General features: G+C 47.6%; 7 protein-coding genes and 1 long non-coding RNA gene across 14 annotated transcripts; 5 read left to right on the top strand and 3 right to left on the bottom strand.

The window, feature by feature from the left end:
• Positions 1-119: 119 nt before the first annotated feature.
• On the top strand, positions 120-26,869 carry LOC142823226 (C-type lectin domain family 2 member B-like). 3 transcript variants are annotated; one of them, XM_075913857.1, is made up of 10 exons: positions 120-1,258; positions 3,458-3,570; positions 3,665-3,876; positions 6,914-7,060; positions 7,752-7,950; positions 15,093-15,275; positions 18,322-18,423; positions 22,627-22,808; positions 23,450-23,553; positions 23,768-26,869. In XM_075913857.1, the coding sequence occupies exons 6-10, from the start codon at positions 15,197-15,199 to the stop codon at positions 23,883-23,885; spliced, it is 585 nt and encodes a 194-aa protein (XP_075769972.1). In that variant the 5' UTR covers positions 120-1,258; positions 3,458-3,570; positions 3,665-3,876; positions 6,914-7,060; positions 7,752-7,950; positions 15,093-15,196; the 3' UTR covers positions 23,886-26,869. The 3 variants fall into 3 exon arrangements, with proteins under 3 accessions (XP_075769972.1, XP_075769971.1, XP_075769970.1); XM_075913856.1 differs by lacking the exon at positions 6,914-7,060; XM_075913855.1 differs by having other exon boundaries at positions 6,914-7,950.
• A 2,571-nt stretch (positions 26,870-29,440) lies between these two features.
• LOC142823225 (killer cell lectin-like receptor subfamily B member 1B allele C) lies at positions 29,441-53,852 on the bottom strand. Its single transcript, XM_075913847.1, has 5 exons — positions 53,395-53,852; positions 43,134-43,232; positions 39,772-39,921; positions 36,051-36,205; positions 29,441-29,713 (listed from the first exon to the last, which is right to left on the bottom strand). The coding sequence occupies exons 1-5, from the start codon at positions 53,471-53,473 to the stop codon at positions 29,603-29,605; spliced, it is 594 nt and encodes a 197-aa protein (XP_075769962.1). The 5' UTR covers positions 53,474-53,852; the 3' UTR covers positions 29,441-29,602.
• Positions 53,853-74,269: 20,417 nt separating this feature from the next.
• On the bottom strand, positions 74,270-151,323 carry LOC142823227 (uncharacterized). The gene is made up of 3 exons (XR_012898515.1): positions 151,281-151,323; positions 77,317-77,386; positions 74,270-75,017 (listed from the first exon to the last, which is right to left on the bottom strand). It is a non-coding gene; the product is annotated as an uncharacterized LOC142823227 (long non-coding RNA).
• On the top strand, positions 80,273-137,767 carry LOC142823065 (killer cell lectin-like receptor subfamily B member 1B allele C). Its single transcript, XM_075913343.1, is given in 7 exon segments — positions 80,273-80,357; positions 86,404-86,469; positions 86,472-86,501; positions 87,066-87,215; positions 134,609-134,763; positions 137,128-137,234; positions 137,641-137,767. Coding segments are annotated over 7 exon segments (720 nt in total).
• Positions 151,324-164,369: 13,046 nt separating the features above from the next.
• Positions 164,370-189,689, top strand: LOC142823224 (C-type lectin domain family 2 member D-like). Of its 5 annotated transcripts, none has more exons than XR_012898513.1 (10): positions 164,375-164,726; positions 167,132-167,224; positions 169,031-169,184; positions 169,633-169,716; positions 174,172-174,347; positions 174,939-175,042; positions 177,971-178,251; positions 182,705-183,039; positions 187,369-187,629; positions 188,327-189,684. XR_012898513.1 is itself a non-coding variant. In XM_075913844.1 (7 exons), the coding sequence occupies exons 3-7, from the start codon at positions 169,088-169,090 to the stop codon at positions 178,110-178,112; spliced, it is 603 nt and encodes a 200-aa protein (XP_075769959.1). In that variant the 5' UTR covers positions 164,375-164,726; positions 167,132-167,224; positions 169,031-169,087; the 3' UTR covers positions 178,113-179,111. The 5 variants fall into 5 exon arrangements, 2 of the variants coding, with proteins under 2 accessions (XP_075769961.1, XP_075769959.1); XR_012898514.1 differs by having other exon boundaries at positions 187,369-187,505; positions 188,327-189,683; XR_012898512.1 differs by having other exon boundaries at positions 187,369-189,689.
• Positions 185,973-213,191, bottom strand: LOC142823223 (killer cell lectin-like receptor subfamily B member 1B allele C). The gene is made up of 6 exons (XM_075913843.1): positions 212,997-213,191; positions 205,345-205,443; positions 204,786-204,953; positions 197,680-197,834; positions 190,284-190,396; positions 185,973-186,146 (listed from the first exon to the last, which is right to left on the bottom strand). The coding sequence occupies exons 1-6, from the start codon at positions 213,079-213,081 to the stop codon at positions 186,023-186,025; spliced, it is 744 nt and encodes a 247-aa protein (XP_075769958.1). The 5' UTR covers positions 213,082-213,191; the 3' UTR covers positions 185,973-186,022.
• A 29,358-nt stretch (positions 213,192-242,549) lies between these two features.
• LOC142823198 (killer cell lectin-like receptor subfamily F member 1) lies at positions 242,550-257,666 on the top strand. The gene is made up of 6 exons (XM_075913799.1): positions 242,550-242,791; positions 247,841-247,939; positions 249,368-249,532; positions 251,998-252,152; positions 252,786-252,898; positions 255,246-257,666. Exons 1-6 carry the CDS (start codon positions 242,704-242,706, stop codon positions 255,367-255,369), a joined length of 744 nt encoding a protein of 247 aa, XP_075769914.1. The 5' UTR covers positions 242,550-242,703; the 3' UTR covers positions 255,370-257,666.
• A 260-nt stretch (positions 257,667-257,926) lies between these two features.
• Positions 257,927-281,717, top strand: LOC142823081 (killer cell lectin-like receptor subfamily B member 1B allele C). Its single transcript, XM_075913371.1, has 6 exons — positions 257,927-258,002; positions 266,116-266,214; positions 266,623-266,790; positions 271,485-271,639; positions 272,163-272,275; positions 279,153-281,717. Exons 1-6 carry the CDS (start codon positions 257,927-257,929, stop codon positions 279,274-279,276), a joined length of 735 nt encoding a protein of 244 aa, XP_075769486.1. The 3' UTR covers positions 279,277-281,717.
• The last annotated feature ends 4,043 nt before the right edge of the window (positions 281,718-285,760 follow it).

Raw genomic sequence — 285,760 nt, 5'->3', positions numbered from 1 at the left:
GAATGGAAGGGTTGGAGCTGGGGCTTGCGGGGCATTCACCCACTGCTCATGCATGGCAGCATTTTAATTACAGACTGGCTGGTCAGACCCTACCTGTTGGGCTGGACTTTGAGTTATGCATATTTGTATCCGTAAAAAAATTTCATTAAGCATGGCAGGGGGTCTGTCACTCTGTGAATGGATTACTTTTGTACATGTAGGCATAACACTAAATAGACCAGCTAGTAACCTATTAATTGAGCTCATTTTAAATAGTAGTTGGAGGTGACTGACACTGCTTTTAATTTATCATTTCTAAGTCAGAAGGAAGCAAAAGTTGTTAACAGATCACAGTGAAAGAAAGAAAGAAAGAAAGAAAGAAAGAAAGAAAGAAAGAAAGAAAGAAAGAAAGAAAGAAAGAAAGAAAGAAAGAAAGAAACTCATAGGGGAAGTGATGCATTTGACTGTTGTGGAGAAAAGAGGAAGTGGGAAAAGCAAATTGCTTTTAGCAGAGTAATCTTAAAGTTAAAAACTAATCCTTTAAATAAATTAAAATCAAATCCGTTTGATTCTTCAGGCTACCTCTAATGTTAGTGTAGAAGAGAAAGTAAACACTTGCTATGTAGTGCCATGTATTAACATTGTGGTTTACATGTTTGTACTAACCAATCACAGTCACAAACTCTGGGTTCTGAAGCAGAGGCTGTACATGGTGTTTCCAAAAGTAGGCATCAGGTTAGCTGCAATTTCAAACAGACCCAGTTTCATAAAGGAAACCAGCAACGTTCGTTCTTTTTGCTTCGCACAGGAAGTGTCTTAGGAAAATGCAGCTGCCTTTGCTGCTCACAAAGTTGTAATCTTACAAAAGAAGATCTTTGACTTATCTCTTGCCGCTTTCCCTCTATGTAGCCTAAACAAGGTTAGAATTTTAATATTTGTCCGATACATGGCCTGGCCCTGCTGGTCCAGCCGTGGCCACAGCTTCAGCCCTGGGGAACCTGGTGGTGGCTGCTTGGCTGATCCTGGAGCAGGGAGGGACCTTGCTCTGGAGCTGCACCGTGGCCCACAGCTGGGAGAATTGAGCACGGCGACCTAGGCAATGCTAAGGACTGACTGCCCTCGGCCCCGCTCTTCTGGGGGTGTAGAACCGCCCCCTCCCTGATTACCTTGGGGCAATTGGTGGTGGAAGGCAGAACTACACAGAATTCGCATCCTCATGTTGTGTCCTGCCGCTGTCAGAAGCTGTTCCCTGGAATCCTGGAGCCCGTGGGACACTGAGGTAAGAGGCTGCTGGGGACCGATGCAGGGAAGGGTGGGGAGGGAAAGTGTCCCAGTGCCTGCCTGTTTCTGCCCCAAGGGAGCTGGGCAAAGCGGGGTTCCCTGCCTCATTACTGGGCTACTAGCAGCTAAATCAGGAACTTGCTGCACTTCCGCTGTTGGCCATTTTCCAGACTTCATTCAAATGAATCCCCTCTAGCACCTCCCCCCACTCCCGTTAGTCGTGGGAACTCCTAGAGGTAAGGAGGTGGATATTACCCAGCTGCTCGCTCCTATTCCGTGGGTAGATCTTTTCCTCCCCCTCCTCCTGCCGTGGAAGGCAGGGCCGGTATTCTGACTACTCTTTCTAGTGATGGCGGGTGTAGCGGCAGCAGCAAACCCATGCCAGGTGGGCCCTGGCCTCAGTTTCCTTCTGCTCTGGACTCTGCGGCCGAGCTAGAAGCTGAGACGGGACAAGTGAGACAAGTTGGGGTAGGAGAGGGGGGATTTGAGCTGTCTTGGTCCTAGCTCAGCCCTAGCCAGAGGTGGTGCCACGGTAATTAACCCCTCTTAAATCCCATCCTCCCCTTCCCCCTTCCCTCAAGGGCTGCAGAGCCAGATCTCATCCAGAGCTCCCCCCCAGGACCTGCCCATGCATGACAGGCACCCCCGGGGGGCAGGGGAGATGAGCTCCTCCTGCAGGATCAGGGGAAGCAGTGCAACCCGGCTTCCATGATGCCCAGTCCCGGGGTATTTCCCAATACAGCCCACAGGGGATGGGCAGGCCCTGCTGATGGGGGGAGGGAGGGCAAGGGAGATAGTTGCCCCCAGGTCCGGCCATTGCAGTGATGAGCAGTGCTCCCAGCTATCGCTGCCACAGAAAGAGCAGCAGGCAGCTCCAGGCCTGTTTGCACTGCCTAGAGCAGCACCTCCCTGTGCAGCTGTAGGGGCTGAGGTGGGCCCAGTGCCCTGGTCTGGCCATGCTGAGGGCTGCCTGCCCTCGGCCCCTCTACCTTGCCCCAGAGTCCAGCAGTCTCTGCCGAGAGATGGCTGAGCCCAGAGCAACCCAGCCCCATAGAGACCATAGAGAGGGGGGAGATTCACTGGGAGGGGGAAGCTGAGTCATGCCCATGTGTGTGTGGGAGGAGGGGAACGTGGAATCCAGCATAATTGTTGGGGGTTGTTTCTACACAAGGTTAGGGATTGAACTGCCATGGGAAAAGCTCATCTTGGGGCTGGGCTGGCTCATCCCCATGGGCAAGAAGAGGGGGGAGAAGGGAGGGAGGTGGGACACAGACACAAAGTGCCTGGGTCCTTGTCTTTACTGAAGTTGGCAGATTTTGGGGCACCATTCCCATCCCCAGGTGGCTTCCCTCTCCGGCAAGATAGTAGAGAAGGACTGAGTCAGTGTGTATATATATGAGAGAGAGAGAGAAAGCGAGAGAGTCATAGAAGAGGGCACTATGGCCACAGCGCTTGGTTGGTCTGTGGTTTCTCTGGGAGTTTCCCGCTCACTGTACAGTCACACAGCCCATATCTGGGCAGGGTGAAGTTTCTTTAGCACAAACACGTTCTGCCTGAGAAGAGCTTAAGTTCTTCCTGGGCCCGGTAGAAGACGCTGTGCTGCTCGGACTAGGGATGTAATAGTGTAGTCGATTTTTTTGCTTAATAAGTCTCGGAGTCTTTTTCACTTTAAAGCAAAAATTTGGCCTTGCACAGAACTCATCTCCATTGTCTTTATTGAGACCTTTTAATAGATTAGGGTTCAGTTTAACACACTGGTCACCAACCAGTAAATTGGGATTTACTGGTGGATCTTGGAGCCTCTGACAGGTGATCCTCACTGGTGTGGCCAAGAGACTATAAAGTGCCAGCACTTCAGCTGCTCCTCCCCGCACTGCTGGTAATCTCCTGCCCTTTGCCTTAGCACTGCCCCTCCCCTGGGGAGCCTCCTGCTTTCTGTGCAGGGCAGGGGAGGGAGGAGAGGAGTGCTGATGTCTGGTGTCCCCCCCACTTAGGGTTGCCAGGTATCCAGTTTTGAACTGGACAGTCCAGGGTTTGAGATTTCTGTTTGGGAAACAAATTGAGAAAATAGAAATGTCGGGTATTTTCTAACTAAGATGGAATGTCAATTGTGATGTCATGGCAAGTGTGTCCGGTATTTTTGTTGAAACCATCTGGCCACCCTACTCCCACTCTGTATCCTATCTCCACCGAGCAGGGCAAGGAGCACAACAGGACTTGGGAGGGAGTTCGCTTTAGGGAGTGAGCCAGGGCCAGGACAGAAGTGAGCCTGCCTTATCCCCACTGCAACCCCACCCGGAGCCACCTGAGGTAAGAAAGGCTCATGCTTAAAAAGGGTTGCAGACCTCTGGGTTTAATACCATGCATTTCCTATAATGTTTGCTCTCATCACTTTTCACTGCAGTGGGAACAGCAGCCAGCTTGCTGTATACTCTCCTGGCTCCAGCATGTGTCCGCCTGGTGCAGATCCGCAGGCAAAAATGGAAAGAGAGGTTATATTCAAGGAACAGATGAATTATAGGAACTCCCTCGTGGGCACAGGCAGAGTGCCACAACAGGATCGTGGATTGCCAGGAGAGGAGATAACATGATCTTGGTTGAGATAACATGATCTTGGTAACTAATTGACCATTAATTATCAGTGGGAAATAGGTCAATGGAGGGATGATAGGAGTTACTATAGAGAACTTTCTGGGTGTCTGGCTGGTGAGTCTTGCACACATGCTCAGGGTTTAGCTGATCGCCAAATTTGGGGTCGGGAAGAAATTTTCCTCCGGAGTAGATTGGCAGAGGCCCTGGAGGTTTTTCGCCTTCCTCTGTAGCATGGGGCACAGATCACAGCTGGAGGATTCTCTGCATCTTGGGGCCTTCAAAGTATTTGAAGGCTTCAATATCGGAGATATAGGTGAGAGGATTATTCTAGGAGGGGTGGGTGAGATTCTGTGGCCTGCACTGTGCAGGGGGTCGGACTAGATGATCATAATGGTCCCTCCTGACCTTAAAGTCTATGAGTCTATGAGAATCCTGCAGGTGAGACAGCAGGCGACCATCTTTGCCTCCCTGACAACTGTGATGGAGCCCCTGGCTTGCATGCCTGGAGAAGGCTTCTTCCCAGATTTATTTTAGTAATCGTGTAGCCGCAACAACTTTTAGCAGTTACACTGTTACTAAAATGCTCCTCCTGGGGGAGGGACCAGCATCCTGTGCTCTTCTGCCCAGGCCCATTCCTGGGGAGTCCCCTGCCACTCCAAATGGGGTGGAAGGAGGAGACAGTTTAAAAACTGACTTGCTGTGCAGACCAGCTCCCGCCTGCCGTCCCATGCTGCTCTTGCTGCTGCAGGCCTGCCATGGCCAGGGGCTGCTCCAGGATCCTGCCTGTCCTCTCTCCGCACTGTTGCCTCTCTTTCAGTGGCAGCAGCCGGGGGAGGGGAGGTGGCTCCATTGGAGATGATACATGCAAGGATCCAGCTTGATAGCTGGCTCCCACATGTACCAGCTCCTGTCTGTCCCCCTCAGTGTACTGCAGAGGTGGGATGGGGGATTAAAGGCAAACACAGGAAATATGGCGCTACTTACTGAAAGCAACGTGTACGAGTCTCAAAACTGGCCATTCATGAAACTGTCCTTCAAAGCCTCTCTGGTTTGTGCTGCCCCAAGCTGTGATCTCCGGTGTCTGGCTGCTCAAAGTCTCTTGCTAAGGGATCTGCCTCTACCTCCCACCCAACCAGGAAAGTTTCCCCCTTGTTCTCACAAAGATTATGCCTCTCTTGTTAATTTAAAAGTTGAGAAGTACAAAGTAATACAAATTTGGAAAAATAATCTGAGCTATCTGTATAAAAGAATGGGATACATGTAAAGTAATGCACATTGGAAAAAATAATCCCAACTATACATACATTATGATGAGGACTAATATGGCTACAACTGCTCAGAGAGATCTTGGTGTCATTGTGGATAGTTCTCTGAAAACAGCCACTCAATGTGCAGCGGAAGTCAAAAAAGGACATAGAATGTTAGGAATCATTAGAAAGGGACAGAGAATAAGACAGAATACCTTATTGCCTCTATATAAAACCATGGGATGCCCACATGTTGAATCCTGCATACAGATGTGGTTGCCTCATCTCAGAAAAAATATATTGGCATTGGAAAGGGTTCATAAAAGGGCAACAAAAATGATTAAGGGTTTGGAATGGATCCCAGATGAAGAGAAATTAAAAGTCTGAGACTTTTCAGCTTAGAAAAGAGGACACTAAGGGTGAATATGATAGAGTTCTATAAAATCACGACTGGTGTGAAAAACGTGAATATGGAAAAGCTATTTGCTTATTCCCTCAATATAAGAACTAGGGGTCACCAAATGAAATTAATAGGCAGCAGGTTTAAAATAAACAAAAGGAAGCGTTTCTTCAACCTGTGGAACTCCTTTCCAGAGGATGTTGTAAAGATCAGGACTTTAACAGGGTTCAAGAAAGAGCTAGATAGATTCATGGAGCTTTGGTCCATCAATGGCTATTAGCCAGGATGGGTAGGAATGGTGTCTCTAGTCTCTGTTTCTCTAGATATGGGAGACAGGGGAGGGATCACATGAGGGATCACATGAGGATTACCTGTTGTGTTCTCTCTCTGCAGAGTATCTAATATTGGCCACTGTCAGCAGACAGGATACTGGGCTAGATGAACCTTTGGTCTGCCGTAGTATGGCCGTTCTTCAGTTCTTATCTAAAATAGATGTTACCACTGATGGCAGAGATCTTAGAGTCATTGTGGCTAGTTCTCTGAACACATCCACTCCATTTTTTGGCTGCAGATTTACAGAGCTAGGAATTAGGGATGTGAAAGGTTAATCAATGGGGCCTGCTCCAGTCCTAAGGAAACCCCGCCGCAAAGAGGGTGCACTGGCCATCCTGAGCAGCCTTGCTCTGTGGCAGACCCGGGCACATCTCATGCAGAGGCTGCTGGGGACCACTAGAACAGCTTCTGCCTGTGACGTACCCAGGCCCGCCATGGACAGGACCAGGCTGGAGCAGCCAGTGCCCGTGGTTCCCCATCTGCTCTGTTTAATCGATCAACCAGTTAAACTGCACATTTAAATGGTTAACCAGTTAAACAGGCATTTGCATCCCTATTGGGAACTCTTTGGAAAAGGCTAATAAGAAAATATCAAAATGCCTCTATAAAAATCCATGGATCTTTGAATCCTGCATGTAGTTCTGGTTACCCCATTTCCAGAAAGATCTATTACTACTGGAAAAAGTACAAAGAAGAGCAACAAAAATGATTAAGTATATGGAACTGCCTCCATATGAGTGAGATTAAAAAGACTGGGATTGTCAAGCTTAGTAAAGAGAAGACTAAGAGGGCATATGACAGAGGTCTATAAAATCGTGACTGGTGTGGAGACAGTGAAATAAACTGAATGAATTATGTTATACAATGCATAGTCAACCTGTGGGACTCATTGGCAGAGGATGTTGTGAAAGCCACACAACTGGGTTCCAAAAAGAATTAGATCAATTAACAGAGGATAGGTCCATCCCTGGCTGTTAGCCCCTAAAGCTCTGCCAGAAACTGGGACTGAATGACAGGGAAGCATCACTTCATAAAACACGCTGTTCTGTTCATTCTCTTTGGGGCATCTGGCTCTGGCCAGTGTCACAGGACAGGATACTGGGCTGGCTGGACCAGTGGTGTGACCCAGTGTGGCCATTCTGATGTTCTGCTGTGGTGCATAGGCAGCTGGTGGGCTGAGACACCAAGGCTACGTCTACAGTGCAGGCTTTCTGCGCAAAAGCAGCTGGTAGGATGCTCTTTGCTCCCCTCTCCCTGTGGTCAGTTTTGTTAAGGAACAGAAGTTCTACAGAGTCCAGGTGCTTCTGCCATCCCAGCCCAACCTTCTCCCAAATGGGTAGGGTTGCCAGGTGTCCGGTATTGACCCAGACACTCCGGTACTTTCACCTCCTGTCCAGTAAAAAATTTCAGAAAACACTGGACACCTGAAATGTCCAGGATTTTCTGATTTTTTTTCCTGGCCAGGAGGCAAAAATACCAAACACCTGGCAACCTACAAACACTCAATGCTGTGCCCAGCCCCCCTCCCCCCCATGCTTACCTGGTTCCACAGGGAAGCTAAGTTTTTTGCTCAACAACTTTGGTCTCCCTCTCACTCCTCTTCTGTTTTCTTCAACAGAATTTTTTCCCCAGTGTTTTTTTGGGGTGTGTATTTGTGTTTGGTATTTTTGGTTCACCATCTGGCAACCCTACAACAGGGTCTCTGAAATTCACCCAGATCAGCCTGTCACATGGCAAGTACCTATCCCTCCGGCTACATAAACAGCCCGAAGGCATGAAAGTGCCCTTAGTGGGTCAAGGGGGCATTAATTTCAGCCTGAGCAGCGTGAAGCCTTTCCTAATTCTCCTCTGGCCCTATCGCTTTGTGGGGTGAGCTGGGATCGCCCCTCAGCTGCTTTGTCCCTGTTGTTTCTTGGCAGATTTCACGGAGGAACCCCGCCCTGTTACCTGGGTTGTGTGTGTCTCGATCGGCCGGAACCTGCCATGGACTGGTTATCCCTAAGCGCTACAGCCCACCCACCCTCGCCTCCCCGTTTTACTACTGTCGGGAAGAGGCGGCGCCTGTTCCTCGGAGCAGCCATTCCTCTCGCCATATCCCGGAGCACGCAAGGGGCTGAGGTAAGAAGCCGTCGGAGACCGAGGCAGGGAGGGGGGTAGGAAAACTGCCCCAGTGGCCAGCTGGCGGGGCCGAGCGGGGTTCGGCGCCTTGTTTCGCTCCTGCTGGCGGCAAAAGCAGGGGACGCGCTGCGCTTCCCGCATCCGGCTGCTCCCGCCTGTGGCGAAGCTGGAAGCCAAGAGGGACTGAGCAAGTGGGGAAGGGGATTTGGGGTGTCTGGAGCCCAGCGCTGGCCAGAGGCAGAGCCAGGGTGATTCCCCCCTTACATCCCATCCCCCAAGGTCTGGGGCAGAGGGAGCCAGGGTGATTCCCCCCTTACATCCCATCCCCCAAGGTCTGGGGCAGAGGGAGCCAGGGTGATTCCCCCCTTACATCCCATCCCCCAAGGTCTGGGGCAGAGGGAGCCAGGGTGATTCCCCCCCTACATCCCATCCCCCAAGGTCTGGGGCAGAGGGAGCCAGGGTGATTCCCCCCTTACATCCCATCCCCCAAGGTCTGGGGCAGAGGGAGCCAGGGTGATTCCCCCCTTACATCCCATCCCCCAAGGTCTGGGGCAGAGGGAGCCAGGGTGATCCCCCCCCCCCCCACCTCCCATTCCCCAAGGTCTGGGGCTGTAGCTGGGGGAGGACGGTGGGTCTCAAGGTCCCCGGCTCAGCCCGAGCTCCCTCACCCTGTGGTGGGGTGGGCTCCGAGCTGGGCGAACACGGATGAACTCGCTGCCCTGTGGCTGCTCTGAGCAAAGTGAGCTCAGGGTTAGCAGGTGACTTAGGCAATAGGGCAACATGGCTGCTAGGATGATAAAATCCACGAACTAGAACTGGAAGGGCCCTTGAGAGTTGATCTAGTCCAGTCCCCTGGCCTCACGGGCGTGGCCAAGCACCGTGTAGATCATCCCTGACAGGTGTCTGTCGTTTCCTAAGTTATTTCCTTTTTTATAGCTGGGCACTACATATGCCCTTTTCCAGTCTGCTGGAAATTCTCTCCACTTGCATGATTTTTCAAAGATGAGAGCAAACGGCTCGGATAACTTCTCTGTGAGCTGCTTGACTATTCTAGGCTGCATTTCATCAGGCCCTGGTGACTCGAAGTCATCAACTTTTCTAAATAATTTTTAACTTTTTAGGTAACTTATTTTAACTTCTAAGCCTGCCCCCATTTCCGCTGGATTTCCTTATGTTAGGCATCCCTTCATCTAACTCAGGGGTGGGCAAAATGGACTCCGTGAGCCAGATCTGCAAAGCAGGTGGATCCGGCCTGCGGAGGCACGGCTGCCCCCCTGCTCCCAGGGCAATTAAGGCCTGGTGTGGGGCAGTGCCTGAAGCCTTCTCCGCTCTCCCCCACTGCGCACTGCTTACTGGGCGGGGCAGAGCGGACAAGGCTTTGCACACTCCCCTGCCCCAAGCCTTAATTGGCCTGGGGGCAGAGGAGCATGCAAAGCCCCCTCCTGTCCTGCTGTGTGTGCCCTGCTCACAGGGCAGTGGGGAGAGTGGAGCACGCTTTGCATCCTCTCCCTCTCCTGGGCCAATCAGGACCTGGGGGCAAGGGAGCTGTGTGAAGCTTCCTCCACCCTGCAAAGAACCTGCAGCGCTTCATAGTGACACGGGCTCTTTGCAGGGCTGGAGGAGGCTTCCCATGCTCCACTGCCCCCTGGCCCTGATTGGACTGGGGCTGGAGGAGCGTGCCAAGCCTCTTCCAGGGCCTGGGTGTCTAGTGGGAAGGGGGCAAAGGGGCTCTCCCACCCCCAGATCAATCATGGTCTGGGAGTGGGTAGCCCCGCCCCTTCCCATTTAGGTCCCACCCCTTATGGGGTGGCCCAGGGCCACTTCAAATATATTTGAAGTTTCCTGCGGGCAAAAATTATTGCCCACCCCAATCTAACGTCTTGGTGAAAACCGAAACAAAGAAGTCATTAAGAACCTCTGCGGTTGATCTGTGGCTTACCCCAAACCATTTCCCTTCCCACAGCACAGTCATACAACCCGCGTTCGAGCGGGGTGGAGTTTCTTTAGTTGAAACAAGTTGAGCCTGAGAAGGGCTGCAGTACTACCTGGGCCGGGTAGAGGCCACTGTGGTAGCAGGACAGCCAGCTGCATGAACACAGCTGGGTTATGGTGGTGACAAAGGATGTTAAGGATCGTGTAATTGACTAATCGGATAGTCGAAAGGGTAGAGCTGCCCCTTTGAAATGCCGCAAGGGTTTCAAAGTGGCAGGGCAGCGTGAAGCCCAGAGTCAGCTGGGGACTCCCCAGCTGCAGCTTTGAAGTACGCCCCTCTTCCCCCTCCCCCCACTTGCTGCCTCTAGCTGATAGAGGCTGCAAGGGGAGAGGGAAGTGATTAGTTGACTTTACTGTCGATTAACATCCGTAGTGGTGACAGGCAGGTGCACAGATCTCTCAGCTCCCTTATCTGCCCCTCTGGCTGCAGGTTCCTCCCACCCTTTGGCTATGTCTAGACTGGCATGATTTTCCGCAAATGCTTTTAACGGAAAAGTTTTCCGTTAAAAGCATTTGCGGAAAAGAGCGTCTAGATTGGCACGGACACTTTTCCACAAAAGCACTTTTTGCGGGAAAGCATCCATGCCAATCTAGACGCTCTTTTGTGCAAAAAAGCCCCAATCGCCATTTTTGCGATCGGGGCTTTTTTGCGCAAAACAAATCTGAGCTGTCTACACTGGCCCTTTTGCGGAAAAGCTTTTGCGCAAAAGGACTTTTGCCCAAATGGGAGCAGCATAGTATTTCCGCAAGAAGCACTAATTTCTTACATGAGATCGTCAGTGTTCTTGCAGAAATTCAAGCGGCCAGTGTAGACAGCTGGCAAGTTTTTCCGCAAAAGCAGCTGCTTTTGTGGAAAAACTTGCCAGTCTAGACACAGCCTTTGTGTCTGAGAACTGAATTCCACAGATGAGATCAGCACCAGACAGAGGCACCTAAACCTTAATCCCCTCTAACAGAGCACAGGGGAGGCAGAGAACTGAACTAGAGGCTGAGTCCATAAAACCTGGGAGCATTTGTAACCTGGTCTTCTAGTGAGTGTGCTACAGGCTTCCCCCTTCCCCGCTCCACAAAGGATCTGAGTTGTCACTCTGTGTTGTTAATTTTAAGCATTCTTAACTGAGTGAGGACTCAAAAAATGAGATTTAAAAATTGGAGTTCCTCTCTTCATATTCTGGTTTCTCAGCCTCTAGGGTGGAACCAGGTCACATTTTCAAATGTTTCTCTGCATCCACAAAGGCTGGAAATGTTCTTTAATAATTAAAAAAAAAAGAAAGAAAAGAAAAATGAGATTCTTTCTTGTTTGCCCTAAGGACAGTGCTTTTTTGTGACGGTACACCCTGGGATGGCATACCAGCACCTGTTTTCCCATCATGCCTTACTTAAATGAGATTCACCTATTAGCCTTTTCCTGGGGCGGCCTGGCTCCTGACACGAGGCCCTCGGGACATGCCCCATTTTTATCTGCTCAACAACTTTGAGCCTGGAGTACTGGCACCCTTTTTCTTACAAAAAACGTACTGCCTAAGGAGCTGGGCTTTGGAACACCCCAACTATCCTAAAATCACCGTTGGTGACAGGGTGTGATAGTTTCCCAGCAGTCTGGGGATTTAGAAACCTCATGGTCTCTGTTGCAGCAGTGCTTAGGTGACCCATGTCACTTTACAGCCCTTTTGAGCTCTCATCTTTTTACTTGAACAGAAGCTGTGTCCAAACAGTCCAAATCTCCGTGAAACAGCTTTCCCTCGCTTGCCCCCTGCACATGCAGAAAGCTGTTTGCAGGAGAGGGGAGGTTCTCCACACCTGTAGCTCTTTCTTGATCACCTTTTTTCCTAGTGGCAGAAACATCTCTTCTCTATATCCCCTCTCTCCAGAAGCAGTTACCTTTTTGGAGAAGGGAATCACTTGGAAATATAACAGGATTCCCCCCCCCCCCCATTCTCTCCAGGTAGGGATATTAAATTTTTATCAATAAACTAATGGAATAGTCGATAAGGGTGCCTTGTACCAGCGCTGTTGCTGCACTTCAAAGGCGAAAGTGATGCAGGGAACAGGGGGACCGTTAGGGGTCTGATTGAGTCCTTCACTGACCCAGTGCTTCCCGTGGTGTTTCAAAGCAGTAGCACCACATGGAGCCTAGGGTCACCAGGAAACTGCCAGCTGACCCAGGGCTCCATGCAGCGCTGCTGTTTTGAAACGCTGTATGGGGCTACCTGCAGCATTTCAAAGTAGCTGTGGTGCAGGGAGCCGAGGTTAGCTAAGTTACCCTAAGTTCCAAGTGGTGCTGCCTCTTTGAAACACTGGGGGGTGCCTGGGGCCAGCTGGGGAGTTCCCAGCTGGTGCAGGGCTTCCTGCATCATTTCAAGGCGGCAGTACTGGATGGAGCCGTGGGTCAGCTGAGGACTTCCCCCGCTGACTGTGGGCTCCATGTGGAGCTGTCGCTTTGAAGTATCCTGTCCTCTCCCCCCCCCCACCCTTGCTGTCTCTTTCTGATGGAGGCAACTAGGGGTGGGTCGACTAGTGTTTCACATCCCTACTCCAGGTGAAGGGATGAAGGGCCCAACCGCATTTGGGGAGCAAATAACTGGACTTGTCCAACAACAGTTGCTGTTAACCACTATCTAGTCTGTGTTATAAGTGAGTTACCATTCCACTTTGTGACTAGAAGAGGGGAGGTGTCTGGAGCACGCAATTGAAACCCAGCTGTGGGAGAGAGCTGTGTAACCGTTAAACCACAGGGCTGAGTCCGGATGCCTGGATTCTGTTCCTAGAGCTGCTACTGACTGAGTGACTCTGTGGACATGGCAGGGGGTTGGTTACCGCCTGTACCTTAATTTCATTCTCTCTGTGATGGATGTGGGCATGCTCACCCAAATTTATGGATAATGGGTTCTGTACAAGTCTGGACATGAGGGGTTAATCAGTGAGCATCACTTACTGCGCTGTTCTTAGCTTTGGGGTTTGTTCTGAGCAGTGGGGGTGTATAGCAAAGCTCCAGCTATTTCCTGTGGATCTCGTGCTAGTGTTAGCACCAGGGGCTCCCTGTGGCCCTCCACACAGCCTCTGTCTCTTTACTAGAGGCAGAAGCCACAGCCTGCAGAGCCATCCTCAGCACAGGGGAGTTCATACGATGGGGTAAAATCCCCTCTGGAGTCCTGACCTCCCTTCTCCAGGCAGATTTTTGAGATGTTCTGGGAAGATTGGGGGGTACCCAGGCCCACCCACTATTCCAGGTTCTGGTCCAGGGACCCTAAGGCAGCAGTAACAGGCGGGATTCCTGCCACTCCCAACGTGGCAGCTTTTCCCTGGGACATTTCCTGAAAGGATCCCTCCCAGTACTTTTCTTTTAGTACCTGCTCCACAGTCCTCTACCCACATCCTCACAGAACTTCCTCCTCCCTGTCCTTTGCTCTTTTCCTTCCCCCATCCTAGCTTGGGGGGAGCCTTTTACAGCAGCACCACAGGCCTTAATTGGCTGCAGGTGTTTAATTAGTCTCAGGCTTCAAACTTGCTAGAAGCTACAGGCTAATTAAACTCTAGGTACCTGCCTGATTGTGCTGGACTTAAACTTGGCTTTTATTCAAGAAAGAGAAAACTGTTCATCCAAGCTCCAGCATGTCTTCCCTCCAGTGGCAGATGGCTGGTCTGGGTCTGTCGCACATCCTCCCCCACTTCAACATCCGGGGGCTGGGCTACTTGGGACATTTAGCCGTGCATATGTGATAGGCGATCAGTATTGCTTTGTGCACACAGGACTGGAATGGTTGGAGGGAGACAAACCACCGGGTCACTCCTGCGTTCTTTTCACAGGGGATGCAGCTGGACTGATTGAAATCTCGGCATTTAAAACACCAACAAAAATAATTGATCTTAATCAAATATCCTAATGACATTTCTTCAAATTTCTTAAACAATGGTGCAGATCTGATCACTAAAATATATTAGTTTACAACCCAGCACTAGGGATGTCAACATGTAGACGACTGCATGATTAAGTAATAATCCTGTCAACTAAACACATTCCTCCCTTCCTCCACTCCTTGTTACATCTGTATCAGAGGCAGAAAGCAGTGGGAGGCATGAGCCAGTGCCTGAGACCAGCAGATAGCCTTCCCCAACCCATGGTGCTCTCTCTGATAGAGAGGCAGCAGCAAGGAGAGTTCAGAGGACAGGTGGGACCCGATACACATGGGGAGCCAGCTTTTAACCTGGCTCTGCATGCATGCCGGCTCCATGGACCCGTCTGCCCTCACCCCTTGCTGCCTTTACCTAGACAGTGGAGAGGGTGGGGAGGCAGAAGCTGGCGATGTGGGGAGCCAGCCCTGGCTCCATGTTGCTACCTTCCCCTACTACACTGCTACCTCTATTAGAGCATGGGATGCTGGCACACATCCTGTCCATGGGGAGCTTGGGGGAGCTGCTGGCCCTGCCACTGTGGACTATATGATAGTCGCATAACCTATAATATTTTGTGCAGTTACACGACTATTCAGTTAATCACTATCTGATAATCCTTGTCTCAATTAACTCCTCTCCCATGTTAGCCCTGATGCATCATCACATAAACACAGAACAGTCCAATCCAGCTCGTGTTTCTTTGCACGTGTTACTTTAGTCTGCCGGGAAACAGAAATTTGAACGTGCAGAACATTCCAGAAGTCAGAGCGAGACTATAGACCTGGGACGTTTGTGATGAGTGGCAACTGTAGCTGTTACAGGCAGTCCCCGGGTTACGTACAAGATAGGGACTGTAGGTTTGTTCTTAAGTTGAATTTGTATGTAAGTCGGAACTGGTACATATTGTAGGGGAAACTCTAGCCAAACATTTCTCCAGGGCTCAGTTTTATTCTCCCACACCTCACTTCCCTCAGTCCTTTATTCTCAAGCTGAGGTGTCTGCTGAAAAAAGCCGCTCCGCGTCTCCCTGGTCTGCTGGGGGGAAGCAGCTAGTGCGGGGTTGCCTCACCCCGTTTGTAAGTAGGGATCCGATGTAAGTCGGATCCATGTAACCCGGGGACTGCCTGTACTTTTAAATGAGACATTTAGTATTTTGTCATTTTAAAAAATAGTTAATGTTTATCTACCCTGGGGGGATGGGACACCACAAACAAACCGACTGACCCTTCAGCTGCCCTGACTCATTTCTCATTCTAGGTCAGCCAGGAGAGGAGCCAAAGCCATGGACTGTTGCCTACGAGAACTGACCCTGCCTACTTCATGAAAGTCCAGCAGCCAGCGCTGCTTCTCTGAGACGAGAGATGAGGGAGGGAGAGGAAACCGGCCCCTCTGCGCGGCCTTTTAATGACTCGGGAGATTTGAAGAGTGAAGGAAAACCAGGTAACTGGAGCTTCCCTGCCTAGGGACTGGCAAAGGAGAGATGTCGAGATGCTGACTCATAGTGGTGGGTGTAACTGCCTTCTTCCCCCCATCCCCTGGTGCAGCAGGGGCCGTATTTCTTCTATGGAATCAGCTTGTTACCTGCAGCTGCTCTGTAGTGTGGCTGCTGTAGCACGTGTAAGTCCAGTGGTGCACAAGTAAGAACATCATAACGGCCATACTGGTTCAGACCAAAGGTCCATGTACCCCAGTATCCTGTCTGCTAATAGTGGCCAATACCAGATACCGCAGAGGGAGGGAACACAATAGTATGGTATTAATCATGGTAATCATCATGTGATCCCTCTCCTCTTCTCCATTTCCAGACAAACAGGCTAGGGACACCATTCCTGCCCATCCTGGCTCATAGCCATTGATGGCCCTAACCTCCATGAATCTATCTAGCTCTTTTTTGAATCCTGTTAAAGTCTTGATCTTCACAACATCCTCTGGCAAGGAGTTCCACAGGTTGACTGTGTACTGAATGAAGAGCCACATCATTTTGTTTATTTTAAATGTGCTACCTGTTAGTTTCGTTTGGTGACCCCTAGCTCCTGTATCATGGGAACAAGTAAATAACTTTTCCTTATTCAATTTTTCCACACCAGTCATGATTTTCTGGACCTCTGTCATATCTCCTCTTTTCTAAGATGAAAAGTCCCAGTCTTTTTAAGCTCTCTTCCCATGGGACCCATTCCAAACCCCTCATCATTTTTGTTGCCCGTTTCTGAACCTTTTCCAAAGCCAGTATATCATTTTTTTTTTTAGATGAAGTGACCACATCTGTTTGGAATATTCAATATATTATGGAATTGAATATACAGGCAGTCCCCGGGTTACGTACAAGATAGGGACTGTAGGTTTGTTCTTAAGTTGAATCTGTATGTAAGTCGGAACTGGCGTCCAGATTCAGCCGCTGCTGAAACTGTCCGCCAGTTCTGACTTACATACAGAATCAACTTAAGAACCCCAAGCGTCCCCAAGTCAGCTGCTGCTGAAACTGATCAGCAGCTGATTCCAGGAAGCCTGGGGCAGAGCAACTCTGCCTCAGGCTTCCTGTAGTCAGCGCTGGTCAGTTTCAGCAGAAGCTGACTTGGGGACGCCTGGGGCAGAGCAGCTGGGGTGCTGCTGGGTTGCTCCAGTAGCGCCGCACCTCGGCACTACTGGAGCAACCCAGCAGCACCCCAGCTGCTCTGCCCCAGGTGTCCTGATTCAGCCGCTGCTGAAACTGACCAGCAGCGGCTGAATCAGGACCAGAGCAGCTGGGGTGCTGCTGGGTTGCACCAGTAGCGCCCAGAGCGGCGCTGCGGGACCAACCGGCAGCACCCCAGCTGCTCTGCCACAGGCGTCCGGAGAAAAGCCTAGTCTGCTGGGGGGGGGGGGAAGGGCGTACTAGCTGCGCCCCCCCCCCCCCCACCCCAGCAGACCAGGAAGACTCGGGCGGCGGACTGAGATGCACCGCGGTCCCGCCGCCTGGGTCCTCCGCGGCTTTGCTCCCCGTCTCCCTGGTCTGCTGGAGACCAGCAGACCAGGGAGACGGGGAGCGCCTCTGAGGATGCCAGCAGCGGATCAGTCCAGGCGTGCCTGGGGTGCCTCGCTGCCCGAGCCCTCCCCCCCCCCGCGGCTTTGCAAAGCGCGGGGAAGCCGGCGGCGGAGCAGTCCAGGCGCGCCTGGGGTGCCTCGCTGCCCGAGCCCCCCCCCGCGGCTTTGCAAAGCCTCGGGGAAGCTGGCAGCGGAGCAGTCCAGGCGCGCCTGGGGTGCCTCGCTGCCTGGGCCCCCCCCCCCCGCGGCTTTGCAAAGCGCGGGGAAGCCGGCGGCGGGGCAGTCCAGGCACGCCTGGGGTGCCTCGCTGCCCGTGCCCCCCCCGTGGCTTTGCAAAGCCGCGGGGGGGGGGGGCTCGGGCAGCGAGGCACCCCAGGCGCGCCTGGACTGCACTGCTGCCGGCTTCCCCGCGCTTTGCAAAGCCGCGCGGGGGGGGGGGGGGGGGCTCGGGCAGCGGGGCTGCCCCGCTGCCCAAGCCCCTCCGCGGCTTTGCTCTGCGTCTTCCTGGTCTGCAGACCAGGGAGACGCAGAGCAAAGCCCCAGAGTACACGGGCGGCAGGACCGCGAGGTCCCGCAGTCCGTGTACTCTGGGGCAGCCCCGTTCGTAACTGCGGATCCGACGTAAGTCGGATCCGCGTAAGTCAGGGACTGCCAGTATATAGAGAGGCAGTAAGACATTCTGTGTTATTCCCTATCCCTTTTTAAATTATTCCTAACATCCTGTTTGCTTTTTTGACTGTCACTGAACACTGAATGAATGTTTTCAGAGAACAATCCATAATGACTCCAAAATCTCTCTCTTGAGTAGCTGTAGCCAGTGTCTTGGAAAAACTGCATGGTGTCCTGGGAATGCGTCTGCTCCCCCCCCCCTTTTTTTTGGTGGAACAACAGACGTGCCTTTTAAGAAGCCTGTATGCCTCGTTCTATGAGGAAAAAGGCTCTTCAGAAAGACAAGGATTTTCCTAAATTTGGCCCGCAAATTTTTGCACAATTTTCATACTTTATTCTGATAGATCAGCATTGTCTAGACATAGCTGGGGGGACAGTCCCTTTGGGAGGGAACTGTCAGCAGGGAGAGGCATAACTTCTTCTGAGAATACCTGCAACATGTGAATAGAATTATCACCCCCTCCCCTGAAGTGTAGCCATAAAAAATGAGCACGCTTAAAATTAAAGGACAAATCTGGTAACAACTGTTACAGCAAGAGGAAACTGAGGAGAGGTCACCCAGAGCACCACAACAGGCCACCAGGGGGCGAGCAGGCGCTCCCAGCTGCCTTTTCTGTTCCATGTGTTATTGCACAGACTGTTTGTGCTGCCCCAGCTCATTCCCCTGCCCTCCATGGTGAACTCTCCCTCGCCTGCCAGTCTCTTGTCAGAGTTTTCCAGCTCCTTGATCCTCCTCCCTTCAGATCAGAGCCCGATGGCAGCCATTCTGGTCTCACCGATGGGTTTTATTTTCCAGGTCATCAGGCTAAACCTGCGCTATGGAAACGTCCAGCTGTCCTCGCAGCCGTAATCGTGGGTCTGGGGGTCGTCGTCGTTGCTTTAGCAGCAGCTCTGGGAGGTAAGTTCTCACCACCTGAACATTCAGTCTCTGGGCGTGGAGCTTTCTGCCTTTGCTGCTCACAGCGCCCTGGTGTCTGCTCCTGGGCTCTCAGAGTCGCTCTAGATTCTTTCATAGGAAGTGCAGAGTGGGCCAGACCAAAGCTCCATGTAGCCTGGTGTCTTGTCTGCCAACAGACCAAAGCTCCATGTAGCCTGGTGTCTTGTCTGCCAACAGACCAAAGGTCCACGTAGCCTGGTGTCTTGTCTGCCAACAGTGGCCAAGACCAGGTGCATAGAGGGAGTGAACAGAAACAGGGAATCAGCACATGCTCCCTCCTCTGTCGCCTGTTCCCAGCTTCTGACCGACAGAGGTGGGGACCCCATTCCTGTCCACCCTGGCTAGGAGCCGTTCTCCAGGAATGTCTCTGGCTTCCTTTTAGTTCCATGGCCCCTCCTGCCCGATCACTGTCTGAGCTGAGGGCATCACAGACACTCGCAGGTTTCTCCTCACAGTCCTGTGATGCGGCTCCCCATTCTGTGGTGGGCACAGGCACCGCGGCCTCTTTCCAGAAAAGTTCCAGTTTCAGGCACCTGTGATCCACCAAACACCTGTGTGGCCGCTGCTGAGCCCTGGGGCACCTGAGCCCCCCTTCTGTGTCTGTCTCTGGGCTTGTGCTGCTGCTTGTCCTTGCCTGTGGTAGCCGTGGGGCAGGATCTGGCAAATGTGCTTAGGCTGCCAGCCTCTGTGAAACAGGTGGGGTGGGAGACAAGGAGACCCCTCCCTTAACCCTGATTCAGTGGTTAGGGTTCTCACCTGGGGTGTGTGAGACACTGGTTCCAGTCCCCTCTGCCTGTGGTGAGCGACGATCTGACCAGGGATCCCCCACCTCCCAGGGGAGGGCCCAGCCACTGAGCTCTGGGGAGAGGAAGAGGGAGAATCCTCAATATTGCCTGTGGAAGTTGTTCCACTTCAGTTATTCAATTCAACGATGACTTAGTAGAACCCTCTGATCTAGTGCCCCGAGTGGTAGGAGCCACCTGCTCTCAGATCCCTGCTCACCAGGGATCGGGGACTGAAGCAGGGTCTCCCACCTCCAGCTGAGAACCTTTAACCCCCTGGCAGGGCTATCTCAGAGGCTGCCTTTACTCCTGCCCTCTCCCTCCCCCCCCCCCCAGCCATTTTCAGGGGAGTTAGTTGCCTACCTCTCCCAAGAGCTGACGTAGGTACCTGGCTCCAGGGCAGGATCCCTGCTGCAGGAGACTAGCAGCGCTGCGCCTCCCTGCAGCCAGGTCTTAGGTGCTGAGTTGTGAGAGTCACCTGTTGGCTGGCTCGGGCTGTCCCCGTCTAACGTTCTGGGTGTTGTGGGTCCCATTTGGAGGCACCTCTGTCTCCCCATTCGTTGCATGGGGCATCTGGGTGCCCAGCCCAGGCCTTGTGGATCCCGTTGTCCTAGTTATTTCCTAGGCAAGTAAAAGTTCAGCATTGCAAGGCTGGACGTCACATGCCTCTGTCCCTGCCTGGATCCAGACCCAAGGGAATCCCCCAGTGTCAGGCAGAGAGTCAGACATGGATTGGAATGGTACCTGGATCTCCTGGTCCCAGTCACCCAGGGAAGTGAACATGAGACAGTCGCTCTGTTTCGGATCCCAGCCCCTTCTGTTGCTAGTTTCTATACTTGTGGACTCTCTCTCCACACACTGATGGACTGGCATGGAATGATGTGTCATCCTTCCCAGCAGCATGGGCACATGACCACTCTTGAGGTTTTCCTTTGCTGCCCCATCAGAAACCCCTTTTCCTGTGTGGAAGCAAAAATTTCTGCAGGCCTGCAGTGATGCAGAATTCCCCCAGGAGTTTCCTTTAGCCGGAGAAAAAGCCTAAATCAACTAAAACCAGCCATATTGGGACAGACCAAAGGCAGGATCCTGTCTTCCTATAGTGGCCAAAGCCAGAAGCTTCAAAGGGAGTAAACTAAAGAGGGAATCATCAATTGATTTATCCTGTTGCCCATTCCCTGCTTCTGACCGAGGGAACGGACACCAACCTTGATGGATCTATTCTCCGTGAACTTAGCCAGTTCCTTTTTTGCCTATAAATATAACTCTGGTAAGGAGTACCACAGGTTGACTGCACTGCATGAAGAAATATTTTCTTTGGTTTGTTTTAAACCTGCTACCTATTAATTTCATCAGGTGACCCCTAGTTCTTGTGTTATGGGAACAAGTAAATAGTATTTCCTTAATCACTTTCTCCATACTTGTCATGACTTTATGCCTTTGATGAGGGAACGTGAGGGAGTGAAAAGAGGAGGGCCTGGCATCGCAGGGATGAAACAGGACCTTTTGGCCCAGCTAGTCCCACCCCACTTTATCTGTAGCCAATGCCAGGTCTGGAAGGAAGTTAATGAAGGAACCTGGCTCATTTAAGGGCTGACCAGCAAGGAAACGGGAGTGTGGCTCCTTCAGGCTGCAGGACACAAACCCAAGCCTGTTCACTTGGCCAGCCACAGGAGGAAGTCGGCTTCCAACCTCACCCCATGGGACAAAGGGGAGACCCTGCTAGAACCCTAACTAAGGGAGGAACCTGGCCTCTTGGGGACAGGCCCTGAGCTTAAGAACTATCCTAGTGAAGTAGGTCAGAGTTCCTAGGCCTGGGGCACCAGCAGCAAGGTCCTGCAGCCTTTCTCTGCTGGCTAATCCTCAGACCCATCCACTAGGCCACAGGGACCTTGTCAAAGGCTTTCTGGAAGTGTAAGCAAACTGCATTCACTGGACCCCCCTTCCCCGCACGCTTGTTGGCCCCTTCAAGGAATTCTAGTAGATTTCAGACGTATTTTTGGGAGCAAGACCAGCAGCAGCAAGTGCAGCAGATCAAACCCCCTCTTTGGGGTCTGATGCCCTCTTGTGGCCATTTTGTGGAATTGACTGAATTATGGCTGCATTTAGCAGCCTTGGGAACTCCCTGACACAGGAGAGTCCTGAGTCCTAGAGCTCAGCAGGATTCATAATGCGACTGGACCTTGATGTGAATCATGAGACCATCCAGAGGAGACCCTGTGTCCTCTATAAAGGGGGATGAATCAGCCGTGCTCTCCTGACCCTCCGGGTAAGCCGCTCTCTCTGGATCAGGGTATGACTGGAAGGAATAGAAACCTTCCCACTTTGGGGGGGATGTTCCTTGGGGCAGGTATTGCCACTACGGCCCACTAGGGGGTGTCTTGCCTCCCTCTGAAACCGCTGGTGTTAGCGGTGGCGGCTTGCAGAGAGCAGCCGTGTGGCCCATTACAGGCAGTCCCCGGGTTACGTACAAGATAGGGACTATAGGTTTGTTCTTAAGTTGAATTTGTATGTTAGTCAGAACTGGCTCCAGATTCAGCTGCTGCCACTGAAACTGACCAGGGGCTGACTACAGGAAGCCCAAGGCAAAGTTGCTCTGCCCCCAGCTTCCTGGAATCAGCCTGATCAGTTTCAACAGCTGCTGAATCTGGAGCCTGGGACAGAACAGCTGGGGCGCTGCCCGGTAGGTTCCCACAGGACCAACCCGGCAGCACCCCAGCTGCTCTACCCAAGGCGTCCCGCAACAAAAGCCTGGTCTGCTGGGGGGGGGGGGGAGGCGCACTAGCTGCGCCCCCTCCCTCCCCAGCAGACCAGGGAGACCCGAGTAAAGCCGCACAGGCGGAGGGACCCCGCTGCCCATGCAGCTTTGCTCCTGTCTCCCTGGTCTGCTGGGGGGGTCCAGCAAAGCCGCTGGACCCCCCCAGCAGACCAGGGGAACAGGAGCAAAGCCGCCCAGGTGGCAGGGGTCCTGCTGCCTGGGCGGCTTTGCTCCTGGGCAAACGAGCAAAGCCGCCCAGCCAGCGGCTTTGCTCGGGTGTCCCTGGTCTGCTGGGGGGGGGGGGGTCCAGTGGCTTTGCTGGACCCCCCCAGCAGACCAGGGAGACCGGGAGAAGCTTTTCTCGCCCCGGAGGACATGGGCGGTGACCCGCCGCCCGTGAGCTCTGGGGCGAGAAAAGCCCCGTTCGTAAGTGCAGATCCGACATAAGTCGGATCCGCGTAAGTCGGGGACTGCCTGTAGTCTGTTCCAATCTGGCCGTTACTGCGCTTCTGTTCCTGCTCGTTCCCCATGGAGACACGAGGGATGGCTCCATCTCCTGCTTTGCTGGTCCCTCCACCTCACCCCCAACTCACTTCCTCTTTTTTTTTTTTTTTTTGTTTCGTTAAGTGGAAAAATCTAAGGAGCCTCCTCCCTATTCCTCTGCTGCCCCTGGGTGCCCAGACAGCTGGTTCAGGACCCGAGGGAGATGTTACTATTTTTCAAAGGCGGAAAGGAACTGGACCGAAAGCCAGAACAACTGCTTCTCCCTCGCTGCTTCCCTGACTGGGATTGAGAATCTGCAGGAGCTGGTGAGTTACACGGACGCTTTGTGCCGAGCCCAGCGATTGCCGACAGCACAGGCCGGGCTGGAGTCAGGCTGGGCCCAGCTACTGTAGGGGAGAGTCTAGGGCCCCAGCCTCCCCAGCCAAGCACCAGGGCCCTGCACCTGCTCAGAGCCTTGGTGAGAGACTCCCTCTGAGCAGGACTGGGCCCCCTCAGTCAGTTCCAGTAGCTGCCTGGGGCCTGCAAAAGTAAGAACCTGCCTCCCCAGCCAAGCACCAGGCCCAGAGATCCCTATGGATGAGTCAGGGGGATCCAGCTGAAGATAAGGCTGCTCTGTGCCCACTGCCCCACCCTGGTGGGGGGGGGGGTCTGTCTGCCGCCCTCTGCTGCCCCCTATAAGTCCTCTCTCCTGGTCGTCCCGCCCCTCTCCTTTGCTGTGCCCTGAGAAGGGGCTGCTGGCAGACAGAGAGCTTGCTGTTCAATTCCTGCTTCAGGTGCCAGAGCCTCAGGACCAGGGAGAGTGAAGGGTTAACACTGATCTGAGGCCTTCACCTAATTACAAAGGCTGAAGTCTCTAGAAACCCCCAGCTGCCCAGGAAACCCTGGGGGTGGGGGCAGCCCAGAGCTAGGGTCTAACACAGCTGACTGCTTTGATTGTATTTGAAAGGCTTCCCTGCTGCCCTACCCAGGCAGACTGGACCACTGGATCGGCCTCCAGAAGGACCCAGTCGGGGTCTGGAGATGGGTCAATGGCACCGAGTTCGACCATCGGTGAGTCTTTCTCTGCGTTGGGTGGGAGTTGATGGAAATGCCCCACTGGCTACTTTCACCTCCCCTCCTGCCGGGAGTGGATCCTGGGGTGGTGCAGGGAGGGAGGATCCTGGGGGGATGTGGCTGCAGCAGCAAACCTCCCTCACCTGGGGTGTCTCCTCTGATCTGTGCCTGGTGCGCACTAAGTCTAACTCCTACTGCCTCTGGCTTGCAGGTTTGGGATACAGGGAGGAGCCGACTGCGCCTACCTAGATGGAGACCTCAACGTCGGCAGCTCCAGCTGCAGCAGGGCGAGAAAATGGCTCTGCAGCAAACGTGATGCCCCTACATAGGGAGAGGTGCATGTTGTGGGAGACGACTTGTGAACTGAGTGGAATTGGAGACCAGACATGACACAGCCTGCATCTAGTCCCCCTTCATGTCCACTACGTGTGGCAGCCTGGGACTTTGTTTCCCACTCTGCCTCCAGGGTTTGGTCTGGTCCTGGTTGTTGATTTCCCTGATGCTGGGGTCTGAGAGTCTTCTCTCGGACAGATGATGTCAGGGTTCCAGAGCAAGTGCCTCTGTATCCCACCTTTGTCAGGGCTCAATTCTCTGTCCTCCCAATGGCTCCGTGTTGGGAGCTCTGTCTCTGTCACAGCTGATCCAGAATTTAAGGCTCCACATGTACCTTCTGTGCACCATGATGTCCCAGCCAGCCAGTGCCTGTGGTTTGCTCTGAACAGAAGCTAGGCCAGCACTTACAGTCTTTTCTCTGTTGATGCATTTTTTCTTGGGCAGTGGTCACCAACCTGTCAATCACGATCGACTGGTCCGTCGTGAGCTGGGGAGTTTATTCCCCTGCTACATTCCTGCACATGGGGGAAGGAGGTGGGAGGGGTGGGTGCCCAGGACTGTGCTAGCCCTAACTGCTCAGGCATTGCGAGCCTGTAGGGAGCGAAGGAGCAAGGCGCATGCTGCCCTTGGAGCTGGTGAGGTCTGGGACTCCATTTCCTTTCCCCTGCAGGAAGGCAGCAGGGGAATAAAGTCCCCAGTGTGCCAGCTTCAACTGCTCAGGCAGCAGGTGCTGCCATCGGCTGCAGAGGAGCAAGGCCCATGCTGCTCAGTAGTTGAAATTGGCATGGTCCAGGACTCCTCCTCCCACCACTCCATCCCATGCAGGAAACAGACCAGTGTTTCAGGTACCGCGCCTCTGTTTGGGGTATGGGGGAGCAGTCTGCGCACTTCCTGGGCCTTCACGTGCAGCTGCAGGATTCCCAGGTACTGGTCCCTGGCCCCTCCCCCTGCCCAGATCCACACAAGTACCTTATCCCCCACCCTGACTTCAAATCTGAACCTAACATAGACTGGCACCCCCTTTCCTGAGCCTCTCACATCCCCAGCCTCCTGCACCCCCACATCCTCAGTCTTCTGCCATGACACTCCTGCACCATCCACACACTGCAAAGCTGTGTCCCAAACCCATCATACTCCCAGCCTCCTTGCTCTGAGCCCTCCATACACTCCAACCCAAACTCCTGCACCCTCACATCCACAAAACTGTGACTTGCTCAGCATCCCATCCCTACAACTGAGCCCAGAACTCTTCAGCCTGGATCCCCCTCCCTAAGCCATCATCCCCTTCTCCACCATCTCCTGCATCCATATTCCCTCCAAGAGCTTGCAGTTCTCTCCCCTTCCCACACCTAAATCCCTCATTCCCACCCCAGAGCCTGCACCTTCTGTCTCAACCCAGTGAGGATACAGCTAGACTGCAAGAGTCTTTCTAGCAAACATGCTCTTTTGGCAGCCCCTCTGTTCCTCATTCCACAAGCAGTAAGGGGGCTTCCAAAAGAAGGGGTTTTTCCAATATTTGGCCCAGTCTAGTGGGTGCAGAAAAATCTCCAACAAAAGGCTCGAAAAAAAGTGGCAGTGTAGCTGTACCCTGAGAGTGATGGAGAGAAGGGGAACAGATGGGGAGGGAGACAGGACTCATGGAAGGGGTGAGGTCTTGGGAAAGGGATGGGGTAGATCTTGGCTTGTCCTGACATTTAAAAAGTGATCTTGAGAGTAAAATGGATGGAGACAACTGCTCTAGGGTAAAAGCACAACAGAGAAAATGTATAAAAATAACATTTCCCGTACGCCATAATGCTGGGTAGGGCAACGGGGTGGGATCACTTGATGATTCCCTGTTCCGTTCTTTCCCTCGGGTGGGCAACCTTTTCAAACCAAAGAGCCAAACTTCATCAAAATTCAGAACAAGGGGTTACATGGAGCCGTATGAGAATGCCCATTTCCATGGCTGAAAATATACCACTTAATATTATTGATACTTGACATGACTAATAGTAGTATCAATGAAACATTGTGCTCACAGACTTTATTTAACAGAACTTTTGCTGCTGCTGGGGGTGCAGTTTGTGGAAGTGGGGGTGCAGGAGTCAGGGCTGGGGTATATGAGGAGCTCAGGGAAGGGGGCTGGGATGTGTGGGAGGTGCAGAAGGCAGGCAGGGTGGGCGCTGGGGATGGGAAGTAGAGTACATGGGGAGCTTGGGGCCGGATTATCTTAACTGGCGCTGGCTGAGCTGCTGCACCTGGGCTTAGCCAGGATCACCACGGTTGAATCGTGGCCTCACCTCCTACCTGTGCCGCAGAAGAGGGGAGCTGACACGAGCCCTTCCTGTGTCTAAATGGGGGCTGGACTGCAGGGCCTTCCCAGGATCAGGACTGAGGACAGGACATTGTGGCAAGATGGAGGCTGGGCCCCAGTTAGGGCCTTATTGGCCAGACTGCCCAAGGCCAGAGCCTGAGTCGGGCAACTGTGCCAGGCTGTTGTAGCTCTCCTGGGACCGCTGTGGCTGTGCGATGGGGTCTGTTCCAGGAGCACAGTGTTCAGGGACAAACGGCAGCAGTCAGATGGGGGCTGGAGTCTGGCTGCCACAGCCAGGTAGAGGCATCTGCCACCACCAACACTTCACACAATCCTGGCTAGGTGTAAGCACAAGTCCCCTACAGCGCGCCCTTAGCCGGCCCTTTAAATGAGCAGAGTGTTCCAATCGGCCCATTTTATGTGTTTCGAAAATTTTGATTTACTTCTCATTTTAATTTTAATAGCTGCCTGTATTTTGGGAATGACAAAAGATCCGTAACGCTCAGACTTTTTGGCCCGTGGCCCACCCAACTCAATGCAAACTTTCCCCACGGAAAATAATTATTAATTATATAATCACACCTGAGCCATTTTGCTAGTGCTGGAGCTAGGGAGACTAGTTTAATTTAACCAGTAAGAAAGGAAATATTACTCAAAGTTATTAAACAGATTAAGTGCTTTAACTTTTTCATGTTATTTTGCTTTATTCAAAATGAAGTTTCATGAACTATGTCCACATAAAAGGTTTCAACATTATCTTTATTTAGGGCAAGGTTGGGGAACATTTTACTTGTCCCTAATCTGCTGCCTATACATTTACTTGTGTTATATTAGTGAAGGAATGAATACCATTTTGTTATTCTATTTCCCCACACCATTCATGATTTTCTAAACCCCAAACATTCCCCCACCCTTTTAAACATTGCTTTTCCAAGATGAAAGTCCAAGTCTTGTTAATCTCTCCTCCTGTGGAAGCTGTTCCTCACCCTTACTCATTTCTGTTGCCCTTTCTGTACCGTTTCCAAATCCAAAAGATCTATTTTTAGGTGGGGGTGACCAGCTCCACATTCAGTGCTAATGATGTGGGCATACACTGACTTTCTGTAGAGGCAATATGGTATTTTGCCTTATAAACTATTCCTTTCCTAATGATTCCCAATATACTGTTAGCTTTTTAGTTTTTAGACTCCTGCAGCATGTTATACAGATGTTTTCAGGGAACTAGCCACAATGATTCCAAGATCACTTTCTTGAGTGGTTACAGCTATTTTACATCTATAGTTAGGATTATATTTTTCCATGTGCATTACTTTGCACTTATCAAAACTGAATTCCTTCTGCCTTTGTGTTACCCAGTCATGCAGGTTTGTGAAATCCATTTGTAGCTCTCTGCAGTCAATTTTGGATTAGTCCTTCCTCATCCCTTTTTCAAGAACATTTATAATTTTAACAGTAATCCAAATGCAAATCCCAACAGCACAACACACATTCCTACTCTTCCTTCCCCCATCTTTTAAATGGAGTACCCAGCAATGTTTTCATGATGATCTCATGATCCGTCAATGACAGGAATGCCTGGCCTTTTGTTCTAAATCACCCTACCCCTCCCTCTTTTTATAACAAACTTCCTTTCCCAAAGGCAAAGCTGCAAGCAGCTCAAACTCTGTTGCATTTTGGAACTGCCCCTGGAGTCAGGGCATACAGCTGTAAACTGACCTGAAGTATGAAATCCAGGGTGTTCAAACCTTAGATGGGTGGATACTTTCCTCTACTCTCCATAAACGACACCCGTAAATCTGACACATTCCTTCCCTCTGTTATTTACAGCCAGCAATGCAGCTGGGCTGACCTGTGAGACTCCGCATGTAAGGGCTCTTCATGCAAACCCAGTCTATTAGTCTGTGCTTGTGAACCTCCCTGTGAAAATGTGGCCCCGGAGGCAGCTTGACAAACACACCCTTTGTGTCCTTTGTCAGAAAGTTCCTCTTTCCCTTCTGCCAAAACTATGCTGCCCCTGTTCACTGACTGTTGATTTTCACATCAGCAGGCTGCACTTCAGGGATAGATTTGTATTTTGAAGGCACTTTTAGTGTATTTAGTTTCTTAAAATTAATTCTTTTATTCGAAACTGCAGTGCAAATTATGTGCAGTCTGCTAATTTCTTACTAAGTTATTTCCGGTTTCAGTTAGATGCCTTCTCAGAAGCATTTTCGATTTTTGCAGGTGTCTGCACTGTGGAACCTTCCACTGTAATATGTTGTCTCACTTGTCTCTGTTACTGGATATGTTGAACTCTTTCCTGAGAATGGAGCCTGTAGCTGACAGAAAACTGTCTTTAAAATAGCACAGCCGTTTCTTGGCATACATGGCTATGCCATTAGCATTGTTCTAGAGCAAGGATTCAAACCTGGTGCACTACCCACTTGGCTATTGGATGGGGTTAGCTGCGGTCTCCTCTTCCAGTCCTCTTGGGAGCGTCACCTGAATTTCTTTTATTATTGCATTTGGGCTGAAAGTAATCAGTGAATTCAACTCCAATGTGGGAATAGTCTTGTTTGATCTGAAACTGCATTTTTGGGAGAAATAAACTATTCATTGACATGCACGCACGTGTGCGTGCACACACACACACACACGGCTATACTTGTGATGTCACTTCACGGGTTCTCCCTTCACCTTAATCTTCCAGCCAGACAGAAGACAGGACCTCAATTCCAAATTGAAGAAAAGGTTTTTTTGGCTCTCTGTAGCCATCTTATAAGGGGGAAGGGAGCCCATTTTTTCTCTTTGAAGATTCACACTCTTCAGTATTCATTATTCATGTGACAGACAGAAGCTAAAGAAGATTTTTGTTTGCACCTAGAAAGCACAGCTCACTGATGTCTCTCTATACCAGAAAAGCACTTTTTTCACAAATCCATTCAGATGTAGCACTGCAGCTTTCACAATGAATCTCATATGCTTTTATCACTCCACAGTTGTTGTTCCCTGCAGGGAGATGTACTGCCTTGAACCTGGGAAATAACATAAACAAATCACTGTCTAGAAATTTTGAACGAGATTTCCAGCAGCTTTTCCTCACTCTGACACCTGTCTCATATTTCTTCCTTAACCGCTGAATTGTTCCTTACAGAGCCCTGGTTGATGGAATCTTTTCCCAGTCCATGACCCTGTAGTAGCAGCTGTTTGGCCTGCGTCTATTTCTGGAAAACATGTGTCCAGATTACCAAAACCAGCCCACAGGATTAGCCCGACTGCTGATGGAAGGCGTGGAATGAGGCTCAGGACGGATCTCTCTGTGCCTAGCAGTTGACATCCCTCCTGCCTGTACGTAGCCTCTGCTCTCATCAGTGCTGAAAAGCAACATCCCCAAGTCCTCTGGCTGTGCATCTTACATGGCTCAGAGAATAAAACCACTCACAGTGTTGTATTTAACAGGGAGCGATCCACCCAAGTCCAGTTCCTTGTGGGGGATGTACTGGTGAGTCCAAGCCAGACCCCGTCTTTGGAATTCGTTTGAATGAAAGTCTGTAAATCACAGAGAAGAACGAACTGAGGGGGGAAGGTGGATTTGTGGTTAAGGTGCTAGCCAGAGACTCTGGGATCTGGGTTCAGTTTCCCACTCCTTTGCTAGGTCTACTGGCAGCAATTCTAGGCCTCAGGTACTATAGACAGTGGGCCCTGGGAAGGGATGGATCAAAGGGGTCCCTTTGAGATTGTCACCCAATGGGCTGATCATACCACTGAGCTTTCCTACTTGCCCACTAGGATGCCCTGCCACACTGTCTTGCTGGGCTAAAAGCCCTGATCTACCCTAGCCCAGACACAGAGTTGGAGTAACGGCCCCCCAGTACAGTAAGGGTGCATCTACACAGCAGGGCATAACTCAAAATAAGCTATGCAATTGAGCTACATCAACTGTGTAGATTATTTCAAAATAGCTAATTTTAGAATTGGGAGCATCTACACAGCACTTATTTTGAAACAGAGCACTCTTCCTCTGACTTCCCTTACTCTTTGTACTATGAGGGTTACGGGAGGTGGTGTAAGAAATCCTCCAGCTTGACAGTATTTCCACATTATTTCTAAATGACTGCTTGCTGTATAGATGTGGACTATGTTAGTTTGAAATCATGTTGCTGTGTAGACGTATCCTAACAGACTGAGAACTGCTCAACTGTGGGAGAGCTCAGCTACAGGGACTTTTCAGCACCGCCCCAAATAGAACCAACCCCCCAAATTAATTAGTTATATTTGGTATAAAAGGATTACACAGAAAGAGTTGTTGGGCCTCTGCCCTTCAGGTAACAATGAATTGGTTGCAAGTGAAAACAGACAGATCAAAGTATGCTACGAAACAAAAATAAAACAATCCAGCTAAGCTTAATATACTGGGGCCACGTCTACTCTACATGGAAGGTGGATGCTGCAGAGATTTATCTTCCGGCATTTGATTTAACAGGTGTAATATAGACCAGTAACTCAAACACTGAAGGCAGCTCAGGTCAGTGTCCAATATTCCACCATTTGGCTACGTCTAGACTGTCTGCCAGGGGCCCGTATCCGAGATGTTACGGAGGCATTGTCGAGGATTATCCGGCCCTCTGACTACTACCCCATGCTACTCATCCACGTGGGCACAAATGATACTGCCAGGTGTGACACTGAGCGGATCAAGTGTGACTACAGGGCTTTGGGAGTACGGGTGAAGGAGTTTGGAGCGCAGGTGGTATTCTCTTCTATCCTTCCTGTCAAAGGTAGGGGCCCGGGCAGAGAGAGGTGCATCCTGGAGGTGAATGCCTGGCTGCGACGATGGTGTCGCCAGGAGGGATTCGGCTTCCTTGATCACGGGGTGCTCTTCCAGGAAGGACTGCTTGGCGGAGATGGAGTTCACCTTTCCAGGAGCGGGAAGGCCTTGTTTGGACACAGACTGGCTAACCTTGTGAGGAGGGCTTTAAACTAGGTTTGTCGGGGGCAGGTGAGCAAAGCCCACAGGTAAGTGCTGAATGTGCGGGACTGGGAGATGGGTTGGAAATGGGGGGGACTACGGCCTATAATGGCAAGGAGAAAGGAGGGTCAGGGCACAACAGGGAGGCAAGATCAAATCAGTATCTTAGATGCCTATATACAAATGCGAGAAGTATGGGTAATAAGCAGGAAGAACTGGAATTGCTAACCAATAAATACAACTATGATATCATTGGTATTACAGAAACCTGGTGGGATGGGACGCATGATTGGAATATTGGTATGGAAGGGTACGGCTTGCTCAGGAAGGACAGACAGGGAAAAAAGGGAGGAGGGGTTGCCTTGTATATTAAAAATGTACACACTTGGACTGAAGTGGAGATGAACGTAGGAGATAGCTGTGTAGAGAGTCTCTGGGTTAAGCTAAAAGGGGTAAAAAACGAGGGTGATATCATGCTAGGAGTCTACTACAGGCCACCTAGCCAGGTGGAAGAGGTGGATGAGGCCTTTTTTAAACAATTAACAAAACTATCCAAAGCCCAAGATTTGGTGGTGATGGGGGACTTCAACTATCCAGACATATGTTGGGAAACTAACACAGCGAGGCACAGGCTATCCAATAAGTTTCTGGACTGCATTGGAGACAACTTTCTGTTTCAGAAGGTTGAAAAAGCTACCAGAGGAGAAGCTGTTCTGGATTTGGTTTTAACAAATAGGGAGGAACTAGTTGAGAACTTGAAAGTGGAAGACAGTATAGGGGACAGTGATCACGAAATAATAGAGTTCATGATCATAAGGAAAGGTAGAAGGGAGACCACCACAATTGAGGTTATAGATTTCAGGAAGGCAGATTTTGATAAGCTCAGAGAACTTGTAGGTAAGGTCCCATGGGAAGCAAGACTGAAGGGAAAAACAACTGAGGAGAGTTGGAAGTATTTCAAAGGGACGTTGTTAAGGGCCCAAAAGCAAACAATTCCGTTGTGTAGGAAAGATAGAAAATATGGCAAAAGACCAGCTTGGCTTAACAAGGAGATCTTGCATGATCTCAAAATAAAAAAGGAGTCATATAAAAAATGGAAACTAGGACAACTAACAAAGGATGAATATAGGCAAGCAACACGGGAATGCAGGGGCAAGATTAGAAAGGCAAAGGCACAAAATGAGATCAAACTAGCTACAGGCATAAAGGGAAACAAGAAGACCTTTTATAAATACATTAAAAGCAAGAGGAAGACCAAGGACAGGGTAGGCCCACTGCTTAGCGAGGAGGGAGAAGCAGTAACAGGGAACTTGGAAATGGCGGAGATGCTCAATGACTTCTTTGTTTCGGTCTTCACCGAGAAGTCTGGAGGTGTGCCTAACGTAGTGAATACAAGCAGAGAGAGGGTAAGTTTAGAAGATAGGATACACAAAGAACAAGTTAAAAATCACTTAGGAAAGTTAGATGTCAGCAAGTCACCAGGTCCTGATGAAATGCATCCCAGGATACTCAAGGAGCTGATAGAGGAGGTATCTGAGCCTTTAGCTATGATCTTTGAAAAATCATGGCAGACAGGGGAGATTCCAGAAGACTGGAAAAAGGCAAATATTGTGCCCATCTATAAGAAGGGGAATAAGAACAACCCAGGAAATTATAGACCGGTCAGTTTAACGTCTGTCCCAGGGAAGATAATGGAGCAGGTAATTAAGGAAATCGTATGCAAACACTTGGAAAGTAATAAAGTGATAGGGAATAGCCAGCATGGGTTTGTGAAGAACAAGTCATGCCAAACTAATCTGATAGCTTTCTTTGAAAAGATAACGAGCCTTGTGGATAAGGGAGAAGCGGTGGATGTCATATACCTAGACTTTAGTAAGGCATTTGATACGGTCTCGCATGATATTCTTATTGATAAACTAGGAAAATATAACTTAGATAGGGCCACGATAAGGTGGGTGCATAATTGGCTGGATAACCGTAGTCAGAGAGTTGTTGTTAACGGTTCTAAATCCTGCTGGAAAGGGATAACAAGTGGAGTTCCTCAAGGGTCTGTTTTGGGACCCGTACTATTCAATATCTTCATCAATGATGTAGATATTGGGATAGAGAGTACTCTTATTAAGTTTGCAGATGATACCAAACTGGGTGGGGTTGCAACTTCTTTGGAGGATAGGGACATAATTCAAAATGACCTTAGCAAGTTAGAGAAATGGTCAGAGGTAAACAGGATGAGGTTTAATAAAGAGAAATGCAAAGTGCTCCACTTAGGAAGGAACAATCAGTTCCATACATACAAGATGGGAAGCGACGGTCTAGGAAGGAGCATGGCGGAAAGGGATCTAGGGGTCATAGTGGACCACAAGTTGAATATGAGTCAACAGTGTGATGCTGTTGCCAAAAAAGCAAATATGATTCTAGGTTGTATCAACAGGTGTGTTGTAAGCAAAACTCGTGAAGTCATTCTGCCGCTCTATTCTGCACTAGTTAGGCCTCAGCTGGAGTACTGTGTCCAGTTCTGGGCGCCACATTTCAAGAAAGATGTGGAGAAATTGGAAAGGGTACAGAGAAGAGCGACAAGAATGATTAAAGGTTTAGAGAACATGACCTATGAAGCCAGGCTTCATGAACTGGGCTTGTTTAGTTTGGAAAAAAGAAGATTAAGGGGGGACATGATAGCGGTTTTCAAATATCTAAAAGGGTGTCACAAGGAGGAAGGCGAAAATTTGTTCCTCTTGGTTTCTGAGGACAGGACAAGGAGTAATGGGCTTAAAGTGCAGCAGGGGAGGTTTAGATTGGACATTAGGAAAAAATTCCTAACTGTCAGGGTGGTCAAATATTGGAATAAATTGCCAAGGGAGGTGGTGGAATCTCCCTCTCTGGAGATATTTAAGAACAGGTTAGATAGACATCTGTCAGGGATGGTGTAGACGGAGCTTGATCCTGCCTTGAGGGCGGGGGGCTGGACTCGATGACCTCTCGAGGTCCCTTCCAGTCCTATTATTCTATGATTCTATGATTCTATGAAAGACTCGTTCAAAAGAGGCTTTTTCAAAAGATACTTTAGAAAAAGCCTCTTTCAAAAAAGACCATCAAGACGGCAACCAGTACTTTAGAAAAAGCAAGCAGTCTGGATGCTCTCTTTCGAAAAAGCATAGTTTGCATTCCATAGCGCCTTTCAAAAAAGGCGTTATTCCTCATAAAACAAGGTTTTCCGCGGTCAAAAAAACTGCTGCATTCTTTCGATTTACTTTCAAACTAACACGACAGCAGTCTAGATTCAGGGGAAGTTTTTGAAAAAAAGCCACTTTGTTTGAAAATACCCTGTAGCCTAGACACAGCCTCTGTGAGGAGTAAGGAAATCTGACTAGAACATTTGCTCCCATTGGCCCCCTGCTGTGGGAATGGCACTGAAATGTGATTTAAGGTACATCAACTCCAGCTAAATAATTAAAATAGCTGAAGTTGCGTATCTTAATTTGACCTTCTGCTGTAGTATAGACTTGGCCTAAGAGAAGTTGTTACAAATCATGTTTCTTATTCTAGTTTTATTTAAGATGCAATTCGTCACAAGCCAGAGCTGAACTTTTTCTCTAACCTGGGTCTGGAAATACTCTCCACCCCATTGGTTACAGTTCTTTTCTTTTTTTTTCTTTTCTTTTCTAGGTGTTCTTGTGTTTTCTCTTAGGATGGGGAGGAAGTATCAAAAGCCAGTTGACAACCATTATTGATTGCTTCCCATCCCTGAAATAAATTTTTCTCTGTGTGGGAATTCTTTGTTCCAGTCTCTCCAGCCCCTGAAGAGGACTGTCGAAGCAAAGGCCTCACTCAGTTTTAGGCAGCTAAACAGACAGCTTTATTGATCAGTAAAGCAAAGTGAGCCAAACGTGGACCCAGCAGAGCCGGGCCCAATAAGGCTCCCTAATACAATTTATCCTAGTATTTTATACCCTTAACCAAACAAGTCTGATGTCAGGGCAAGAAATCAAAGTGAACTTCAAAGAGGAATTATTATCAGCAAAGAAAGAAACAGGATTTTTTTTTAAGGGAGTTTGAGCTTCAGCTTAAAATAGTTCCTTAACACATTCCAACAGCACATCCTCTGGCCTCTCCCCACCTCGGTGAAGGCCAGTTCACTCCCTCTAGTATACGTGCAGACACAAGAAACTGAAATGGCTTTTGTTATACAGAATGGCTTCTAGCTAAATATGAAAAGGTTTCTACAGGACCAAATGCAAGATGGATTCCAGCAGCAGTTGACATGTTACCAGTCTTCATAGAACCAACCACAGTTTGGGTTATAGGAAAAATAAAACCACCTAGACCATTGCCTTGAGCACCTGGCCATTAAGTTCCTTAAGTACCACCAATGGTCTCACTAGACGACTTACATTAATAGGTAGGTTTATATTTCATCTTTCTAACTTCACATGCAAGGATTATACATGCACACAAATAGCGTACACACACTCAGGGGATCACAATCTCTTGAATAGTAGGTCACTTGCCCTGTTTTGCATAAAGCATTTTTATGTTTTGCATATTCATATGCTGCACCTGCACTGCTGGCATATTCCCCCTTGCTTTTTTTCATCTGCATGAACAATACATGTTGTTGTGTTCACCAACTTTGAAATCACCCAGTTGCCGCCTTTATTCCACCCTGTCAGCAGGCCTGTCCACCCCAGACTTCCTTAATAACCATGGGTCAAGTTTTTTCTTTCCTGGTAGGACCAGAATGAAGTTCTAGCCATTGTGTTTGTGATGTACGGGGGTCATGCAATAGGTGAGGTGGCAGAGCACAGGTAGCCTTAACCTTCATTTCCTTGCTTTTTAGCTTGTGTAGGTGTGAATAGAGCAACTGGAGGTTTCTGTGCTAATTCTTACTAGCGATGTATCCCCAGGACACATTTAATTTACCATCTCATCCTGGTCCCGGATCACCAGCAGTCGGGAGCCCCTCTTTGAACAGTCATCGCGGCTCTCGTTCCAGGAAGTTTTGTTTTTAGATACCCAGTAGCACTTGTCCCGGTGCAATAGCCAGTCTGGGGGGCAGAGCTTACACCCTGGTCCCTCTGGAGGGGAAAATGGAAACTCGTCATGGAGCTGAAAGTTCTGAACTTCATTGTACTCATGCACAGGTTTAACATTTGCAGTAGCCCCATTGCCTGGGCTTTGTTTGAGGGCTCCTGTGCCCTGCTGAACAGCCATTGCAATTTGCACTCCAGGTGGGGCAGGTAACACGGCCTGTGCAAAGCTAAAGGAACTTCATTTAGGTCACAAAGTCAAAGTTGGAAACACCACGTTCATGGCTGCCCATGCAGCTGTCACTCAGCCTGACTGTGGGTTCTTCCTGTGCAGAGAATGTTTGTTTGGGGACCCATCATGGACATGGGCACCAAATACTCCTGCACACTGAATGAGGCAGCAACCATGCAGTAGAGACTGTATCGCAAGGCATACACAAATGTAGGCTGGATTGCTGTTGTGTGGGTAACTGTAAATCTGGCATTTCCTAACTTTCAGGAGCTTGGCTTTGTAACCAACCTGTGTCCCTAACACAGGGTTGTGTTTCATGTGTTAGTTTCTTTAAAAAAAAAACTAAAGCAATTCTATTCCATGCAGCGGGAACAAGTGTCCCATCCTGAACCTGCAGCAGGGTTTGGCCCTGGCTAAGCACCACGCCCCAGTGCTACCACTCAAGGCTAGTGGGTGACATGGAGAGTTATCATGAGGGGAGGAAGCAGAGGGTAGGTGCTCTGTGGGAGCCCGGCCAGCTCTGTCTTCCTCCCTAGTGGGAGCTTCTGCTCCATGTGGTGTCCCTGGAGGTGACAGACCACTGGGGCCACATGCTGGCAGGGTTGGGAAGTTCTGGGGGGTTTCTAGGTGCCTAGGCAGCCCAGAGTCCCAGCTTCAGCAAAGTTTAGGACTGTGTCTCTCCATTCCCCCACTTGCTGCCTCTGTGTGCTCAACGCCATGCATTCCCCAAAACTGCCTGCCATCCCTGGGAGATTTAAAATAGTCCCAGGCACCCCTGCTTTCTGCAGCACAATTAGGCAAAATCAGCTTCCTGCCAGCTCTGGTTTCATGCACAGCTGCCAGCGTATCCCTGTAGCTACTGGGTGGAGAGGAAGCTGTGTCTTCAGACATTGTCCCTCCCACCCCAGGTACCTCTGTGGCCAATGGGTGCTAAAGGGGTGATGCCTCTGGTCAAACACACATATGGACTTCCTGGCCTCTCCCTGTGTAGTAGCTTCTGCCAGACAGTGGTGCTTCAGATAAGCACCGCACCGCTCACATCCCCTGCCCAGTCCAGAGCCTGCACCCATCATCCAAACTCCCTCCCAAAATCTTAGGCAGGTACAGTAGACTTCCGATAATCCAGCACCTTTGGGACCCAGGTGGTGCCGGATTATCAGAAATGCTGGACTATCAGGAGGTACTCTGGCAGGGGCGGGTCTCGTCGGAGGGGAACAGCGCCGCAAAAAGGGGGCGAGGGAGGGGGTGGGGGTGTGCCAAACCCTCCCTCCTGCTGCAGGGAGGCAAAGCCTGCGAGCGGCGGAAGGGGAGAGGCAGGCAGCCGCATTCAGGAAGTTCTAATCAGTTACACTTACTCCGGCTGATCCACAGCTGACAGGCTCTCAATCTACCTTTCCTCTCTACTGCCTGGGGGGGGACAGGGGAAGGTAGGGGTTTGGCACACCCCCGCCCCCTCCCCCACCGCCTCCTGCCCCCCCTCCTCCAGAGAGAAAAGGTAGATTGAGAGCCTGTCGGCTGTGGATCCAGCCGCAGTTAATCAATTACACTAACAACTTGAAGCAGCTGCCGGAGCACTTCCGGGTTGCAGTTGGTGCCGGACCATCAGGCGTACCGGACCACTGGATGCCAGACCACTGGAGTTTTACTGTATGTAGAGGAGACTTTGAGTGGGGAGAGGTGCAGGCATTCTAGACACCACCAACATTTCTACAGACCTGATGCTGGGTGAGGGAGAACCTGGCCCAGATCTCATCCCCTCCCCCACACTCTGCACTAGGAACATGCAGCTACACCGGGGGACCACAGCGTTTCTGACTGTTCTTGTTGTCCTGCTACAGAATCTTCCTGAGCATCAGAAGCCAGAGAGGAATGGTGACTTGTCCGGAGTTCACATTTCATCCAGGATTTGCTGAGAATTCCTGGGCCAAAGCAAACCTGTTTTTCCAGTCCGAGGGCTCCCTTACCCTGTATTTCCAAGGCCTGCTTCCTTCCAATAATGGCAGTGTGAAAGCTTCTCAAAGGTACCACAGGACCCATTTACAATGGGAGAATTAGGGAAACTAAACACAGGAGTCGCTTACCAGCTGCCCTACGTAGTTTGCAGCACTAGAATATTTGTCGTGTAACCCACACACCTTCTGGGTGTGGTGTCCCATATAGGGGCACTGAGACCACTTAGGCTTTTTCTACACTGCCGGCTTTTGCTGGCAGAGAGTATGCAAATGAAGCACTGATTAGCATTTTGTCATACTTCATTTGCATAATCTAGTCAAGTCATTTTTGCACAAAAACAAGCAGTGTGGATATTTCCTTTTTCTGCAAAAGCCCCTTTTTGTGCAAGATCCTTCTCCCTCACTACACTACTTGTTTTTGTGAAAAAATCCACTGCACAAAAATGGCTCAAATAGATTATGCAAATGAAACATAAGAGAATGCTAATCAGCACTGCATTTGCAAAAGGCAGCAGTGTAGACATAGCCTTAGAGAGAGATTAATGAGTCTGCTCCACAGCCTTAGCTAAGTCCTTGTGGCTTTTAGCTCATGTGGCAGAATCTCACTGTGATGGGGCACCCAATCCCCGCACTGAAGCCACTGGTGGGCAAGCCCTGTTTGGGGCCTCAGGCATGGGGCACTGGTGGTGCGCCAGGTGCTCCTGCGTGGCTGCGCTGCTGCTGAGCCATGGGACTGCAGCGAGCAACGGCATGTCCCCTTCCCCAGGACGTCAGGACGGGCTGGCCCCATCCCCAGGGAGGGGCGGAAGCGGCGGAGTGTTTGAAAACGCTGCTGCCATGGTAGGAGGGGGGGGGGGAGAGAACCGAAATTGATGTGGCTCCGAGGAGCCAGAGCTCCTGACCGCTCTGGAGGCATCCTGACGACTCAGGGGAAGGTGAGCCTCAGGGCCCCGGCAGGGTGGATGGGGGAGAGGTAGCAGCCCAGGCACAACCAGGAGAGGTTGGTGGGCTGGCGCGTTTCAGCTATACGCCCTATCAGCCGGACTGGATTGCAGAGGATCTGTGTCCTTAGGGCCCTGGGCTAGGGCCCATGAGTGAGGGTGGGCCCAGGCCCTCCTCACCCCCTCCAACCCAGAGAGCATTGGATGCTTCTGCCTGTGCTTAGGACGCACCTAGCACAGGGCACCGGATATGAGTCACACCTGGGTGGGGGTGGAGGAACCATTAGTGACAGAAGAGGGACTGCCTCAAGGGGGCGGGGGAATAGCCCCACCCAGGAGATGGTCACACTCGCTCATTTATTTTCAGAAGTCCCAGTTTGGATCCCAGCAACCAATCTCCTTTTATTGAAGTAGTTTGTGTCATTATCCCCCGTGACCAGTAGGTGGTGCTGCAGTGCAAGGCGCACCTGAGAGGAGGAGGTGAGGTACCTGCTGAGTTGCTGGGAGATGATTCACACACAAATTGTTTCAGGCGGGACTGGAAAACCGTCAGGTTACAGCTGCCGTTGCATTGAGGGATGAGTCTCTCCCCGGTACTGTTGTTCTCCAGGTGGTTCTGAGACCCTCTGGGCTGAAAAACTTCAGAACAGCATGAGCATGAATGGCAGCTACTGCTCAGGGACCAGCCGCCCATCCCATACTGCAGCTTTCACATTCAGAATTTGCTCAGGAGATAAACATGGGAGAAAATAAGAGAGACTGTTGCATTTATTACACAGTGTGTGGCAGGACTGGGCAAAATACACCCCAGGGACCAGATATGACCCTCCAAGCCACCAAATCCGGCCGTGGCCCACCCTAACATCATCCTCAGGCACACAGCTGCGTGCTTTAAAGCTCAGTCATGTGGCTCTGCTCAGCAGGGAGGGAGAAGCTTCCTTCGATCGCCCCACTCCCAGCCCGAGCCCCAGCTCCTAGTGGCCACAGACAACAAACCAACAGGAACTGAACCCAGCCCAGGAGTGGCCTAAGACCAGCTGTGGCAGCTGGCGTCCCAGGCGGGCGGCTCAATCTGCGCCCCCGCCTGTACGGCCGTCAATGACTGTGACATCATCATGGGGCGCCCGGGCCAGCGGCACTCTAGGCAACTGCTTAGTTCGCCTAGGCTCACGGGCCGCCCCTGCCCCAGCCAATCTCTCAGCTCCTGGAAACAACCAGTGAGTAGGAGCAGAGAGATTGGCCTGAAGGATGGGAGCAGAGCAAGTCTCTTCCCCTCCCAGAGCTGAGAGCCAGGTGGAGGGAACAGCCTGCAGCATTAAGGGCATGTCTACACTACAGTTTTCTTGGAAAAACAGCCTTTTTTCCGACAAATTATTATAGGACTCTAATAGAGTTTAAAGAGAAGCTAGATAATTTCATGGAGGTTAGGTCCATAAAAGGCTATTAGCCAGGGGATAAAATGGTGTCCCTGGCCTCTGTTTGTCAGAGGCTGGAGAGGGATGGCAGGAGACAAATCGCTCGATCATTGTCTTCGGACCACCCCCTCTGGGGCACCTGGTGCTGGCCACTGTCGGCAGACAGGCTACTGGGCTAGAAGGACCCTTGGTCTGACTCAGTACGGCCGTTCTTATGTTCTTATGACAAAACTTGATGAACCTCCACACAGCAATTGTATTCTTCTGCAGGAAAATTGAAAGAACAGAGGGTGTTTTCTAGCATTGGTAATCTTCATTCTACAAGGAAGAAGCCTTTTTGTGAAAGAGCTCTCTTGCAAAAAGGCATGTGTGGATGGGGAAGAGGGAGTTCTTTTGGAAGAAGAAGGAAGAGGAAAAATCACAGATGGCCTGGTGGCCATTCTGTCCATAGCAATCACAGCTTACATGCGAGAGAGTATCCAGGTAGTCTGCACTCTCTCTTTGAAAAAGCTGATTGCTTTTTCAATGCACTTTGGCAGTGTGGACATTCTCTTTCTGAAGATGTTGTTTCAGAAGATCTCTTCTGAAAAAAGGATCCCAAAGAAGCCTGATGTCTAAATGTAGCCTAACTGATCCTGCAGCTCCAAACTGGTCTGTGGCTGCAGCAGGCAGGGAGCCCAACCTGTCTTGGGGGTGTTGCAGGGCTGCTGCTTTAGGTAAGTGACTCCCAGCCAGAGCCTGCCTCTGGCACCCCTGCCCCTCCTGTACCCCATCTCCCTCTCCCAGGTCATCATCCAAACCCTCTGCACCCCCCTGCCCCAGGTCACAACTCCCTACCCAGGCCCTGTATTCCCTTCTATACCCCTCCCCCAGGGCAGAATCCTCTCCTGCACCCAAACACCCTCCCAGACCCTGCACTCCAATCCCCAACGCAAGTCACCAGCCATACCCTCTGCAGTCTGCAGCTCCCTCCCAGACTTTGCACCTCCTACTAAAGCCCCTTCCTCAAGCCAGAATCCTCTCCTGCACCCATACTCCTTCCCTGACTCTATGCTCCAATTCCTAGGTCACAACCCCTCTGTGACGGACCCCTCCCCCACCTCCATGCTCTTGAACTGGACTCATGGACATGAATATACATAACTCAAAGGTGGTTTGAGCAAATTATTTCATGTGGCCCATTGATCTTTATGTCATGATTTGCTAGTTCTGTTTATCTTACTCTGTTGTACGAATCATTTGTGGGTGTAAAATTAGAGACAGGGAGTGGGGAACAATTTGTGAGTTTCCAGTGTGTGAATGGGAGATATGGAGGGTGTTTCCGGCAACTTCTTGATGACAATCTTTTGTCCTTCAGTCTGAGCAGTAGCTGGTAGGCAGTGGCCTCAACTCCTTAACAAAAGGAATAGGTGTAGGTCTTTTGACTTGGCTTAACCTGAAGGAAGGGGCCAGGGACCCCAGGGCGTGGAAGAAAGCCTGGGTTTAAGGGGCAGCTGGAAAAGAAGTTTTAGAGTAAGTTTGATTAAGTTTGTACTGAGGTTTCAATGTAGAATTAGTCAAGTGGTTTTGTTTCTTTTGATTTGTAACCTACTTTGCTCTGCCTACTTTCACTAACATCCTACTGCTTCAACTGAATAAAACCATTTTTATTTTCTATCAAACCCAGTGTAAGTGATTGTTACCTGGGGAGGCAACCAGTGTGCACATTCCCTCTTCCATTGCTAAAGGGGGCTTACCTAATTCTTTGGGGTTTGATCCCATCTGGGGAGTGCTCTCAGGAGGCTGGGCCCTAAACTGCCTTCTCCTTGGACCTGAAGTGTTTCAGTGTCAGTACTACTTCTCGGTGGGGGTAGGGATCTCAGCTCGGGGCCTTGGCTGGGGGAGACCAGTGGAGTTGGCCTAGCAGGACCGGGAGGTGAGGAGCCCCAGAGAGCAGGGAGGCGAGTGGCAGTGGTTGTGTCAGCAACGTGGGAGGCACCCCCGAGGGGTCGTCTGTGACCACACCCTGTAACACCCTCCTTTCCCCAAACTTCCTATCAGACCTCCCACTGTCTCCTGCACCCCAGCCCCTTACCTCATACCCCCTTCTGCATCTAGCCTCTAACCTAGATCCAGCATCTCCTCCACAGCACAGTGTGGTCTTTGACCACTTACCAAAATTTTGGATTGGCCTCCCGCCAAAAATTATTGCCCACGCCTGGTGTACAGAGTCTCCCACCCTGCCCTGCTCACTGATTACAGTGAAGGTGTAAGAGGGGGCTCACAGGGGTTCATGTATCAAGCTCTAACACTGCCCTGTCCATTTAATATTGTTCCTGTTTTGGTGCTAGTGAAATGTCTGGGATTTTATTCACAAGGGCGTTGGAATCAGAAATGCGGGAGATGAGGAAATGTCAGAATGTAGCATTTGGCATAAATTAATTTGGAGGTGCTTACCCCAAATGCCCATCACTACCACAGCTCCCACCAGGATGAGGATCACAACTGCTCCCAGCTGCAGAATGAGCCGATACCAGCAGGGAAACGGAGGATGATCTGCAAGAGGCAGAGTTTCGTGAAACGTTTTCAGCATATAGTGCAAGAAATAACATATTTGCCTGTAGAGCACCCACCAATGGGCATTTATGTTCCTCCTGACATAATCCAGGAATAGCTTAAAATCTCTTCATTAAGAGCTACATCACACTGAGGACACCTTCATGATGAAACAGAACAAAATACTGCAAAGGAGGAGAAAACACTAACAAATTCCTACGTCGATTGTTGAACAACATGTTTCTAATCCACTTTGGCTTTATCTACACAGCAATATTATTTTGGAATAACTGACATTATTCCAAAATAACACAGTCAAGGTCTACACACAAGCAGTTATTTCAACATAATGTCGACCTAATGTGGAGCTGGAGGACTGCTTACTCCAACTCCTGTAAACCTCATTTTAAGAGGAATAAGGGAAGTCGGGGGAAGAGCGCTCCATCTCAAAATAACTGCTCTCTGGACAGTACCAAAAGTTGAAATAAGCTATTTTGACTTAAGCTACACAATTAGCACAGCTCAAGTTCCGTAGCTTATTTCAAATTTAGCCCTGCTGCGTAGATGTGCCCTTTGAGTGATGTGTATTTCACGACCATCCATTGCAAGTCTTTGCTTCAGCCCCTTCTGGCTTTGTGTTGATTTTTGGTTCTTAATCTTTCTGGGGTCAGGACACAATTGTAAACCCCGGGAGCCTGTCACAACCCAGTAAGCAGCATTCAGGAAACCATTCCAGTGCTTCACCACACTACTGGTGAAACAGTTTTTCTTAATACCCAAGCTACCCTCCTCCACTGCAACTTGAGACCATTTCTCCTCACACTGTCATCTGTCACTGCTGAGAACAGCCTCTCTTTACCTCTTTTGGAACCTCCCTTCAGGAAGTTGAAGGCTGCTATCAAATCCCCCCTCACTCTTCTTTTCTGTAGACTAAATAAGCCCAAACCCCTCAGCCTCTCCTCATAACTCATGTGCTCCAGCCCCCTAATCATTTTTGTTGCCCTCCACTAGATTCTCTCCAATTTATCCACAGCCTTTCTGTGGTGGGGGATGGCTAAACTTGATGCACTACTCCAGATGTGGCCTCACCAGTGCCAAACAGAGCAGAATAATCACTTCGCTAGATCTGCTGCCTAATGCAGCCCAATAGGGTGTGAGCTCACTGTTGACTCATATCCAGTTTCTCATTTACTTTAATCTCCAGGTCATTTTCTGCAGAAATACTACGTAGCCAGTCAGTCCTCAGCCTGTAACAGTGCTTGGGATTCTTCACCCTAAGTGCAGGACTCTGCATTTGTCTTTGTCGGGCCTCATCAGATTTCTTTCAGGACAAGCCTCCAATTTGTCAAAGTAATTCTGGTTACAATTCTGGTCAGTCAGTTACCACCTTTGATCAAGAACAGCCAAGTGACAGGTAAATAAACACTTTCCACTGGGAAAATAGCTTGAAACTGGATCTTTAATTTCACCTGCAATGGGAATCTGACCTGCAAGGCTCAACAGCTGCTAACACTTTGAAAAACAGCAACCATATCAAGGAAGTCAGGACCATAGTAGCTATAACAGCTGGTCACGTATTTTCAGAGTGGTGTAGCCCAGTTAAAAATAACTAAAGTGGAGGGAGGGGTTCTTAAACTTCATTTTTCCTCTTCTGAGGCACCAGCAATTGAGAACGTCAGCTTACCGTTGCTCCTCTCATGGACCTATGATAGTGGCTAGAGGAGTCTTTTAGCCCTGAAGTGAAGGATGGCACCAGAGCACGCCATGCCAATGAGGAGACCCGTGTTTCTGGGTCTTCTGTTCCTGGGCCAGACTGAGGGCACAGAGCCACCTCCATCCAATGTACCTTCAGCCTTTGTTCCTTGTCCTTTACGGTCCTAGGGCAGAACTAACGGCAGATGCTGCAATGGTTTCTTTGGTGACCCTCACCCAAGCACTGTAGAAAGAAGAAGTGAGGGCAGCTTTGTAGCATGCACTTCACACAAACCTCACAACTTTTAAATCCCCAGGAATGTAGCCACATCTCTGTGGGGTCTATTAAGGGAGGGACACTAACAATAACTATAAACACTTAATCTAACTCAAGTGTTAGATTGGTTCGAACTGCCGGCATTTAAAAATGGCGCCGGCCGGCTTCATGCAAATGAAGCCTGGGAAATTCAAATCCCGAGCTTCATTTGCAAGTGCAGATGACTACATTACCCCCGCTAGTTCGAACTAGCGGGGTAGTGTAGACATACCCTTGGAGACTAACAAAAAATTATACAGTATCATGAACTTACATGGGCACAACCCACTTCTTCAGATGAGTGGAACAAGAAGCCCAGAAAAATGGTGAGCTTGCAGAGGCAAGAGCTATGGGATGTTCCAGCCTACTGTCACTGGTGGTAGCAAGGAACTGGGGAAGTGGCGGGTTGTCAGGGTGCTATACAGGCACCATGAAGGTGCAATTCCGGGGGGCACCCAGATGAGAAAATCTGGCCACTGTGCACGCAGGCATATGCACACTGACTTCGAATGCACATGAACTCACACTTGAACAGACATTAGAGAGATGAGCACTGTGCACAGTTTGGCAGATAATTTAGTAGTAGAATTATGTTAGGACACCTGGAGACTTGGGTATGGATTCTTGTTATTTTATGTCTAAAACTGACTAAATAATTTGAAATTTATTCCCATCTTTTGTAAAGGTAAATCAGCTCTTCCTGGTTTTTTCATCAGATGTCATCAGTTTCCTGGTTTTTTCCATCAGCATCACACTCAAGCTTCCTGTTAAGTGCTTCCTTAATGAGCTCTGCCCCTGGGCTCAGAGTTATGAGCAGAGAGCTGCCTGGCTGGGAGAGGGGCACCTTTTTCTCAGCTGCAGCAGCTCCCTGAGGGGACAGAGGAGCACACCTCTCCCAGCAGGTAGCTAGGAGACAAGAGAAGGAGGGAGAGAAAGTTTGGGGCATCCTGTCTCCCAGCTGGGCAGTGACAGTCAGGAGAGGAGAGAGACTATGTTGATCACAGCAGTTGGGTTTGGCTGCAGCTACTTGTGAGAACCCAGCGCTCTCCCCCATCTATAGAATGGGCTGGAAGGGGGGTAGCCGATCGCATGGGGTAGGTGGAGGAAACGGGGTGGGTGGGTCCTGGTGTTAGTGAGATTGGGGTGGGGAGTTTGTTTGGGGCATCCTGACTCCCATCTGGACTGCAGCAAGATCAGACCCTCTCACTCTCCACACAGTAGCCCTAGCTGGGCTGCAGCTGCAGGTGCAGGGGAAAGATACAGGACTCTCTCCTAGCCTGGAGATGGGGGGAATAGCAGGGAAGGTAGCAAGCTGCATGGGGGGGTGCCAACATGTCAGGAGGGTTATGCTGGTTCACTGGGGCATGTGACTACATGAGAGATGGGAGGCTGTTGGGAAACTTCATTGTCTCAATGCATCAGAGGAACTTAGTCCACATACATTTTCCCTTTTCTTGGTGGGGCTGGAGTGATATTAATTGGCAACTGATCGGTGACATAATTACAAGATCTTAAATATATCAGAAGAATATTATGGGGAGGGAGGGGAGAATAGTGTAGTACCTTGCTAATTCCCACTGTTAGACTTGTAGCCAAAACTGTGAATCCTCTGCAGTTCTAGACCAACATGTTTTCACCTAGTATCAAGAGGGAAAGATAAACAGTTTTCTTTTGGCCACGTTGAGTATGTTAGCAGGCGGCCATCTGCCTGTAGATGTTAGAAAGCCTTGGCTAAAATTTAGTTTGTTTGGAGGGAAGTGTTTTATACAGTCAACGAGACTGCTAAGAAACTCCGTCGGTGGAGCTTAGCTCTCCAAGACTCTGATTTTGAAATAAAAGCACATTTGAGAAGCTTCTAACAATGTGGCTGATGAACTCTCCTGTGGGAATTTCCCAGATTCAGCCAGTTAAAACTGTCCCTATAATCGGGGAGTCATAGCATTTCATAAATGGGGGGATATTGTTTAGTTCTTCATGTAATCAAGAGTAACTCTAGTATGTGCATGTTTCTTATTAACTATATTTTTTTCCTAGACATGCAGGAAGAAATTAACAGCCACAGTGGACCCAACCTAGACGAAGCTGCCTAGAACCATCTCTGATTTTTTTGGGGGGGAGGGTATGTGATAAATGGGGGGTAATACCCTTTTCTGGACTTTCGAGCCATTCAGTTAACTAAAAAATTTTCACAATGGTTAACTCTTGAGACTCATGCCTGTAAGGGTTTAAATTATAGGGAGTGGATCTTAGAGAATCCCCAGGAATGCTAGGGGCACAGGAAGTGAGTTGGCAGGAAGTTAGGAGAGCCAATGGAAACAGAATGAGGGCTTTTGTATTGGCAGCAGTGACCTTCCTGTTCCTGTCTTTGTATGACCAGAGCAGAGCTGAATAGACATAAATTAAGCCAGGAACCTAGATATGGAGCATCCAGTGACATCCAGGCCTAGGGAAGGACTAAATCCTGGAACAACAGATATGTGAGTAGAACAGGGAATGTTTAATTAGATGTGATCAGGTTATTCTTTTTATTTTGGGTTTCTTGGACTTATCTGTGCACAGGCAACTACCCCCCTACACTGTAACTTTCCAAACTAAACCCCAGAGAAGTAATTGTGTGTTATTTTTTTTCAGTTGTTCTGTTATACTTAGGAACCAAGTAATATTTCATCAAGTGTGTTTTCTTTGATTTGTTAATAAAAAATCACCCTTTTAAGACCAGGATCTGACACGTGTCCTAGAAGGCAGGATGTTCTATGTGCACATGCCTAAGACTGCAAAGCCACCTACTAAGAGAAACTACAGATTTTCAAGCTTTCTCCAGAGGAAGGTTAAAGAGCTTGAGGATACCTCAGTGGAAGGAATTCCCAAATCTGCCTTCTGGGATTCTTCAAAGGGTTTGTGCATTTTGGTGGTGGCAGCAATACCAATCCCAGGCCAGGGAATCTGTCACCAAGGAGAGTTTTTAAACAGAAGCCTTTAGTGGACAAGTATTTTAAAGACTTTTGCGGGTCTCTTCCCTGGTCCCCACTCAGAGTGTCAGAGTGAGGAACAACTTTGATATACTCTGAGGATACATCCACGCTGCAGTGTTATTTCAAAATAACTGATGTAATTTTGAAATAACAAAGTGCAGGTCTACACAGCAAGCCATTATTTCAAAATAATTTTGAGCTGGCAGACTTTTTACTCCTACTTCTGTAACCCTCATTTCATGAGGAGTAAGGGAAGCTGAAGGAAGAATGTTCTTCCTTCAGCTTCTTGCTGTGTGCACAGCACCACAAGCTGAGTTAAGCTGCTTCGACTTCAGATACGTAATGAAAGTGGCAGAAGTTGTGTATCTTAATTTGACTTTTGCCCTGTAATGTACAGGCATTCCCCGGGTTACGTACAAGTTAGGGACTGTATGTTTGTTCTTAAGTTGAATTGGTATGTAAGTCGGAACTGGTACATATTGTAGGGGAAACTCTAGCCAAACATTTCTCCAGAGCTCAGTTTTATTCTCCCACACCTCACTTCCCTCAGTCCTTTATTCTCAAGCTGAGGTGTCTGCTGAGAAAAGCCGCTCCGAGTCTCCCTGGTCTGCTGGGAGGGGCACTAGCTTCGCGTCTCCCTGGTCTGCTGGGGGGAAGCAGCTAGTGTGGGGTTGCCTCACCCCGTTTGTAAGTAGGGATCCGATGTAAGTCGGATCTGTGTAACCCGGGGACTGCCTGTAGATATGCCCTGAGTGGTCTCTGTGGTTTCTGATGGGTTCAGCATGGCCAGTCTGTTCTGCACTCCACCTGTAAGCGCTTTTAAAAATGCACTCTTGTTTTATCGCACTGGCCCACTCATAGGAAGTGCTGGGAACTGCCAGCTCCAAGTGTGGACACACTCTGTACAGTTTTGGGCTCCCCTCATCCTGTGTCTTTTTTACCTCTGGCATGGAGGAAGGCCATGAGCTGGAACTCTGGCTTATAATCGGTCCTTTGGCACCTTGAGGGTGTGGGTGGGACTGGGCTTTCACGTTCTCCCTCAAGTTTGAAGTACACCAAGCCACGGGTGCAAACTAAGATCCATGTTGGAACGACACTGCTAGATAATTTGGGTGGTTTCCCTACTTAGGTAACAGTTTTAAATAAAGCTGCAGCCAACATCGTTAGCCCAATATTGGTTTCAGTCTCTCGTCTTTATGTCCACAGTAACTTCTAATTGTATTTTGTCAAGGGCTGAATTTTTAAATGCAACTTTAAAATATAGCTGATAACTGAGCTTAGTGCATGTGGAGCAGGGATGGAGGAAGAAATGCCCCCCAATCACCAAATAACCCCCTTCTTCCACAACAGTACTCAGAATTTCCTACTGCACCACACACCAGACTCCTGTCTCATGATGCCCCCACACACCTCAATGCTATTAGCCACATCCACTTAATCCCCATCAATAATGGGGGAAATTATATTGTATCTGCACCCCAGTCCCACAATTAGAACCTTTTTGACCCAGCATAGGGAGCCTGTCAAGCTATCAGAACAGGTAAGGTTCTACATCCTGCATTTGGGAGGTGGGCATTGATTTTTCCTTCCTTAGTGTTTTACTTTGTGTGGCTATTTATTGAATTTCACTTTGTTGATTTCAGACAAAGTGATAATTACATTTATCAAGGTAATTATCAGGTCTAATCCAGTCCTTAAAAATGCTTGTAACATCCTAGCTAAAAACTGTTATTCATAATTTTTACTAATATCGTCTCCACTCTATCATCTAGGTCCTTAATAAAAACATTAACTAGAAGTGGACCCAAGAAAGACGCACTTGGAACTCCACTTCATATGATCCCCCAGTTTGATGGTGAAACATTAACTACTGTCTGCTTATTTTATAAATGTATCTTACAGTAAATTTATCAAAGATGTATTTTTCTTGCTTATGAGAATGTCATGTAGGACTGTGTCACAAGCCTGGCTAAAAATCCAGATGCATCATGTCTACTGCTTCCCTCCATCGGGGATGAAAGTAATTTAAGTTTCTGTCTTATTACAACCTGCCACCCCTTGGGAGGGGTCAGGGCAGAGGGCTGGGGTGGGGGTTGTGATATGATCGTACCTGTAAGAAAAGTAACTGGGGGGTGGGGTCAGGGAAGAGGTTTGGGATGGGGGTGGGGTTGCAGGAGTCAGGGTAGGGGTCTGAGAGTGGGGGGGGAGCAGGGAATGCCAGCTCCTTTAATCTGCTGCCTTCCCACATGGCTGCTGTCAATAGTGCAGTGCTGCTGATCATCTTATTAGCCTCTGGTCTGAACAAATTCATTGTTTGGTAATTTTTTCCAATGTCTTTCCAGGTATCAAAATTAGATTGACTGGTCTGTAATTTCCTGGGCCATCCTTCCTCCTTCCCCCCTCTTTTGGAGACAAGTGCTGTGTGTTTTTCTTCAGTTCTCTGGGACCTCACCCCTCCTCCATGAGATCTCGAAAACAATTGATGGTTCTGATATTGCCTGGGCTATTTCCTTAAATTTTCTGTCATGAATTTTTGGTCTGGTCAACTTTGCTGCGTCTATCTTATCTCAACATACTTTAACCTGTTCTTTCCCTTTTCTGGCCCCAACCCCCCTCCTCATTTTTGTTAATATTGGGTTAAGCTAATCTTTTTAATAAGGACTGAAACAAAAAAAGCATTAAACATCTCAACTTTCTCTGTCTCATCCTATATTTGCTCTCTTTTCCTGTTAAGAAATGGGCCTATATTTGGCAAACACATGGGTAAAACTCAAATATCAATTTTAATTTGTGTTTTGACCATTTGCCACTGTGAAATAATTACTTAACACTAAAAGTTTAATTCTTCATTACATAGATAATTACCACTGTCTCACTGGGTTATCACTCCGCCATCCTACCCTGAAGAGAAAGATTTAACTTCTACACTATTTTGTCAGTTTTTAAAGAGCATCATCATGATTTTAAAGTTTCAGATAATACTATTTGACTGTGAAGAGCTTCAAAAGGATCTCACAAAAGTAGGGGATTAGGCAACAAAATGACAAATAAATATTAATATTGATAAATGCAAAGTAATGCACACTGGAAAAAATAATCCCAACTACACATACAAAATTATGAGGATTAATTTAGCTAGAACTACTCAAGAGAGATCTTGGAGTCATTGTGGGTAGTTCTCTGAAAACATCCACTCAATGTGGACTGGCAAACAGGATGTTAGGAAGCATTAAAAAAGGGATAGAAAATAAAACAGAGAATATCTTATTGCCTCTGTGTAAATCCATGGTACGCCCACATCTTGAATACTGCATACTGATGTGGTAACTTCATCTCAAAAAAGATCTATTGGCATTGGAAAAGGTTCAGAAAAGGGCACCAAAAATGATTAGGGGTTTGGAATGGGGGTAAAATGAATATAGATGGAAAAGAGTAGGACTTGCCATTTTAGAAAAGAGGAGGCGAAGGGGGAATATGATAGAAGTCTATAAAATCATGATGGGTATGGAGAAAGTGAACAAGGAAAAGTTATTTACTTTTTCCCATAATATAAGAACTAGGGGTCACCAAATGAAATTAACAGGTAGCAGGTTTAAAACAAAGAAAAGAACATTTTTCTTCATGCAGAGCATAGTCAACCTGTGGAACTCCTTGCCAGGGACATGAAAACCAGGAATTTAACAGGGTATACTTGTTTCTCTTCACTCCCTCTGGGGCATCTGGTATTGGCCACTGTTGGAAGACAGGATACTGAGCTCAATTGAGTTTTGAGGTACGTCTACACAGTGGGGCTATTTTGCGATACCAGAGATATCCTGAAATAGCTACTCCATGTCTTTTAAACACACCCATTATCTCAAAATATTTTTCAAAATAACAGGCACGCTATTTCAGCATCCCTATAACCCTTGCTCCATGAGGGTTAAGAGATGTCTCAAAATAGCACATTACTTGGAATTTTGGCACTTTGTAGACAGGGCCAAATTTCAAAATAAGCTATTTTGAAGTGCAAATTGTGTATCTTATTCCAAGTTACAAGTGCTGTATAGACGCACCCTTGATCTGACCCAGTATGGCTGTTTTTATGGTCAGTAATTTTCTAGCGAATTCTTTTAAAATTGCATAATAATTTTTTTGCTTATATTTTGCACCCTTTAAAATCAAGGATTCTTTGCCTTACTGGGACATGAACAGATTTCAAGGGGTTGTGACCATACTCCCTTTCTTTCTGGATAATTGGGATGGGTGTCCTAAAACATACTAAGATGGAGTCACAGTCTGGAAAAGCTCAAGAACCCGTCTTCACATTTAGCTCCCATCTTTGTCTCTTTGTCTCAGCATTTTCCCTGCATCCACTCATCCTGACTACTATGTTCTTCCCTGAGAGTTATCTTTAAGTTGCAACTTTCCAAAATGCATTTGGTATGAAACATGCCTCCTCTTCTGCACACAGAAATACATGGGCTGTTGAGAATGTTGTTCCCATTTCAGAATCCTGGACAAAATCCCGTGGTTACCTGTAATTTTCTGTTAGCCAAAATTCTCCTTTTTCTCCAACCCCCTGTTTTAACTTCCTCAGATAAGTTTGGGTCTTCCATCAGAGGCTCGTAAATCCTTTTCTTCACACAAACTCCATGATTCAGCGTACCTAAATGAGTCCCCACCAACTTTCTTCTAAAGAGAATTAAATCCTTCCTGTTCCTGGAACTTCCAGACTCCTTCTGTGCTGTTCATTCTTCAAGATTTTCTCAATGTCTTGCTCCTTCAGCTCTGACTTATCTCACTCTAGTAAGAACTGTAAATTCACTTCAATCCTCCAAATACATCTGAAGACAGCATAAAACAACATATTCAATTGCACTTGCAATTGTGCATATATATATATATAGACTGCCGCTGGCTACACTTGTAGTGTTGTGGTTGTATTAATAGTCCTAATATAATGAACTGTATAATAAAACCTTCAGAAATTCTGTATCCAGTTCTGACAATAGTAGGGAATTTGACATGCTCTGAAGTCCCACACTATGAACATAGGCTGTAAGGCTGCTCCCTGGTTTTATAGACTGTTCTCTCTAAGCTCTCCGTACTACAATTAAAATTAAAAAGTAGGGTAGGATTCCATTTTTCTAACCAAAAAGAGAAATCATACTAATACAGAACTAAGAAACCAAAGACTTACTGAGGTGCTGAGGTGGAGGCAGTGGCCTGGAAGAGGCTCCCAAAACGTTTAAATCAGCATAAACTATTTCTCCTGCCATGCTACGCACAGAAGAGGAAGAGCACGTACAGAGTGTAAGAGCAGCCTCACTTATATCTGAGCTAATGTATCCAAAATCAGGAAGTGTCTGTCACCTATCTAAAGCTGTGTACTTCCTTTCCCCCTGGTGATTTAAGACGTTCAGGTACCTAGCTAATAAATAAACATTTGTGTGCTCTTGACCAGTCTTATTTGGGCTTTAGACAGGACAAGAGAGTTGTTCCCCATTCGGATGTTCAGGATTTCAAATGCACATTCTTTTTTCAGCAATACAAGTAAGCTGATCAATTAGCAGGACATCACTGAACATTCACATGGCAAGAAAGTCTCCTCACAGCACAGCAGTGGGAAATAGTCAATTAGCATTTTCCAAGCCTTCCAGTGGCACAGACATCTCTAATTTATACCCTGCACTCTAGTTCTCTTTGTGTTTTGGAGGACTCAGCACTTGTTATAGTGGAAAACTCTGCTGCAGGGGGTGGCTGAACTGCCTTTTCCAGGACAAGCTCTGCTGTATCAGGAATTGAATTCAGGAGTGGTCGTGCAAACTCAGCACTCACTGAAGTCGCTGGGAGCAAAGGGCACCCAGCCGTCTTTTGAATAGGGCTCCATGTCTGGGAACTGGTAACACAAGAGTCAGTTCAATAGACTGTAGTGTTGCCAACCCCAGCTGTTTAAAATGTAAAGTTAGGGTCACCAAAATCATGAGATTGGCTTTAAAAATTAGGACGATTATGTACAAATAAGAGATCTCAGGGTCTTTATTTGCCTTCTGCCTTTTTGCTCGGGGAGGGGAGTCACATTTTGGAGTTTTCTGCTCAGCCATGAGGACTAGAAACTTACTTTCTTTTTAGGCATTAAGGTTGAAATCACATATCCACATGGCTCCAGGAGCTGGGGATTTTAGTAAAATAATAATTAGCATGAGCCTTGTGAAAAAATTATGAGAGTTGGTAACACTGGGTAGAATTTGTGCCCTCAGTAAAATTTGTTGGGCTTGCATTCATGCAGTGTCATGACTATTTCACTAGCAGGATGGTGAAGTACTGGGATGGGTTACCTACGGAGATGGTGGAATCTCCATCCCTGAGGTTTTTAAGACTCGGCTTGACAAAGCCCTGGCTGGGGTGATTTCATTGGGGTCAGTCCTGCTTTGGGCAGGCAGCTGGACTTGATGACCTCCTGAGGTCTCCTCCAGCCCTATGATTCTATGACAAGTAGGAAATGGAGTAGGACCGCACTGGTCAAATGTGGTATCCCACATCTCCTGCAATACTCACTACCACTCTGGATGGCTGGTAATACAACCATATAGTCTGTAGTCTCAACTGGACAGCAAGCCCAGCATCTTTTATAGATAATTCCGACACAAAATTTGTCTTAATTTATAGTTGAGGTTGCCAGTCAAAATAAGGCATATTAAACATCCATAAATGTTCAGGCTGGAAGAATTCACAAACTCAGGTTATATTGACAGTCCCGTGAGAGATCAGCAGAATGGCTCATGGGCATTTAATAAAGTAAGGAGTACTTATGCCCCTTTGCAGTATGGGGGAGTAGGCAGAACAAGAGGAGATTACTAGCACCCAGTAGGAAGGAGCTGGGGGTAGCCCCAAAAACTTCAAATACCATTGATAACTCAAGATGTGGAACAACATACATCCATGTGATGACATTTCTGTTTTCAGTTTTAAAACAAACAAGTAAAATCCACCCAATTTTATCTCCCAATTACAGAGAAATACGGCAGAACTGGAATTAATTTACAAGTTTGACACTATCAACTATCAACTTGATCTTGAACAAAAGTTTTAACTAGTTAATGCACTACAAAGGCAATTTCCCTCTCCTTTGAGATTCCAATTTCAACATCATAAGCTATGAACGGGACACATTCAGCTTGACTTAATTAGCTTCTCTGCACTAGTCTTACAATTGACAGGCTTTTGCTGTTATATATATCCTGGATTCTGTAATTCCACTCCAATTCATCTGATGAAATGGGTTTTACCTACAACATCTCATGAGCCAATATATTTGTCTAGAAAGCGTTGTTTGCACTATGCGATTAGTTCAGATTTACTAAGTTCAACTTCTGGGCATCTGATTTTGTAAAGTTCCGTGTTCTCAGTAAAGGGAAGAATCAAATTTACTCTGAGATAGCAAGTCCACATTGATGGAACCTGTCTCAGACTCAGACCCCCAGGAAACCCTCTGGGCAGCACAGCAGGACAGGGGATATGTCTGGTGTCCACTTGGCACAGAGACAAGCAGGCATAGGAAGGTGCTGGCCAGGCCAGGAGCCTGTAGACAGGAGGGAGGGATGAGCTGGCTTAACTTCCTAATGTGTCCTGCACACTCCGGATCCAGCATTCAAAGCGTCCTGCAGAGAGAGAATTTCTGTCCCTGTCTGCTGGAGGAGGTGGGGAGAAATGTGTGTGTGAGTGGCAGATGCCACTTGCTCTAAAGAGAACTAATGGGTTCCCCTCCTCTTCCTCCTCCTGGTAGGTTCCCATGCCTGATATCAGTCTTCTCTGCATCATCCTACTTGATCAGGAGCGAATGCTGAGTGTGGGTATGACCCTGGGCTATGTGCTGCACTGCTGTGTGGTTCCATGACCCCAGACTACTTAGTGATGGCTTGAGGTGGGAAGGTGTCCTACCACTGGAGTAGACAGGCCATTGCAAGAACTTGAGAGAAGGATTGAGAGATTCCTATAGGAGAGCATCATGGAGCTGTGTGTGCCAGCCTGGTGCTCCATCTTCAGGCACATGACCAAATTCTTCTGGGCCCACCCACACTGCATACATCAAAAGAGGAGTGTGTAGCCCCTTGCAGCCCATTGCTTGACCCTGCTGGTAGAGAACTCACCAGTAGTGCCCTCCCCAGGTTTGTCGGAAGCCTGAGAAATATCCTGGAGGGGGAGGACTGGCTCCAAAGTGAGGAGCAGCTCCTGGTTCTTGGACATCCTTGCCTGGCTAGCTCCTCCTTCTCCATGTCTTTGTTCTCCTCTGCCACCCCACCCTTCTGCAAGCTCACACACCAGCCATGTCTCGGCCGGATTCGACAACCACAGTGGTGGAGGTGATGGGCCTCCCTCCTAGAATGGCATCCAGCTGGTCATAATAGCCGCAGGTGTCAGGTGTGGCCTCAGAGCATCCACTCTGTTCCCTGGCCTTCTGGTAGGCCAAGCCCAGCTCTTTGATTTTGAGCCTCCACTGCTCCAGGTTCCTCATATGGCCTTTCCTGCTCTAGATATTGACATTCCTCTTCTTGGTGCAGAGTTCATGGAGGTTGGGCTCCTCTCCCCATACCTCAGTGAGGTCTGGGCTCTCCCTAGCATTCCAGGCTGGAGCTCTTCTGTGTCCCTGGGCAATGGAGGCTGTGGGAGCAGAAGCGCTGGCAGCCATCAAGGTATCCGAGGGAATGTTGGGGGCACTCATGTCTCCATGTGCTAGTTATGCACACAGGGATCAAAACTGGTCTCGTGTGACAGGTACTTCCCCAGTTTCTGAGATTTTTAGAGCTCTGTGGGTGGGGGATCAGTGGAGAAGCCAGGTGTGGCCAGAGTGGTCAGAGCAGACAAATGTGGTAGGCCTCCTAGAGGCCAAATAGTTTGAATATTGACACTGGACTACAGAGTTTGAATTCTGTGGCCTCTAATTCCAGAATAATGGGCTTAGTAGCATGGACAAATCTCTTGGCTACTCAATCTTGGGTGGCTCATTTCAGAGTGTAGACCAGCCCTAAGGTGCTACAGGACCATTCCTTTTGTTTATTTACCGGCTCAGGAGCCACCAAGCCTCGAAGCTCCCATTGACTCTGGTTTGCCTTTTGCAGCCAAGGGGAACCACAGGAAGTTGTGTGGTTCCACAGCTCTCCTTGACTACAAACAGCAAACCAGTAAATAAACAAACCAGAGTGGCCAGTTAGCAGTTTTCTGAGTGAGTCCGTGGACCACTTTGAGAAACCACTGATGTAAATGAAGGCCTGGTTTGCCATCCAAATATTGTTCTGAAAATAATATTATTAATTTTCTGCTGGAAGCTACGGTTCTCTCACCACAGTATCAGAGTGTGTTACAAAGATTAACTAATTGATCTTTTCAATACCTTTGAAAGGTAAAGTGATCTTTTTTTAATTCCCATAACGAGGTATGACACAAAGGGAGATTAAGGTCACAATTTCCAAAGTGTACATTAACTACTGGTGCATAACAAGGGCAAGGTGAGCAAGGCAAATGCACCATCCGCCTACCGGGCACGGGGCCCCAAACCCAGCGTCCTGCTTAGGGCCCTGCAAACCTTTTGGCCAGACCTGGTGTCCAACTAGAGATGCCTCTGACTTTATTTTTTTTAGAATACTCAGTGGCATTTTTCTACCACTTGAAACATTTAAAACACCAGCCCATCATCTTCAGTGACAGGTAGGAGCACTGAGCACTCATGGCTTCTGCAGGACTGGCCCCTCTGGTATCTTACACTTATCAGCCAAAAAATCAGGAACACGCAACTGGTGACCACATATGAAAAGTTTGGTTTCAGTGACTTGCTTAGCACCACACAGGAACTGTAGCAGAGGCAGGGTTAGAATCCATCTCTTAGGGTTGCAACCAGCTGCATTAAACAATAAGACCCAGGTGCTCCGATCTGAAATTCCTTGTTTCATTCACTATCATTACACACATTTCTATTTCCTCAACAAATGAGGTAAGGGTCAGACTGTCTCTTGCATGCCACAGCTTTGATTGATTCCCAGATCATCATGTATCCTGTGTACTGAATAAGGCAAGAATCCTATGGGAAAATAATCTGTGATCATGTAATTAAAGACAGTAACACAATGTTTGCATAAAGGGACAAAATTAAGGTTGCACAGGCAACCTAAATTCTAGTATCTTAACTGGAGTATTTGACTTTGCAACTGTTTCTAACATATCTGACGAAGTGGGTCTTTGCCCACGAAAGCTTATGCTCCTACACTTCAGTTAGTCTATAAGGTGCCACAGGACTCCTCACTGCTTTTGCTGTTTCTAACACAGTTTTTTAAAAAATCTAATAGTGCTAGAGATTATTAGTGTTCTGGAGGGACAAGAAGACTGAGACCAAATGACTTAACTATCTACCCTTACACTGAAATCTTTTAATGAAGTGCAAGAATATCATGTGAGTCTCCCCCACTTCCCTGATAGGCAAATATTATCTCAAACTCTGGCTTCATGTTACTTTTCTTTAATGGTACTTTTTTTTTCTGTCTGCTCCACTACTGTAGAGGAAATGATCTAACACGGCTACAGGAGCCTGCCTAAGCAGTGGTTTACCTCGTGCTTCTTTCCTGTGTGATCTCAGAGCATCAGCATACGCTCTGCATTTCACACTTGTGAGAGGCCCTCTCCCCAGCTGTAGCTCATGAAAGCTTAGGCCCTGGAGTGGTTCGAGGCTGGCTGCGGCAGCTGGTGCCCCAGGCGGAAGGCACGATCAATATCTCCATCAATGGCTGAGATGTCATCATCAGGCACCCGGGCCATTGGCACCGTAGGCAACTGCCTAGTTCGTCTAGGCTCACGGGCCACCCCTGCTTAGGCCCTATAATATCCTATAAAATGTGTTAGTCTTTATGGTGCCAGAGGACTCCTTGTGATTTTTCCTGAATCAGACTAATCCCTCTGAAACTTGATCATTACTGAAGGTGACCAAAATCCTGCTGTAAGGGAACTGAAATATTTCAGAAAGTCTGTACAAAAAGATGATGACACCTAAGTGCAAATATTTACAGGTTCTGAGTGTAACTGGTTCTCATGAGAGTGTTGTTTATATCCAAATACTGTACCAACTAGTGTTGTTCACTCTGCACAGTTTTGTCAGCATGCATCAACCCTCACCACAAATCCCCAGTCTTGAAACTCTCATTAACATTGTATAGAAACGTTACTGACCTGTACAGTAACTGGAATTTGAGGCTTGTTGTCTATACGTATGTTCCACTCTTGCTACGCATGCACCCAGTGTGCTTGAGTCTGGGGTGTTTTGGCCAGCATTGTGTGTTTGGGCCATTTATGTGTCCTGATTGGTCTCTTGCTCCTATATCAAAGCTATAAAGGGCAGTGTGGCTCTAACTGCCACTCAATTCTTTCACTCAAAGCAAGAGGGAAGGACGATAAGTCAAGGAATATGGACAGTGCATCTTTGCAAACTCCAACTACTGACAAGTCACTTCTCTCTTCTTTAATTACTTGTCCATATGTATATTCCACCCTTGGCAACTCAGATATCTGACATAGACACTGGGCACCCAAGTCTGTATTTAAAATTCAGCTTTCCAAAAGAAGCATCTGCTCCGGATGTTTCCTCAAAGAAGTAATGCTTGCGGCTGCTTTGTCGAGGTCTAGAATGGGAATGCTTCTCAAGGAAGCAGCAGAGGCTGCTTGTGCCCTAGTGGAATGAGTTTCAACACAATCTGGAGGATGTAATCTAGCTGACTTGTCATAGAGCGTAAGATGCCCCAAAAATCAATTTTGATACTCTTTGCAAAGACATGAGTTGGCCTTCATCCACTCTGCAAATTACAAAACTAACTTTGGAGACGTTCTAAAGGGTTTACTTCTTTGCAATTAAAAAACCAGGGCTTGCTGATCATCAAACGTGTGCACTCTTAAGTCTCCATTATTAGAATGTGGTTTAGTCTGATTTAAATGGAATCAGATATTTTTGGTAGGAATTTGGGGTATTTCACCTTATCAGTGTGAAAGGCTGCATATGGAGGTCCTGCCACAAGTGTATCCCCCAATTCTCCTAGATGAAGTAATAGCTTCTAGAAAGGTGGTTTTAATGGCTGTTACAAAAACCTTGATGTTAGAGGTTTGAAAATGGGCCCATCAATCCTGAAAGCACTATATTAAGGTCAAGAGGTTTCTCCTATTGTTGGATGATTCCTAATTAGGTCTTAAGGAACTTAGGGTATGTCTACACTACCACACTAGTTCGAACTAAGGTGGTTAATGTAGGCAACCGAAGTTGCAAATGAAGCCCAGGACCTGAATTTCCCAGGCTTCATTTGCATCTTGCCGTGAGCTGCCATTTTTAAATCCCCACTAGTTCGGACTCCGTGCCCATGGCTATATGCGGCATGGACTAGGTAGTTCGGATTAGGCTTCCTATTCCGAACTACTGTTACTCCTCGTGGAGTACCTTAACTGAATGAACGGAAATTCCAGATGTGCTCAGATAGTAACTCATCTGAAATAGAGTGCTTATGGGACAGAACAGGTGCTGTTTCCATCAAACTGTAATTTTCTTTCATTTAGCAGCTAAGTTTGGCTGGTGGAATCTTTCCTGCTATTATCTAAGTATTCTGGACTTATAAGGATGAAGATCTCTCTATCTCAGACTCCCCTCCAAATATCACGCTGTGAGATCAAGGGAAGATGGATTCAAATGAAGCGTGAACCCATCATCCTGGAATATCAAGTCTGGAATTATGGGAAAAGTCTCTGGAACATATTAAGATAAAGTCATCAAATCTTGGCATCAAACCTATTTTGGTCAGCAGGAACTAGATTTTATTCTGGATGCATCTTGTCTTGTCTGTTCTTCTTGCGCAGCCTCAGAATTAGTGGGTAAGAGGCACATCTAAATTATGTCTGCTCAGCTCGAATACTGATTTCAGCCAATCCTGCATGCAGTATAGGTGCAATCTAGCATGTTGATGACAATAGTCCCAGGGACCATGTGTCCAAGTAGATTTGGAAGAGTCCTCACCTAAATTCCCTGTAAGCTATGCAGCTGTGCAGCTGTTTAATGAGTCCCCACACAGGCAGGGAGCTCAGCTGACCGGCAAGGGGAGAGGCATCTCCCTGAGAAGCTTCAAACAGAGCTGCCTGCTTCAAATGGAGGAGCTCTGAGAGCAGGTAGGGAGGGGAGATAAGGAGGAAGGAAGTGGCTGGGGGAGAGTTGTAGGATAGGGGAGTTTGGAGAGATGAGGATGAGGGCGTAATTGGCTGGGGGAAGTCAGAGGGGAAGGGAGTTTGGGGAGTCGTATCTGCGCCAGGAGAGGAAGTATAGGCTGAAACCCAGCACTTTCCTCAAGCCTCCTGTTCTGGGAAGAGGAGTGGGGTGGGTGGGAAGCTGACTGCATGGGGTAGGGGTGTGGGGGGGGGGGCATTGGGGTGAGATGGAAGAGGAGAATTTGTGCTGTATGTCCCAGGAGGTGGGAGAAGGATGGAGAGTCTGCGCCATCTCTTGACTCCAGCGAAACTGCTGGTGCCCACAATTCTGAGAAGCAGGATTTTATCCCAGCCCCTGGCTGCACTGGGGGGAGCAGACTGCATAGGGGTAGGTGGGGAAAAGCGAGTGGATGGGTCCTGGCATCTGTACCGGGAGATGGAGATGATGGGGGGGAGGAATTTGTTTGGGGTATTCTGACTCACTTGTTCCAGTGCACATAGTAGTCCTGTTTGTCTGTCTGGGTTGGGGGTGAGAGCAGGGAAACGGGCTGCATGGGTTGTGTGTTTTCCAGGTCATTTACAGTATTATATTTCAGACACAGTTTACATAAGTGTTAATGGCTTATTTTAAGAAAGAAAATATTCTTTCATCAGAATTTTTAAAGAGTGTTGCAGATATCTAAAATTCTGATCTTAATGATTTTTTAAAATCCTCTGTTACTAAGTAATAGATGGTAGATTGTATTGCATTAAGGTCAGATCTCTGCTATGTGGTAGAGTTCTGGCTCTTATGAGTGAGAAGTAGGAAGTACTAGGTGTGATGTTCGTTATTTTGTAGGATGCAACCTTATTTATAAGATCTTTGAAACATGCATCTGTCTACAAACCCTGAAGCCATGTGTTAATTTGCTCTGGGGCTTCTACTCTTTGAGTTGGTGACACGCACAATGTGAAAGTTTCAAACCAGGAAAACGTTAATCTATTTTTCTCTGTTTCACTTGTTCTTGTATAGCATGGATCCTAAACATTGTCCAGAAAAACAATGTAAGCCTGAGTGAATGCCTTTTACTGCCCTTTCCAGTGTCAAGAAATATTGTATTAGTATTCGCAAGGAAAGCATGGCTATTTCTAGTTGACTCATAGATTTGTTTATCATTTTACAGCTGAGCTATGTGCTGAGCCTTTTGATGTGTTCACTAGCTTGAGTTGTTAGAAAGGATAATGATACATGTACTCCAAGGGTAGTGCTAATTTTCTTTTTATTTGATTTCACATTAAACATCGTAATCATTTCTCCTTAACTATCCCTTCTGTTAATATATTTTCTTCCACACCTATGAACTGTTTAAAATATGCATTTATATCTAGATTTTTGTTTGTATTGGTGGTGCACAGCCATACACTACCTCAATATTGGTTTTGCGCTTAAAAAAGTTCAACCGGACTAAAAGAAAATTCAACCAACCCAAAGATAGAAAATGTTAGAGGGAACAGTCGTCCTCACTATAGTGCATGGATTCATCTGAATCTGTTTGATGAGACTGGACATGGTTACAAATCTACCCTTGGGCAGATGAGCTCCAGCTGACTTGAACTACAAAATCATCCCTGTGAGCACTAGTCACTGTGTTGAAGTAAAAATGGAAATTTCTTTGTCAACTTTCAGGCTCATGTTGGAAAATCTAAATGCTGAAACTTTGCAACTTCTGTTGAGATTTTTAATCGGTAAGGCACTCATCCAGGTATGGATAATTGCTATGCCTAGTCCTCTGAGGTGGGCCACAATCACTGCCAAGACTTTGGGGAACACCCTCAATACTACCGAAGAGGTAGAACCCTATATTGATGACATTTTTTGGCATAAGAACAGCCATACTGAGCTAGACCAAAGGTCCAGCTAGGCCAGGTGTTTGGCAGCCTATGGCTCATGAGACATAAATGGCTCTCTTAGAAGCCTCATGGTATGAGCTCAGCACCCCACCCTCCCACTCTCACCCCTGCAACCGGGAGCAAGTGCCCCTCACAAGATTGGAGGCAGTTCTGGCTTCGTGCTGAGGTGAGAGGATGGAGAAAGCCCTGAGCCTCGCTGTGTAATTGGGGAACAAGCCAAAGCAACAAACAGCTCTGCGCATGCTGTTTGCTTCGATTCCCTTCCCACTCCCCTTCCCCTGCCTGGAGGAACAAAGCAGTGCACAGGCACGCTGCCTGCCGGCTTTCCCCACTGCTCTGCTGGCCAGAATCCAGCCAATGGAGCAGAGGGAAGCCATGCCTGGGACAGGGAACTGGAGAGCAGCACAGGGAGAAAAGCAGACCCAGACGCTATCTTGCCTGTGAAGGACCTGCTGCTGCCATGGCTGTGTCCTTGCTTCTCCACACGCTCCTCCACCCCCACACCTCTTGCCTTCCACGGGTGCCTGCACTCGCACCTGCTGGAAAGATCCATGGGGCCTCTAATGTCTGGCATCAGCCTGAGCATTTTCTTCCTGGTGCCAGCAGGCTGGATCCTAGCCAGCCTGCCCGGATCCTCTGGCTGGGCTCCCTGCACTCCTGGTGAGGAGCGGTCGCCATTCCACACTTGGTCCTTGGGTCACTAACTTATTCTGTGACCCGTGTAGAGCAGTGTCTGGCTACTATGTGGGAGTGACTGATACAATGAATAAACCTTGTTACAGACACTGGGGGGTGGGGAGGGAAGTAAGTGTTGCTCAGACCCTGCACTTCCCCTCCCTCTGCCACCCCCCCACCCCCCGGCACCCCTCCACACTGAAATTCCATCGACTACTTGACTAGTAAATTAACCGAAATTTAACATCCCTAGTACAGACCCCTGGGGGATATCACTAGTTACCTCTCTCCAGTCTGAAAACTCACCATTTATTCCTACCCTTCGTTTCCTCTCTTTTAGCCAGTTATCAGTCCATGAGAGGACCTTCCCTCTTATCCCATGACCGTTTACTGTGCTTAAGAGCCTGTGGTGAGTGACCTTGTCAAAGGCTTTCTAGAAATCCAAGTATGCTTTATCTACTGCATCCCACTTGTCCACGTGCTTGTTGACCCCCTCAAAGAACTGACCCCAGCCTCTAGAAAAGGCAAGAGGTAGCATGAAGAGTCACAGCAATCCTCTGAGGCGTATAACAACTGCCTAGAAGTATAGATCTACGGTGCATGGCTGAAGCTTTGTCACACTAGAGAGAGCAATCATACTTCCCTTTGTTTTATTAAGCTAACAAAAAATCCTTATTTCTCTTCTAGTAAGAGTTTCTCCTTTCCTCTGATGATCCTTTTCCTAAAATAGAAAAAGGAAAAAGTTAAAAGTTACTTAGATGAGTTAGATGTCTTCAAGTCACAAGACCCTGATGAAATGCTTCCTAGCACACTCCAGGATTTGATGGAGGAGATCTCAGTCTTTAGCCATTATTTTTGAAAAGTCATGGACTACAGGAGAGATTCCAGAAGACAAGAAAAGGGCACATATAGGGTACGTCTAGACTACAGGGTTTTGTCGACAGAAGTTTTGTCGACAGATACTGTTGACAAAGATTCTGTCGACAAAGAGCGTCTAGACTGCATCCAGTTCTGTCAACAAAGCAAGCCGCTTTGCCAACATAACAGTGTGGACGCAAAGGACAGTGTAGATGCAATAATGCCTTCTATTGACAGAACTCTGTCGACAAAAGGCGTTATTCCTCGTAGAATGAGGTTTACATATGTCGACAAAACTGCTGAGTTTTGTCGACTTTATGTCGACATAACTCAAAGGCAGTGTAGACGCAGGTATAGTTTTGTCGACAAAAGTCCACTTTTGTCGACAAAACCCTGTAGTCTAGATACACCCATAGTGTCCACGTAAAAAAAAAGGGAAATAAGAACAACCCAGGGAATTACAGACCCATCAACTTAACTTCTTTTCCCATACCAGGAAAATAATGGACCACATAATTAAGGAATTCATTTGCAAAGATAAAGTGATAAATAACAGTCATCATGGATTTGTCAAGGACAAATTATGTCAAGCCAATCTGATAGCTTTCTTTGATAGGCTAACAAGACTTGTGGATAAGAGGGAAGCAGTAGATGTGATATCTAGACTTTGGTAAGACATTTGATGATCTTGCATGACTGTCTCATTAACAAACTAGGAAAATAAAACCTAGATGGTGCTACTATAAGTTGGGTGCACAACTGGTTGGTTAACGGTTGTCAGAGTAGTTATCAATGGTTCTCAGTCATGCTGGAAGGACATAAGTGGGATTCTGGAGGGATCAGTTTGGTGACCAGTTCTGTTCAGTTTCTTTATCAATGATTTAGATAATGGCATAGGGAGAACACTTGTAAAGTCTGCAGATGACATCAAGCTAGGAGGGTTACAAGTGCGTTAGAGGATAAGATCATAATTCAAAATAATCTAGACAAATTGGAGCAATGGTCTAATGTAAATAAGATGAAATTCAATGTGGACAAATGCAAAGTACTCCACTTAGAAAGGAACAAACAGCCTGGGAAGGGGCTTGGGGATTTCCTCCCTAATGGGAACCAAGGAGCCCCATGCAGAAAAGGGGCTCTTTCCCTTCCCTCCCTCTCAGTCCCGCACCGTACTTATCTGCAGGAGGCAGCATCTGGCTGGGACTGGACACTGCAGGAAGTAGCTGCCTGGTGTGTCTCTCTGCTGCTCCAGCTGTTTCCCCCACTGCCGCCAGGCCTCCCGGCATAGGGAAGGGGATCCAGGGTTTGATGCCTTGTGGCTTCCCCCTCCAGCCACCTCACCTACGTGTGCCTCCTCTCCTACGTGCAGGACTAGGAGCTGGAAGTGTTGGGCCGATGCTGCAGGTGAGGTTGGGGTGAGGTCTCTATACATGGCCCCTGGACCCTCTGCAGCATTGCATGGTCACTGGAACCCCTGGGGTCCAGACTGAATTGTCTGGGGGCCTGATTTGGCCTTCCGCACCCTTGACCTGCAGTTTGAAAACTAAAGCTTTTCAAATGACCAGCCTCGCAACAGCAAAGAGCTGGAAGCAATGGTACATTTTTAAGCAACACCTTCAGTGCTACGGAAACCCTGAGAGAACGTGCAGGACAGCTCATAGCAATGGTCTGGTTCCTTAGCAGAGGCAGACAGCACAGAAATGTGCAATATTAGTGGTTCACAAGTGATGAAAAGGATGTGCAGGTTCACACGCAGGTTTTAGTAGCATCCAACTAACAAGTATTACAATGTTCATAACAAGGCAGCTGAGCTGTGAAGCTTGAGGTACTTCACTCTGAAGTGTAGAATTTTACTGTTGATGCTTTGTACGTCCTTTTGTTGAAAAGAAGCAAACGACTGAAAGTTGTGCAGAGCTCCATTTAAATGAATCGGTTGTAATACGGATGGATTTGGACGCAGAGATCCGCTTGAGACTGAAATACCTTTGAGCCCATCTATCTGCCCTCGGGGATGCCCCCCACTCTGTCCTGATGAGCCAGATTGCCCTTCCCCTTTTCTCATAGACTCCTAGATGTTAAGGTCAGAAGGGACCATTATGATCATCTAGTCTGACCCCCTGCACACTGCAGGCCACAGAATCTCATCCACCCCTCCTAGAATAATCCTCTCACCTATATCTCAGATATTGAAGCCTTCAGATACTTTGAAGACCACAAGATGCAGAGAATCCTCCAGCTGTGAAAACCTCCAGGGACTCTGCCAATCTACCCTGGAGGAAAATTCCTTCCCGACCCCAAATATGGCGATCAGCTAAACCCTGAGCATGTGGGCAAGACTCACCAGCCAGACACCGAGGAATTACTATAGAGAATTTCTATCATCCCTCCCTTGACCTATTTCCCACTGAAAATGAATGGTCAATTAGTTACCAAGATCATGTTATCTCATCAAACCATCCCCTTCATTTTTCCCCGTCTTCTTCAGCGATGACACAGTTGGGGGTTGTCATGAAGTGTGGGGAGTCACCAGGCCTTGCACCCCCCTTCACAGCCAGAGATGACTGTCAGCCAGTCAGTAAAACAGGTTTATTGCATGGAATAGACCTGTTAGCAGAATAATTGGGAGCAGTCTTGGAGATGGGAGGGGCCCTTTGTCCTTTTTTGGAACCACTAGATACATGTAATCTCACATGTCATTATCTGGAGCTGTAGCAATGTCATCTACTGGACAGAGTACTGTATGTCCTCATTCATAAGCCAAAAAAGTGAAGCATCGAAGAGAAGGAGTCTGATTAATAACAGTTCTGCAATATTATGCTAGATCAGGGGTCACCAAACTTTGGCTCCTGGCCCATCAGGGTAAGGGGCTGGAGTGTTAGGATGTTTTGTTTACATGGAGTATCCACAGGCACAGAACCTCTCAGTTCCCAGTGGTTCACCACTACTTTCTGCTGCTCCCATTAGCTGAAAATGGTGAATCGCAGGGCTCCATGCCTGTAGATGTTTCAGGTTTAAAAAAAATCTCAACACGTCAACTGCTTCTCCTGATGGACCAGGAGCCAATGTTTGCCAACCCCTAAAATATAGGGTTGGATTATGAAAGGATCATAGATCATGTTCCCTCTAACATTTTCTATCCTTGGGTTGGTTGAAATTTCATATGTGCAATATCAATACAATCACACACACTTTTTAAAGAATTCATAGCTGTGGAAGAAGATATATTAAAACAAGGGATAGTTAACAAGGAGCAATGTTTATGGTATTTAATATGAAATCATAAAAATAATTAGCACTATTGTTGGAGTACATGTATTTTCATCCTTTCTAACAACTCAAGCTAGTAAACACACCAAAATGCATATTATCCACACATTGCTTATCTTGAAGATGTTAAACAAATCTATGCATCAACTGGGAATAGTATGTGCAAGAAGAGCATGGCTAATATATTTACTGACACTGGAAAGGAGAGTAAAAGGCAGTGTTATCTTCAAGTCATCATTGTCAAGTCCAAGTCGAGTCTCAAGTCACTACAGTTCAAGTCTCAAGCCGGGTCTCGAGTCCCTAAAGTCACTTTCGAGTCAAGTCCCAAGTCTTAATTTAAAAAATGTCAAGTCACTTTTGTACAAGTCATTAATATTCGCATTTTCAGGCAATTTTTTCACCAAGTCAATTTAACAAAATTAGCAAGTCTCAAGTCGAGTCTCAAGTCACAAACAATGAACCCGAGTCGAGTCTCAAGTCGAGTCACCTAGGTGACTTAAGTTGGACTCCAGTTCAAGTCGAGGGACTGCAGTCAACAACTCTGGCAAAAGTCATTCACAAAGGCTTATACGGTTTCTCTGGGGAATGTTTAGGATCCATGCTATATAAGAACAAGTGAAACAGAGAGCTGTAAAAAGAGGTAAGTTCTCCGGGTTTAAAACTTTCATCTTGTATGTGTCATCAACTCAAAGAATAGAAGTCTCAGAACAAATTAACACATGGCTTCAGGGTTTGTGGACAGATGCATGTTTCAAAGTGCTTGCAAATAAGGTTTCAAGCTACAAACCAACCATCATCACACCTACTACTTGCTATTTCTGACTCATAAGAGCCAGAACTCTACCACATAGCAGAGATCTGGCCTTAATGAAATACAATTTACCATGTATTAATTAGTAACAGGATTTTAAAAAATCATTAAGATAAGAGTTTTAGATATCTGCAACACTCTAAAAAAATTCTGTTAAAAGAATCTTTTCTTTCTTTCTTACCTTAAGGCATTAACATCTATGTAAACTTTGTCTGAAATGTAGTCATGCTAGTGTCCTTGGTGTGCACGCACACACACCCCATGCAGCCGGCTTTCCCCTCTACTCCTCCCTCCAACCTAGACAAAGAGGACTGCAGCAAATGAGTCAGGAGGACACTCCAAACTCACTCCCCACTGCCTCCACCTCATAGCGCCCACCCACCTCCTTTCCCCCATCTACCCCTCTGCAATCTGCTCTCCCCCAGCTCAGCTGAGGGCTGGGATAAAATCCTGCTTCACAAACTTACAGGAGTCAGCAAACTCTCCATCCCTCCCCCACCTCACCCCAGGACACACAGCACAAATTCACTCCTCCCCACCTCCACCTCACCCCAATGCCTGCAGCCACCCACCCTTTCCCTCACTTACCCCATGTAGTCAACTTCCCCCCACCCTGCTTCCCAGCCCAAGGAGCTTGTGGGGAGTGCTGGGTTTCTGCCTCAGCCTCCTCTCCTGGTGCAGCCTGGACCCCCCAAACTCCCCTCTCCTCCAACAGCTCCCAGCCAATTACTCCCTCCCTCCTCCTCTGTCCAAATTCCTCTGCCCTACAACTCTCTCCCCGCAGCTACTTATTCCTTCCTTATCTCCTCTCCTTACCTGCTCTCAGAGCTACTCCGGCTGAAGCAGAGAGCTTTGTTTGAAGCTACTGCTCAGCCAGATGCCCCTACTCCCACCAGTCAGCTGAGCTCTGAGCCTCTGCAACGGGCTTATTAAAGGGCTATAATCTGGTTGCACAGCTTACAGGTAATTTAGATCATAGGGTTTTGCCTATCCATCTTGGGGGTTGGCTTATAAATGAATGGGCTACTGAACGAGTATAAACGGTAAGTGTCATCAACAAATAAAAAACAGCCTTAAACTATGAAGTATTATTTCTACATCACCATAAACGTTCACAACAGCATCGTAATGGTCCCTCTTCTGGCCTCGAATGTGAGCTCTTTTGGAACAATCTGACTGCAGTTCTGAATACTGCACATTTTTGAAAATGTTATTGGCCCCAAGTGAGCAGGAGCTTAGCAATACATTTAGGTGAAATGTTGCCAACAGAACTAAACAATCTGAATGATTTTTTAAAACAAGATCACCTCTTCTATTACCCAAGCACCTGCAGTGGCTTGCTCGGATGCCAATTCAGAAGTAGCGTCTATCATGTCTACACTAGACAATGTTTGCCAGTAAAGCTATACCAGCCAATCCTCCTATGGTACGTCTAGACTACCGCTTTTTGTCGACGGAAGTTTTGTCGACAGATACTGTCGACAAAACTTCCGTCGACAAAGAGCGTCCAGACACATTGAGTTCTGTCAACAAAGCAAGCTGCTTTGTCGACAGAACTCCGTAGTCTGGACGCAACGTTACAGGCAATAACACCTTCTGTCGACAGACTTCTGTCGACAGAAGGTGTTATGCCTCGTAAAATGAGGTTTACCAGCGTCGACAAAACTGCTGAGTTCTGTCGACGTTATGTCGACAGAACTCAGCGGTAGTGTAGACGCTGGTATAGTTTTGTCAACAAAAGTCCACTTTTGTCGACAAAACTAGGTAGTCTAGACACACCCTTAGAATCAATGGAGTTTGCACTAGCAGAGCTTTTACTGCTCCTCTGTGCAAAATATACATCAAAAATACATATATTGGTATTGCTGCTTCTATATCTAGGTTTTTGCCAGTATAGTATAGAGATCACATGATAAAAAGTCTCATTCTGATTGACATTATTATACTGGCAAAAATCTCTAGTTTAGCAGTTAGGCCAATGTAGTAGTGAGGCATTACTGGTAGGCTGTGTCTACACTGGCATCCCTTCCGGAAAAGGGATGCTACTGTAGCACTGTGGAATAGGCAAATCCGCGGGGGATTTAAATATCCCCCGCGGTATTTGCATTAACATGGCTGCCGCTTTTTTCCGGCTTGGAGATAAGCTGGAGAAAAGCGCCAGTCTAGACGTGATTCTCCGGAAAATAAAGCCTTTTCCGGAGGATCTCTAATTCCTACTTTCAAGACTTTCAAGTAGGAATAAGAGGTCCTCCGGAAAAGGCTTTATTTTCCGGAGAATCACGTCTAGACTGGCGCTTTTCTCTGGCTTATCTCCAAGCCGGAAAAAAGCGGCAGCCATGTTAATGCAAATACCGCGGGGGATATTTAAATCCCCCGCGGATTTGCCTATTCCACAGTGCTACAGTAGCATCCCTTTTCCGGAAGGGATGCCAGTGTAGACACAGCTGTAGTGTTTTGACAGCTCTCCTGCTCTTATGCTACATCTACATTGCATCCCTTGTTCGTAAAAGGGATGCAAATTAGATGTATTGCAATTGCTAATGAAGCGGGGATTTAAATCTCCCCCGCTTCATTAGCATAAAAATGGCTGCCGCTTTTTTTTCGGATCAGAGCGTTGCAGGAAAAAAACGCCAGTCTAGACGTGGATCTTTCGGAAAATAAAGCCCTTTCCAAAAGATCCCTTATCCCTCTTAAAATAAGGGATAAGGGATCTTTTGGAAAAGGCTTTATTTTCCAAAAGATCCACGTCTAGACTGGCACTTTTTTTCCGGCAAAGCTCCGAGCCGAAAAAAAGCGGCAGCCATTTTTATGCTAATGAAGTGGGGGAGATTTAAATCCCCGCTTCATTAGCAATTGTGATACATCTAATTTGCATCCCTTTTACGAAAAAGGGATGCAATCTAGACGTAGCCATTGTGTATGTCTACACTGCAACACTATTTCGAAATAACTAGCACTATTCTGAAATAACTTAATCTGCATCAACACAGTAAGCAGTTATTTCGAAATAGGTAAGCTGGAGGACTTCTTACTCCAACTCCTGTAACCCCCATTGTACGAGGAATAAGGGAAGTTGGAGGAAGAGTCGTCTATTTCGACATAAGTGCTGTGTAGACACTCCCTCTTTCAAAATAAGCTATTTCAAAATAAGATATGCAATTGATGTAGCTCCATTTGCATAGCCTATTTCAAGTTAAGCCCTGCACCTTAATGATGATACCTGTTTGGCTATGTGCTTATGCTTCTCTGTGTTTTGCTGGCTTGTACAAATAGTCCTTGCAGCAGACTCAGAGAGCTTCTGAAGACCACTTCACTGTGACAGATTCAGTCTCTGGCACCTCCTTGGGACTGTCACTTGATGTGCTAAAAATACCATCACAAACCTTCCTGCCCCTCAGCCTTCTGTTCTGCTGAGCCAAGCTCTCTGGACCCCTCCAGCACTGGAATATTGAATGGAACTGGTCCCAAAACAAATCCCTGCATCACCCCACTTGTTATGCCCTTCCAGCATCACTGTGAACCATTAATGATTACTCTCTGAGAATGGTTATGCACCCACCTTATAGTAGCTCTGTCTAGGTAGTATGTCCCTAGTTTATTGATAAGAAGGTCATGAAAGACTGTTTCAAATGCTTTACTAATGCGAAATATATCACATCCACCATTTTCCCTCTTTATCCACAATACTTGTTATCCTATCAAAGAATGCCATCAGATTGACCCGACATGGTTTGTTCTTTGCAAATTTATGCTGGCTGCTTCCTATCACCTTATTATCTTCCCGGGGATTGCGGATGAATTCCTTAATTACTTGCTCCATTATCTTTCCTGGCACATAAGTTTAGCTAACTGGTCTATAGTTTCCTGGGTTGTTCTTATTTCCCTTTTTTTAGATGGGCACAATATTTGCCTTTTTCCAGTCTTCTGGAATCTCTCCCAACTTCCATGACTATTCAAAGATAATAGCTAAAGGCTCAGATATTTCCTCTATCAGTTGCTTGAGTATTCTAGGCTGCATTTCATCTGGTGACTTGAAGACATATAATATTTCTAAAAGTAATCTTTACCTTGTTCTTTTCAAATTAACTTCTGAACCTACCTCCTTTCCACTAGTATTTACTATGTTAGGCATTCTGTCACCATTAATTTTCTTAGTGAAAATTGAAACAAAGATATAGTTAAGCACCTCTGCAATTTCCAAGTTTCCTGTTATTGTAATTGCATGAGAATGTTCCTAGCACCTAAGATGCTGCTATTTTTAGTGTACTACCTCATCTGAGCTAATGCGGATAAATATACCCAAGCTGAACTCACTTCTTTAGCCCAGATGTAGATGTATTGCAAGATTCTGCCACTCCCCACTAGCTCTAAGCCTTGCCTGGCAGCTTGAAACATGTTGGGATTGGTCCTGCCTTGAGCACAGGGCCGAATTTGATGACCTCCTAAGGTCACTTCCAGGTCTATGATTCTAAGTTGGAGACCATTTATGTGATTCCTGACACACAGAACTGCCATCACAGGATATGCAAAATCAGGCCCTTTCAACCTCAGCTACCACTGTGTGTGGCCTCCTGGCCCTAGGGATAGTGACTTCCATTCATGGGACCTGTTTATACTGCACTGCCAACAGTTTCATTCCAGACCGTGACCATGTGGCATTCACTGGTGTCTGATTTTATAGCTGATGAGATGCTTCTGTAGGATAACTGAACCAGAGGGCTCAAATATAGATGGAAGACAAGGCTCTGAAGTACTGTATATTATAGTACTCACCGGGGAGAGGATAACCAACTCAGCTCTATCTGGAGTTGGAGCACAGACCTTGCTCCTGAACAGATGCAGTAAATCCAGTCCTGACTGACATAACTCATCTAGTGACATTCTTTAGCTTTGCAGCCTCATGACCAACCTCCTTTCCAGATCATGAATATATTAAACACCAGCCTAATGCACAACCTTGAGGCAGCGCCCTGCTAACTTTTTGTCACAATGAAACTGACCGTTAAGTCCTACCACTTCTTTCCTGTCTCTTGCAAGTCTCAATTCTGAACTAGCAGTTTACCATTTACCTCATGGATACTTTTGTGCTTGTCTACACAGGGAAATTGACAAGATGTTATTCCCAAATAGCTCTACAGGTGAACGCTATAGTCCAACGGAAATCAATTTATTCCAGAATAAGCAGTATGCTTTCAAAGTACCGCTTTCAAAGCAGAGTAATTATTTTCAGGAAAAAAACCCATACTTTTAAAATCACTGTTCTGGGCAATTTACCCATGTCGACAAGTCATTATTTTCCTTAATAACTTCTTGTGAGGGACTTTATTAAAAGCTCCTTGAAAGTCAGGGGGCTGGTGCACTCATATGCATATGAGTATATCTGTATTATCTGGGATTTTACTGTTATAATGTGACTCCCAAATCTAATGTGTCCTTCCTGTATTGTTTTCAGTGACCATTAATTTGGTCAGTTTTACCACTTATTATGTCCGGGGCTCTGCCAGCATCCATTCCAATTCACCAACTTGTTGCTTTGATACTTCTCGCATTTTTGGATAGACTTGTACAAATTTTACTTTTGTCCATCTGCGTATTTTTATTTAAATCCTTTGATGCCCATTTACACAATTTACTTTTTTGTTGTTACTCTTCCCAGCCCCCTTTACGTCCCGTCCTTTATTGGTTCCCGCAACCTTGATATTACTAACATCCCCAATGAATGGTTGTCGGAGCTTATAGAAGGTTCCTCAACACTCATTAGATTCCCCCCAGCTCCTACCTTAAATAATCATCCCAACGTCTATGTATTGCATGTGCCAAAAGTCTGCTCCCACTCTAATTAAGGCAAAGCTCAGCCTTTCTATACAATCTCTCTTCCCACCCTTACTTTGTCATCTCTAGGCATTGCCCCCTGCAGTTCTCTGTACCATTACTGGCATATCACAATGGCACAGCCAGAATTTCCATTCAGAAGAGATATATTCCTTTGTCTCCTCCCAGCAAGGTACCATGTAAAGGCAGAGTCAGGAATGGATGCTCAGGGAAACAGTAAGACACTTACCTTGGGTCTCGGGTTGACGTGAGCGTTCTGCTCTTCTCACCTGCGGGTGAAAGTTTAATGTCATATAACCCTCTTCGTCCTCCATTGGACAGGCTTGCTCCGGCTGTGAATCCTTTTCAGCAGGTACTCAGAGGAGGGAACAGAATACCTACTGACTGACCGCCAGGCTCTGCAGCTCAGGGCTCACCTCCCAAAGCAGCATGGACCCTCCCCATGAGAAACCACAGGAAGCGCAGGCTCTGAACACAAGTGACACCCAACTCTTCCGCCTTCCCCATACACGTCTGAGCCCATTACTAGACCCTGCTAACGTCTCTCCTGAAAGTGCTTATACTAAGTTTGAAAAGAAAATACATTGTACCTGCCAATGCTTGCTGGGAAGAAGGGAGAGGAGTTATGGGAAAGAGGATAAGTGGGGTTGGGTGGTAGAGAAAGGGAGAGAACTGGCTGGTGGGGTACAGGTAAGGGAGAAGAGGTGGGATGTAGAGGAGTGGGACAGTAGAAGGGAGGGCATGAGGGTGTGTGGCAGGAGTTTGGGGGAGAACAGAGGTGGAGCATATAGCACCCCCATGTTCTCCTCTCTCATGGGTTTGCCAGGATCTGGAGGGAGGTGTCCCCTTGGAGGAGAAAAGATCCCTCTCCCTGCCCACTGTGTGCACCAAGATTTGGGGGGGATGTGTTTCTCCTTCCTCTTTTGTGAGCCAGTATCCTTGGGGCCTTTCCCCTTTGGGTGCCTGAGCTCCTCTCCATAATTTCCCATGTATGACTGGTACCTGGGGAGCCCCATGGGATCCAGGATCCGGGGCCCTGTCTGTCTGGTGGTGTCCTTGCCTTTCTCCCTCCCCTTCTCAGATCTGGAGGAACTCGGCTTCTTTGCAGGGTCTGAGCATTTCCTCCTATTCCCATATGAGTTGGGGGTCTGTCTCTGCAGGGGAGGCTGAGGAAAGACTTGATGACTGATGGGTTAGTTGGATTGTGAGATCCTCTCTCAGGGTATGTCTACACTACCCCGCTAGTTCGAACTAGCGGGGTAATGTATGCATACCGCACTTGCTAATGAAGCCCGGGATTTGAATTTCCCGGGCTTCATTAGCATAAGCGGGGAGCCGCCATTTTTAAATCCCCGCTGCTTCGAACCCCGTGTAGCGCGGCTACACGGGGCTCGAACTAGGTAGTTCTGACTAGGGTCCTATTCCGAACTACCGTTACTCCTCGTGAAACGAGGTGTACCGGTAGTTCGGAATAGGCACCCTAGTCCGAACTACCTAGTTCGAGCCCCGTGTAGCCGTGCTACACGGGGTTCGAAGCAGCGGGGATTTAAAAATGGCGGCTCCCCGCTTATGCTAATGAAGCCCAGGAAATTCAAATCCCGGGCTTCATTAGCAAGTGCGGTATGCATACATTACCCTCCTAGTTCGAACTAGGAGGGTAGTGTAGACATACCCTCATAGACTGGAGAGTTGAGATGCTAGTGGCTGGGCACACGTAGGATCAGGCAGGTCAGAATCCTGGTGGAAGGGCTGTAGAGCATGAGCCGGCCCTGGGTTTCCATAGGGCGATGGTTAGTCATGGCACAGAGGGATTTCCTTATGTCTGGTTTCTGTGGCAGCAAAGAGCTTTCATTTGATCTGGTACCTTTTGCGCCAGGACTACTTATGCAGGGAATGATGACTCCTTGCTCAACTTTCTTCACTGTCAGGCATTTGACAATGTGGTCTTCTGAGGAAGGGTCAGAAGAAAAGTACTGAGGGGGGATCAGCAGAGCTGTTTGTTCTGGGAGAAAGGGGGCAAAGCTGGAATAACAGGGGCCTTGTGGATCAAGATGGAGGGGCACAGGCAGGGCAGAAATGCCAGTGGGGTTGTGAATTGGGATTGAGGGGCACCAGTAGAGTTGATGAAGCCCAGGGCTGGGAAAACTCCAAAACTACTCTGTCCCTCTCCAGCCCCCCTTCAATTCTCCTGACTAATCTACCCATCTGCATCCCAATAGCTGCCCAATCAGAAAAACAAAACAACTATCTACAGGGAAGGGTTAGTTTTGACAAATCTCCTGATTTGAAAGAAACGTGAGAGAGTTTTGAAAGGGAAGTGGCCTATTGTAATGCTGTTAACACGAGGTCTGATCTTTTAAATTCAAAACAACTTTTCATTTTAAAATTTGAGTTAATTTATAGAAAAACAAAACAATGTGTTTCAACTCACCTGAATTTTTCCCCCTCCAGATTCTTGGTTCATGACAATTTTTGGATATTGATGGTGGCTATCAATATGGAATGGAAGACTTTTGAAAAATCACAGAAATTCTTACAGGATAGAAAAAAAAAAACCCTGTCCCTTACCTTGCTCTGTCTAGTACTTCTGGAGCATTTCCTTTCATCTATTTCTCATTTCTCCAGGGGCTGTGAGGTCCTGCACAAATTAATTGAAAAATTTTCTTTTCTTTGGTGAAAAAATTCAACAAAACAAATTGTTTACATTACATTTTCAGGATTTTGTTGAAAAAGGAAGACTTTTCAGTCACAAAAATATTTTGGCTTTTAGTCAAAAATGCAAAAGTGAAATATTTTCCATCAAATTTTAGCTTTGCTGAAACAGACTTAACCAAAAAAGCCTACAGAAAAATGTTGATCACCTCTGCTAACCACCAATCTGTCCACTCTCCGTCACTGCTAGAACCCCTCTCTCTCAATTCTGGAAGAGCCAGCCTGCCATTCCTACCCTGTGCTCCCCATCCTCTTTCCCATTCAGTGGGATTCTTGATCTTCCAGAATCTTCCATCATTCAAACACACCCCTAATTGATTGTCTCCTCAAAACTAAGAGCCCAGAGCTTCTTCCCATCCCCGTGTGATATTCCTAATTAACCCCCGAATCCAATCCAACCCCCACCTCTGGTAACTGCACTGGCTGTAGCAGTGCCTTCTAGACCCCTGCATCTCATTTGGGGCAGCACTGTGAAGCAAAGGGTGACTGAAACCCACCCCATCTTCCTGCCTTCAGCTGCTGCCTTATCCTCCCTATCTTAACTGTTGTCAGCTGCAGCCCTGGGGCTGATGCAACCAGGCAGCAGTGGCTGGATAAGGGTCTAGGCCAGGATCACCACAGCTGGATCATGGCCTCATCTCCTATCTGTGCCCTTCCTGCAGCCAGATGAGGGCCAGACTGTTGGGTCAGGGACTGGACACTGCACAGTTCAGGCCTTGTTAGCCAGGCTGCTGTGGGAGCAGCTGGATAGAGACATTCTTCCCCCCCCCCCTCCAAAATCCTAGCACTTCCAGGACTTTCATCACTCCATAGTCCTGACTGCCATTCACTCTGCCCTTCACTTCTAAAATTTGTCCTCCACAAAACACTCCCGACTCCCAGCGAGTTGGCATCGCACCCTCAGCTAATTAACTGCGCCAGCCCTGCCAAAAACCTTCCCACTCCCCTCCATAGTCCCAGTGACATCCCTAAATAATTGCCAGCCAATTTGCCATGGAAAACTTCAATCCACTGCACCCATCACTGGCAGAGCCCCCTTCTCCCCTCCCCCTAATAAACAAAACCTGGGCCTTCCGGAACCTTCAATTTCCCCACATCATGGCTAATTGCATGTAGCCCTTAGAGAAACATCCAGCCACACACTATAGAGTAGCTGAGTGCACGTCTGTCTCACAGAAACCCCCTTTCCAGTCCCTGCCCCACAATGTCCCACAATGTCCCTGACTTCCATGACAGCACCCCTCTGTCAGTCTCTCCCTGCAAATCCCTAACTGCCAGTCTCTCCCCCCACAGACAGAGCCCCCCTTTGCCAGCCCCTCCACCACTGCCCTGCCTAACTGCCAGTCTGTCCCCCACAGACAGAGCCCCCCTCTGCCAGCCCCTCCCCCCACATCCCTGACTGACAGTCTGTCCCCCACAGAGCCCCCCTCTGCCACATCCCTGACTAACCGCCAGTCTGTCCCGCACAAAGCCCCCTTTTTTAGTTCCTCCCTCCACATCCCCAACTAACTTTATCAACAAATAAAGGAAAGTTATTTGATGCCCCAGCAGCCAGACTCTCTCCCTGTTATTGCCAGGGAGATTCCCAGCAGTTCCTCTCTCCTCACTGGATGCTTTATACGATTGAGCCCCAATGCCCCCCAGCTGGAGTCTGCCCCCTTCCTTCTGCTGCAACCTCTGCTCTGATGGCAGAGCCCAGGGGTCCTTTCCCCACATGCTTAGAGAGAGATTTAACCCTGACACCGCCCCTGAGACTTTCTCAGCCTGCAAGGAGGTTTAACGGTAGTTCAAATTAGGAGCTTTAATTAGAACTACCTAGTCCGTGCCGCGTGTAGCCATGGGCAGGTAGTTCGAACTAAGGGACATTTAAAAATGGCGGCACCCGGGAACATGCAAATGAAGCCCAGGATATTTAAACCCCAGGCTTCATTTGTAAGTTTGAATGCCTACTTTAGCCACCCTAGTTCAAACCAGGGTGGCAGCGTAGACAAACCCTCGGATCTGAAAAGGGCAAGGAAAAAGGCAAAGACACCACCAGATAGACAGGTCTCCAGATCCTGGATTCACATGGGATGGTCACACCCCTGTTGGAGTAGCAGAGGCTCCCCAGGTCCCAGTCAAACATGGGAGATTATGGAGAGGAGCTCAGGTACTCAAAGAGGAAAGGCCCCCTGGGCCCTGGCTCACAAAAGAGGAGGAAGAAACACTCCTTATCCCCAAATCTTGGCACACACAATGGGTAAGGAGAGGGACTTTTCTCCTCCAAGAGGACAGCTCTCTCCAGATCCTGGCAAAGGGGAGAACAGCTCCCTCCAGATCATGAAAGGGGAGAACATGGAGGTGATAGATGCTCCACTCCTGTTCTCCTCCAGCCTCCTGCCACTAACCCTCATGCCCTCCCTTCTATTGTCCCACTCCTCTATACCCCACCTCTTCTCCCTTACCTGTGCCCCACCAACCTGTTCTCTCCCTTTCTCTAGCACTCAACCCCACTTACTCCACATAACTCCTCTCTCCTCTTCCCAGCAAGCATTGGTTCATACAGTTTATTTTCTTTTCAAACCTAGTTTAAGCACTGTCAGGAGAGATGCTAGCAGGATTTAGTGATGGTCTCAGATGTGTGTGGGAAAGGCGGAAGAGTTGGGTGTCACTTGTGTTCAGAGCCTGCGCTTCCTGTGGTTTCTCATGGGGAGGGTCCGTGCTGCTTTGGGAGGTGAGCCCTGAGCTGCAGAGCCTGGGGGTCAGTCAATACCAGTTCTGCTCCCTCCTCTGAGGACCTGTTGAAAAGGGGCAACTGGGATAAGCCTGGCCAATGGAGGATGAAGAGGGTTATATGGCATTAAACCTTCACCGGAAGGTGAAAACAACAGAACGCTCACGTCAACCTGAGACCCTAGGTAAGTGACTTACTGTCTCCCTGGGTATCTATTCCTGACTCTGCCTTTACATGGTACCTTACAGGAAGGGGCCAAGGGAAAACATCCCATGTGAATAGAAATTCTGGATGTGCCATTGTGACATGCCAGATAACTGCAGCGGCTGGTGGCTAGGGATGACAAAGTGAGGGTGGGGCTATCTGGTGGAAGAGAGATTATATAGAAAAGCTGGGTTCTGCCTTAATTAGGGTGGGACCAGACTTTTGACCCATGCTGTAAATAGGAGTTGAGATGATTATTTAAGGTAGGAGCTAGTGGAAAGCTAACAAGTGTCAAGGAGCTTTCTATAAGATCAGACATCCATTCATTGGGGATGTTGGTAATATAAAGGTTGCGGGAAACAATAAGGGACAGGATGTGCAGGGGGCTAGGCAAGGTAGGATCAAAAAAATAAGTTGTGTAAATGGGCATCAAAGGATTTAAATAAAAATAGGCAGATGGACAAAAGTAAAACTTGTATAAGTCTATCCAAAAATGCGAGAAGTATCAAAGTAACAAGTTGGTGAATTGGAATGGATGCTGGCAGAACCCCAGACATAATAAGTGGTAAAACTGACCAAATTAATGGTCGCTGAAAACAGTATAGGAAGGACACATTAGATTTGGGAGTCACATTATAACAGTATAATTCCAGGTAATACAGATACACTAATATGCATATGACTGCACCAGCCCCCTGAGTTTCAAGGAGCTTTTAATAAAGTCCCTCACAAGAAGTTATTAAGGAAAATAATGACTTGTCGATATGGGTAAATTAACCAGGATTGTGATTTTAAAAGTAGTTTTTTATTCCTGAAAATAATTACTCTGCTTTGAAAGAAGTACTTTGAAAGCGTACTGCTTATTCTGGAATAAATTGATTTTAATTAGAATACAGTGTCCACCTGGAGAGCTATTTGGGAATAACCATCTGGTCAATTTCCCTGTGTAGACAAGCACAAAGGTATCCATGAGGTAAATGGTAAACTGCTAGTTCAGAACTGAGACTTGCAAGAGACAGGAAAGAAGTAGCAGGACTTAATGGTCAGTTTCATTGCTGGTCAGTTTCATGAGCAGGGAGCTGCCTCAAGGTTCTGCATTAGGCTGGTGTTTAATATATTCATGATCTGGAAGGGAGGTTGGTCATGAGGCTGCAAAGCTGAGGAATGTCACTAAATGAGTTATGTCAGTCAGGACTGGATTTACTGCATCTGTTCAGGAGCAAGGTCTGTGCTCCAACTCCAGATAGAGCTGAGTTGGTTATCCTCTCCCTGGTGAGTACTATAATATACAGTACTTCAGAGCCTTGTCTCCCATCTGTATTTGGTTCCTCTGGTTCAGTTCTGCTACAGAAGCATCTCATCAGACTCCAAGCTATAAAATCAGACACCGGTGAATGCCACATGGTTACGTTCTGGAATGAAACTTTTGGCAGTGCAGTACAAACAGGTCCCATGATTGGAAATTACTATCCCTAAGGCCAGGAGGCCGCACACAGTGGTAGCTGAGGTTGAAAGGGCCTGATTCTGCATATCCTGTGATGGCAGTTCTGGGTATCAAGTTTCACATAAATGGTCTCCACCTTGTTTCAAGTAGCCAGACAAGGCTTGGAGCTAATGAGGAATGGCAGAATCTTCCAGTACGTCTACACCAGGGCTAAAGAAATGAGATCAGCTTGGGTAGATTTATCCACAGTAGATGAGGTAGTGCACTGAAAATAGAAGCATCTATGGTGCTAGATACATTCTCACACAATTACAGTAACAGGAAACTCGGAAATGGTAGAGGTGCTTAACGATATCTTTGTTTCAATTTTCACGGAATGACTAATATAGTAAATGCTAGTGGAAAGGAGGTAGATTCAGAAGTTAAAATAGGAAAACAACAAGCTAAAGATTACTTAGAAATGTTAGATGTCTTCAAGTCACCAGATGAAATGCAGCCTAGAATACTCAAGCAGCTGATAAAGGACATATTTGAGCCTTTAGCTATGATCTTTGAAAAGTCATGGAAGTTGGGAGAGATTCCAGAAGACTGGAAAAGGGCAAATCTAGTGCCCATCTAAAAAAAGGGAAATAAGAACAACTCAGTAAACTACAGACCAATCAGTTTAACTTCTGTGCAGGAAAGATAATGGAGCTAGCAATTAAGGAATTCTTCTGCAAACCCCAGGAAGATAATAAGGTAATAGGTAACAGCCAGCATGGATTTGTAAAGAACAAATCATGTCAGATCAATATGATAGCATTCTTTGACAGGATAACAAGTATTGTGGATAAGGGGGGAAATGGTATATGTGATATATTTAGGCATTAGTAAATGCATGACCTTCTTATTAATAAACTAGGGATATATACCTAGATAGGGATACTATAAGGTGGGTGCATAACTGGCTGGATAGCCATTCTCAGAAGTTAATCATTAATGGTTCATAGTGATGTTGAAAGGGCATGCAGGGATCTGTTTGGGGACCAATTCTGTTCAATATCTTGATCAAAGATGTAGATATTGTCATAGAAAGTAAGCTTATTAAGTTTGACAATGATACCAAGCTGGAAAGGGTTGGAAGTGCTTTGGAGAATAGAGTCATAATTTAAAATGATCTGGACAAACTGGAGAAATGGCCTGAGGAAAAGATGAGGTTTAATAAGGACAAATGCAAAGTTCTCCACTTAGGAAGAAACAGTCTATTTCAGACATACAGAACGGGAAGGAGTACTGCAGAAAGGGATCTAGGGGTTATAGTTGACCACAAGCTAAATATGAGTCAACAGTGTGACGCTGATGCAAAAAAAAAAAGCCAACATGATTCTGGGATGCTTGTGTGTTGTGAGCAAGACACAAGAAGTTGTTCTTCTGGTCTACTCTGCACTGATTAGGCCTCAGTTGGAGTATTGTGCCCAGCTCTGGGTACCACATTTCAAGAAAGATGTGGAGAAATTGTACAAGGTCCAGAAAAGAGCAACAAAAATGAAACATGAGCTATGAGGAAAGACTGAAAGAACTGGGCTTGCTTAGTTTAGAAAAGAGAAGACGGAGAGGGGACACGATAGATATTTTCAAGGACCTAAAGGATGTAACAAGAAGGAGGGAGAAAACATTGTTCTCTCTGTCCTCTGATGATAGGACAAGAAGCAATGTGCTTAAATTGAGCAAGGGAGATTTAGGTTGGACATTAGAAAAACAACTGTTAGGGTGATTAAAAACTGGAATACATTGCCAAGGGAGGTTGTGGAATCTTCATCACTGAAGGTATTTAAGAACAGGCTAGATAAACATCTATCAGGGATAGTTTTCATGGTGCTTGGTCCTGCTGTGAGTGCAGGGGGCTGGACTTCATAACTTCTTGAATTCTCTTTCAGTTCTAGTATGCTAAAATTTTCTTCAGCTTTACAGCACTAGATGTCTGTTACAGAGTCCACTCCCTGCTAGCTGCCCCTCCTGCTGGCTGTCCTGGGAATTAGTTCTGCCAGATTTTCACCTGTGGTGTCTCCTCCTGTTCTGTCTCACTCCATAGCCCCTCTCACTTCCAGGACGTGTGTCCTCTCCATGACATGTCCCTTTAGCCAGGTCACTAGGATCCTTCCCTTCCTAGGAATGCAAAGTTTCCCCAGACCTGCAGGCTGGCATCTCCAAAACCCTTGCACTGTCATGGTACCCAGACCTATTCTCTACTGAGATGGGTTCCCGCCCAAGGATCGTAGAACAAGCAGCCAAAGTTTCTGTGCCCTTCTGCCCCTTGATGCTCTTCCCCTGGGTTTCTTCCTACATATCTGGCTTCCCCCTCTCTCCAGGTTTGCCAGCTTCCATCTCCCTCTAGCCAGGGTGCAACTGCAGCCTACTTCTCTACAGCCTTTTCTGGCAACTTCCTAACTATAGATACAAAATAGCTGTTACCACTCAAGAAAAAGATCTTGGAATCATTGTGGGTAGTTCCCTGAAAACATCTGTTCAATGTGCAGTGGGAATCTAAAAACTAAACAGCTAACAGAATACTGAGAAATATAAGGAAAGGAAGAGATAAGTCAAAATACCTTTTCCCTCTTCATAGCCAGATATCTCACTTTATCCTCTTTAGCCCCACCTGTTCCTACACCAGCCAATTTGTCCCTCTAATCAGTGCCCTAAGAGTGATGTGGCCTCTCTCCCAAGTTTGAACCACCTGGTTTCATACTCAAGGTCTGTTTAAAGCTGCATGCTCTGACTATAGAGGCAATGCTTAAATGCAACAGAGTTTGAACTGCTTGCAGCTTTGCCTTTGGGGCAGGAAGGGTTGTTATAAAAAGAGAGAGGCGGGCGTTTAGAATAACAAAAGGCTGAGCATTCCAGTCATTAAAGGATTGTTAGATCATCATGAAAACATTGCTGAGTGCTCCACTTAAAAATAGGGAGAACAAAAAGAGTAGGGACGAGTGATGTGCTACAGGGATTTGCATTTTGATCACTGTGTTAAACTCATAAATGTTCTTGAAAAAGGTGTGAATGGGGACTAATCCAAAGTTGACTGCAAAGAGATTTCACAAAACTGGATGACTAGGCAACTCAAAAGGCAGATGGAATTCAGGGTTGATAACTACAAAGTAACGCACATGGAAAAATAAAATCCTAACTATAGATACAAAATAGCTGTTACTACTCAAGAAAGGGATCTTGGAATAATTGTGGGTAGTTCCCTGAAAACATTTGTTCAATGTGCAGTGGGAATCTAAAAACTAAAAAGCTAACAGAATATTGGGAATCATTAAGAAAGGAAGAGATAATAAATCAAAATACCACATTGCCTCTAACACGAGGCCAGAAGGGGCTGAAGCAAAGACTTGCTATAATGTGGTCAAATATATACCACTCTAAGGGTACGTCTAGATTACATGCCTCTGACAAAAGAGGCATATAAAATAGGCTACCCGGCATAGTCAATGAAACAGGGATTTAAATATCACCGGCTTCATTAAAATAAAAATGGCTGCCGCACTGTGCCAACCATCAGCTGAGCCGGCACAGTGCGCAAGTCAAGGCACGGATCGGTCGACAAAGGAAGCCTTTGCCGACCACTCCCTTATTCCTTGTGAAACAAGGTTTACAGGAGTGGTCAACAAAGGCTTCCCTTGTTGACCAATCCACGTCTTGACTCATGCGCTGTGCTGACGATCAGCTGAGCCAGCACAGCGTGGCAGCCATTTTTATTTTAATGAAGCCGGAGATATTTAAATCCCTGCTTCATTGACTATGCCAGGGAGCCTATTTACATGCCTCTGTCAGCAGAGGCATATAATCTAGATGTTCCCTAAGGGTGCATCTACACTGCAGAGCTTAACTCGAAATAAGTTTATTCCTCGTACAACGAGGGTTACAGGAGGCGGAGCAAGAAGTCCTCCAGCTTGACAATATTTTGACACTATTTCGAAATAACTGCCTGCTGTGTAGATGTGGACTAAGTTATTTTGTAATAGTGCTAGTTATTTTGAAATAATGTTGCAGTGTATATGTACACTAAGGGCTAATGTATCGAAAGACTAATGTGTCAAAAGAGGATATGCCTATTCTATGGGAATTTGCACATCTTCTTCCGATCACAAAGTGAAAGTAGTTTGGATGCAGCTTTTCTTTTTTTTTTTTTTTTTGAGGAGGAGGAGCAGCTTTTCTAAAAAAAAGGGGGGTGGATGTTCACTGAAAAAGCCTTGTCCAAACTACTTTCACTTGAGATTGGAAGAAGATATGCTAATTCCCTTGGAATTTGCATATCTTCTTTCGACACTTTAGTGTAGTCTAGATGAGCGCTAAGTGGGCTAGAACCATGTTGTTCAACAACTGACAATAGGAATTTGTTAATGTTTTCTCCTCCGTTGCAATATTTTTCTCTGTTTCATCACTGGGGTGCCCTCAGCATGACATGGCCCTTGACTGACAGGTTTTTAATTATCCTTGGTATTATGTCAGGAGGAATATAAATGTCTGTTGGTGGGTACTGTACAGGCAGATTTCTTGCACTATATGCTGAAAATCTTTCACCAAACACTGCTTCTTACAGATCATCCTCCATGTCCCCGATGGCATCAGCTTGCTCTGCGTCTGGGAGCAACTGTGATCCTCATCCTGGTGGGAGTGTGATAGTGACGGGTGTTTGGGGTACGCACCTCCAAATTAATTTGTGCAAAATGCTACTCCCTGAAATTTCTCCATCTCCCACATTTCTAATTCCAACGCTCTCATGAATAAAATCCTAAGGTATGTCTACACTGCTGGCTAAAGTGAGGTAAGATATGCAACTTCAGCTATGTTAATTGCATAGATGAAGTGGAAGTAGCTTCACTTAAGTTTTGTTGCTGTCTACACAGCAGGAAGTGGAAGGAAGAATACTCTTCCTTTGTCTTCCTTTACTTCTTATGAAATGAGGGTTACCCAGAGTCAGAATAAGAAGTCCTCCAGCTCAACATTATTTCAAAATAAACTGCTGTTTAATTAGTGAGTTGCTCTCTGCAGGCTGGATCCAGTGGATTGCCAGGCTGGATCTGGCTCACATAACAGCCTCTCGCTCACCCTGCTGCACACTGTGTAATAACTGCAATAGTCTCTAGTATTCTCTGTCATGTTCTATCTCCCGGGCCCAGTTCTGAATGTGAAAGCTGCAGTATGGGATGTGCGGCTGATCCCTGAGCAGTAGCTGCCATTCATGCTCATGCTGTTCTGAAGTTTTTCAGCCCAGACGGTGTCTGAATTGCCTGGAGAACAACAGTACTGGGGTGAGACTCATCCCTCAATGCAACGGCAGCTCTGCCCTGACAGATTTCCAGTCCCACCTGAAACAATTTGTGTGTGAATCATCTCCCAGCAACTCAGCAGGTACCTCACCTCCGCCTCTCAGCTGCGCCTTGCACTGCAGCACCACCTACTGGTCACACAGGGAAATGACACAAACTACTTCAATACCTGCAATTGTAACATGGGTAGAAGAGATTGATGGGTGGAATTGAACCTGGGAAGTCTGAAGCTAAATGCACAAGATTCTGCCACATGAGTTAAAAGCCACAAGGGCTTAGCGAAGGCTCAAGAGCAGACTCATTAATCTCTCTCTATGTGGTCTCAGTGCCACTACATGGGATACTACACACAGAAGAAGTGTGGGTTACACAACAAATATCCTATTGCTACAAAATACTTAAGGCAGCTGGCAGCAACTTCTGTTTTTAGTTTTCCTAATTCTTCCATTGTAAATGAGTCTTGTGGCATCTTTGAGAAGCTTTCACACTTTCATTATTAGAAGCAGGCCTTGGAAATACGGGGTAGGGGAGCCCTGAGGCTGGAGAACGAGGTTTGCTTGGGCCCAGGAAATGTCATGCAGGATTTGCTGAGATGTGGACTCTGGAAGAGTCGCCATTTCCCCTCTGGCTTCTGATGCTCAGGAAGACTCTATAGCAGGACACCAATAACAGCAGGAACAGTCAGAAACGCTGGGTTCACCCTGGTGTGGCAACACACCCTGCACTGGGAGCTATCAATAAAGCTGGGGAAGGGGATGAGATTTGGGGCAAGTTCCCCTCACCGAACACATAGGGGCAGCAGGTTTGTAGAAATTTTGGTGGTGTCTATAATGCCTGCACCCCTGCCTCACTCATAGGCTCTTCCCCACATCTGCCTGAGGTGCTGGGAGGGACTTGGATGCTGGGTGCAGGTTCTGGCCTGAGTAAAGGGATTGGGGGAGGCAGGCGGGGTGAGGGTTACAAGCTCTGTGATGGGGTAGTGGGTATAGCAGGGGGATGGTCTGCAGCGCTTAGCTGAGGCACTGACGTCTGGCAGAAGCTACTATGCAGGGGGAGTTCAATGAAGTTCAGAACTTCCAGCTCCAAGATGCATTACCATTTTCTGCTCCAGAGGGACCAGAGTGCAAGCTCTGCCCCCCAGACTGGCTATTGCACCGGGACAAGTGTTACTGGGTGTCTAAAAACAAAACTTCCTGGAACGAGAGCCGCGATGACTGTTCAGGGAGGGGCTCCCGACTGCTGGTGATCCGGGACCAGGCCGAGATGGTAAATAAAACATGTCCTGGGGATACCTTGCTAGTAAGAATTAGCACAAAAAACCCTGGCTGCTCTATTCACACCCACACAAGCTAAAAAGCAAGGAAATGAAGGTGAAGGCTACCGCCCGTATAGAACTTGTGCTCTGTCACCTCACCTATTGCATGACCCCCGTACATCACAAACTCAATGGGTAGGCCTTCATTCTAGTCCTACCAGGACTGAAAAAACTTGACCCATGGTCACAAAGGAAGTCAAGGGTAAAGGAGGCAACTGGGTGATTTCAAAGGACCTTGGTACACCTTACATGTATTGCTCATGTGCATGAAAAAAGCAAGAGGGAAAATGCTAGCAGTGCAGGTGCAGCAAATGTCAGACTTCATAGGGTGCATGTGAGAATGTGCTCCCCTGTTTTATGGAAATGTTTATGAATATGAATGTGCAAAACTTGAAAATGCTTTATGCAAAACAGGGCAAGTGACCTACTGTTCAAGAGCATGCGATCCCCTGAATGTGTGTACTCTATTTGTGTGCATGTAGCATTTTTGCACGTGAAATTAGAAAGATGAAATGCAAACCTGCTTATTAATGTAGGTCTTTTAGTGAGACCATTGGAGGTATTTAAGGAACTTAATGGCCCAGTGCTCAAGGCAATGGTCTAGGTGGTATTATTTTTTCTATAAGCCCAAACTGTGGTTGGTTCTATGAAGACTGGTGACATGCCAACTGCTGCTGTAATCCATCTTGAATTTGGTCCTTTTTAGGTGGAGAATAGACTGGAACAAAGAGTTTCCACACTGGGAAAATTTTATTTCAGGGATGAGAAGCAATCAATAATGGTTGTCAGTTGGCTTTTGAAACTGCCTCCCCACTCTAAGAAGAAATACAAGAACACCTGGAAAAGAAAAAAAACTGTAACCAGTGGGGTGGAGGGTATTTCCAGACCCAGGTTAGAGAAAAAGTTCAGACCTGGCTTGTGAAGAATTGCATTTTAAATAAAACCAGGTTGAGAAACATGATTTGTAACAACTTCTCTTAAGCCAAGTCTGCACTATGGTGGAAGGTCAAATTAAGATACGCAACTCCAGCTATTGTAATTACATAGCCAGAGCTGACATATATGAAATCAAATTTCAGTGTCATTCCCACAGTAGGAGGCCAATGGGAGCAAATACTCCTGTTGGTTTCCCTTAGTCCTCACAAAAGGAGGAGTATTGGACGCCAGCCTGAGCTGCCCTCAGCGTTTGATTTACAGGTTTATATTACACCCACTAAATCAAATGCCAGAAGATAAACCTCTGGAGCTTCCATCTTCCACATAGTATAGCCGTGGCCCCAGTGTATTAAGCTTCGCTGGCTTGTTTTGTTTTATATTTGCTTAGTAATGTACTTTGATCGGTCTGTTTTCACTTGCAACCAATTAAGAAATTGTTACCTGAGGGGTGGGGGGGACAACAACATCTCTCTCTTTCATTGATAGAGAGAGAAAACATATGAGCTTTCTCTCTGTAAAGCTTTTATACTGTGTAAGATTAATTTATTTGTGGGGTTGGTTCTATTTGGGGTTGTGCTCCTGGATGCTGAAAAGTCCCTGTAGCTGAGCTCTCCCAGAGTTGAGCAGTTCTCAGTCTGTTAGGGTACGACTACACAGCAACATGATTTCAAAATAACTTAGTCCACATCTACACAGCAGGCAGTTATTTCATAATAATGTGGAAATACTGTTAAGCTGGAGGACCTCTTACTCTGCCTCCTGCAACCCTCATAGAATGACGAGTAAGGGAAGTCAGAGGAAGAGAGCTCTATTTCGAAATAAATGCTGTGTAGATGCTCCCAATTTTGAAATAAGCTATTTTGAAATAATCTACAAAACTGATGTAGCTCAATTTGTATAGCTTTTTTTGAGTTATGCTCTGCTGTGTAGATGCACCCTTACTGTACTGGGGGCTGTTACTCCAATTCTGTGCCTTGGCTAGGGTGGATCAGGGTTTTTAGCTCAGCAGGACAGTGAAGTGGGGCATTCTAGTGGGCAGGTAGGAAGGCTCAGTGGTATGATCAGCCCATTGGGTGACAATTTCAAAGGGACCACTGTGATCCATCCCTTCCCAGGACCCACCTTGTATAGTAGTACTTGGGTCCCAGAATTGCTGTCAGTAGACCTAGCGAAAGAGTGGGGAACTGAACCCAACTCCCACAGTCTCTGCCTAGCACCTTAACCATTAGAGCCGCCTTCCCGCTTCAGTTAATTCTTCCCTGTCATTCACAGACCTTCATTCAAACGAATTCCAAAGACGGGGTCTGTCTTGGACTCACCAGTACATCCCCCACAAGGAATTGGACTTGGGTGGATGGCTCCCTGTTAAATACAACACTGTGAGTGGTGTTATTCTCTGGGCCATGTAAGATGTGCAGCAGAGGGTGCAGGGTTGTTGCTTTTCAGCAATGATGAGAGCAGAGGCTACGTACAGGCAGGAGGGATGTCAAGTGCTAGGCACAGAGAGATCAGTCCTAAACCTCATTCCACAGCATCCATCAGCAGTCGGGCTAATCCTGCAGGCTGGGTTTAGTAATATGGACCCGTGTTTTCCAATAATAGACCCAGGCCAAACAGCTGCTACTACAGGGTCATGGGCTAGGAAGAGTTTCTATGAACCAAGGCTCTGTAAGGAACAATTCAGCGGTTAAGGAAGAAATATGAGACAGGTGTCAGAGTGAGGAAAAGCTGCTGGAAATTTTGTTCAAAATTTCTAAACAGCGACTTGTTTATGTTGTTTCCTAGGTTCAAGGCAGTACATCTCCCTGCAAGGAACAACAACTGTGGAGTGATAAAAGCATATGAGATTCATTGTGAAAGCCGCAGTGCTACATCTAAATGGATTTGTGAAAAAGGTGCTTTCCTGATATAGAGAGACATCAGTGAGCTGTGCTTTCTAGGTGCAAACAAAAATCTTCTTTAGTTTCTGTCTGTCACATGAATGATGAATACTGAAGAATGTGAAGCTTCAAAGAGAAAAAAATGGGCTTGCCCTCCCTTTTATAAGGTGGCTAAAGAGAGCTGAAAAAAAACCTTTTCTTGCATTTGGAATTCAGGTCCTGTCTAGGCTGGAAGATTAAGGTGAAGGGAGAACCCGTGAAGTGACATCACAATAGAGGTGTGTGTGTGTATGGGAAGGGGGGGGGTGTTTTCTCCCAAAAATGCAGTTTCAGATCAAACAAGACTATTCCCACATTGGAGTTGAATTCACTGAATAGTTTCAGTCCACGTGAAATAATAATAAAATCAGGTAAAACTCCCAAGAGTACTGGAACAGGAGATAACAGCTAACCCCATCCAAGAGCCAAGTGGGTAGCGCACCAGGTTTGAATCCCTGCTCTAGACCAATGCTAATGGCATAATCATGTATGCCAAGACACAGCTGAGCTATTTTAAAGACAGTTTTCTGTTAGCAACAGGCTCCAATCTCAGGAAAGAGTTCTACATATCCAGTAACAGAGAGGAGTAAGACAACATATTGCAATGCAAGGTTCCACAGTGCAGACACCTGCAACAATCGAAAATGCTTCCGAGAAGGCATCTAACTGAAACTGGGAATAACTTGGTAAGAAAATTAGCAGACCTCACATAATTTGCACTGCAGTTTTGAATAAAAGAATTGTAAGAAAAGAAATACTTTAAGGTCCTTAAAAATACAAAACTACCCCTGAACTGCAGCCTGCAGATGAAAAATCAACAGTCCATGAACAGGGGCAGCATAATTTTGGCAGAGGGGAAAGAGGAGCTTTCTGAAAAAAGGAAACAAAGGGTGTGTTTGTCAAGCTATCCCCCCCGGGCAAATTTTCACAATGGCGTTCCCACATCAGAGGCTGGGTTAGCAAGAGGAGCCCCCACACTCTGCTTCTCACAGGGCAGCCCCGCTGCATTGCTGGCTGTCGATAGCAGAGCAGGACAGAGGGACTGCAGGGATGGAAGTCTGCAGAAAGGAATGTGTCAGATTTAAGTGTGCCATTTACGAGGTAGGGGAACAGTAGATACCCCTTTAAGGTTTGAACACCCTGAATTTCATACTCCAGGTCAGTTTACAGCTGTATGCCCTGACTCCAAGGGCAGTTCTAAAATGCAACAGAGTTTGAGCTGCTTGCAGCTTTGCCTTTGGGAAAAGGAGTTTATTATAAAAAGAGGGAGGGGCAGGGTGATTAAGAAGAACAAGAGGCCAGGCATTCATGTCATTGAAGGATCATTAGATTATCATGAAAACATTGCTGAGTACTCCGCCTGAAAGATGAGGGGAGGAAGAATAGAAATGAGTATTGTGCTCCTGGGATCTACATTTGGATTACTGTTGAAACTATAATTCTTCTTGAAAAAAGAGTGAACAGGGACTAATCCAAAGTTGACTGCAAAGAGCTACAAATGGATTTCACAAAACTGGGTGACTGGGCAACACAAAGGCGGATGGAATTCAGTTTTGATAAGTGCCAAGTAATACATGTGGAAAAATAAAATCCCAACTATAGATACAAAATAGCTGTTACCACTCAAGAAAGCTCTTGGAATCATTGTGGATAGTTTCCTGAAAATGTCTGTTCAAAATGCAGCAGCAGTCTAAAAACTAAAAAGCTAACAGAATATTGGGACTCTTTAGGAAAGAAATAGATAATAAGACAAAATACTATGTTGCTTCTACATAAAATCAGTGTATGACCTCATCATGAGTACTGTGTGCAGATCTGGTCACTCCATCTAAAAATAGATCTATATTGGATTTGGAAAAGGTACAGAAAGGGCAACAGAAATGATTAGGGGTGAGAAACAGCTTCCATAGGAGGAGAGATTAACGGGACTCAGACTTTCAACTTGGAAAAGCAATGATTAAAAGGGTGGGGGCATATGTTTGGGGTTTAGAAAATCATGAATGGTGTGGGGAAATAGAATAACAAAATGTAAGTCATTCCTTCACCAACATAACACAAGAAGCTGACCTGGGGGAAGGGGAGGAACTACAAGGGGCGGGAGATGGCATGGGAGGGGCAGACAGACCCCTGCCATCAGGGCAGGGCAGGGGGCACAGAACAGGCCTCACCTTCAGCTGAATCTCAGTGCCTCGCCCATAGGGAATTCTGGGCCTGGGGCTCGGCTGGGGAGGCAGGTACTCACTTTTGCAGGTCCCAGGCACCTAATCAGGGGGAGTCTCCCACCAAGGCTCTGAGCAGGTGTAAAGTTGGGGATGCTGGAGCCCCAGGCTCTCCCTTACAGGAGCTGGTCCCAGCCTGACTCCAGCCCGGCCTGCAGTGCTGGTAATCGCTGGGCTCGGCACAAAGCGTCCGTGCTGCTCACCAGCTCCTGCAGATTCTCAATCCCAGCCAGGGAGGCAGCGTGTGAGGAGCAGTTGTTCTGGCTTTCGGTCCAGCCCCTTTTAGCCTTAGAAAATAAGTAACATTTCCCTCAGCTCCTGAACCAGCCGTCCAGGCACCCAGGGGCAGAAGCAGGGCAGGGAGAAGGCTGCTTAGATTTTTCCACCTAAAAAATAAAGTGAAAGAGAAGATGGAGAAGGTGGAAAACACCCAGGTGGGAGATTGATGCTTCCCTCATGTCTCCGTGGGGAACGAGCAGGAACAGAAGTGCAGGAATGGCCAGATTGGAACAGGCTAATGGGCTACACGGCTGCTCTCTGGGAGCCGCCACTGCTAACACCAACAGTTTCAGAAGGAGGCAAAACAACCCTTAGTGGGCCGTGGTGGCAATGCCTGCCTTAGGGAACATCCCCCCCAAAGTGGGATGGTTTCTATTCCTTCCAGTCGAACCCTGATCCAGAGAGAGCAGCCTACCGGGAGGGGCAGGAGAGCACGGCTGATTCATCCCCCTTTATAGAGGACACAGGGTCTCCTCTGGATGGTCTCATGAGCCACATCAAGGTCCAGACCCATTATGAATCCTGCTGAGCTCTAGGACTCAGGAACCTCCTGTGCCAGCGAGTTCCCAAGGCTGCTAGTTACATATTCAATGCAGCCATAATTCAGTCAATTCCACGAAATGGCCACTAGAGGGGATCAGACCCCAAAGAGGGGGTTTGACCTGCTGCACTTGCTGCTGCTGGTCTTGTTCCCAAAGACCATGTGAGTCTGAAATCTACTAGAATTCCTTGAAGGGGCCAACAAGCATGCGGGGAAGGAGGGTCCAGTGAATGCAGTGTGCTTACACTTCTAGAAAGTCTTTGACAAGATCCCTGTGGCCGGGTCTCCCTGGGGGTGGGATGGCCTAGTGGATGGGTCTGTGGATTAGGCAGCAGAGAAAGGCTGCAGGGACCTTGCTGCTGGTGCCCCAGGCCTAGGAACTCTGACCTACTTCACTAGGATAGTTCTTAAGCTCAGGGCCTGGCCCCAAGAGTCCAGGTTCCTTCCTTAGTTAGGGTTCTAGTAGGGTCTCCCCTTTGTCCCATGGGGTGAGGTTGGAAGCCGACTTCCTCCTGTGGCTGGCCAAGAGAACTGGATTGGGTTTGTGTCCTGCAGCCTGAAGGAGCCACACTCCCGTTTCCTTGCTGGTCAGACCCTAACTGAGCCAGGTTCCTTCATTATCCTCCCTCCTGACCTGGCATTGGCTACAGATAAAGTGGGGTGGGACTAGCTGAGCCAAAAGGCCTTGTTTCACCCCTGCGATGCCAGGCCCTCCTCTTTTCACTCCCTCACATTCCCTTATCAAAGGCATAAAGTCATGACAAATATGGAGAAAGTGATTAAGGAAAAACTATTTACTTGTTCCCATAACACAAGAAATAGGGATCACCTAATGAAATTAATAGGTAGCAGGTTTAAAACAAACCAAAGGAAATATTTCTTTATACAGTGCACAGTGAACCTGTGGAACTCCTTGCCAGAGGATGTGAAATCCAAAAAGGATTTAAAAAGGAACTAGCTAAGTTGGTGAAGGTTAGGTCCATCAATGTCTGTTAGCTAGGTTGGGCAGGGTTGGTGTCCCTACCCTCTGTCAGAAGCTGGGAATGGGTGACAGAGGATGGATCAATTGATGATTGCCTGTTTAGTTCACTCCCTTTGAAACACTTGGTGTTGGCCTAATATGGTCTAGCCTAATATGGCTGGTTTTGGTTGATTTAGGCTTTTTCTCCAGCTAAAGGAAACTCCTGGGGGAATTCTGTGTCACTACAGGCCTGCAGAAATCTTTGCTTCCCCACAAGAAAAGGAGTTTCTGATGGAGCAGCAAAGGAAAAACCCAAAAGTCGCCATATGCCCATGGTGCTGGGAAGGGGATACATCATTCCATGTCAGTCCAACAGTCTACAAGTGTGGAGAGAGAGTCTCCAAGTACAGAAAGTAGCAATAGAAGGGCTGGGATCTGGAACAGAGTGACTGTCTTGTGTTCACTGCCCTGGGTGACTGGGACCAGGAGATCCGGATGAAATTCCAAGCCATGTCCGACTCTCTGTGGGTATGTCTACACTACCCTCCTAGTTCGAACTAGGAGGGTAATGTATGCATACCGCACTTGCTAATGAAGCCCGGGATTTGAATTTCCCGGGCTTCATTAGCATAAGCGGGGAGCCGCCATTTTTAAATCCCCGCTGCTTCGAACCCCGTGTAGCGCGGCTACACGGGGCTCGAACTAGGTAGTTCGGACTAGGGTGCCTATTCCGAACTACCGGTACACCTCGTTTCACGAGGAGTACCGGTAGTTCGGAATAGGACCCTAGTCCGAACTACCTAGTTCAAGCCCCGTGTAGCCGCGCTACACGGGGTTCGAAGCAGCGGGGATTTAAAAATGGCGGCTCCCCGCTTATGCTAATGAAGCCCGGGAAATTCAAATCCCGGGCTTCATTAGCAAGTGCGGTATGCATACATTACCCTGCTAGTTCGAACTAGCGGGGTAGTGTAGACATACCCTCTTTGACACAGGGTGAGTCCCTTAGGTCTGGATCCAGGCAGGGACGGAGGCGTTTGATGTCCAGCTTTGCAATGCTGAATTTTTATTCACTTAGGAAATAGCTAGTATAGCGGGATCCACAAGGCCTGGCCTGGGCACCCGGATGCCCCATGCAATGAATGGGGAGAGAGAGGTGCCTACAGATGGGACCCACAACAGTCAGAAGTTAGATATGGGCTGCCCGAGCCAGCCAACGGGAGACAGTGACCAGGGCTGTGCCCTGCACCCCACTCCTCTCAAAGCTCAGCCCTCAGCCCTGGCTGCAGGGAGGCCCTGCTAGTCACCTGCAGCAGGGAACTCACCCTGGAGCCAGGTATCTATGTCAGCACTTGGGAGAGGTAGGCACCTAATCCCTGAAAATGGTTAGGGGAGGGGAGGAGAAAAGGCAGCCTCCGAGATAGCTCTGCCAGTGGGTTAAAGATTCTCAGCTGGATGTGGGAGACCCTGCTTCAGTCCCCACATTCTGATGAACAGGGATCTGAGAGCGGGGGGTTTCTACTGCTCAGGGCACTAGATCAGAGAGTTCTACTAAGTCATCATTGAATTAACTGAAGTGGAACAACTTCCACAGGAAATATTGACGATTCTCCCCCTGACTCCTTCCTAAGCTCAGTGGCTGGGCCCTCCCTTGAGAGGTGGGGGATCCCTGCTCAGACCCTCTCTCACCTCAGGCAGAGGAGACTGGAGCCAGAGTGTTTCACACCTCAGGTGAGTGCCCTAACCACTGAGTCAGGGTTAAGGGAGGGGTCTCCTTGTCCCCCTACACCTGTTTCACAGAGGCTGGCAACCTAAGCACATCTGCCAGATCCTGTCCCACAGTTGCCATAGGCAAGGCCAAGTAGCAACACATGCCCAGAGACTGACACAGAAGCACCGAGGGAATTTCTATGGCAAACTCATCCCCAGGTGAGCTCAGGGGCCCCCAGGGATCAGGTGCCTGAAACTGGGACTTAGGTGCCTTAGCACCCTTTGTGGAAAGAGGCCATGGTGCCTGGGTCCCCCACCACAGAATGGGGAGCTGCCTCACAGGACTGTAAGAAATGTGTTAAAATCTGTGATGCCCTCAGGTCAGACAGTGTTTGGGAAGGAGGTGACATGAAACTAAAAGACAGTCAGAGACATGGAGGATGTGTCCATCAATGGCTCTTAGCCAGACTGGGTGGGAATGGTGTCCCCACCTTGGTTTGTCAGAGGCTGGGAATGGGAGACAGGGATAGGGGATCTTGCACAAGAGGTTTTTTTTGCACAAAATGGCCCTGTCTACACTGTGTTTTTTCCCACAAAAACCTCTTCCACGGGCCACTCCTGACCGTAGACAGGTCTCTTTTTTGCAAAAAAAACCCCCAATTTTGCACAAGATCCTTATGCCTCAAAAAAGGAGGTATAGAAATCTTCCCCAAAATGGTTCTTTTTGCACAAAACAGACCCATCTACACTGCTTTTTTTTGCACAAAAACCTCTTGCGCCAAAAGCCTTAGGCAGAGAATATGAAAATGACAGCTTGACAAATGCTAATGAATACTTCATTTATCAGCAAAAGCCTGCAGTGTAGACAGAGCCTCAGAGGCAGCACCACGGGTTGGGGAAGCAGATTCGCTGCTGGTGGAGAGCCATCTTAAAGGGGGAAGAGATGTGTATAATTGACAGGATTACTTTTTAATTATACAGTCCTCTTACATGTTGACATCCCTAGTGTTGGGTTGTAAATTAACATGTTTTAGTGATCAGATTTGCACCATTGTTCAAGAAACATGAAAAAATATCAATGGGATACTTGATTTAAATCAGTTATTTTTGTTGGTGATTTAAATGCCTGGATTTCAATCAATCCAGCTGCCTCGATGCACTGCTTCACATCTCAAGTTGCCCAGCCCTTGGATATTGAGGTGGAGGGAGGGAGGGAGATGTGTGACAGACCCAGACCAGCTGTCTGCCACTGGAGGGAAGAATTGCTGGAGCTTGTGCAAACAGTTTTCTCTTTCTTGAGTTAAAAAAAGGCCAAGTTTAAGTCTAGCACAGTCAGGCAGGTACCAGAGGTCAACTGGGATGTGTGAGAAGCCACAGGCTAATTAAACTCCTGCAACCAATGAAGGCCTGTGGTGCTGCTGTAAAAGGCTCCAGCAGGCCAGAAAGAGGAAAGGAAAAGAGCAGACAGCCAGCAGGCAGGAGTGACTGTTGGGTGGGCAGCCGGCCAATAGGAGAAGCAGCAGGTAGTCAGCAGGGTGGCTGGCAGGAGAAAGTGGACCACAGGAGCAGCACAAACATGGCCTGGTCTCAGGTCCAATGAGTGGAGTCATCAGGGTGATGTATCTGGGTCCATACTGACTGGACAAAGCTGTAAGTGGGGTGTTTGAAGTGATATATGGAGAAACTTTGCATAGGTGAATGAGACCCTTACCTTGTTGGACTAGTGAGCCTGAGAGGCAAAGGACACTGCTCAATCCATTTGAGCTGGGATGGTTACTCATGGGTTGGTTATGAACTCTGGTTGTGGTATTTTCCCAAGTTAATGCAATGTGATTTCTCTCTCTCTCTTTCATTAAAAGTTTCTTTTCTACCCTCAATGCTTGCGAGTGGGGAAGCATTGCCTCTCAGAGGCACCGGGGGGGAGAGTGAATTTCCCAGGCTCCTGGGTGGGGGCTCGAGCCGTTTCTGTGTGAGATGGATGAAAAGGAACCCCTACATATTGAACCCAGCCCTGGCTACTGTTGGCACTACCTGGCAGAAGGGTTATATTTACAATAGGATTATTGTATCAAAGACAGAGATCAAGTTGATCTGTCTACCTTTTGTAAAACCATGTTGAATTTATCCCAAGCATCTCTCTAATTACTCGCTCAAAATTTGTTCTAAGACCTCTTAGATGATCGAGCTCAACAAATGGGTTTTTATTTTACGGATTGGACTGCTTATCTTAGTTCCGCCTTTCTTACATATAGGTACTGTATTTGCTTCTAATTCCTTCTCTTTCTTCCCACCCAGTAGCAGCAGCAAGAGATTCTGCATTGTTACCTAGTCTTCAAGCCGATCGTACATCCCAAGAAGATACACCTACAGTTTAAAAACCAAATCGACCAGCACCACAAGAGTATCTAGCAGGAAGAACCTGGGCATTTTTAAGCCAAACTGTAAGCTCCATGACCTCCTGAGGTCTCTTCCACTCTGTGATTCTATGAAACGAGTGACTGTGCAGAACAGCTAGCAAATGTTGCTAGCAGAGGAAGACGGCAAGGAAATGTGCAACATTAGTGGTTAAGAAGTGGTGATAAGGATAACCTGCCCATGCATACTTTTGAGAGTAGCTAATAAACAAGTCTATTCCACTAAACTGACCAACCTGAAGATGCTTTATAAATAGGTAGCTCAGCTGCTAAAAGTGACCCACCACTGCACTTTGAAGTGTAAATTTTATTGCTCACACTTCCTATGTCCTTTTGTTGAAAAGCAAACCACAGAATGTTTTGCAGAGCTAAGTTTAAGTAAAGGTGTTGAAAGGAAATCATTGTTGTGCTTCTGCTGTCAGCCCGGCATGTACACACACGGGTAGTCAATCAATAGAGACAGCAACGCCTTGGGAGTAACTATCCACAGTTCATGAGTCCTCGCTCACTGTCCCCTGATGCATTGCTTTCAATCCCAGCATTTCATGTGTTTTCTTCTTTAGTTTGCAGCATTTTTCAACATTCTTTTTTTTTTTTCCTCTGCTCGCCCCACCATCTTTCACCACAGGAGTGGATCCTGCAGTGGTCTCCACTGCTCTGCTAGCTGTCACTGAGCACATCACGAATGGCAGTCGAGTTAATATTGAATTTATGAAAGCAATGATGGCCTGGCTGCTGATTTTGAGCAGCCAGACCCCAGGCTAGTAGAGGGGCACAACCTTGCACACTAGGAATCAGAACGGGTTTGAGGCAACACTTTGAAGATGAAAACCAGTAATGTTTGTTTCATCTTGGCTCTGCACTGCAGGATGTCCCAGCCATAGCGCTTTCCCAGGAAGCTGCATAAAATCTGCCCATAGGAATCAAAGTTTCCATGGCTTGAGCACAGTTGGGACTGCATAGCCTCCTCTCCCCAAATACTTTTCAGATCCAGAAGCTCTGAAGTGCTCCAAGCAGGACAGTGCTTTCTGTGTAGAGCCACTGTGGTGATCGGGAAGATGCTATGTAAGCCCTCTCTGCCAAGCAAACAAGCAGGGGAATTTCAAAAATTCTCGGGGCTTTAAAGAGGGAGGGAGTGGAAAGAGATTTACAGAGCAGCAGAGCTGAAACTAATGACCAATGGGGTCAGGATGGGCAGTGTGTGACCCCTTTAATCCAAATACATTGATATAAATCAAGCATGGTGCTTACACTGATCCTTTGTCATTATGATGCTCATTGAAGTGGTCACCAAAAAGTTGCCTTTTAATAACAAAAAATGTGGTCTACAGCATTCATCAGACCACTAGGCTGGTCCCCTGAGCTTCAGGCCACCAGGTGGAGCTGAGTGAGTCCCTTCTAGTTTCAGGGTAAGAGTGGAGAAAAGGAGTGTAGGGATACAGGACAGGACAGAACATGAGGAGGCCCAAGGCCTAGGTCAGGGGAGAGTTAGTTTTCCTTGGCCTTCAGCTGGTCAGGTTAGGGAGATGATGTAGTATACTAGGGGGAGGGAGAAGGGATTGAAATCATGAAGTTTAAAAAAAAGAAAAGTTATAATTTTAAAGGGCATTACCAGGCCAGAATCATAGAAACGTAATGTCAGTCAGAGCTGTATGATTTGGGATGGCTGCCCCTGGGGCAGGGGGTTCCCTGGATCCCAGGGCCTTTCTAGGGATGACCCTGACATCAGTATTCCCAAAACGCAAATGGACCCCACATATTCCTGTACCAGGGAGCCAAGGGCAGAAGGGTGTGGCTGGAAGCCCTGCAGTGGGGTGGGGCGAGGGGGGGGAGGGAGGTTTGGCAGCATGGCTGTTGTTACACTTCAAAGGCAGAAGCACCCTATCGACTAATCAAATAGTCAATGCAAATTGCATTGACTGTTCGATTAGTCAATTACTCGAAATTTAACATTCTTATTCAGGGGACCTTCCCTGGTCTGGCAAATTCCTTCGTTTGCGACCAATCTGGTCCCAAGGGTCCCAGATCTGGGAGGTCCAACCTGTACCATCAGAAGTACATGTGTATTGATATAACTACATCTATATCTTGGCTTTTGCCAGTGTAGTATGAAGAGATCACCAAAAAGTCTCACCATTGCTATATTACTACACTGGCAAAAGTTTCTAGTGTAGACCTGTTCTTAGGAGGACAGCTAGTAAACAATTAACACTACTGATTGAGATGTTGTTACTTTAGGATTGCTCATCAGGGCTTAGGAGAACTGTAATCCTGTTTTCCTCCAAGATTTTTGCATGCACATGAAGCCTCTAGTTGCCTTTAAGCTTCTGATTTGTAATAGTTCTATTTCTAAGCAGCTTGTTACAACTGAAGTGAAGTGAGTTACTGACAACGCTAAGAATCATAATCTTGAATATTGAGAGACAGGCCAATCTTCACCTACAGACAACCCCCCACACTGAAGCAAATACTTCCGAAAGGCACACACTATACCTCAGATACACTCACCCAGGAATCTACCCTTGCAACAAACCCTGTTGCCAATTATGTCCACATATCTCTACAAGTGATACATCATAGGATCTAACCACATAAGCTGCAACATCAGCAGCCCTTACAACTGCACACCCTCTAATATCAGAGGGGTAGCCGTGTTAGTCTGAATCTGCAAAAGCGGCGAGTAGTCCTGTGGAACCTATAGACCCGTGGTCACCAACCAGCAGATTGCGATCTACTGGTAGATCTCGGAGGCTCTAAGAGTAGCTCTTGAGCCCTCTCTGAACTGCGCGCCTGCGCAGTACATTTACATTAGATTTCCTCATTTGAGGAGCAGCTACTCACCGAGCAACAGCACAGGTGAGTAGCTGCGAGGAATGGTGGGAATTTTTTTTTAAAGTAGCAGTATAAGGATTGGGGATAGCAAGTGATGGAGAGGAGGAGAATAGAGAGGGCGGGGCTTCAAGGAAGGGGCGGGGCAGTAGATCTTGGTTTGTTCTGTCATTTAAAAAGTGATCTTGGGTATAAAACGGTTGGAGACCACTGTAATAGACTAACTGAAGTGTTGGAGCATAAGCTTTTGTGGGCAAAGACCCACTTCAACGGGGCTTAGGAAAACTGTAATCCTGTTTTCCTCCAAGATCTTTACATGCACATGAAGCCTCTAGTTGCCTTTAAGCTTCCGATTTGTAATAGTTCTATTTCTAAGCAGCTTGTTACAGCTGAAGTGAAGTGAGTTACTGACAACGCTAAGAATCATAATCTTGAATATTGGGAGACAGGCCAATCCTCACCTAATTCCAGTTCTGTAACCCTCTAGCTCATCTGATGAAGTGGGTTTTACATAGGATCATGAGTTTTCATGGGTATTTATTACTCTGTAAGGTGCCACACGACTACTCGTTATTTTTAAAGTTACAGACTAACAGGGCTACCCCCTCCGAAACTTTAGTCCTAAATATTAGCGATGGAAAATGTATTGGCCTTTATCTTAAGGCCATGGTAACAATGGGAACATTTCCAAGCAAGCAAATTTTAACTAGATTAAAAATACTGGTATAAAATGCCTTTAGTACCTACACAAATATGACATGCAGCATGCCTAGATTCTGAATGGTTATAAGTTATAAAGCTTTACTCCAGTTAAGGGACAAGGTTAATTATGCTATACAATGCAACAGTATTGATGTTAGTTAACATGGTGGACGTTCACAAAAAAGGACCCACGCTGACCAACCCCAGGTCCCACCAATGTCTTCGGTTAAGAATAATGCCCTGGGCATTTGGATAAGGCCCCGTCCCCCTATAGCTTTTACTCAGGAGTCAGAGCACTAACTTAGATCCCAAATCTGAGGCGTGGCTGACTCTGCAGCCTAGGACCAGTTCCCCATCTTCTCTCTTCCCTATTCACTGTTGGGGAAACTGCAGTTCAGTTGCACCTCCTGACTTCACAGTCCACATACTGCAGGGGCGAAAGTGTCACCAACTGAAGCAAAATAGCAATAGAGATTTTGTCTTTTGTTTCAACTGATGCAAGACAGAGAACAGAAGAAGGAAAGATTATCACAGCCTGAAGGGAATTGCGGATAGGCAGATTTGTGGGGAGACCCCAATCAGAGTTAACTGAACAGTCCTAAATCAGACTGGCACACTGTCAGCCCCAGTTCCAACACCCTTTCCAGTCCCCTGCAAATCCCCTCACTAATCTGCTAGTCCCCACTCCAGCAATTGCACTTCTACTAGAGCAGTTTGGAAGTTTTCCAGCAAAGATCCTTCCAAGCAGAGAAAATTTAAATTGTTCACAGAAGGGTTAAAGATTGACAATCTTCTCAATTTGAATGTAGTGTGAGAGCGTTTTTAAATTGAAATGTCTTGTTTTAATGTCAAAATTAAGATTCATTTTTTGATTCAGAGCAACTATTCATTTTGACATTTTAATTAATTTATAATAAAAAAGATAAAACTCAAAACAAAGTGTTTCAACTGATGTGAAATTACTTCTGCCCAAATTGCTGGACTAACTTTTTTTTTTTAATTGACTTTGTCTTGATTCAAGAAGAGAAGATGTCAAAAGCTCAAAGTTCTCACAACATGGGGAAAAACTGTTCCCCTCCTAGCTCTATCCAGCACTTCTAGAACATTTCCCTGTTAGCCATTGCTGGCTTCTCCAGGGGCTGTGACATCCTGCACTGTCCATACAGACTGAAATAAGTTTTGTTGTTAAAATTTTTCACCGATCAGAAAAGTTATTTAGAACACACTGTTAGGGTTTTTGTTGAAAATGAAAGAATTTTCAATTTCTGGCAACCAAATCACCAATATAGTCTGGCTTGTAACAAAAATGCAAAACTGAGGTAAACAAAACAGTTTTCAACAAAAAGTCTCATCAAAACCTCAAATTAACAAATGTTTTAACCAGCTCTGCTAACTGCCAGTCTGCTTATTGTCTGTGCATTGTCAGAATCCTATTTCCGTTCACACTTCTACCTGCTTAGTAACTCCCCTGACTCTGCAGAGCCGGCCAGTTCTGCCCTGCATGCGCCTCCTTCTCTTTCCCATTCTCATTCTGACTCTTGCTCTTCCAGAACCTTCCATCCCTACACGCACCCCTGACTGACTCCCCAAAACTAAGAGCCTGGAGCTTTCCCCCAGCCCCTGTGATGTACTTGACTCACTATTTGGCCCATCCATTTTCTAACCCACGCCCATCCCACCACCATTTCCTGTAACTGCACTGGCCCCTGCAGAACCTTCTGCCCTTCCCCCCCCCCCCATTATCCCTAATTAACAGCCAGGCTCTGCCCCCAAGAAAATGTAGTTTCTCCAGAACCTTCCATTTCTATGTTCCTGATGGCCATTACACCCACCCTTCACTAATAAACCCCTCATCTCCCAACACTGTCCTCCACACAGCACCTCCCACCCCCTGCTAGCCTGTCCCTGCCCCCACCTTATTAACTACCCCAGCCCTGCCTAACTCTCCTCCACGGCCCCAGTGATATCCCTGACAAACAACAGACTCCCCACTGCCCTGGTCCCCGTCTCCCCTTCCTGCCTCTGCCCCCGACGTCTCCCCCCTGTCCCCACTGCAGCCCCCTGCCTGCCCAGAAAGACACTGGCACCTCCCACAACTTCCCCCCCCCCCCCATGTGCCCGGCTGGCAGAGGCTGCTCTGCACTGATGGCAGTTACCTCCCCCAGATACATTTCCACCTCCCACTGCTTCACAGGAACCTCCCCCCACCCCACGGCCCTGACCCATTGCCAGTCTGTGCCCCACGGACAGAGCCCCCCTTTGCCAGCCCCTCCCCCACTGCCCTGCCTAACTGCCAGTCTGTCCCCAGAGCTCCCTTTTACAACCCCTCCCCCCTAACTAACTGCCATTCTGTGCCTCTCATCCCACAGACAGAGCCACCCCCCCCCCCACGGCCCTGCCTAACTGCCAGCCTGCCCCCCCCCGACAGAGCCAGCCCTTTTCCTGCCCTTCCCCCATGTGCCTTACTAACTGCCAGTCTGTGCGCCACAGACAAAGCCTCCTGTACCAGCCTCCTCCACATTCCTAACTGCCAGTCTGTCCCCCACAGAACCCCCCTCTTCCAGCCTTTCCCCCCACATCCCTGACTGCCAGATAGTCCTTCCACAGAGCCCCATTTTCTAGCTTCTATCGCCACATCCCTAACCATCACTGTTATTAACAACTGTAATAAAAGAAAGAACAAGTCATTTGATTCTTCCCCTTCCAGCAGCCAGACCGTCTCCCTCTTACTGCCATGAAAAGCCCAGAAGTTATTCTCTCCCTACTGGTTACTTTATACTCTTGTGACCCAATTCCCCCCAGCTGGAGTCTGCCCCTTCCTTCTGCTGCAACCTCTGCTCTAATGGCAGAGCCCAGGGGTCCTTTCCCCCCAGGCTTAGAGAGATTTAACCCTGACACCTCCCCTGAGACTCCCCCAGTGTTAGGAACCAGGCATTGAGCAGTGGAGTGATGCCAGGGGAGATGGTCCCACCGATTAGATTGGACACAGCTGGGGTGGTGAGGTAACCCAACCCACTCAGCCATGGGCAGCACTGCAGGCTGTTTAGCCTCTAACACTCCTCCCTTTCCTCTCTCTTCATCTCTAGCGCCCGCAGTGCTAGATGGGCCTGCCAGACTGACCAGTGTCCATGGGCCTCTCTGACGCTTCCACAGAAACCAGACATAAGAAAATCCCTCTGTGCCATGACTAACCATCCCCCTATGGAAACCCAGGGCCGGCTCATTCTCTACAGCCCTTCCACCAGGCTTCTGACCTGCCTGATCCTACATATGCCCAGCCACAGGGCCTCAGCTCTTCCTCCTACGAGAGACGGTTTCACAGCCCAATGAATCCAACAGTCACTGAATTTTTCCTCAGCCTCCCCGGTAGGTACAGACCCTGACCCACATGGGAATAGGAGGAAGAGCTCAGACCCTACGGAGAAAAAAGGTTCCCCCAGATCCGGGAAGGGTGGGCTGTGTCTAGACTGGCAAAATCAGATGATTTTGCGGAAAAACTTGCCAGCTGTCTACACTGGCCGCTTGAATTTCCAGAAGAACACTGACGATCTTCTGTAAAATCATCAGTGCTTTTCCGGAAATACTATGCTGCTCCCGTTCGGGCAAAAGTCTTTTTCCGAAAGTGGCGATCGGGGCTTTTTTGTGGAAAACCGCGTCTAGATTTGCCACGGACACTTTTCCGCAAAAAGTGCTTTTGCGGAAAAGCATCCTGCCAATCTAGATGTGCTTTTCCGAAAATGCTTTTAACAGAAAACTTTTCCGTTAAAAGCATTTTCGGAAATTCATGCCAGTGTAGAAGTAGCCACAGGGCACCCGAGCCAGGTAGTTGGAATAGCAGATTCTCCCCAGGTCTCATTCAAACATGGGAGGTTATAGAGACAAGCCCAGGTGCCCCGCCTTCTTCATCCTGGCTCACAGAAGAGGCGGGAGAAACCCTCCAATCTTGGCACACACCGTGGGGGACAGTGGAGAATGCTGGCAGAACCCCAGATATAGTAGATGGTAGAATTGACCAAATTCATGGGGCACTGTAGCACCTGACTGTAAACAATACAGGAAGGACACTTTAGATTTGATAGTCACATTATAACAGTGTAATCCCAAGTGAGGGGCAGCTCCCTCCAGATCCTGGCAAACCCAGGAGAGGGAAGAACATGGGGGCAATAAATGCTCCACCCCTGTTCTCCCCCAAACCTGTGCTACTCACCCCCATGCCCTCCCTTCCATTCTTCCACTGCTCTACACCCCACCTGTTTCTCCCTTACCTGTGCCTCCCCAACCAGTTCTCTCCCTTTCTCTACCACCCAAACCCATTTACCCTCTTCCCCATAAATCCTCTTCCCTCCTCCTGGCAACCACTGGCAGGTACAATGTATTTTCTTTTCAAACCTAGTTTAAGCACTGTCAGGGAGAAGCCAGCAGGGTTTAGTGATGGGCTCAGACGTGTGTGGGGAAGGCGGAAGAGTTGGGTGTCACTTGTGTTCAGAGCCTGCGCTTCCTGTGGTTTCTCATGGGGAGGGTCCATGCTGCTTTAGCAGGTGAGCCCTGAACTGCAGAGCCTGGTGGTCAGTCAGTAGCAGTTCTGTTCCCTCCTCTGAGTACCTGCTGAAAAAGATTCACAGCCGGGACGAGCCTGGCCAATGGAGGACGAAGAGGGTTATATGGCATTAAACTTTCACCGGAAGGTGAGAACACGTCAACCTGAGACCCAAGGTAAGTGACTTATTGTCTCCCTGGGTGTCCATTCCTGACTCTGCCTTTACATGGTACCTTGCAGGGAGGAGTCAAGGGAAAACATCTCTTGTGAATGGAAATTCTAGATGTGCCATTGTGACACACCAGTGATGGCAAAGATAACTGCCAGGGGGTAGTGGCTGGAGATGACAAAGTGAGGGTGGGGCTGTCTGGTGGAAGAGAGATTGCACAGGAATCCTGGGCTCTGCCTTAATTAGAGTGGGAGAAGACTCCTGGCACCCTGTTAAAGTCCTAGTCTTCATCTCATCCTCTAGCAAGGAATTCCACAGGTTAATCGTGTACTGCATGGAGAAAAACTTGCTTTTGTTTGTTTTAAACCTGCTGCCTATTAATTTCATTTGGGACCCCTAGTTCTTATATTGTGGGAATAAGTAAATAACTTTTCCCTATTCACTTTTTCCAAACCCATCATGATTTTATAGACCTCTATCATATCCCCTCTTAGTCTCCTCTTTTCTAAGATGAAAAGTCCAAGTTTTTTTAATCTCTCTTCATATTGGACTCGGTCCAAACCCATAATCATTTTTGTTGCTCTTTTCTGAACCTTTTCCAATGCCAATATATCTCTTTTGAGATGAGGCGACCACATCTGTATGTTATATTCAAGATGCCATTGTGCACATTTAGGGTACGTCTAAACTACATGGCTCTGTCGACGGAGCCATGTAGATTTGTTTGTTTGGCAAAGGTAAATGAAGCCGCGATTTAAATGATCGCGGCTTCATTTAAATTTACATGGCTGCCGCGCTAAGCCGACAAACAGCTGATCAGCTGTTTGTCGGCTCAGCGCGCTAGTCTGGACGCTCCCCTGCCGACATCAAAGCCCTTTGTCGGCAGCCCCGGTAAACCTCGTCCCACGAGGAATAACGGGGCTGCCGACAAAGGGCTTTGATGTCAGCGCGGAGCATCCAGACTAGCGCGCTGAGCCAACAAACAGCTGATCAGCTGTTTGTCAGCTCAGCGCGGCAGCCATGTAAATTTAAATGAAGCCGCGATCATTTAAATCGCGGCTTCATTTATCTTTGCCTACAAGCCTAATCTACATGGCTCCATCGATGGAGCCCTGTAGTCTAGACACAGCCTTAGTGAGATATAAAAATCATATTTTACAGTTTAGGCTATTTTTTGTATTAATTGGTGAGACTTGCTGTTTATACTTGTTCATTAGCCCATTCATTTATAAGCCAACCACCCAGATGAATAGGTAAAAATGGCAAAACCCTATGGCCCTTTCATAGGCCAACTCTACAGTTTAGGAGTTGTGGAACCTCAGCTCCTGGCCCATCAGGGGAAACAGCTGACTTTATGGGATTTTTTTTTTTTTTAACCTGGAGCATCTGCAGGCATGGAGCCCTGCAGCTTCTAGTAGCTGAATTCACCATTTCCAGAAGCAGAGGCCAGCATGAACCTTGGCCTACACTGCTTCCCACAGCTCCCATTTCAATTTACTGTTTCTATCCAGCCACTGGGAACCAAGGGGCTCTTTGCCTGTGGATGCTCCTGGGAAATAAAACATCCTGGCACTTCAGTAGCTTCTCCTGATGGGCCAGGAGCCAAAGTTTAGTGAGCCCTAATTTAGGTTATCAATGTAGACCTGTTGCTAATCAGACCCCTGCTGTTTTGTACTTCACTTTTTTTGCCAAAAAATTTGGCTTATGAACGAGTACATACAGTACTCGGACAAGTAAATGGCATTGCTAAAGCTCCAGATAATTACATGTGAGATGATATTTATCTCGTGGTCCCAAAAAAAGGACAAAGAGGGTTCTGACTGCGTGACATGCAAACATACTGCGAAGTTAACTTCTGGGGAAATAACTGGTTTCTATAGTTTATACTGACATCAGTTTCCAAGTATTTTTACAGAATCTAAAGGCTGGGTAAGATTTTACCCTTAGTTATGGAAACCTATTTTACCCTTAGTTATGGAAACCTATACCTCAAACTTGGTTTTGTATAAATTTAAGGGACCACCCATCTGAACTTCTAGCCATCTGCTCCTAACTACACCTTTCAAGGAAAGTGATAGTCTTAGTTATTGTCACATCTGCCCAAAAGTACGCAGTCTTCTCTAAAGATAAGGTGAAACCTCATCAGTGTCTCCTTTAGGTTGGTTCAGATTTTCATATCAATCAATTTATGTATTTTACCCCAAACTGTGCGCAGATTGGGATGAGTAATGGCTACATGCATAGAATATGGGATGAGCATTGATGTCACATGTGGACAGGAGCCAGCAGTTTCAGCAATTCACCCAACTCTTCATGGCTATCATGGACCGAATGAAAAGATTTCTAACCTTTGTTGAGAGACTCTCATCTTGGATATCTTGTATCCACACACCTTGTATATAAGGATTTCAGCAGCTGACAAGCTGATTGTTCATTCCCCAAGATTGTCAGCACCCTCAGTGCCATTCCTAGCTCAGATCCCTATTCTGGACATCTGTTTGCTAGGTACAGACCTTGCATTTCTATGATTCTGGCCTTGTGCTGCTTGTGTTCTAAACAATAACTTTTTGTTGATTAAAACATCTTGTTGTCAAGCCCTGCCAGCCCCTCCTTATTTCAGCCACCTAAGATGCATACTTCAGCCCTTAATATACTCTAATACAATGGAATTGAAGCATGTTATTGTGAAAGGAAATCAATGTGTGGCTTGCTTTTCAGTTGAAGGCATAAAAAGGTTATCCAAATATGCAGTTTGTCACTCAGTGGATCTGTCCTGCATGGGCATTAGGGGATGGTTAAGAAGCTTTCTGTCATACTTTCCTTGCTTTTTAAGATTTGCTTTGGTGTGGGATGTGACTCTGTTTTGTGCATTAAAGCAAAGATTTTGCTAATGGAAAATGATACCAAAGAAAAATGTTGAAATGGCCTTAACAATCCAGCTATCAAACTTGCCAGGATTTTTTTATGCACATCTTGTCTAGATTTACATTGTGGAAATTGACTTTTTAAAACTGGCCTGTATTTTTGAGTTATGATTGAGGACTGCAGGACTAGACTCTCTAATGTATAGCTCAGTGGTCTCCACCCTTTTTAAGCATGAGATCACTTTTTGAATTTAAGTGCAATCCAGGGTCTACCTCAAACCCAAACACCATTACTCTATCTCCTTCCTGTCCTTTCGCTGAGGCCCCACCCTTGCTCACTCCATACTCCCTCCTTTCCCCTTCCTCACTCACTTTTATCTGGCTGGGGGCAGAGGGCTGGGGTGCAGACTCTGAGCTAAAGGATTTGAAGTGTGGGAGGGGTTCAGAGCTGAACCTGAGGCAGGGAGTTGAGGTGCAGGAGGAATTTCAGGGGCAGGTTCTGGGAGGGAGTTTGGGTGCTGGGGGATTCAGGGCTAGGGCAGTGGTTTGGGGTGCAGGAGAGGCTCAGGACTGGGGCCAAAGTTCAGAATGCAGACTCCAGCTGGGCACTGCTTACCACAGGTAAGGGATCTAAGGCAGGCTCACCCCTACCCTGGCCCTGAACCACTCCCAAAAGCAGCCAGTAAACTCTCTCCATCCCTGCCCCACCCCCCATTCTGTGGAGATGGGGTACAGGGTGGTGGAAGGAGCACGCTGATATCAGCACCCCCCTTTCCTCCTTTTCCTGTGCCCTGCACAGCAAGCAAGAGATGGGGGGCATCTCCAAGGCAGAGGGCAGAAGCAGCACTGCAGTGCTGAAAGAAGTAGATGAAGTGCTGGTACTTGATAGCCTCCTGGCCAAACCTTTCAAGATCACCTGTCAAAGGCTCCAAGATCGACCAGTAGATCCTGATCCACCAGTTGGTGAGCACTGGTATAGCTGCTTTTATTGCAATTCTCTGTGCACTGACATATTTAATATACAGCAACATTATACAACGTGTTAGTGTTTCTCAACCTTTTTTTATAAAGTGCCCCTTTAAAAAAATAATTATAAGTACCCCCAGTACCTACTGTTTTCAGACACACCATTTTTTTCTACCACTGCAACACATTTGTTTAAGTAACTTAATTGTAGCTGGGTGGGCAATGACATTTTTGGGTGTAAAAAGTACAAAATAATAAAGCACTGAATTTTTGTTTTTTCTGCAAATTTTAGTTGTGTTGATGTACCCTCAGGACTTCTCTCGAGCACCCCTAAGGGTACTCGTACCATTGGTTGAGAAACACTGTCTTAGAGCAAGATGAAAAGAACAATATAATAAGTACAGTGCTGGAATTAGAGTTTTCCCTCACGTGCCAATAACTATTCAGTAATACAACCCTTTGAAGGGACTTGTACACTGAATACTTATTATACAGCTAACTTAAGTGGCAGGATTGTTTATGCAAAATTTGGTATTTGCAGGTACTTGGGAAGTAGGACTTTATTTTGCACAAACAAACTCTTAAAAATATACAGTAGGTAATAAGTTAGTAGAGAGTTCAAAGTATCACTTGCAACCACTTAAATCCTACTATTTATAACTAATAAAATAAATTGTTTATTAATAAATCCAATGTAAATAATTGTCACTTGGGGGAGGCAAGCAGCTGAACATCTCTTTCTCCCTCATGATAAAAGGGGCAGGACAAGTTAGGAGCTTGATCTGTGTAAAACTTTATTTGGCATTTACAGGCAGTCCCCGGGTTACATGGATCCGACTTACATCGGATCCCTACTTACAAACGGGGTGAGGCAACCCCGCACTAGCTGCTTCCCCCGAGCAGACCAGGGAGACGAGAAGCTAGCGCCCCCCTCCCCCCAGCAGGCCAGGGAGACGCGGAGCGGCTTTTCTCAGCAGACACCTCAGCTTGAGAATAAAGAACTGAGGGAAGTGAGGTGTGGGAGAATAAAACTGAGCTCTGGAGAAATGTTTGTCTAGAGTTTCCCCTACAATATGTACCAGTTCCGACTTACATACAAATTCAACTTAAGAACAAACCTACAGTCCCTATCTTGTACGTAACCCGGGGACCGCCTGTACCTGCGGTTCAGGTCCCATTGGGCCTGTGTACCTGAGTGTTGTGTCAAATCCCTTTTGACTGACCCTTCCCAGAGCTGAGCTTATCTCAGTATTTGTGTTGCTCTGATGTGGGCTCTGACCCCCAACTCTGTGCCATTGCAGGAGAAGACTGGGGGGAGGGGATGACTCAGGAGAACTGGGTGGGTAGGTGAGCTCAATGGTATTTCAGTCCATCAGGTGACTATCTCAAGGGGAACTTTGTGAATGAATCCATCGCAGTGTTGTGACCCCTTCATTTAAATGTAGTTCTGCAAAACTCACAGTAGTTTGCTTCTTTTCAGCAAGAGGAGGTGCAAGGTGTCAAAAACAAAACTCTACACTTCACAGTGAAGTTCCTCAAACTTCACAGCACAGCTGCCTTGTTATAAACATTGTAACACTTGTTGGTTTGGGGTGTGGGCCTGCACATCCTTTTTATCACTTGTAAACCACTAATGTTGCACATTTCTGTGCTGTCTGCCTCTGCTAAGGAACCAGACCATTGCTACGAGCTGCTCTGCACGGTCTCTCAGGGTTTCCAAAGCACTTAAGATTTTGCTTAATGATGTACAATTGCATCCAGCTCTTTACTGTTGTGAGGCTGGTCATTTGAAAAGCTTTGGTTTTCAAAGTAGGGCGGGGACCACTGGCCTATGGGCCAGATCTGCTCCCCCTCCCCATAATTCAATCCGGCACTCAGGGGCTCCAATGGAATGCTGCATAGGGTCAAGGGGCCGTGTATAGAGACCTCACTCACAGCACAGGCCAGATACTTCCTGTACCTTGTCATGCACATAGGAGAGGGGGCAGGCATAGGGGAGGAGACCAGAGGGAAAAGCCACATGGAATCAGACACTGGAGCCCCTTCTCCACACCTGGTGGCAGCTGAGAAACAGCTGGAGCCCCTTTGCAGCCTGCAGGGGCCTACAGCAGGGAGCTAAACTGGGCAGCCTCTTCCTGCAGTATCTAGTCCCAGCCAGATGCTGCCTACAACTCCTCCTCCTGCAGATAAGGAGGCATGGGAGGGACGTGGGGGAGTCACTTGCAGGCGTGGGAGGAAAAAGAAACCCCATAGTCTCCCCCACCCTCTTGTTTCCTTGGTCCCAGCACCTTCATCACCTCCCACCCCAGACTTTGACACTCCAAATTTCCTCCACCACCACATGTTAATTAACATAGCTGAAGTTGCATATATTCCTTTGACCTTATCCCATAGTGTAGACCTATTCCAAGTTATGAACTTACACTGTATAAACAGGTGCTGCGGTATAAAGTTTATTTAAGCTTTATACTCCCACAGCACATGCAACCATGTAACTGTTAAGATTTTCAGCTTTTACATAGTTACCTTTTAAAAATGACTTTTAACATCTCTAATTGCAAGTGAGACACAAAAATAAATTCTTCAACTCTATTTTGCACTGATTAGGTCTCAACTGGAATATTGTGTTCAGGCCTGGGTCTCCACATTTCAGGAATGATGGAGAAATCAAAGTTCAGAGAAGAGCAACAAAAATGATGAAAGGTCTAGAAAACATGACCTGTGAGGAAAGACTGAAAGAGCTCGGATTGTTTCATATGGAAGGACCAGAATGAGAAGGGAAACAGGAACAGCTTTCAAATACCTAAATGGTTGTTAGAGGAAGAAGGAGAAAAATTATTCTCCTTAACCTTTGATGATAGGACAAGAAGCAATGGACTTAAATTGCAGCAAGGCAGGTTCAGGTTGGACATTAGGAAATACCTCCTGTCAGACCAATTGCCTAGGAAGGTTCTGAAAGCACCATCCCTGGCAATTTTAAAAAGTAGATTAGACAAACATCTGTCAGGGATGGTTTATGGATCTTGGTCCTGCCACGAGAGCAGGAGACTGAACTTAATGACCTCTCAAGGTTCCTTCTAACTTTATAGTTCTATGAACCTCTCTGTACCTGCTCCAGTTTGAAATCATCTTTAACATGGGCGATGAGAATTGCCAGAGAAGATCTCATCCGAGACTTGTACAATGATTACAGCATTTCCCAAGTTCCCCATCTCTACAGGAAATGCCTTGCCTGACTCATCCTAGGACTGAAGTGACCTTTTTCATAGCTGCACCACACCGGCAGCTCAGTCATCTTGCGATTGACTAGTACTCCCAGGTCTTTCTCCTCCTCCATCACTTCCAAGTAAAACTATATTCTTCATGCTAGGCCCTTGCAATTTGCATTCTGAAATTCATTCTATGTCTATTAGTCCAGTTTTCAAGGTCACCCCGCTCTTCTAGGATATTCCATTCCTGCAAAATGGCAATAAGCCCCAACTTTGTGTCTTTCACAAATTTTATTAGCACACTCCCTCTTTATGCAAAGGTCAGTAATGAACATGTTAAATTAAATTGGTCCTAAGATTGATCCTTCAGAAACTCCACCAGTAACCTCTCTTCAACTTGACCCAGTGTAGTCTACCCTTTATCCAGCTGCCTAACCCACCTTTTGATTTTTGTATTCATCCTCACCTTCCCCAATATAACTAATAATTTCCCATGTGGAATTGTATCAAATGCTTTACTCAGCTCTAGGCAGATTAGCTCTCCTGTGTTTTTCTTTGTTTAGAATGGCTCTGAAATCACCTCCTGCTCTAACAAATTAGATTTCACCCCTGCCCCCCAGCTGGGGACAGAACATTGACTACAGGCAGTCCCCGGGTTACGTACAAGATAGGGACTGTAGGTTTGTTCTTAAGTTGAATTTGTATGTAAGTCGGAACTGGTACATATTGTAGGGGAAACTCTAGCCAAACATTTCTCCAGAGCTCAGTTTTATTCTCCCACACCTCACTTCCCTCAGTCCTTTATTCTCACGCTGAGGTGTCTGCTGAGAAAAGCCACTCCGTGTCTCCCTGGTCTGTTGGGGGGGGCGCTAGCTTCGCGTCTCCCTGGTCTGCTGGGGGGAAGCAGCTAGTGCGGGGTTGCCTCACCCCGTTTGTAAGTAGGGATCCGATGTAAGTCGGATCCATGTAACCCGGGGACTGCCTGTACTTTAGCATCAGACTCAGAATCATACTTGACAGACAAGTTTATTCCTCAGCAACTCTACAACTGCATGTGGCTAATTACTCAACACTCCTAGCAAGCTGCTATCACACAAGCTATTTGAAACTCCAGGACCTCCAAGAAGACCATCCAAGAAGACCACATGATGTGCCACATCGTGCTCTGGACATGACAACTCCACTGTGACCTGTAACACTGGGGTTCCAAGCCACGGGTAGACTGATGGAGTTCCAACTAGAAATTGACGACCTACCCTCTGACAAGCCACATCTGTTTGCCAGTAAAACTGATGACACTTTTACACACCATAGAAGAGTCAAGTACAGCTCTCAGGACCTCTGCCAAACAAGCACCAGAGGTACAGCCCCTATCCAAGGCCACACGAATGACACAGACAAACACATAAGCCCTATGATGTCAGACAGAGGCAGCAAAAAGCCAGACTGCAACGGCAATAATCTACTGCAAGCCGACCTTCCACATTCAAACAGTAAATCTTAAAGTTTGGGTTGAGGCTTGAGCCACATCCTCACCATACCACTATCTATACCATGGATTCCCAAACTGAGGGGGGGGTGCCTCCCTGGGGGAGCGTGAAGAAATTCCGGGGGGGGGGATGAGGTGACTCAGCCTCCCCCCCCCCCCCATTGAGTTTTGCTGCCCCGCTCAGTTCCTTTTTTTTCCTCAATACATTTTGCTGCTATTTTTTTTGGTGGGGGGGGGGGGTGCGGGTTTTTCAAAAAATCAAGAAGGGGGGCATGATGCCGAAAAGTTTGGGAACCACTGATCTACATCATGTTACCTGCAATTCATTCACTGACTAGGATTCTTTTTTCCAATGCTGGACCGAGATAACATCTGACTGGTAAGTTCTAGAGATCGGTCATTTAGGTTATTCTATCCCCTTCATGTCCATTTCCCCCCATTCCCAATCTCTCATCAGGGACCCCTCTCACAAGAACGTATTACAACTGGAAATTCAACATCTGTTGCAAATTGGGGCCATAGACTCAGTCCTCTTACCCTACCAAGGAAAAGGGTTCTATTCAACATATTTATTCACCCAGAAGAAGCCAGGGGTTGGAGACTATACTATAGCTCAGAAGACGCAAACACATAACAAATCAAAGATTCACAATGGTCACTTTTGCTGTTTAATGCCAGTATGATGACTGCTAAGATTGGTTTTCAGTCTTCGACCTCCATTACACTTACTTTCACATAATTATCCATACAGCATACAGACTGGCTATGTCTACACTGGCATGATTTTCCGGAAATGCTTTTCTGTTAAAAGCATTTTCAGAAAAGAGCATCTAGATTGGCACGGATGCTTTTCCGCAAAAGCACTTTTTGCGGAAAAGCGTCCATGACAATCTAGATGTTCTTTTGCACAAAAAAGCCCCGATCGCCATTTTAGCCATCGGGGCTTTTTTGCGCAAAACAGTACTGTGCTGTCTACACTGGCCCTCTTGCACAAATGATTTGCGCAAGAGGGCTTTTGCCCGAACGGGAGCAGCATAGTATTTCTGCAAGAACACTGACGATCTTACATGAGATTGTCAGTGTTCTTGCGGAAATTCAAGAGGTCAGTGTAGACAGCTGGCAAGTTTTTCCTCAAAAGCAGATGATTTTGCGGAAAAACTTGCCAGTCTAGACACAGCCACTATGTCTACATTTTACGGGTAAGCACCAGTCACTACTAATTCTGTCTCAGAGAGGTAGCCATGTTAGTCTGGATCTGCAAAAGCAATGAGGAGTCCTGTGGCACTTTATAAACTAACAGATGTATTGGAGCATAAGCTTTCGCGGGCAAAGACCCACTTCATCAGATGCATGTAGTGGAAATTTCCAGAGGCAGGTATAAATATGCAGGCAAGAATAAGGCTAGAGATAATGAGGTTAATTCAGTCTGGAGGATGAGGCCCACTTCCAGCAGCTAATCTAGAGGTGTGAACACCAAGAGAGGAGAAACTGCTTTTGTAGTTGGCTAGCCATTCAGAGTCTTTGTTTAATCCTGGGCTGATGATGTCAAATTTGCAGATGAACTGTAGCTCAGCAGTTTCTCTTTGAAGTCTGGCCTTGAAGTTTTTTTGCTGCAGGATGGCTACCTTTAAATCTGCTACTGTGTGTCCAGGGAGATTGAAGTGTTCTCCTACAGGTTTTTGTATATTGCCATTCCTAATATCTGAATTATGTCCATTTATTCTTTCCATATACATCTACCAATGTAATATATACCATCATGTGCCCACAATACCCCTCTGCTATATACATTGGCCAATCTGGACAGTCCCTACATAAAAGACTCTCAGTGTTACTTCAGACAATCTCAGCTGTCTATTTTCAGATCAGCGTGAGTGGGAACTGGATACAGCAGCCTTCAAAGAGGTTTTGTGCAAGTGGGGTCAGTCTGACACCGACCTTCTCACGTTCTGCTCCAGCTGCAAATGCACCGGTTTTCCTCTGGGGCTGGCCTCAGGAAGGAATTCCTAGGCAACACGTTTTTCCTGAAATAGGAAGCCCCCCTTCCTGTACACGGTCCTACCGATACCCTGGATCCATCGGGTGATCTTGAAAATCCGACAAGACCAAGCACAGGTCACACAAGTGGACCAGGTTCCCGTACCTCCAGTGACTGACAGTCCCCACTCCCCATGACTTTTCAACCTCCTATCCCAGCACCACAGTCACAGTCTCCATTCAGAACGGGCAGCTCTTCACCTCAAGGCCTGACTTCTTTATGGATCCATAATGCTGAAACTTGCTGTTCTGACAAAGTAAAAGAAATACCAACTAACAGCCAGTGGGCTACCAGAAGGACTTGTACCAATAAGTGGAAGAAATTCTCCACATGGGTACAACTTCCCACCTTCCATCACATCCTGCCAATGATATTGAACAATCTCTTTGAACTGAGAAGTGGGTCTTTCTCTCAGCTCAATAAAAGTCCATGTAGCTCAAACCTCAGTACAAACTTAACCAAACTCACCCTAAAACCTCCTTTCTAGCTGCCCCTCCAAACCAGGGCTCTCTTCCACACTCTGGGGTCCCTGGTCCCTTCCTTCAGGTGCAGCCCAGCCAACAGACCCAGGCCTCTGCTTTCCTATTCCTTTTGTTAAGCATTGAGGCCACTCCCTACCAGCCACTGCTCAGGCTGAAAGACAAAGAGATAATTTAACAGTTAAGGGAAACTCTTCCTTGTCTCTCATTCCTACATTTGAAACTCACAAATTATTCCCCACTCCCTGTGTCTAATTTTACTCACACAAATGATACATACAACGGAGTAAGATAAAGAGAACCAGTGGATCATGACATGAAGATTGATGGGTTACACAAAATGATTCACTCAAAATACTTGAGATATGTATATACATGTCCATGAGTCCAGTTCATAAAGCATGGTGGGGATGGTCTATCACAATTACATTTTAACATCTGGTCCATCCCAGCTACATTAGTGGAACATGCTGTTCTCTCCACTGTCTCTGGGACACCACTCCAAATCCCGTCTCCACAGGGACAGCACTTGGGGTGAATCTAGACTACAGGGTTTTGTCAACAAAAGTTCCCTTTTGTCGACAAAACTATACCTGCGCCTACACTGCCGCTGAGTTCTGTCGAAATCATGTCGACAGAACTCAGCAGTTTTGTCGACAGCTGTAAACCTCATTCTACGAGGAATAATGCTTTGTCAACAGAACTGGATGTAATCTAGACGCTCTTCATCGACAGAAGCTTTGTCCACAGGATCTGCTGACAAAATTTCTGTCGACAAAAGCCTGTAGTCTAAACGTACTCCAGGGAAGAGAGAATCTCATCTTGTGCAGTAATAAGGGTTCTTTAAGTTATGTATCCCATGGGGTGCACCAAGACCAACCCTCTTCCCTACTTGGAGCCTCCTTAGGACTATATCCAAGATAGAGAAGGAATGGAGATGCCATGACACGTGCACAATCACCAGCACGAGGACACACCAGCACCTATAGTAGAGCACCCATGGGGGCTCAAAGAACCCTCATTACTGCACCAGGGTAACTCTCTGTTACTAGCCCCTTGTGGCTGAACAGAAAACTCCAAAATGTGACCCCTGTGCACCTTAAATGCTCAAAAACAGAAGGAAAATAAAGAGCCTGGGATCTGTTATTTTTACACAATTGTCTTTGAACTGACTCTTGTGCTGCCAGTCCCCAGGCATGCAGCCCTATTTGAAGGCGGGCTGGGTACCCTTTGCTCCCAGGCACTTCAGTGAGTGCTAAGGTTGTATGACCACTCCTGTGTTCAAGTCCTGATACAGCAGAGCTTCTCCTGGAAAAGGCAAACCCGCCACCCCCTGCAGCAGAGTTTTTCACTAGCACAAGGGTTGAGTCCCCAAAAACACACAGAGAACTATAGCAAAGGGTATAAATTAGAGATGTCTGTGCCACTGAAAGGCTTGGAAAATGCCAGTTGACTATTTCCCACTGCTGTGCTGTGAGAAGACTTTCTTGCCATGTGAATGTTCAGGGATGTCCTTCTAAGTTGATCAGCTTACTTGTATTGCTGAAAAATAACTGTGAAATCCTGAACATCTGAATGTGAAATAGCTCTCCTGTCCTGCATGTTTCTAAAGCCCAACTCAGACTGGTCAGTAGCCCACATGCCTTCATTTATTAGCTAGGTACCTGGACATCTTAAATCACTGGAGGAAAAGGAAGTACACAGCTTTAGATCGATGACAGACACTTCCTGATGTTGGAGACATTCGCTCAGATAGAAGTGAGGCTGCTCTTATACTCTGTCCTCTTCTGTATATGCTCTCCCTCCTCTGAGCGTAGCATGGCAGGTGAAATCGTTTATGCTGATTTAAACGTTTTAGGAGTCTCTTCCAGGCCATCACTTCCATCTCTGCAACTCAGTAAGTCTTTGGTTTCTTGGTTTTGTACTTGTATGATTTGGTTAGAAAAATGGAATCTCTGTACTTTATTTAAGTTATAGCACTGAGAGTTTAGAGACAATGGTCTTTAGAACCAAGGAGCAGCTCTACAGCCAATGTTCATAGTGAGGGACTTCAGAGCATGTCAAATTCCCTACTATTGTCAGAACTGGATACAGAATTTTTATAAAGCAGTATTAAACATTTCATTATATTAGTACTATTAATACAGCCACAACACTACAAGTGTAGCTAGAGGCAGCCTATATAAACACAATTTCAAGTGCAATCGATTATGTTATTCTGTGCTGTTTTCATACATACATGGAGGATTGAAGTAAACTAGTGAATTTACAGTTCTTACTTTATTGGGATAAGTCAGAGCTGAAGGGCGAGTCTTTGGGCAAATCTTGAAGAATGAACAGAACATAAGGAATTCGGGAGCTCCAGAAACAGGAAAGATTGAATTGTCTTCAGAAGTAAATTGGTGCAGATTCTTTTTGCCACACATACTCCATGATATAGTGTATCTAAAAGGATTTACTGGCCTCCAATGAAAGTCCATTGATTCTTTCTCACAGACACCATGCCATCAAATATCAACAATGCCCCACTACTATATATATATATTGGAAAAACTGGACGGTCTCCGCAAGAAAGAATCATGGACACAAATCAGATATATGTAAAGGAAACATACAGAAACCTGTAGGGGAACACTTTAATCTTCCTAATCACTGTTTAAAAAGGATCTTCGAGTGGCTGTCTTGTCAATTCAACTAGCCAGATACATACAGAAGCATTGGAATTAGAATTCATCCGCAAATTCAATTCACATGCTAATGGACTCAATTGTGATGAAGGATGTTTAGGACATTATCTACCTAATAGTTTGTGAAGGTGCAAACAGCTCTTTGTGTAGATTCCTGTCAGGAAGGATACTATCAATTAACTTTGATTCTTATCTGCTTTGTTTTAACTACCCAATCTTCAGACACTTACTGATTCCCTCTTCCTTCCTGAGTTTTCTACACTCTCTGCTCCCTTTCTCCCACCACCTCCTTTTTTCCTCTCCCTCCCCTTCTCTCCTATTTATTTTGGGTCTGCACATCTTAAACTCAAACCTCCAGTCATCTGAAGAAGTGGGCTGTGCCCACAAAAGCCCATGATCCCATCTAACAGTTTTGTATGTCTATAAAGTGTTCCAGACCTTTTTTAAAGATTACAGGTAACCAAGGGATTTTGTCCAGGATTCTGAAATGGGAACAACATTCTCAACTTCCCTTGTATCTCTGAGTGCAAAAGAGGAGAACACATGTTTCATACCAAATGCATTTTGGAAAGCTGCAACTTAAAGATGACTCTCAGGGAGGAACATAATAGTCAGGATGAGTGGATGCAGGGAAAATACGTATCAGAATAACAAAGAGACAAAGCAGTGAACTAAATGTTAAGAAAGGGGTTCTCAGGCTTTTCCAGGCTCTGACTCCATGTGACTACAAGCTTTATGGCATCCCTGCCATGTATCCAGAAAGAAAAGGTGTGTGGACACAACCTCTTGAAATCTGTTCATGTTCCAGTAAGACAAAGAATCCTTGATTTTAAAAAGTGCAAAATATAAGTTAAAAATTATAATGCAATTTTAAAGAATGCCAGGAAAACAGTGTTATTTGAAACTTTAACATCTTGATTATGCTCTTTTACAACTGACAAAATAGTGTAGCAGCTAAATCTTCCTCTTCAGGGTAGTACAGTGAAGTGATAACCCAACGAGACAGTGGCAATTATTCTTTTAAAAAAGGATTCAACTTTTAGTGTTTCGAACTTAGTAATTATTTCAAAGTGGCAAATGAACAAAACAAAAATTAAAATTTGAGTTTATCTATTTGTTTGCTAAATGTATGCCTATTACTTAGCAGGGAAAGAGAACAAATAAAGGACGATATGGAGAAAGCTGAGGTGTTTAATGCCTTTTTTGCTTCAGTCCTTGCTAAAAAGATTAACATAACCCAATATTAACAAAAATGGAGAAAAGTTTTTCAGCCAGAAGAGGGAAAGAACACGTTAAAGTCTGGTTAGGTAAGATAGATACATCCAAGTCAACAGATCCTGTTTAAATTCATGAGATAGGATTTAAGAAATAGCCCAAGCAATATCAGAACCAGCAACTGTTTTTTAGAATTCATGGAAGAGGGGTGAGGTCCCAGAGGCCTGGAGAAAGCAAACAAAGCACTTGTCTCCAAAAGAAGCAGGAGAGGGGACAGAGGAGAAGGACCAGGAAATTACAGACCAGTCAATCTAATACCTGGAAAGATATTGAAACAAATGACCAACCAATGAATTTGTTCAGACCTAGAAGCTAATCAGGTGACAATTAGTAGCAAGACGGTATCAAGAACAAACGGTACCAACCCCGTCCAACGTCCTTCTTTGGCAAGAAAATGGCAGAGTGCAGGATGAAATTAAGAGGTAAAATTAAATCTTGGTATGTTGCTCTGGCAGGATCCAGCCCTGCTCCAGCAAGAGCTCTGCTCTGCTGCAGGCTGCACTGGCAGCAGATTAAAGAGGCCAACAGGCCACGGACCTGTGACAGCTGGGGAAGGGCTACTCCACCATCCCCAACCTAAAACTAGCCTGCTCTCCAACTGGCTAAGGCCACAGGGCTCCAGCCCAGACCCAGCTACAGGCAGTGCAGGCCTGACCTGGATCCTGCCACAGCAGCCCAGCCTGATCCATCCCCAGCCCCTCCCGGCAGCCTCAGTCCAGGCCCAGCCATTTGGCTGCAGCAGCCTGACCCCAACCCCACACCTACCATGTTGGGAGTGGGGGAATCGTCCCACATCCAGGTAGAATAGCAGGACAGTCTCACCATACTGAGCATATCAGTATGGACCCATCTGAGACAACAGAGACCCAACAGAGACCACTCCATGTGTGCGAAGGCTGTTCCCCACTCTGGTACTCTAAGTGGGGAATGTGGGGGACCCACAAAAGAGAAACCCACTAAAGGTTTCTGTTTAAAAACTCCCAATGGTGACAGGTTCCCTGGCCTTGGACTGGTATTGCTGCCACCACCCAAATGCACAATCCTTTTGAAGAACCCAGGAAGGCACAGTTGGGAATTTCTTCCTGTGAGGCATTCTCAAGCTCTTTAACTTCCTTTGCAGAGAGCTTGAACAGCTTTTATTTGTCTTAGTAGTTGTTTTTTCAGTCTTAGGTACGTGCACACAGAACTTCCTGCCTTCTCGGGCACAGGAATCAGATCCTGGTCTTAAAAGGGTGATTTGTATGAACAAAACAAAGAAAACACACTTGATGAAACATTACTTGGTTGCTAGGTGCTACAGAGCAACTAAAAAAAAGATTAATTTACAGACTTACTTCCCTGGGATTTAGTTTGGAAAGTTACAGTGTAAGGGGGTAGTTACCTGTGCAAGGACAAGCCCAGCAAATCCACAATAAAGAGAATAACCTGATCACGTCTGACTAAACATTCCCTCTTCTACTCACATATCTGCTGTTCCAAGATTTAGTCCTTCCCTAGGCCTGGATGTTGCTGGATACTCCATACCTAGGTTTTTGGCTTAATTCAGCTCTGCTCTGGTCATACAAAGACATGAACAAGAAGGCCACTGCTGCCAATACAAAAGCCCTCATTCTGTTTACATTAGTTCTCCTAATTTCCTGACAAATCACTTCCTGCTTCCTAGCATTCCTGGGGACTCTCTAGGATCCACTCTTTATGGCTTCAACTCTTACAGGCAAGACCATTAGGGTTAAGTTAAGCCTCAAGAGAAGATTTTAGTTAACTGAAGATTTTAGTTAACTGAATGTCTGGAATGTCCAGAAAAGGGTAGTATTCCTCGCACCCCCACCCTCCATTCATTACATACTTCCCAAATCACTAGGCAACCTAGTCTAGATTGGGTCCACCTTGACTGTTGATTTCTTCCTGCATGTCTAGGAAAAATAGTTAATAAGAAACATGCACATTTCTAAACAATATCCCACACATCCATTCATAATACAACTCCGATTGTTTTAACTAGCTGAGTTTGGGAATCTCTCACAGGAGAGTTTATCAGCCACATTGGAATGTGCTTTTGAAATGTGCTTTTATTTCAAAATCAAATAAGCTACACCAAAGAAGTGTCATATTAGTCTCTTTGACTGTGTGAAACTACATCCCTCCAAACTACCTAAATTTTAGCCCATTCTTTCTAACATTTCCAGGCAGATGGCAGCCTGCTAACACACTCAATGTGGCCAAAAGTGGTTTATCTTTCCCTCTTGACACTGGGGGTATGTCTACACTACCCTCCTAGTTTGAACTAGGAGGGTAATGTAGGCATACCGCACTTGCAAATGAAGCCCGGGATTTGAATTTCCCGGGCTTCATTTGCATAAACAGGGCTCCGCCATTTTTAAATCCCCGCTAGTTCGAACCCTGTGCCGCGCGGCTACACGCGGCACAAACTAGGTAGTTCGAACTAGGCTTCCTAGTTCGAACTACCGTTACTCCTCATTCCACGAGGAGTAACGGTAGTTCGAACTAGGAAGCCTAGTTCGAACTACCTAGTTCGTGCCGCGTGTAGCCGCGCGGCACAGGGTTCGAATGAGTGGGGATTTAAAAATGGCGGAGCCCTGTTTATGCAAATGAAGCCCAGGAAATTCAAATCCCGGGCTTCATTTGCAAGTGTGGTATGCCTATATTACCCTCCTAGTTCGAACTAGCGGGTTAGTGTAGACATACCCTGGGTGAAAAATATTTTGTTCTAAAACTGCAGAGGATTCACAATTTTTTTTGTGGCTCTAGAAGTCTAACAGTTGAAAATAACAGGGTACTACCCTATTCTCTCTCCCCCCGCCTCCCATCATATTTTTCTGGTATATTTCAGATCTTGTAATCATGTCACCAATCAGTTGGTAATTAATAACAACCCCTGCTCACTCCAGCCCCACCAAGAAAAGGGAAGATGTATTGGATTAAGTTCCTTTGATGCATTAAAGAGACAATGGAGTTTCCCAACAGCACCCCATTTCCCATGTATCCACATGGCCCCCATGCTCTAGCATACCAGCATAACCCTCCTGAAATGTTGGAACCCCATATGCAGCCTGCTACCCTCCCTGCTATTCCCCCCATCTCCAGGCTAGAAGAGAGTCCTGTGTCTTTCCCCTGCACCTGCAGCTGCAGCCCAGCTAGGGCTACTGTGTGGAGAGTGAGAGGGCCTGATCTTGCTGCAGCCCAGATGAGAGTCAGCACTCCCCAAACAAACTCCCCACCCCAGTCTCACTAATGCCAGAAGCCAACCACCTCGTTTCCTGCACCTGCCCCATGCAGTCGGCTACCCCCCTTCCAGCCCACTCTACACATGGGGGGAGAGCGTTGGGTTCTCACAAGTAGCTGCAAGCAAATCCATCTGCTGTGATCAACATAGTCTCTCTCCTCTCCTGACTGCAACTGCCCAGCTGGGAGACAAGATGCCCCCCCCCACACACACACACACTTCTCGTGTCATCGAGTTAACTGCTGGGAGAGCTGTTCTTCTCTCTTCCCCACAGGGAACTGCTGCAGCTTAGAGAGGGGTGTCCCTCCCCCAGCCAGGAAGCTCTGTGCCTGTATCCTTGAGTCCAGGGTCAGGGCTCATTAAGCAGCTGGGTGGTTGCACTTAACAGGAACCCTGGCAGTGATGCTGACAAAAAAACCAGGCAACTGATGACATCTAGATTGAATGATTGTCTGTTAGGGCTCATTTATCTTTGTGAAAGGTGGGAACAAATGTCAAATTATAAGATTTGTGCACACAGCTGCTGTTCATTTCTTATCGCTTTAAGTTAGATTTAGTGTTTATAGTTTTTGTTAAGTGCCCCTTTACAATAAAGAGTCATGGCTACTTTAGTTGAGGCTTAAAAGATATGAATTTCGTGTGATGCATATGCCAAAAAGTCACTCTCACTTCTCCAGTCTAGAGTGCTTGGGTGAAGATCATGAAAGAGATCACTGCAACATCTGCCACAGGCTCTGCCCTAGGACTTTGAGGGTGCATCTACGCTGCACTGTAGGTCAAAATATGATACGCAATTTGCATATCATTCTTATTTCAACTTTATTTCAAAATAGCTTATTTCATAATTTGGCACTGTCTGCAAAGCACCAAATTTTAAAATAACCCACTATTCCAAAATATCCCTTATTCCTTATGGAATGAGGTTTACAGGTACGTCAAAATGGTGAGCCCATTATATTTTCAAATAATGGGATTGCTGTTAAGACATGAGATCGCTATTTTGGGATACCTCTGATATCCCAAAATAGCGCTGCAGTGTAGTCATAGCCTAAAGGGCAGGGAACAGAGCCTGAAGGTAGTTTTGATGGAGGTGGGTCTGCATCCACAGTCTTACCCAGGACAAGAAGACCCAGCACCACGCACCGCCTCATTAGCATGGAGCGTTCTGGTGCCATCATCCACTTTAGAGCTGAAGAATGACTCCTCTAGGCACCATCACAGATCCATAAGAGAAGCAAACATAATGTGCTGTTCTTGATTACTGGTGCCTCAGAAGGGGAAGAAATTAGAAGGCTGGACGGCCTCCAAATTGAGGGATGTGCAACCCTGAGAGGTCCACGCCTGAAACACCCCATAGAGGTGCACATTGACGTTTACTCATGAAAGGAGGTTGAGTCCACAGCTGCAGTGCTCCCTGAGCCCACTAGAGTAGCACCTGTTGAGCCCATCAACACTGGAGGCCTTCGCAGCGGCAAAAATCTGATGCACCTAACAGCACCATTCTCCCTTCTCAGAGGAGAGAAGTCCCCAAGGCCGGTGGTGCCTACATGTCCACAGGTGCAGTCCTAATGGTAACCCTCCATGATGTCTAATGTTCCCCATCTCCAAACCCAGAGGTACCACCATGGCCAGACAAAGAATCTAACTACTTGCCATGCTCCCACCGCTTGGCATCTAGAAGCTCGGCACCTCCCTGATCATCAATATCAGAGGCCTCAGGATTGGAGTTGGAATCTCCAAGATCCAAGAATGATTGTTGGCAACCTCAGAGCCTGTGGCACCCCAGTGGCAGAACGTGACACAGTGGCCCTTCTGAACCCCCTTGGCATTCCATCACACTCAAGGTGGCTTCCGGGGGCAATGTTTTCGGTAGCACTGGCTACATTCTTCCCCTTCTTCCCCCAACAGTACCACAACATTCAGCTCCTGTGCACACAGCGATGCCTTTACGAATGGCATGTGCTCCCCTGTGCACACTGGCACCGGTTGCAGCACCTGCAGTCCTGGCACCACCATCATCCACACTGTTGTCAGCGCTGCTTCCTCTCCCCCATGACCCGGGACCAGCACACTAATGCCAGAAGCCAACCACCTCGTTTCCTGCACCTGCCCCATGCAGTCGGCTACCCCCCTTCCAGCCCACTCTACACATGTATGAGGAATAAGGGAAGTCAGAGGAAGAGTGCTCTATTTTGATGTAGCTAAATTTGCATGGCTTATTTCGAGTTAAGCTCTGCAGTATAGATGCACCTTTAGGGTACTTCTAGATTACAAACCTTTAAATATCCCGGGCTTCATTTGCATCTTGCCGGGCGCCGCCATTTTTAAATCCCCATTAGTGAGGACTTTGTGCCCGTGGCTACACGTGGCATGGATTAGGTAGTTCGAATTAGGCTCTCTAATTCGAACTACCGTTACTCCTCATGGAACGTGGAATGAGGTGTACCGGTAGTTCAAATTAGAGAGCCTAATTCAAACTACTTACTCCGTGCCGCGTGTGGCCGTGGGCATGGAGTCCGCACTAACGGGGATTTAAAAATGGCAGCGCCCAGCAAGATGCAAATGAAGCCCGGGATATTTAAATCCCAGGATTCATTTGCAACTTCGAATGCCTACATTAGCCACCATAGTTCGAACTAGGGTGGCAGTGTAGACATACCCTTAGGTTTTTAGTTTTTAGATTCCCACTGCACATTGAACATATGTTTTCAGGGAACTACCCACAATGATCCCAAGATCCCTTTCTTCAGTAATAACAGCTATTTTGTATCTATAGTTAGGATTTTATTTTTCCATGTCTGTTACTTTGCAAAATGCAGGACTATGTAGCACTTTAAAGACTAACAAGATGGTTTATTAGGTGATGAGCTTTCGTGGGCCAGACCCACTTCCTCAGATCAAATAGTGGAAGAAAATAGTCACAACCATATATACCAAAGGATACAATTAAAAAAAATGAACAAATATGAAAAGGACAAATCACATTGCAGAACAGGAGGGGGATGGGGGGGGGGGGGGAGGAAGGAAGGTAAGTGTCTGTGAATTGATGATATTAGAGGTAGGGAGAGTGGGATGTTTGTGAGTTAATGGTATTAGAGGTGATAATTGGGGAAACTATCTTGGTAATGGGTGAGATAGTTCAAGTGTTTGTTGAGTCCTTTTTGGAAAGTGTCGAATTTTAACACGAATGACAGTTCAGAGGATTCCCTTTCAAGTGCAGATGTAAAAGGTCTTTGTAGCAGAATGCAGGTGGTTAAGTCATTGAGAGAGTGTCCTTTCTGGTTAAAATGGCAAGAAACTGTTTTTTCTTTGTGATCTTGTCTGATATCTGTTTTGTGAGCATTAATCCTTTGGCGAAGTGTCTGAGATGTTTGTCCAATGTACATAGCAGATGGACACTTTCGGCACATGATAGCATAGATTATATTTCTGGATGCGCAGGAATATGTGTTCTTGATCTTATAACTCACTTGGTTAGGTCCAATCTTTAGCTTGTTATTTTCCTATTTTAACTTCTGAATCTACCTCCTTTCCACTAGCATTTACTATATTAGTCATTCCGTGAAACTTGAAACAAAGATATCGTTAAGCACCTCTACCACTTCCGAGTTTCCTGCTACTGTAATTGCATGAGAATGTATCTAGCACCTTAGATGCTTCTATTTTCAGTGCACTATCTCGTCTACTGTGGATATATCTCCCCAAGCTGAACTCACTTCTTTAGCCCTGGTGTAGACGTACTGGAAGATTCTGCCACTCCTCAATAGCTCCAAGCCTTGTCTGGCTACTTGAAACAAGGTGGAGGCCATGTATGTGAATCCTGACATCCAGAACTGCCATCACAGGATATGTAGAATCAGGACCTTTCAACCTCAGCTACCACTCCTGGCCTTAGGGATAGTAATTTCCAATCATGGGACCTGTTTGTACTGCACTGCCAACAGTTTCATTCCAGAACGTGACCATGTGGCATTCACTGGTGTCTGATTTTATAGCTTGAAGGCTGATGAGATGCTTCTGTAGAAGAACTGAACCAGAGGACTCAAATACAGATGGGAGACAAGGCTCTGAAGTCCTGTATATTATAGTACTCACTGGGGAGAGGCTAACCAAATTAGCTCTATCTGGAAGTGGAGCACAGACCTTGCTCCTGCACAGATGCAGTAAATCCAGTCCTGACTGACATAATTCATCTAGTGACATTCCTCAGCTTTGCAGCCTCATGACCAACCTCCCGTCCAGATCATGAGTATATTAAACACCAGCCTAATGCAGAACCTTGAGGCAGCCCCCTGCTAACTTTTTGTCACGATGAAACTGACCATTAAGTCCTACCACTTCTTTCCTGTCTCTTGCAAGTCTCAGTTCTGAGCTAGCAGTTTACCATTTACCTCATGGATACCTTTGGGCTTGTCTACACAGGGAAATTGACCAGATGGTTATTCCCAAATAGCTCTCCAAGTGGACACTGTATTCTAATTAAAATCAATTTATTCCAGAGTAAGCAGTACACTTTCAAAGTACTGCTTTCAAAGCAGAGTAATTATTTTCAGGAATAAAAAACTACTTTTAAAATCACTATCCTGGTCAATTTACCCATGTCGACAAGTCATTATTTTCCTTAATAACTTCTTGTGAGGAACTTTATTAAAAGCTCCTTGAAAGTCAGGAGGCTGGTGCAGTCATATGTATATTAGTGTATCTGTATTACCTGGGATTTTACTGTTATAATGTGACTCCCAAATCTAATGTGTCCTTTCTGTATTGTTTACAGTGACCATTATTTTGGTCAGTTTTACCACTTATTATGTCCAGGGTTCTGCCAGCATCCATTCCAATTCACCGACTTGTTGCTTTGAGACTTCTCGTGTTTGTGGATAGACTTGTGCAAGTTTTACTTTTGTCCATTTGCCTATTTTTATTTAAATCCTTTGATGCTCATTTATACAACTTATTTTTTTGATCCTACTTTGCCCAGACCCCTTTACGTCCTGTTCTTTATCGGTTCCCTCAACCTTTATATTACCAACATCCCGAATGAATGGATGTCTGATCTTATAGAAAGCTCCTTGACACTTGTTAGCTTTCCACCAGCTCCTAGCTCTATTCACATGTGATGTTTTCCCTTGGCCCCTTCCTGCAAGGTACCATGTAAAGGCAGAGTCAGGAATAGATACCCAGGGAGACAGTAAGTCACTTACCTAGGGTCTCAGGTTGACGTGAGTGTTCTGTTGTTTTCACCTTCCGGTGAAGGTTTAATGCCGTATAACCCTCTTCGTCCTCCATTGGCCAGGCTTATCACAGTTGCCCCTTTTCAGCAGGTGCTCAGAGGAGGGAACAGAAGAGCTACTGACTGACCACCAGGCTCTGCAGCTCAGGGCTCACCTCCCAAAGCAGCACGGACCCTCCCCATGAGAAACCACAGGAACCGCAGGCTCTGAACACAAGTGACACCCAAGTCTTCCGCCTTTCCCACACATGTCTGAGCCCATCACTAGACCCTGCTAGCGTCTCTCCTGACAGTCCTTAAACTAGATTTGAAAAGAAAATAAACTGTATGAACCAATGCTTCCTGGGAAGAGGGAAGAGGAGTTATGGGGAGTAGCTGGGGTTGAGTGCTAGAGAACAGGTTGGTGGAGCACAGGTAAGGGAGAAGAGGTGTGAGACAATAGAAGGGAGGGCATGAGGGTTAGTGGCAGGAGGCTGGAGGAGAACAGGAGTGGAGCATCTATCACCTCCATGTTCTTCCCTTTCATGAGTTTGCCAGGATCTGGAGGGAACTGTCCTCTTGGTGGAGAAAAGGTCCCTCTCCTTACCCATTGTGTGTGCCAAGATTTGGGGATGGGGAGCATTTCTTCCTCCTCTTTTGTGAGCCAGGGTCCAGGGGGCCTTTCCTCTTTGGGTACCTGAGCTCCTCTCCATAATCTCCCATGTTTGACTGGGACCTGGGGAGCCTCTGCTACTCCAATAGGAGTGTGACCATCCCATGGGAATCCAGGATCTGGGGACCTGTCTATCTGGTGGTGTCTTTGCCTTTCTCCTTTCCCTTTTCAGATCTGAGGGTATGTCTACACTGCCACCCTAGTTTGAACTTGCAATTCTAATTCCAATGCTCTCATGAATAAAATCCTAGGGTATGGCTAAAGCCATACACTGCTGGCTAAAGCGAGGTAAGATATGCAACTTCAGCTATGTTAACTGCATAGCTGAAGTGGAAGTAGCTTCACTTAAGTTTTGTCGCTGTCTACACAGCAGGAAGTGGAAGGAAGAACACACTTCCTTTGTCTTCCTTTTCTCCTTATGAAATGAGGGTTACCCAGAGTCAGAATAAGAAGTCCTCCAGCTCAACATTATTTCAAAATAAAGGCTTGTAGTATATGTTGGAATAATGCAAGTTATTCCAAAATAATGCTGCTGAGTAGACATCCCCCCTACGCACTTCACTAGCACCAACATGGGAAAAATATTACATGGACAGGCAAATGTTACCCCATGTGATCCCCCCTCTTACAGCTTCACTGTAGTCAGTGTGCAGGGCAAAGTGGGAGACACCATACACCAGGGATGGGCAATAATTTTTAATGGGTGGGGGGGGACTCCCAGATTTTGGTAAGTGGTCAAGAGCCACACATCTATGGAGGGGCTGGGAGTCTGGGATGGAGGTTGGATGCAGAAGGGAGCTGAGGTTAGGGGCTTGGGACACAGGAGGGAGTATGGGGTCTGAGAGGAAGTTTGGGTGAAGGAAAAGGTTGTGATCTGGGGCAGGAGTTTGGGTGCAGGGTCCAGGAGGGGGTAAAGGATTCTAGTCTGGGGGAGGGGCTTTAACAGAGTATGCAGGGTCTGGGAGGGAGTTGTGACCTGGAAGAAGGGGGTGCAGGGGGTTTGGGTGATGTCCAGGGACCGGGGAATGGGGTGCAGAGTCAGGGAGCCAGTATGGGTGCAGGAGAGGATTCTGGCCTGGGAGAGAGGTGTAGGAGGAGGTGCAGGATCTGGGAGGGAGTTGTGACATGGGAGAAGGGGGGAAAGGGGTACAGAGGGTTTGGGTGGTGGCCTGGGCAGGTAGTTGGGGAGAAAGGGGAGTTAGGTGGCAGAGGCAGGCTCTGGCTGGGAGGTGCTTACCCAGGCTCCCAGCCAGCAGCCCTGCAGGAACCTGAGGCAGGCTCTCTCCTGAAATCTCAGTTGACTGCCAGCGGCACATGGGATCTGCTCTGGGCATAAGTGCAGGCGGGGGGAAGGGGTGGAGACGGAGAAAGCTTCACAGCCTGTCTCTGGACTCAGCAAAATTTCTCAGCTCCAGTTGGCCAGAAATTGCAGAGCAGAGGGCAGACTGCTGTTTAATGAGCGAGTTGCTCTCTGCGGGCTGGATCCAATGGATTTCCAGGCTGGATCTGGCTCACTTAGCCTCTCGTTCACCGCGCCACACACTGTGTAATAACTGCAATAGTCTCTCTTATTCTCTGTCATGTTCTATCTCCCAGGCCCAGTTCTGAGTGTGAAAGCTGCCGTCTGTGATGGGCGGCTGATCCCTGAGCAGAAGCTGCCATTCATGCTCATGCTGTTCTGAAGTTTTTCAGCCCAGAGGGTCTCAGAACTGCCTGGAGAACAACTGTGCAGATTTCCAGTCCCGCCTGAAAAAATTTGTTTGTGAATCATCTCCCAGCAACTCAGCAGGTACCTCACCTCCTTCTCTCAGCTGCGCCTTGTATTGCAGCACCACCTACTGGTCACACAGGGAAATGACACAAACTACTTCAATACCTGCAATTGTAACATGGGTAGAAGGGATTGGTGGGTGGGATTGAACCTGGGAAGTCTGAAGCTAAATGCACAAGATTCTGCCGCATGAGTTAAAAGCCACAAGGGCTTAGCTAAGTCTCAAGAGCAGACTCGTTAATCTCTATGTGGTCTCAGTGCCACTATGTGGGATACCACACACAGAAGGAGTGTGGGTTACACGACAAATATCCTATTGCTACAAAATACTTAACGCAGCTGGCAGCAACTCCTGTTTTTAGTTTTCCTAATTCTTCCATTGTGAATGAGTCTTGTGGCATCTTTGAGAAGCTTTCACACTTTCATTATTAGAAGCAGGCCTTGGAAATACAGGATAGGGGAGCCCTGAGGCTGGAGAACTAGGTTTGCTTGGGCCCAGGAAATGTCATGCAGGATTTGCTGAGATGTGGACTCTGGAAGAGTCGCCATTTCCCCTCTGGCTTCTGATGCTCAGGAAGACTCTATAGCAGGACACCGATAACAGCATGAGCAGTCAGAAACGCTGGGCTCATCCTGGTGTGGCAGCTCACCCTGCACTGGGAGCTATCAATAAAGCTGGGGAAGGGGATGAGATTTGGGGCAAGTTCCCCTCACCGAACACATAGGGGCAGCAGGTTTGTAGAAATTTTGGTGGTGTCTATAATGCCTGCACCCCTGCCTCACTCATAGGCTCTTTCCCACATCTGCCTGAGGTGCTGGGAGGGACTTGGATGCTGGGTGCAGGCTCTGGCCTGAGTAAAGGGATTGGGGGAGGCAGGCGGGGTGAGGGTTGCAAGCTCTGTGATGGGGTAGTGGGTATAGCAGGGGGATGATCTGCAGCGCTTAGCTGAGGCACTGACCTCTGGCAGAAGCTACTATGCAGGGGGAGTTCAATGAAGTTCAGAACTTCCAGCTCCAAGATGCATTTCCATTTTCTGCTCCAGAGGGACCAGGGTGCAAGCTCTGCCCCCCAGACTGGCTATTGCACCGGGACAAGTGCTACTGGGTGTCTAAAAACAAAACTTCCTGGAACGAGAGCCGCAATGACTGTTCAGGGAGGGGCTCCCGACTGCTGGTGATCCGGGACCAGGATGAGATGGTAAATAAAACATGTCCTGGGGATACCTTGCTAGTAAGAATTAGCACAAAAAACCCTGGCTGCTCTATTCACACCCACACAAGCTAAAAAGCAAGGAAATGAAGGTGAAGGCTACCGCTCGTATAGAACTTGTGCTCTGCCACCTCATCTATTGCATGACCCCCGTACATCACAAACACAATGGCTAGGCCTTCATTCTGGTCCTACCAGGACTGAAAAAAGGGTAGACAGGCCTGCTGACAGGATGGGGTAAAGGAGGCAACTGGGTGATTTCAAAGGACTTTGGTACACCTTACAACATGTAGTGCTCAGTGCAAAGTGGGAGACACCATACACCAGGGATGGGCAATAATTTTTAATGGGTGGGGGGGGACTCCCAGATTTTGGTAAGTGGTCAAGAGCCACACATCTATGGAGGGGCTGGGATGAAAAAAGCAAGAGGGAAAATGCCAGCAGTGCAGGTGCAGCAAATGTCAGATTTCATAGAGTGCATGTGACAGTATTCTCCCATGTTTTATGGAAATGTTTATGAATATGAATGTGAAAACTTGAAAATGCTTTATGCAAAACAGGGCAAGTGACCTACTGTTCAAAAGCACGTGATCCCCTGAACGTGTGTACTCTATTTGTGTGCATGTAGCATTCTTGTATGTGAAGTTAGAAAGATGAAATGCAAACCTGCTTATTAATGTAGGTCTTCTAGTGAGACCATTGGAGGTACTTAAGGAACTTAATGGCCCAGTGCTCAAGGCAATGGTCTAGATGGTATTATTTTTTCTATAAGCCCAAACTGTGGTTGGTTCTATGAAGACTGGTGACATGCCAACTGCTGCTGGAATCCATCTTGGATTTGGTCCTTTTTAGGTGGAGAAGAGACCGGAACAAAGAGTTTCCACGCTGGGAAAATTTTATTTCAGGGATGAGAAGCAATCAATAATGGTTGTCAGCTGGCTTTTGAAACTGCCTCCCCACTCTAAGAGGAAACACAAGAACACCTGGAAAAGAAAAGGACTGTAACCAGTGGGGTAGAGGGTGTTTTCAGACCCAGGTTAGAGAAAAAGTTCAGCCCTGGCTTGTGAAGAATTGCATTTTAAATAAAACCAGGATGAGAAACATGATTTGTAACAATTTCTCTTAAGCCAAGTCTGCACTACGGTGGAAGGTCAAATTAAGATACGCAACTCCAGCTATTTTAATTCCATAGCCAGAGTTGACGTATCTGAAATCAAATTTCAGTGCCATCCCCACAGTAGGAGGCCAACGGGAGGAAATACTCCTGTTGGTTTCCCTTAGTCCTCACAAAAGGAGGAGTATTGGACGCCAGCCTGAGCTGCCCTCAGCGTTTGATTTACAGGTTTATATTACACCCACTAAATCAAATGCCAGAAGATAAACCTCTGGAGCTTCCAACTTCCACATAGTATAGCCGTGGCCCCAGTGTATTAAGCTTCACTGGCTTGTTTTGTTTTATTTTTGCTTAGTAATGTACTTTGATCTGTCTGTTTTCACTTGCAACCAATTAAGAAATTGTTACCTGAGGGGCGGGGGGATGACAACATCTCTCTCTTTCAATGATAGAGAGAAAAAACATATGAGCTTTCTCTCTGTAAAGCTTTTATACTGTGTAAGATTAATGTATTTGTGGGGTTGGTTCTATTTGGGGTTGTGCTCCTGGATGCTGAAAAGTCCCTGTAGCTGAGCTCTCCCAGAGTTGAGCAGTTCTCAGTCTGTTAGGGTACGACTACACAGCAACATGATTTCAAAATAACTTAGTCCACATCTACACAGCAGGCAGCTAATTCATAATAATGTGGAAATACTGTCAAGCTGGAGGACCTCTTACTCTGCCTCCTGCAACTCTCATAGTATGACGAGTAAGGGAAGTCAGAGGAAGAGAGCTCTATTTCGAAATAAATGCTGTGTAGATGCTCCCAATTTTGAAATAAGCTATTTTGAAATAATCTACAAAATTGATGTAGCTCAATTTGTATAGCTTTTTTTGAGTTATGCTCTGCTGTGTAGATGCACCCTTACTGTACCGGGGGCTGTTACTCCAATTCTGTGCCTAGGCTAGGGTACATCAGGGTTTTTAGCCCAGAAGGACAGTGAAGCAGGGCATTCTAGTTGGCAGGTAGGAAGGCTCAGTGGTATGATCAGCCCATTGGGTGACAATTTCAAAGGGACCACTGTGATCCATCCCTTCCCAGGACCCACCTTGTATAGTAGTACCTGGGTCCCAGAATTGCTGTCAGTAGACCTAGCGGAGGAGTGGGGAACTGAACCCAACTCCCATAGTCTCTGCCTAGCACCTTAACCATTAGATCCGCCTTCCCGCTTCAGTTAATTCTTCCCTGTCATTCACAGACCTTCATTCAAACGAATTCCAAAGACGGGGTCTGGCTTGGACTCACCAGTACATCCCCCACAAGGAACTGGACTTGGGTGGATCGCTCCCTGTTAAATACAACACTGTGAGAGGTTTTATACTCTGGGCAATGTAAGATGTGCAGCAGAGGGTGCAGGGTTGTTGCTTTTCAGCAATGATGAGAGCAGAGGCTACGTACAGGCAGGAGGGATGTCAACAGTTAGGCACAGAGAGATCCGTCCTGAGCCTCATTTCACGGCTTCCATCAGCAGTCGGGCTAATCCTGCAGGCTGCGTTTAGTAATATGGACCCGTGTTTTCCAGAAATAGACCCAGGCCAAACTGCTGCTACTACAGGGTCATGGGCTAGGAAGAGTTTCTATGAACCAAGGCTCTGTAAGGAACAATTCAGCAGTTAAGGAAGAAATATGAGACAGGTGTCAGAGTGAGGAAAAGCTGCTGGAAATTTTGTTCAAAATTTCTAAACAGCGACTTGTTTATGTTGTTTCCTAGGTTCAAGGCAGTACATCTCCCTGCAGGGAACAACAACTGTGGAGTGATAAAAGCATATGAGATTCATTGTGAAAGCTGCAGTGCTACATCTGAATGGATTTGTGAAAAAGGTGCTTTCCTGGTATAGAGAGACATCAGTAAGCTGTGCTTTCTAGGTGCAAACAAAAATCTTCTTTGGTTTCTCTCTGTCACATGAATGATGAATACTGAAGAATGTGAAGCTTCAAAGAGAAAAAAATGGGCTTGCCCTCCCTTTTATAAGGTGGCTAAAGAGAGCTGAAAAAAACCTTTTCTTGCATTTGGAATTCAGGTCCTATCTAGGCTGGAAGATTAAAGTGAAGGGAGAACCCGTGAAGTGACATCACAATAGAGGTGTGTGTGTATGGGGGGGTGTGTGTTTATTTCTCCCAAAAATGCAAAAATAATCAAACAAGACTATTCCCACATTGGAGTTGAATTCACTGAATAGTTTCAGCCCAAGTGAAATAATAATAATAATAATAATAATAATAATAATAATAATAATAATAAATCAGGTAAAGTTTCCAAGAGTACTGGAACAGGAGATAACAGCTAACCCCATCCAATAGCCAAGTGGGTAGTGAACCAGGTTTGAATCCCCGCTCTAGAACAATGCTAATGGCATAATCATGTATGCCAAGACACAGCTGAGCTATTTTAAAGACAGTTTTCTGTCAGCAACTGGCTCCAATCTCAGGAAAGAGTTCAAGATATTTAGTAACAGAGAGGAGTAAGACAACATATTGCAGTGCAAGGTTCCACAGCGCAGACACCTGCAAAAATCAAAAATGCTTCTGAGAAGGCATCTAAATGAAACTGGAAATAACTTGGTAAGAAATTAGCAGACCGCACATAATTTGCATTGCAGTTTCTAATAAAAGAATTGTAAGAAAATAAATACTTTAAGATCCTTAAAAATACAAATCTACCCCCGGCGTGCAGCCTGCAGATGTGAAAATCAACAGTCCGTAAACATGGGCAGCATAATTTTGGCAGAGGGGAAAGAGGAGCTTTCTGAAAAAGGAAGCAAAGGGTGTGTTTGTCAAGCTATGCCCCCAGGGCAAATTTTCACAGGGGCGTTCCCAGGTCAGAGGCTGGGTTAGCAAGAGGAGCCCCAACACTCTGCGTCTCACAGGGCAGCCCCGCTGCATTGCTGCCTGTCGATAGCAGAGCAGGACAGAGGGACTGCAGGGATGGAAGTCTGCAGAAAGGAATGTCAGATATAAGGGTGCCATTTACGAGATAGGGGGACAGTAGACACCCCTTTAAGGTTTGAACACCCTGGATTTCATACTTCAGGTCAGTTTACAGCTGTATGCCCTGACTCCAAGGACAGTTTTAAAATGCAACAGAGTTTGAGCAGCTTGCAGCTTTGCCTTTGGGAAAAGAAGTTTGTTATAAAAAGAGGGAGGAGCAGGGTGATTGAGAAGAACAAAGAGCCAGGCATTCCTGTCTTTGAAGGATCATTCGATTATCATGAAAACATTGCTGAGTACTTCACCTGAAAGACGAGGGGAGGAAGAATAGGAATGAGTATTGTGCTGCTGGGATCTACATTTGGATTACTGTTGAAACTATAATTCTTCTTGAAAAAAGGATGAACGGGGACTAATCCAAAGTTGACTGCAAAGAGCTACAAATGGATTTCACAAAACTGGGTGACTGGGCAACACAAAGGCGGATGGAATTCAGTTCTCAGAAGTACAAAGTAATACACGTGGAAAAATAAAATCCCAACTATAGATACAAAATAGCTGTTACCACTCAAAAAAGATCTTGGAATCATTGTGAATAATTCCCTTAAAATGTCTGTTCGACGTGCAGCAGCAGTCTAAAAACTAAAAAGCTAACAGAATATTGGGAATCTTTAGGAAAGGAATAGATACAGGCAGTCCCCGGGTTACATGGATCCGACTTACATCAGATCCCTACTTACAAACGGGGTGAGGCAACCCCGCACTAGCTGCTTCCCCCCAGCAGACCAGGGAGACGCGAAGCTAGCGCCCCTCCCTCCCAGAAGACCAGGGAGACGCGGAGTGGCTTTTCTCAGCAGACACCTCAGCTTGAGAATAAAGGACTGAGGGAAGTGAGGTGTGGGAGAATAAAACTGAGCTCTGGAGAAATGTTTGGCTAGAGTTTCCCCTACAATATGTACCAGTTCCGACTTACATACAAATTCAACTTAAGAACAAACCTACAGTCCCTATCTTGTACGTAACCCGGGGACTGCCTGTAATAAGACAAAATACTGTGTTGCTTCTACATAAAATCAGTGTATGACCTCATCATGAGTACTGTGTGCAGATCTGGTCACTCCATGTAAAAATAGATCTATATTGGATTTGGGAAAGGTACAGAAAAGGCAACAGAAATTATTAGGGGTGAGGAACAGCTTCCATAGGAGGAGAGATTAACAGGACTCAGACTTTCAGCTTGGAAAAGAAATGATTAAAAGGGTGGGGGAATATGTTTGGGGGTTAGAAAATCATGAATGGTGTGGGGAAATAGAATAACAAAACGTAAGTCCTTCCTTCACCAACATAACACAAGAAGCTGACCTGGGGAGAGGGGAGGAACTACAAGAGGCGGGAGATGGTGTAGCCAGACAGACTAACCTCATATCATCCATCTTATTTGCCTCTCTGAAGCACAGGGCAGAGAAGGAACAATAATATCAGCATAGTCTATGCTGGCTCATCTGATCCTGAGGAGCTGAAAAAAACAGATATGTGGATAGAGAGCAGTTAAGTCAATAAGCTGGCCTCGAGGCTGCGGCTAGCACCTATGTTGATTCGAACACACACATAGTCCCTGGGAGAGGAATTTCCCACTGAGAAAAGAATCCCCAGTAATTCCAATTTAGTTATTCTCTCTTACAAGTGTAAATTAAGTTCACAACTCCCTTGTAAGAACTGGTCTCACAGCAGACAGACCAGCCCCATTTGGCATGACAGACAAGAAAGAGAAATACGTGACCCCATGAGTATAAAAGATAGGTCCAGCACACACTCACTTTGAGTGTCATTCTACCCTCTACCTGCTGGTCGGGTTAGGTGTTTGACCTCCCAAGGTTCTATGGGGACCCCCACCTCGTATTTTCGTCTTTCCTAGGAATTGAGGGACCGGCCCTGGCCTGACATGCTGGAGTCGAGAGGCACAGAAGGGGGTAAAAATTGTACCTTGATGTGGTCCTCTGTCTTAAGTGTACACATAGAAAGAGTAAGCTGTTACTTGGTACCATTATTTCTATTTTTCTATCTTTATCTTCTTTGTAACCATTTTTAAGATCTATATTTTGCTAGTAGTTAAGAAATAGAACAATAGCCATTGCAACCATATGATTTATAAGCTTCCTCAAATAAACCTGTAACTGTTTAAGTTTTAACCTGACTCCTTCAGTTGCTGTAATAGAACAAAGCACAATTTAAAAAAACTTCAGCCGGTCTTAAGGGACAGATATAGGGAGTCCTGACCGTCGGCTGACAGATGGCATGGGAGGGGCAGACAGACCCCTGCCATCAGAGCAGGGCAGGGGGAACAGAACAGGCCTCACCTTCAGCTGAATCTCAGTGCCTCACCCAAAGGGAACTCTGGGCCTGCGGCTTGGCTGGGGAGGCAGGTTCTTACTTTTGCAGGCCCCAGGCAGCTACTGGAGCTGACTGAGGGAGCCCAGCCCTGCTCAGGGGGAGTCTCTCACCAAGGCTCTGAGCAGGTGCCAAATTGGGGAGGCTGGAGCCCCAGGCTCTCCCGTACAGGAGCTGGTCCCAGCCTGACTCCAGCCCAGCCTGTGCTACCGGCGATCGCTGGGCTCCCAGGCACCCAGGGGCAGCAGTGGGGCAGGGAGGAGGCTGCTTAGATTTTTCCACTTAAAAAATAAAGAGAGAGACAATGAGAGAGACAGAGAGAAGATGGAGAAGGCAGAAAACACCCAGGTAGGAGATTGATGCTTTCCTCGTGTCTCCACGGGGAACGAGCAGGAACAGAAGCGCAGGAACGGCCAGATTGGAATAGACTGATGAGCTACACGGCTGCTCTCTGCGAGACGCCACCGCTAACACCAGCAGTTTCAGAAGGAGGCAAGACACCCCCTAGTGGGCAGTGGTGGCAAAACCTGCCCCAGGGAACATCCCCCCAAAGCGGGAAGTTTTCTATTCCTTCCAGTCGTACCCTGATCCAGAGAGAGCGGCTTACCAGGAGGGTCAGGAGAGCACGGCTGATTCATCCCCCTTTATACAGGACACAGGGTCTCTTCTGGATGGTCTCATGATTCACATCAAGGTCCAGTCCTATTATGAATCCTGCTGAGCTCTAGGACTCAGGAACCTCCTGTGACAGGGAGTTCCCAAGGCTGCTACTGTTCAATGAAGCCATAATTCAGTCAATTCCACAAAATGGCCACTAGAGGGCATCAGACCCCAAAATTGGGGGCATGACCTCCTACACTTGCTGCTGCTGGTCTTGCTCCCAAAGACCATGTAAGTCTGAAATCTACTAGAATTCCTTTAAAGGGCCAACAAGCATGTGGGGAAGGAGGGTCCAGTGAATGCAGTGTGCTTACACTTCCAGAAAGTCTTTGACAAGATCCCTGTGGCTGGGTCTTCTTGGGGGTGGAGTGGCCTAGTGGATGGGTCTGTGGATTAGCCAGCAGAGAAAGGCTGCAGGACCTTGCTGCTGGTGCCCCAGTCCTAGGAACTCTGCGCATCCAGAAATATAATTTATGCTATCATGTGCCGAAAGTGTCCATCTGCTATGTACATTGGGCAAATGTCTCAGACACTTCGCCAAAGGATCAATGCCCACAAAACAGATATTAGACAGGACCACAAAGAAAAAACAGTTTCTTGTCATTTCAACCAAAAAGGACATTGACTCAACGACTTAATTACCTGCATCCTGCTCCAAAAGCCTTTTAAAACTGCACTTGAAAGAGAATCCTCTGAACTGTTATTCATACTAAAATTCGACACTTTACGCCGGGGTCTTAACAAAGAATCTAGTTATCTTACCCATTACAAAAATAGCTTCCCCAATTATCACCTCTAATATCATTAGCTCAAAGACATTTATCTTCTGTTCTGAAACTTGATTTGTCCTTTTCATATGTGTTCATTTTTTTTATTTGTATCCTTTGGTATATATGGTTGTGACTATTTTCTTCCACTGTTTGATCTGAGGAAATGGGTCTGGCCCACGAAAGCTCATCATCTAATAAACCATCTTGTTAGTCTTTAAAGTGCTACATAGTCCTGTATTTTGTTTCATATTCAAGACTGGGATTCTTATCCTTCTGAGTGACTCACTTAACTTCAGCTGTAACAAGCTGCTTATAAACAGAATTCTTGCAAATTAGAAGCTTAAAAGCAACTTGATGCCTAATATGCATGTAAAGATCTTGGAGGAAAACAGCATTACAGTTCTCCTAAGCCCTGTTGAGCAATCCTAACGTAACAACATCTCAAGCAGTGGTGTTAATTGTTCACTCGCTGCTCTCCTCTAAGGCTAAGTCTACCCTAGAGACTTTTGTCAATACAGTAAAATGTCAGCAGTGAGACTTTTTGGTGATCTCTACATACTATACTGGCAAAAGCCAAGATATAGATGCAATTATACCAATACACGTACTTTTGAGGGTTTGGCATCTAATTGGTCTTGAATGAGGAAATTTGCTTGTCCAGAGGAAGTCCCTTACCGACTCCCACCTCACTGCCAGCTCCACTTCCAGCCTATGGTCTTTAGCTGGCAGTGCTCCTGGCCCTGTCTGGACTTGCTGGACACTGTCCCCACCTCAGCTGCAGGGCTTATGGCCATGCTGCCAGCCACCCACCACATGGCTTCTGGCTGTACCATGGGCTCCCAGCCACACCACCAGCCCTTCTGCCTCTCAGCTCTCTGGTCCAGGAATCCATAGGGTCCATTTGCCTTTTGGGAGTACTGATGTCAGGGCCATCCCTAGGGATACCCTGGGACCCAGGGCACTCCCTGCCCCAGGGGCAGCTGGTCCAAGCCATACAGCTCTGACTGACATTACACTCCTATGATTCTGGTATAGCTCAAAGTGGTGTGGGGGGGAGAGGGGCAAGCCTGGTGGTCTAAGGCTGATCGAATTGTTTTGCTAACAGGCAACATTTTGGCAACAGTGAAACAATGGAGGTGTACACACTGCAAAACCACTTTCAGCCACAGAACTCCTCCATTTAGCAACATTGTAAAACCACCTCCATTTGCATCAGAAAACTCTTAAAGCAGAAGTTTTTGCCTTTAAGGCACACTTGATTTTTATCACTATTGAAGGCGTCACACAATGCCCATCCTGAGTGCTTTGGTCAGAAGTTTCAGCTCTGTTATTCAGTAAACTTTCTTCTAGTCTTTAAAGCTCTGGAGAGTTTTCAGATTCCATTTCCTGTTTGCTTGGCATGGAGGTCTTACATCCTGCTGACTATGGTGGCTCTATGCAGAAAGCACTCTCCCGCGTGGAGCACGGCAGAGCTTCTGGATCTGATCAGTATTCGGGGAGAGGAGGCTATGCAGTTCCAATTGCCCTCAAGTCTTGGGAATTTTGATGGGCAGATTTTATGCAGCTTGCTGGGATACCCTGCAGTGCAGTGCCAAGGTGAAACAAACATTACCGGTTTTCATCTTCAAGGTATAGCCTCAAAGCCTTTCTGAACCCCCATTGTCCCAACTTGTGCCCCTCTATTAGCCCAGAGGTATGGCTGCTCAAAATCAGCAGCCAGGCAGTCATTGCCTTCACAAATGCAAGATAACTCTATTGCCATTCGTGATGTGACAGCTAGCAGTGCAGCAGAGAGCACTGCAGGATCCATTGTTGTGGTTAAAGATGGTGGGGTGAGCAGAAAAAGGATGTAGAAAAATGCTGCAAACTGAAGAAGGAAACCCATGAAATGCTGGGATAGAAATCAGTGCATCAGGGGACTGTGAGCATGGACTCATGTATTGTGGGGAGCTACCCCCAAAACATTGCTGTCACTATTGTTTGACTGCCCATGTGTGTACGTGCCATCCAGACAGAGGGAGACAGTAGAAGCACCCAACAATGATTTTCTTTCAACACTTTTTGATCATCAAATTTTGTCAAAAAAATTCTTCCAGTTTAGACAAGGCCTACGTCTATTTTCTCATCCAGTAACATCCATCTGAATGGGTATTACAACCCATTTATGTGAACTGAGCTCTGCTAAACATTCTGGGGTTTACTTTTCAACAAAACAACAGGCAAGATGTCAGTAGTAAAACTTAACACTTCAAAGTGCAGTGGTGGGTCACTCTCAGCAACAGAGCTACCTTTTTATAAAGCATCTTCCCGCTGATCAGTGTAGTAGAATAGACTTGTTTACTAACTACTCCCAAAAGCAGGTATGGGCAGGCCATCCTTCTTACCACTTGTTAACCACCAATGGTGCAAGTTTCTTTGCTTCCTGCCTCTGCTAGCAACACTTGCAAGCTGTTCTGCACAGCCTTTCAAAATGTTTCATAGAATCACAGAGTGGAAGAGACCTCAGGAGGTCACTGTGTTTACAGTTCTGTTTCAAAATGCAGTTTCTTTTGGCTGGATACTCTTGGGCTACGTCTACACCCGCATGATTTTCCAGAAATGCTTTGAACGGAAAAGTTTTCCGTTATCTTACCCATTACAAAGATAGCTTCCCTAATTATCACCTCTAATATCATTAGCCCACAGACATTCACCTTCCTCCCCCATCCCCCTTCTATTCTGAAATGTGATTTGTCCTTTTCATATGTGTTCATTTTTTTAATTGTATCCTTTGGTATATATGGTTGTGACTATTTTCTTCCACTATTTGATCTGAGGAAGCCGGTCTGGCCCACGAAAGCTTATCCCCTAATAAACCATCTTGTTAGTCTTTAAATTGCTGCATAGTCCTGTGTTTTGTTTTACCTCAGGCAGCTGCCACTGGGTTGGGACAGAGCAGCTGTGAAAAAGGCTCATTCAATCCAAGGATGCCTCAGGCCAGGCACGGCAGCAGAGACCAGGAAATGTTATTACCACTCAACAAGGCACGGAGGGGACTTCTCCGGGTGCAATTCTGCTCCGCTGTGGGGCGGGGGGTGTTAGTCTCTGCGGGCTTGGGATGCAGGAAGAGGGTCCCAGCCCCCCCAGGATGGATTTTACTGACTGTCCTGTAAGCAGGGGCGGTGGCTGAAGAGTTGGGGGAGGCAACTCCTCGCCCCGCCCTTCTCCCTCCCCCGGCCCGGAGCCATTGCAGTGTTTGCCGCAGACTCGGACACGGGTTCGCAGCCCGGCTGCGACTGGAGCAACCCCCAGAGCGGACTGAAGCGCCCACAAGTCCCCTTCTCCCAGCCCCTAATCACCCTGCCCCGTAGCCCACCCCGCCTCCCGCTGCTCGCTCTGCCGGGGCCGCGGCTCCCCCGTTCCGCTACCCGGCTACTTTGCATCGCGGCCGGCTCCGCCCGGGAAGGGAGGGAAGGAGCCGAGAGTCAATCAGCGCAGCGGGGAGGGGCCGGGGAAAGGCGCATGGGGGGGAAATCATGTGACTTACAAGAAACTGATTCCTCCCTCCCCCCCACATACCCCCCCTTGCTCAGCTCAATTCCCCATAGACGGTGTGTCCTTGGCTGTAGCCTCCCAGGAACTGAAATTAGGGAGGGTGTCAGGGCCGATGAGGGGTGAGTTCACAAAACTGGGAGGGGGTTGGGGAAATTCAGGGGGGATATACACCCCCATAGGAGGGGTGTAAGGAAATCCCTGGTAACTTCCCTGCTCACACTGGCTGCCCTCAGTACCGCCTACCCATCATATTAACCACCCTTTTTCTGTCCCTCCCCCTCCGGGCGTGGCTGAGGGGGGTCCCTCTCAGCTCCAGGTTTTCTTTGCTGCAGTCACTGCAGGCTGCCCCCCCCCCCTTCCCGATTCTGTGTTTGGCTTTTCTCTCCACCCAACTCTCTCTTTTTTCCTTTTCCAGTCCTGTTCCCCTTTTACCCCTGTTCTTTCCCTCTGCTCCCTACTGCTGTCTGCCTTCTCCTGTTTCCTTTTCTTATCCCCTGTTTTCTGACTCCTCCTTCCCCTCCCCTTGGCACCTGAATCTCTCCCCAGTGAGTGGTCAGGCTGGTGTCTACACAGCTACACTGTGATGCACAGTGACTACAGGTTGCTTCCCATACACACAGGAGCCTGCCCTGACCCTGGGGTCAGTCACTGAAGGTCGCTGCCCCTAGCACCTGCATGGCCCCTGGGGCAGGCAGTGGAGGTCTCACACAGCTGTTGCCAAATTTCATGGTGTAAATAAGCACCCCAACTTTCACAATAAGCCCAAAATCAAGCTAATCCCATTTCAAAACAAGCCAATCCCTAAAAGATGGTGTGTGTGACTAACCACCCACCCCCATGTGCAGTCTGGGACTGTGGAGGCCTGCTGTGCACCCCTGCACAGGGCTGACCATCTGCCCTGTTTTCAAACTGCTCTTTTAAAAAAAAATGGGTCCCTGACTTGCCTGGATCTGGCCCCTGAGGTTCCCACCACCCCAGCACTGTGCTCCAACCCTCACACCATCCCCCCGCAGGGCCGGAACACATAAATCTACTAGCCTGCTCTGCTCCCCTCCCCCTATGTAGTATGAGGGGAATCTTTGGGGTGTCTTTCTCCTTCTAGTCTGGGGCCATGGTTTTTTTGGGGGGGGGAGAGTTGCTTTTGGTTTTCTTGCTTCTTTCTTATGTGTGGCCCCCAACTGACTTTTCTGTGGGTCAGAGGCCTCCAACACAAAAAAGTTTCCCCACCCCTGCTGTAAGCTATTCATGTTTATGCCCCATTCATGTTTATGCCCCATCCTATTACCAAAATAAAGTGTACTATTCTAACAGGAAGAACAATGACCATAGAAATAATAAAGTTTTATATTTGCATCTACACTAGTACACAGGCGAGGCTGCAACTAAAAACTAATAATCAAACTAAAACACATGTCTTGCAATAAGCAGGGGAAGTTCCTGGCTCGCGGGGTCATGGGCTGGTGACAACTGCTCTGTACAGATAGTAACTAACTGCACCCTTCTGGGATAGGCTGTGTAAAAAGGGAAGAACAAGGCCAGAACAGCTGATGACAGAGCTTTCTGCTTCTCTCCATCTCATGTCTGCTCTCTCCACTCCCTGGACAGTAGGGCTGGCCTGCACTTAAAATGCAGCCATGCCTGGGCAAATGCCCAGCTGAGGAATATAAGCCCCAGTCCCACCCCTTCCACCTAAGGCCCCTCTTCTTCTGCCCCTGACCCCCAGTGCAGCAATGCTTTCCCCCCACAGCAGTAGTCAGCCCCTACCCACATGCTACTGCCCCCAGTCCCAGAACACCCCCCGACTCCCTAGCCTCCCCATTCCCAGTGTGCTTCCTGACCAGCCAGAGTGCCAGTCAGCTGAGCAATTGAGCTGCAGACACCGTTTTCCTGGCTGGCTTGAGCATAGATCAGCCAGGCAGCCAAGTGTCTGTGATGTGCACAATGGCCCTGCCTGCTCAGTCAGCAAGAGTGTTTGCAGGTTTGGGAAGGGAACGGTTTCTCTTGCGTATGTTTCTTACCACCTTTGGGTGTGATCTGAGACAAAGAGCTGTATAGGGAGGCCCTGCCGTCAGTGTGTGTATCTAAGGTTGCCAGATGGTTTGAGAGAAAATACCAAACAAAAAAAAAGGACCCCAAAAGTTCTTAAGTCTTTAAGAGGCTTTTTGGCCCTAACAGGCTGCCAGCAGCTGGCCGCTATCTTGCCTCCCTTCACCAGGCTGGACAGCTCCCTGGTAAGCACTACTGTTGCCTGAATTTTCACCTCCTGGCTCGGAAAAAATCAGAAAATACTGAACATTTTCTGAATTTTTTTTATCAGACAGAAGACAAAAATACAAAACTTTCCAATTCAATACCAGACACCTGGCAACCCTATGTGCATCTCCCCTGTTCTCCTAGTCAAAGTAATAGTTCCTAGAAAGGACATTTTAATGACAGAGTGTGATAAAGTGGGAATTCTATTTACTCTGTTTGCTTTATGTTGCATGTGAGTTCTGCTGTCCTGTAGTAATGCCATGTATGTGCCTCAGTTTCCCCAGGCACTGTACCAGTACCTTGATGGGGTTGGGTCACATCTGGCTGCGGATGGGGATGCAGGGCTCAGTGGCTCCCCACACCTCAGTGACAGTTAACATAAGAACATAAGAATATAAGAACGGCCGTACTGGGTCAGACCAAAGGTCCATCTAGCCCAGTGGCCTGTCTGCCGACAGTGGCCAGCACCAGGTGCCCCAGAGAGGATGGACCAAAGACAATGATCAAGCGATTTGTCTCCTGCCATCCCTCTCCAGCCTCTGACAAACAGAGGCCAATGACACCATTTTATCCCCTGGCTAATAGCCTTTTACAAAGAACATGTTTCAAGCTGTTTGAAAATAGCCCCATCAGTCTTGACAGCAGTATATTAAGGTGGCGGGGGGCATGTTATCTTATTGGAGGGTAAATTGTGGGATAAATCCTAAAACAGGGTGCTATGCACTGGTGGCAGCCTGGTCTACCTTAACTGCACCAATGGACAGTCCAGAGGTCTTCAGACAGAAAACAATCTAACCCAGAGGGTCCATAGGACAGTGCTGGGAGCCAGGGTGACTAGCCTGAGGGTGAGAAACCTCCCTCTCTGCCTGGGTGGGGGAAGCCAGAGCAAGCTTATTTCATGCCCCAGAAGTGGAAGGGTGGTGTAGGAAGAATATGAGGCAAGGCCCCTAGCTCAGTTGGGGTAGCACCACGGAAGCAGCCGGACATGACCTCTTGTTGGATTCTGCTGCCAGGCCAGAGAGGGAAGCTGATGTGTCCCACTCATAGCTGCCTGCCAGCCCTGTGGCCGAATCAGATGCCACCCTGGACTTGGACCTGAGATGCCTGACCTGGAGCGCAGGCAGCAAGTAGCCCAGGGATTTTCAGCTGATAGTTTGGTGGTTTCACAGTCAGTGGGCTGGGGGAGGATCCCCACTGAGCTGGTTGCAGGACAGAGTCCTAGGCTGGGAAGCAGTGGAGTTGAGTGGGCCTACATTCCCCTATCACCTTTCTGCTAGGGTGGTAGTCTCTGCACGATTTGAGCCCAATGTTTGCTGCCCCACCCCTTCCTGAGGGGCATGTTGTTGACCTTGCACTCGTTCTTTCTTTCTCTGTTGTTGCAACCCAGCGTCACACCATCCGTTGCTGATGTCCTCGTTCCTCGACAGGTGTGCCCTTGGGCCACCCTGAAAGGCAACAGCCCATCTCTCCAAGGAGCACTGCAGGGAGACTTGGTGCTATTCTCACCAAATTGTGATTCTCACTTATTTAGCAGCATGCATTTGTCTGGCGGAATCTTTCTTATTGTTTCAAATGTTCTGGGCTCTAAGTCGTGATTTCTCTACCCAGACCCCCATACAAAAGTCATGCTGTGAGACCTAGGGAAGATGGATCCAACTGGAATGTGGGCCCAAGGGTCTGGGATATGAAATCTGGGATTACAGCTAAGGTCTTTGGGGGACATTAAGTTAACCTCCTCACATCCTAGTATCAAATCCATTTTAGTCAGCAGAAACTAGATTTTTATTCTGGATGGATCTTGTCTGATCACCCCTGATCGGGGCGGCCTGTCCATTAGGCAAACTAGGCAGTCACCTAGGGCGCCAAGTTAAATGGGGTGCCAAATGATGGCGTAATATCAGAGGGGTTTGGAGGTGGGGGCACTGATTGCATGGTTCGCCTCTATAAAATCATAGTAGGCCCATATCTTGAATACTGCATACAAATGTGGTCGCCTGATCTCAAAAAAAGATCATTGAAAAAGGCATTGAAAAAGGTTCAGAACAGGGCAACAAAACTAATTAGTGTTTTGGAATGGGTTCCATATGAAGAGAGATTAAAAAGACTTGGACTTTTCAGCTTAGAAAAGAGGAGACTAAGGGGGATATGACGGAGGTCTATAAAATCATGACTGGTGTGGAAAAAGGGAATAAGGAAAAGTTATTTATTCCCACAATATATGAACTAGGGGACACAAAATGAAATTAGTAGGCAGCAGGTTTTAAACAAACAAAAGGAAGTTTTTCTTCACGCAGCACTGTTAACCTGTGGAACTCCTTGCCGGAGGGTATGGTGAAGGATAGGACTTTAACAGAGTTCAAAAAAGAGCTAGTTTCATGGAGGTTAGGTCCATCAATGGCTATTAACCAAGATGGGTAGGGATGGTGTCCCTATCCTCTGTTTCTCTGGAGGTGGGTGATAGGGGAAAGATCACATGAGAATTACCTGTTGTGTTCCCACTCTGGGGCATCTGGTATTGGCCACTGTCAACAGAGAGGATACTGGGCCGTATGGAGCTTTGATCTGACCCAGTATAGCCATTCTTATGTGTATCTTTGACTAGCAGCTAACAGATTGCAGTTAACTAACTAAAACCCATAGGGGAAATGATTCATTTGAGCATTTTGAAGTAAAGAGGAAGTGGGCAAAGCAAATTGCTTTTACTAGAATAATATTAAAATTAAAAACTAATCCCTTAAAAAAGTGAACATCTAACCCATCTGATTCACCACACTACATCTAGGTATTAGTGTAGAAGGGAAAGCAAACTCTTGCTTACCAGTGATCCTTCTCCCTCTCTGAACTTGTAAGTGGGAGGCAATAGGAACGGAAATGAGGGTAACACCCTTAGGGGAAATTCAAGTATTAATATTATGGCTTACTCGTTTGTATTAACCAATCACAGTCACAAACTTGGGGGTCTGAATCAGTTGCTATGCATCATGGGTCTAAAAATAAGTCTCAAGTTAGTTGCGATTTCAAACTTACCCAGTAAAGGAAACCAGCAAAGTTCATTCTTTCTGCTTTGCACAGGAAGTGTCTTAGAAAAATGCAGCTGCCTTTGCTACCTACAATCCAGTTATTGTTACAAGTTTTAATTTTACAACAGAAGATATTCAACTTCTCTTGCCATTTTCGCTTTAAGTAGACTAAACAAAGTTAGTATTTTAATATTTGTCTATTTTAAATGTTACTGTTTTACAAAATGATTAAAAAGAATAAAAGTATAATGCAAATCAGAGAGGTTATTCTACCTTATGCGGTGAAACCATGTGACAAGCATCTTATGCATTAAAGAGGCAACAGCAAAGACATTGCCACTACTTAAAGGATACTGACGGGTCTTAACCAGACAGAAGTGTTCTTTAGCATGGGGCACTACTGCCAGATTGAATAGCTTCCCAGTTTATCCAATCAATACTTGGACATGTCTTTGGGAAAAGGTGGCACCCAGAGAATTAGGATCTTTCAGAAGAGGAGACTCCATCATAGGGTCTTCAGACAGTTAGAGATGGGTAAGCCTAAACTTGTTTTATTCCTGCACTCTAAAGAATCTCCTGTCTTACACTAGATAGTTGATGCTGCCCTTCTCAATGTCCAGATTTTAATTTGAACGAGAAACAGGTTCAGAAGAGCTAAGAGTTACCCACTCACTCATATTCTAATCTAGGGGCTAAAGATTACACATTCACCTGTAAAAATCCAAAATGGTGAATGTTTTCAACCTTTAGATTTCCGGGACCCATAGATTTCTTCCTGTGGCACCTGGACTGAAAGACAATGTTCGATCCATTGGTGGTATGACTGGTTGATACATGACGAAATTGTTTTCTGAAACTTTGTTGCAACAACAATATTTTTGCACACAAAATGTGCATAATATAAATATTAATGATTTTTTTTTCTGGTACCATGCTAGTTATACTATAATTAGAGTATATGATTAGGCTTTAACCCCTTTGAATATGTCTTTACAAAGATCAGTGGTGGCTCAATCTTCACAAATGTCTATCAGTGTATGCACCAATGAACAATTTCATGGAAACTATTATTTTATAAATATTAAACAATTTTATTTTGGGATTTGTCAAGCAATGTGGCCAATTGTTTGGCAGAACCCAAGTTAAAATTTAGGAGTTCACTAGGCAAATCTCCAAAATATTCATGAAAATAAATTACATTTAATATCTATATTACAGCTACAGTGTTTAGAAAATATAAGACATAATTGCTATGGTATGATTACATATGTATATATTAGTATTCTATAGTATCTATTAATATCATTTCTTATAATCAAACTCAACAAAATATAAAATCAGGCTCTAGTTAAAGTTACATGATTTTGGAATGATTGTCAAAATTATCCCCTGACAAAGGCACTGCAGGGTGGGGGGAGGGTGGTGAGTGTATGTCTACAATGAAACAAAGTTTTAAATTTGTAAAATGTATTTAATAGTAGTTAAAGAAAGTACATGGAATGCAAAATTAGCAAATGCCACTGTTGGATCAGAAGAGGGACATGTCTTTCCAGGTACTCAACAGCACAAAATTCTCAGGGAGGACCGGCCAAAAGCAACTCACAACACTAGGTAGCTGACAGCATGGTTCTTCCTCCGCAACAGCCACAATGTCCTAATATTTGGTTTGGAAAAACATCTGGCTGATTAAATACAGATTCCCAAGCTCTTCACATTTTTTGCACTGCTGCTTTGGCTCTCTTTGTTAAACTGGTTGTCCACCCCTGATCTAGCCCTAATATTCTCAGAACCTGCCTCAGACCCTGCAGCCTGGGAGTGAGATCAGGCCAGAGCTCCACAGCTCTGCCTGCCACTCTTCAGGCTTGCCCTGGCTCAGGAAACCTCCAGCTTCCCTAGTAGACAGGCCCCACCTGCTCCCCAGATAAAGCAGGAGTGTGTCTATCTCCATGCCCAGGGAGCCTTTATTTATACAGCCCTCAGCTGTGCCCTAATTGGCTCATACTAGCCACAGCTGCTGGCTCCACTTCTCCAGTCCTCTCCCAGGGCTTGGTGTTAACCCTTAAAGGGCCAGTGCATGGCAGATGACCCATCACACAAGAAATGGACTGGACCTTAAAGCTACAAATGTATACATGATAGGGAATGTTTACTTAGACGTGATCAGGATATTTTCTTTGTTTTGTAGTTTGGTTAAATACCTGTATGCAGAGCCAGCCCGACCCATTCTTGCACGCTGGGCACGCAGCACCACCCCCAGGCTCATGGCACATGTGTGGCCCCGGCCCCAGGCATGCAGCTCATTCTTGCGCCCCAGGCACGCAGCACATGTGTGGCCCCATCCTCACCCGGCCCTGCAGCACCACGCAGCGCCCCTTACAATCAGGCATCCCGGGTCAGCCTGTAGCTTGGACTGGCTCTGCTGTATGCTGAGTCCATGCTCTCCCTCCTTCCCTGCCTCCCCCCGCCACATACACACAGTAACTAGGCTGAATCTGTTTTTCTCTCAGTTGCTCTATAATACCTAGCAACCAAGCATGCTTTACTAAGTGTATCTTTTTGTTTTGTTAATAACATTTACCTTTTTTAAGACTGTGATCTGATTCTTGTGTCCTGGAAGTAACAGGAAGTCTGTGTATGTATGCCTAAAACTGCGAGTTCAGCTATCAGAGATTATAGTTTATTTTTTCAAGATCTCTTACGGCAAAAGAACTTGGGGTAGCCCCCTGGAAGAAGTTCCTAAGTGACTCTTCCTGGGTTCTAAAAGGTTTTTTTTTCTCACTTGGGTGGTGGCAGCATAGCACTGAAAGTCAGGAAATCTGTGCTCTTGGGGGGTATGTCTACACTACCCCGCTAGTTCGAACTAGCGGGGTAATGTATGCATACCGCACTTGCTAATGAAGCCCGGGATTTGAATTTCCCGGGCTTCATTAGCATAAGCGGGGAGCCGCCATTTTTAAATCCCCGCTGCTTCGAACCCCGTGTAGCGCGGCTACACGGGGCTCGAACTAGGTAGTTCGGACTAGGGTCCTATTCCGAACTACCGGTACTCCTCGTGAAACGAGGTGTACCGGTAGTTCGGAATAGGCACCTAGTCCGAACTACCTAGTTCGAGCCCCGTGTAGCCGCGCTACACGGGGTTCGAAGCAGCGGGGATTTAAAAATGGCGGCTCCCCGCTTATGCTAATGAAGCCCGGGAAATTCAAATCCCGGGCTTCATTAGCAAGTGCGGTATGCATACATTACCCCGCTAGTTCGAACTAGCGGGGTAGTGTAGACATACCCGGGGAGTTTTTAAAAACAGAAACCTATAGATGCAATGTATTTTTGAAGTCTTATGCAAGCCTCCACCTTGCACTTGAAATGCCAGAGTGAGGAACAACCTTGATAAGTGCAGAGACACTTTGGCTTTGTCTAGACTGGCAAGTTTTTCCGCAAAAGCAGTTGCTTTTGCAGAAAAACTTGCCAGCCGTCTACACTGGCCGCTTGAATTTCCGCAAGAACACTGACGATCTCATGTAAGAAATCAGTGCTTCTTGCAGAAATACTATGCTGCTCCCATTCGGGCAAAAGTCCTTTTTGCACAAAAGGGCCAGTGTAGACAGCTCAGATTTGTTTTGTGCAAAAAAGCCCCAATCGCAAAAATGGCGATCGGGGTTTTTTTGTGCAAAAACGCGTCTAGATTGGCACGGACGCTTTTCTGCAAAATGTGCTTTTGCGGAAAAGGGTCCTTGCCAATCTAGACGCTCTTTTCCACAAATGATTTTAACGGAAAACTATTTCATTAAAAGCATTTGCGAAAAATCATGCCAATCGAGACGTAGCCTTTTTGGTGCAAGGGCACTGTTTTGTGCACTAGTATCATTTTCAGAGCAATATAATCTCTTCCAAGAGGACAATATGCAAAAATGGGGGGAAGACTGGATATGGACATTGTTGAGTTCATTGCATAAATTGTTGGTGTCATAGATGTACAAAACCAAAATGTATCTTAAAGGAACATATTGTTAAGGGATATGCCAAGTAAAAGTGCAACCCTCTGTTATAAGCTAGTAAATGTAACCAGGACACCGTGGCTACGTCTAGACTGGCATGATTTTCTGCAAATGCTTTTAACGGAAAAGTTTTTCCATTAAAAGCATTTGCGGAAAAGAGCGTCTAGATTGGCACGGATGCTTTGGCGCAAAAGCACTTTTTGCAGAAAAGCGTCCATGCCAATCTCGACATGATTTGCGCAAGAAAGCCCCGATTGCCATTTTCGTGATTGGGGCTTTTTTGTGTAAAACAATACCGCGTTGTCTACACTGGCCCTTTTGTGCAAAAGCATTTGCGCAAGAGGGCTTTTGCCCGAACGGGAGCAGCACGGTATTTCCGCAAGAACACTGACAATCTTACATGAGATCGTCAGTGTTCTTGCGGAAATTCAAGCGGCCAGTGTAGACAGCTGGCAAGTTTTTCCACGAAAGCAGCTGCTTTTGCGGAAAATCTTGCCAGTCTAGATGCAGCCCTTTAGTAAACTGAACAGGAATTTATCTTCTCATCAGTAGCTTCAGAGTGGATACGTCTATGTGCGATGTAGCTATGGATATAGTATGACATAAATCAGTTCTGTTTGCAGTATGCACATCAGGGGTGGCCAATAATTTTTGATGGGGGGCTACTCCAAGATTCTGGAAAGTGTTTGAGGGCCGCATTCTTCCATGATATTAATGGAGATGCGGGGGTTTGGAATGGAGGTTTGGTGTAGAAGGAAGCCTGGGGTAAGGGACTGGGGTGCTGGAGGGAGACTGGAGTCAGGAAGGGAGTTGGGGTGGGGCAGGTGGTTATGACCTAGGGCAGGGGACTGGAGTGCAGGGAGTTGGGATGTGACTTAGGGTAGGAGGGGATTGTGATCTGGGGCAGGAGATTGAGGTGCCAGATCTGGGAGGGGGTATGGGTGTAAGAGGGGGACAGAGAGTTTGGGTATGTTGAGTGTGGGGAGTAGAGAGCTGGGGCAGGAAAGGGCTGGGGTGCCAGAAGCAGGCTGTGGCCAAGAGACTTACTTGTCAGGTGCCAAACTAGCTTGCCTGCCTGCAGAGCTAAAAATGTTTGCCAGCCAGCCAACCTGCCTGAGCACCTGGCCATGTCTTCATGAATAACTGAGCCTAGGAGAGGGGACTTGATTCTTCTTAACAGCCTATTATTCCAACAAACAGTTCACATTGGCTGGTTTCTGCCAGAAACCAGCCAATGGGAATGTGCTGGGGGTGAGGCGGCTCCTAAAACTTCCCCCTTCCCCTCCAGTTTTAAAACAGAAACAGAGCCCGGCAGCTGTGTTTCTGCACACCATGCAGGGCTGCATGGGAATCTATCTGGGGCTCCCCACTGCCTCCACAGGCTGGATCCAGTGGCTAGGTGGGCCACGGGCCGTATTTTGCCCAGGCCTGTTGAACATATTACAGCTTCTTATATGTTTAGGATTGAAGAAGGTCATACATTTAACCAAGAATTAGCAATGGCTACACTGTATTGATAACTGCTGTTTTATAACAGGAAACAGAAAAAGCCACCAGTTTAATTCTTATCAAAAAGTGTCAATAAAACAAATCAGGTATGGCACTGCACTAATTAAAACTCATATTAAGATCATTACAGCAAAACCTTATGTGTCCTCTTCATAGCCTTTTTGCCTATTTTCCATCACCTTGAAGATAATGTCTACAATGAACCCAGCAATGTGCCTCCCTTGGTAATGGATCACTCAAATGAAAATTCCACCAGTGGCCAGTTGCTCTAAAGAAGGGTCTCAGTACATTGGTAATTACAATATGTTTATAAGGCGGACACACTGTGGTGTGTCTAGAAGGAAGGTACTGACAAGATCAGTCGTCATTGTTGTTGATAATCTATCAGGTTAACTATGCAGGAGGCTTGGTTGTGAAGGATAACATGGCAATATTGGCCAATATCCTACTACTGTTTATACATCTTAAATTATCTTTATGGTTGATTGGAGTGCAGGGTCACAGGATCAAATTTTTTCCAAGCCCTTAAGGCACACATACTCATTAAGCTTGTGGCATTTCCCACTTTAACTATCTGCTATCTATTGGGTTAAGGGTCAAGTCCTCATCTTATGTTATAGGGTTCATTAACAATCACCTTATTAAGGGGGAGCTATAACTGGTGGGCTAGTTTGCCTTTGTTATATTTACTCCAACTGTATTCCAGCTTCGTTATATTGATGTCTACATTTATAGTCTGCTTTGCATTAGATACAGCAGTAATGCTAGCAACCTACAGGCTTGTATCCTGTAAGACATTAGCTTTGACAAGGCAGTATAAATCTTGGGGCCTGTAATATCTAATATAGTCATCTTTGTACAGACTAACAGCCCAATAGGAAACCACAAGTTATTGGGGAGCAGAAAATAATGGGTAAGTACATCTGGAGATGTAATGTGTTTGATACAGACACTGGTCTGTGTGGAATACAGAGAGGAGTTACGGAATAAGTAATCATAGTCATCAAGCCTGATGAGGCTGATTAAGTGGAAGATTCTGGTTACCTAAGCTAACCTATGACCAATTTTGTATGATAACCAATCAAAAGAGGTACCACGATTGGTACCAATATGGTCCCTTTGAGTGTCCTGGTACAAATACGACGAGGAGTCCTGTGGCACCTTATAGACTAACTGAAGTGTAGGAGCATAAGCTTTCGTGGGCAAAGACCCACTTCGTCAGATGCATGTAGTGGAAATTTCCAGAGGCAGGAATAAATATGCAGGCCAGGATCAGGCTGGAGATGACCAGGTGGATCCAATCAAGGAGGATGAGGCCCACTTCTAGCAGCTGATCTGGAGGTGTGAATTCCAAGAGAATAGAAGCTGCTTTTGTAGTTAGCAAGCCATTCACAGTCTTTGTTTAATCCAGAGTTGATTGTGTCAAACTTAAAGATGAACTGTAGCTCAGCAGTTTCTCTTTGAAGTCTGGTCCTGAAGTTTTTTTGCTGCAGGATGGCTACTTTTAGATCTGCAATTGTGTGTCCAGGCAGATTGAAGTGTTCCCCTACAGGTTTTTGTATGTTGCCATTCCTAATATCAGATTTGTGTCCATTGATTCTTTTACGTAGGGACTGTCCTGTTTGGCCGATGTATATAGCAGTGGGGCATTGTTGGCACATGATGGCATATATTACGTTGGTGGATGTGCAGGAGAATGTACCAGTGACAGTATGGCTGATCTGGTTAGGTCCTGTGATGGTGTTGCTGGTGTATATATGTGGGCAGAGTTGGCACCGAGGTTTGTTGCAAGGATTGGTTCCTGAGTTCGAGTTCGAGTTATTATGGTGCGGTGTGTAGTTGCTGGTGAGAATATGCTTCAGGTTGGCGGGTTGTCTGTGGGCAAGGACCGGCCTACCTCCCAAGGCCTGTGAGAGCGAGGGATCATTGTCCAGGATGGGCTGAAGATCACTAATGATGCGTTGGAGAGGTTTTAGCTGGGGACTATAGGTGATGGCCAGTGGTGTTCTGTTGGTTTCTTTCTTGGGCTTGTCCTGTAGCAGGAGGCTTCTGGGTACACGTCTGGCTCTGTCAATCTGTCTCCTCACTTCCTCGTGTGGGTATCGCAGTTTACAGAATGCTTGTTGAAGGTCTTGTAGGTGTAGGCTTGCTAACTACAAAAGCAGCTTCTATTCTCTTGGAATTCACACCTCCAGATCAGCTGCTAGAAGTGGGCCTCATCCTCCTTGATTGGATCCACCTGGTCATCTCCAGCCTGATCCTGGCCTGCATATTTATTCCTGCCTCTGGAAATTTCCACTACATGCATCTGACGAAGTGGGTCTTTGCCCACGAAAGCTTATGCTCCTACACTTCAGTTAGTCTATAAGGTGCCACAGGACTCCTCGTCGCTTTTGCAGATTCAGACTAACACGGCTACCCCTCTGATACCTGGTACAAATACAAATTTATATATTACTCCAAAGTATCCTACTTTGATGGGGAATGAGCAATTTTCCTTATTTCCCCAGGATTGCAGTTAAAGTCATTGAAAATTTTTTTAAAAACAACAACAAATTGTCCTGTAGCACCTTAGAGACTAACAAAATACATAGATGGTATCATGAACTTTTGTAGACACAGTCCACTTCTTCAGATGAATGGACAAGAGGTCCATTACCACTAGGTGAGGAGGAATGTCCTTCTCAAGTTTCCATAAGCACACTGTATAGTCAAGCCCTTGTGCTGAGCGAATTAGTACAGCTGGCATTGGATCCTCTGGACACAGTGAAATGCTGTTTCTGGTACCATGAGACAAGCAGACTGGTAGGACTGCGAAGTGTTGCAGGCATGGGATGAGCTACAGTGGCTGCAAAACTTCAGAATGAGCAAGGTCACTTTCATGGAACTTTGCGAATGGCGTTCCCTTGCTCTGATGTGTAGGGACACCCAAATGAGACCTGATCTGACAGTGGAGAAGCTCAAGCTTCCACAGAGCAATTCCCATGCAACACCAGATAGCTACCAGGCAACTGCAGCTCAATTCAGACTGGGGAAATCTACAGTGGGGGCTATTGTTATACAAGTGGCCAAGGACATCAGTATACTTCTGCTATGTGGAGTAGTCACTCTGGGAAACCTGGATACCATAATGGAGGGCTTTGCCACAATAGCGTTCTCTCGATCTGGTGGGGCAACAGACAGAACATACATCCCCATCTTGGCCCCTGACCATCTTGCCAAGGAAAATATAAACCACTAGACTGGCCAGTTTTTCCAGAAAATCAGCTGTTTTTCCGGCAAAACTTGCCAGCTGTCTACACTGGCCGCTTGAATTTCGACAAAAGCACTGACTTCCTACTGTAAGAAATCGGTGCTTTTTGCGGAAATACTATGCTGCTCCCATTCAGGCAAAAGTCCCTTTTGCGCAAAACTTTTGCGCAAAAGGGCCAGTGTAGACAGCTGAGATTTGTTTTGCGCAAAAAAGCCCCGATCGCAAAAATGGCGATTGGGGCTTTTTTGCACCAAAGCGTGTCTAGATTGGCCATGGACGCTTTTCTGCAAAAAGTGCTTTTGTGGAAAAGTGTCCATGCCAATCTAGATGCTCTTTTCCAAAAATGCTTTTAATGGAAAACTTTTCCGTTAAAAGCATTTCCAGAAAATCAAGCCAGTCTAGACATAGTCAAAGGGTATTTCTCTGTGGTTCTGCAGGTGCTAGTGGATCACAACGGCTGTTTCATTGACATCAACATGGGATGGTTGGGATAGGTGCATGATGTGCATATCTTTTGGAATTCCTGCCTCTTACAAAAGATGCATGCTGGAACTTTTTTCTCAGACCGGACAATTAGAATCCGAGAGGTAGAAATGCCAATCGTGATCCTTGGTGACTCAGCCTACCTCTTGCTCCCTTGGCTCATGACCCTGTACACAGGCAGCCTGGATCCTAGTAAGAAGCAGATCAACTACAGGCTGTGCAAGTACAGAATGGCAGTTGATTGCAATTTGGGCATTTAAAGGGAAGGTTTAGGTGTCTCCTAACGAGGTCAGACCTCAGCAAATGCAACATTCCCTTTGTGGTGGCAAAGAGCTCCATAATATTTGTGAGAGCAAGGGGAGGGGGAATTTTCTGGCAGGGTGGGGGGACAGAGGCAGAGCACCTAGCCAAAGATTTTGATCACCAGACACCAAGGCGATAAGGAAAGCACAGCACAGGACAGTGCAAATCAGAGACATCTATCCCTTCTTGTGATCAGTGTAATTAAGCCATCACACACTGCAGCACACCGAATTATGGACTTACTAGCAGAGGACAATGACTTGTCAGATTCAGATGAGGAAAAAAATGAACCTTTATTGCATTGTGCTCTCACAGATGTGATATGCAGAGGAGAGCGCTGCTTTTGGTCTAGGGAAACCAGTACTGAGTATGGGAAATCACATTGTTATGAAGGAGTGGGATGAAGAGCAGTGGCTACAGAACTTTTGGATGTGTAAAGCAGCCATCCTGAAGCTGTGTGCTGAGCTAGCCCTGGAACTGTGGTAAAAGGACACTGGAAACAGAACTGTTCTTGGTAGAGAAGTGCATGGCCATTGCTTTGAGGAAGCTGGCTACTCCTGATTGCTACTGTTTACTGGAAATGAGTTGCAGTGGGGAAGTCTATGGTCAGGGCAGCACTTATGCAACTGTGTGGTGCAATGAATTAAATTCTGTTGCCTAGGACTGTGACTCTGGGAAATGTGGATGACATAGTGGCTAGTTTTGCCGATATGGGCTTTGCTAACTGGGGCAGGACAATGAATGGCACACCTATCCCAATTACAGAGCTACCCAAATCTTGCCTTAGAGTACATCAGTAGTAAAGGATACTTCTCCATGGTGCTTAGGTGCTTGTGTATCGCTGACAGTGATTCAGACATAAATGTGGCATGCTCTGGAAAGGTGCATGATGCATATTCAGGAACAGTAGCCTGTTCAGAAAGCTGCAAGCTGGCACTTTCTTTCCATACTAGAAAATATCACGGGGGATGTGGAAGTGCCAATAGTGATCCTAGGTGACACAGCTTACCCCTTGCAGCCATGGCACATGAAGCCTTACACGGGCACTTGGACAGCAGTAAGGAGCAGTCCATCAACAGGCTAAGCCACCATCGCATGGTTGTTGAATGTGCCTTTGGCAGACTGAAAGCTAGATGGAGGTGTTTGTATGGCAGGCTAGACCTCTTGGAGGATCACGTCCCCAAGGTGGGGGCAGCATGCTGTTGCTTAGGTAATTTGTGTGTGTGTGAGAGAGGGTGAAGTATTTGCCCAACGGTAGGAGTATGAGTCCTGGCACCTGGGTGCAGTCTGAGTAGTCAGATACTCAGGACATCTGAGGAGGCCATGCTGTGACCATCACTATCAGGGAGGTTTTGAGGAATCACTTTGACAGTGAGGGGGCCTGATGTTTCTGGGTGTTGGGGTTGCTTCCCTGCCTTATCCCACTGCTCATCCTGAGTGAGGTGTTCCTGTGGCACTGGGGTGTTTCACACAACATAAACTCTTGGAAACCTGCATCACGTTTGAGTTTATTGATGTCTCAATTTCAAAACCTCAAAGTGAGAGCTGCTTTCACAGGGAGTAGAGTGTGAGGGGAAGAAACCATTACCTGAGCGAGAGTCTGTAGGCACAGAGCAGGGATGGGGAACCTCAGCCCCGGGGACTGGATGCAGACCCTCGCTTGCTTGATCTGGCCTCCAAGGCTCAGCTCCCCTTCCCCTACCACTCCACTGCAGGGCTGGAGCACACAAACTCTCAGCTAGGGACAAGCAGGCCTCTGAAGAAAACTTCCCACTATTTACCTGGAGGAAAACAAAACTCTCTCCAGAAACTGTGATCATGGTGCATTTTACAGTGGGGCAGGAGGGAAGGAGGGTTGGTTATGACTCCCCAAGAAAGCACAGCCCACGCTTGTGCAGCAGTTGTAACTGGAAGAAAATGGTGCTAATCCTACACTTGTTAATCCTCCACAGGCTGCCATCTTGCTGACATCCCTGACGAAGGTTAACAAGCAGGCCCGGGATCAGTTTTTCATGGAGAACAGACAGTGCCCTGGTCCTTACGCAGCTGAACTCTGTGCTGCCTTGGTTCCAAGGAAGATTCTACTGCTGTCTGTGCGCACGTCGATGCTCTGTTTGGACATAACACAGACTCAAGAATGGATTAGCCATCTCACAAACACAAAGCTCCAGCTTGGCCAGTGCTTGTGTGGCTCCCCCTTCAATGGATGCATAGAGCAGATGATCACCCCAGATGGTACCATCTGTTCAGCCTTCCAACTCCACCCACCTGCACAGCAACGCACCCTACATCCCTTCTATTGCCTCAAGATGCTGAATCTCTTCTACATAGAATTGCTGAGCGTCCTCCATAACATCAGGACTGTCTTTGCTGCCTGACTTACACGTTGTCATCACCTCTGGGCCCTCCACAATCACTTCATCAACTTGGATTTGCCACAACTATGATGGAGCGCCTGACTGTATGCCTGGGGAAGGCTTCCTCTCAGAACTACGGATGTAAGATATTGTTTATTTTAGTAATCATGTTGCCATAATAATTTTTGGTGGTTATTTTTAGCCAGTGCATGACCAGCCCATTCCTAGAGGGAGCAGTGCGGGGTGAAAGGAGGAGCCAGCTTAAAAATCAGCTCCCTGTGCAGATCAGCTCCCACCTGCAGCCCCTGTCTGCAGGGTGCCCGAGCTCCCTGCAGGCAGAGGCTGCTCTGGCATCCCATGGATCAGGCCCACCATGGAGAGGGTCTGCTCCAGTAACCCGCCTGCTCCCCCATCCTGCTGCCTCTGATATTGCCTGCTAAGCTGTCTCTCCCTCAGGGTATGTCTACACTACCACCCTAGTTCAAACGAGGGTGGTTAATGTAGTCAATCGAAGTTGCAAATGAAGCCTGGGATTTAAATATCCTGGGCTTCATTTGCATCTTGCCGGGCGCCGCCATTTTTAAATCCTCAGTAATTCAGACTCCGTGCCCGCGGCTACACGTGGCATGAATTTGGTAGTTCGAATTAGGCTTTCTAATTAGTTCCGAGGAGTAACGGTAGTTCGAATTAGAAAGCCTAATTCGAACTACCTACTCCGTGCCGCGTGTAGCCACGGGCACGGAGTCCGAACTACCGGAGATTTAAAAATGGCGGCACCCAGCAAGATGCAAATGAAGCCCGGGATATTTAAATCCCAGGCTTCATTTGCAGCTTCGATTGACTACATTAACCACCCTAGTTCGAACTAGGGTGGTAGTGTAGACATACCCTCAGTGTATTGCTGATACAGAGGCAACAGCATGGAGGTAGTGCTCACGGAGTTGGCTTTTAAGCTGGCTCCCTACCTAAGCACTGGCTCCCACCTGCGCCCCCCCCCCCCAACTGCCTTTATTGGAGGAAGCATGTGGGAGGGGGGCAGGTGGCTTCACAGAACCAGCACACATGGGGAGCCACCATCAGCCTCAGCCTGGATCAATCCAGACAAGGGGTCCACTCTGACAGCACCGAGCCAGTAAGTGATGGTCCCATCAACACCCCTTCTTGTAGCCCTGCAAACGAGTAACCAATAAGCGAAGCCTTTAACCCTAAAAACTCCTCGCGCTGCTCCTCCCCTCCGCCGCTCCTGGCTCCACGTGATTCTTTCATCCCCGGCACTGGGACACGAACAGGCTTCCTCTTTTGCGTCCGCCTCTGGCAGCGCCACGCCAGAGATCCCAGAGCGCTGGGGTAAGAGACTGCCCGGGCCGGGGGGGAAAGGGCTCCGGTCCCCGCCTGTCTGGGTTCCAAGGGAGCGGGAAAGCCGGGCTCGCTGCCTAGTTGCAGGTCCGCTAGCGGCTAATGCAGGGACTCGCCCGCTTCCGCCTCCGGCCATTGCCCGGCTGCATTGCCTGTCCTGGCGCCTCTGCCTTGCCCCTCTGCCCGGACTGCTGAATGCAGAGGCGACCCAGCCCCACGTAGACCCCAGAGGGGGAGGTTTTCTGGGAGGGGGAAGCTGAGTCCCCTCCCTGTGCCCCAGGGTTGCCAGGTGTCTGGTTTTGAATCAGACAGGCCAGTATTTGAGCTTTCTGTGCGGGAAACAAATGGAGACAATGGAAATGTCGGGTATGTTCTAAATGAGATGGAATGTCCATTGTGATGTCATGTCAGGTATTTTTGTTGAAGCTATCTGGCTACACTAGTGCCCTCATGGTCAGGGGATCATGCGGCCCCCCTGGATAACTGGGGCTGGCGTGGTTGGTGGTGGTGGGAGGGCGTGAAACAGCTTGGTGGGCAGCGGAACAAAGGGAGAGAGGTGACACACACACACACAGTGCATCTACACAGCAAAGTTATTTCGGAATAACTGCGAGTGTCTACACAGCAATAGAGTTATTTCGAAATAACGGACGGATTACTCCAACTTCTGCAAACCTCATTCTATGAGAAATAACGCCTGTTCCAACATAGCTATTTTAAAATAAGGTGTGTGTAGACACTCCACTTCTGCTATTTCGAAATAGCCCCTCACCAGGGCCATTCTGGGGGTATGTCTAGATGGCAGGATTTTTCCGCTTTTTTTTGTGTGGAAAAGCGAACATGGGGAGCCCTGTATTTCTTTTGGGGAGCCCTGTATTTCTCGTTCTATGAGAAATAAGGGTTTCTCAGAAACAGGAGGCTTTTCCTCCGTTTGGCCCCATCTAGACGAGGCCAAACGGCAGAAAAGCAATCGGAAAAAGCTACACAAATTGTGGAGCACAATTTGCGTAGCTTTTTTTTTAAAAAAAAGGCTATACTGTAGACTTAGCCTAAATTATTCCTCCTAGGGCTCTAAATTGAGATAGCTTATTTCAAAATAGCACGTCTACACTGCAGGGAAACCTCAAAATTAGTCTGAGGCAGGCTTCCCTAATGGTGACATGCTTAACTATTCCAGAATAGCTTATTCCGAAATAAATGTGCAGTGTAGATGTAACCACAGAGCGCCTGGGGTTGGGGTTGTATTGGGAGGCAGGGCTCAGGGTGCCTGGCTCAGCTCCAGCTGGTTTCAACCTGTGGCAAGGTGAACTCTGAACTGGGATCTGTGGGTTTTGAGGTTTTGAACTGTTTTCCGGTGAGACAGAGAAATGTGAGTCTGTGTGCGTATTTTGAGTCAGTGTCAATATGGCCTTGCCGCTTGATCAGTTTCCCACTCACTGCCAAACAATACAACTCCTGCCCGAGTGTGGGTAACACATTGTCTGGAAGGGTTGCAGTTCCTCCCGGAAGAGGCGCTGTAGTGTGGGGACCGGGAGATGCAGGAACTCAGCCGGAGGCTCCTCCCACACTCATGGCCTCTCTGAGAAACTGAAACTGTCAGATCAGCACGAGACCCAGGCACCTACATCTTATTCTCCTCCAGTGGAGCACCGCGGGGAGGCAGGCAGAGAACTGAACTAAAGGCTGAAGCCAGTTAAATGTGTAATACAGGCTTCCTTCTGCCCCGTGCCACAAAGGATCTGAGTTGTCCCTCTCTGTGTTAAGCATTTCTAAATAAATCAGGACTCCAAAAAATGAGATTTTAAAATCGGAATTCTCCTCTTTACTTTCTGGTTTCTCAGCCTCTACCGTGGAACCAGGTCACATTTCAAACTTTTCTCTGCATCCACAAAGGCTGGAAACATCACTTCATTTTTTAAAAACTGAAAACTCAGATTCTCCCCTACCTGTTTACCCTAAGGAGCTGGGCTTTGGAAAACACCAACTATCCTAACATCAGAGCTGGCTACAGGGAGTGAGACTTTCTCAGCCATCCAGGGGATTTAGAAACATCATGATTTCTATTACCGCAGTGCCTAGGTGACCTATGTAACTTTACAACCCTTTTGAGCCCTTTTACATTGAAGGGAAGCTGTGCCCAAACAGTCCAGATCTCAGTAGACCAGCTGCCTCCCCTACCACCACCACACTGACAGCTGTTTGCAGGAAGAGGGGAGGTTCTCCACACCTGTAGCTCTTTCTTGATCATATATTTTCTTAGTGGCAAAAACATCCCTACTCAACACCCTCTTCCCTTCGGGCAGCATTTCCCTTTGTGGAGCAGGGAATCACTTTGACATATAATTTCCCTTGGAATGATGTGAGGAAGATAAGGATTTTCCTTCCTTCCTGCCCAGGTGAAGGAATGAAGGTTCCATCCAGATTCTGCTAGCAAATACACAACTGGACTTGTCCAACGGTAGTTGCTATTAACCCCATCTATGCCATATGTGAGTTACTATTCAACTTTGTGACTAAAAGAGGGGTGGTTGTCTGGAGCACACAGTTTGAACCCAGCTGTGGGAGAACGCTGTGTAACCGTTAAACCACAGGCCTAGATTCTGTTCCTACAGCTGCTACTGACTGAGTGACTCTGTGGATCTGGCAGGGGGCTGGTTACCGCCTGTGCCTTAATTTAATTCTCTCTTTGATGGATGTGGGCATGCTCACCCAAATGTATTGATAATACAAGAAAGCAGGGGCAGATATATGGCACGGCAAACGGGGCGGCCGCCCCGGGCCCTGCGCTTCAGAAAGCCCCACGCATGCGCTGTGGCAAAGGGGGGGCCCCACAGAATTATGCTGCCCAGGGCCCCGCAAAACGGTCATCTGCCCCTGCAAGAAAGTATGGACGTGAGTGGTTAATCAGTGACCATCACTCTTCTCCATTCATAGATTTGGAAGAGGAAAACAAGCTTTGCCTCTCACTCTTTCTGCTTTCCTCTGTCTCTGTCGGGTATGCATGAACGGGGCGGGCCACACCCTGGGATCTGCATGCGTCCGCGTGAGTCCGGCTCCCCGCTGGCCAATTCCCTCTCCCCGCCCCCTGCCAGCCAGTTCCTCCTCCCGATTTCCCACGGCCAGCCTCGCTGCCCCTGACTTCCACCCCGACCAGCTTGCTTCCTGCCGGCTGCCCCTCCCCCATTCTCCCCTGGCCAGCTACGCTGCCTCTGACCCCCTCCATCCTGCTTCTCTCCCAGCCAGTCCCTCCCCACTCCCACCCCCAATCAAGGGTGTCCGATTTTTTTTACACCCTACCCCAGTGATGTACATGGCTGGGGGCTGAGTGTGTGTACGTCACCATCCCTCCCCCCTACTCCTTCTGCCGTGGCACTCAGCTGAGTTCTGCGCTGCTCGGCCGGGCCACCGCAGGGGAGCAAGTGGCCGTTTGGGCTCCCCTGCAGCAGCCCGGCCGAGCAGCACAAAACTCAGCTGAGTGCTACTGTGGGAGGCCCCCTGGCCATGTACGTCACTGCCCCACCCTTCTTCCCCTCCCACTGTGGCCCTCATCTAAGTTCTGTGCGCTCAGCTGGGCCACAGCGGGGGAGCAAGCAGCAACAAGCGGCCATTTGGGGTGTTGCATGAGGACCGCGGACCCCAGACGGCCACTTGCCACCACTTGCTCCCCCATCGTGGCCCGGCTAAGCGGTGCAGAAGTCAGTCGAGCGCCACAGTGGGAGGAGAGAGCGCCCCCTCAGAGGCAAGGCAGTAACGCTACAGCGTTACAGCCTCACAGACACTGGCCTACTATATATATGATAACATTTGCAGAATTTTAAAATATTTTGCACAGAAAATTTAATTTGTTGATGCCAAATACCCTCAGGAATATGGGGTGCTGGGCAGTTTGGGGAGTGCTGAGTGGTGTGAGGGGTCTGTGGGTGGGAAGGCCTTGGGCATAGGGATTTATGGTGATCTCTGAGTGAGGGGCCACTGGGATGGGGGTTACTGATCATGAGGGGTTGGGTGGTACCGAGCAGGTAGGCAGTGTGGTAGGCAGACTGGCAATGCAGGGCTTGTGTTGGAGGTGCAGGTGGGAGGGAAGCGCAGGATTTGGGATGAAGGCTGCAAAATGCTGGGCTTAGGGAAACGGTGTTGGAGTAGGGGGCAGGAGTTAATGTCAAAGGGGGCACAGGATTGGAGTCCAGGGGTGGGGAAGCCCATGGCAGCCAAGGGAAATGGGGTGGGCTCCATTCCTGGGGAGGGTGGCAGGGCCATCAAAATACAAGTTTGCCAAGGGTGCCTTTTTCCCTAAGGCTGGCTCGGCCCAGCACCTGCAGCAGCATCCCCGGCCCAAGCGTGGCTGAGACACGATGGCAACAGCATCTGGGGATGTTGAGAGCGGAGTGCCGCTGCAGGCACCTCCTGCTTCAAGAGCCAGTGGACAACAGGGGATTGGAGTGGAGTCAGGTAATGGGGCAGATACAGGCACTGATCCCTGGCTCACACAGCGCTGGGCATGTGGCTGGGCAGGAGCTGTTTGCGCTGGTGGGTCAGACCCCCTGTGACAGCCCTGGCCCCTCTTGGCCTGGCTCCTTCTCCCCCTTCGGCTGCGTGGTACCCCGGTGAGACCCCATATGCGGGGACGGGCTCTGGGCAGGGGGTTGGGGGGCCCTGCCCCTGGAACATCTCTGTGCCCTGAGCTCACTGGTCTGGTGCTGGCCTGGCTGGCAGTGTGGTGGTGGGGGGGGGGGCTGTTCTGCCAGCCCCAGCCTGCCCGCTGCCTGAGCGCCTCTCCCAGAGCATCCGGCGGGAGGTGCAAGGGACGGAATGGGGTATGTCCTAGGGCAGCCCTAGCCCTGGTGCTGTCAGTGCGATGTGGCCCCACAGCCCGGACTGACAGGGCTCTCTGTTTCAGGGCTTCGTTTTAACTACAACAAATGTACAGTCGCCTTGGGAGTCGTGTCCTTAGTTCTCCTCATCACAGTTATTGCCCTGGCAGGTGAGTTCTCAGCCCTCCCTGCCCCCTTTCTGCACATTCCCCCTTCCTCGCCCCCTCTCCCCCCAAACTGCCCCAGTCACAGCATCTCCTCCTGGCCTGTCTGGCTCCTGCCCCTGGCACTGAGGCCTTGTGGGGGATACTCCTCCCAGAGCCACCTCCTGCCCCCTCCCAGGTCCTGCCGTGGGCACTCTCTGGGAGGGTCGGGTCTGACTGACACTAGCTCCCCCAGCCCATCTCTGAGCATGTGAGGTCCCAGTGACTTTCACTGGGCCCCAAACACAGTCACTGACACCCGACTGTGTGGATGTGTGTGTGGGGGGATGATTGACGGGGTGGGGGCAGGGTAGCAGTGAGCTGGGCCCCCTGCCTGCAGCCTGTCGTCCTGAGGTACCAGCCTGGCCTTCCTGTGTCCTTACCTCGTGCCCAGGGACGGGCTGGCAGGTGCTGCCTGTCATTGAAATGAGCAGAGATACCGCCATTAATGTTGTGTGGAACCCACCAATGAATGACCTCTGCAGTGCAAGGCCCCGCAGCGATAGTGACTCCTCCACCTCCACAGGTGGTGTGTGCTGGTGCCGAGAGTGGCTGTTGCTATTGAACATGAGCCTGGCTGTGTCTGCCCCTGGTCTGAAGAGGCGGAGGCGAGGGGCAGAGAGACTGTCAGGGGTGGGGTTTATCTCTGATCACTGGGCCCCTGGAGCAGCTGGCAGAGGGGGATGAATCCAGCTCTGTCTGCACTAGGAATCCTCTGTGCTGATGTCGTGACATTGATAGTTACATTAGTGCAATTGCTCATGTGGATGTGTTGCAGTGGTGCAGAAGGGGGCTTGCCCTGGCGGTCACTGCAGTAAGTTATCAGAGACACGCAGCTCCAGCATATCTGTGTGAGGTATTCGCACTGATGCAACTGCCTCACCACCCTTACACCAACATCAGCTGCCCTCTACCGGAGGGCTGTGAGCAAAGCCAAACTTACCCACACACAGAACATGCAGTTGTGTAGGTGTGGTGTAGTGTAAGTTCCTTGCTGGCTGCTATGCATGGGCTGTGGATGACCCCCACTGGCAGCTGTCTGTAAGCACTGCCCAGCAGGGGGTGCCTTACCAGACGTGAGTCCCCCTGCATCCAAACTCCTTCCCATCGCTTGCTGCCTGAAACCCTAACTGTTGTTAGGACTTGCTGTGAACTCCCTGCTGTTCTGGCCACATGGCTCACATTCCATAAGGTGGGATCTGTGAGCCTGGGGTGCTGGGAGCCCTCAGGATACAGTGGGAGCAGATGGAGAGATGGCACCTGTCAGAGGCTTCCCGAAATGAAGGGCTCCTTGCTGTGCCCTGAACATCTTAGGCACTGCTGGAAGGGGCCCTGGGCTTGGTCTGTATATTACCACATCCAGGTCTGTCATTGGCATCTTCATCATAGTCCCATTACACCCCAGCTCTTAGGGCAGTGACAAAGCTCCTGCACTCTTGTCTGTTTCCAGCAAGTTTTTCACTGGTTTGCTAGCTGTGCCCCTGGTTTTTTCAGCTCAACTTCAACAGCTCTTCGCCATGTTTTCAGGCAGCCTCATTTTCTCTTGGAGTTCTTGGAGTTATCGTGGATAGTTCTCTGAAAACTCCCACAGTGTGCAGCGGTGGTCAAAAAGGCAACTAGGATGCTAGGAATTACTAAGAAAAGGATAGAAAATAAGACCCAGAATATCTTACTGTCCCTGTATAAAACTATGGTACACCCACATCTTGAATACTGTGTACAGATGTGGTCTCCTAACCTCAAAAAAGATATTTTGGCCTTGGAAAGGGTTCAGAAAAGGGCAACTAAAATGATTAGGGGTTTGGAATGGGTCTCATATGAAGAGAAGTTAAAGTGACTGGGACTTTGTAGTTTAGAAAAGAGGAGACTGAGGCGGGATATGATAGAGGTCTATAAAATCATGAGTGGTGTGGAGAGGGCAGATAAAGAAAAGTTATTTATTAGTTCCCATAATAGAAGAACTAGAGGACACCAAATGAAATTAATGGGCAGCAGGTTTAAAACTAATAAAAGAACGTTCTTCTTCACACAGCGTGTAGTCAACTTGTGGAACTCCTTGCCAGAGGAGGCTGTGAAGGCTAGGACTATAACAGAGTTTAAAGAGAAGCTAGATAATTTCATGGAGGTTAGGTCCATAAAAGGCTATTAGCCAGGGGATAGAATTGGTGTCCCTGGCCTCTGTTTGTCAGAGGCTGGAGAAGGATGGCAGGAGACAAATCGCTTGATCATTGTCTTTGGTCCATCCTCTCTGGGGCACCTGGTGCTAGCCACTGTCGGCAGACAGGCTACTGGGCTAGATGGACCTTTGGTCTGACCCAGTACGGCCGTTCTTATGTTCTTATGTTCTCTTGCCTTCAGGTGTCAATCATCATGGCTGCTCGGGTGAGGGGATCAGTTTCCCTCCAAAACACATGGCCAATCCATCTCCAACACCTCCTGGCAATGTTAGTGCTCCTGTCTTCTTGACTGCACTTTATAACTAGATCTTGATTTGAAATTGTTCTGGGCCAAAAGACATGGAGGATTTTTCCGAGGAGGGCTGTATGGAATGGAGACAGTTTGGCTATGTCATACTTTCTCCCCCAGCGCCTTACGTGGTATGTATGAAATGTGAATTTGTGCCTCTCACAGCTGCAGCAGTTCCCTGGAACAAGTGATACAAATCACACACTGGGTGGCAGCAGTGAGCATCTGTTGCACTGCCCACCTTGCTCAGGGCTGTAAGTTATGGTAAGAGGAAACTGAAGACCAAATTTGATAGTTTTACCCTTTAGGAGGATTTTTTGCACAAACAGGGGCTCTTGTACATTTCAAAGGAGGAATGTGGAAGTGCCTATCAACTAGTCGAGTAGTCGATGGAAATTCCATCGACTACTCGACTAGTAAAATAACAGATATTTAACATCCCTACTCTGGCAAGGAGTTCCACAGGTTGTGCATTGCACGAGGAAAAACTTCATTTTGTTTGTTTTAGACCTGCTACCTGTTCATTTCATTTGGTGACCCCTAGTTCTTGTTATGGAATAAGTAAAAAACTTTTCATTCACCTTCTCCACACCGGTCATGATTTTATAGACCTCGATCTATCATATCCTCCCCTTAGTCTCCTCTTTTCTAAGCTGAAAAGTTCCAGTCTTTTTAATCTCTCTTGGCAGTGGTTCCCAACCTCTAATAATTTTTGTTGCCCTTTTCTAAACTTTTTCCAATGCCAATAGATCTTTTTTGAGATGAGACAACCACATCTGCACATTATATTCAAGATGTGGGTAACCCATGGATTTATATAGAAGCAATAAGATGATATTGGCATTATTTTCCATCCCTTTTTAAATGATTCCTAACATGCACCAAAATAAAATATACTAAAATATATATTAAAATAATATATAATAAAATATATATTTAGTAGGTTGCAATCTAAAAAACCATATATCATCTGAGGCACTTTGCCTAAATCATCTTCAAGTTATGCATATTCATCAGCCAATTTTCATAAATCATTGAGGAGGCTGTGATACCAGCACCAATGCCTAAGGCTGAGAGGTTGGTCGGGTAGTGGCAGGTGTGTGGACTGGCTTAGTGACTTTTCCCCATAATTATCCTATTAACTTACCTCTGGTTCTTCATCTGTAACTCTACCCTTTCCAGGGGCTCTGGCTTGAATTATGGGTGGCCCCACAGCAGTTCTCTGATGGCCCCGAAAGGATCACACTGCAGGCAGAGCAACTGGGCCTTTGTAGCTGAGGGGGGAAGAGTCTCTACACAAGTCACACCTGGCCACTGTTCATCTGTTCAGCCTTGTGTGGTCTTGTGCCCCAGCTGTGCTGTGTGTGTCCCTGCCCCCAGGCTGGGTGTTCCTTCCTGCCAGGCAAAAGTTTCCTGCCAGGCATCTCCCTCGCCCTGCGTCTGGCTGCACTGGGAGCTCCGGGCAGCGGGCGCTCGGCCTGGCGAAGGGCAGGGAGTTTGTTCCCACCCTCCCCACAGCCCCCTCCTGGGCAGCCCAGAGCAGGGGAGGGGCAGCAGCCTGGGTGAGCAGAGCTCCTCGGGGAACAGACCTGGCCAACCCTGCTGAACTTGCCTCTTACCCAGCGTCGCTCTCCTGCCTGCTGCCGGCCTGATGATAGTCCCCACCCCCCTCCCTCAGCCTTGCAGCCTCCTGCCCAGCCCCTGATCTGACACGCAGCCTGGCCCAGCTCTGTAATAAACAGCTGCTCCTTCCCTGTTGAACCTGAACCAAGACCGTGATCTAGTGAGACCAGGGACAGTTAACACCCTTCAGGGGCTGGATTCCCAGTGTCTTCCTGGCTCTTTCATGCCCTTTCAGCACCTTTCAAGTGCAGAGGAGTCTCAGATGTATAGGGCTCATTTCTGCCCACCCACGAGGAGGTCTCCCCTTACCCACGTGTTCCTGTCTCATTTCAGTGTCATCATCTGGGCGCTCTCCAGCTGTGCAGGGCCCTGCATGTCCAGATGGCTGGATTGGCTACCAGAGGAAATGCCACTATTTCTCTGGGAGTGAAGGGAACTGGACTTACAGCCAGAGCAACTGCTCTGCCCTGGGGGCCTCCCTGGCTGAGATCAACACCTTGCAGGAGCTGGTGAGAGTCTCTTCGCACTGGCCTCAGCGGCTGCAGCAAGACCTGGGCTCTGCCCTGCAGGCCAGGAGCAGCTTGGAGCCCTCGTGCTGGAAGCCCAGAGCCAATGGACTTTCCAGCTGCTGAATGCCCGGCCGGGGTGGGCCCAGGACCCCTCTGGTGTCAGTTGTGAGTGCTTACTATCAGCCCTCTCTAGGGCTGGGCTGGTTCAGGTGTGTGCTGGACTTCATAGGGCAGAGGCAGGGCATGAGGCAGGCAGGTGGCCCAGGAGGCGGCTCAAGGCACCACAGGCTGCATGCAAAGGGGCCACATGTTGAGTAGCCCTGACCTAAACCATCATCTCTTGTCCTATAATAGCCAAGCTAAACTCTTGCAGACCTAAGGCAACAAGTTCTTACATTTCAGCTTGTTTACACGTCTGCTACTTAGTTCCTTGAAATACTGAACCATGGTATCCTTTTATAATCCTACAAATCAACTGTAATTAACATACAATAGGTGTATATATATTATAACATTGATCAATCATAACCTCACACAATATATGGATAATAAACAGGGTCCTGACATCACCTCTACATCTGCTGTTTTCAGGCTTTCGTGGCGCGCTGTAAAGGCAGATTTGACCTCTGGATCGGCCTCCGGAGGGACGCAGGGCAAGCCTGGAAATGGGCCAATGGCACTGAATTCAATAACCTGTGAGTCTTTTCCTACCTTTTCTGTGAATTCCCTGTGCTTTGGGTTCCTGGTATCTGAGGTACCAAATTCAGGTGGAGCTGCCAGTCAGTGCTATGGAAACAGCTAGAGAGCGCTCGGGTTCTTGTGTGCTTGGTGTATTAGGATACGTCTAGACTGCAGGTTTCTTTTGAAAGAAGCTTTTTTGTAAGATCTCTTTTGAAAAATCTTCTTTCAAAAGACAGCGTCCACAATTCACAGGCGCATCAAAAAAGTGATCTGCTTTTTTGAAATATATCGTCCACATTGATTGGATGCTATCTTGTATTTAAGCTTTGATTACAATGGATGGAATGGCCACCAGGGCTTTTTCCTTTCTCCTCTTTTTTTAAAAAAAACCTCCTCTTCCCCATCCACACATGCTTTTTGTGAAAGAGCCCTTTCGGAAAAGGCCTTCTTTTTCGGTGGTGTCCCCGTAGGTGCTCCACTTGAGGTGTCGGGCTCGTCCCGGCACCACAGGTCAGAGAGTTGTCAGTTATAGTCCAGCCAGACTGCGCATGCATGGGGCGCATGCTGCTCATTCTGATTGTAAGCTTGTGCTTAATCTAGCTTCCTGAAAGTTCCTCCTTACCGTTCAACTGTCGCAGGTGGAGCAACTCCCTTCTCTTCATCTGTTTAAGAAAGATTTGTTCTAGTTCTTAATTGGTGGGCTAGCTGCCTCAGAAAAACAAAACAAACCACACCACACCACACCACAAACAACCATAAGAGAAGAAAGTATAAAATATAATAGAATAAGACATTAGCGATACTTAAATGAAGAGAGACAGCCCGACGAGCACTAGAAGTGGCAAAATGCCTGGCTTCCCCGGGTTTAAAAAGTGCTCTATGTGCAGGGAGGCAATGATGGACTCAGACAGCCCTGCCGCCTGTATTAGGTGCCTGAGTGAGGCACATTTGCCCCATAAATGCACTCACTGTGCAAAGCTAACTTCCAGAGCTTGCAAGGACTGGGAGAGGTGCCTTAAGATGCTGCTGTTTGATAAGGCACTCATGCCTTCAGAGGCCGGCTCCACTGAGCCCGACCTCGCTACTTGGAAGAGGTGTGCTCCTTCTCCAAGAGCCACCTCTCCGAAGAGGAAAAGACTCTCTCCAGCCAGATCCCTGCCAGTTGTCCCGCAGATGTGGGTAAGCACATGTGATAAGCCCGGCACGTCCACTCTACCACCGGCACTGAACGTATGTCGGGTGCCAAGAAACTGGCCGGCACTGCGCCACGGTCCTGACCCTCCACAGAACTGCCAGCGCCAGAGCGCCGCTCTAAGGAACCCGCTCCACTGGCACCGGCACCTCTGGTGCCGCTTTCGTCAGCTCCTACAGCTGCAGCACTGCCCCTCCCAACACAGGAACTGTCCTCAACACCACCGGCACTGCTGGTCCCTTCGCTTGAGCAAGCTGTGCTTTCCACTCCCCAGCCTGCAACCTCGTCAGCACTGGTGCTCTCCCAGTTGCCTGCACACCTAGACCTGCCAGCAATAGCACCAAGGAAGGCAGCTTCCAAGTCACACACCCACGCTGTCTCTTGCTCGCCTTCCCTGATTTTGACTCCTGGGCCATCTGTGTAGCCTCATTCTTCTGCACCCTCTGCCCATATCAGGGAGGAGAGGTCTCACTCACAAAGAAGTGTGTCACCTTACTATCGCCACCACGGACAGTCTGGCCAGGCATATCCAAGGGATTTTTGATCGCGGTCCCCTTCTCAGTATCCGCACTTGCCTGCACATTCACCACACCGTGCCTACTATATCAGGGTATGTCTACACTACCCCCCTAGTTCGAACTAGGGGGGGTAATGTACTCATACAGAGTTGCAAATGAAGCCCAGGATTTGAATTTCCCGAGCTTCATTTGCATAAAGCCGGCCGGCGCCATTTTTAAATGCCGGCTAGGTCGGACCCCGTGCCGCGCGGCTACACGCGGCACGGACTAGCTAGTTCGGATAGGAAGCCTAATCCGAACTAGCTAGTCTGTGCCGCGTGTAGCTGCGCAGCATGGGGTCCAACCTAGCCGGCATTTAAAAATGGCGCCAGCCGGCTTTATGCAAATGAAGCCCGGGAAATTCAAATCCCGGGCTTCATTTGCAACTCCGTATGTCTCCATTACCCCCCTAGTTTGAACTAGGGGGGTAGTGTAGACATACCCTCAGACATGGCAGTGTCATATCGTCTTGACACTCATTCCCTGGGTGCTCAGACCGACATTACATTCGTTATGACAAACCCAATTACTACGTATCAACCCAGCACAACCATTTGCATTGCTATTGAAGGTCACCATGTTCCTGCTGTTCCATCAGCTCCCGCTCGCTACATACCAAGTCTAGGAAGCGATCACCGGCTCAATCCTCACCCCCTTCAAAGAGTCCAGATGTCCAGCGTGACCATTTGGAGCCTGAGGAGGGGCAGCTTTGTGTGCCATTTCACTCTGACTCCCTCCTCCCCCCACTGACCAGGGCAGCCTGCCTGCCAGGTGCCTGGCCTGAGAGCTGATGTGAAAAACCTGGGGAGTCCTGGCCGCAGCTCTTCTATGCGGCTCCTCGCCACGTGCTGCTCCTCTGTAACCCATACCTGGGGCAGTTTGGGGGAGGGTCGAGCCTCCAGGGGCCAATCCAACCCCAGCTGGGTGGGGGTAGGAGCAGGAACTGGGTTTGAAATGTCCTCCCACCATAACTGCTCCGTGGAGGTGAGTTCATCTTAGAACCTGGCCTGGTCTTGCTCCCCCACTTCCCCCTCTCTAGCTGTCCCCTTTGTCTGGGGGGAAGCTGGAGGAGGGGCCTAGTGCTGGTGGAGGAAGGGGAACTGAGGGGCTGTGAATGCAGCAGCTCCCTGCCCTGTACGAGTCTCTAACTGATGGGATACACCCAGCTCCTGTTTGTGGCTTCTGTCTTGCAGGTTTCCAATAGCAGGAGATGGAGACTGTGCGTATCTGAATGACAACAGATTCAGCAGCTCGCGGTGCACCAGTGAGAGATATTGGATCTGCAGCAAACCTGATGTGTTTACAGAGGCTGCAGTGAAAGGGGCTGAAAAATAACAAAGAGCACTATTAAAATTAACCCCAAAGAAACCAGCCTGTTCTCTGTGAAACTGCTCCAGTCCAGCATTTCCATCACAGCTTCAGTTATGTTATGCTTCTAAGGGTGCATCTACACAGAAACATTGTTCCAAAATAAGTAAGTGAGCATCTATACAGCAATTCCATTATTTCAAACTAAATTTGAAATAATAGGCAGCTTATTCCAAGATCTGTAAACCTAATTCCACAAGAAGTAACACCCATTCTGGAAAAGCTATTTGTGAATAGAGATCCTCTGGATGCTCCACTGCTGCTATTTCAAATAGCTCCACTCCAGGATCATTCAGAGTAATTACTCCCCATTGTTTCCTGGAGTTCTAAACTGAGGTAGCACGTCCACATTAGGGGAGCCTGCCTTGGACTAAATTTGGGTGTGTCTACACTACAGCACTAATTCAGACTAACTTAATTCGAATTAGTGCATCTAGACCTAAAAACTAATTCGAATTAGCATTTTGCTAATTCGCAATAGCATTTCCACATTGAGTGGACTCTGAACCAAAGTTAAGGCTGGCCGGAAGCAGGGCCGGCAGGGCATCAGGCTAGGACTTGGAGTGTGGAGCTGCTGCCTCAGGCTAGCCGAGGGCTGTGCTTAAAGGGACCCGACCCCCACCCTGAACAGACAGTTCTCAAGGGTGCCCCGCTTGCTTGTCTAACTTGATGAGGGACAGCAAAGCAGTCCTGACTTTTAGTGCCCTGAGTGCCCACACTCGGCACATCACAGCACTCGGCCATCAGCCCAGCTGCACTTGCCACAGGCTGCCATCAGGGAGGGGGGGGCAATGGGGGGGCTGTCAGGATTCAGGAGGTCCTGCAGGAGAGTTTCCACTCCGAGGAGCCCGCAGAGCCACCCCAGTCCTCCCCATCGGGGGCTCGTACCCCATTCCTCCCTCACCTCCTTCCACTTACCCCTCCCTAGGCCCCCTTCCTGATGTACAAAATAAAGGACACGTGTGTTCAAAAATAGAAACTCTCTTTATTGAACAAAACTGGGGGGGGGGGGGATTAACCTCTGGGGAGACTGGGAAAAGGAGGTGGGAGAGGGGAGGGGGAAACCTGGGAGGAGGGAGCTGGAAGGGAGAAGCCAGGGGAAGAAGGAGGAGGGGAAGTATAAAACTATGGTATGCCATATCTTCAGTACTGTATACAGATGTGATCTCCTCACCTCAAAAAAGATATTTTGGCCTTGGAAAGGGTTCAGAAAAGGGCAACTAAAATGATGAGGGGTTTGGAACAGGTCCCATATGAAGAGAGACTAAAGAGACTGGGACTTTTCAGCTTAGAAAAGAGGAGACTGGGGAGGGGGGATATGATAGAGGTCAATAAAATCATGAGTGGCATGGAGAGGGTGCATAAAGAAAAGTTCTTCATTAGTTCTCATAATAGAAGGACTAGAGGACATCACATGAAATTAATGGGCAGCAGGTTTAAAACTAATAAGTGAAAGTTCTTTTTCACAAAGCAAATAGTCAGCCTGTGGAACTCTTTGCTGCAGGAGGCTGTGAAGGCTAGAACTATATGGGTATGTCTACACTACCCCGCTAGTTCGAACTAGTGGAGTAATGTAGGCATATCGCACTTGCTAATGAAGCCCGGGATTTGAATTTCCCGGGCTTCATTAGCATAAGCGGGGAGCCGCCATTTTTAAATCCCCGCTGCTTCGAACCCCGTGCAGCGCGGCTACACGGGGCTCGAACTAGGTAGTTCGGACTAGGGTGCCTATTCCGAACTACCGGTACACCTCGTTTCATGAGGAGTAACGGTAGTTCGGAATAGGAACCTAGTCCGAACTACCTAGTTCGAGCCCCGTGTAGCCGCACTGCACGGGGTTCGAAGCAGCGGGGATTTAAAAATGGCGGCTCCCCGCTTATGCTAATGAAGCCCGGGAAATTCAAATCCCGGGCTTCATTAGCAAGTGCGGCATGCATACATTACCCCGCTAGTTCGAACTAGCGGGGTAGTGTAGACATACCCTATCAGAGTTTAAAGAGAAGTGAGATAAAGTCATGGAGGTTGGGTCCATGGAGTGCTATTAGCCAGGGGGTAGGAATGGTTCCCTGGCCTCTGTTTGTGGAAGGCTGGAGATGGATGGCACGAGACAAATGTCTTGGTCATTGTCTTCAGTCCATCTCCTCCCAGGTACCTGGTGCTGGCCACTGTCAGCAGACAGGCTATTGGGCTAGATGGACCTTTGGTCTGACCCTGTATGGCCATTCTTATGTTCTTAGCTTAGGGCTCATGGTTGGGGGACTCACTGGACGAACTTGATTTTCATGCATACCTGCTCCTGGTTTTGCATGTGGCCAGGCTGGCAGCCATGCAGCTGTAGATGGCCACTTTCCTGTGCCTAGTGTGGAGATTGTGGATGTTGGAGGCCTCCCCCCAAACCTGGATGAGGTCCATGATCTCCACACTAGACCAGACGGGCGGGCACCTCTTGCGGCCCCGGGTAGGCTCTTGGGAACCACCAGCCTGGTCCTGGGAAGCGGGGGAGGGCTAGGTGGCAGCGGGTGGCTGGCTCATGCCATGCTAGGTGCAGGGTCTGCTGGCTGGGTGCTGGCAGCCTTGCAACTGGCACAAGCACTGTAGCCAGACCGTGCCCCTTTAAGGGCTCCGGGGCCGGGAGGGGGGCAGAAGAGTTTCCCTGGTGGTGCCCAGAGTGGCCACCAGGGCAAGCTGGGGAGGGCTAGCCTCCCACTAGTTCGAATTAAGTGGCTACACAGCCCTTAATTCGAACTAGTTAATTCGAACTAGGCGTTAGTCCTCATAGAATGAGGTTTACCTAGTTCGAATTAAGCGCTCCGCTAGTTCAATTTAAATTTGAACTAGCGGTTTGCATGTGTAGCGCCTATGAAAGTTAATTCGAACTAATGGCTATTAGTTCTAATTAACTTTGTAGTGAAGACATACCCTTTGAGGCTTCCCTCTAGTGTAGATGTGCTATTTTGAAATAAGCTATTTCAGAGTATTTCTTCAGGAATAGTGTGTTTCAAAATAAGTCTGCAGTGTAAACGTACCCTAGGAAGCATGCCATATGTAATGAAAGTACAGTATGAAAAGAAGCATACTACACATACATGAATGCACGCATTCAAGTCAGTGGCCAAGTAAAATTGAACATGAGTGAGGAGTTGGGCTTTATCAATTGTGATTTGAGGCTCCTCTGAGGCTTGGCATGCAGGCCCCAACCCAGCATCCCATTGCAAAAGTCCCCAGTTTTATACATGTAAGTTTCCATTGGATTCTATGCCATGCTGCAATCATCTTTCCTTAAATGGTGTTAGATTTCTTTGAGGGAGTCAACAAATATGTGGACAAGGGGAATCCAGTATATATAGTGTACTTAGAATTCCAGAAAGCCTTTGACAAGGTTCCTCACCAAAGGCTCTTCAGTAAAATGAGTTGTCATGGGATAAGAGAGAAAGTCCTTTCATGGATTGAGAACTGGTTAAAAGACAGGACACAAAGGGCAGGAATATATGGCAAGTTTTCCGAGTGGAGAGAGGTAACTAGTGGTGTCCCCCGACTTTGCCATCTGTTCTAGGACCAGTCCTATTAATATTTTCAAATGATCTGAAGAAAGAGGTAAACAGTGAGGTGGCAACATTTGAAGATAATACCAAACTGCTCAAGGTTGTTAAGATTAAAGCTTCAAAAAGATCTCACCAAATTAAGTGATTTGGCAACAAGATGTCAAATGAAAGGTAATGTTGATAAATGTAAAGTAATGCACATTGGAAAAATAATCCCGATGATACATACAATACGATGGGGACTAATTTGGCTACAACTAATCAAGAGAGAGATCTTGGAGTCATTCTAGGTCATTCTCTGAAAACATCCCCTCAGTGTGCAGCAGCAGCCAAAAACCAAATAGAATGTTAGGATTCATTGTAAAAGGGTTAGAGAGTAAGACATAGAATATCTTATTGCCGCTATATAAAACCATGGCACACCCACATCTTGAATGCTGCGTACAGATGTGGTCACCTGTTGAGGTTGGAAAACCAGAAGACCACTGTATGTTGAGGAGTTAATGAATCTTCCCAGTTCTTGTGTGTGCAAACTAGAAAACAGGCTTTGGTCTGCTGTTAGAAGGGAAAATTCCCAGGCTACGTCTACACTGGCATGAATTTCCAAAAATGCTTTTAACAGAAAAGTTTTCCGTTAAAAGCATTTTCGGAAAAGCGCATCTAGATTGGCAGGACCTTCCAGGGGCGGGGGCTGGAGCACTTCTGAGACGTGCTTAAAGGGCTCTCCCTGGACAGCTGGTTCTCTCCTGCTGTGCACTTTGGGACCTCTTGTAGGGACTGAAAGCTGTAATAGTGCCTGTTGTAGTTGCCCTCTAACTCTTTGGACACCACAGCTTGTGCCCTAGTACTTTTGTGGACTTTTGCCTTCTCCTTGCTGTGCCATGGAGCCAGGGGTGGCCCTGTGCCTGCTGTGGCCCCACACGGCCATTTTGGAGTGCCTGCAGCTGCTGCGCCATGCTGCCTCGCTGCTCCTGCACGAGCTCGATGCTGAGCTCATTCTGGACTCCCTCTCCCCAGATGCAGTGGTGTCCCTGTGGCATCCCCAATGGACTGTGGAGAGGTGATACTGGAGACTCAACAACAGTTCTGATTGGTGGGACTGGCTGGTCCTGGAGCAAGGGGACGACCAGCAGTGACTCCAGAACTTCAGGATGTGGAAGCAGATGTTCCTGGAGCTGTGTGGCTGGCTTGCCCCTACGCTCCTCAGATGTGACACCCAGCTGCAGCCCACCATCCCCGTCAACAAGATGGTCACCATCGCTCTGTAGAAGCTGGCCACCCTGGACAGCTACTGCTCGGTGGCACTCCAATTTGGGGTGGGCAGGTCCACAGTAGATGTTGTTTTGATGCAGGTAAGGCCCTTGGCAGGGGGGTGGGGGATGACACCAGGCTAGAGGGGAAAGGGGGAGCATGGGAAGGCCCGTCACCCAAGGGCTTGTGCTGTCCCTCCCTCACTACTGTTGTGTGTGTGTGGGGGGGGGGGGGGTATTTGGGGCAAGGGGGCCCTGGTGTGTTTAGGGACTTTATTCCCCAGACATTGGCTCAGTCTCTGGTCCACCACCAGGTTTTAAGACAACCTCCCCTAACCCAACACTGCCACTCTTCATTCTGAAAGAGACAGAGAAGCCAGTCCCAGCAGTCTCAACACAAGCTCCCCCCCACTGCTCTGCATTATTATGACAGGGGAGCCTGAGTGTAAAGCCATTGACTCAGTCCTGGTTACCCACTTGCAACATGGCAGCCTGACAACCAAGGGAAGTCCCAGCTGCTCCACTGGCAAAGGAGCATCCCATGCCAGGCAGCACCAGCTGGGCTGGCAGGGAGCTGGCAGAGCCCCATGGAAGTGAGAGTTGCAGCTGTGCTAAAGAAGCAGGTAGAGGACAGTCCACCTCAATTTCAGTCCTCCCTCCCTCCCTCGGTGGGAGTAGGGAGAGGGAAGAGGGACAGAAAGTCTGATCTCCAGCTGCACCGGGCAGCATGAGAATGGAGTGGGATTCCCTTTGAGCCCCAGAGGGTTGGGGGTGGGGGAGAGCTGAAAGAAGAGAGGCAAGTTCTGACTGGACAAGAACTCCAGTAACCAAGGCGTCTTTTTGAAAAAAAATTGAAGTATTTGTAACCTGGCCTGCCTAACTCTGAGCCCCAGCTCAGGGGTTGCAGTTACACCATGACTAGGAGAGTTGTCTGTTCCCAAACAATTTCTATGGGCTCCAGACAAATGACTGACAGGTTTTACAATTTGCCTGGGGACAGGGCTAGGCTTTGAAAGTCATTAAAGGTGGATGCCAGGTCTTTGTTTTCTAGTGTAGTTTCTTGATTCTTCAGAGGGACTCAGTGACTCAAGTAAAGTAACAAGCACAACTGGGATTAGCATTTGCAGGATGAAGACCTTATTTACATGACAAGGTCTTTCAAGAATGGAAGCCAACTCCGCAGCAATGTGTTAAAGTACCCTGTTTCCTTTGGGGGTAGAGAAAGGTTACCTAGCAAGCCTATTGTGTCTTTCTTTGTGAAACTCAGTGAAACCAACTAATAGTCTACTTTAGTAGCACCTTAAATACTAACAAAACACGTAGTTGGCATCATGAGCTTTCAGGGGCACAAACCACATCCTCAGCCATCCCGTGCACCTGCATCCCCATCCCAGGAGCCACCCTAGGGCTCCCAGCAGCCAGGGAAGGGCACCAAGCAGCATGTCCCATGCTGATCTGGCGGTGGACATGGGATTGCACACCCCGGTAGTCAGGATGTCTGACCTGGAGGAGGAGGGTGGCCTGACCACCAGCTCAGATGACAAGGGTGAGGACCGTCTCATCACCCTCCACCTTGAGTCAGTGCCCAGCAGCCAGGACATCTCCCAGGCCTCATTCGAGGCTGGTGATGGAGCCTCTGGTGAGCATTGTGCTTCTCACTTGCAAGGGCAGAGGAAGCTGGGTGCCCAGGGAAGAAGGGGAGGGAGTGTCACCTTATCCCCTAGGCCACACAGAAACCTGCCCCACCACCTTACCGTCTGCGTGTCCCTTATCCCTTCTGTCTCGGGGCCATTGACTCTCCTGTCACCCTATCTGCACTTCTTGAATACCCACTGACTTTGGGTTTAATGCTGGGATGTCTAGAAAAGGGCAGGATCCCTCACATCCATCACTTGGAGCCTTAGACATACAGGTGAAGAATATGACCTGAGTCCTGGGAAAGGAGATGAGTCCAGAAGTGGGAGTATTTGTGGTGTACATAATGCTATTTTGAGAAGGTAAGAGAACTAAATTTATAAAGACCACAAGTAGATGTACCCAGCATTGTTCGAGTCCTTAACAGTAGTAATGTTTGGGGTTAGTGTTTTTAATTAAAAGGAAATTGTGCATGCTATATTTACACGATTGTATAGACCAGAGGGATCAGAGGGAGAGTCAGAGCAGGGGGTTGTATGTTGGGGGCAGGGTTCAGGATGAGGGCAGGTGGTGAAAAAGTCAGGGAAGGTTTGGGGTCTCAGGGCAGGTGATGAGTGTTACAGAGTAAGGCTAGGGGGTTGGGTGTATGTGGAACTCAGGACTGGATTGGGGGGATTAGGATTCTAGGCATGGGGCTAGAAGGCATGGGGAGGCTCAGGCAGGCTTTCAGTTCCTGAGCCACTGCTGAGGTGTGGGTTTGGGATAAACTTGCTGGGAATAGTCAGCCCAACTCTGGCAGCACAGTGCACAGGGGTGGCCATGATCTGGCCTCTCAGGGACACTAGCCCCTAGCCTCTCCCCTTCTATCCCCCTCCCTCCCTTGCAACCACAGTTTACAGAGCATCTGAGCAGCACAATCCCTGTGCCACTAGGTCCAATGCTCCAGGGTGGCATGATCAGGGGAGCAGAAGGGGTCTCAGAGGATGGTCAAAGGGCAGGGAGCAGAGAAGGTTGGATAGGAATCAGAGGGTACCGGGGGGTCAGGGAGTGGGGGGTGACTAGGGAGATAGGGGGCAGAGAATGTGCGGAGTTAATAGGAGGCGGGGATGCTGGGGACATTTGGGGAGAGAGACTATGGGGGTTGGATAGGAGGCAGGGAGTAGTGGGGGGGGGGTGGAGAGGGGGTTCATAGAGTGTGGGGGCCACAACCACCCCTAGCCTTTCCTACCTGACCCTCCACACAATTTCTGTACTCAGTGTGGCCCTTGGGCCAAAATGTTTGCCCATCCCTGCCTTAGAGTCCTGGGGCTAGAAAAAATAAAATATGACATCTTAGACTAGAGACTAACAAAACTTTATACAAAATCATGAGTATTTAGTTAGATAGGAGAGTAGCTTGTTAATTCACTCAAGGCTGTAGAAGGCAAACACGGTTCCTTCATCCCACTGTTTATATCATGGAAGCTTCCTTCTGGCAGATCCATCTGTAAGTAGCTCCACACGTCTCAGACTGAATCTTTCTGCCTCTGATGCAACCACAGCTGTTCCCATCCACAGAGCCTGAGACCGGGAAGCTGTAGAATGAAAGAGTCAGTGTCACTGGGGCTCCCTGTAATAAGGATAGGCCCTTAAGTTTCATATATTTCCTCCCCCTCAGTCCACAGGGAAGCTTGACTTTGGGTTTATCCTTCATCTTGGTCACTTCCTGGCAGAGCGGCAGATGAGCAGACGGCCCAGGAAATGAGAGGAGTTGGGGGGGGTCTCCAGCCGGGAACAATCCAGGAGGAATCTCATGGGATCAGTGACCCCTATGCTCTTTGATTGGCAGCAGCCACCTTGAGATCCCGCGTCTCAGCTTCCCTTGAAAACAAAGTCTGAGCCCTGAGGGCGGGAGGAAACCCGCACCATGCGCCCTGAGTCACAGACCCTGCAGAGAGCCTGGGGATTCATTCCCGGGAACAGTTGGGGCTGGATTCACCAAGGGACTTAGAAGCTGCTTTAGGAACCTACATACAGAAAAACATGTTTGTAACAAGTGCTTCGGGGTGGGCAGTCGGATGGTTTCCCTCTAGCGGCACCTGTCAAGTCAGTCGGGTGCCTCCTGGCAGTCCCACCTCCATGGCACAGAATATAGGGGCCTGCTCACCCACTTGCCCTTCACTTCCCTCTGGCCATGTTGCTCTGACAGAGGGGTAGGTGTGTTGTACTAGAATGGACGTGAGCAGCCCAGCTCACCAGACAAGTTACAAAGGGCCAGTCACCATTTTTCCTGCAAGGGATTGTTCATGTTCCTTCCAATTAGACAATTACCAAGGCTGAGTTAGGGAGAGGGGGCAGAGCTCACAGCTTGGCTGGTGGCAGCACGGCTCTGCCCCATGCTGCATGGTCTCTGGCCTGCTGGGCAACAGCAGAATGGGAGGTCAAAGCACGTATGGGTGACCATGCTGCAGCTCTGCCAAGTGCCTGTGTCAGAACCCGGGCCAGGAAGACGGCAATGTCAGGCCTCTCACACACCAGGGTCTTGAGCTCAGATGTTCTCCTGACCCATGTTATAATTACCAGCCAGGCTACATGCCAGGAAAGGTACAGCATAGAACTTGTCAGCCAGAGTTCAAATGGTGACCCCATTAGCCTGCTAAACACCAGATGAAGCTAGATAGTTTCATGGAGGTTAGGTCCATAAAAGGCTATTAGCCAGGGAATAAAATGGTGTCCTTGGCCTCTGTTTGTCAGAGGCTGGAGAGGGATGGCAGGAGACGAATCGCTTGATCATTGTCTTTCTTCCACCCTCTCTAGGGCACCTGGTGCTGGCCACTGTCTGCAGACAGGCTACTGGGCTAGATGGACCTTTGGTCTGACCCAGTACGGCCGTTCTTATGGAAGGCCCTTGCTGTGTGAGGTGGAGGAATCAGTCCATTATCATGGGTGTGAATGTAAGTGCTGGAGATGGGAGACACTCTGAAGACCAAACTGTGACTCTTTTCCAGTTATCCAGGTAGGAGCCCTAGTGGAGGGTTTCCTACTGCCAAGGAGAACATCCCTGACTGGACCAAACAGGTGAGTTCCATCAGATTGAGCCCTGGAGTTTTCACATGGTACTGTGCAGCAATTCAAGGCTCAGATGCTGGAGATGACCCTGATCCTGAATTATCAGGTCCCGGAGGAACAATGAAGTGACTGGCCTTTTCACAGACATTTCCAAGGGAGAGGCACACCAGTACTGGTAAGGGTAGACTGGGGCTGTCAATATCACTGAGGCCTCGACTCTTCCAATTTGAGGAGCACTTGTGAAGAGGAGAGATGGAAGGAAGCACAGAGATGGGGTGTCCTTTCCTGGGAAGGAGGAACACATCCAGGATGGAGCACAGGCTGTGATTCAGGAAGGAGCAAAACCACAGGAACTTCCTGTTGTGATACAAGGCAAACAAGTCTCTCTGGGAAAACCCTCCCTGTTGGAAGAGAGTGTTCACCATGTCAAAGAGCAAGGATCATTCACGGCCATGGAACTGTGGTGGAGCCTGCACTACCCTGCCTTGGCAATAAATGGTGCTGTCTGTCTTGTCCAAAGTGTCGCTTTCTGGCCTCTCTCAAGTCTGGTGTGCCCAAAGCATGCAGGCAAGGCTTGGCTTAAAGAAAGCTAGTCTATGTCTAGTGTCTAGACTACGGAGTTTTTTGGGGATAAACTCTGCTGCATCCAGGGAACATGTTTGCTCTTCCACTTATCTTCTTCTTTTCTTTTCTTTTCTTTTTTCAGAAGAACAGATGTGCTCTTTTGGAAGCTCTGTCCTCCTTGTTCCACAAAGAAAAAAAGATTGCAATTTGCATATCTGTTTCTGATAGATCAGTGAAGTGTTGACATAGCCAGGGAGAGAGAAAGTTGGAGGGCTCCATTGTGGGAGATAGGGGCCAAATGGCTGGTGTGGAGCCTCTTCCAGTTCACGAGATGCTGCTGGAAGCTAGAGCCTGTTGCTGAGCATCTGCTGGGGCTTGGATCTAGCCGGCTGCTTCAGGGGCTGTTGATTGTCTCTGGAGGGGAGAGACTCTGGCTGTGCCTGTGGCTAAGAAGGGCCTGCATAGAAGGTGCTGTAACTAACTGTAGCAGTTTTGGAAACCACTTCCTGGGACATAGCACAGAAAACTGACTGACTCTGAGTCCAAAGAGAAGCAGAGTGACGTGTCCAGTGACCCAGAACTGCTGGACTGCCTTGCCTGGACTGACTGCCTGACTAGGGCTGACACACACAGAACCTGCCTAGTGCTATCTCCACTCCAGCTGCAGACCTGCAGTGCACCCAGTCAAGCAAGCATCTGGGACTCTGAATCCAGAGGAGCGCACATTCTGGGGTGAGATAAATAGTGGCAGTGCACATGCCAATTAAATAACTTTCCTTTATCATTGCGTACTTTGATTTTATTCACTTTTAACCTGTTAAATCCCATTTCTTTAAGTTGTTAAGTAAAGATGGGTTAGTTCTAATTGAATCCATTAGATCTACATTATTAATAATGGTTGTTTTGGAATTAGATCCAAAATATTACTGTAATAAATTTATTCTTGGAGACCCCCAAGGTACACCACTAAGGGCATGTCTAGACTACATCCCTCTTTTGAAAGAGGGATGTAAATTAGACAGATCAAAATTGCAACTGAAGCCGGGATTTCAATTCCCTGTGCTGCATTTGCATAATGGCAGCTGCACGTTCTTTGAAAAAGGGCTTTTCGAAAGTAAAACCACCGTCTGTATGGCGTTCTTTTGGGGAAAGAACAGAAATGGCAGAGGTTCTCAAGATACTTAAGAACCTAACTCCCCTTGAAATGAGATGTACCGAGCAACTCTAGTGAATTCTGTGCTTAGGTTCTGTGCTTCAGTTTTCTGATCTGTAGCCCTACCCGGCCTCTCAAGGGCATGAGAAGATAAGTAAAGATTGTAAGGTGCTCAGATACTAGTGCAATGGGGGCCATACAAGCACCTTAATCCCTGTCTACATTAGGAGGTAAAGTTATACAGGAAACCCCATGGGCGTCCGGTAACCTAGGTGGGGTAGGCACAACCTTCCCAATCCGCCAGGCATGGCCCCGCCCACACTCCGCTCCCAGAACACCTGCAGTAGATGTGCTGAGGGTGAAATGTTGCTGCCCCTGAATGCCTGCAGTCCCTCTGTTCCGGGGCCTGGGAGGCTGGAGCTGCCTGGCATCCTCCCTTCCCCATGCTCTGGGACAGGGAAAGCTGGGGTGCGCATTCTCACCCCCTTCCGTCCCCATGGTGGGGGTCCTCTGGTGGAGGCAAGCGCTCAGCTCCCTACTCTACCTCTTCCCTTCCCTCTAGTGGGGAGGCAGAACTTCAGCAGAAGGGGCAGAGCTGTAGGTGGGACTAGCAGCCTGCCTCCCCCAGTCCTATCTTCACCAGCTGCCCATGGGAAACCCTCTAGTGCAGACACAGTTATGTCCACAAATAAATGCTTCTACCAGTGTAACTTATGCCAGTTCCTCTGATCCACATAAGCTACACAGCTGTCAGCGCAGGCATGTTGGTAGAACTGCAGCCACACTAAGGCCTTTACCGGCACAGTAACAGTGCCCTTGACCTATGTAGCTGGGCTAGTAAAACTTTGAGGTGTGAGCCAGCTGCAAGACAGACATTACATGTTTCATAGTAACACGTTACGCAATGGGAGCTTTTCTAAAACAGGGAGTGACAAGAAGCACTCACCGGGCTGGATCTAACGGGGAGCCGTCCACCCAGGTCCACTTGCCCCCGGGGGGTGTCACTTTAAGTCCAATCCAGATGTTTTTTCCATCTTGTGTCACATTCTGTATGAAATCCTGTGAGGTGCAAGCAGAGGGGAGGGTGAATTGGCTGTAACAGGCTGGAATTCCCTTAGCGCTCCTGTTAAATGCCAGTTCTGAGCTCCGGTGGCTCTGCCCATAATGCCAGCAGGAGAATCCATCAGCAGCTGAGCCAACTCACCCTCACCCGAGTGGGCAGGGTCCCTGCGCAAGAGCAGAGAAATGTGGCTTTCTGGGCAGACCTGGTAATATGACAATGTGCCTGCATATTTTATGGAATATGAACATGCATAATGCAAAGATGCTTCATGAGACGTATGTCATGGGAGATGTTTAAAGTTGTAATCAGCTGAATCCATACATTCTATTTGTGTGCCTGTGTCTGTCTTGTATGGGAAGTTAGAAACATGAAGGTGAACCTGTTCTGTTTGTAACCCCCAAGGAGATGACTTGGATTCCTGGGGCTCTGTCTGCTGGCAGCTCAGGGACAAGCACAGGGAGTTTGCCTTGGCTCCCCCTCCCTACCAGAGCCAGAGTCTGCCCGGCAACCCATAGGGAGTGAGATGCCCCTCCCAGGGAGTTCAGGAGGGGAAGGAGGAGCCATTGGTTGGAGAGTCTGGAGCCAGCCAGGGAAGGGGAAGCTGGCTGTGTGGGAGCTAGTGAACCCCAGGCCTGCATGCAGGGTTCCCCCTGAGAACTAGCCTCTAGGGACGGGAAGGCAGGATCCCTCAGCTGGGTGTTATGTCTCCACTGTTGATTCCCAGTTTGTGGAGTTTGCTGGGAGGCTTCCCCAGCGAGGCAGAGCTGGCTCTCCCACTCCCTGGGTGAGACCAGCCACCATGGACAGCTCTGCCCTGTCTGCTGGTTCGGGGCTGCTGCCTGCTGTGTGGGTCTGAATGCTGGGCTGGGAGATTATAGTTTAGATTTTGGTGCAGTTGTGTGGTCTGCATCTTGAGCCTTGCTCCTTCGCAGTGAGGGGAAATCCTGGGACCGAAGCAGCCTGATTCCTGCCTGAAGAGGATCCCTGTGAGAAGAGAGCAGCCCTTTGCAGAGACTGAGTCATCTCTCAACCTGAGGTCATTCATGGAGTGTGTGAGTGCACCAATTTTTAGTTAGGCAGGGAATTTGTTTGGGGATTTTATTACCTGCTGCACATTAAACCTGTGGAGGGATTTACTGCCTTCTCCCATGTGTGAGTCCTTTGGGGCTGTACTGGACCTAGTCAGCTCCACTGCTAAACCACTGCAGAGAAGGATTTTGTGGTCAACAGTCATCAAGGCCCCATCAAAGTACGCGTACCAACGGGACACTAACCTTACAGTTGCTGGGCACCGGTGACCCTAAAAATAGTGTTTTACCCTGTTCCGTTATAATTGTCTCTTGTTTAATATAATTATGTTTATTATAGTGTATGTGTTTGTGTTATTTTCTGGGAGTCTCCAACTATCTGGCAAATACATGGGGATTACCCTGGGCTAGAATTTTCCTCCCAAGCTGCCCTGGTGACCCTGCTAGGAAGGAGTGAGGGGGGTGGAGGCACCGCCAAGTACATCAATCAGAAAGAATAAAATTGAGTGGGTGGCGGGATCCAGAAGAACACAGACCTATCCATCCAAACCAGGAAGGAGATTGGCTTTAAAAAAAGGTAACCAGGTGGAGAGGGGGTGCTACATGTTAATATAGGTATTCTAGTGAAACTATTAGGGATACATGAGGAATGCAATGCTCGGTGCTCAAGTTAACCACTTTGTAAATAGTTTTGTTTTCCTGTAAGCCTGAACTGTGGCAGATCCTACAAAGACATGCAACCAGGTCACCTGGTACTGGAATCCATCTTGAATTTTGTACATTTCTGGTGGGGAGAGGATGTTAAAGAAAGAGTTCCTGCTCTGAGGAAATTCTATTAATGGGGTGGAAAACAAACAAAAGATCTGCAGCTGGCCTTTGAACACTGCCTCCCTCACCATAAAGAGGATACACATGAGGAAATCTGAAAACAAAGAACCGGAACCACACAAGAAGCTTTAGACCCAGGTCAGGGAAAAGATCGGCTTGGACTTGAATGCTGTGTCCACATTGGCAAGATTTTGCGCATATGCTTTTAACACAAGAGTTTTTGCATTAAAGTATTTGCGCAAGAGAGCGTCTACACTGGCATGTGCTTTTACACAAGAGATGTGCTTTTGTGCAAAAGCATCCATGCCAATGTAGATGCTCTCTTGTGCAAGAAAGCTCTGCTGGTCATTTTAGCCATCGGGCTTTCTTGCGCAAGAAATTAATGTTGCCTGTCTACACTGGCCTCTTGCACAAGAACAGTTGCTCAAGAGGGCTTATTCCAGAGCAGGAGCATCATAGTTCTTGTGCAAGAAGCACTGATTTCACACATTAGAACATCAGTGTTCTTGTGCAAGAAGTCCCCGCCAGTGTAGACAGGCAGCATGTTTTTGCACAAAATCATGCCAATGTAGACACAGCTGAAGGATTTACCTAGAATAGGGTACGTCTACACTACAGCGCTAATTCGAACTAACTTAGTTCAAATTAGTTAATTCGAACTAAGCTAATTCGAACTAACGCATCTAGAACTAAAAACTAGTTCGAATTAGCGTTTTGCTAATTCGAACTAGCGCGTCCACACTGATTAGACGCAGGGGGGCATTTAAGGGCAGCTGAAACCGGTTCTGGCAGGGCATCAGGTCAGTAGTTGCTTTGTGTGGCTGCTGTCTGAGGCTATCTGAGGCTTGTGCTTAAAGGGACCCCCCTGGACAGCCGGTTCTCAGCTTTTCCTGCTTCCTTGCCAACCTTGCCGAGGGACAGCAAAGCGTTGGTCTCTGTGCCCGTCTGTGTCGGTGCTTCCCTTGGGGGGGGCCGCCGCAGGTGACAACATGGAGCCAGAGCTCGCCCTGCACCTTCTGGTGCACTTTCTGGACTTGCTGCTGCAAGCCTGCCACCAATGGCTCAAGGCTGCCTGGCACCACCTGGTGCACGTCAGCCCCCTGCCTCTCCGCCTGGCCACCCTGGGGGCCATGGAGGAGCCGCGGCAGCGCCCCTGCACCGGCGTGCCCCGCCGCGTCTGGCGTCTGGACACCAGCACCGACTGGTGGGACCGCATTGTCCTGGGTGGACCCAGAACTTCAGGATGAGGAGGGACACCTTCCTGGAGCTCTGCGAGTGGCTCGCCCCTGCCCTGCGCAGAAGGGACACTCACATGAGGCCCGCCATCCCCCTCCAGAAGCGGGTGGCCATCGCCCTATGGAAGCTCTCCACGTCGGACAGCTACCGATCCGTCGGGAACCAGTTCGGCGTGGGGAGATCCACCGTCGGAGTGGTGCTCATGCAGGTACGGCACTTGTCGGCCACCGAGCCGGGGGGGAGGGGGGCTGCGAGGAGGGGATGGGCCGCCCCAGGGACAAAGGGGGGGGGGCAGGAGGAGGCGAAAGCGCCCCGCACCGGAGGGGTCGGGCTGTCCCGGCCGTACTACACGCTGCCAGGGGGGTTGCTACCGGGAGTGGGGCGCGGGGCACTGCCAGGGCACGAACGCTCCCAGCCACCCGGGCGCCCCACTGATTGGCACATTGCTATGTCTCTCTCCGCAGGTGGTCAAGGCCATCAACCAGGTGCTGCTCCGCAGGGTGGTCCGCCTCGCCGACCCAGACGCCGTCATCCGGGGATTCGGCACCCTGGGCTTCCCCAACTGCGGGGGGGCCATCGACGGGACACACATCCCCATCCGTGCCCCGGAACACCAGGCGTCCCGGTACGTCAACCACAAGGGGTACTTCTCCGTGATCCTGCAGGCCGTGTGTGACCACTGGGGACAGTACACGGACATTAATGTGGGCTGGTCCGGCAAAGCACACAACGCCCGGGTGTACCGCAACTCCTCCGTGTGCCAACGGCTGCAGGATGGGACCTTCTTCCCTGACCGCCACATCAGGGTCGGGGACGTGGACATGCCCATGTGCCTGGTGGGGGATGCCGCCTACCCACTGCAGCCCTGGCTCATGAAGCCCTACACGGGGCACCTCAATCCCTCCTGCCAGGCCTTCAATGCCAGGCTGACCAGGGCCCGCATCGTGGTGGAGGGGGCCTTCGGGTGACTGAAAGCCCGCTTTCGATGCCGCCTTACCCGTCTGGACCTGGCCGAGCACAACATCCCTCCCGTGGTGGCGGCATGTTGTGTGCTCCACAATTTGTGTGAGCGAAAGGGGGAGGCTTTCCTGCCAGCCTGGATGGCTGAGGCTGACCGCATGGCTGGACACTACGGTCAGCCCCGCACCGCCGCCCTCCGGGAAGCCCAGCGGGGGGCCGTCCGGATCCGGGAAGCCCTGCGGGAGAGCTTCCTGGTGGAGGAGGAGAAGGACTGACCTCTCCCTGCAAGCCCCACTGGGGCCTTCTTCCACCCTACCCCCCTTCCCCTTTCCCCTCCCTATCTACTGTAAAATAAAGACACCTGTTTTTGAAACAAAAACGTCTGTTTATTTAACATAACTGGGTGCGGGAAGGGAGGAATGAGGGTTGGAGAGGGGAGGGGGAAACCTGGGACGAGGGAGCTGGAAGGGGAGGGAAGGGAGGAAGGGAAAGGAAAGCTCAGTGGTGGGAGTCCGGCTGCCTCTCCCGTCTCGCCACACTACGGGTCCGGGGGCGTCGGTGGGAAATGGTTGTGGGGGGGGCAGGAGGGACAGGGGGTGTGGAGGAAGCAGGAGCGGAAGCAGGAGCGGAAGCAGGAGGAGCAGGGGGAGCAAGAGGGGGAGCAGAGGGAGCAGCAGGAGGAGGAAATGGGAAGCAGTCGAGCAGACTCTGGAGGTGGCCTCGCAGGGCACGGCCCTGCTCCTCCAGGGCCTCCAGACTCCTCCGGCGCAGCCTCAGGTCCTCCTGGACCCAGTGGTCCTGGAGACGGAGCTGTTGATCCATGAACCGGAGGTGCTGCCTCTGGTACTCCTCCTGGTTCCTGGCTCTCCTGCTTGCCCGGGCGCGGGCGGCTGCTGCAGGCAGGGTGGTGTGCCCTGCAGTCCCAGGTGCTGCGGCTGTGGTGCAACAAGACCAGCGGTCAATTACCACAGGGGCCCAGGTGTGTGAAACCCAGCTCCCCTCTGCAAGGCCAGGGCCCCTGCAGGATCCCCAGCTGCTGCTCCTTGGTGGGCAAGGCCCAGGCGCACGGTCCCGGGGCTCCCTCTCACCCCAGCCCCCCGTACACATAAGGGGAACACGAGGGTACTCACAGGTGGACGCCTCCCCGGCCTCAGACAAAACAGGTGAGCAGCTCTGTGGCGTGCCTCTGGGGTCCTGGGTCCCGGGCATGCTGGCGGCAGGCTCCTGGCTCTCAGAGCCCTCTTCCTCCTCCTCCGTCTCCAGGAGCGGTCCCTCTGCCCCGGGGTCAATCACGTCCCGGGGGGCAGGGATGGCATGAGTCCCCAGGAGGCAGTCCAGGGCGTGGAAGTGGGGGCAGGCCTCCGGGTCGGCCCCTGGCTGGCAGGCCCGGGAGTAGGACTGCCGCAGGTCCTTAATTTTGCAGCGGATCTGCTCCCGGCTGCGCTGATGGCCCCTGGTGGCCAGGCTGGTAGCCATGCGGCTGTAGACAGCCGTGTTCCTGTGGCTAGTGCGGAGATCATGGACATTGGAGGTTTCCCCCCAAACCTCGATGAGGTCCACGATCTCCGCACTTGACCAGGCGGGTGCCCACCTTTTGTGCCCCCGTGCAGGCTCCTGGGAGCCGCCAGGCTGGTCCTGGGGAGCAGTGGAGGGCTGGGAGCACTCAGATGGCTGGCTCATGTTGTGGCAGGTGCAGGGTCTGCTGGCACGGGTGCTTGCAGCCTTGCAACTGGCACAAACTGTGTAGCCAGCCCATGGCCCTTTAAGGGCTCCGGGGCCGGGAGGGGGGCAGACGAGTTTCCCTGGTGTTGGCCAGAGTGGCCACCAGGGAAACCTGGGAAGCCTTAGCCTCCCACTAGTTCGAATTAAGGGTCTACACAGCCCTTAATTCGAACTAGCTAGTTCGAACTAGGCTTAATCCTCGTAAAATGAGGTTTACCTAGTTCGAACTAAGCGCTCCGTTAGTTCGAATTAAGTTCGAACTAACGGAGCGCTAGTGTAGCGCCTAGGAAAGTTAGTTCGAACTAACTTTGTAGTGTAGACATACCCATAAGGACTAGGTAACAATGTTAAGTATTACGCTTCTCTGTCATGTTTTGCTTATTGTAGATGAGTAACTGAGAATCATAGAATACTAGGACTGGAAGGGACCTCGAGAGGTCAATGAGTCCAGTCCCCTGCCCTCCTGGCAGGACCTGGTATTGTCTAGAATCTGATCATCCCTGATAGATGTCTATCTAACCTGCTCTTATATATCTCCAGTGATGGAGATTCCACAACCTCCCTAGGCAATTTATCCCAGTGTTGCTTTGATCTGTCTGTTTTCACTTGCAAGCACTTAAATCCCACTTTTTACACTTAATAAAAAAACACTTTTGTTTATGTTAAAACTCAGTATTTATAATTTGTTACAGGGGTGTGGGGGGTGTGGCACAGACTGAACTGAGGGGCTTTCTCTGTGTAAAACTTCTGTACAGAGGAAGACCAGATTAATTAGGGGTTTGGTCCCTTTTGAGGGCTGTGCTATGCTGTGGAGGCCCTAGAGCTGAGCCCTCCCAGCGCTGAGTGTCAGCATCTGTGTTGCTCTGCTGGGGGGTGGTTGTTCCAACTCTGAGCCTTTTTTGGGGAGACCAGAGCTTCTGGCCCAAGAGGACAGGGGGGTGGGGTGTCCCAAAGGGTTGGTGATGGGCTCAGTGGTATGATCAACACACTGGGTGACAGTCTCAAGGGGGCCTGTGATATCAAACCTATCACAGCCAGCACCAGTCCTTAGTGTCACAGGGTGAGCTGGCCCTTTAAGTGAGTTCTAGGTTCAGCCTCACCTGTGAGCAGGGGCACAGGTACTGGAAGCAGATGACCAGGAGCCAGGCCTGTTGGGGCACAAGGGCAGCCCCAGGTCGGTCAAGGCAGAGCGAGATCTGCTGGGGGTGTGAGGAGCCCTATGCAGAAGGGCCCTGCTGAGCTCTCAGGCAGGGCTCAGGGGTGCAAAGCTGCAGGAGCCAGATGGGCAGTGCAGGGTAGGAAGCTGCGGGGTTCTGGTTCTATGCTGTGTGTGCATCAGCCAGGTGCCCAGCAGGGGAGAAACCCCCCAGTGTGGAGTTTGGCTAACTGGGAAAAAGGCAGCGGAGGGGTAGAACCGGGCTGGATAAACCCTGCTGCCCTGGGACTGTAAGCAGTGACAGGCAGCTCTCTCCAGCTACACTTGTATTATTCCTGCATTTTGTTACCAGCTCCTCCTGGCTCTGGAGCACGAGCAGTCGCGAGCGCTTCCCCCAGCAGTCGTCCCGGCTCCAGTTCCAGTTGTTAGGCCCTTTCGACAGCCAGTAGCACTTGTCCCCACGCAGCAGCCAGTCCGTGGGGCAGAGTTTGCACCCGGCGCCCCCTGCAGGGAGAGATGGGAACAGAGGTGTGGTCAGTTCTGAACATACAAACTGCAGCCGGCTGAAAACTCTTGTTCAAAGTTCTAGTTTAATGGAAAACACCATTTGACCTAAGTGAAAGTTTGTATTTTGGTTTCCGTTTTTCATTCTCTGATCAGAGAGGGAACTCCTAATGGAAATACTGATTTTATTGGAGGAGAGGGAGGATTTCATTCAGTTTTGCAAGAGAAGGAAACTCTTCCCTTCTAATAACTGTTGTTCTTCAAGCTGTGTTGTTCTTGTCCACTCCAATCAGGTGTGTATGTACGCACATGTACAGAAGCAAGAAGATTTTTCTCATAGCAGCTAGTCATAGGGTCAGTATGGGCATCCCCTGGAGTTGTACCTTTATGGTGCCCAATACAGAGGTCTGCCAACCCTCCACCCCCTCAGTTCCATCTTGCCAGCTCCTCCGACAGAGGGTAGGAGGATGAGCTATTGGAATGGACGTGAACAACCGCTACGACAGAGGTGCGACCATTTGTTTATTCTCCTCTGAGCGCTTGTTCATGGCACTTCCAATCAGGTGACTCCCAGGCCCAAGCTGAGGTGGTGGGTTGGAGACTTTTGCTCACCCAAAGGCCACATCACCTCCGGCCTGCTGGGTGATCGCACAGGGCACAGCAAACGTGTGGATAGAGGCTCGCATCATCGCCCTGCAATTTCCTGAGTGGGAGCCTGGCCCAGGAGCACTGTCAATGCCGTCTGTGCTGTGGCAGTGTGCACAGAGATTGGAGGTGCAGGAGCCCGTGAGGCTGCATCTGTCCAAGACTGCCAATGCCGAAAGACGTGGAGAGCAAGGACAGCAGGTTTGTATCATTTTTGGTGGGGCCCAGAATGGGTCCAAGTCCCCCTGCCCCTGCCTTGTAAGCTGGTCCATAGCTGTAAGTGGGCTCTGGGTGGGGATAAGGGGTTTGGAATATGGAAGAGGTGAAGGGATGGGCAGAGCATTGGGGTGCTGGCACAGGTGGTGAGTTATATGGGCCCTGAGATGCTCAAGTACCATGAATAGTCAGAGCTGGGGGCTTGGCTCTTGCAATGTTTGGGGGCAGGTCTCTCCCCTGCCTCAGGGTGGCTGCTGACTCTCTCCTGGGCCCATCTGAATGCTGCAAAGGCACCACAACTGAGCAGTGGGGAGGCAGCAGCTCACAGCCTATGGCCCCTGGCTACTGTTCCCGTACGTAGGAAGGGAAGAGGTTGTAACATGATTGGCAGCTCTCAACTCCCTCCAATGAGGGCGCTTCCCACGGAGCAAGAGGAGAGGAGGGATCTCACACCTGGCCAGCTGCTGTCTGAGGGGGCTTCTGAAGTGAGTGACCCCCGACTCACAGTCACCATTTCTACCCCATGCTGGGCAACATGAGGCTATGATGAGGGGCAGCTTGATGCCAACCTCCCTCCCCTGCCCCCAGCCACTACTCCTGCCCCACTCTGAGCAATGGGCACTCACAGCTCCCTCACCCTCCAGTGTGAGGCTACAGTGAGGGGCAGCTTGGGCATTGGGGGCAGACCCCATGTGGAGGTCTGTAGTAAAATGTGGGCAGCTGGGCCAGGGGGTGCAGCAGGGAGGGGAAGATGGGTATGAGAGGGGGACCCCACAGAAGGAGAGGGGTGCTGAGGTAGGACACAGAGGATCGCACAACACAGAAACCCCTCCACCCTCCCACAGCTGCAGGGACACACCTGTTGACAGCCAGAGTGAGTGAGCGACCAGAAGCCTCCCTCACCCCACTGCACTGTCGGCAGGGCCACCTGAGGTGTTTAAATCTCCTGGGGGCAGGCGGGTCTGGAGGAGCACAGGGGACAGCAGCAGCCAAAGACACCCACCTCCCCAGGAGCCATTGCCAGAGGGGGGTTCCCCAGGTAAGCCTGGTACCTCCAGCCACTCATCCCTGAGTGCACTCTGCTCCCTCCAGAGCCTGTAATCGCTCCCCCCATCCTGCCCCCAAATTCCCTCTCCCCCTCCAGCTCCAAAACTTGATCCCAAAGCCTGCATCCAACACCAGCATTCCCTCCCTGAGTCCGCACCCCAGACCAGCACGCTCTCTGGTCTTTTCCATCCATGTGTGGACACACTTCTATGTGCACCGAGGCAGGTGCCAATGTGCACCACAACGCAGCTGTGGGCACTCTGCCAATCCTCTGGGTGGCGCTGGAATCTCCCTCAGCAGCCGCAAGCCTTCCAAGCCCTTTCAGGAACCGTCTGACCACTGGCTATGGAAACACCTGCCCCTGAGTACCAGTTTGGTGGCGAAGTGCTCTCTTATCCACGCTAATGAAAGCCGGGCTGCTTCAGCTGTGGGGATAGCCCAGAATGAGCAGCATTGGGGCTATCATCGGAGATGGATGTCACTGGGCCAACCAGACTGGGAATCTCTTCCACTTGGCAAGGTAGGTAGCTCCCATTGAAGGCTTTCTTCTGCTAGGAAGGTCTCGTCTGACCTGGCCTGAGCAGGAAAGCTCCATAGAGTTCCAGCACAGAGCTTCCAGGCCGTAAGATGGAGCAACTGGAGGTTCAGATGGTGGTGGTGACTGTGATCTTGTGTCTGGTGGTCTAGTAAGAATAAAAGGGTGACTGGGGCTTCCACTGACATTTCCAAGAGGGACGTGTACCAGTGGTGATGGGCCAGGCTGGTGCTGTCAATATGACTTGTGCTCGCTCCCTTTGGGTCCTGAGGAGTACCTTGAGAATGAGTGGTGTGGTGTAGCCAGACAGGAACCCCCTTGTAACATCCATTTTTGCTTGCCTGGAGCATGCAGAGCACACAGAGCAGAAGGCCCAGGCTGCTGTGACTGTGAATGGCTGTAAACAGATATGCCAATTGTTGACCAAGAGGCTGCCAAGGAGTGCCCTTGACTTAACCCATATTGATACGAACACACAGCCGTCCGCGGGGGGAGGAATCTCTCGCCCAGTAAAAAAAAAAAAAAAAAAATGCCTAGTACTCACAATTTAGTTATCTCTCTTGCAAGTGTAAATTAACTTGAAACTTGCTTGTAAGAACTGGCGCCACAAAACGGACCAGTACAATTTGGCATCTTAGATAAGAAAGAGGATACGGGCCCCCAGGGGTATAAAGATGGGTCCAGCAGCATATTTACTTTGAGTGTCAATCTACCATCTATCTGCTGGTCGGGTTAGGTGTTTGACCTCCCGAGGTTCAACGGGGACGCCCACCTCATATTCGTCTTTCCTAGGAATTGAGCTTGACCCGCTGGAGTCGAGAGGCACAGAAAGGGGTAAAAATTGTACCTGGATGTGGTCCTTTGTCTTAAGTGTACACATAGACTTAGAGCTCTTTAAAGATTAAGCTGTCACTTGGTATCATTATTTCTATTTTCTATCTTTATTTCCTTTGTAACCATTTTTAAGATCTGTATTTGCTAACATTTAAGAAATAGAGCAATAGCCATTGTAACCATATGCTTTTTATAAGTTTTTTTTAATAAACCTGTAACTGTTTAAGCTTTAACCTGACTCCTTCAGTTGCTGTAACAGAACCAAGCACAATTTAAAAGAACTTCAGCCGGTCATAAAGGACAGGTATAGAAAGAGCTTGGGCGTTTGGATCGTGCCACTCCCAGGTGACAGATCCGTTGGGGCATCTCTCAGTCTCCCAGACTGCCCGTTGAGAAGGGATTCTGAATCCTAGCAGCTAAAATCTGTGGTGTAATAAGCTCTTCCTATAAAAGGGGCGTCTGTTGGCCTGTTGGCTACCCTCTGCGAAGGGACCCGGTCCTAGCAGTAAAGACACGGACGTTAAACCATTTCTCAGAAACACACACACACACACTGCCCTAACCGTCGGCTGACATGTGGGTGGAAAGGCATTCAGGGAGGGGCCACCCAATGCAGAAGGAATGTATCTGTGGCTCTCGCAATGAGAATTACTCTGACCACTAGAGGTCCCTGCTGCTGCTTTACAGGAACAGCTGAGCATTAGAATTCATTTTACTTACACTTTGGAGTTTAAAGTGCTGCTGCAGAGCTTTAAAACAAAAGTTTGGGCAAAGCCTCAGGGCTGAGAGAGAGCTCTCTCCAAGCTCCGTGTTCTCTGTGGGTATGTCTACACTGCACTCTACAATCGAAATCAGAGCCGCAATTTGTGCTATACGTCACCAAATTCTGAAATAAAGAGCTATTTCGAGCCATCGCTTATCCCTCGTGAAACGAGGTTTACAGGGATGGTGAAATAGCATGCCCATTATTTTGAAAATTATTTCAAATTTGTGGACGCATTCCTTGGACATCGGGCAGCTATTTTGGGATACCTCTGGTATCCCGAAATAGCATTTCAATGTTGATGTACCCCGCCTAAAAGAGGGGCATAGCTCCCAGCATAGGGTGTCCAGTACAGCACTGTAATTTGCTGTGTTGGGAGGAGAGGGGGATTTCTCCCACCCTGGAGAGAAAGTTGCAGCAGCATAAAGTGACAGTATAAAAAAGAGCCTCAGATTGCAAGTTCTGTGGGGCAGGGACTCTCTTGTTAAGGTGTGTGTGTGTATGTGTGTGAGATTTGACCCTCAGTTGGGTCATTTGGCACTGCTGCAATACCAATCAATAATGATTCAACATTCTTATTAGAATAGGAGAGAGGGGCCACAAAAACGGCCTTGTGCTAAGTGCTGCACATACCGGCAGTAAGATGATCCTTGCCCCAAAGAGCGAACAAACTGAACATAGGATGAGAAACAGGTGGAGATACACAAAGAGGAGCCAAGAGAGTAAAATACCCAGATCAGTACAGAAAGAAGCAGCCGGAGCATTTATCTTGCACCCTTGCATTGGGACTGGTGACAAATAACAATGACAGGAGTGGGAGGTGTATAGTACATCACTGCTCCACCTAAAGCATTAGGTCAGGGTGGCCATGGACATCCAGTAAAATAGGCAAGGGAAGGCTCTGCCTTCCCAAATCACCAGTCTGGCCCTGCCTAAACTCCACCCCAGAATGCTTGCTGTAGACATTCTAGGGGGGGAAATATTTCTGCTCCCAGAGCCTGCCCTCCCTATGCTCCGGGTTTGGGGAGACTGGGGATGCACTCCGTCCTCCCTCCTAGTGCTTGTGGCTGAGGCACGCACCCTTTTCTCCCTGTGGTAGGGTAGAGGGTGTGGAGGCAGCTCGTCTCCCATAGAAGAGGGGGGCCTGGGGCCTTGCCTCCTGGCACGTTAGAGAGTTGGCACCTGTAGCTCCAGCCTCAGGCTATGTCTACATGATGGGTGTTTTGCGGAAGAGGAAATGAAAACGGAGTGCTCATTTGCATATCTCGTGGTGTCATTTGCATAACTTCTTCTGATCCTTTTTGCAGAAGAAGGTTTTGCGATAAAAAGCTCCGTGTAGATGGGGCCATTTGTCAGAAAAAAATCCCTTTTACGCAAGATCCCTTATACCTCAAAAAATGAGGTTTACAGGCTCTTGTACAAAAGGGTTGTTTTTTTTTCTATAAATCGCCCCATCTACACAGGGCTTTTTATCGCAAAAACCTCTTCTGCAAAAAGGACTGGAAGAAGATATGCAAATGAGAGCATGAGATATGCAAATGAGAACTCCGTTTGCATTTCCTCTTCCGCAAAACACCCGCAGTGTAGACGTAGCCTCAGAGTCAGCAAGGAGCTGCATTGCATATTAATTTCTGAAGAGCTGCATGCAGCTTCAGAGACACAGGTTGGCCACCCCTACATTACATCATATTAAAAAGCACCTGATCTATTTGACAACACCCTGCTGTCTGGACATTGTTCTCCTGCTGTCGTTCTAAGAAGAGCTGACTGACAAAAAGCTGCCTCGTTGCAACATGAAAATCTTCACGACTTGTTACATTTAACTTTTCTAGTTGTTGACGTAACTTCCTGCCTCCTGAACATTTGAGAGAAAAAAAGAACCCCATTAGCCCCTTTTACCCTGTCAATTAGCAGACATATTTTTATCACATATCTTGTGCAGGGCCTCATTATGACTTTCTTGGGCCCAAGGCACTTTTGCCTTCATGGTCCCCTTCCTCCATAAAAAAAATATATTAAAAATTATTTGATATAACTTTAAATACTTCTAGCACTTTAAAGACTAACAAGATGGTTTATTAGGTAATGAGCTTTCGTGGGCCAGACCCACTTCCTCAGCTCAAAGTGGGTCTGGCCCACAAAAGCTTATCACCTAATAAACCATCTTGTTAGTGTTTAAAGTGCTACATAGTCCTGTTTTTTGTTCCAGCTACATCCAGCTAACACAGCTGCATTTCTATCACCTTTTAAATATTTCAACATATTAATTATTTTTTTTTCTGTTTTAGGCAAAATTTAATAGATTTTCGTGGGCCCTAAAAGTTTCATTTTTTTCTGATGCGAGAAAAAAATTAAAACATTTTCTTCTACCCTGAAAGTTCATTTTTTTCTTCTGATTTTAAAAGAAATTAAAACATATTCGTGGGCCCCTAAAAGTATCGTGGGCCCTAGACACTCTGCCTACTGGATAAGTCGGCCCTGGTCTTGTAGAGTTTTAGTGTCTTCTTTAAAGTCCCAGCTCCTGGAATCATGGGATTAGGTGAGAATCTCAATTTCATTAAAGAAAGTTTCTGGTCCTCATAAATCTCAGAAAAACCTGACAGTGCAACCCAAGTACAACTTAAAGGCTCAGAAATTAGAAAGCAAATATAAAGAACCCCAAATTATAATTTTCCTAAAATAAGCCAATGTCATGATTTTTCTAGGCCTGACTTGTGGATTTTGAATGTCTGGGGATTTTTACACTGGCATAATGTACATAAAAGGGCCTCAGTATGAATCTTGTCCATTGTATTTCAAGCTGACAGTGTCCCTTTAACATGGTACCAGGGCTTTCAGTCATGGTGAGAGTGCTGCAAACTGTTTAAGGGAGAATGAGTTACGGCTCTGGGACAGTAGGAGCTGCGGTTACCTGATGAGCTGCCGTTGGGGGGTTCACATAGAATTGATTTCAAGCGAGACCGGAAATCCTCCAGGGAGGAGCTGCCTTCAGTGCTATTGACAATTCTGGTTTCATTCTTCTCCGATGTATTCTGAGCTCCTCTGCTCTGTTCTTCACAAGAGCCATGCAACTGGGAAACTTCAAAACAACATCAGCGTCAATGAAAATCACTGCTATTGAAGCTATGTAGAGATTAAAAAAAAACAATTGTGGAGGGTGTGTAAGTCATCAGACAGTGTAGTATTGATCCCAGTGAGGGTAGGGACAGTGGAAGAGAGAATCCCATTCACTACACCAAATAGGTGAATTTTGGTCCTACCATCTACACGTAACAGTAAAACTGCCTTAGCCAGATCACACAAGTTTCCTGAATCCAGCTCTTAACTATACCTTGTTCCGTAACATTTTGACCTAGTGGGGATGTAATGCCCAGGGTTTCATTTGCAAATGGACTGGAATCAAGGACGGAATGTCATTCAGATTTGGGAATGAGGAGAGAGTTCACGGTAAACAGATCGGAGCTACTTACCCCAAGCCCCCAGCGCTATCACAGCTATTACCAGGAAGATGATCCCAGCCCATTTGACCCCTACAGCGATGCGACACCACTGGGGACATGGAGGGGAACCTATGAGAGACAATGTTTGGAGAAACATCAATCAGCCCCCAGGGTAGGGAATAACAGTAAAACTTTGTCTTCTCTTGCACCCTATTGCAATTTCTTTACCTACCACCAGGAGTAGCATCAACAATGGCAGCTTCTTTTGCCTATTTCTCCCAGAGTACACGTCCACATCTTTTCCCACACTGTCTCTAATGCATGGTTGACCCTCCCAAATCATTCTTCACAGCCACTGCTCTGCTTAACATCCTTACTTTTGTTTCCCCGTACATGACACTCACTGTAAACTTCCTAGTAGTAAGAGATAAGCAAGTAGCCTGATCATGATACAGTAATGTAGATTTCTTCATTTAAAAACAACCAGTAACCAGGACAGTTGGTTACATTTTCCATCAGAGTGGTTTTTTATAGAAAATTGAGGTTGAGTCTACATTTTTTGCTAAAAGTGTTTGCTTTCTGCAGAAAATTGGTATTTTTTTAAATAAAAATATTCCCCAAAATCAAATATTTGATTCTGAAATGAAGGGTTGCCAGATGGTCTCCCAAAAAATATCAAGCACATGGGCTAAAAATTTGTCAACAAAAAAACCTAAAAACACTGCCACGAACACACATGTTGGCTACGTCTACACTGGCCCCTTTTCCGAAAGGGGCATACTAATTTTACAGGTCGTAATAGGGAAATCCGCGGGGGATTTAAATATCCCCCGCAGCATTTAAATAAAAATGTCCGCCGCTTTTTTCTGGCTTTTAGAAAAGCTGGAAAAGAGCATCTACACTGGCCCCGATCCTCCGGAAAAAAGCCCTTTTCCAGAGGATCTCTTATTCCTACTTCAAACTCCTCATTCCACAAGGAGTACAGCTAGTTCGGATTAGAAGCCTAATCCAAACTAGCTACCCCGTGCCGCGTGTAGCCGCGCGGCACGGGGTTCGAACTAGCCGGGATTTAAAAATGGCGGCGCCCGGCTTATGCAAATGAAGCCCGGGAAATTCAAATCCTGGGCTTCATTTGCAAGTGCGGTACGCCTACATTACCCTCCTAGTTCGAATTAGGAGGGTAGTGTACACATACCCTAACAGATTAATTGGAGCATAAGATTTCATGGGCAAAGACCCACTTCATCAGATGCATGTAGTAGAAAGTCCAGAGGCAGGTATAAATATACAGGCATAAGAAAAGAGTACCAATCAAAAGTAAGGCTAGAGATAATGACGTCAATTCAGTCAGGGAGGATGAGGCCCACTTCTAGCAGATGATGTGGAGGTGTGAAGAGAGGAGAAACTGCTTTTGAAGTTGGCTAGCCATTCACAGTCTTTATTTAAACCTAAGATGATGGTGTCAAATTTGCAGATGAACTGTAGCTCAGCAGTTTCTCTTTGAAGTCTGTTCTTGAATTTTTTTTGTTGCAGGATGGCTACCTTTAAATCTGCTACTGTGTGCCAGGGAGATTGAAGTGTTCTCCTACAGGTTTTTCTATATTGCCATTCCTGATATCTGATTTGTGTCTGTTTATTCTTTGACATGGGGACTATTCAGTTTGGCCGATGTGTATAGCAGAGGGGCATTGCTGGCACATGATAGTGTATATTATATTGGTAGGGATGTTGGTGTAGAGACCCTCTACATCCATGGTGGCTAGGATAGTGTTTTCTTGAAGATCACCAGTGCATTGTAGTTTTTTCAGGAAATCAGAGGTGTCTCGGAGATAGCTGGGAGTGCTGGTGGTGTAGGGTCTGAGTAGAGAGTCCACATATCCAGACAGTCCTGCAATGAGAGTGCCAATGCCTGAGATGATGGGTCGTCCAGGATTTCCAGGTTTGTGGATCTTGGGTAGTAGATAGAATAACCCCGGGCGGGGCACTAAGAGTGTGTCTGTGTAAATTTGTTCCTGTGCTTTTGTAGGGAGTGTCTGGAGCAGTGTTCTCCTTAGTGGGATCTGAGGAAAGTGGCCTGTAGAATGTGGTATTGGAGAGTTGTCTGGCAGCCTCCTTTTGATAGTCAGACCTATTCGTGATGACAACAGCGTGTCCTTTATCAACCTCTTTGATTATAATGCCAGAGATGTTTCTGAGGCTGTGGATGGCATTGCCTTCTGCATGGCTGAGGTTATGGGGCAAGCGATGCTGGTTTTCCACAATTTCTGCTTGTGCACATCAGAGGAAGCAGTCTATGTATAGATCCAGACTGTCGTTTCGACCCTCAGGAGGGGTCCATGCAGAGCTCTCCTTGTGCTGTTGGTGGGAGGGTATCTGTGTGTCAGTGCGCTGTTCAGTGTTGTGTTGAGAGTATTCCTTGAATCGGAGATGGCAAAATTAGGCATCTTCCAGATCACCACAGAACTGTATCATGTTTGTGGGGGTGGTGGGGCAAAAAGAGAGTCTCCAAGATAGGACAGACTCTTCTGCTGGGCTAAGTGTGTAGTTGGATAGATTGATGATATTGCTGGGTGAGTTAAGGGTACCACTATCATGGCCCCACGTGGCAGGTAGGAGTTTATACAGTTTACAGTCCTTTTTCCTCTGTAGAGAAGTGAAGTGTGTAATATAAATCTCCCATCTTATTTTAGTAAAGTCCTGCCATGTGGAAGTTTGTGTGGAAGGTTGGTTTTTTTATATAAGTCTCCAGATTTGAGAGCTTTTTCTTGATGTTTTCCTGTTTGCTGTACAGGATGTTGATCAGGTGGTTCCTCAGTTTCTTTGGGAGTGTATCTCTCACCATAGTCTGTGCAGTATGTCAAGAAATATTGTGTCAGAACAACTATGGGGGTGGTGCCATCAGTATCTGACTCCTCATTGTCACACTGTAGGTTAAGGACTAACTTGACTGCCACTTGCGACATGTTAGTGAGACCTATGAGCATTTTCTTCAGCCGTTCAGTTTCTATTGCTACACACTGAAGAGGCAGAACGTGCGGCACAAAAACCATTTGGAGATGGCACCAGAAGCAAAGGGGTTGATGGGATATGAAGCTATGCAGTACGGGACATTGGCATAGGACCCAGGATGCCCTGCAACCGCTCCCCCCACCTTACACAAGCCTGAGTAATGGAAAAGGGCTCTAAGGGATAACTGCCCAGAGTGCACTGCTCCAAAAGCAGCTGCGATTGCTACAAGTGTGATCACACTACTGTGTGTGCTGAGAGTGTGAACACACAACAGTAGTTTTCCTGCAGTGCTCTTTGAGCATCACTGTAGCTGCTAGCGCTGTATATCTGCCAAAGTAGCTATAACCTCCCCCCCCCACACACCTGTAAGTTTCTCTGTAACTTACTTCTTTTCTTTCCTATCTCTCTCCTTCTGCCTTCTGTGTAATAAGAGTCTGGCTTAACCATCCAACACTGCATTGCTGTGAGCCTTTGACCAGAGAAAGACAACTAGCCATAATGCCCTAAACAGCCTGATTCTGGAATGAGTTTTCCAGGAGTCTGATAAGCTGATAAGCAGCAACAAGGTTACAAGTTAAGAGTTAACACAAAAGATAGAAGTTGCATTTTCTAATTTTGCTGCTCTTTATCTCCCTTTGAGTTTGTACTATTTTCTCTTTTAAAGAAATAGGATCAGACTCCAAAAAACAACATTGACAACAACTCGAGCCTGACTCAATTGACATTCTCTCTTTTTCTTTCAAAGGACAATCATTGCCATCTTGAAACTAAACTCAGACTATGTTTTCGAACTGCATTCACTAGCAAAGGGGTCTTTGTTCCTGATGAAACTTGTGACACTCTTATGGCTATTCACAGAGTTTATAATCGATACAGACTACTTAAATTTCTTTCTTTTGTAACCACTGTTACTTCTGAGTCAGTTCAAATATTGCATTCTTCCATTCATAAAAGTGGATCTTTGTGTGTGGATTTCCACAGACACTTACTTTAGTTCACTATTTTGAACTTTACAGAACAAACTGTTCTGGAATTATAAGTGGACAAAAATAGTGGAAATAATTTTTGAAAAGTGAAACAATTATTGCTTGATATATACGTGCCAAGCACAATGAGGTGTCAATTCCAAAGTAGAACCTCAGGTTCTTAGCACCACATCTGGCAAGTTTCATATTAATGAATGCTAATGAGTGGTGGTGGTGGTTGTGTTTTCTGTCTTTCTTTGTTTTAAAATGGCTTCTCGATTTTACTTTAAAGTTTCTAAGTAAAATTATCTTCTAGCTTCAAAAACAAGGAGCTGTTCTGTGGCACCTTAGAGACTATCAAATATATAGACATAGACATAGACATAGACATAGACATAGACATAGACATAGACATAGACATAGAAATAGATAAGTTTTGCCCACAAAAACTCATGATATTATACATTATCATGAGTTTTTGTGGGCAGAACTTACTTTGTCAAATGAGATGAGCTTGATCTGATAAAGTGGATGATGCCCAGGAAAGCTCGTGATTATATATATATTTGATGATCTCTAAGGTGCCAGAGGACTATGCGTTGTTTTCAAAGTTACAGACTAACAGGGCTACCCCTCTGAGACTTCTAATTTCAGACTAACAGGAATTATTCTAGGTTAAAAGAAGAGGGGTTTTAGGAAATGCAAGTGGAAAGATCAAGGTTTTCTGTATATTGGAATCCATCTTCCAACTTTAACTACTGGATTAAGTCAATATTGTGACAATGATTTTAACAGCAGCTTCTGAGACTTTTAATGTCAGCCGTAGACCTTGATCCTGCAAAGATTTCAGCACAGGTGTAATGTTAAATGTGGGAATGACTCCTTCGGTGGCATAACTCATGTGAGTGAAGTTAAGCATCTGCACGTGTAGTCCTTGGGACGACCCGCAGCACAAAGCTCTGTGCTCTGGCCACGAGCATTTGGAGGATCAAGCCCTAGTTGTAAGACAGGAAATACTGTATTGCCAAGGGTCTTGGTGGATTCGGCATCACTGACAAGCTTAAAATCAAGACTGAACACATTTTTTTTAATTGTATCCTTTGGTATATATGGTTGTGACTACTTTCTTCCACTATTTGATCTGAGGAAGTGGGTCTGGCCCACGAAAGCTCATCATCTAATAAACCATCTTGTTAGTCTTTAAAGTGCTACATTGTCCTGCATTTTATTGTTACCCAGATCTGCTCTGGGAATTATTTTGGGGAAATATATGGGACCTCAGACTAGATGGTCCCTTAAGGCCTTTGACTCTGTGAATTAACTAAATAACTGCAACTAGAAAAGCAGTTTTAAAAACAAATTTAGCTCTTGGATACATCAGTATCTGTTTGGAACAATCTCATTTACTTGTATGGAATCACTCTGCATTTACACTGATGCAACAAGCAGAATCTAAGTCCTAAAACTTTTTTCAAGAATAGATCAAATGCTGTCAGCAAATAATATCACAAGTGCATGGATACAATTTTATAACGGTTCACAACAAAAATTAAATTTGATTAGATAGCCACATATTATGCTAGGCATTACTGTGATGCCTAGCAAGACCTGTAGGAAAACATCAGCTTTTAATAAAATTGTATCATAGAATCATAGAACTGGAAGGGACTTCAAGAGGTTATCGAATCCAGTCCCCTGCCCTCATGGCACGAACATGCACTGTCTAGATCAGGCACATCTATAAGAAACTATTTCAAAAGCTATACAGTAGCGCAGTTATGTTCATAGCAAGTGTAAAGCAACACACTTCAAAGTATAACTCCGGTCATCTGAAGAAGTGGGCTGTGCCCATGAAAGCTCATGATCCCACCTACATGTTTTGTTAGTCTCTAAAGTGCTATCAGACCATTTGTTGTTTTTTAAGTTAATGCAGTTGTAGTTATTCTTAAGGAAGAAAAACGTATGAGATAAAAGGCTATACAAGAATAAGTGACGGTAACAACGATATCGTATATTTGATTATATGTCACAATTTATATAGAGCTTAATGAAATAGCTGGGCTATTACAGTGGGATTTTTAGAATGATCTAAGTCACTTGAAAATGTTACCCTTCATGTAAATCTATACCCCGACTGTACTTATGGAAGATATAGCTCTTTAATACTTACATTATTTCCCCCAAACAGCCTACAGAGTATCAAGATTTTTAACTAATTTAATTTATTTTTTCACAGGAATCACAAAGAATGTATGATACTCGCTTTCCATCCTTTAAAGGAATCACATGATTCCTTGTATTTTCAATATTCCTAAAACACTGATGACACTACAGTCCCTACCTCCTCTATCATCTTCCCCTTGACAGACTCTCTTAATTCTGTGCCTTTGTTAAGCCACAATGCAATAATTCACAGTCTCTCCTGCACTCGGAAACAGTTCACATCCTCTCTGTCCTTAGAACATTTTCCTAGTTTTGTGTCCATTTCAGCATCCAGAAAAAAAATCCTCTTTGCTATCTCAGTCATTCCTATCCACCCATTGGCCAGTTTGCTCCTTTCTTTCTCTTTTCAGATCCCTCTCCCTGCATTCCTCATTTGCTGGGTTTCCCTCTCCCTACTTAGCTCACTATAGAGGAAAAACTTAAAACACAACAAATAGTCTAGTAGCACTTTATAGACTAACAAAACATGTAGATGGGATCACGAGCTTTTGTGGGCAAATTCCCCTTTATCACTGTAGAGGTGAGTAAACCCTTCCTTCCTGCTCCAACAGTCAGTGGGCTGGCCTAAACCAACTGGCACTCCAGGCAAGGAACATTTTCAGTGTCCTCTCCCTACCCCTTTGTTATACTTTTCAGAACCTTATTTTTAATTGCATTTTGTAGCCATTTCACCTTCAACTCAGCACCCCCTAAGCCCAACACCTCAGGCAGTTGCCTGCCCCTAAATCCATCCCTGCCCATAGTGCTGTTATCCGCCATGTTTTTGTGACCCTCTGCACATAACAGGCTCCCTACCTAATTTCAGATTCCACCTTTTCTCTCAGAGGTATGTGAGTTTAAACTTTCTCTCCAATAAAACAAATTCTAATCTGTGAGCCTCCCACATTCCTTGTGCTCAATCATTCTTTCTCAGACTCACCCAACGTACTGTTCTTTGCCCCCCAACTATAAAACGCCAGTCATCTGAAGAAGTGGGCCGTGCACACGAAAACTCATGATACCATCTACATGTTTTGTTAGTCTATAAAGAGCTACCAGGCTGTTTGTTGTTTTTTAAGTTTATCCTGTACAGACTAACTCAGCTACCCCCGAAGCGTTTTACTGTGTACTGTTACCTCAATAGCTGGTTGGTCCGCCCCAAATATGTATGAAATCAGTAGGAAGGGTGTCATATAAAGAACAACTATATTCCGTTGCACTCGTATTTGCATGTCAAAGACTAAGAAGTTTTCTGTGACATGCTGCACTCACAAACTGAAGTGCACTCTATTCCCTTAACAGAATTCAGTTGCCAAATGCTGAGAGTGGAACAGAATTTCACATAAGCTAAGTCACATCATACATAAAGCACACAGCTGGCTTTTGGCTTTGGACACAGTTTCTCTAAATTGCCAATGCTGCAAGTCAAAAAAAAATCTTAGGAAAAAAGAATCCTAACCAAAGACTGCCCATTTTGGTGCAAAAATAGAAACTAAATCCACTTACTGAGGTTCTGAGAGCATTGTGGTGGCCTGGAAGAGGAACCAGCTCCAGGAATATTCAAATCAGCATAAACTACTTCTCCAGCCATGGCAAGTACAGAGAAAGGTGTGAGCGTACAGCAGGAGGTTTGTTCCTAAGAGCAATCTCATGTATATGTCTGCCCTCTGCTGAGCAGTAGCACATCTCTGTTCTGGTCTATGCCGGATCGTAGACCACGATCATCACCAAAGTACATGAGACTTCTAGCAGTGCATTAGGCAACGTGACTAACATCTGTCACATGTTTGTTCTCTCATCACCTCCCCAGAGGGAGAAATGTGCACTGGAGCCTTGGTTTAGTAAGGTGTGAGAGGGTTTGTTTTGCTTTTTCATATAATATACCTCTTGTGATGTGTTTGTATTAGAGATGGCAAGATCAAGGACATGTGTGGAAGATGGTGAGGTTTGTGATGGTCCTTAGTTCTGCAGGGAGTTCGTTGCAGAAAACGTTCTGTCTCCTTCCCAGACAAGCTTAGCCCTTAGGGTTGTGAGTTCCAGTGAGCCAGACGAATGGAATTGTCAACTGGTCTGCTTCCCAGAGCTTTAGATGATTATTTAGATACCGAGGGCCCAGGCCACAAAGGCCTCTGAAGACAAGGCCAGATCCTGAACTTGATAGAATCATAGGACTGGAAGGGACCTCGAGAGGTCATCGAGTCCAGCCCCCTGCCCTCAAGGCAGGACCAAGCTCCGTCTACACCATCCCTGACAGATGTCTATCTAACCTGTTCTTAAATATCTCCAGAGAGGGAGATTCCATCACCACCCTTGGCAATTTATTCCAATATTTGACCACCCTGACAGTTAGGAATTTTTTCCTAATGTCCAATCTAAACCTCCCTTGCTGCACTTTAAGCCCATTACTCCTTGTCCTGTCCTCAGAAACCAAGAGGAACAAATTTTCTCCTTCCTCCTTGTGACACCCTTTTAGATATTTGAAAACCGCTATCATGTCCACCCTTAATCTTCTTTTTTCCAAACTGAGGCCTAACTAGTGCAGAGTAGAGCGGCAGAATGACATCATGAGTTTTGCTTACAACACATCTGTTGATACAACCTAGAATCATATTTGCTTTTTTTGCAACAGCATCACACTGTTGACTCATATTCAACTTGTGGTCCACTATGACCCCTAGATCCCTTTCCGCCATGCTCCTTCCTAGACAGTCACTTCCCATCTTGTATGTATGGAACTGATTGTTCCTACCTAAGTGGAGCACTTTGCATTTCTCTTTATTAAACTTCATCCTGTTTACCTCTGACCATTTCTCTAACTTGCTAAGGTCATTTTGAATTATGTCCCTATCCTCCAAAGAAATTGCAACCCCAACCAGTTCGGTATCATCCGCAAACTTAATAAGCGTACTCTCTATCCCAATATCTACATCATTGATGAAGATATTGAACAATACAGGTCCCAAAACAGACCCTTGCAGAACTCCACTTGTTATCCCTTTCCAGCAGGATTTAGCACTGTTAACAACAACTCTCTGACTATGGTTAGCGAGCTAATTATGCACCCACCTTATCGTAGCCCTATCTAAGTTATATTTGGCTAGTTTATCAATAAGAATATCATGCGAGACCGTATCAAATGCCTTACTAAAGTCTAGGTATATGACATCCACCGCTTCTCCCTTATCCACAAGGCTCGTTATCCTATCAAAGAAAGCTATCAGATTAGTTTGGCATGACTTGTTCTTCACAAACCCATGCTGGCTATTCCCTATCACTTTATTACCTTCCAAGTGTTTCCATATGATTTCCTTAATTACCTGCTCCATTATCTTCCCTGGGACAGACGTTAAACTGACCGGTCTGTAGTTTCCTGGGTTGTTCTTATTCCCCTTTTTATAGATGAGCACAATATTTGCCCTTTTCCAGTCTTCTGGAATCTCCCCTGTCTTCCATGATTTTTCAAAGATCATAGCTAAAGGCTCAGATACCTCCTCTTTGGGAAGTGAGTGTGTTGAGAAGACAGATCTGATGTGTCCATGGTAGCCTGTGCTCCTGAAGAGACACTGCAGTGTTCAGCATAGATGGAGTTTCCTAGGCACTGAAGGTTTCATGTCCAGGCATATTATCCAGCTGAAAGGGAACAAAAGTGTCAATAACCGAGGCTGGGTTTTCATCTGCCAGGATGGGATGGCTTCTCTAACCAAACAGAGCTGGTAAAAAAGCATTACTCCCAGATGTTGCGTTGTGAGTGTTCAATATCAGCCAGGAACCCAGGAGTACTCTGACATTACAGACTGAATTGACCAGCTGTGGATGTGTATCTTCAACCAGTGGAGACAGCCCCAGGGCTGTGAACTCTTCAGAAACTTTTCCTCTGCTCATCAGCATCACTTCTTACCTGCTTGGGTTCAGATGTTCTTTATCCATGAACTGATCTTGTCTAAACCCTGGACTGTCTTGGGGATAGTGGTGTAGACGTGAGTGGTGAAGGATAGGTAGAGCCGGCTATCATCTACATCAGTGGTCACTAACCAGTAGATCAGGATCTAGCAGTAGATCTTGGAGCCTCCGATAGGTGATCCTGACTGGTGTGGCTGGGAGACTATCAAGTGCGTGCATTTCAGCTGCCCCTCCCTGCACTATCCTGCTGCTCTTGCTCAGAACTGCCCCTCAGAGCCTCCTGCTTGTTCAGAGTGGGGGAGACAGAGGTAAAGGGGCATTTAGGTCACTCTGACCCTGTCCGCTGTACCCCATCTTCACTGGGGGTATGTCTACACTACAGCGCTAATTCGAATTAACTTAGTTCGAATTAGTTAATTCGAACTAAGCTAATTCGAACTAACGCATCCAGACTAAAAAACTAGTTCGAATTAGCGTTTTGCTAATTCGAACTAGCATGTCCACATTAAGTGGACCCTGAACCGGGGTTAAGGATGGCCGGAAGCAGTGCCGGCAGGGCATCAGATGAGAACTTAGAGCGTGGAGCTGCTGCCTCAGGCTAGCCGAGGGCTGTGCTTAAAGGGACCCGACCCCCACCCCGGACAGACAGTTCTCAGGGGTGCCCCGCTTGCAAAGCAGTCCTGGCTTGGATTGCCTGGAGTACCCACACTGGGCACATCACAGCACTCGGCCATCAGACTGGCTGCATTTGCTGCAGGCTGCCATCTGGGGAGAGGGGGCAATTGGAGGGCTGCAGGAAAGCTTCCACCCCCAGAAGCCCGCAGAGCCAGCCCAGTCCTCCCCATCGGGGGCTCGTACCCCATTCCTCCCTCACCTCCTTCCACTTACCCTTCCCAAGCCCCCCTTCCTGATGTACAAAATAAAGAAAACGTGTGTTCAAAAATAGAATCTCTCTTTATTGAACAAAACTGGGGGAGACTGGGAAAAGGAGGTGGGAGAGGGGAAGAGAGAAGGTGGGAGAGGGGAGGGCAACTAAAATGATCAGAGGTTTGGAACAGGTCCCATATGAAGAGAGGCTAAAGAGACTGGGACTTTTCAGTTTAGAAAAGAGGAGACTGAGGGGGGATAGGATAGAGGTCTATAAAAGCATGAGTGGGGTAGAGAGGGTGCATGAAGAAAAGTTCTTCATTAGTTCCCATAATAGAAGGACTAGAGGACGCCAAAGGAAAGGAATGGGTAGCAGGCTTCAAACTAGTAACAGAAAGTAGTTCTTCACAAAGCAAATAGTCAACCTGTGGAACTCCTTGCTTCAGGAAGCTGTGAAGGCTAGAACTAAAACAGAGTTTAAAGAGAAGTGAGATAAAGTGATGGAGGTTGGGTCCATGGAGTGGTATTAGCCAGGGGGTAGGAGTAGTGTCCCTGCCCAAAGTTTGTGGAAGGCTGGAGAGGGATGGCACAAGACAAATGGCTTGGTCACTGTCTTTGGTCCATCCCCTCCAGGGTTCCTAGGGTTGGCTGCTGTCGGCAGACAGGCTACTGGGCTATATGGACCTTTGGTCTGACCCAGGACGGCCATTGTAAGCTCAGGGCTCAGGGTCGGGGGTCTCAGTGGACCCCCTTGATTTTCATGCACACCTGCTCCCAGATGGCCAGGCTGGCAGCTTTCCTGCCCTAGATGGCCACTTTCCTGTGCCTAGTGTGGAGGTCGTGGACAAGGTCCACGATGTCCGCACTAGACCAGGCAAGTGCCCGCCTCTTGCGGTCCCAGGCAAGCTCCCGGGAGCCACCAGCCTGGTCCCGGGAAGAGGGGGAGGGCTGGGGGGCATCGGGTGGCTGGCTCGAGCCATGCCAGGTGCAGGGTCTGCTAGCTGGGTGCTGGCAGGCTTGCACCTGGCATGGGCACCGTAGCCAGCCTGTGCCCCTTTAAGGGCTCCGGGGCCGGGAGGGGGGCAATAGAGTTTCCCTGGTGTTGGCCAGAGTGGCCACCAGGGAAAGCTGGGGAGGGCTAGCCTCCCACTAGTTCGAATTAAGGGGCTACACACCCCTTAATTTGAACTAATAAGTTCGAACTAGGCTTAGTCCTCGTGGAATGAGGTTTACCTAGTTCGAACTAAGCGCTCCACTAGTTCGAATTAAGTTCGAACTAGCGGAGTGCTAGTGTAGCGCCTATCAAAGTTAATTCAAACTAACATCCGTTAGTTCGAATTAACTTTGTAGTGTAGACATACCCAGAGTGAGAAGGGTGGTGCCTTGGCGAAGGGGTGGAGTAGGTATTTGGGTTTGAGGTAGATCTTGGATGGACTTAAATTCAAAAAGTGATCTTGTGCTTAAAAAGGTTGAGGACCACTGATCTACATAAATGCTGGCACTTGCATCCTTGTCATCGGACCTGTTCACCTACTGGCTGCATGTATATGCTGAAAAGGACCGCAGAGAGAATTGGTCCTTGTACCAATTCTCAAAGGGTGTGTCTAAACTAGATGGCTCTGTTGATGGAGCCATGTAGATTAGGCTGATCGGAAGAGGGAAATGAAGCCGCGATTTAAATAATCGTGGCTTCATTTAAATTTAAATGGCTGCCGTGCTCTGCCAACCAGCTGATGATCAGCTGTTTGTTGGCAGATTGGAACAGTCTGGACGTGCCACGGTCGACAAGGAAGCCTTTGTCAACCGGCGTAGGTAAACCTGGTTTCACGAGGCATACCTGCGCCGGTCGACAAAGGCTTCCTTGTCAACCGTGGCGCGTCCAGACTTCCCTGATCTGCCGACAAACAGCTGATCATCAGCTGGTCGGCAGAGCGTGGCAGCCATTTAAATTTAAATGAAGCCGTGATTATTTAAATCGCGGCTTCATTTCCCTCTGCCGATCAGCCTAATCTACATGGCTCCATTGATGGAGCCATGTAGTTTAGACACACCCAAAGTGAGGAGTCCCATAGTGGAAATTCAGTTTCCCATCACTACTCATTGGCTGAATCCCTCTAGGAAGGACTCGAACCACGTTACTATGTGTTAGAGGTTAGCTTCGTGTCTGGAGGAGAAATGAATGACAAACTGACAGGTTATCTCCTAGTACTATTTGTTTATTTAGATGCAAACAGGCTCTGGATCAATATCTCCACTGCAGCCAGCTGGAATTGGAGAGAAACCCTGAGTGTATCTATGTAAAGAGAGTTTGCCCTGGCTTTACTTAGATGTGTTAAATATTGAGCTGATGGAAGAGTGTTTTGCTCACTGTAATCCACTTGGCTGGTGTTGGGTCACAAATTGTGTTAATGCTAATTGCAATTTCTGTAATTATTGTGGGACTACAAAAGAAGAAAGTCTGTGCTTAACCTGGCACAAAGGAGAGAGACGCTGTCAATGTAAAAATACACGGCTGGAGAGAGGTTCCACTTCCAGAGCCCTGTGAGCTTAAACTCGAAAGGGCAGGACTCTGAGTCAGCAGGCTACATGCCCTCCAAACATGAGCTGAGAGACTCGTTCAACCTGTTTCAGAGCTGAAGGCTATGTCTAGATTATTCCGAGGTTTACAGGATCTTTCAAAAAAGGCTTCTATTTTCGAACGAACCATGTCCAGACTGTGGTTTTACTTTTGAAATAGAGATTTTTAGAAAAAGCGCCATGATGCGAATATGCAAATGAAGAGCGGGAAATTCAAATCCCAGCTTCATTTGCAATTTCAAAGTGTCTAATTTAGATCCCTCTGCCAAAAGAGGGATGTAATCTAGATGTACCCAAAGATAGGCCCCCTAAGGAGTCTCTTTTATTATTTAAATGTATTCCATGGAATACTGGAATTTCTTGTGGCTGGACTGTGCTTTGGATCAAGAGCTGAAATCACTAGGTTTGGCCGAGAGTCAAATCCACCACAAACCAGCAGAAGCAACAAGTGGGTGGTGACTGAGAGCCCGGTGACAGACAGATATAGCAAGAGTTCAGTGATGGACAAATGTGGTGAGCAGTGTGGTGACCGGTCAGCAGAGACGCAGCAGTGCACTGAGCAGCCAGCAGAATGACAATGGAGAGGTGTAATGAGAGGCCAGAAGGTGGTGAAGCAATGATGGAGAGGCACGATGAGTGGCCAAGAAGATGGTGAAGGTGAGATGAATGGCCAGCCAGGTGGTGACCGGCAGAGTCCATTAGATGTCTCTTTACCTCCCCTGACTAAGAATGGGAAGTAAACTCTGTGGCTGCACCTCTGAACTTTGGGTCTGCCCCATCTGCTAGACTTAAGAGCGTGAGAGGAAACGGAGATTGTCCAACCTACTTGGGCTGGGACTGTTACTCATGGTTTTGGTTATGAACTCTGTGGTATTTTCCCAGACAGAACAAGGCCAGCAGCCTGTCGGGTATCGGGCTGGAGCCCCCCTCTCCAGCCTCACTGAGCCTGCCCACCACTGCTCTATTGAAGGTGCCTTCTCCAAAAGAACCCGTCCCGTATCCTTTCAGGTCAGGATTGAAACTACTTACTCTCTGCTGAGCAGCTCCTTTTATACAGGACTGCCCTAGCAAGCTACACCCTGACTGGCTTCTTAAAAGCTCTTCTCCAATTGGGCAGGGCTCTGTGCAGATTCCCTGCAGACCCCTTCCAACCAGTGTGGGGAAGTTGCCCCACCACTCACCCCCCTTTTGCAGAAACCTCAGCTAAAGCACCACTGCCCCATCACCAAGAAACACCTCTCTTGTGTGTTCTGTTCCTTAACACATAGCCCCCTCTTTCTGACTCAAGTGTGGAACTTTCACATGGAAAATCCCTCATGCCAGCTGTTCACTTAGGTCATGGCTGGCTATTGACTCTTCTTTTGCACTACTGCTCTGCCCCAGGAAGAAACCAAAGACAAGATTTGGCTGCCTACCCAGGCAAAGCAGAGTGCTTTAACCCCCTTAATGACTGTGTGGGTGAAGCTACCATATTGGTGTAGCCAGACATGACCCCATCTTGGTTTCCGCTCCCCCCCCCCCCCCCCAGAGAGCAAGAGAAAGGCAGTCAGCCTTTGATGCCCTGGAAATGCAGGTGTGCTGCCTGTCCCTGACTCTACCATAAACAGAAACCAGACAGTAAATGGGCTAGCTGACGACCCGGGGCCTCCCACCGTCCTGATGGCTAGTACCAGTAATTGACACGCCTGCACTGTCCCAGGAGAGGAATCTTCGCCCATCACATACCAGAGGTGCTCATTGTCTGCATTTTCCCAGGTGTGAATTATGCATTGCACCCTTCGTGGGAAAATTGGCATTCAAAGCCATTTTTCCTAATTGGCCACTTGAGACCAGGAAGATGCCTACGTGACCCAAGGAGTATAAAGAGGGGTTTAGTAGCCCACCCCATTTGAGCTCCAATCATCTATACCTGCTGGCAGGTATTGATTGTCTCCTGAGGTCTGTGGGACGCCCAACCTCGCCCTACTATTTCCCGAGGGATTGAGAGACAGACACTGGCCATGCCAAGTCTGAAACGCAGGGGTGAGAATATATACCTGCTAGATGTCTATTTTGCATGCATTTAATAAGAGCTCAGAGAACCAAAAGGGTTTCATGGTACCTGTAAGTGACTTATTAGTGTAATTTCTGTCCTGTCCTTTGTAGTGGCTGTGTTATCTGTAACACAACAGTAGCATTTAACAGCTAAGTTTACCCTGTAACAATAAAATAGTAACTGTTTAAGCTTTAACCTGACTCCTTCAGTTGCTGTAACAGAACCAAGCACAATTTAAAAGAACTTCAGCCGGTCATAAGGGACAATATAGGAAGAGCTTGGGTGTTTTGGATTGTGTCACTCCCAGGTGGCAGATCCATTGGGGCACCTCTCAGCCTCCTCAGGCTGCCCGCTGCGAAGGGATTTCTGTATCCTAGCAGCTAAAATCTGAGGTGTAATAAGCTCTTCCTATAAATTTGGGGCATCTGAGAGCCAGTTGGCTGCCCTCTGCGACGGGACCCCAGTCCTATCAGTAAAGTCACAGACGTTAAACTATTCTTTTTGGGGGGATGCCCATCAACCTCCTCCAGGTTGCCCGCTGCGAAGGGACCCCAGTCTCAGCAGTTAAAGTCTCGGGTGTATAGCCAGGGGCTTGCAACCAAAAAATGTGTCTCATTTTCAAGACAGCTGTTGCCACAGAACAAGAAGTCATGTAAAATATGTCAATAAACCATCTGGAGGGATATCCAAGAAGTGGAGTGTCCTTCAAAGATGGTGGCAAACAACTGTTCTTTGTGTTCTTCAGGCAACTGGTATGTGAGATTTGAAACTGCCTGACCAAGAAAAATAAAAGTATTTGGCCAACAATGCCTGATAATTTGATATCTTAATTGGAAGGCCCATAATGATATAAACTTTGTTCTGTACCAATCTATTCTCTTAAACTCTTTGTCTTTCGAGGGAGACTTTGGGTGCAACACCCTCATTCACTTGCCACCGTAACTACTAGAACTTCAGGGACATGGTGGATGAAGAAATAATTATATTCTTGCTGAGGAATTTCATTGTGTAATCCACTTCTTTGGCAGTGAGTCCAATGGAGGCTGTGATCTGCCAAAGGGTGCATCTACACAGCAGGGCTTAACACGAGATAAGCTACTGAAATTGAGCTACGTCAATTGCATACATTTTTTTTCAAAATAGCTTATTTCGAAATTGGGAGAGTCTACATAGCACTTAGTTTGAAATAGAGCTCTCTTCCTCCGACTTCCCTCACTCCTCATACAATGAGGGTTTCAGGAGTCTGTCAGCCGATGGTCAGGGCAGTGTGTGTGTGTGTGTGTGTGTGTGTGTGTGTTTCCTAGAAAAGGTTTAACATCCGTGTCTTTACTGCTAGGACCGGGGTCCCGTAGCAGAGGGTGGCCAGCAGACCAACAGACGCCCCGGTTTGTAGGAAGATCTTATTACACCTAAGATTTTAGCTGCTAGAACACAGGGTTCCTTCGCAGCGGGCAGCCCAGGAAAGGCTGAAAGGTGCCCCAGCGGACCCTGTCACCTGGGAGTGACACAGATCCAAACACCCAAGCTCTTCCTATAACTGTCCCTTTTATGACTGGCTGAAGTTCTTTTAAATTGTGCTTGGTTCTGTTACAGCAACTGAAGGAGTCAGGTTAAAGCTTAAACAGTTACAGGTTTATTAAAAAAAACTTATAAAAGCATATGGTTACAATGGCTATTGCTCTCTTTCTTAAATGTTAGCAAATATATATAGATCTTAAAAATGGTTACAGGAAAATAAAGATAGAAAATAGAAATAATGGTACCAAGTGACAGCTTAATCTTTAAAGAGCTCTAACACTATGTATATATACTTAAACAAAGGACCACATCCAGGTACAATTTTTACCCCCGTCTGTGCCTCTCAACTCCAGCGGGTCAAGCCAGGGCCGGTCTCTCAATTCCTAGGAAAGACGAATATGAGGTGGGCGTCCCCGTTGAACCTCGGAAGATCAAACACCAAACCCGATCAGCAGATAGATGGTAGATTGACACTCAGAGAAAATGTGCTGCTGGACCCATCTTTATACCCCTGGGGGCCCGTGTCCTCTTTCTTATCTAAGATGCCAAATTCTACTGGTCCGTTTTGTGGCGCCAGTTCTTACAAGCAAGTTTCAAGTTAATTTACACTTGCAAGAGAGATAACTAAATTGTGAGTACTGGACATTTTTTTACTGGGCGAGAGATTCCTCCCCCCATGGACGGCTGTGTGTTCGTATCAATATGGGTTTGAGTCAAGGGCACTCTTCAGCAGCCTCTTGGTCAGCAATTGGCATATCTCTGTTTACAGCCATTCACAGTCACAGCAGCCTGGGCCTTCTGTTCCCAGGCAAGCAAAAATGGATGTTACAAGGGGGGTTCCTGTCTGGCTACAGAGTTGGAGAAAGAAGTCATCCAGCTTGACAGTATTTTGAAATAACACTAGTTATTTCAAAAAAATGTTGCTGTGTAGACATACCCAAAGAGTCTTGGAAAGTTCCAACAGAGCTCCATTAATGGGAAGGGCAGGAGTCTACAGGATATCTAATCCCTTATGTGTATTGCCTTCCCCTGGTTCTGCAAGAGAAGCAGCCACTCACCTCACAAGGTCTTGAAAGCCCTTGATGTCTTCATGGTTAGGTGATGTTGACTCATGATGGTCTCATCCAGAGAAGAGGAAGAAATATTTGGGGATACTTTCCTTGCTGCCTCCAGCCCTGTGGGATCTAGTTAGAAGGGACACTGAGGGTACGTCTAAATGAACCTTCTGTCGACAAAGAGCATCTAGACTACATCCAGTTCTGTCGACAAAGCAAGCTTTGTCGACATGAGAGTGTAGATGCAAAGGACAATATAGATGCACTAACGCCTTCTGTTGGCAGAACTCTGTCGACAAAAGGTGTTGTTCCTTGTAGAATGAGGTTTACCGCCGTCAACAAAACTGCCGAGTTCTGTCGACATTATGTCGACAGAACTCGTCGGCAGTATAGACGCAGGTATAGTTTCGTTGACAAAAACTCCACTTTTGTCGACAAAACCCTGTAGTCTAGACACACCCTGAGATTTTGAGCTGGATTAGGTGACTTCCCTCTGGACTGTGTAGCTGTTGGCGGTCCAAAGGGTCTTAAAGCAGTCTATGAGGCCCAGTACTGCCCATGGTGGTGAGCACTGTACCAGGGCATCTTCATAAGAGTAATAGCCTTGCTCAATATTTTGCGCAAGTTTAGAGTATGTTCTATATGGAGAACAGAAAGTCCTTGGAGAAGACAGACGCCTGTCGTGTGCAAAGTCTGAAGAGGAAACAGAACTCTTTTCTGTGAATGGAAGAATACTTTCCATGGCTTCGGTGGAGATCTCAGCACTGGTGACACATAGAATGGACACTGAAGTATCCAAGAGTGTCAGTGGAAATGGATGAGGCAGTGGGAAGGACAAAAAGTGAGTCAATGTTAAATGTCAGTGGAGCCAATGTGAGATGCTTGTAGGAGGCAGAAGAAACATAATGGTACACAATGACAGCCGTGCCTATATAGCTGAAGCTACTGTGATTGGAATCAGACAATGCACTTGTAGCAGAGGCGAGGCTGGCAGAGGGAGACACAAGTGCTTGTGATGTCAACGGACTGACCATAGAGCTGAATGTGAACCTGCCCGCTACCAAATCTGATGGTGCTGGGAGCAAAGATCCTCCAGAAAAGGTGAAAGCACCAGTCTTGACAATTCCTCCTCTGAGGTATTGGTGCTTACAGCCAGACATCAAACTGACATCTGAGGACTTTTTACTGCCCTTTCGTGAGGCAAAGAACAGCACTTTGTCAATATGACACTCTCAGGCAGTTCTGTGCGCTTTGAGGAGACCACAGGAGAGGAAAAGGAGTGGTATTTCTTATCCAAATCCAGTTTCAGAGTCTGAGGGGCTCCCCACTCTCCACGGGTCAGGGTCAGGCTCCAAGGAGGGACACATCTCCTTTTGGAAAGAGGAATATTGAGGTGGAAATCCCTTTTCTTCTTTGTCATTGGAAATGAGGTGCCAATAGAACATTTGTCCCTCCATGTCCTGCACCTCAGCAAATTAGGCAAGTCCTATGTCGGTCACTCACAGAGATATAGGCCCTGCATGTAGCACTTCGTTGAAATGGTGGTGATTGTGTATCTTATTTTGAGTTTAGGTGCTGTGTAGATGCTAACTGACTAACTAAAACTATGCTAGCTCTAACACTAAAGTGAACTACATGCAATAAGTAGTAGTTAAAGCTAGCTTACCCAAAACTTATGTGTGACAAAAATCTCCTGTTCTCACCGTAAGTGATAAGAAGGAGCTGAGAGAGAGGTGATAGACAGCCTTACATAGTCAGACCGGAGTGCACTGCGTGCACATACCCCTACAGTGGAATGAATCTGTGCTTATTTGTATCCAACTCATAACATGTATGACATTAGCATCTATTTCCATAACAACAATTACAAATTACTATCTCAAAAATACATGTTCCTGTTTGATTTTATATATCGGGGAGATGCTGCTGTCAGAGGAATGATTGCAGGCAGAGGAGTTGTCTCAAGAAGTGAGTTAGTCTGTGAAGATTTTTTTTTAAACATAAACAGAGCAGTTAGTGAAAAACATTGGTTTGTTAGCTTTGCAAAAATAGGCAGCAAACAAATTTGGTGGTTAAAGCAAGTGATAATAGTTCTATGCAGTTAACAAATAACAAAGGCCTTTCTGCACATGACAAGGTCCTAAACCCAGTGACAAACGGAGTTAGGAATTCGGATGTCCTTCAGATGGCTTGGGTTTTTTGAAGCGTACTCTGTTTATTATAAAAGATGCAATTGGGCTGAGGAGCTGAGGGACATGAAGTGTGAGGGTTTTGAAATGAATAGTTTAATTGCTGAAACCTTCCATTTCCTTTCTCTGAAACCAAGCAAACAGCAGAGTGCTTTGCAAGGCTATATTTAACTCTGGCTGTGTCTAGACTGGCCAGTTTTTCCGGAAAATCAGCCACTTTTCCGGAAAAATTTGCCAGCTGTCTACACTGGCTGCTTGAATTTCCGCAAAAGCACTGACAATCTCATGTAAGATTGTCAGTGTTCTTGAGGAAATACTATGCTGCTCCCGTTCGGGAAAAAGTCCTTTTGTGCAAAGCTTTTGCACAAAAGGGCCAGTGTAAACAGCCCAGATTTGTTTTCTGCAAAAAAGCCCTGATCGCAAAAATGGCGATCGGGGCTTTTTTTGCAGAAAAGCACATCTAGATTGGCACAGACGCTTTTCCGCAAAAAGTGCTTTTGCGGAAAAGCGTCCATGCCAATCTAGACACTCTGTTCCAAAAATGTTTTTAACGGAAAACTTTTCCGTTAAAAGCATTTCTGGAAAATCATGCTAGACGTAGCCTCTGTGGGTGTGTCTAGACTACATGCCTCCTTCGACGGAGGCATGTAGATTAGCCAGATCGGCAGAGGGAAATGAAGCCGCGATTAAAATAATCGCGGCTTCATTTAAATTTAAATGGCTGCCCCGCTCTGCCGATCAGCTGTTTGTCGGCAGATCGGGGCAGTCTGGACGCGACACGCCGACAAAGAAGCCTTTCTTCATCGGCACAGGTATGCCTCGTGAAACCAGGTTTACCTGTGCCGATGAAGAAAGGCTTCTTTGTCGGCGCGTCGCGTCCAGACTGCCCCGATCTGCCGACAAACAGCTGATCGGCAGAGCGGGGCAGCCATTTAAATTTAAATGAAGCCGTGATTATTTTAATCGCGGCTTCATTTCCCTCTGCCGATCTGGCTAATCTACATGCCTCCGTCGAAGGAGGCATGTAGTCTAGACACACCCTGTGTGGGCTGTAACACTCTCTCATGGAAAATATTGAATACTGAGCAGGAGTAGAGGGACAAAGTCAAGAATTTCAGGCAAAAGATCAGCAGTTAAAGGTATTCTAGCCAGATAAAGAATTTTAAATGTCACTCAAATAAATATCAAGTTCTTAATTACCTTTAAAAATGGTATTATTGGAAGAATGAAGGACCTACATTATTTTGTTGTCAAATTAACACCAGAAGAAAAACAAACTCTACCTATCTCTAGCACTATGATTATAGTATTCTTCTTTAGTTCTTGTTCTAAAGTATTGCTGTTAGCCAGTCAATATGGTTCATTCCAGAACAACTGCATTTCAGTGGCAGATGAACGAATACACCAGAAGATCTGAGCCTGCAATACTCACAGAAAAATAAATGTAGAGCTACTATTTTAAACTTCTAAACTTACTTTCCATATGCAACTATGTATCCACCAGAATGGCATAGTGTGCAAAATGTGTAGTTATTAACAACAATACCACATACAAAATGCCTGTACAGATAGATGTGGCTTTTAATTGTAAAGCAGCAATTTTACATGTAGCTTGTTGGTAGGAGGAACTGAACCTACAACTTCTTGAGCTAAACACATGAGCTCCTACTACCTGAGTTAAAAGAGCCTTTTCTATCAGTTCAGAGGGAATGGACTCAAACTTCTGTGGTGTAGCCACAAATGGGGTACGGCATGTTGTGTGTGAGTGTTCTTCAAATCCTTGCTCATATCCTTTCAACTTAGATGTGTGTATACTTGCCACATGCACCAGTGCCGGAAGATTTTCTCTCAGTAGTATCCACAGAGGACCTGTTCCAGAGCCCCCTGGAGTGGTATGCACATTCCACACTATGTATGTAGTTAGGTCGTGCGATGGTGTCGCTTGTATAGATGTATGGACAGAGTTGGCAATGGGGTTTGTTGCTGGGGTAGGTTCTTGGGTGAGTGTATCTGAGGTTTGATGTGTGGCTGCTGGTAAGTATTTGCTTCAGGTTGCAGGGGGTTGTCTGTAGATGAGGATTGGCCTGTCTCAAAGACTGAGCGTGAGGGATCATTTTCCAGGATAGGTTGTAGATTGTCAATGACGTGCTGGAGAGTTTAATCTGGAGGCTGTAAAGGATGACCAGTGGTATGCTGTTATTTTCCTTGTTGGTCCTGTTTTGAAGTAGATGACTTCTGGGTACTTGTCTGGCTCTGTCATTCTGTTTCCTCACTTCCCCAGGTGGCGATGTATGTTTTAAGAATGCCCGACACAGATCCTATAGGTGCTTGTCTCTGTGTGTGGGATTGGAACAAATCCAGTTGTATCTTAGGGCTTGACTACAGACAACTGACTACGTGATGTGTCCTGGATGGAAGCTAAAGCCATGTAGGTAAGAATAGTGGTCAGTAGGTTTCCAGTATAAGGTGGTGTTAATGTGGCCATCATGTAATTGCACTGTAGTGTCAAGGTAGTGTCTCTCCTGTGTCTTGGTCTAATGAGGTGGAAATTGTTGAAATTCCTGTCAGGGTCTTCAAAGTTCTCCTTCCCATGGTTCCACGTGATGTAGCACAAGTAGAGGAAGAGTGCCAGGGGATGGGAGCTGAGCAAACGGTTGTTCTAGGTCAGCCATAAAAATGTTGGGATATTGTGGGCCATGTCGGTACCCATAGCAGTGCTGCTGATTTGAAGGTATAAACTGTCCCCACATTGGAAACAGTTGTGAGTGAAAACAATCACATAGCTCAGCCACAAGGTGTGCTGTGGCATCATGGGAGATAGCGTTCCTGGCAGCTTGTAGTCCATCCTTGTGTGGAATATTGGTGTAAAGAGCTTCTACATCCAGGGTGGTGTTTTCAGGAAGATTACTGATGCTCAAGTCAATGGTGTCTTGAAGATAGCTAGGAGTGCTAGTAGCATATGATCTGAGGAGAGAGCCAGCATTGCCAGATAATGCCAGAGATGATGGGATGTCTGGGATTTCCGGGTTTATGGATCTTGGGTAGCAGATAGAATACTCTTGGTTGGAGTTCTAGGGGGAGAAGGTGTTTGTGTAGATTTGGTGCTGAGCTCTAGCAGAGAGTTTCTTGAGTAGATGGTGTCATTTCTTTTGGTATTTCTCAGTGGGCTCAGAGGAAAGAGGTTTGTAGAATGTGGTGTGGGTGATTTGTCTAGCGGCTTCCTGTTTGTCATCTGATCTGTTCATGTTGACTATAACACCTCTTTTGTCAGCCTCTTTTATTATGAAGTCAGAGTTGTTTTGAGGCTGTGGATAGCGTTGCATTTCGCATGGCTGAAGTTATGGGTCACATGATGCTGTTTGTCCACGTCAGCCCGTGCACATTTGCTGAAGCAATCATAGTAGACGTCCAGAGTGTCATTTCAACTATCAGGAGGGGTCCACGTAGAATAGTTGTAAATAGTTTTCCCTCTTGCTCACAGTTTTAGTTAGCAGTTAGTTAGTTCCTATCAGGGATTTAGCCCGAGGACCTTTTGTTAACAGTTTTAGTTAGTAGTTAGTTAGTTCCTGTTCAGAACTTATCCTAGGGATGACTAATTGTTACTCGTGTCCAGTCAACATCCTGCCCTCCATGCCCTCTGTCAGAGATTCCAGCAAAAAGACAATAAGGAAGGAGGGAGCCCAGCAGCTAGGCTCCCTGTAAACTGTGTAGCCTTGTGGCCACGCAGCTGTTTAATGGGTCCTGCCTAGAGGCTCAGAGCTCTCACGCAGGTAGGGAGCTCAACTGACTGGCTGGGGAAGGGACCATTTCGCTGCTGAGCAGCTTCAGACAGAACTGCCTGCTTCAAACAGAGGACTTCTGAGTGCAGATAGGGAGGGGAGATAAGGAAGAGGGAAGGAGGGAATAAGGAGAGATGTAGGATAGTGGAGTTTGGGGATATGAGGAGAGAGGGAAGGATGGGGAGAGGGGTCCCATCTCCACCAGCAGAGGAGAGAGAGGTAGAGACCCAGCACTCTCCTCAAGCCTTGTGGGCTGGGAAGAAGGGTGGGAGCAAGCAGACTGCATTGGGCAGGTGGGGGAAATAGGGAGGTGGTGGGTGTTGGCATTGAGGTGAGGTGGAAGTGGAGAGTTTGTTTGTGTTGTGTGTCCTGGGGGGAGTGGGGAGAGGTAAAGAGTTTATGAAGTGTGTCCTATAACTTCAAGCTAGGCTGGCTCGTGCTGAATGGGCTGGGGCTGGGGGGATTGCTCAGGAGTAGGTGGGGTAAAGAGGGAGTGGGTAGGGTGCTGGCATCTGTGCCTTGAAGTGGAGGCAGGAGGGAGTTTGTTTGGGGTATCCTGACTTACTTGCTCCAGTCCAGATGGCAGTCCTCTCTGTCTGTCTGGATTGGGGGTGGGCAGGAGGCGGGGAAGGGAGGCAGGTTGCATGGGACAGGACATTTGCATGATTACATTTCACATAAAGTTTACACGGCTGTTAACTGCTTACGGTAAGAAAGAAGCGGATTCTTTTAACAGATTTTTTGGGCGTGTTGCAGATATCTAAAATGCTGATCTTAATGATTTTTTAAAACCCTGTTTTACTAATTAATATGTGGTAAGTTGTATTGCATTAAAGCCAGATCTTTGCTATGTGGTAGAGTTCTGGCTCTTATGAGTCAGAAGTAGCAAGTAATAGGTGTGATGTTCGTTGTTTTGTAGGATGAAACCTTATTTGCAAGCTCTTTGAAATATGTATCTGTCTACAAACCTTGAAGCCATGTGTTAATTTTCTCTGAGGCTTCTCTACTCTTTGAGTTGGTGGCACACACAAGGTGAAAGTTTCAAACCAGAACTTTTATCTGTTTTTACAGTCTCTGTTTCACTTGTTCTTGTATAGCATGGATCCGAAATGTTCCCCAGAGAAATTGTATAAGCCTGAGTGAATGCCTTTTACTTGCCTTTCCAGAGTCAGTAAATATTGTATTAGTATTTGCAAGGAGATATAACTATTTCTAGTTGACTTAGATTTGTTTATCATTTTAAAGCTGTGCTATGTGTGGTCAATAGGCATTTTGCAGTGTTTACTAGCTTGAATTGTTAGAAAGGACGACGACTCGTACTCTAGAGTTAATTTTCTTTTTATTTGATTTCATATTAAATAAACATCATGAGCATTGCTCCTTGTTAACTATCCCTTGTTTTAATATATTTTCTTCCACACCTATGTACTGTTTAAAATACATATTTATATCTAGGTTTTTTTTGTTTGTACTGGTGGTACACATCCACATACAACCTCAACATTGGTGTTGCACATAAGAAATTTCAACCTGCCCAAAAGAAAATTCATCCTGCCCAAGAATAAAAAATGTTAGAGGGAACACTGCCCAGCAGCATTGCATACAGAGCGGCATGTGTGCATTATTCCATGGGGACTGCAGCTGGTCTCTTATGGATACTGCTGAGGGAAAATCTTCCAACATCGTTGCATGTGGCAAGCGCATGTACTTACATGGACTGGACATGAGCAACACATCTTGAAGAACACTAGTTACGGAGACCAGTAACTGTCTTTTTTTGCAGTTATGCATGCAAAGTTTGCAGAGAGATGTTTATTTATGACTTTGTTTTAAGCCACTTTGAGGTAGGTCAAAAAATTTTCATTCAAAGATTTTTCTACAGCAAATGACTTTCCAATGAAAATGCTAATATTCAAAGGAAGTGTTCAGGTTGGTTGACTATTTTTTTTACTCGAGAAACAATTATTTTGTTGGTTTTGATGGAAAAAAATCCCACTCACTTTTTTTTAGTCTCCCTTCCCACCACATTTCTTTCCATAGGGAGAAAAGTAGTTTGTCACCCACTAACTCTGAAAAACAATTTTTCAAAAATAAAAATTATTCCTTTTTTAAATGTTTCCTTTAAAATGTAATGACAAAATTTGAACACACCCAAACACACACAGTAAAAGACTGTTTTTCTCCTGGGCTGTGTCTAGACTGGCAAGTTTTTCTGCAAAATCAAATGATTTTGCAGAAAAACTTGCCAGCTGTCTACACTGGCCGCTTGAATTTGCGCAAGAACACTGACGATCTCATGTAAGATCGTCAGTGTTCTTGCGAAAATACTGTGCTGCTCTCGTTCGGGCAAAAGCCCTCTTGCGCAAATCATTTGTGCAAGAGGGCCAGTGTAAACAGCATAGTACTGTTTTCCGCAAAAAAGCCCCAATCGCGAAAATGGCGATCGGGGCTTTTTTGCGGAAAACTGCATCTAGATTGGCCACGGACGCTTTTCCGCAAAAAGTGCTTTTGCGGAAAAGCATCCTGCCAATCTAGACGCGATTTTTCCAAAAATGCTTTAATGGAAAATTTTTCCTTTAAAAGCATTTCTGGAAAATCATGTCAGTGTAGACGTGGCACTAAAGTGTGAACAATATAGATAAAAAAGATGGAAAAAGTAAGATTATCCCCATTTACCATATTATAAATGTGGAACTAGATGCAGTCTTAAGCTATCCATATTTAAAACTCAATAAAAGATAGGCCATAGCTTGTTTCAACACATGGTCTGCATCTATGATTCTTTGGTTTAACTTTGTTTTCCGTGCACACAATTTAATTTTCCACATTTTGAAGTTCTAAGGTGTCCAGTCTAAATAACGGTTGAGCTATTGTTGTTTTTATTGTGTCTATGCACATATCTAAGCTTCCTGTGTGGTTTCTCAGCACAGACCCCTGCGGAGGTGTCACCATATCTGCTGTGGGCCTATGACCTGACTTGGATCATCTCAGTACAGGTGCGGCTAGCACTTCTTTTATTGTCAAATCTTTGCTACAAGACAACATGTAAAACAGAAGGTGCATATTGAAGAAAATTACATGATACTACATCTCCAGCTGGACAGGAGAAACACCAGCTGCCCACCTCAGATAAAGCCAAGATAAAATAATTACTGCACTTAGCACTTTAAATGTTTCAAAGCACTTACTAATTAGGAGTATATTTTTCACAAGTGCTTCAGTGTCCCTTAATAAACCTGTTCTGCACAGCCTGTGTACCAGTATAACTATTTCAGCTTGGTGTGCATTTTCTAACAAATGTAGTTATACTAGTACAATCCTAGTATGGATGCAGTATTACCAGAGAGAAGGTGCCTTACAATGAGGTAGCTTATTCCTCTTCCTGTACTATATTCATTAGTCCTACCCCAAGCAGGGCTAATGAAAGACTTTGCTATGCCCTGGGGAAAGTTGGCTCCTCCCTGCCCTCTCCCAACTCCTCCCCCCCCCCCCGAAAGGGCAGGGCTTCAGGTGGAAGGGGCAGTGCTGGGGCTAGCATCCCCTAGACAGCACTACAGAGCTACTGGGACTGCAGGGAGGTGCTGGCTGTGATTTAAAGGGCCCGAGGCTTTGGCAGCAGCGGCTGCTGCCACAGTGCAGGCAACAGCGATCAGGATCCCCCGACCTTTTTAAATCGCCAGGCCTTGGGGTAGCTGCCTCCCAGGTCATCAGCCCTGGCACTACCAGATAACCTGCCCTTATGGAGATAGAGTGTATAACAGTGAGGGTTTCTGGTGACAGGTGCAAAATGGCAGCTTCAGGGAGGGTTCTGGCAGTGTGGAGGCAGGTCATGCTGGAACCATATACCAGGGATCAAATGGTTTTGGGTAGAGCGACCACCAGACATCCTGCTTTTAAAGGGACAGTCCCCTATTTAAGCCCTCCTTCAGGTGTCCTAACTTTTTCATAACAAACAAGAATATTGTCCCGTATTTTGATAGGATAACGAGTCTTGTGGATAAGGGAGAAACAGTGGATGTGGTATACCTAGACTTTAGTAAGACATTTGATATGGTCTCGCATGATATTCTTATCAATAAATTTGGCAAATACAACTTATGTGGGGCTACTATATGGGGCTATGTGGGTGCATAACTGGCTGGATAACCATTCCCATGTGTTCATTTTTTTAAATTGTATCCTTTGGTATATATGGTTGTGACTATTTTCTTCCACTATTTGATCTGAGGAAGTGGATCTGGCCCACGAAAGCTCATCATCTAATAAACCATCTTGTTAGTCTTTAAAGTGCTACATAGTCCTGTATTTTGTTTCAGCTACACCAGACTAACACGGCTACATTTCTATCACCATTCCCAGAGAGTAGTTATTAATGGTTCACAATCCTGCTGGAAAGAAGTAACAAATGGGGTTCCGCAGGAGTCTGTTTTGGGACCGGTTCTGTTCAATATCTTCATTAACGATTTAGATATCGGCATAGAGAGTATGTTTATTAAGTTTACGGATGATACCAAGTTTGGAGGGGTTGCAACTACTTTGGAGGATAGGGTCATAATTCAAAATGATCTGGACAAATTGGAGAAATGGTCTGAGGTACACAGGATGAAGTTTAATAAGGACAAATGTAAAGTGCTCCACTTAGGAAGGAACAATCAGTTTCACACATACAGAATGGGAAGCGACTGTCTAGGAAGGAGTACAGCAGAAAGGGATCTAGAGATTACAGTGGACCACAAGCTAAATATGAGTCAACAGTGTGACACTGTTGCAAAAAGAAGCCAACATGATTCTGGGATGCATTAACAGGTGTGTTGTGGGCAAGACACGAGAAGTCATTCTTCCACTCTACTCTGCACTGATTAGGCCTCAGTTGGAGTATTGTGTCCAGTTCTGGGCACCACATTTCAAGAAAGATGTGGAGAAATTGGAGAAGGTCCAGAGAAGAGCAACAAGAATGATCTAGAGAACATGACCAAGGGTATGTCTACACTACCCTCCTAATTCGAAATAGGAGGGTAATGTAGGCATACCGCAATTGCAAATGAAGCCCAGGATTTGAATTTCCCGGGCTTCATTTGCATAAGCGAGGAGCCGCCATTTTTAAATCCCCGCTCGTTCGAACCCTGTGCCGCACGGCTACACGGGGCACGAACTAGTTCGAACTACCTAGTTCATGCCCCGTGTAGCCGCGCAGCACAGGGTTTGAACGAGCGGGGATTTAAAAATGGCGGAGCCCCGCTTATGCAAATGAAGCCCGGGAAATTCAAATCCCGGGCTTCATTTGCAATTGCGGTATGCCTACATTACCCTCCTATTTCGAATTAGGAGGGTAGTGTAGACATACCCCTAGTGAGCTCCTGAACACCACAGAACAGTTAGCTAGTCAGGGATAGGCTACCTAGAAATGAGTTAATTTGTAATGGCTGATAGGTCAATGATGTGAGTGAGTCATCTCTGTCCCTGTCAATGCCGTTCCTCACCTACTGACAACCCCCTAACCTCAAACAAATTCTTTCCAGTAACCTCCATCATAATCATCCCGGACCCCACCCCTGCAATTAACCGCGGAGTCAATGCTGTCCACACATGTATACAAGTGATATCATCACAGGACCTAACCACATCAGCCACCACATCAGAGGCTCATATAACTGCACATCCACTAATGTGATCTATGCAATCAAATGCCAGCAATGCCCCCCTGCTATGTATATTGGCCAGACTGAACAGTCTCTACGGGAAAGAATTAATGGACACAAATCAGATATCCAAAAAGGTAACACACAGAAACCTGCTGGGGAACATTTTAACTTGCCCGGGCACTCACTAATGGATCTCAACATCACTGTACTGTCTCAGGCCAATTCCACAAGCCAAATACACAGGGAATTCTTGGAACAAAGCTTCATTTTCAGGTTTGATTCCTATCACAAAGGTATGAATAAAGACATTGGCTGGATGGCCCCACTACATTCCACGTCCTAATGACGTAACAAACCAAACAATGGGTGCGTAAGAACAATTTGCAACTTCTCTATCAGCTTCTGGTAGCGTGGAGACTCTGATTAACTGTTGTTTTCCCTTCTTTTCCTTCTCTCCCCCCCTTATTTATTTCAAAACTGGACCTTTAATAACACCAGTCATCTGAAGAAGTGGGCTGTGCCCATGAAATCTCATGAATCATCTACATGTTTTGTTAGTCTCTAAGGTGCAGGACTATTAGTTGTTTTTTAAGTTAATCCCATCTGGGTCACTCCATTAATACAGCTGGTCCCTGAGTTACAAATGAGTTACGGACAAAACACTTGGCCATAACTCGAAGTGTTCGTAAGTCAGACCCCATTGATTTAACATGCAACCGCGCTGTTCGTAAGCGCGGGTTGCGTTCGTAACTCGGGAACCGCCTTTATGACCGCTTAATGGGAGTTTTGGTCATAAGTGCGAATGGTTGTAAATCGACTGTTCATAACTTGGGGACTGGCTGTACACTGAGCAGTGCCTGTCTGGGCCATTAGCAGTGACATCTAGTGGCCAGACAGGATAAGCATGGTTGGCTATAGAGTTACTGTTGTTATTTCAATATGACTACAGGTGTAACTCATAGAATACATTAATAGTATGGAAGTGTACTTATATATCTTTCTCCCTAAAGGTCTCAGACACTGAATAAGTTCTATGAAAAGGAAATCTCTGTACCTGTGGTTGCTCCATGCCCTTCGCTATTCTTCATATGCAGCATTTCTATAGCAAAATAAAGAAATAAATAAAACGAGTAAAACATCCTGTTTAAAATATTTTACATTTTTGGTTTTTAGAGCCTGAAGAGATGACTTCAATCACCTAATCTGACTTCCTACATAACACAGGCCATAGAATTTTACCTATTAATTTTGGCATCCAGTGCCAATTAATTTTCACGACTGTTCCTCATGTTACTGTAAAAGACAAGTGGTAACCCAATATATCCAAAACAGTTGGTGACATCCCACGCATACTTTCCCCCAAACTCTGCCAATAGAATGGCTTCCGTATAGGAATAAAAGTGCTGGCTTTATTAAGAGAGTAAGATTTGTTTTCAGGGCCAAAATGACTGTTCAGCAAAGAATTCTCAAACCCTAGTGACCCAGGACTAGGAAGAAATGGTAAACTAGAGGGTGATATGTTTTCCTTCTGTAGGCCAAGTTCATTGCATATACAGGGCTCCTCGTGGTGCCAGCCAGGCCTCAGTCTGCACTATGATGATTATTGAAGACGCTCAATTCTCACCTCCATCCTCGAGGGGCTTCTCCCCACAGCTGCGCCATCACCATTGGACTCCTCAGAGCTTCTCTTTGACGGCTGCCAGGAGCCTGAGAGTTGCGGTCCTGAGCAGCATTGGCGCACACTGACCCTGCACCGAGATGCAAGTAGGAAACGTGATTCTTTACAGTGTGCTGTTCAAGGGAGGGAGAGATTTGGGCCTGGGATTCAAGCCTCCAACCTCCCCATCCCTGGTGTCACTGTTTTTACTGTTGTCAGTTAACTGGCTATTTTAGGAGCTATTGATTGTTTTTTGTTTTTTCCCCCCATCCCTTTTATTGTATCTTATCCCTTAATGCTTGCTTTCTATGCACAGCGAGGCTGCCAGCTACTGCAGACCCCATCCCCGATGGGGCAAGGTCAAGGGCAGAAAAGGCTTGGCCAAGGGCAGTCAGCCCTTAGTGGCTCCAGGAACGTGGCATCACCCTGCCGCCTGCTCCCAGCCCTCACAGTTGCCTAGAGGGGTGCTCTGATGTTCCAGCAACAATTCACAGGGGCTTGGGGCTCCACAGCAGAAGCATTCAGAAGCTTCGGGCCCTTTTGAATCGCAGACCCTGGGACTATTGCTCCCTTTGCCCCCATCTCTGCCCCATCAGCTGGCCTGTCTACGCAGTACAGGCAGTCCCCGGGTTACGTACAAGATAGGGACAGTAGGTTTGTTCTTAAGTTGAATTTGTATGTAAGTTGGAACTGGTACATATTGTAGGGGAAACTCTAGCCAAACATTTCTCCAGAGCTCAGTTTTATTCTTCCACACCTCACTTCCCTCAGTCCTTTATTCTCAAGCTGAGAGGTCTGCTGAGAAAAGCTGCTCCGCGTCTCCCTGATCTGCTGGGGGGGGGGGGGCACTAGCTTCACGTCTCCCTGGTCTGCTGGGGGGAAGCAGCTAGTACGGGGTTGCCTCACCCTGTTTGTAAGTAGGGATCCGATGTAAATCGGATCCATGTAACCCGGGGACTGCCTGTGCTATTAAATTGATGCTCCTGTGCCCGACCACCACACTGGGCGGGGGTGGGGAGGGAGGAATAATAATATTGTAGAGATGTGATTTTATAATCTTCAGCAACACATTAATGACATTTTTAAAGCAATTTTTTTTAAAAATGAAGGTCCTGTCGACTAACATGGTAAATGCAGAAACTGTCAGTCTATACCTGGGTTGGCAAATGCTGTTAAATGGCTTCTTTAGCACTTAAATGGCTCTGGCAGGCTTTCTCCCTTTGAGGAGAACTAGATCCTTTCTGGAGGAAAGGGTTAGGAAGAGGTATGTGAGAGGACACAGCATCTCTCTCCTGTGTGTCGTCCAGGTAGGGGTAGGCTGAGGTTGATTCTGCCCCTCACCCCCTTCCCCTTTTCAAGATGGTTGCTATTTACAATCAATAATTTTACAGACGTACAATGCAAGGTACACAGAAGAAATAAGGAGCTACAGAAAACAATGCCTGTGTATCATGACTCCTTTCCAAAGACTGAACTCTTGGGGAGAGCGGTTTTGGAATGAGTATTGGAGACAGACTGAGCAGCTAGAGCACTAGACATGGAAGATGCACAGGGCTGGGCTGTACAGCACAAGAACCTGTTAGCCACAACAGCAGCTCACAGCATTATTTCAGGGTATGTCTACACTACCCCGCTAGTTCGAACTAGCGGGGTAATGTAGGCATACCGCACTTGCAAATGAAGCCCGGGATTTGAGGTTCCACGAGGTGTACCGGTAGTTCGGATTAGGAATCCTAGTTCGAACTACCTAGTTCGAGCCCCGTGTAGCCGCGCTGCACGGGGTTCGAACCAGCGGGGTTTTAAAAATGGCGGCTCCCCGCTTATGCAAATGAAGCCCAGGAAATTCAAATCCCGGGCTTCATTTGCAAGTGCGGTATGCCTACATTACCCTCCTACTTCGAACTAGGAGGGTAGTGTAGACATACCCTCAGTGACATGATTTCTGCAAGGGAAGAAGGGCAGGAAAACATACATCAAGGTTCATTAAGCAAAGGAGCTGGGTGTTTACAACACAGGCACAGCAATAACCAGCCACGTCGCTTAGATCCGGGGCTTCCTTCTCCTCCTCACAGTAGATTTACACTGATGAGGAATTGGACTTACGGCTGGGAAAGGAATCTGGCCAGGTGCCTTTCGCTTTGCAGAGATTCTGCTCAGTCTCAACTCCCCCCGGAGTCAAAGGGAGCGACAGGTGCACCACACCTCTGAAGCTCCCTGTGCATCACCAATTCAGCTTTGGGACACATTGCCAAGATGCATCAAGGAGCCCTCCAACCCGTTCTCCAGTGTGGTGCATCTTATAAGGGTGTGCACAATGCCCCCCAACTCCCATGAATTGTATTTCACACTCTCTTTGTACACGGATGCACATGTGTCAGTGGCAACACAAGGTGCTGGAAATGCAGCTTTGGACCTGCTGCATGCAACAAGTATTTGCTCAGTTGTGAGAAAGGAGGATTTTGCACCTGTGGTTGCTAGGACGTTTAACAATGATTAATACTACCTGCTTTATCACACACTTTTATAGCCGCTTTCATCCCAAAGGGTTACATCTTTACAAAGTACGTACCCATGCGAGTCATGAAAAAGCAGCACATTCTGGGGCAGAAAACAGCCAATGTCGCATCAACACGACCGGATAGGTCAGAAAGTGGAGGAGGGTAACCATGTGAAACTGAGGGAATTTAGAGAGGCAGAATATTAATAGTCTAAGGGTATGTCTACACTTGCCCCCTAGTTTGAACTGGGGAGGCAAATGAAGCATACCGAAGCTGCGAATCAAGTGCAGGATTTAAATATCCCACACTTGATTAGCATATTTGTGGCCAGTCGCCATTTTCAAATGCCAGTCGCTCGATGTAACTTGCCGCGCTTGCCAGTCACTCGATGTAACTTGCTCATTAGAGTAGTAACAGTTAATTCGAGGAGTAACAGTTAATTCAAGGGAAGGGTCTTAAATAGGACTACCGCGTCTCCATGCGGCAAGTTACATTGGGTGACCAGCATTTTAAAATGGCGACCGGCCGCGAATATGCTAATCAAATGCAGGATATTTAAATCCTGCGCTTGATTTGCAACTTCGGTATGCTTCATTTGCCTCCCTTGTTCGAACTAGGGGGCAAGTGTAGACATACCCTTAGCTGTTAAAGAAACCAGATGGATGAGTTAATATCACAGATTGCCTCGCTTTATCTCTCTACTGTCTTGGGATTGACACATCTACAACTACACTGCATACAAGAATTAGCTACCAGGCTCGTATGCAGGAGGGATGTGAAGGGTGTCAATGCACCCTTCCATAGTCCCCCATGGAGCCAATTCTGGCTGGGCCGGGTAGTGCGTATCCCCAGCCTCCCTCCCACATGCTCCGGCTGGCTGGGGCAATGCTGGGATCTGATCCCACTTCTGCAGACTCCCATAAGCCCAAGGCCAGTCTCTCTCTCATAAGAGCACCCAACCTGGCTCAGACAGTGTCCTGTCTTCCGACAGTGGCCAGTGCCAGGTGTCCCAAAGGGAATGAATGGAACAGTGATCCATTTCTCTTCAAACCCCCACGTCGCTCAGCCAGCTCCCATCACTGCCCTTAGCTCTGCTGTTGCCAGATGCTTGTCCTGGGGGGCCCCAACCTCTGTCTCAGCTTTAACGATCTGCCCTCCCATGATACACAGCACTGCTTGGGCACCTTCTTGTCATGACACGTTATCCTCCCCCCTTCCCACCCACATTCCCTGCAGCCCTGCCCTGCTCATTTCAGCCATGGGTGAGGCTGGTCTCTGGGACATAGAAGGAGCCCAGGCTGTGGGAGGTAAGAGCAGCAAATGACAGCACCCAGCAAGGACAGGAAGAGCTGAGCTCAGCCAGCCCGACCACAGCATCAGAGGATGCTGATGGTGTGAACAACCGCCCAGATGCTAAGCAATTTCTTGACCAAAGGCAATTTCCTGTGAGAGCTCCTGGGTCAGGCCCATGCTTGTGAGTTTGCTGGAGTGCCTACAACCAATTTCCAGCAAGCTCTCTGGCTGGCTGCAATTCTTGCTAGAGTCGTACTGCCAGCACTGATTCCAAAAACCTCTCTATTGACTTGCTGGACTGTAGCAGCAAGCACTGGCCAAACAATGCACAATGTGATACACAGCTATGCTAGCAAATGAACATAGTTCACTCACTGATGTACAAACACCAAGAGGGAAAATCCCCACCCCACAAAACAACCTTAACTCTGCCCTCTTTGAGCCCTGCCCCAGAATGGCTCTAGCACACATACCAGCACTCTGCCTCCCTACACACTCCAGGACATGCTGAGCAAAAGCCCATGAGTGTGGTAGGGCAGAATATTTTGGGGTCATGGTAGAAGATCAATTAAAATGAGCTCCCAGGTCAACACTGTGACCAAAGGAGCTAATGCCATCCTGAGAAGTATAAACAGGGGATTCTTGAGTAGCATCCAGGATATGGCCTTGGTGTGACCCCTTCTGGGATCCTGAGTCCTGATCTGGTGTCCATAATCCAGGACAGATGCTCATAAATCAGAGAGGGGTCAGAGAAGAGCCACGAAGATGATTAAAGGATGGGAAAACATAGCTGGGTGCATGTGACAAGAACCAGCTAGAAGTGTGAGCCCACCAGCAGTGTGCACAAGAGAGCCAGGGGCCGTATGTGGGGCTGTCACAGACCATCAGCCTCTGCAGATCAAGCAGAGGTGGGGACACGGAACACACCTTGGCCAGTGATTTATACATGTCCATCTCTCCCCTCCCACTGCTGTCCCTCAGTGCCCTGGTGGGGTTGCTGAATTTCCCAGAATGCACTGCTTCCAAGGGCTGAGCTGGAAGAGTGGTACCCAGAGGACATCACAGTGGAAACAGCTGAGGAGGCCACTGGTGTGGGTGCAGCATGAACTGGAATCAGTTTGAAATCCAATTCAGCATAGCTAACAGAGGGCCTGTCCTCGAGGTGTGGAGAGTCACTGGGCCTTGTACCCCCTTCACAAACAGGTCAGTGTTTCTCAACCTTTTTTTTTATAAAGTACCCCTTTTAAAAAATATATATAAGTACCCACAGTTTTCAGACACGCCATTTTTTTCCTACTGTTGCAACACATTCGTTTAAGCATTTTCATTGTAGCCAGGTGGGTGATGACATTTTTGGATGAAAAAGTACAACAATAATAAAACACTATAAAAGTTAAAACAAAAATTCAGTTTTCTCCAAAGTTCAGTTGTGTTGCTGTACCCTCCCCGCCCCACCAGACTTCTCACGAGTATCCCTAAAGGTACTTGTACCACTGGTTGAGAACCACTGTATTAGGTTGACAAGGACACAGCATGGAACAGACTAATCAACACAGAAACCAGAAGCCGTCAGTAAAACCCATCTTGAGAAGAGCCTGACCCTTCCCCTGAACTCCAAACCAGCTGGGACTGGCCTGCTCCCAGTTCCTGGTCCCCTTCCCCCCTTCCCTGAGCTAGGCCCCTCCTCCAGCTTCAGTCCTGCTTCCAGGGCAAAAGGGGCCACCTGGTTGCATCCCCTCCTGGGCTCAGATTATAAAGGGCACCATGTGTATGTGCAGGCAGCAGACAGCCTCCCTCAGTGGGAGTCACACCCAAAACTCCCATCACCATCTAGGTATTAGCACAGTGCCCAGGGAAACTGAGGCACCCACACAGGGTTACTACACGACAGTCGAAATCACATGCAACAGAGAAAGGGAATAACTCCCCCACAATCCCTGCTTTGTCACAGGGATCCTGACCCACTTGAATTCAAAGCTGTTCTGCCCAGCCAGTTCAGTTCACAGCACAGTCCAGGGGAGGGAGGAGGACAGAGCGGTAGCCACCTTAGGCACGCTACTCGGTACCTGCATTTCCTCTGTGGTTTCATAATAGAACGGCCAGTGCATCACGGGAGCCCTGAGCTGCACAGATCGAGGCTGACGGCCAGTTAATGGGGGGCCTCCTTTCCCCACTCTGAGCCCTGGAGGGACATGCTTGGCCAATGGAGGATGAAGAGGGCTACATGGCGTTAAAACCCCGGCCAAAGCAGAGACAGCCAGGCTGCCGCCCCACTGCACTGGGGGCCCAAGGTAAGTGACTGAGTATCTGCTCTCACGACTCAGAAATTATAGGAGATGGCTTCAAAGAGACCCAAGGGAGCTGAAATTTACTAGGGATTGAGCATCTGCAGCTGTGACAGTCCCAGTGGGGGCTTTTCCGTGCCGTGGGTCAGAGAAGGGTGAGGGAAAGTGGTCTGGGATGAGCAGATGACCCATGGAGTAAAGTAGAACTTACTGCCAGAGAGTGAGTGAAAAATACTCCTTCTGTTTCCAGTGGCACCACTAAGGGCTTGATCCAGCTCATCCAGGGCAGAGGACTGGACTCGATGACCTCTCGAGGTCCCTTCCAGTCCTAGTATTCTATGATATGCACAGGATTTACTACCGTGAGTAGTACCATCGACTTCTGGCATGTTCTTCAGCACTACACAGGACCATTGCACTGAAGGAAAATAGAAAAAGCACCCAGAGAATGTTAGGGGACAACAGATCCATGGGTGATTCTTGACTGATCACTGCTAAAGGTATTTCCATTGAAGATTGAATGAAAGCAATCAAATAAGACAACACTGCTATGACAGACAATGGAAAATGTGCTGTACAGCCTGAACCTCTTTAGTCGAGCACCTCGGCACCTGACCGGTGCCAAATCAGAGAATTTGCCAGACCACAGAAGGTCAATATTGTCTAGCATCATCACCAACACGTCCACTGCTTGCTGGGCTCTGAGAAGACCATTAGGGGTAAATTAGAACTAACAGAACACAGAGAGCCAGCACTGGTGGCTATAAACAAACTTTAGGGGACCGCGGGAAACTTGGCCATACCCATGATAAGTGGACATCTGGCTAACTCAAATCATGCCAGACCACGGATGTTGCCAGACCAGAGAATGCCGGACTAGAGAGGTCCAACTTGTAGTCTTATTATAAAACTTAATTGTATGTAACACCTAAATCAAAATGTGCAACCTCCTTCAGGAGGTTCCCACAGCTTAGGACTTTGGTCTAATTCTAAATGAAGAAGGAAAAACTAGGTAGCAGTTTAAAGACTAACAAGATGGTTTAATAGGTGATGAGCTTTCATGGGCCAGACCCACTTCCTCAGATCATATTCTGGAAGAGAATTGGCACAACCATATATACCAGAGGGATACAATGAAAAAATAAATTCAGATTTAGTGCAGAAGGTGGGGTGAGTCAGTTTTATAATGCTACATAGTTTTGCCTTTTGCTTTAGCAAGATCAGACTAGCACAGCTACCTCTCTATTATTATTCTAAATGAAGACTGATGCTGCATTCTCCAGAAGGACAGTTAGTGAGACACTGTTGCACCAACTAAATGTGAACTTCAATGCTCACAGTCATTAATTCTTTCCTTCCATTCCTGGCTGGGACCGGGGAAATGCTGCAACAAATCTCTCCACTCATTTGCTTGAGATTGTAAAGGAATTTACCAGAATTGTGTTTCTACCCGTTTTGCGCTCACTTTCTGCCAATACTCCTGCTAACAAACTGCCTGGCAGAAGTAATTGCTTGAGGAATTATTAAATGTTTGGAAATGGGGATTTTTTTGGGTTAGGCAAATATTGAAAAATGTGCCCTGAAAACGTCACTGTGAGCTTCCAGCCTGTGTGGCAAAGGCGCCATTTAAAGGGGGTTCTAGGGGAGTTTTTGTACATGAGATCTACACACGGTGGGTGCCCCAGCCCCAGACAGAGTTCTTAAATGCTACACAGCTTGAGTGTGATATGTGACAGGGTTTGAAGCTGAACATTAGATGATCCTGAAAATACTGCCAGGGGCTCCAGTTAAAAGGTAGGAAACAAAGGGTAGGAATAAATGGCGAGCATCAAGGAAGATAAACAGTGGTGTCTCCCCGGGGTTTATATTGGGACCAGGGCTGATTAACATATTGGCTGCGTCTAGACTGGCATGATTTTGCACAAATACTTTTAATGGAAAAGTTTTTCCATTAAAAGTATTTGCGCAAGAGAACGTCTATACTGGCATGTGCCTTTGCGCAAAAGATTTGCTTTTGCGCAACAGCATCCGTGCCAGTGTAGGTGCTCTCTTGCGCAAGAAAGCTCCAATGGCCATTTTGGCCATCGGGCTTCCTTGCGCAAGAAATTAATGTTCCTGTCTACACTGGCCCTCTTGTGCAAGTATTCTTGCACAAGAGGGCTTATGCCTGAGCGGGAACATCAAAGTATTTGCGCAAGAAGCCCTGATTTTATACGTTACAAAGTCAGTGTTCTTGTGCAAAATCTTGCCAGTCTAGACGTGCCCATTCAGAAATAATCTGGAGAAAGAGGTAAACAGTGAGGATGCAAAGTGTTCAGATGATACAAAACTACTCAAAGTTAAATCCGAAGCAGACTGTGAAGAGCTACAAAGGGACCTCACAAAACTAGGTGATGGGGCAACAAAGTGAAGATGAAATTCAGTGCTCAGAAAGGCAAAGTAATCACACTGGAAAATGTGACCCCCACTATACTTACAGCAGTACGCCCACATATTGAGTATTGAATGCAGATCTGGTCATCCCATGTCAAAAAAAGATAGATCGGTTTTGGAAAGGGTACGGAAAATGGTAACAGAAATGATTAAGGAGTATGGAACAACATATGAGGAGAGATTAAAAAGGCTGGGTCTTTTCAGTTTGGAAAAGAGGTCTGTCTCTCTCGCTCTCTCATTTGTATTTGTAATAAAGTAAGAATAAACATTAGCATTGATAACCTGTCAAAAAGTCCTTTAAGTCAGTGTTTCTCAACCAGTGGTACGAGGACCCTTGCGAGTACTCGAGAGAAGTCTGGGGGGGTACGTCAACACAACTGAAATTTGGAGAAAACTGAATTTTTGTTTTAAGTTTTACAGCGCTTTATTATTTTTGTACTTTTTACACTCAAAAATTTCATTGCCTGCCCAGTTATAATTAAATTGTTTAAACAAATGTGTTGCAATGGTTAAAAAAAAAATTATGTGTCTGAAAACTGTAGGTACTGGGGGTACTTATAATTTTTTTAAAGGGGTACTTTATAAAAAAAGGTTCAGAAACACCGCTTTAAGTCACACAGAAATCTGAAATGGCGTCTCTGTTGTGAGAAGTGGGGACTGTAGGAAGCAGAGAGTGAGTGTAGCACAACGCCAATGGGAGGTACACCAGTGTTCCCTCTAATATTTATGTTCATGTGCAGAATGAATTTTGTTATGAGCACCGATGTGAAAGGGATGTGCATCTAGGCTGGATAGAAAATGGGGGAAGGTATCTTTTCCCTGACTGCAGCAGCTCCTGGCAGAGACACCTCTCCCCCGGCTATGGCAGCTCTGTGACTTGCAGAAAGGCATCTCTCCCCACCTCAGCCTTAAGCACTTGTGCATGGCTTGAGAGGCAGCTGCACAGCTAAATTAGGGGGTGACTGAATGTATCTCTCAGGAAGGAGCTGGTGGAGACACCTGGGATAAGTCTACACTGCAGCTGGGACCCTGCTTCCCCTCCCACGCAGAGACGGAAACTCACTCTGCTGGAGCTAGCATGCTACAAATAGCAGCATGGCCATTGCTGCGAGAGGGCAGCCCGGTCTCAGCCCATCTGGGTCCCCTGGACTCCTGGGTCTGAGCTTCAGTGGCTGAATCGAGCCACCGCCCAAGCCGTACCATCCACACGGCTGGTTTTAATCTTAGCTTGAGCAGAGCTACTGCCCGTCTTTCTGTCCGGGTTGGGGATCCCACCTCCCGGCTGCCGTGCCGACACATGTTCAGGGCTGGAGTTCCGGGGTTCTCCGAGTGCAGCTGTTCCTGCTGGAGTGAGAAGGAGCATAACCCATCGAGGGTTCCCACAGGGGAACATGACCCCTGGGTATGTTATTGACCCACTTGCTAGAGGATGAAGCTGCATCACCCATAGGGACACTAGAAATCCATTTGCTATGGAAAAGACCCACAATTTGGAGGGGTTTTTTTGGCTTTTTGTTTTTTGTTTTTTAATAGAGACTCTTGAGTATTTACAGTTTGTGAAAAAAAAATTAAAACACATATTAACCAACTGTACGGCAAGACCCAGTATCACTTCTTCAGTGCACACAACTGCCCCTTCTCGTGGTTGATTTCTGAATGCTGTTTAACATGACAAGGCTAAAAATATTCCAATAAACTGGTTCTGGCGCATGGAGGTTACTCAATGGCATAGCGGGAGCGAAGTTCTGGTTTTAATGCATCTCAGCGTTATTCTCAGTTCTCCTCCAGGACTAACTCAGAACGTGAACAGTGTTCATATAAAAAGCAAGTTTTGATTTATTTTTGGTGCATTTTTACACACAATTTCCTGGAAAATATAGACTACAGACGTACACGTGGGGTAGCTGTAAGAAAAGCAAATTGAAGTTCTGTTATTTTTTTTGCATTGTAACATTTCATGATAGTGACCAGCAGCAAACTGATCTAAAACGTGTAACTATATCTCTAAAACATTGTGTTCAACTGATACCTCTATATCGGGAGTGGGCAATAATTTTTAAAGGGGGGGCCTCTTAATGAATTTTAGTATGTGGTTATGGGCTCGATCCACCCCAATGGGGGTGGTCTGGGGAGTAGCCTTCCCTGAGTTGTCTGGGGCAAGAGGCTTTGAATTAAAAACACAGCAAAGGGCTTACCATTCTCACCCCTGCTGCTACCGCATTGCCTGGCAGCCTCCTGGGATTGCTGTGGCTATTTCAAGGGCTCACGGCTCCACCCCATGCTGGGATAGTGCCATGACTGAGAGCCATTTAAATAGGATCCCGCTGCCTGAGCCACAGCCTGGAAACTCACTGGCACGAGCAGCAGGATATAAATAGAAAGCATCAGATGCGGTCTACGGGCCGGATCAACGTGTTAGGTGAGATAGATCTAACCCCCGAGCGGCAAGCCCCATCGTGCCCAGCCCTGCTCTATAGATTGTGGATCAGGAAACTCAAGTTCAGCATTTCAGTTGAATCACAGGAAGACACAGAATTTTTCTTTTAATCAGTGAATTCAGGGGGTGGGGAGGTTAACCACAGAAAATGAGGGCCCCTGCTCACCAAACCCTGACTCTTCCAGGTTCCCCTCGGTACCAGCGCTGGATCTGGGTCGCCCTGGGGCTGGCCGGGGCTGGGTGCCTTGTCCTGTTGGTAGCTGTGATCGCGCTGGCTGTTCGGGGTAAGTGGTGCGAGGCCGCAGAGCAGGCACGTGGATGTTATTCCTTCTAGAGAGTCACTCGCTTCGTCACTTGTGTGGGGCTGACTACACCTCCCAGGGGCTCCTGGCAGCCAGACCCCTCCCACATCCCATCTATACCCCTCCGTGTGCTTCTCCCCACATACCATTGTCCCCCCATTTGCCAGGGGCTCTGTGTCTTCCCCTCCCTCCATGCCAGGGGTTCTATGTGTCCCTGCCATTCCTCCCTCCCCCTAAAACCAGGGTCACACATTATCCCCCATGGCTCCCTCCAGTTTGTATCAGCACCAAAGTGGACACATGGGGCTGCTGGGAGGTTACAGCCTGGGGTTCGAGTGGCTAGTGGGGGGGACAGACTGGGATGTGGGATCAGAAGGTAGAGGGGTGACAGCACTGAGCCAAGGGCTGAATGGGCATGGGTTGTCCAAGGCCACCTGGGGATGGGGGAAGAGGCTGAAGAGACCCATGAGCACAGGAGGTACAGGGACAAAAGCAGACATGCCTGAGTGAATAGGGAAGGTCTGGGGTCAGCCAGTGTCTGTCTGGTGGAGGCTCTTCAACACCCCTAACAATCCCATCCCTCGCCCCAAAAGAGAACTATTTTGTACTTCTCACTTCCACACCCGCCAACCCTCCAAGGTTCACTCCAGTCTCTTTTCTTCTCTTTCAGGCTTTCCGTTACCTCTGCCTCCCTCTGTAGACGGATTTGTTTTGCGCAAAAAAAAAAAAAAAACCTTTTGCACAAGATTCTTATGCCTCAAAAAAGGAGATATACAGATCTTGCACAAAAAGGGGGGTTTTGCACAAAAACACACCCGTCTACACTGCTAGACTGTGTCTAGACTGCATCCCTTTTCCGTAAAAGGGATGCAAATTAGACACATCGCAATTGCAAATGAAGTGGGGATTTAAATCTCCCCCCTTCATTTGCATAAACATGGCTGCCGCTTTTTTCTGGCTCGGAGCTTTGCCGGAAAAAACTGCCAGTCTAGACGGGGCTCTTTTGGAAAATAAAGCCTTTTCCTTTTAAAATAAGGAATAAGGGATCTTTCGGAAAAGGCTTTATTTTCCAAAAGATCCCCGTCTAGACTGGCGCTTTTTTCTGGCAAAACTCCGAGCCAGAAAAAAACGGCAGCCATGTTTATGCAAATGAAGCGGGGGGGATTTAAATCCCCGCTTCATTTGCAATTGCGATGTGTCTAATTTGCATCCCTTTTACGGAAAAGGGATGCAGTCTAGACACAGCCCTAGTTTTTACACAAAAACCTCTTGCGCAAAAAACATCGGAAGAGATTATGCAAATGAAGCATGAGAAAATGCTAATGACTGCTTCATTTGCATTGCCTCTTTTCTGCAAAAAAAAAAAAAAGTAGTTTAGACATAGCCTTAGTGACTGACACTGTTTTGAAGTTTCCCAGTTGCAGGTCTCTGGTGACAAACAGAGCAGAGAGGCTTGGAATACATCAGAGAACAGGGAAACCAGAATCAAAAGCACTAAATGCAGCTTCTACCTGGAGGATTTCCAGTCTCGCTTGAAATCAATTCTATGCGAACCCCGGCATGGCAGCTTGGCAGGTAACCTGGTCACTTTTCCTGGAGGAATCTGCAGGACTCTCACTGTGACTGAAGACATGTCTCCATATTGAAGGGATACGATCAACTTGAAATACAAGAGGCTGGCTTCTCATTCACACCAAGGTCCTTTTATTTGTACCCCCCCTAGTCCAGCCACCTCCTGCTGCTCAAAAGCCTTTCATAAGCCCTCAAAAAGAATCATGAGATTTTTGAAAAAAACAACATTTTGGGGATTTTTGTTACTTTCTAATTTCTGGGCACCGAAAGTCAGATTTTTAAGCTTTTTTCATAAAACTTTTTTTAAACAAACCAAACTGCACTTAATCACCTGACTCCAAGAAAAACATACACACACAAATCACAAGACTTGCGATTAAAATGTGAGAATTGCCAACATGTGCAGTGAAAAGGATGTTAAATGTGCAAGAACATTTCTGTTCCGGGTGGGAGAGGGGAGTTGAACCAAAAATTGGAAACAATCGACTGAAAAGTTTTTTCTGTGGTGATTTTCATTCTGGCAAAAAGGCAAATTTTGGCCAAGAAAAGTGGGCAGAAAATTCTCCTGGTAACTACAGCAGGAAACAATGTTCAGCCAGCAGGGTGATCTGTATTTTGACAGGGTACCTTTTAATGCTTTAGACACAATTGTGCTGGGCTATATCACCCCGGTGCTGCGGTCTTCTTTCATTGCATCACTCCCAGCTCGAGGATTCAAGGCCAATGCTGGAAGGGCCTGCTACGGTACCAATATGGTTATTTTACTCTTTCCTTATTTGCCTGAACAATCAGGTGAACAAGAAATAGGTCTGAGTGCACTTGTAGGCTCTCAAGTTTTACATTGAAAAATAAAACAATGCAGGGTTTTTTGTACATAATTCTATATTTGTAAGTTCAACTTTCATAATAGATTGCACAATGCTGCTTGCACTAGGTAAACTGAAAAATACTAGTTTTTACCATGCAAATATTTGTAATCAAAACTGAATATAAAGTGAATGCTGTACACTTTGAATTGTGTGTTGCAACTGAAATAAAAATATTTAGAACGTGTAGAAAACAGCTAAAAATATTTAAATATCTGGTATTCTATTATTAGTAGTGTGATTGACACTTGACGGCCTTGGTAATTATTGATTTGTACTGCAGTAGTACCCAAGGGTCCACTCATGCCAGATGCTGTAAAACATTTTTTAAAAATTCCTGCCCAACTGAGCTTATAATTAACTAACAATAAATAATAAATCTCAGCTATTAGAGAAGCAGCAGTGACATCTGGTAGTCAGAGGAATTCCCACTGCCAGAGTGCAGGAAGGGTGGAAGATGCATCCCACAGCCTGCTGACATTGCAGGGTAGGCAATTTGCAGTCACCCAAACCGGAATCTGGACCGACTCAGATCCCCATATTCAAGAAGTACTATGGGATTTTTAACCATGACAAACAGTCCCTTGCTTTTAGCGCTGCCTGAGTCCTGGCACTGGCAGGGCACAGCGCCCCCTACTGCCAGACTGCAGCGCTGACATTTAAAGTGCAGAACGCTGCAGTGCAGTTAAGTGGCAGTGTACGTTTAGCCTGAGTTTCCCTTGTGGTCTCCTGTAGACCTGCCTCTGGTCGCCTTTTAAGAGCCGAGATGGTCCAATCGAGATATTCCCAGCCAGAGACTCCAGCACTAAGCCCAGAAGAGGACTGAATAAGAGCAGGTCTTTAGTAAGACATGAACACCAGGTAAAAGCTTCAATCTGTGACAACTTGGTTCAGTCCTGGCCTACAGCATGCCTGGCTTTTTGGGCACTGCTCTGGGGAAAGCCCTCCCCACTTTTCCAATAGGGAAAATGGGAAGAGTAAAGTGTTTTCCTCCCATGAACACTAAATGAATCCCCCACCCCCATAAAATATACACACTGGCTACGTCTAGACTGGCATGACTGAAAAGTTTTCCGTTAAAAGTATTTGCGGAAAAGAGCATCTAGATTGGCACGGACGCTTTTCCGCAAAAGCACTTTTTGCGGAAAAGCATCCATGCCAATCTAGACGCGCTTTTGCGCAAAAAAGCCCCGATGGCCATTTTCGTGATCGGGGCTTTTTTGCGCAAAATAAATCTGAGCTGTCTACACTGGCCCTTTTGCACAAAAGGACTTTTGCCCAAATGGGAGCAGCATAGTATTTCCGCAAGAAGCACTGACAATCTTACATGAGATCGTCAGTGTTCTTGCGGAAATTCAAGTGGCCAGTGTAGACAGCTGGCAAGTTTTTCCGCAAAAGCAAGTGCTTTTGCGGAAAAACTTGCCAGTCTAGACACAGCCACAGAGTCCAAAAAATGAACAATTTCAACTAAACTAAAAACTTTCATTTGGGTCCAAATGGCATTTTTTACCATTAAACCAGATCTTTGAACAAGAGTTTTCAGCCGGATGCAGTTTGCATCTTCAGAACTGATGACACCTCTGTTCCTAACTCGCCTTTCAGGGGGTGCCGGGTGCAAACTTTGCCCCACGGACTGGCTGCTGCGTGGGGACAAGTGCTACTGGCTGTCGGAAGAGCGGAAAGACTGGGCTTGGAGCCAGAAGGACTGCTTGGGGAAGAGCTCACGACTGCTCGTGCTCCAGAGCCAGGAGGAGATGGTAAAATATGGGCTCAAACTCCAACTGGAGAGAGTCGTGTGTCCTTAGTTACAATCCCCGGGCAGCTGTGATTATCCTGCCTGGGTCTCCCCTGTCTCATTTCTCCTTTTCCAAACCCCACACTGTAGGGGTTGCTCCCCTTCTGGGGATTTGGCTTGTTTCAAGCTGCCCAGAACAGCACAGATCTCCCTCCCAGACTTGTCGTCTGGCTGCCACAGGCTTTCCACTCTCAGGCCCCTGAGTGGAGCAAATCACCACTCTCTTAAGCCATCCAATTGCCCCCTGCCCTAACTGACCTTGGGCTCCACCAGGCCTGGCTCCCGGTCATCTGCTTCCACCACTTGGGCCTGGGCTGAGAGGTAAATTAATCTCCTGTGAGGCTGATCCCAGGACTCCCTTAAAGGACCAACTCACCCCAAGGACTGATGCTGGTGTTACCAGGTCTGCCCAGACAGTCACATTTCCCTGCACTGCCCAGGGGTGAGGGTGAGTTAGCTCAGGTGCTGATGGGTTCTCCAGCTGGCAACCTGGGCAGAGCCACCGGATCCCGGAATGGGCATCTAATGGGAGCGCTAAGGGAATTCTAGCCTGTTAGAGCAAATTCAGCCCTCTCCCTCTGCTTGGCCCTCACAGGACTCCGTACAGAATGTTACGCAAGGTGAAAACTTTATCTGGATTGGCCTTAAAGCGATACCCCATGGGGGGAAGTGGACCTGGGTGGACGGCTCCCCGTTAGACCCAGCGCGGTGAGTGCTGCCTTGTGTTTCCTGTTTGAGCTGTTTGAAGAAAGCTTCCTTTGTACAACTTGCTGATGTTCAATGTCCAGCGTCTGTTTAAGGCCTGGCTTGCACCTGAACATTTCACCAGTGTGGCTATGGCAGTTAAGGGTATTTTTCCTAACATAGCAGAGGGACTGGGGGGGAAGGGGCAGTAAGGGCCCTAATATTATGACATTTACCCCCATATACCTGTGCTTACAGCAGGGTAGCCTATCCTGAACAGGAAAACTGGCATAAGCTGTAGTGGTAGAAGCACCTATAGACGTGTCCAGACCTTGTCTACACTGGAGGGTTTCCAGTGTAACTGCACCAGAAACACCTCCTAGGGTGCGTCTAGACCACATTCCTCTTTCGAAAGAGGAATGCAAATGAGGGAAATCGAAAATGCAAATGAAGCACAGGTTTTAAAATCTTGTGCTTTATTTGCATAATCTCGTCCGATGGCTTTTTCGAAAAAGGTGTTTTCGAAAAACAAAAATCAGTCTAGATGCAGTTCTTTCAAAAAAAGCCCCATTTTGGGGAAAAAAACCCTGTAAATCTCATTTTTTTTCAGGAGTAAGGGTTCATCTAGACTGATGGATGGGGGCTAGAAGTCATCTCTCTTCACTGAGGTGCTAGTTAGTCCCTTTGCTCCAATCCCTCTTTATTTACTCACAGGAGAGAATGAGGGAGACCTCCCCCCACGCCCCTCTGACTAACCCCTAGCTCAAGTGGCCAGAAAAGGTTCCCCTGCAGCCACAAGGGAATTTGAACTGGAGTCTCCCACTTTCCAGCTCAGCGCCTGAACCCCTGGGCTTCAAGCGGTCACAGTGTTTGTCTCTCCTTGCTGTTTGGTGGCTGCTCAGCTCTGGGCCCCAGCCAGGATGTGGCCTTTGAACCCTACCAGCTCAGAGCCCTCCGGGTAGAACCTGCCCTGCTGTGTCCCCTCATTTCTCAAACTGGGGGTGCCTTTTACCCAGCTTTGGTTTTTCTAAGGAAAGCCTCTGACCCACAACAAAAATCAGTCATGGGTCACACCCAGCCCTACGGGAGGGAAGGTGGAGTTCAGAGGCACTGGTCTGCCCCTAGGATCTGGGGTGAGGCCAGAATTGAGGGGTTTAGAATGTGATAGGGGGCTCAGGACTGGGAGTTTTATCATGTGGGAGGGGTTCAGGTGCTGCTGTGGCTCTAAAGCCCTGCACCACTCCCACAAGCTGCCAGGATGTGATCAGGTGGATCTACATGGTGCCTGAAGTCCACACCTGCAGGTGCCACCCCTGCAGCTCCCACTGGCTGCAGTCCCCACCAATGGAAACCTCAAGGGTAGATGCATGTGGACTCTAAGCTTTCCTGATCAGACTGGCATCCTATTCCCCCCACATAGTGGGGCAAGCTCTTTGTTTCAGCCCTGCAGTGGCTGTGGGTGGCGCCATAGCTCAGAGCTTCCAGCACATGACAAAGACTTGCCCTGGGCCAGATGAAATTAAGCCAAATCCAGCCTGCAGGCCAGAGATCCCCTGCCCCTGCAGTAGAATTTTATAACTCTGGACCCAATATAGCCACATCTAGCAGGACAATGATGATCAGCAAATTATGAATTTTCAAATGACACCTCACAAGGCAGGCTTTAACATGCGAAGGGGGGACGGGCATAGGGATACAGACTGTCACACATGCTGACCAGCTCAGGGCCCACAGGTGCATTAGACAGGGGAATGTCTGGATTCTGCTAGTTCGTACATCACACTGGGGTGTGGGCAGCCGGCAGCCTAGAGGGAGGCAGCCAAGTGCATGCCCAGAGACAGGCACGAGTGCCCAGGAAACCTCCCCTCTGAACATTCAGGAGCAGCCAGGGTTTGGTGGCAGCTGAGCCGGGGTTTGGTGAATCCCAGGGGAAAGCGGATTTGGGATGGAGGGGCCTGAAGGAGCCATTAGGCTCTTTAGTCCCTTTGTGAATCCAGCCCTCACCGTTCATCTGGACCAGCTCTCTGGCTCCCTGTGGCTGCCCCTTACCCAGGTCTCCTCTCACCCCTGAGACTCTGACTTGGCGTTTTAAAGGGACATCGAGCTGTGGGAGGTCTGGGTGACCAATGACAAAATGCCAAGTCACTGACCCCACGAAATTCAACCTCGTTCATTCCTTGCCAGAAACCCTCTGACCTCCTAGGCTGTCAGCTGGACTGATGCTCTGCAGGGTAGTGACAGAGACAGACAATTCCACAGCCAAGGTTCCCAGCAGAGCGAGGCAGGGGAGAGGCGGGGGGAGGTATCATTGAAAGGCCTTTCTTTGTTACGGGGACCCCCAGCGCTACTGATGCTGCCTTCAATCCTGCAGCTTCTCTGTGTTGGGCCCGGCAGACGGGAACAGCTGCGGCTGGATCAAAGGCAGCCGGATTCACTCGGAGACGTGCGGCGCGGAGCTCAAATGGATCTGCCAGAAGGACGCTGCCGTGATCTAAACGGTGGGACGAAGGAGCCGAGTCTGGGTATCTAGGAGGAGCAGCACCCTGGGTTCAGGCTCAGCCAGCGGGTTTGCAGAGCTCAGAGCTGGGGCGGAGCCCCGGGAGGCAATGGGACTCAGGTGCCTCTGGCAGTCACAGCTCTTCCCTCCATCCTTCACCCTGGGCAGCCCCTGGGGAGAGATTTGTACCTGCCCTAAACCTGCAGTGAGTTCCTGCCCCGTGCTGCTTCCCGGGATACGCGTTAGGGATGTTAGGAGGGGAGCAAATAGCAAAGCGTGTCATCGATAGAATTTCTACACGACTAGTCGATAAGGAAGCAAGCTTCCAGGAGCCTCCCCACTGCAACACTGCAGTTTAACTGTAGTAGGCTCCCTGCCCTGGCTGGGGCCCACTGCAGGCCAAGGCTGTTTCATGGCAGCACCCCCTGCTGCCTCTGAGAGAGGCAACAGTGAGGGGGGGAGGAGGGAAGGGGCAGCACTGTGGCGATAGTGCTGGGGGGAACCAGCTTTTAAGTCGGTACAGAGTAGAAGGGGGGGAAATGTGAGTAGGCAAATAGTTGACTCAAGTACTCAAGTACCCGGATAGTCAACTACTCGCTTATATCCCTAGTACTCACGGCTGGGAGGCACCTTGCCACCACCTGCCTCTAGCATGCAATCAGCTCCCCAACTCTGCCCCTGTAAGCTCTCCTCCATGCCTCGCGGACCAGCTGTCACTCGGCAAATTAGCAGCAGGCTCCCCTCACTCCCAAGCATCCCCTTGCAGCATCCAGACCCTGGGACACGGGACACACAAAGTCACCTGGTGCTGCTTCCAAAGTCATAACCAGGATGTGTAATTTCAGCCTGCCAGCCATACCTGGGTCACTCTCTGGTTTTTCCAGTCTTGGTTACACAGCAGAGTGACCCCAATACATGCCCAGTCCTGGATTTCCCCCCAGAAATATAGGTTCTGTGTTGCCCAGCCTTCTCCTGGATGGGCTTGAGAGACTGGGATTGTTTTTGCTGTAAGGGAACCAGACACACAAATGTGCCACTTTAAATGGAATTACTAGGGTTGCCAGGTGTCTGATATCAACCCGGTCAGTCCGGAATTTTTGCCTCCTGTTCTGTAAAAAAATTTAGAAAATACCGGACACCTAAAATGTCTTGTATTTTCTGATTTTTTCCTGGCCAGGAGGCAAAAATCCTGGTTCCACAGGGGAGCTGTCTGGCCCGGAGCAGGGAGACAAGCCTGTTAGGGCCAAAAAGCCTGAAAAGCGTTTCTTAAAGGGGCCACGCCTTTTTTCTTTTTTCTTTCCCTTTTTTTTTTTTTTGCTTAACAATTCTCAGGGTGCTTTTTTTTTCTTGCTCAACAACTTTGGTCTCCTCCTTTTTTTTTCTCTCAACAGAATTTTTTCCCTCATGGGTTTTTTTGGGGGAGGGAGGGTATTCGGTATTTTTGGTTAAACTATCTGGCAACCTTAAGAGTTACGCAGACAACAGAAACACACTGGATTGGGTTTAACAGTAATACAAGCTTATTAACCAAAGAAGAGAGGATTTTAAGGTTGTGTAAGCACAGGCCATAAATAAAGGAAGAGTTTTATCTAGTTCTAAAACTTAAACTACAGAGGATTCAAAGTCAAGGCCTTACCCCAGCTTTCCAACACCACTGCCCAAACCTTTCAAGCCAGGCCCATGCCCACAAAGTCCAATGGCCATTTCTATTGTCTTCATAGGTCCCAAGAGAGAGAGGCTGTGGGGAGCTGGTGCTAGTGCTCCAGCTACAGCAACACACACCTCCCCTCCTCCTCCCACCGCATGTGGCTGATGTGCCAGTGCCAGCTGTCCCTACTTCTGGAGGGAGGGAGCCCTGCACCTCACAGGCCTGATCAAGGCAAGCCACAGCTTGGATCCCTCCCAGGGGCTGTAGGTTCCCCACTTCTGCTGTATGGCTTGGAGCATCTGAGAAATCATCTTGATAGCGATCGACATTTGGAGTAATCAGGTCACAATTAATTCATGCACAATGCTCCACCTTAGAATTTCCCCTTCCCCCCATCTCCATGTGGGTTCCATTTCTGACTCCAACACGTGTGTGAACAATGATCTGGACACTTCATTGGCAGCACAGAGGGAATAAGATCACACGATCAAAGGGCTGTTAGAGCTGGATATATAACCCCCCCCAGGGATCCAGCTCTCACTGTTTCCCTGGATAGTAGGCAGGGAAAAGCAGCAAGCTGACGATGCAGTGCAATGAACAAGGTTTTCTCTCTCTTGTCCTATCATGGTGTCTCTCTCTGGTCTGAATGACCCCTCCACTTACCTTATTAAATGAAATTTACAAAAACCAATTGCAGCTCATTTTCAATGAAGTGTGCAGGGGAGGGAACGAAGTCCTATGTGCGCTGCTCGGTATCCACATTTCCTGTGTGGTTTCATAGAAGAGCGGCCGGTGCTCACGGGAGCCCGGAGCAGCACAGATCACGTCTGATGGCCAGTTAATAGGGAGCCTCCTTTCCTTGCTCTAAACCCCAGGCTGGAAATCAAAGCAGGGACTCGCTTGGGCAATGGAGGGCTACACGGTATTAAACCTCCGGTCAAGGGAGAAGCAGCCAGACTGTCCTGCTTTGGCTGCAGCCCAAGGTAAGTGACTGAGCATCATCCCAGAGCATTTTGCCACACAGCAACTACTGGGGGTGGCTTCTTAGGGACCCAAGGGAGATGAAATTAACTGAGAGTTAGGTGCCCAGCTTCACTGGGCCGCTCTGACAGCCCAGGGTGGGGCCTTTCCCTCTTCCCCCCTCTCTGAGCCATGACACGCAAAGTGCCCTGGGATGAACAGACAATCCATGGAGTGAAACACAACTTACTGCCAGAGAGTGAGTGAAATTACTCCCTGCACTTCCAATGGCACCGCTAAGGGCTTGTCGGGCGAACACTCAATTATCGCCCTGCGATTTCCTACCGAGAACAGCACCATTGACTTCTGGCATGTTCTACAGCCGTGCACAGTGAACGTGCCCACTGGGAAGGTATCAAACCAACCGAGCACCCAGTAAACGTTGGGGCCATGACAAATGACAGGGGTGCTGCATGACTGGCCACCGGTATGTGTATTTTCCCTGGCCACTGAGTGCAAACCATTGGATAGGAGCATGCTGCTGTCACAGACAGTGGAGAATGGGCTGTGATGAAATCTAATGTCCATGGGCATTCAGGAGGTTCCCACAGTGTAAGATCTTGGTCTGAAAAATGACCGATTCTGCACTTTTGGTAATGACAAGGTAGCCAGATGAGGTGGCACCAATTGAAAATGAACCTCAGTGGTTACAGCCGCTAATTCTTTCCTTCCATTCCCAGCGAGGACTGGGGATTATATGGCATTACATCCCTCCTTCTACTGAATTTTAACCACAACCACAGCTGCATGGCGGCCCTTTTCATGCTCACTTTCTGCAACTGTCCCAGCTGTCAAGAAATCCTTCCCCTTGTGAGATCCAGGGCCCAGGAGGCCTTGCTCCTCTGTGGTGTCTGGAGCTCCTGAACCCCAGGATCTGGGTGTCACTGGGAACTGGAGAGCCTGGGTAACTCCAAAAGGGGCCTGATTTCTCTCCCCTCTCCCACTGGAACTAGGATCTGGGGCCCAGCCTGTCTGGTGAGGTCTTTGCCTTTCTCCCTGCTGTCCCTCCACCCAGATCCGGGGGCTTCTTGCCTCCCTGCAGAGTCTTACTCCTGTCCCCGTGTGGGTCAGGATCTGGGGAGACGGGGTCTGTTCCTACAGGGGAGGCTGGGAGGGAAGGGATGGGTTTGCTGGGCTATGAAATCTAGGGTTGCCAGATGGTTTAACCAAAACTACTGAACACCCCCCCCTCCCAAAAAAATGGGGAAGAATTTTGTTGAGGAAAAAAAGGGGGAGACCAAAATTGTTGAAAAAAAAAGAAAAGGACCCTGAGAGTTGTTAATCAAAAAAAATTAAATAATAATAATAATAATAATAATAATAATTAAAAAAAACAGCATGGCCCCCTTAAGAAATGCTTTTGAGACTTTTCGGCCCTAACAGGCTGCCAACGACCGTTCCGTCTGCCATATTGTGTCCCTGCTCCAGGCCAGACAGTTTCCCTGCAGAACTTGGTAAGCACCCAGGATTTTTGCCTCCTGTCCATGAAAAAAAATCAGAAAATACCAGACATTTTAGTGATACCAGACACTTGGCAACCTTAGTGAAATCAGCCCCCAGCGGGGAAGGACTGGGAGATTCCCGTGGTTGGGCACAGGTAGGATCAGGCAGGTCAAAGCCTAGTAGGGAAGGATCCTGCCCTGGGATTCCACTGGGGGACGAGTTCGATGGGACCTTTAGAGGCATTTTTTTAACATCTTGTTTCCATGGAAACAAAGAGCCTGTGATCTGTCCCCAGGATGGCTCAGTGCCGGGAAGGGAAACTCCTAGTTCAGCTCCCCGCACGGCCAGGCACTTGACCTGGCCACCCAGGGAATGGGGAGAGGGCAGGGCTGAGCCGGGGGTTGGGGGATCAGGGCAGCTGCTCCTTGGGAGAGATCCCATCATGGGAACAACAGGCGTTTGCAGCCCCAGAACAAGGAGCACAAGCTGGACACAGGGTCTGGAGCCCATAAATGGCATTTCCAGTGGGATTGTGGATTGGGCCCCAGTAGCGGTGACCCCAGGGCAAGCTGCAGTTTAAGCCCATTGCTTCTTGTCCTGTCCTCAGAGGGCAAGGAGAATAATTTTTCACCCTCCTCCTTGTGACACCCTTTTAGATACTTGAAAACTGCCATCCTGTCCAGTCTCAGTCTTCTTTTTTCCAAACTAAACAAACCCAGTTCTTTCAGTTTTCCCTCATAGGTCATGGTTTCTAGAACTTTAATCATTTTTGTTGCTCTTCTCTGCACCTTCTCCAAATCTTTCTTGAAATGTGGTGCCCAGAATTGGACACAATACTCCAACTGCGGTCTAATCAGCACAGAGAGCAGAAGAATTACTTCTTATGTTTTATTTCTGTTATTTCATCCCAGATATTTGCGTTTTTGGGGGGAGGTTGTGGGGTTTTTTGTTTTTTTGCAATAGCATCACACTGTTGATTCATATTTAGCTGCTGGTCCCCTCTGGCCCCAGATCCATTTCGGCGGTATTCTTTCCTAGACAGTCACTTCCCATTTTTGTGTGTGAAACTGATTGTTCCTATTGAATTTCATCCTATTTGACTCAGACCATTTCTCCACTTTGTCCAAGTCACTTTGAATTATCACTCTGTCCTCCAAAGCACTTGCAATCCCTCTCAGCTTGGTATCATCTGCAAACTTAATTAGCGGACTATACTATTATCTAAATTGTTGATGTAGATATTTAATAGAACCCATGCCAAAACTGATCTCCGTGGAACTTTTCCAGTATAAAATACACTTTTTGGGATTCCCATTTAAAAATGTTACTAAAAAAATTAAATGGAAAAATGTTAACAATCCCTTTTTTAAGAAATCTGAAATAAAAATTATCTTCATAAAAATAACATTGTATTTTTGAAAAATGAAATCTTTTAAATAAATCACGTACATTTTCCTGTCATTTAAAAAATATGAATTAAGAAACCAAGCAAGGCTAGGTCTTATGTCTGCTCGTTTGTTAATAACTGCAGATGCCTTTTGCACAGTATGTAGTTCTTGTGCATAAATAGTTGCATATAAAAAGGTAAGTTTAGATGTTTGAAATAGTAGCTCTACATTAATTTGTCTGTGAGTTTTATCTGAATAATTTTTGCACGTTCAGTCTGTCTGGTGTATGGTTTCATCTGCCACTGAAATGCAGCAGTTCTGGGATGTACCATATCGGCAGTTTAGCAGCAACACTTTAGAACAAGAACTAAAGAAGAATACCATAACCACAGTTCCAGAAATAGGTGTTTGTTTTTGTTCCAGTGCTAATCAGATAGGTCCTACAATCTCTAGTAATGCCATTTTTAGAAGTAACTCTAAGAGATGGATATTTATCTGTAGGACATTCAGAATTCTTTATCTGACCACAAAAACTTCAACCTCCGACGTTCTGCCTGAACATCTTGACTTCATCCCTCTATTCCTATTGTTTCATTCAGTACTTCCCATGAGAGATTGTTACAGCCCACACTGAGGCTATGTCTAGACGACAGAGTTTTGTTGGGAAAACGGCCATTTTTCCGACAAAACTTGAGTTACGTCCACACTGCAAGCACGTTCTTTTGACAGTAAATTGAAAGAACAGAGGGCTTTTTGCTCAATTGGTAATCCTCATTCTACGAGGAAGAAGCCTTTTTGCGAAAGAGCTCTTCTGAAAAAACACCCTCTTTCCTGTCCACATGCCTTTTTGCAAAAGAGGGAAGAGGAAAAAGCACAGGTGTCCTGGTGGCCATTCTGTCCATAGCAATCACAGCTTACATGCGGGAAAGAGTGCATGCAGTCTGGATGCTATCTTTAGAAAAAGCACATCACTTTTTCAATGCTCTTTTGCAGTATGGACGCTCTCTTGTGCAAGAAGTTTTTTTGGAAGATCTCTTCTGAGAAAAGCTTCTTGCACAAGACGCCTGCAATCTAGACATAACCTGAGGTAAATATGCCCTTGCAAAGCCCTCTGCTGTTTGCTTGATTTCTGAGAAAAGAAATGGAGGCGTTCAACAATTAAACCATTTATTTCAAAACTCTCACACTTCAGGTCCCTCCGCTCCTCACTTTTTGCAATTCACAGAGTAAGCTTGAAAAAACAGCAGAGAAAAACCAAGCCATTTGAAGGACATCCGGATTCCAAACACTCTTTGTCTCTTTAGGGCCTTGTTATTTGCACAGAGACCTTTGCTTTCTGTTCACCGCATAGCCCTGTTACCACTTGTTAACCAGTACTACAGCACCCTTGTGTACTGCATTATTTATTTATTTATTTTGAAAAGCCAGCAGATGAATTTTTATTCATTGCTCTGTTCAAGTTCTCAGAATACATCTTCACAGGCTAAACAGCTCTTTGGGACACCTGTTCTTCCTACAATCATTCCTCCTACAGTGGCATCTCCCCGATATATAAAATCAAACAGAAACATGTATTTTGTGATCACATTTTGGAAACATTATGGAGACAGGTGCGAATCTTGAATAAATTATTAGCGAGTTACGTATGAACTCTTTGCATGGAGCACTCCATTGAAAGACTCCGGTCATCTGAAGAAGTGGGCTGTGCCCACGAAAACTCATGATCCCATCTAGTCTATAAAGTGCTACCAGACCTTTTGTTGTTTTTTTAAGTTTATCCTGTACAGAATAACTCAGCTACCCCCTGAAGCTTCCATTGAAAGAGTAAATTCTCATTCAAATCAATGGACACAGCTGGCCGGGACATCTTTAAAGACCAGGATGACAGAGGTCCAATGATGTAACAGTGGGCCCTTGGGTCCCAGGAGCAAGAGTGCCATGTAAGGAGGGCTTGGGGGCAGTTTGAACCCATCTGGATTTCATACTTGAGGTCTGCTTCAAGTGCATGTCCTCCAGAGACAGGTCTTAATTGCAAGAGTTTGACTGCTTCCAACTTTGCCTTGAGGCAGGGAGTTTGCTTATACATAGAGGGAGGAAAATGATTTAAGATCACAAAAGGCTGGGCAGTCCAGTAACTGAAGGATCATTAGATGATCATGAACACATTGCCAGGGACTCCACTAAAAGCAGGGATAGGGGGACCTTTTTTGGGTCGGGGGCCACTGACCCACAAAAAATCAAATAAGAAGCAAAAAAACCCCCAAACCTGACTGATGTGGCCCCCAAATGAGGAGGAGAAAGACACTCCCCATGTTCTCCTATCCCCTCACATGCCAGAGCCTGAGGGGCAAGCTAGTATATTTTGTGTGCACCAGCCCTGTGGAGAGATGGTGGAGGAGCTGGGGCACTAGCATCAGCTTCCCAATGTTATGGAGAAGCCCTGAAACTCAGGGACTAGATCCAGGCAATCCAGGGCTGCATCCAGCCCATCCAGGGCTGCATCCAGCCCCCGGGCCTTAAGCTCCCTACCCCTGACTTACAAGATAGGGGAAAACCTGCATTTGGACCATGGCAGCTCAACTTATACATACATGATCTTGGAATTAGGTAACAATGAGTTGGCAAAATTTGCAGAGGATACAAAATTACTCAAAATAGTGGAGTCTCAGGCTGACTACAAGGTGTTAGGCTGCTTCTACACTGGGAATGTTTGGTGACTAAAATGCTGTTGACAAGCAAAAGCTGCCCAAAATGAAAACCGATCCACCTGGTTTTTCTGCATCCTGCTGTCAACATTTCATGGCCACACTGCCACCACCCTGTGGAGAGTTAGCGCAAAGCACTGTGAGTGAGCAGCCCGCAGGGCAGTGTTGTGGGGAAAGCAGAGCTGATCCCTCTAAATTCTCCTACGGCCTCGTCAGCTGCTGGAGCAGCATCCTAAGCAGCTCTGTGAGCTGTCTATGGTACTGGGGCACGTCAGAGCAGCATAGCGTCTGTCCTCTTTCCCCCGGCTGCAGCAGCTGGCCTGCCGCCATGTTCCTAGCTGTGCAGAACAGGATCATTCCAACGATTAGCTCATTGTTTTTTCCCCAGAGAGAGCAGTTCACTCAGCCGACAGACACTTCCCAGAGGAGAGGAGCGCCTGCCTGCAGGGCAGCAGAGATCAAAACACTGAGCAGAGCCAGCAGGGCAGGCCTTGTGGGATGCTGGTGGAAGCTGGGTCAGTTGACAAAACAAACAGCAGTGTTTATACTGGCTCTTTGGCAACAATAAAGGGAGGTGAAAAGACAAAAGTCTCTCATGGGGTGGAAGGTTTTTTGTTGCCAAAACCGGGTGGTTTTCCCAACAAAGGTCACATTGCAGTGTGAATGCTCTTGCTGTTTTGTTGGCAAAAGGCATTTCACAAGGAATAAGAGAAGTTGAAGGAAAAGTGTTCTTTCTTCCACTTCCAGCCGTGTAGACAGTGCCAAAAGCCTAATTAAGCTATTTCGACTTAAGGCACACAATTGACATAGCTGAAGTTGTGTAGCTTAATTTGACTGTAGCCCTGCTGTGTAGACATACCCTTTGTTTATTTATACTGTCTACACCAGTCCTGGAACAGAGGTGGTCACAGATGGCATGCAGACAAACTCCTCTTTCAGGAATCTCAGCCCATGCACCCTGGTTTGGTTGTAGAAAGCAATGCATAATGTGACTCTAGTTAGAGAAATTAAGGCAGACAGCAAACTCTGGTACTGCTGCAATAGTTCCCCCACAAATACATTACTGCATGCCACAAAATGAACAATAATATTTCTTCAAAGAATGACCAGTGTTCACACCATAGCAAAATTTTTTTTATAAAATTATGTGTAACAGCATCACCTAGTGACTCTGCCATAACAGTGTTTATAGGACAGGGGTCAAAACACAGTACGTATATTGAGAACATGAGAGAAAGGCTAGAGAAGGAAGTTAAGGGGATGTGTCACAGGAACACAAGGTGGCACATGTTAGGTGAACAATTTGGAGGTTTCCTAGTTATGGTTTCTTTAAACAAAGTAAGCTAAATTAATTCATCATTAACAGGCCACTTAATTAGCCATAATTACTAGGAAGCTTACATGGGTGTCATATTAAAGGGGAAATTTAAGAAAGGATCTGGAAGAGGGCTGAGAGTGGCTTTACACAACGATTTCAGGAGGGCCCTCCATGCTTACAAGCCAACCAGGAGAAAGGTGCAATACTGCTGCTCTGAGAAATGGATGAAAGAGGCTTCCATTGTTACAGCTGTCCCTATTGTTCTATGGAAAGAGGAACTCCCATATATAGGGCTGCCCATAGAATTTATGGGGCCCTACGCAGTGCTATTAAATCAGTGCGCCCATACCTGATGGCAACCAGAGGGAGTGATTATTTTTAGAGATGTGATTTTATAATCTTCAGCAACACACTAATAAAATATTTTAAAGAAATTTGTAAAGTCGGGTTCTGTTGACTGACACAGTGAATTCCGAAACTGACAGACTCGATCTGGGGTTGGCGCCTGTCTGTTAAATGGTTTCATTGCCACTTGACTGGCTCTCTCACGGGGTCAGTGCTCTGCTAATATTCTAGCAGGCTGTGACGGTGAGTCAGGGTTCCCCCTGGTCCTGCAGCCCCATAGCAGCAAGAACAGACTCAGCCAGCCAGTAGAATAGAGAGGGTTTATTGCTTATCCAGGATACAGCACAGCACAGACATGATGTGCTTATAGGAGTCAGGGCCAGGATGCCTCAGACCCCTTGGGTTAGGAGTCCATTGCCCCCCCTAGACCCTCAGCCCAGGCTGTTTCCTTCATATTTCCCAGCCAGCAACTGACCCTTCCCCCGAAACCTCCCTTCCTTTGTTCCATCCCTGCTCTCAACCGGTCAGACAGGTTGGGTCTTTGCCTATGTGACTTTAGTCAGCCATCCTGCTGGTCAGTGCAACAGTTACCAGCCAGTAGGGGTCACCCCCTGCCCACTACATAACAGATTCTTTTTCATTTGTAAGTTAATGAGCCTCTCTGGAGGAAGCAAAGCCACAGAACGGAGATAGGAAGAGTGGACATTAAAACCCAGTGGTGCCCCAGATTCTCAGGTGCCCCATGCAGCTGCAAATTCTACATATGGGCAAGGAGGGTCCTACCCATGTCAGGAGGCTGCAATAAACTCTGAAGAAGTTTCTTGTTATTTCCCGCAATGGGGGCTGATGGTGTTTCTCCAAATAATGCCTCTTATAGGTGCCCCTCCGTGTCCCCAGTGGCATCGCATCGCTATAGGGGTCGGCTGGGCTGGGAACATCATCCTAATAATAGCTGTGATAGCGCTGAGGATTTGGGGTAAGTAGCACCGATCTGTTTATCCATTCGGGTTCAGTGGTGCATCACGAATTCTCTTCTCATCCCCAAATCTGAAGGATATTCCGTTCCTGATCCCAGTCCGTTTGTGAATGAAACTCTGGGCATTACATCCCCACCAGGGGAAAATGTTACAGGAATAAGGTGTAGGTAAGAAATGGATGCATGAAACTTGTGTGACCCAGCTAAGATTGGTTACATGTGGGTGGAGGATAGAAATGCACCAATATTGTACAGTGAATGGGATTTTTCCCTTCCAGTCCTCACCCTAGCTGGGATGGATACGACACTGTCTGATGATTTTACACCCTGCTCCTCCCCCCATTGGTTTTTCATCCCTAAATAGCTGCAAGAGACGTGATTTTCATTGACACCGATGCTCTTTCGCAGTGTTACAGTTGTATATCTCTGCTAGAGGACAGACCAGGGTGGCTCTGAACACATCAGAGAATAATGAAACCAGAATTGTCAATAGCACTGAAGGCAGCTCCAGCCTGGAGGATTTCCGGTCTCGCTTGAAATCAATTCTATGTGAGCCCCCCAATGGCAGCTCAGCAGGTAACGGCAGCTCCTACTGTCCCAGAACCGTGACTCACTGTCCCTTAAAGAGTTTGCAGCACAATCACTGTTACTGAAAGCCTTGGTACCATGTGAAAGGGGCACAGTCAGCTCCAAATACAATGGACCAGATGCTCATTCCTACAGGGGTCTCTTTATGTACGTTATGCCAGAGTAACAATCCCCAGGCATTCAAAAATGATGCGTCAGACCCTAAAAAAATTGTGAGATTGGCTAATTTTAGGAAAATTATGAATGCAGGGTTCTTTATATTTGCCTTCTGAGCCTTTAAGTTGAACTTGGGTTGTGCTTAAAAAACAACCAATAGTCTGGTAGCACTTTAAAGACTAACAAAACATATAGATGGGATCATGAGCTTTTGTGGGCACAAGTGAGTTGTTTTTTTAAGTTTTTCCCATTACAGACTAACTTGGTTCCCCCTCTGAAGCTTTTGGGTTGTGCTATCAGGCTTTTCTGGGACTTACGAGGACCAGAAACTTTCTTTAATGAAACTGACATTCTCACCTAATCTCATGACTCCAGGGGCTGGGGTTTCAAAGAAAACACTAAAACTCCACAAGTGGTGTGATAATGTGTGTGCTGGTAACATTGCTAAGTGACAGGGTAAAGGAGGCGAGTGATGAAATTCTTTTTTTGTCAAACGTCCAGGGGGCAGAAGGTTATTTCAATAACTGGAAGAGTTAAATGTAACAAGCTGTGAAGATTTTCATGTTGCAACAAGGCCACTTTTTGGTCAATCCGCTCTCCTTCGAACTACAGCAAGAAAACAATGGTTAGAGAGCAGGGTGTTTTCAAGTAGACAAGGTGCTTTTTAATATGATGTCATGCAGTGGTGGCCGCCCTGTGTCTCTGGAGCTACATGTGGCTCTTCAGAAATTAATAGGCCGCTCCTTCCTGAGTCTGTGGCTGGAGCCACAGGTGCCAAATTTCTAATGTGCCAGGGGGTTCTCCTTGCTTAGCCCCTGGCTCTGCCCCAAGTTAACCCTCCACATACTCCACCCCTTTCCTATATGCCCCTGTTGTGCTTAAAAGAAGCACTTGGGATCTTTTCCGGGGATAAGGCAACACACCACATTTATTGAACATACATAGATCAATCAATACTTATCATATGCATATGACACATTACACTCATGCACTCACACACACACAAGCACACTCCATTTTGTTGTTACCAAAAGTTGCTTCCCCTAACTGCACTGGCCAGGTGAGATAGATGGGGCAGGGGTGGAGCCAGGCTTCTGAGGATCCAGATCGATGCTCCCATGTTGACAAGATGAAAACCTGGGGTCCCTCTGCAAGATGCCTCCTATTTATCCCTCTCATGCAGCCAATTAGTCAACATCTTGCCTTTTCTAATGCTGCTTCAAAGAGAGTTCTTCCTAGGACAGGCACTTGCTGCTGGACTCCCAAGGCCTCTGTATGTCCAGTCTTCTTAATGAGCTCACTGCACAGGTAGGCTGTGTCTACACTGGCACCCTATTCCGTAATAGGGATGCTAATGTAGCACTTTGGAATAGGCAAATCCGCGGGAGATTTAAATATCTTGGTTTCCCCTCTGAAGTTTTTGGGTTGTGCTGTCAGATTTTTCTGGGACTTACGAGGACCAGAAACTTTCTTTAATGAAACTGACATTCTCACCTAATCTCATGTCTCCAGGGGCTGGAGTTTCAAAGAAAACACTAAAACTCCACAAGGCGTGTGATAATGTGTGTGCTGGTAACATTGCTAAGTGACAGGGTAAAGGAGGCGAGTGATGAAATTCTTTTTTTGTCAAACGTCCAGGGGGCAGAAGGTTATTTCAATAACTGGAAGAGTTAAATGTAACAAGCCCCCAGCTCCAGCCCCCATCCAGCCTCCTTCAGTAAGGCCCCACAGCCTCCCCAGCCTCCCCAGCAGAGGGCGTGCATCCCCAGCCTCCCTGGTCCTGGAGCATGGTGAGGGCAGGTGAGGGCAGGTGCTGGGAGTAGCAACACTCCATCCCCAGAACACTTATAACAGGTGTGCAGGGGGCAGAATGTGGGCGGGGCCAGACTGGCAATTTAGCCTTCTCTGCCGATTATACCCGATGCTCAGGGCCACCCCGGTCTAATGCTTTAGGTGGAGCAGTGATGTACTATACACCTCATGCTCCTGTCATTTTTATTTGTCATCAGTCCCATTGGATGGGTGCAAGATAAATGCTGTGATTGTTCCTTTCTGCACCAGTCTGAGTATTTACTCTCTTGGCTCCTTTTTGTGTATCTCCACCTGTTTCTCATCCTGTGTTGCATTTGTTAGCTCACTGGGGGGCAAGGATCGTCTTACTGCCCACGGGTATGTCTACACTACAGAGTTTTGTTGGAAAAACGGCTGTTTTTCCAAAAAAACGTGCAGAATTTCCACACTGCAATCATGTTCTTTCACAAGTAAATCAAAACAACAGAGGGGTTTTTCCACAATTGGTAATCCTCATTCTACGAGGAAGAAACCTTTTTGTGAAAGAGCTCTTTTGCAAAAAGGCGTATATGGATGGGGAGTTGGGAATTTTTTTCAGAAGAAGAGGAAAGAGGAAAAAGCACAGGTGCCCTGGTGGCCATTCCGCCCATAGCAATCACAGCTTACATGGGAGAAAGCATCCATGCAGTCTGGACACTCTCTTTTTAAAAAGTGCATTACTTTTTCGATGCACTATTACAGGGTGGACGTTCTCATGTGCAAGAAGTTTTTGCGGAAGATCTCTTCTGAAAAAACAATTCTTATGCAAGCCTGCGGTCTAGACATAGTCAGTATGTGCAACATCCAGCACAAGGGGACCCACGGTCATTTGTGTGGCCTCTCCCTCCTACGCTACCACAAATGATGGATCACTGTTGATTTGTATTGCAGCATAGCTACATGACCTAGCTGGGAATCAAACCTCCCTTTGTGACAAATATGTCAGTCTCCCCACACCCACACACCTCTTAACAAGACAGCCCTTGTCCCACAGAGTGTGCAATCTGAGGCCATTTCTACACGGCCACTTCACTGTGCTGCAACTTTCTCCCTCCAGTGTGGGAGAAAACCCTTTCCCCCCCAAGTGCAGCAAAGTTTCAGTACTGTACTGGGCAACCAGTGCTGGGAGCTACGCCCCTCTTTTAGGTGGAAAACAGAGAGCACGGAGATAGACCTCACCCACCACTGTGGCTCTGTCCACACTTTTGCTTTAAAGCCCTACAGCAGCACTTTAAACACCAAAGTGTCAGTAAAATAAATACTAATGCTCAGCTGTGTGTGCAGAGTAGAAGCAGTGACCTCTAGTGGTCAGAGTAATTCGCATTGCTAGAGCCGATAATTTGTTAGTCTCGGGCTACGTCTACACTGCCGGCTTCTTGCACAAGAAGCCTTTTGCACAAGAGTTTTGCACAAAAACTTCTTGTGCAAGAGCACATCCACACCTCAAAGTGCATCACAAAAGTGATGTGCTTTTGTGCAAGAGAGCGTCCACCCTGCATGGACATTCTTCTGCAAGAAAGCTCTGATGGCCATTCATAGAATTCATAGAATGGCCATCAGAGCACTTGTGCTTTTTCCCATTGAGGTTTCTTGCTAAACATCCACACTTGCCTTTTTGCGCTACAGCTATTGCGCAAAAGGGAATTATGCCTCGTAGAAGCAGGTTTACCTACACCGGCAAAAGCCCTCTGTTCTGCCGTTTTACTGCTGATTTACTTGTGCAAAAGTGCATTTGAGGTGTGGACACTCTGCAGGTTTTTGCACAAAAACAGCCATTTTTGCACAAAAACCTTGCAGTGTAGATGTAGCCTAAGGCTACGTCTAATCTACGTTCTATTTTCAAAATTCCGTGGGAATTTGCATATCTTCTTCCAATCTCACTTTTGAAAGCAGAGTAGTCTGGATGCATTTTTTTCAGGAAAAAAAAAACCCTTTTTCAGAAAAAATCGCGTAAGCCTCAGTTTTTAAGGAAGAGTGGGTAAGTAAAAAACACAAAGTAAAAGAAGAGTCACTGCATATGTCCCTATTTTTCTACAAATATGAAGGCAAAGAGCATGTTTATACATCGGGAAGGATAATACCTGCTTTGGCGGACTCTTAAGCTATCTTTCCAGACTATAGAACCAAAGGGAAAAAACATGCTGAAGGGTAATGCTATGGCAGAATTCCTTAACCACCAGTGTACAGCCATTCCAGATCCCTATTCATTTTTACTAATCCCAACACTCCCCCACTCTCATTAAAGGAAGGATCCAGGTGCTCTTCCTTCCTGCATACTGGCCAGTGGGGTACCTAGGCTAGGGGCCCTGGCTCTACCTGTCCAGTACCTTGTTCCACTGGTCTTGCTACAGGGAGATAGTAAAGGCAGGTCGCACACAGGGTTGGCTACTGTGCATGTGCGGACACATGCACCTGATTGGAGGGGACATGACCACCTCTGGAAGAACAACAGTGATTAGAAGGTTTTACTCCCTTCCAAAACTATATGAAATCCTCCCTCTCCTCCAATAAAATCAGTATTTCCATTTTGCGTTCCCTCCCCCAGCAGAAAATGAAAAACAGAAACCAAAATGTGAACTTTCACTTAGGTCAAACAGCATTTTCCATTAAACAAGAGCTTTGAACAAGAGTTTGCAGCCGGTTGCCAGTTGCCTGTTCAGAACTGATGACACCTCTGTTCCCATCTCTCCCTGCAGGGGGCGCCGGGTGCAAACTTTGCCCCACAGGCTGGCTGCTGCGCGGGGACAAGTGTTACTGGCTGTCGAAAGGGCCTAACAACTGGAACTGGAGCCGGGACGACTGCTGGGGGAAGTGCTCGCGACTGCTCGTGCTCCAGAGCCAGGAGGAACTGGTAACAAAATGCAGGAATAATACAAGTGTAGCTGGAGAGAGACAGGGCAGCAGGGTTTATCCAGCCTGGGTCTATCCCTCAGCCTCCTTTTTTTCCAGTTCACCAAACTCCAAACCGTGGGGAGGGGATCCTTCCCTGCTGGGCACCTGGCTGAGGCACACACGGCTCGGAACCAGAACCCCGCAGCAGATTAGTACAGATTCAGCAGATTGCAACTTTAAACATCTCCCATAACGTACGTCTCATGAAGCATCTTTGTGTTATGCATATTCATATTCCATAAAATATGCAGGCATATTATCATATTACCAGGTCTGCATAGAGAGAGACACATTTCTCTGCTCCTGCTCTGGGATCCTGCTCACTCAGGGGTAGGGGTGAGTTGGCTCAGCTGCTAATGGGTTCGCCTGCTGGCATTATGGGCAGAGCCACCGAAGCTCAGAACTGACATTTAACGGGAGTGCTAAGGGAATTCCAGCCTGTTACAGCCAATTCACCTTCCCCCTCTGCTTGCCCTTCACAGGATTTCATACAGAATGTGACACAAGATGGAAAAAACGTCTGGATCGGACTTAAAGTGACACCCCCCGGGGGGAAGTGGACCTGGGTGGACGGCTCCCCGTTAGATCCAGCCCGGTGAGTGCTGCCTGTCATTTCCTGTTTGAGAAAAGCTCCCATTGCGTAACGTGTTACTATGAAACAGGCAATGTCTGTCTTGCAAGTGGCTCACACCTAAAAGATTTACTAGCCCAGCTACCTAGGTTAAGGGCATTGTCACTGCGCTGGTAAAGGCCGTAGTGTAGCTGCAGTTCTACCAACATGCCTGTGCTGATAGCTGTGTAGCTTATGCTAATCAGGGGAACAGGCATACTGGTAGATGCATTTATTTGTGGACATAACTGTGTCTGCACTAGAAGGTTTCCTGTGGAAATTTACCTCCTAGTGTAGATAAGGATGAAAGTGCTTGTATGGCCCCCATTACGCTAGTACCAGAGCACCTTACAACCTTTACTAGTGTAATCCCCTTTTTCCTCCCTGGGTTACTTGGGAGCTGGTCACACTCACAGGTGTGCCTGGGAGCCTGGTGTTTTTAACATAAAAGGAGATCCTGAGTACCCCAGTGGTGATGTTGTTTAGTTGGGGAAAACCCTATCCACCCCCTTGCTGCAGTCCCTGTCTCATAAAGAATATGCAGTGGCAGTGCCTCCACCTGGCTGACCCTGTACACACTTAATGGTGTGCCTTGGGAACCTCCAGGAATACAATTATTCCAGCAATAATCTGGATCTAACTCCAGGACAACAATTATAAATAATATACATCTAAATGATTACATTAGAATGAACACACCTTTACTTAACTTAAAGAAACAGGGTTTAACGGATTAACAGTGAATAAAATCAATTAACAAAGTACACAGAAGTAATAGGAACGTATCTAGCTCTCAGCTAAGACTGTAGAGCAAACTCATTCTGCTTCTCCAAGAAATGTCCCGGGGGGTGCTCCCCTGTGGTGACCCTTGTGCCAGCGATTGGAAACTTGTTGCAGACCTCGGCATGGGGCACTTAAAACACTCACAAAAACTAAACTGGCACTGAAGCGGACCACGCTGAAGCAGCCTTCAGCACTGCTGCAATTCCCTCAGCACCGTGACACAGAGGTCCACTCGGTGCTGCAAACACTGCTTTTCTGCCCACTTGCCTCTGTCTCCAGCACCGTCAATCTCTAACATTAACCCAGACACAGTATCTAGGACTGGAGAGTCTCTTCTCAACATTCTTCAGCTACCCAGAGAAGACCTCCCTGGGAGCTGGGACCTGCAAGGCAGATTCATAGTGCACCACCCCCGCACTGGTACGGGCAACCATGGCCATACCCCCCACCTCCATTTGACAGGCACTGGCCACCATGGGACCTCTGGTTCTTGAGCAGGCAGCACCCTCCACTCCAACGAGAAGAGACGTCAGGTCTCCCCCACCTCAGACCAAAGACGCGGTGTTGACGGTGGAGGATGAAGGACCTCCCAAAGAGGGGGAGCACAAACTCATAGGTGATGGGCAGAGGTCCCCTCTTCATAGCTCTTCCTCTTTCCCAGCTTCACTGACTCCAGCTGATGACCAGACACATTTTCAGGGGCTGTTCAAATGAGCGGCCATGCTCCAGGAAATCAATCTCCAAAAAGTTCAGGAGAAACAGCACAAACTCCTATGAATCCTGCAGCCCTCCACTCTCATAAAAATTGTGCTGCCAATGGATGAAGCCAACTTGGAACCGGCTGACCCAATATGGCAAACACTGGCATCAGTACCCCGATGAATAAAAGGACCGACAGAAAGTACTTTGTACCAGCCACATATAGACTTCCTATTTTCCCATCCACAGCCTGCCATTCATCACTGAGTCTGTGCTGCAGGACCAGGACCTGTTTGGACAGAAGTTTTGTTCCTCCTTGACTCCACAGGTTCAGGGACCCCGCGCCCAAGCACCTCTTACACTTGGAGGTGCAACTTCTGTCATAGATGGGAGTAGTGCAGCTAGTCCCACCTCCTTATCAAGGAAGAGGCTTTTATTCTGATTATTTCCTTACCCAAAAGAAAACAGGGGGTTGGAGACCAATACTTGATCTCAGGGGACCCAACTAATGTCTATGCATTCAAAGGTCCAAGATGGTCACTCTTGCCACAATGATACTGGCTCTAGACAGGAGAGACAGCTTCCCAGCCCTTAAACTTCTACAGCTCTGAGACTGTGTCTAGACTGGACCCCTTTTCCGGAAAAGGGATGCAGATGAGACAAGTCGGAAATGCAAATGCAGCGGGGATTTAAATTTTCCCCGCTACATTTGCATGAACGTGGCTGCCGCTTTTTTCCGGCTCAGGGCTTTGCTGGAGAAAAGCGCCAGTCTAGACAGGTATCTTTCGGAAAATAAAGCCTTTTCCAAAAGGTCCCTTATTCCTCTTAAAATCAGGAGTAAGGGACCTTTCGGAAAAGGCTTTATTTTCCAAAAGATCCCCGTCTAGACTGGCTCTTTTTTCCGGCAAAGCCCCAAGCCGGAAAAAAGCGGCAGGCATGTTTATACAAATGAAGCGGGGAAAATTTAAATCCCCGCTGCATTTGCAATTCCAACTTGTCTCATCTGCATCCCTTTTCAGGAAAAGGGGTCCAGTGTAGACACAGCCTGAGAGTCTTCTCCAAGCCATTAGCAGGAGTTTTAGCATAGTTCCATCACCGGGGTGATTATATTCCCCTACCTGGATGACCGCTGCCTAATCAAGGGTACCACTTACGAAGAGACACTAGAGATGGGAAACATGGAAATCTCTTTATTCCAGTGCCTGAGTCTGCAGATCAACGTCCAAAAGTCAACACTGGAGCCAACTCAGACCGTAGAGTTTATAGGAGCCCTCCTAGACTACACAAGTCAGGGCAACATTGCTCCAATGCAGATCTGACACATTCACCTCTGTTATCAATAGAGTCCAGCTCAGCCCTTTAACTACAACAAGGACCTGCCCCCAAATTCTTGGGCATATGGCTACCACAATGTACTTGACGTTTGCCAGGCTACACATGCATTGCCCTTAGACCTGGCTTGCCACAGTGTATATCCCCTCCCGCGATGGACTGAGCAAGAACTTCAACAAGTTCTCTCTTCCCTGCACTGGAGGACACAGACCCAAACTACCCTTCAAGGTGTTCTATTCCACCAAGTCCCTACAACTTCTCTCAGCCACAGATGCCTCCCTAGGAAACACCACAATCCAGGAGAAATGGTCTTAAAAATCTCTACTACACATCAACCTATCAAAACTGAGGGCGGTATACAACGCCTGCCAACACTTCCTCCCGCTCACTCAGAACAAAGCCATCTGGGTTCTCATGAGACAACACCACCTGTCTGTTTTACATCAATCGACAGGGAGGAGCATGGCTGCAGAAGCAATACAATTATTTAATTGGTGCAACTGCTACAAAATTACACCTATTGTGGTTTACCTACCAGGTTCCCTCAATGTCATGGTGGAGAGTCTCAGCTGCCATGTTTCCAAACAGCACGAGTGGGAAATAGACACTACCATTCTCCACAAGACCTTTCACAAGTGGGGACACCCTCAAATTGATATTTGCATGACTCGTGTGAATCGCAAATGCCACCAGTTCTGCTCCAGGGAGGATACGGGCATCCTGTGAAAAGCTTCTCTTCTAAATGGCTGTCTGCCAATCCCGCACATACTGTGAATAATGCATAAGATACACGAGGACCCATCATACATCATGCTTATAAAACCAACGTGGCTCAGACAGACTTGGTTCCCCTACCTCAAGAGACTGGCTCTCTGCAACTGCAAGCACTGCCACACCACCCCAATCTGTCATCACAACACGGTTGCAAGCTACATCCGGATCCAACAACGCTTCACCTCATGGTTTGGCTGCTCCGTGGCTCCATCAAGGCAAAAACACCTACTCAGGCAGAGTAAAGCAAATATTAATAATAATGAATAGCCATTGGCCCATGACCAGAAAGACTTACCAGCACAAATGGAAGTGTTTCTCTCTAGGGTGTCAACAGAGACAACAAACTCCACCTACCTAAGTACCTATTTCCACCCTACTAGACCACTTACTAGACTTGAAGGAATTGGGTTTATCCCTTAGCTCATTAAAGTTCCATTTGGCTGCCATCACATTCCACGATTCAATAGAGGTTCCTCACTTTTTCCCCACCATATCACAAAACGCCTCCCCATGAGCACTGACAACACATATCCCCTGGTTAGGGACCTGCACCACGTGGGACCCTAATCACATTCTCACAGAGCCTGCCAAAGGTCCCTTTCGAACCATTGGCCACATGTATTGGCTTTGGTGTATCAGCCTATTTGGGACAGTCTAGACAAAATCGTTACTTTATCTCTTGGTTCCTCCTGGACCTGAGAATTCAGGATCAGGGTCATCTCCAGCATCTAAGCCTTAAATTGCTGTACCTGGAGGTATGGAAGCTCTCTGGCTGAATCTGTTGGAGCTCACCTGTTTGGTCCAGTCAGGGACATTCCCAGTGGAGCGAGGGGGAGGAAATATATTAAACATTTGCTTGTTCCAGGGAACCCTGGTGACACTGGCTCATTCATTCTGCAGCTTCCCGGTCTCAGGTTCTGTGGATGGGAACAGCTGCGGATGCATCAGAGGCAGAAGGATTGAGTCTCAGAAGTGCAGTGGTAGCTTCAGATGGATCTGCCAGAAGGAAGCTGCCGTGATATAACAGTGGGATGAGGGAGCCGTGTTTGCCTTCTACCACCTTGACTGAATTAATAAGCCAATCACCTGTCCAAATACTCATGATACTATAGCCATTTTTGTTAGTCCTAAGATGTCAGAGGACTTCTCCTTTTTAACCTAATACTGCTCATCCTAAACCAGGGGTCGCCCACTCTTGGTTTGAGACACGCATATGGCTCCTCTGATGTTTCATGGCTGCTCCCACCCAGTACAATCCCATTGGCCTGTTTCTGGCCAATGGGAGCTGCCTGTCTCAAGAACCAGCAGCACAGGACGCACCAGTCGCCCCTCCCCACTGGCTCTTCTTCACAGAGCACATGGCCCTGCACCCTGTGTAGGGGCAAGATGGAGTCCTGAGAAATATGCTGGGCTGATGGCTGGGAGTGTCACTGGTAAGCCTGCCTCTGGCACTCCAGCCTCTCCATCCCCTCGGCACTCTGGCTCCCAAGGCCACATAACCCAAACCCTCTGCCCCACTCCTGAGCCCCTACCCTCTCCCATGCCCTGTCCCCACTCCTCTGCTCCAGATCACAATCCCCGCCTGCCCTAAGTCACAACCCAAACCCCTGCTCTATAATCCCTTGCTCTAGTCCCAATCCAAACCCCCACAGCCCAATCCCGTACCTCGTGTCTCAACTGCCTCCTTCACCCAAACTCAGTGAAAGCCAAAAAAGTTTCTTCACCCCTGCCATAAATAAAGACAATTTTGAAACCTTTGGTGTGTGACATAATCATTTTACTGTGTTTTAAAATGAAGCCTGCTTGGCCAAAAAGTCCGGAATTGGGGCCCAGCCGAGATCTGGCCACAGTGTCATAACACTCCTGCACTAACAAAAACTCGCATCCTGAGCCCATCATACACCAGAATCCCCTGCCCTGAGCTACTTATAATCCTGAACCCACATTCCTGCACCCTGACATCTCCAGCCTTCTGCCATAATATTGACTGAAGACAGTCGGAATGGGTGTTCACCCAGCAGGCAATGTATGTGGATGTTCCCTTCCCTAGGGCATAGCCCTCCTCCCTTTTGCTGGAGATGGACTCATCAGCATAGGGGTGAGGTGCACACTTGGGAGACCTCAGGGCACAGGGACTTTGGTCTCAGCGGAGCTCTCAATTCATGTCAGCGTCGGAGAGCTGAGAGCATCCGTTGGGAATGCCAGACATTCCAGGCACAGTTGGAAGAGAGACGTGTATTGGTCACGACAGCCCCTGTCCCAAAATTATTCCCCACCCTTGGCCTGGCGTGTGAAAGGCCTGGCGTGTAAAAGTCCTGACACTGACGTATTCCTGGCCTGGGTGTTGACACAGGCAATTGGCAGAGCCGCAGCATGGTCACCCATATGTGCTTTGCCCTCCCATTCTGCTGTTGGCCAGCAGGCCAGGGAGCATGCAGCACAGGCAGAGCCATTCTGCCGTCAGCCAACTGTGAGCTCTGCCCTCCTCCCCCTCTCCATAACTCAGGCTTGGTCATTATCTCATTGGAAGGACCGGGAGCAATCACTTGCAGAAGGAACAATGGAGACCGGCCCTTTAAAATTGTCCGACAAGCTGGGCTGCTCACATCCCTTTTAGTACCCACCCTGCCCCCTCTGTCACACCAACATGGTCAGAGGGAAGTGAAGGTCAGTGGGTGAGCAGGGCCCTAGATTCTTTGCCATGGAGGCTGGACTGCCAGGAGACCGCTGGACTGACTTGACGGGCTCTGCTAGAGGGAAACCGTCCTGCTGCCCACGCACACCCCATTGGAATGGGCACAATAAAAATCCCGAAGCACAAGTTAGAAACATGTTTTTCTGTATGTAGGTGCCTAAAGCAGCTTCTCAGAACCTTGGTGGATCCAGCCCCAATTGTTCCCGGGGATGAGTCCCCAGGCTCTCTGCAGCGTCTGTGACTCAAGGTGCATGGTGCAGGTTTCATCCCACCCTCGCTCAGACTGTTTTCAAGGGAAGCCGAGATGCGGGATCTCAAGGTGGCTGCTTCCAATCAAAGAGCACTGGGGTCACTGATCCCATGAGATTCATCCTGCATTGTTCCTTGCCAGAGACCCTCCCACCTCCTCCCACCTCCTGGGCCATCTACTCACCTGCTGCTCTGCCGGAATATGACAGAGGTGAAGGATAAAACCAAAGTCAAGCTTCCCAGTGGAGTGAGGGGGAGGAAAAATATTAAACTTAAGGGCCTTGGATTGTTAAAGGGAATCACAGTGACACTGACTCTTTCATTCTACAGCTTCCCGGTCTCAGGTTCTGTGGATGGGAACAGCTGCGGTTACATCAGAGGCAGAAAGATTCAGTCTGAGACGTGTGGAGCTACTTACAGATGGATCTGCCAGAAGGAAGCTGCCATGATATAAACAGTGGGATGAAGGAGCCGTGTTTGCCTTCTACAGCCTTGAGTGAATTAACAAGCCAGTCTCCTCTCTAACCAAATACTCGTGATTCATTTGTTAGTCCCTGAGATGTCACAAAACTATTCGCTTGTAACCCAATACTGCTCATCCTAAACCAGGGGTCTGCAACCTATGGCTCACACATCAAATATGGCTCACTAGGGAGCCAAATACATCTCTTTTGAAACTTAAGCCCAGCCCTCCTCTCCCCCCACCTATTCCTCCCTGAGAAGGAAGCTCGTGCTGGCAGTACAGCAAGCCTGAGCAAAACAATTCAACCTCAGACACAGTAGGGAGCCCCGGGCAGACTCCCCTCCCTGTCCCATATTCACATGCCACTACAGGGCCCTTTGTTTTTCACACTGAGCCAGGAAGGGAGGGGGGCAGTGGTGTTTCATGGCTGCTCCCACCCAGTACAATCCCATTGGCCTGTTTCTGGCCAATGGGAGCTGCCTGTCTCAAGAACCAGCAGCACAGGATGCACCAGTCGCCCCTCCCCTCCGGCTCTTCTTCACAGAGCACATGGCCCTGCACCCTGTGTAGGGGCAAGATGGGGTCCTGAGAAATATGCTGCGCTGATGGCTGGGAGTGTCACTGGTAAGCCTGCCTCTGGCACTCCAGCCTCTCCATCCCCTCAGCACTCTGGCCCCCTAGGCCACATAACCCAAAGCCTCTGCCCCACTCCTGAGCCCCTACCCTCTCCCATGCCCTGCCCCCACTCCTCTGCTCCAGATCACAATCCCCGCCTGCCCTAGGTCACAACCCAAACCCCTGTTCTGTAATTCCTTGCTCTAGTCCCAATCCAAACTCCCACAGCCCAATCCCGTACCTCGTGTCTCAACTGCCTCCTTCACCCAAACTCAGTGAAAGCCAAAAAAGTTTCTTCACCTTTGCCATAAATAAGGACAATTTTGAAACCTTTGGGTGTGTGACATAATCATTTTACTGTGTTTTAAAATGAAGCCTACTTGGCCAACAAGTCCATAATTGGGGCTCAGCCCTGATCTAGCCACAGTGTCATAACACTCTTGCACTAACCCAAACTCGCATCCTGAGCCCATCATACACCTGAACCCCCTGCCCTGAACTACTTATAATCCTGAACCCACATTCCTGCACCCTGACATCCCCAGCCCTCTGCCATAATATTGACAGAAGACAGTCCGAATGAGGATTCACCCAGCAGGCAATGTATGTGGCTGTTCCCTTCCCTAGGGCATAGCCCTCCTCCCTTTTGCTGGAGATGGACTCATCAGCATAGGGGTGAGGTGCACACTTGGGAGACCTCAGGGCACAGGGACTTTGGTCTCAGCGGAGCTCTCAATTCACATCAGTGTCGGAGAGCTGAGAGCATCCGTCGGGAATGCCAGACTTTCCAGGCGCAGTTGGAAGAGAGACGTGTATTGGTCACGACAGCCCCTGTCCCAAAATTATTCCCCACCCCTGGGCTGGCATGTGAAAGGCCTTATACTGACGTGTTCCTGGCCTGGGCTCTGACACAGGCAATTGGCAGAGCCCAGCATGGTCACCCATATGTGCTTTGCCCTCCCATTCTGCTGTTGGCCAGCAGGCCAGGGAGCATGCAGCACAGGCAGAGCCATTCTGCCGTCAGCCAACTGTGAGCTCTGCCCCCCTCTCCATAACTCAGGCTTGGTCATTATCTCATTGGAAAGACCGGGAACAATCACTTGCAGAAGGAACAATGGCGACCGGCCCTTTGAAACTTGTCCGGCAAGCTGGGCTGCTCATGTCCATTCTAGTACCATACACCTACTCCTCTGTTGGAGCAACACGGTCAGAGAGAACTGAAGGTCAGTGGGTGAGCAGGGCCCTAGATTCTTTGCCATGGAGGCTGGACTGCCAGGAGACCGCTGGACTGACTTGACAGGCGCTGCTAGAGGGAAACCGTCCTGCTGCCCACGCACACCCCATTGGAAGGGGCACGATAAACACCCCGCAGCACAAGTTACAAACATGATTTCTGCATGTAGGCACCCAAAGCAGCTTCTAAGACCCTTTGTGAATCCAGCCCCAACTGTTCCCTGGGATGAGTCCCCAGGCTCTCTGCAGCGTCTGTGACTCAGGTTGCATGCTGTGGGTTTCCTCCCATCCTTGGGGCTCAGACGTCGTTTGAAAGGGAAGCTGAGATGCGGGATCTCAAGGTGGCTGATTCCAATCAAAGAGCACTGGAGTCACTGACCCCATGAGATTCCTCCTGGATTGTTCCTTGCCAGAGACCCCCAACTCCTCTCACCTCCTGGGCCATCTGCTCACCTGCCGCTCTGCCGGGAAGTGACAGAGGTGAAAGATAAAATCAAAGTCAAGCTTCCCAGTGGAGTGAGGGGGAGGAAAAATATTAAACTTAAGAGCCTTGGCTTGTTTCAGGGAAGCACAGTGACACTGGTTATTTATTCTGCAGCTTCCCCGTCTCAGGCCCTGTGGATGGGAACAGTTGTGGTTGCATCAGCGGCAGAAAGATTGAGTCTCAGACGTGTGGTTCTAGGTTCAGATGGATCTGCCAGAAGGAAGCTGCCATGATATAACAGTGGGACGAAGGATCTGTGTTTGCCTTCTATAGCCTGGACTGAATTAACAAGCCACTCGCCCGTCTAACCAAATGCTCCTGATACTGTATTTACTTTTGTTAGCCCCTAAGATGTCTACTCGTTTGTAACCCAATACTGCTCATCCTAAACCAGGGGGCTGCAGCCTACAGCTCACAAAGCAAATACGGCTCACTAGGGGAGCCAAATATGGCTCCTTTGAAGCTTTAATCCAGCCCCTCCCCCTTGTTCCCGCTGCCGGGCTGAGCAAAACAATCCAGACCAAGGACACAGCATGCCCTACCCCCCGCATGCCACTGTAGGGCCCTTTGTTTTATCACACACTGTGAGCCAGAAGGGGAGGGGGCAGGGGTGCCTCATGGCTGCTCCTGCCCCCAGCACAATCCCCATTGGCTGGTTTCAGGCCAATGGGAGATGCCTGTTTCAAGAACAGGCATTATGCAAAGCACCACTTCCCCCACCCCACCCCTCGTCCCCCTTAGGGTCTTTTTCACAGAGCACATGGCCCTGCAGAAACATGTCTTGCTGGTAAGTCTCCTAGCCAGCATCTCCCTCCTCGCCAACATAATCCAAATCCTCGACCCCACTCCTGAGTCCATGCCACCTCCCAAACACTGCACCCCACAATCCCCTCCTGCCCTAGGTCACAACCCAAACCCCTGCACAGTAATCCCCTTTCCTAGGTCACAATCCAAACTCCCGCACCCCAATCCTGTGCCTCAGGTCACAACTGCCTCCTTCACTGGAAGTCAGTGGCCTTCAACCTCAAAAAGTTTCCTCACCCCTGCCATAAATAAAGACAATGTTGAAACCTTTTGTGTTGGACATCATATTTTACTGTGTTAAAAATGAAGCCTGGCCAACAAGCCCCCAATTGGGGCCCAACCCCCGACTGGCTGCAGCACACTCCTGCACCTCTCCATACCCCAACCCTGAGCCCATCATACACCTGAACCCTCTGCCCTGAGCCCCTCATATTCTTCACATCCTCACACACCTACACCTCTGGTCCCCTGCCATAACAATCCTGCACTCCCCACATGCCAACCCTGTGCCCTAACCCCCTCATACACCTAACCCAGACTCGCACCCCCACATCCCCAGCTCCCTGCCATAAGGCTGACAGCAGACAGCCTGAATACCTGCATGAAGCTGGATTTGACTAGTTATGATGGAAACTTCAAAGAACTGTGCGAAAAGCTGCAGCAGCAGAAGTCCCATTAAATAAAAGTCTGTGAGGACAATGGCTCATTGATGCTCTTATTAATCATGTCAATGATCAAGAATAGTAAGATGTTGTATATTCTCAGTCATGCCAATGAGTGTTCTCATACGGCTCTTTGCTGACCGCTTGCTCTGAGTTTGGCCGGAGCAGGGCAGACCCATGCTGCAGCTGGGCCCCTGGAGTCTGGTGCTGCCTGGTTCCCGTGATGTCCCTTTGTGATGTCACACTGGGTGTTTGGGGAGGGGGGAGCAGGATGCAGGCCAGCTGAACTGCCCGGGGGGAGGGACCAGGAAGAGCTAGGCACTACCAGATCTTGGGTTTTCCAAAATGTTACTGACACTGGGCTGTAGACAAGCTGGTTTGTTATTGTAGGGTTGCTGGTGAGCACTCCTGTGCCCATACCCCATCCCAGACCCAGCACCCTACTCCTCTGCCCCAGATCACAATCCCCTCCTGCCCGAGGTCACAATCCAAACTCCTGTACCATCTCCTACATCTCAGTCCACTGCCCTAGGTCACAATCTTCTCCTGTCCTAGGGCTGCCAGATGGTTTCAGAAAAAATACCGAACAACAACAACAAAAAATGCCAAGTTTGCTGAGCAAAAAAAAGTACCCTGAGCATTGTTCAGCCATTTTGCCTCCCTGCGCTGGGCTGGACAGCTCCCCAGTAAGCAGTAGGGTTGCAAGGCTGCCTCCGTATTGAGCCAGACAGAGTTTTTCGCCTCTTGGGCATGAAAAAAAAAATCAGAAAGTACCAGACATTTTAAGTGTCCAGTATTTTCTGAATGTTTTACCAGACAGGAGGCAAAAATACGGAACCGTCCGGTTCAATACCAGACACCTGGCAACCCTTGCTCTAGGCCACAACCCAAATCTCTGCTCTGAAATCCCTTGCTCTAGGTCACAATCCAAACTCTGACACCCCAATCCCTGTACCTCATGTCTCAACTGCCTCCTTCACCCAAACTCAGCAGCCTCTGACCCAAAAAAGGCTCCTCACCCCTGCCGTAAATAAAGGCAATGTCGAAACCTTTTGTGTTGGACATCATAGTGTACTGTATTTACAAATGAAGCCTGGCCAGCAAGCCCCCAGATGGGGCCCAGCCCTGGCCCAGCCCCCATCTGACCATAGCATCATAGCACTCCTGCACCCCCCCATCAACACTGAGCCCCTCAGATACCCAAACCCCTTGCCATGAGCCCCCCCCCCACACACCCCAACCCAGACTCCTGCACCCCAACATGCCCAGCCCCCTGCCATAAGGCTGACAGAAGACAGCTTGAATGCCGGCATGAAGCTGGAGTTGACCAGTTATGATGCAAACTTCAAACAACTGTGCAAAAAGCTGCAGCAACAGAAGTCCCATTAAATAAAGTCTGTGAGGACATTGATGTGCTTATTAATCGTCATGTCAATGATCAAGAATAGTAAGATGCATAATCTCAGTCATGCCAATGGGCGTGCTGATATGGCTTTTTGCTGATCATTTGTTCTGAGTTTTAGTGTAGTTTGGCTCTATGGTGTGAGAAGGTCGCTCACTCCTGCCCTAGGACCTGGGGCCAGTGGCCTGCTGACTTGCCCATCGCTGTCTGCCCAGCCTAGTCTCCAAGCTCAGTGACAGCCCAGACGCAGTGTCCTCCCTCGCCAGCAGGTTGGCCGGGGCAGGGCAGACCCATGCTGCAGCTGGGCCCCTGCAGGTTTGTGCTGCCTGGTTCCCGGAGGAACCCCCCCCCCACCTCCCGTCCCTTTGTGATGTCACGGGGGGGGGGGGGAAGGTTGCAGGCCAGCTGAACTGCCCTAGGGGAGGGGAGCAGGAAAAGCAAGTGGCTGCTAGATCTGCTTGGGTTTCCAAAATGTTACTGACTCTGGGCTGCAGACAGGCTGGTTTGTTATTGTAGGGTTGCTGGGGAACACTGACACTGGGGACTGGCCAGTTTGTTATTGTAGGGTTGTGGGCAAGCACTGGGGCTACGGACAGACTGGTTTGTTATTGTAGGGTTGCTGGGGAGTGCTGATACTGGGGACAGGCCAGTTTGTTATTGTAGGGTTACGGGCAAACACTGGGGCTACGGACAGGCAGTTTTGTTACTGTAGGGTTGCTGGCAAGCACTGGGGCTGTGGACAGGCAGTTTTGTTATTGTAGGGTTGCTGGCAAGCACTGGGGCTGCGGACAGGCAGTTTTGTTACTGTAGGGTTGCTGGCAAGCACTGGGGCTACGGACAGGCAGTTTTGTTATTGTAGGGTTGCTGGTGAGCACTGGGGCTATGGACAGGCAATTTTGTTATTGTAGGGTCGCTGGCAAGCACTGGGGCTACGGACAGGCAGTTTTGTTATTGTAGGGTTGCTGGCGAGCACTGGGGCTGTGCACAGGTTGGTTTGTTATTTTTTCCCCCCCACTTGGCTGTGAACAGATGCTGTTTTTCCAGAGTCATTTTCACCAGATTCCTCCTGGGGCATCGGGCCCTTCTCTACACCCCTCTGGGGCAGCCAGAACAGTCCAGAGGGGCTCTATTTCCCCCAGCCCAGAGCAAGGGCACAGACCACTACCACTGCAACAGGGGCACCCAGCCCTGGGGTGACCCCACCCCATCACAAGAACCCCACCAAGCATGGGATGGAGGGATGAGCCAGGGCAGTTGCTGCCAGAGCCCATGTGT

This window comes from Pelodiscus sinensis, chromosome 32 (assembly GCF_049634645.1).
Source record: "Pelodiscus sinensis isolate JC-2024 chromosome 32, ASM4963464v1, whole genome shotgun sequence".
NCBI classification, from domain to species: domain Eukaryota; kingdom Metazoa; phylum Chordata; order Testudines; family Trionychidae; genus Pelodiscus; species Pelodiscus sinensis.
The sequence above is the reverse complement of the archived record's forward strand: the minus strand, read 5'-3'. Positions and strand labels throughout refer to the sequence as shown.

Excerpts from the sequence above, each read along its gene's own strand:
- LOC142823226 (XM_075913856.1), top strand. The coding sequence starts at position 15,197 with ATGAGGGAGGGAGAGGAAACCGGCCCCTCTGCGCGGCCTTTTAATGAC. Across the intron at positions 15,276-18,321 it reads GAAGAGTGAAGGAAAACCAG|GTCATCAGGCTAAACCTGCG; the intron begins GTAACTGGAGCT and ends TTTATTTTCCAG. Across the intron at positions 18,424-22,626 it reads TTTAGCAGCAGCTCTGGGAG|TGGAAAAATCTAAGGAGCCT; the intron begins GTAAGTTCTCAC and ends TGTTTCGTTAAG.
- LOC142823225 (XM_075913847.1), bottom strand. The coding sequence starts at position 53,473 with ATGGCAGGAGAAATAGTTTATGCTGATTTAAACGTTTTGGGAGCCTCT. Across the intron at positions 43,233-53,394 it reads GCCTCCACCTCAGCACCTCA|ATCATCCTCCGTTTCCCTGC; the intron begins GTAAGTCTTTGG and ends TGCCTCTTGCAG. Across the intron at positions 39,922-43,133 it reads GGTAGTGATGGGCATTTGGG|TTTTTCAGCCCAGAGGGTCT; the intron begins GTAAGCACCTCC and ends GCTGTTCTGAAG.
- LOC142823224 (XM_075913846.1), top strand. The coding sequence starts at position 169,088 with ATGGCAACAGCATCTGGGGATGTTGAGAGCGGAGTGCCGCTGCAGGCA. Across the intron at positions 169,717-174,171 it reads CACAGTTATTGCCCTGGCAG|TGTCATCATCTGGGCGCTCT; the intron begins GTGAGTTCTCAG and ends GTCTCATTTCAG. Across the intron at positions 175,043-177,970 it reads GGCACTGAATTCAATAACCT|GTTTCCAATAGCAGGAGATG; the intron begins GTGAGTCTTTTC and ends TCTGTCTTGCAG.
- LOC142823223 (XM_075913843.1), bottom strand. The coding sequence starts at position 213,081 with ATGGCTGGAGAAGTAGTTTATGCTGATTTGAATATTCCTGGAGCTGGT. Across the intron at positions 204,954-205,344 it reads GATAGCGCTGGGGGCTTGGG|TTTCCCAGTTGCATGGCTCT; the intron begins GTAAGTAGCTCC and ends GTTGTTTTGAAG. Across the intron at positions 190,397-197,679 it reads TCCAGAGCCAGGAGGAGCTG|GATTTCATACAGAATGTGAC; the intron begins GTAACAAAATGC and ends TGCACCTCACAG.
- LOC142823198 (XM_075913799.1), top strand. The coding sequence starts at position 242,704 with ATGGAGGATGAAGAGGGCTACATGGCGTTAAAACCCCGGCCAAAGCAG. Across the intron at positions 252,153-252,785 it reads TCCAGAGCCAGGAGGAGATG|GACTCCGTACAGAATGTTAC; the intron begins GTAAAATATGGG and ends TGGCCCTCACAG. Across the intron at positions 252,899-255,245 it reads TCCCCGTTAGACCCAGCGCG|CTTCTCTGTGTTGGGCCCGG; the intron begins GTGAGTGCTGCC and ends TCAATCCTGCAG.
- LOC142823081 (XM_075913371.1), top strand. The coding sequence starts at position 257,927 with ATGGAGGGCTACACGGTATTAAACCTCCGGTCAAGGGAGAAGCAGCCA. Across the intron at positions 266,215-266,622 it reads GATAGCGCTGAGGATTTGGG|TGTTACAGTTGTATATCTCT; the intron begins GTAAGTAGCACC and ends GCTCTTTCGCAG. Across the intron at positions 266,791-271,484 it reads CCCCAATGGCAGCTCAGCAG|GGGGCGCCGGGTGCAAACTT; the intron begins GTAACGGCAGCT and ends CTCTCCCTGCAG.